Source organism: Mesocricetus auratus, unplaced genomic scaffold (genome assembly GCF_017639785.1).
Source record: "Mesocricetus auratus isolate SY011 unplaced genomic scaffold, BCM_Maur_2.0 Super-Scaffold_100007, whole genome shotgun sequence".
In the NCBI taxonomy this organism is placed as follows: Eukaryota; Metazoa; Chordata; class Mammalia; order Rodentia; family Cricetidae; genus Mesocricetus; species Mesocricetus auratus.
In genome coordinates this window covers 61033507-61305513 of record NW_024429191.1, presented here as the reverse complement: position 1 = coordinate 61305513, position 272007 = coordinate 61033507, and the positions used below count along the sequence as shown (strand labels likewise).

General features: G+C 45.5%; 8 protein-coding genes, 1 long non-coding RNA gene and 1 other non-coding gene across 30 annotated transcripts; 4 read left to right on the top strand and 6 right to left on the bottom strand.

The window, feature by feature from the left end:
• Nucleotides 1–9192: 9192 nt before the first annotated feature.
• On the bottom strand, nucleotides 9193–37424 carry Unc45b (unc-45 myosin chaperone B). Its single transcript, XM_040749303.1, has 20 exons — nucleotides 37294–37424; nucleotides 36868–37035; nucleotides 36384–36420; nucleotides 35587–35762; nucleotides 33662–33751; nucleotides 31563–31730; nucleotides 30895–31063; nucleotides 27679–27849; nucleotides 26394–26565; nucleotides 24019–24319; nucleotides 21253–21347; nucleotides 20941–21082; nucleotides 20446–20586; nucleotides 19153–19280; nucleotides 18294–18360; nucleotides 16597–16710; nucleotides 16147–16262; nucleotides 15339–15456; nucleotides 12466–12621; nucleotides 9193–10276 (listed from the first exon to the last, which is right to left on the bottom strand). Exons 2-20 carry the CDS (start codon nucleotides 37033–37035, stop codon nucleotides 10016–10018), a joined length of 2790 nt encoding a protein of 929 aa, XP_040605237.1. The 5' UTR covers nucleotides 37294–37424; the 3' UTR covers nucleotides 9193–10015.
• An 890-nt stretch (nucleotides 37425–38314) lies between these two features.
• On the top strand, nucleotides 38315–48886 carry Nle1 (notchless homolog 1). Of its 2 annotated transcripts, XM_005077079.4 has the most exons (14): nucleotides 38315–38389; nucleotides 40732–40983; nucleotides 41080–41223; nucleotides 42086–42303; nucleotides 43019–43098; nucleotides 43819–43895; nucleotides 44004–44101; nucleotides 44372–44564; nucleotides 44915–45050; nucleotides 45185–45231; nucleotides 46170–46372; nucleotides 47816–47975; nucleotides 48062–48132; nucleotides 48605–48886. In XM_005077079.4, exons 1-14 carry the CDS (start codon nucleotides 38330–38332, stop codon nucleotides 48615–48617), a joined length of 1752 nt encoding a protein of 583 aa, XP_005077136.3. In that variant the 5' UTR covers nucleotides 38315–38329; the 3' UTR covers nucleotides 48618–48886. The 2 variants fall into 2 exon arrangements, with proteins under 2 accessions (XP_005077136.3, XP_040605236.1); XM_040749302.1 differs by lacking the exons at nucleotides 38315–38389; nucleotides 40732–40983; nucleotides 41080–41223 and adding an exon at nucleotides 41273–41408.
• A 1160-nt stretch (nucleotides 48887–50046) lies between these two features.
• Fndc8 (fibronectin type III domain containing 8) lies at nucleotides 50047–56501 on the bottom strand. The gene is made up of 4 exons (XM_005076946.2): nucleotides 56188–56501; nucleotides 52212–52581; nucleotides 51253–51489; nucleotides 50047–50518 (listed from the first exon to the last, which is right to left on the bottom strand). The coding sequence occupies exons 1-4, from the start codon at nucleotides 56397–56399 to the stop codon at nucleotides 50366–50368; spliced, it is 972 nt and encodes a 323-aa protein (XP_005077003.1). The 5' UTR covers nucleotides 56400–56501; the 3' UTR covers nucleotides 50047–50365.
• Nucleotides 56502–58196: 1695 nt separating this feature from the next.
• Rad51d (RAD51 paralog D) lies at nucleotides 58197–72690 on the top strand. 3 transcript variants are annotated; one of them, XM_021231110.2, is made up of 11 exons: nucleotides 58197–58476; nucleotides 58796–58857; nucleotides 59034–59152; nucleotides 61500–61655; nucleotides 64006–64087; nucleotides 64339–64473; nucleotides 64968–65063; nucleotides 67508–67595; nucleotides 67694–67764; nucleotides 70989–71156; nucleotides 71321–72690. In XM_021231110.2, exons 1-11 carry the CDS (start codon nucleotides 58395–58397, stop codon nucleotides 71402–71404), a joined length of 1143 nt encoding a protein of 380 aa, XP_021086769.1. In that variant the 5' UTR covers nucleotides 58197–58394; the 3' UTR covers nucleotides 71405–72690. The 3 variants fall into 3 exon arrangements, with proteins under 3 accessions (XP_021086769.1, XP_021086770.1, XP_005077004.1); XM_005076947.4 differs by lacking the exon at nucleotides 61500–61655 and having other exon boundaries at nucleotides 58199–58476; XM_021231111.2 differs by lacking the exons at nucleotides 67694–67764; nucleotides 71321–72690 and having other exon boundaries at nucleotides 70989–71150.
• Nucleotides 72691–82593: 9903 nt separating this feature from the next.
• On the top strand, nucleotides 82594–149089 carry Rffl (ring finger and FYVE like domain containing E3 ubiquitin protein ligase). Of its 13 annotated transcripts, none has more exons than XM_040749299.1 (7): nucleotides 82594–82769; nucleotides 132123–132310; nucleotides 137008–137406; nucleotides 141415–141513; nucleotides 142340–142598; nucleotides 144302–144325; nucleotides 146671–149089. In XM_040749299.1, exons 2-7 carry the CDS (start codon nucleotides 132131–132133, stop codon nucleotides 146850–146852), a joined length of 1143 nt encoding a protein of 380 aa, XP_040605233.1. In that variant the 5' UTR covers nucleotides 82594–82769; nucleotides 132123–132130; the 3' UTR covers nucleotides 146853–149089. The 13 variants fall into 13 exon arrangements, with proteins under 13 accessions (XP_040605233.1, XP_040605234.1, XP_040605226.1 ...); XM_040749300.1 differs by lacking the exon at nucleotides 82594–82769 and adding an exon at nucleotides 82854–83139; XM_040749292.1 differs by lacking the exon at nucleotides 82594–82769 and adding an exon at nucleotides 106318–106433.
• On the bottom strand, nucleotides 100641–122839 carry LOC121141436. Its single transcript, XR_005878351.1, has 4 exons — nucleotides 122766–122839; nucleotides 118257–118323; nucleotides 117867–117961; nucleotides 100641–101240 (listed from the first exon to the last, which is right to left on the bottom strand). It is a non-coding gene; the product is annotated as an uncharacterized LOC121141436 (long non-coding RNA).
• Nucleotides 148621–173840, bottom strand: Lig3 (DNA ligase 3). 6 transcript variants are annotated; one of them, XM_021231115.2, is made up of 20 exons: nucleotides 173705–173840; nucleotides 170435–170755; nucleotides 168079–168222; nucleotides 165252–165452; nucleotides 164284–164435; nucleotides 163499–163665; nucleotides 163295–163372; nucleotides 162506–162674; nucleotides 160844–160999; nucleotides 158828–158959; nucleotides 157963–158042; nucleotides 156830–156917; nucleotides 156457–156534; nucleotides 156096–156219; nucleotides 155174–155316; nucleotides 154759–154833; nucleotides 154257–154403; nucleotides 153424–153619; nucleotides 152707–152828; nucleotides 148621–151681 (listed from the first exon to the last, which is right to left on the bottom strand). In XM_021231115.2, the coding sequence occupies exons 2-20, from the start codon at nucleotides 170718–170720 to the stop codon at nucleotides 151448–151450; spliced, it is 2772 nt and encodes a 923-aa protein (XP_021086774.1). In that variant the 5' UTR covers nucleotides 170721–170755; nucleotides 173705–173840; the 3' UTR covers nucleotides 148621–151447. The 6 variants fall into 6 exon arrangements, with proteins under 6 accessions (XP_021086774.1, XP_005077012.1, XP_005077013.1 ...); XM_005076955.4 differs by having other exon boundaries at nucleotides 170435–170964; nucleotides 173705–173838; XM_005076956.4 differs by having other exon boundaries at nucleotides 165252–165449; nucleotides 170435–170964; nucleotides 173705–173838.
• An 8157-nt stretch (nucleotides 173841–181997) lies between these two features.
• On the bottom strand, nucleotides 181998–182104 carry LOC121141720. Its single transcript, XR_005878674.1, has one exon. It is a non-coding gene; the product is annotated as a U6 spliceosomal RNA (small nuclear RNA).
• A 4038-nt stretch (nucleotides 182105–186142) lies between these two features.
• On the bottom strand, nucleotides 186143–190440 carry Znf830 (zinc finger protein 830). The gene has a single exon (XM_013118388.3). It carries the CDS (start codon nucleotides 190334–190336, stop codon nucleotides 189227–189229), a length of 1110 nt encoding a protein of 369 aa, XP_012973842.1. The 5' UTR covers nucleotides 190337–190440; the 3' UTR covers nucleotides 186143–189226.
• Nucleotides 190441–190497: 57 nt separating this feature from the next.
• On the top strand, nucleotides 190498–224930 carry Cct6b (chaperonin containing TCP1 subunit 6B). Its single transcript, XM_005076959.4, has 14 exons — nucleotides 190498–190634; nucleotides 192332–192395; nucleotides 194016–194150; nucleotides 197289–197462; nucleotides 198185–198288; nucleotides 206854–206964; nucleotides 207604–207763; nucleotides 209064–209146; nucleotides 210214–210310; nucleotides 210997–211144; nucleotides 220605–220738; nucleotides 222087–222189; nucleotides 224179–224251; nucleotides 224756–224930. The coding sequence occupies exons 1-14, from the start codon at nucleotides 190498–190500 to the stop codon at nucleotides 224826–224828; spliced, it is 1596 nt and encodes a 531-aa protein (XP_005077016.1). The 3' UTR covers nucleotides 224829–224930.
• Nucleotides 224931–272007: the final 47077 nt, after the last annotated feature.

Genomic DNA, 272007 nt, shown 5'->3' with positions numbered 1-272007 from the left:
TGTAGGTCAAAGAGAAGGTCTAAGTTTAATTTGCAATAAACAAAACCTGGCACCTTGCAGTGCTCTGGCCTCAGTGATAGCACAGGCCTTCAGGAAAGTTTACTTTTCCCTGAGGATGAGCAAATGGGCTGAGTACCTTTGTCTTTATCTTCTGGGGGGGCACAGATGGGGACACTACTCAATACAGACACAACACACAAGAGGGAGCAATAAATCTCTGAGCTAAAATCTTGGGTTAACAAAACAAGAAATCTGAGAATCTTTTAGTGTAGGGTTAGTTTAGGTTATCGCTTTTACTCTCTGCCAGTGAGGTAAAACCAGGGCATGCTTATTTTTTCTATCCATCTAGGCAGCTATGAACCAACAACTTTGCATGTGTAGTAATTCTATATCCTTGGATATCTGGGAATATCTTAGGATACGTATGCCTGGGCCCTAAACACTGACCAAATGCCTATCAATAAGGATAATTTCGGGAAGGCAGATTCTGCAATTGCAATGGAGAGGGGAACCAAGACCTGATAGTGGGAAACAGGTCTCATACATAGCTAAGGAATGTAATCAGTAAACTAAGACCTGTTAATGGAGGATAGGTTTTACACATAGCTAGTGAGTGTAATCAGTAAACTCCAAATGCAGGGGAGAAATTGTTCCCAGTAAATGATCAGATAGTGCTAAACTGTGGGAAATAAATCCCAAGTTTGTTGCAGAAAGGAATAAGCTACAGGAAGAATCTACAGCAAGAAACAGCCAATACATTCATAAGATTATAAAGCCAAGTACAGCTTTTGTATTGGTTTATCCATCAGAAGAATCTTTAATTCATCTCACTTATCTCATGATACAATAGCAGTATAATTACTGTGTGATCTTGAGGCTTGTAGCACTGAGACAGACTCTTTCATTGGCCAGGAACTTGCCAAGTAGGGGAAGATGGCTAACCAGCAAGTCCCAGAGATCTGAGTGATGGTTTCAAGGGTTGGAACTCAGATCTGACTCCTCTCCAAGCCTCTTTACCTTTCCTGACAAGTTAAAAATAAACTTTTCATAGGCATGTTTTTGATGTTCCTTACAATATCTGCCATCTGACAAAGTAAAATAAAACGTTATCAAAACAAGTTCAAGGAGCTGGAGAGATGGCTCAGAGATTAAGAGCACTGGCAGTTCTTCCAGTGGTCCTGAGTTCAAGTACCAGTAATCACATGGGAAATCACATCATCTATAATGAGGTGTAGTGACCTCTTCTGCATACATAATAAATAAAAATTCTTTAAAAGTTCAAGAAGAAGGATTTTGGCATTTATCAAAATTTGTTTAAATGGACAGTAGGTAGCATAGTTAGTGGAAGGGAGAATTAATTCTGCTTTCTGACCCTCAGAGCACCTACACTGAGGTCTAAGAGTGTCCTGACATTTTTCCTATCCCAGTGGGTAGATGTCTTCCTGAGGGGGCTTAGTCCCATTGTCCGATACTTGCTTTGCTCTTGAGGATACAAGGAAATGGAAGTGGCTTGGGATTTTCTTCCTGCTCTCCCCTCAGGCTGTAATCAGCCAACAGGAGGGGGAAAAACCATTCTAGAGAGTGCCTGTCCTTTGGATTGTCAGTCCTAGAGGCAGTGGACCCTGAGGCCTCTGAAATTGCTGGGGAATCTCACAGAAGTAAAGGGGAAAGGCTGGCAGCAGTCAGGGAAGGAATTGACTCTCAAGACGAGACTTCACACACCTCTGACAACTTGTCAGAGAATCTTGCAGGACCTAAGGGAGCCCGGACAATGACTGGTCAATTCCACACCTTGGCCAGTACTCCTTAATCATGCACACCCTTTGCCTCTGTTTAAACCTAAGTTTCCTGCCTAGGGCTTGTGGCTCCCTGGGCCTCTTTATTTGTTCCTCTTCCCAGTGTGGCCACAATGAGCAAATTTCTCTGCTTGCCACTATTACTTACTTCTATAATTGCTGTGTTAAGGACAGATGACTGAGCTCAGCTTATTGGGAGTGCCAAGGCTTAGGCTTTGTCCCTAAAATCTACAGCAGAGGATCTTTTGTCTACTGAGAATGAATGTTGCCACTGAGAGAAGTGGCTTTCCCAAGGTGTCCACATCCTAGTCCCAAGAACCGGAAAGCATACGGTGTTTGCTGGAAGGGAATTAAGGCAGGAGATGCACCAGAGGCTGTGAATTAACAGAGATCATCACAGTCAAACATTAGGCAGAGAGAGAGAGAGAGAGAGAGAGAGAGCCCAAATTGGAGATCTCTATTGGATCCCTCCCCTTGGAGCTCACCTCAGAAGAGGGGGAAGAAGAATTGTAGGAGCCCAAGGGGTTGAGGACACCAGGAGAACACAGCCCACAGACATCAACTAAGCAGGGCTCATAGGGGCTCACAGAGACTGAAGTGGCAATCACTGAGCCTGCATGGGTCTTTGCTAAGTCATCTGTGTACATGCTGTGGCTGTTTAGCCTGGTGTTTTTATGGGACTCCTAACATGGGAGTGGGGGGATCTCTGACTCTTTCATCTGCTCTTGGGACCCTTTTCCTCCTACTGGGTTGTCTCACCCAACCTTGATATGAGGGTTTGTATCTAGTCTTATTGTATCTTGCTATGCTGTGTTCATTGGATACCCCTGGGAGGCCTGCTGTTTTCTGAAGTGAAATGGAGAAGGAGTGGATCTGGGGGAGAGATGGGGGTGAGGAGTGGAGAGTTCTAAGGGGAGTGGAGGGAGGGGAACCTGCGGTGGGGATGTATTGGGGACATGAGGGATCGGGTTGAGAGGTGGATGGAGAGGGAGAGCCATGAAAAAGATGACTTGATGGGGGAAGGGGCATTTCAGGGTCAGGTAGGAAACTGATGAAAGGGAAACTCCCACAAATCTACAGGGATGACCCCAGCTAAAACTCCTAGCAATAGTGGATAGGTAGCTTGAACTCACTATCTCCTGTAATCAGATTAGTGACAACTCCAATTGTCAGCAGGAAACCTTCATCCAATAACTGATGGAAACAGGTGTAGAGATCCACAGCTAGGTACTGGGCCAAGTCCAGGGAATCTTATTAAGGAGAGGGAGGAAAGCTTATATAAGCCAAGTGGGGGTGTGGTCAGGGTCAGCATAAGAGAACTCATAGAAGTAACTGACCTGTTCTTGGGGGCTCACAAACCATGGACCAAGGGCTAGGGAGCCCGCATGTGACCGGCCTAGGCCTTCTGCATATGTGTGATGGTTGTGTGGCTTGGTATACTTGTGGAACTCGTAGCAAGGGAGCAGGGTCTATCCCTAAGGCTTTGGCTGGCTTTTAGGAACCTGTTCCAAATGCTGGGTTGCTTTGCCCAGACTTAAAACAAGAAGAGGAGCTTAATCCTTCCTCAACTTGATATGCCATGCTTTGTTGGCACCCATGAGATGAAGGCAGGGTTTAATAACCACCATGTCCTTCCTGCTCCAGAAGATGCAGTCTCTGCCCTTCTGATGCTCTCCTTGATCCAAGAGAGCATGTGGCCTGCAGCTCCTCTACCTTAAAGGGGTCATGTCTGTCTGCACCTGAAACCACGCCCAAAGGGTGTGGTCACTACTACAAGTTCACTGGAAAGGGGAGATGCCACTACAATGGGTGGCCTGCCCCTTTCTGAACAGAGGTGGAGAAGGGATGGGATGGGGAGAGGGGGACAGAGGAGAGGTAGGGGAGAGTATGGGAGGGGGGAGGAGGAGAAGCTGCAGTCAGGATGTAAAATAAATGAAAAAAGTTAATTAATAAAAAGTACATTTTAAAAAAAGAATGTAGCATAAATAAATGAATAGATAGATAGATATAGTTAGTATTGACTGCCTATGATAATCAGAAGGATGTTATCATTACAAGATGATTACAACACAGTAATTGGGTGGGAGAAAGCCTTCCCTAGCAGCTGCTGGCCTTGGAAATGGAAGGTGACATACCATAATTCTTAACTAGAAAAGCAGTTTGGGGCCAGCAAAATGGTTCATCAGGTAAAGGCTCTCATTGCCAAGGCTGCCAACCTCTGTTCAGTACTCAGGGCCTGTATGGTAGAAGGAGAGAAATAACTCCCACAAGTTGTCTTCTGACCTCCATTTACACACCATGACACATGCATGCATAGATACACACACACTTACACGTGAACATAAACAAATGTAAAAGGTTTCAATGAAACCATTTCTAACAGTCTTTTCATTTTTTTTTTATATAGAAAGATGCTTCAAGCATGAGCTAAAGCATCTGTGTTATGACTTTTCCAGGAAGAAAAAAAATCAGACTCTGTTTTCTTGGAGTGTCGTGGGAGTCTAAGCTCTCTAAGCTCTGGTCTATCTTGGTGTGCATGTGTGAAGTTGGAGACCTTTTTAGCAATTTGTAAGATATTCGTGCTAACAAAGACAGCTGACTGGATAAGGGGGAGCTCTTGAATCTCAGACTGATGGCTGAGAGGCCAACAGGGGACTGATTCAGACTCCATGAATGTAGTGCCAGTGAGGAGGCCACAGAAATCACTGGGGCCTTGGGTAGTAGATCAGTGTTTACCATGGTGTATGAATGATCTTTGGGAGCCCATTCCAAATAGAGGGATGCTCTCTCAGCCTGGACACATGAGGAAGGGCCTAGATCCTGCCCAGGATGAAATGACAGACTTTGGAGATCCCCCCAAGGAGGGCCTCATCCTCCCTGGGGAATGATGTGGGGATGAGGTGGGGGGGGCTAGGGGGGCTGGTGGAGCGGCAAGGGAGAAGGGGTGGGAGAGGGAGCTGGGATTGACATGTGAAACATTCATGTTTCTCATTTAAATAAAAACATATATTGAGGGAAAAAAAGATGTTCATGCTAAATTTTAAAAAATGATTGCTTGGGAGGCTGGAGAAATGGCTCAGCAGTTAAAAGCACTGGCTGTCTTCCCAGAACCCACATGGCCATTCACAACCCTCTGTAGTTCCAGTTGCATGAGAACTGATGCCCTCCCTGACCTCAAAGGGCACTACATGTGCATGGTTCACAGATACACATGTAGGTGAACACCCATACACACAAAATAAAAGTAAGATCTCAAAAAATTTATATATATATGTATATATATATAATGAACATGTAAAACTAAGGTAGTTCTTTCTGTAACCTATCAAGTAGGAAAAAATCACTCAGCCCTGAAGTAGCCATTTTTAAAAAGAAGTTCATAAAGTCAAAGCACCTTAACTTAAGATATGATTGGATTAAGGAAGACTGAGGCTCTTATTTAGAACCTGGAGGAGAAGATGCTTCCAAGGTAGCGAGGGATTTGAATCAGCATCAGAGGAGTCCATGGAAGAGACACCAAGCACACTAGAAGGCACAAGGAGTCAGCTCGAGAATGCACTGTCCCTTACTTGCCCTTCCAGTCACTTCATGCACACACGTTTTCTTGTGCGCTGAAGTTATCAAACACAACAAAAGGTGGACCCTGTAACAGCCTGAGAAACTTTTGATTCTCGGTAACAAGGAAACCAGCTGCTTAACCAACAAACTTCATGTGTGTGCCACAGCCACTGAAGACCAAGAAGCTACCTTGCTGTCACAGTGCTCAGAGGGATTTTAGGGCACTGAAGACTGTTCTGTGTATACTGCAACAGCAGTATTTGTCAAAATCCACGGGCCATATGACCTAGGTTTAATCCTAACATAGATTGAGGACTTTAAAAGATTATGCTATGCCAATGTAGGCTCATCAGTTGTAACAAATGTGCCACTGTACAGCAGACAACCCTGTGTGGGACAACAGGAATGTGGGAACTCTTTGCATTATAGTCCATTGTTTCTGTGAACATCGAACTGCTCCCAAGGGCTGGAGAGATGGTTCAGGCAGAGGGCACACTGCTCTTCCAGAGGACCCCAGTTCAGTCCTCACCCTTAGATAGGCCACAACTGCCTATAACTTCAACACCAAGGGATCTGAGACCTCAGGTCTTCTTGATATCCACGTTCACGTGTACATACTGGACCTACACACACACACAGACTTTAAAAAAGTAAGTAAACTGCTCCAGATGACATTTATTCATCTTAAAGTTGTGTGTGTGTGTGTGTGTGTGGCACATAAAAAGGAAAAGCTTACTTTACGTAGCCAGGAGTCATCCTGTGAATCCTACATGCACTGAAGATCAGGAGCAATGAGGAGCACAGTGCTCAGCTACAGAAGGTCCTCATGCTGATGGAGGAGCAGAGTGCATCACAGTGCTCTGATGCGATACTTTGTTTAGTGCTTTTAATGTCCATATGAATCGGTCCATGTGAACCAGGGGAAAGGAGCAAGTGGAGGAAGAGGAAGAAGAGATAAAAGAAAGAAAAGTGTGAAAGGATACAGTTAAAGCCCAGTACATGCAGGTGTGAAGATGTCACAGCAGGCCAGCAAGATGACCCAGGGATAAAGGCACTTATAGCAAACCCTGATGACCAGAGCTCACATGAAGGTAGAAGGAAACAAATGACTCCACAAAGCCATCCTCAGGCCTTCATATGCGTGCCTTGACATTTACACACACACACACACACACACACACACACACGCGCGCGCGCACACACATACACACACACACACTTATATATATACATAAATTCTTTATTTTTAATGTTTATGCCTAGTATGTATGTTTTGCTTACATGGATACGTGTGCCTCAGATTCCCTGGAACTGGAATTAAAGACAGTTGTGATTTGTCCTGTGGGTACTGGAAAATGCGTCCTGGTCCTCTGGAAGAACAGGTAGTGTTCTTGATGACTGAGCAATCTCTGCAGGCCATAAACTGGTTTTCGTTTCATTTGAAGTGGGGTACACATGTGTATTTCACATGCACATGGGAGTCAAAGAACCACCTCCAGTGTCATTTCTCCTCAAGAGTCACCCACCCCAATTTTGTCTCTGTGTGTTTAGATTTCTAAAACATTTATGTTGGGGGTGGTGACAATGGAAAGATGGTCCAAAGTTAGAGTTTTTGTTGCTGGACAGTGGTACCCACATGACTTTAGTCACAGCACTCAGGAGGCAGAGGCAGGTGGATCTCTGTGAGTTAAAGGCCAGCCTGGTCTATAGAGTGAGTTCCAGGACAAGCTCCAAAGCTACAGAGAAACCCTGTCTCAAAAAAACCAAAAGACCAAAAGGAAGCTGGACATTGGTGGTGCATGCCTTTAAACCCAGCACTCAGGAGGCAGAGGCAGGTGGATCTCTGTGAGTTCAAGGCCAGCCTGGTCTGCAGAGTGAGTTTCAGGATAGGCTCCAAAGCAATACAGAGAAGCCCTGTCTGAAAAAAAGCAAAAAAAAAAAAAAAAAAAAGAAGAAAAAAAGAGTATTTGTTGCTCTTCCGGAGAACTCAGGTTCAATTTTCAGTACCCACATGGTGGCTCACAAACATCTATAACCACAGTTCCATGGGACCTAGCACCCTCTTCTGTTCTCTGTGTTACCAGTGTCACACATGATGCACAGACATACATGCAAAGCATATATAAAATAAAATATTTAAAAAATTACATGCATCAGTGTGCTCCCTGTACACTACATGAGTGCTAATACCCAAGGAGGCCAGAGGGCATCACAAAACCGTGGAATCAAAATTACTGTCGGTTTCTACCAGGTACTGGGATCAGAACACAGGTCTTCTGTAAGTAAGTGCTCTTGGCTGCTGAATCATCTCTCCAGTCCCTGACTTGTGTTTTGATACAGGCTCACACTGAGATGTAGGCCTCATCAGACAGGCTTAGCTGGCTGTACAGCAAGTCCTGGGGATCCATTTGTCTCCTCCCCGAAGCAGTACTATCCCGAACATTTATCACCACACCCAGGTTGTTAAGTGGACCCTAGAGATCAAATTCAGGTCCTGAGGCTTTATGGACTGAGTCACCTCTCCAGGCCCTCCCACAGCACTCAACAGACTCACAGGAAGATGATTCATCCAATGAGAGGCAGCAAAAACCAGATCCAGGAATCCAACCAGATCCAGGAATCCCTTTCCTCTGGGAGTCCATTGGTTTTCCCTGGCTCTTCTTGAACTGCTGTCAGGAAGTTCACACTAAGGAATGCATTCTCTCTAACTCCTCAGAAGATGAGATTTGTCCAAGCAGTCCCAGGTAGACAATAACCTCTGAGAATGAAAATGGGTTAGGCTGTGAGCCTACATCTGAGAAATGTTCCTTGTAAGTAGCTTTCTGTACCCACTCATCCCTAAATGTGGGGAAAGGAGAAAAAGGAGCATCTGGGCAGAGGTCAACCACTCCATTTAGTGCTAATTAGTACACATTTTCAAAAAGGCTGCACCCCGGTGTTCACTGTCAGCTTTATCCTGCCAGAATAAGGGATCTAATAAGCACTATTAGAAAACAAACCCGTGCCAGGAGTCTATGTGAAGCTCATTGTTACAGAAAACATCTGAGAAGCTCATTCATGTCTACTCCCATTCTCTGGGAGTGAAAGGGAATGCTGCATTAAGATTTTGTCCATGTCCTGACAGCACAACGTTCCAATAATCAGTCATCAATCAAACAATATCTGTGTCTCTGTAGCTCTGCCCCACCCCCTCTTTCTTCCAGCTGATGTCACAGGGATATAGAATGATTATATTTATTGCACCAAAATAATTTAAGTGTTGTATCAAGGACCAAAAACCTGAATGTTGCTTTCTACCCAGTGCTGATGTCAGAAGTGTTGTTTGTTTGTTTGTTTGCTTGCTTGCTTGTTTTAGGCAGGGTCTTGCTATGTAGCTCAGAATGGCCTCAAAATCATGATCCTCCTGCTTCTGCTTCCTGTGTGCTGGTAGTTCAGATACAGCACTGCGTCTGGCTTCAGAACTGCTGACCCTTCGTTAAGTGTGAGTAGAACTGAGACATACCAGAGTAGTGATATGTGACAATAGCTTTCTGTGTTTGTCTTCATTATCATCTTATATGTATGGGCGGTTTGACTATGTGTAAGTCTATACACTACATCTGTGCAGTATCCAAAGAGGCATCAGATCTGCTGAGGCTGAAGTTACTGACAGCTGAGAAATACCTTGTGGGTGCTGGGAATTGAACCTTGGTCCTCTGGAAGAGCAGCCAGTGCTCTCTTAACCATTTCTCCAGCTCCAATGTAGCATTTTTAATCATCCCAGGAAGTTCATATTAACAGAGAAACAGATCTCTACAGTGTACTGCTCTTGTGTGGCTAAGCATTAATACACAGAATATGTGTTTTCTTTTTTATTTGCCCAAAGTACACTCCTGTGTGGTGAGACACATTCCTTATTAAACTTAATCAGTTCATGTCAGGTGGATAGAGGTAAGGCTCCTTCTCATCCCCACATTTTACACATAGAACACAGGTGCAGCAATGAACATCCCGTCTTTGGATATGATTGGTTCATGTATGAAACAGGACCCAAGCTAGGTTCTGCTTTTTCTAGCACATGTAGAGAGCTCACACAAAAGAGGTCAACTCAGAGGAATGCAGAGACTAGATGTGGAACTTAGAGTAAGAAAAACACACACAGAATAATGCTGGTAATGGTATTGAACCACTGGGTCTAGCAACGTCAGACCTTCCTCTGAGTGACTAGCATGTATTCGTTAATGTTTATCTATATTTTGTTTAGAGGACTTTGAGTTGATCTTATTGACAGTCATCATACCCATCGTTCATGGGAAGATTCACAATTTGGGTGACAACCAAATCTTTCCTTTTTCTTTTTTTTTTTGTTTTTTTTGTTGTTGTTGTTGTTGTTTTTTGTTTTTTGTTTTTTTCCGAGACAGGGTTTCTCTGTATTGTTTTGGAGGCTGTCCTGGAACTGGCTCTGTAGACCAGGCTGGCCTCGAACTCACAGAAATCCCCTGCCTCTGCCTACTGAATGCTGGGATTAGAGGCGTGTGCCACCAACGCCCAGCAAGTCTTTCCTTTTTTATGAAAATTCATTGTCACTGCTGTGATCCTTAGCTGAACTGACACATTGAGAGGACCCAGCTCAAGACTCCTGAGAGTTCAGGATCAATCTCAGCACCCCTATGGACCACTCTCTATGACACTGGCTTGATGAAGCCATAATCCATGCACTTGATGAGACATTCCCGGGCTGTCTGAACCACAGTCGCCCTTTTCTCATCTGGTTCCTGTTTTCCCACCACAGTCAAGATCTCCAGTAGCTCACTCTCCACCAGCTTCCTGGCCAGCTCAGCATCCGCTGACAGCAGGTTGTAGGCAATGACCAGGCCCCGGTGTTGCACTGACAACTGGTCGTGCAAGCAAAGCCGCTGTAGGATCTCCAGCCACTGGGTTGTCTGCAGAGTAGAAAATGGGTAAGGAAGGGTTTATGAAATCAGTGAGGAGGCAGAAAGAGGACTTGACAAGAGAAACAGAAAGTATCAGCCATACCCATAGCTAAATAACTTGATTATGACCACACATCTGTAAATAGTAATAAACTAAAATGAGCCCACAACTCACACGGATCTCCCTGCCTCTGTCTCCTGAGGACCGAGATTAAAGGTGTGTGCCACCATCACCCAACTGATTGTTCATTTTTATTTGGAGAGGCAGCATCTCTCAATTGAACCTGAAGCTCAATGATCAGTTGCATTAGCTAGCCAGTTGGTCCCTGGGATGCTGATATTACAGGCATCCATGATGCCTGCCTGGTTTTTACATGGTTGTTAGGGATCTGAACCCTGGTCCTCATGCTTGCACAACAAATACTTTATCCACTGAGCTGCTTCCCCTGCCCCCACCCATTTATTTCTTAAGCATCTTAAGAAACAGAAAGACAGGCCCATTGAACATCTCAGCAGAATGAAGATGCAGAATGCCAAGATAAGAGAGTTCTCATGTGAAGAACACAGATAATGCTAGCTCTATCAAGCCAGATGCCCTTCGAGACAAGAGCTCCAGGAATGTTCTCCAGCCTTGGTTTCAACTGTAATACAAAGAATCTGAGGTGAGTTCTCTCCTCATTCCTTTTCCATTCACCATCCACAATCGTGAGGACAGTTGACGGCTGTGTACGAGTGCTCACCCACTCTCATCGCCCTATGAGAGAGTGAGGAAGCTGGAAGCACAGCCAGGACTCCTGGCATTGGTCATAAGAGAGCAGAGTAGAACAAGCATTTGTATGAGTTTGGATTCAGAGAGAGAGAGAGCAGAGCCGGGGGGTGGGGGGTTGGGGGGTGGCGCACGCCTTTAATCCCAGCACTCAGGAGGCAGAGGCAGGCGGATTTCTGTGAGTTCGAGGCCAGGCTGGACTGACAGCCTCCAAAACGATACAGAGAAACCCTGTCTCGTAAAACCGAGAGAGAGAGAGAGAGAGAGAGAGAGAGAGAGAGAGAGAGAGAGAGAGAGAGAGAGAGAGAGAGAGAGAGCAGTCCTCAGGCCCGTTCAGCACTTGCCATCTGCACGGCCTCACCTAAGTTATGGGCTTCAAGATTCTCATCTGACACTGTTCTTCTACTCGCAGTTTCTAAACCTGTTTCCCAATGGAAATGAGGATATTAATAATCCCCTACCTGCTAGGCTGATTGAGAATATTAAATGATGTAATGTGTGTGTGTGTCATATACATATCCCCTTAGGGCGGCATCCCACTCAACAAGTGCAAAGAGCCACCAAGTGTCCTAGTTGACCACGTGTCCGCTGGAACCATTGTGTCTAGTTGCTCCAGGAGAAGCAAATCTAAGGCACTGCTTTCTTAGTGTGGTCCCAGGGCCAGGAGTTCCCTCCCACGCTCCAATCCACTGAATCAGAATACCAAGTCTCTTTTGATCATTTTGCCATAGTAAAAGAGACTAAAATCCAGAGTCCACACAGGATGAACAGTATCCAGCAGAGACCTCTGGTGACAGGACAAAAGAGCCTACATGGAACTCAGAGACCACACACACACATCCCAACTGACCATGAAAAGGAGCCAACCTCTACCCCAGATGTGTGCATGTTTAGCTGACCTTTTCACTCCAACGGGGATGAATGCCCATGAGCTAGGCTCTGTGTGGGGAGATGGAAAAAGTTTCACGCTTGAGAATGACAGTATAATTCCCACTATGCCTGCTGAGTTGCCCATAGTCTTACCAAACAGCCAGTCATCCTGTCCATGACAGGGAACCTACAGCCTCTACCAAACCACCACCAGCTCCCTTCAGTGTCCCAAGCCTTTCCACACTTCACTGAGGAACTGATGAGCCCCTCAGCAGTAATGTGCATTGTGCTGTTATCATGCTTCCGTGGGGGTTACGTGTACCCACAAAGGCAATGGGACACACTGTGGCGAGAGGACTTTAGCTAATGTACTTGGGAAGTCCAAACAGTGGTGGTACTGGCCGGCAGGCAGTCTCCTCCCTTTACGTGTTGGGAACCAACCCTGACTAGGAAGTTTGCCCTGCAGCCCAGTCTCCCTAGATAAGCCTGGACTGTATGGTCTGAGGGTTAGGAGATTCTTTATACTTCACCCAGCTCCCTCCTGTCCCCAGCCTGCTCTTACCACCTGCGTCATCTTCAGGCACAGTTTCTTATGTGCCGCGGTCAGCATGGCCAGGGCCCCGGCAGCTGCATTCTGCAATTTATCATCCTCCTCCCCGCAGAGCAACACCACCAGCTTTAGACGGTCATTCCCATCGGCCAGGAACCTCTCCTGAACCTGTGGCAGGCAGGTGTGTGACTCAGTGAAAGATGTCCCACCCCTGCACCTCCCAAGGATGGGAAGAGGCAGCTGAAGTTCCCTGACCCAGGATCGCTGGGACATGTGCTTTGAGCGGTTCCTGCATAAAGCTCTTCTACGATTGCCTGAGTGAAGGGACTACAAATCCCCACAGTCAAAAGGCTAAAGGGAGAAAAGGCATTTCCCACATGCCCTGGATTGTCTGTCCCTTCTCTTTGCATCTCTACTCTAGGGAAAGCTGCAGCTTCTCTTTGGGAAATACACACTGCTTCCCTCACAGCCCTGGCCTTTGTGGTCTGTTGTGCAATGAATTTGCTGTCCCTGAAAGCATGGGGACTTGCACAGGGGTAGGGGCAATTAGGGAGCTTGCTTGGTATAATGGAATGGCTGTGCTGCCTCCAACATTCGAGACTGAAACGTCCCAAACACCTGAAAGCAGAAGAGTTGCCTGTCACCTACCCAGTGCTCTGACCTGTCCCAGAGAGGGCTTAAGGCTTTACGTGGCAGTAAAATCTAGTCGGCCAAGTTTAAGGACATTCTATGGGAGCAAGTATTCAAAATGTAGATCTCTGAAACAGGCTAAAGGTCACAAATCCTCAGGTTAGAGCCTCCTGCATCTCCCTAGATCTGGAGCAGTGGCCATCAGAGGGGAGGTGTGAAAGAAGAGGCCAGCATGGCCCTCTCTTGTGGGGCCCAGATGGAAGCCACTGGAAGCAGTTGTCACACCAACGTCTGCAGCCCTCTCCTCTCCTGCACCTTAATGAGGTCATGGCCTGGTTCTCACTGATGGAATGGAAGCAGAGTTGAGCTGTGTCACTGGCAGGCCACCTTGGTTAAGTGGCACAGTTCTCCTTCTATTGTCATTCCTACTGACTACCAAATAGAGATCACTCCAGGGTGGCAGGAAGGAGGCACTTCTGGATGGTCCAAAAGGTTTGGATTCCTAGTCAATGTGTAGACAAGCCACCAACTCACTGGCACGATAATGTGACCAGAAATGACCTCCTGGTTCTGCTGCAGCAGCAGGTGCTCCCCCAGGGAAGGTCACCTCCTCTTTCACAGTGTCCTCTTTGGACCACACCACCATCTCTGACTCCTTGGACACACCCTTTTCCTCCCGCGTAACTTCCAGGGTCCAGCTCAACCTTAGGCCCCCTGGTAGACTCAGTCCTTGCTGACTGACTCTAGCAAAGCGTTCAGAAATTGGTTTTTCCTCCATGTGGCAGTTAGAATAAAAATGACCTCGTAGGCTCATATGTTTGAATGCCTGGCCCCAGCTAGCTGAACTGTCTGGGAAGGATCGGGAGGTGTGACTTTTGAAAGAGGTGTGTCACGGGGCGGGGCCCCCCAGTGGCGTGGGGGGAGGAGGGGAGGTACTTTAAGATTTCAAAAGACCCCTGTGAGTCCCACTGCTCTCTCTTTGCATTGTGGTTGTGGATCAAGATATGAATTCCCAGTTGTTCTGGTGGTCTGCCATCATGGACTCTAACCCTCCAAAACTTACACCAAATCAAACACTTTCTTTTATAAGCTGCCTTTTGTCCTGGTGTTTTACCACAGCAACAGAAAAGTAACTAAGACACTCTGGTAAGAGGAAAGGGTCTAAGACTTGAATTAGGTATGGAGGTAAAAAATCTCAGGCCTCACATGTCTTGCATGAGGGCTCACAAATTCCAGAAGTGTCTCAGACTTAGACCTGTCATGTCTCTGATATACCCCGTAAGCACAGTGATGCTTGGTCACCATGAGAAGGAGATTTTTGGTTGTTTTTGGTTTTGTTTTTCAGTGACAGGGTTTCTCTGTGGCTTTGGAGGCTGTCCTGGAACTAGCTCTTGTAGACTAGGATGGTCTCGAACTCACAGAGATCTGCCTGCCTCTGCTTCCTGAGTGCTGGGATTAAAGGCATGTGACACCACCACCGCCTGGTGAGAAGGAGATATTCTTTAGAGGTTCATAATTTGTCCTGTTCCTTGACCATGAAGCCTATGGTATGCCCCTAATTCATTTTCTTTTCTTTTTCTTCCTTCCTTCCTTTCTTTCTATTTTTGTCTTTTGTTTTGGGGCACAAGGTTTCTCTGTGTAACAGCTCTGGCTGTCCTAAAACTCACAGAGTTTTAGGTTTTAGCTGCCTGCCTCTGCCTCCTGAGTGCTGGAATTAAAGGTGTGTGCCACCACCACCCAGCTAATTTTCCTTTTATATCTTATAATAGTTCTGTGGTAAGTAAGTTAAGCTGCGTTGCAGGTTCCATGGGCCTGATAATGTTCGTAGTGATGTGTCCTAAAGAGATTCAGAACTGTGCTTTAGCTTGTCCTCACTGTCCTGTGGCTCTTCAGTGACTGCAGGTGGTCTAGCCTCTCTTGACCTCCAAGAGCCCTGATCTCCCAGCCTGCCTTGCTGTGACATTACTTAGGTTTAGTCACCTTAGAAAAGTGGCACTTCCACCTCACTAAGATGAAGACTGAGCTTTATTACATTATGAATATCTTTCCTTAGGACTCCTACAGGGAAACAGGACCCTAATCTAGGTATGATCTGGGGACCTCTGGGTTCTCTGATCAAAATGCTGCTTTAGCGTCATTTCATGGCCCAAGCCTCCCAAGGTCAACATCCATATCTTGGTCACCCCATGCCCTGGAGCCCCAGCTTCAACTCAAGCCTGATGCTTACACCTTGGTGGCCCTGACCCCAGTCTTACCTCCTTGTTCATCACCATGTTACACATGCATTCAGTGGCTGCCTGCCGTAGCTGGTCATGGTTTTCAAACATGTAGTTCTCAATGTCCGGCAAGGCCTTCTCCTTGAAAATCTTCTGCCTAGAGTGGAAGGGAAGGGTGAGGGACAGAGGGCCTTGAGTACCCCTCCCCCAAACGTGAGCACATGAGGTTGGCCATGCAGGGCTCTTCCTCCATCTTCACAGGGTCCCTCCCACATCCTCAGCCTGTACCGTGTAAGGGTCACTGAGCCCACCCCCAGAAGAGGCACAAACGGATATAAATTAAATGTCATGAGACCACAAGAGAGGAGAAAAGTCCATCCGAAAGTTAAGACAACCAAAGGGAGGGGAGTGGAAGGGACTGGATGACCAGCAACCAGACAACTTCATAGTCCCTGCATCAAGCCACAGCTGACTTGTTTATCCCAAACTTAATGTGCATAAGTCAGTACACTCCCTCAACTCTAGAGCCAGTTAGGCTAGGTGGTCTGCCACTTAAAACCGCAACACAATACAGTCCATCATCCCTCCGCTTCCAAGAAGGGCTACCTATTAATCCATCCATCCACCTGGCTGTTTCTTTCTACGTTTGGAGACGGTGCCTTTGGGACATCGGCTTTATACAACCCCTGCGTGTGTTTATAGGGTGCCAGCTCAAACCACCTGCTACCCCTGTTTCATCTTTGATGCTGTCATCCAGAGGAGTCAGCACACGATGTGTACAGAATTTCAACCCAACACTCTGTGGACACCTCTGTGTACCTCTGCGCTCTGCACCTGCCCCACTTACCTAAGTTTGTCACTGCGCCCAGACAGGTTGGTAAGACCTAGAAGAGCCTCATAGTTCTGAAGCCCATCCCTCTGTGTATCCAGGAGACTCACGAGGGGCCGAACCACCTCATACACCTGTGGGGATGGCACAGGGCGGGTGAGAGACTGACATTTCCCAGTCTCTTGCATCTGAAGCTCTGCATCTCCCAAGCCCTCTCTTCCCCATACTCTGGTTTAATCTGCATGGTGGTCCTGAGAGGCTAAACTGTTCCCTTTCACTGTTCAAATGAGAAAGCTGAGTTCAAGAGGACCATCGTATCACTAGAGGTAGAGCCAGCCTGGTGTCCAGGTGTCTCTGACTCATTAACCTCCCTGTGACAGCGTCATGACCCTTTCTTAGCAGAGGAGATGCAGGGGCAGGGCCCTAAAAGCAATGGGGCACTCTCTCCCTTGATTCTCAGATACCCACCCGCTCCCCAGGAAAGGCGATGTCTGGATTGGAGACAGCGGCAATCTTGGCTAGTCCGTGGGCTGCCTTCACCTTGCCAACATCTGTGCCCTCCAAAGCCAGGGGGATCAGGGCCTGCAAGAGAGAGCACATGCAGTCACTAGCCAGCCACAGACATCCAGAGGCCTCTCCCTCCTCTGGCTCCAGCTGCCCTCTGTCTGTCTGTGTGTCTGTCTGTCTCAGCAGAGATTCATGATCAGCTCTGGAACACTGTTTCTATCTAGACAAAGTCCCCAAGGCTCATGTGTGATTGGGAAGTGACTGGACCCTGAGAGCTCTGAGCTAATCCTCAGATTAATTGATGAGTTCACAGCTGAAGGGGCTGCTGGGCAGAAAGCCCTCTTTGCCAAGTATGACTATAAAGGGCAGTTTCCTGTTTCCCTCCTTCCCTCTCCCTTTTTCTCTGTCCCTCCCCTTTCCCACTCTTTCCTCCCACTCACTCTTGACTCATAAATTAAGCAACTTTGCTTGGCTTCACACTCTGCCATCACAGACCAAAGGCCAGATGATGACTTTCACTAGGTGTGGTGGCACGGGCCTGAAATCTCAGCATGCAGGAGGATGAGGCAAGACGATCACAACAGTTTCAAGTCTAGCCTGGTTTACATACATGACAAGAACTTGACTGGCCAAGACTACATGGTAAGGCTACATCTAAAACTGTAATAATAACAATAATGTAAATAAAAAATAATAACTAAGCCGGGCAGTGGTGGCGCACGCCTTTAATCCCAGCACTCGGGAGGCAGAGGCAGGCAGATCTCTGTGAGTTCGAGGCCAGCCTGGTCTACAAAGTGAGTTCCAGGACAGCCTCCAAAGCTACAGAGAAACCCTGTCTCAAAAAACCAAAAAAAAATATAATAATAATAATAACTATTTCTTTTTACATTTTTCCCAAGCCAAATCTAATCTTAATAGCCACTGTTTATTAAGTAGCTACTGTGAACTGAATGTATCTAACCTACTTCCTGTGACTCTCCAAAAAGTGAGACTGTGATACTCTACATTTTGCTGAGGACAAAGTTACAGTTCAGAGAGAGTTAAGTGCCCAGGTTTGCAACAGCTAAAAAGAAAAGCAGCTGGGCAGTGATGGTGCATGCCTTTAATCCCAGCATTCAGTAGGCAGAAGCAAGGGGGTCTCTGTGAGTTCGAAGCCATCCTGGTCTGTGGAGTGAGTTCCAGGATAGCTAGGGCTGTTACACAGGAAAAAAAAACTGGAAATAAACAAAAGCAGAAGAAGAGCAAAGCTCTACTGCAAGGCTTCTGTAGGGAAGCCCATGATCTGCTTTCACACCAGCCAGAACAGCAAGGGAGAATGGATGGGATTCCAAAGCAAACACCACGACAACAGATCAAGAAGACACTAGTTTGGGCCCATGAATTAGACAGTGAAGATAACTAAGTGAGTGTATTTCAGGAAGTTAGGGAGGTTTGAAGCACATGATTTTCGAATGAGACAAGGGCAACTCAAATATATACATGTATATGTAGCATACGCAGGCACACACACACACACAGAGACATACACACAACACACGCACGCGCACACACACACAGAGAGCGTGCGTGTGTTGTGTGTGTGTGTGTGTGCCCACGCGAATGCCCCTTCCCAGTAGATCACTTTCTAGGACAGCAAGGACCTCATCTTGCCTGATTACCTTGCCACCACCTTGAGCTACAATGGTGCCCCGGTCCTTTGGGTTGTCACAGAGTGCCAGGAACACCCTGCAGAGCCAATGAGAAGGGAAAATGAATAGTCACTATTCCTGCACAGCATTCCCAGGAATCACACACAGCCATCAGAACCAGGAACCCTACCACAACAGTGGAAGCCCAGAAGGGCAGACCGTGTGCCCTTGACTGGAATGAGCCACCTTTAAAGACACTCACTGCATGCACATCAGTGCTGGGGGAGGAAATAAGCCGTCACATTCCTATTTCTGGAGACACCCAACAGCCCCCTGCCACCCCAATCCAGGAGAAACGCTGCCTGTCTATCCCCATTGTCTGGCCCTGGTCCCATGTAATACCACCACTACCCCAGACACACCACAGGAGAAACCAGACTCTACTCTTTATCCCTCCATCCTTGCTGCCTCTCACATGCTGTTACCTGGCTCCCGGAGCCCTTCCCTTCCCCGCAGTTGGCCTGGCTCCTTTTATTCCTTCATGACTCTGTTGAATTATCACCTCTACCAGCATGCCTTCCTAGATGTCTACCCACTTACCTTCTAGCTGGGTGGCTGGGACCTATATCCTGAACTCCAGCCAGACCTCTGTGCTTCTCTGCCATGGCATTTACCCAATGTGCTGTCACTGAGACCAGCCTGCCTCCTCTCTAGGTTACCCTTCACCCTTGAGGAAAAGGCAACTGAAAGGGATGGTGATCACCTGCTGATGCATATTTCCAACTTATCATGTCTCTTCTCGTTGTCCAAGTCCTCACTTAGTCTCTGCCATTCTAATCCCCCATCCAGCCTCCCTCCTTCCATTCTCCCCAGCCCACCCTGGTTGTACCTGGCCAGCAGCTCCTTGGTCTGGTCTGTGAGGATAGCACTGTCCGCTTTCACCATGCAGGCCAGTGCAGATATGACCCCTGCCTTCAGGAGCCGTTTCACCCGCATGTCTACGAAGTCCTTCTTGTCCTAGAAGGGACAAAAGGGTGGGCGTGGGGAAGGGACCAGTTGTCAGCCAGCCCCAGGTTGAGTTATGATAGATCATCATCAGAGTGGGGAGTAGACAGGAGGAGGGCATGGTGCATAATCTCTGGAGATGTGCTCAAACCTCACACACAGCCATGGGGCATGTAGGCGTGCTACGTCCCCGTCTGGATGAGACACAACCTAGAGGTAAGAGCGTTGGAAGACTGTGATGCAGCTCAGGGCTGGTGCATCTGCCTAGCACCCGTGAGACACTGACTCCAAACCCTTGCATCACAAAGAAATGGGACAGTTGAGAGAATGAGAAGGCATCATGAGTATGTTCCCAACGTCTGCCACAAAGGCAACACTCACATTCTGATTGTAGCTATAGAGGAGAGAAAGAAAGACTTCCTGTGGGCAACACAGGAGCTGTCAGCAGTGGTCCTGTGGAAACAGCGTCGCTTCAATGTTCTTTGCTGTCCGCCATCCCATTTTGTAACACAGGTATCACTTTTGTCATTTTCTAAAATCCAAATGCTCTCACTAGCTGGTAGGATTTTTCCATATTCATTTGTATGCAAATGACATACAAATATATCCTTGTGAAGAGGTAATCACCATACATACCATTGTGTTAGGGGTTTTTACATCTGCGTATTAAAAAAAACCTGGTGTGTTGGTGGTGGACACCCTTAATCCCAGCACTCGGGAGGCAGAGGCAGGCGGATCTCTGTGAGTTCGAGGCCAGCCTGGTCTACAGAGTGAGTTCCAGGACAGCCAGGAATACACAGAGAAACTCTGCCTCAAACAAACAAACAAACAAACAAACAAACAAAAAAACCTGTGTTTCTACTCAGCACTAGTATTCCCCTAAGTCCAAATACCCCAGAAAATCACATTTCTATGACTTGGAAGCATGAAACCAAACACATGTGTCCATGAAATCAGCAACAAACAATGTTGGAAAATGTTCATCTGGCTCTGTTTAATTAGATTACAAAACTGTCAGCTACCCCACCCACCCCCACAGTCAGAAAATTAAGACAGGAATCATGAGCGCCACCTAGTGGGGTATATCTGCTACAATTGTCAAACGGCGCAACTCATCCCACACCATGTTGCTGGAGGTCTGACAACACAGCTCCTCCTTCAGCTGCCCTGTACCCACCTTGGGGTGCTCCTCCGGCACATGTTGCTTGGAGAACTTGGCCAGCTGCACCAGCTCAGGGACGACCTCCTTGACATCGTAGCTGTTGGTGCAGTTTACCAGGGTGTTGGCCACTGAGTACAGGATGGTCTTGTCACTTGTCTGGAGTCCCCCCGGTTAGGAAAAAACACAAAGGAGTCACTTTAGTGGTAGATGAGTGGAAGCCTCTGGGCTGATCCTAGTGGACCCCCTCCCACACTTCCAGAAGAATCCAGGCACTGCCTGGGTTCCCTCATGATCTCACTGCCAAAGGGTCACAGGCAGGCACGTCCTAACATCTGAACAGGACAGAGTCATGAGTCCCCCTACAACCAGGCAAGATGAGGGCCATCCAGTGAAACAGTCAATATAGCTTCACCAGGGAGGGTAGAGCCAGGATGAGCCCACAGCCAGCTGAGCCCTGAGGGCCGGGGCCAGGAACCGTTTCCTGAGGTTGGAGATCAGGACCACTCTTGCCTTGGCCAGCTCGAACATGGCCTGCAGAGCAGGGATGTCCTGGACAAAGTCGTCCTTCACATCAGCATCCAGGGTGAGGTAGGCCAGGCCCTCCACTGCCCAGCGTCGTGTCCTGGTGTCTATGGCAGTGTTGCACAGCCACCTAGATGTGGAGGAGTGGAGAAACCACTGGAGAAGGAGCCAGAGCTCTGGACAAGAGTGACTAAGGTTTGGGATAGCAGGTGGCCAGTGAGGGGGTCTTTTATCGCCCAGCATCGCTGAAGCATACCCCAGAAACCCCACATAGAGACCCATGAGGGTCCAGTCTCTTACTTTCGACACTGCTTGGCCAGCTTCTCCGTTGACCCTTCAGCGAACTGTCTGAGACCATAGTCTGAGCCCCCAGCTGAGCCAAGTTTACAGAGGCCCTGTGGGGAAGACGTATGGAAGGGTCAGGGGCACTGAGGCCTGAGTCATGCGCTGTATGTAGTAGACCCATGGTTAACACTGTCCCCTTGTCCCTGCCTGGATACGCCTCTGTGCCCGTCTACCTCTTCTGAGATGCCTTACCCGATGCCCTATGTTAGGGAGGATGTTCACCATTTTCATTTCATAGATGTTTTGAAACCTCTGCATACATACTAAATATCTGCAGTCACTGTGAGAAACCTCGAGATGGGGTGGGATGACAAAGAAGTCATAGCATGTGAACAACAAATTCAACATACAAAATCTAACTGGGGCGGGGGGGGACACACACGACACAACACGAACCCTTGTCAGGAAAAGAACAATGTCTCCTGGAGCAGAGGCCATCATGCCCCTGGCAAAAAAAGTTTCTAAGAACTTGACCTGAGGGCATGTCATGGTGGCAATCACCTTTAATCATAGCACACAAAAGTAGAGTCAGAAGCATGTGGGTCTCTGTGAGTTAGGGGCCAGCTTGGTCTACGTATTGAGTTCCAGGTCAGCCAAGACTACAGAGTGAGATCCCATCTCAAAAAAACAGCCAAACAAACAAAATATTGGTGACATGAGGGGCTACAGAGAGGACTCCTTCAGAGAAGCACTCGCCACACAAGCATGAGGACCTGGGTTCAGATGCCCAGAATGCAGGCAAAGCTGGACATAACGTGCGTCTATATGCTAAGTGCTCCTGCAGTGAGGTGGGAGGCAGAAATGGGAGAATCTCAAGAAGCACACGGGCAGCCAGCCTGGGTGTGCAATGGCAAACACTACAGACCCTGTCTCAAGCAAGGTAAAAGAAAAGCAAGGATAACACCAGAGTATCTACTGATCACCACACGTGCCATGGCATCTACACACACACAGACAGAGAGAGACAGACAGACAGACAGAGACAGAGACAGAGACAGAGACAGAGACAGAGATAGAGATTTAAAAACTACATGAGGCCAGACGTTGGTGGCGCATGCCTTTAATCCCAGCACTCAGGAGGCAGAGGCAGGCGGATCTCTGTGAGTTCGAGACCAGCCTGGACTACCAAGCGAGTTCCAGGACAGCCTCCAAAGCCACAGAGAAACCCTGTCTCGAAAAACCAAAAAATAAAATAAAATAAAAACAAATAAAAATAAAAACTACATGAGCCAGGAGTAATGGTACAGGCCTATAATCCCAGCTCATAGGGAGCAGGAAAATTGTGAGTTGAAGGCCAGACTGGCCTATAACAGTTTGTTTGAGGCCAGCCCGGGATCCATAGACTAAATAACAAATAAGTAAGACTGAAAGGTCTGGAGCTAGAGCCTGTAACTGCAGCATTTGAGACGGTGAGGCAAGAGGACTGCAAGTTTAAGGTTGACTTGGGACACATCACCACAATAAGCTAGAATCTATAAAAAAAAAAAAACAGAACAAAGAGGGCTGGAGAGATGGCTCAGTGGTTAAGAGCACTCGACTGCTCTCCCAGAGGTCCTGAGTTCAATTCCCAACAACCATATGATGGCTCACAATCATCTGTAGTGGGATCATATTCATTCTTCTGGTGTTCATGAAGGCAAAGCACTCATATACATAAGTACATGAATAGATAAATCTTTAAAAAAAAGAAGAAGAAGAAATCAATGTGAATTAAGATCCAGGCAAATGAATCAAATCTTCCCCGTCATTTTTTATAAGATAAAGAAAGGAGGTGAAAACAGTCAAAACAGAAAGCCTAATTCTGCTGCATGCAGCTGCTTGAGGAAATGAATTTGTTGGTGTCTGCTCTGAAAATACTTCCTGAACTATGTCTATGTTGTCTCTTCAAGTACAGAGGGTAATTTCCTAGTTCTAAACATAGGGTCATCCTCCTGAATCTCTTCCCACAACCCTGCCTTTCTTTTTTTAAATTTTTTATTAATATTTAAATCAGAAACAAGCTTGCTTCCCTCCCTCCCCTCCCTCTCCCTCCCCTCCACGCCCGCTCCCCCTCACCAGCCCCCTCTGCCCCCCACCCAATCCCCACTCTGTTCCCCAGGGAGGGTATGACCCTCCATGGGTGATCTCTAGAGTCTGTCCAGATTGAGAGAGCATCACTCATTGTGGGATGGGCGCAGCCCTGCCTTTCACTTTGCCTGTAGGAGCACATGGATGCGCCAGAGTAGTCCCTAGTATGTGAGCCCCTGTCCTGGCTGATTTCATGGCAACTTCACATAGGCTAGAGTCATCAGAGAGGAAGGAGCCTCAATTGAGAAGCTCTTCCACAAAATCCAATTCTAAGACATTTTCTTAATTAGTGATCAATGGGGGAGGGTCCAGCCCATTGTGGGTGGTGCTGTCCCTGGGCTGATGGTCCTGGGTTCTATAAGAAAGCAGGTCGAGCAAGCCAGGGGAAGAAAGACAGTAAGCAGCTCCCCTCCAGGGCCTTAGTATCAGCTCCTGCCCCCAGCCTCCCGCCCCACTTGAGTTCCTGTCCTGGTTTCCGTCACCGATGACCAGTGACGTGGAAGTGTAAGAAGAATACACCCTTTCCTCCCCAACTTGCTTTTTGTTCACGGTGTTTCATCACCAATAGTAATCTTAGCTAAGACACCTCTCACGGATGGGGGCCATGTCTCATTCATCCTGGTGTCCCTGGCACTGAGCACCCAGTCCGCTCACCACCAGCGTGCGGATCTTGATCTTCTCGTTCTTTGTGGTCTTGTAGATCTGCTTGAGGAGTGACACGCCATTGGTGATGATGAAGGTGGCCCGGCTGAGCTTAGTGGAGGCGTGGATGAGCGCCTCCACAGCCACCAGCTGGTCCGCCTCTCGCTCCGAGCCACACAGTGCCACCATCATCTCCATCACACCTTTCATGCCCAGCAGCTGATTGCCCAGGTCAAAGGGCCCCTGCAAGATCCCCGACACTGTCTGGATGGCGTTCACATTCTTGTCCATGTCCTGGGGATCGAACTTGCCCCTAAAACAGAGGACAGGGTTAGTCAAGAGACTCAGCCCAAAGGGGTGGAAAGGGTAGAACACGTGTCTCCTCCCCTGAGCTGTGTGACCTTGAGAAAGTCACTGAACCTTTCTGACCCTCAGCTTTTCTATCCACAAATAGAGAGCACAGTACTGTGATTTCTTAAGGACAAATGACATCACGTCTGCTCATAGGGTATGTCCCCCCGGAAGCACACCCTGACCTTGGAGATTGACCTGCAAGAAGCTGAATTATTGGGCAGAGGAGGAAGCTGCGCTGATGGAGGCACCGGCCTGCAATGCAGTCACCCCAAAGTTCCTCCCTTGAAGAGTTTGGAGCTGGGCCACTCTAAAAACAGTCATTTCAAATTGTGGTGAGTGACGAGTCACTAGTTGCCGGTTGCGCGGGGAAAGGTGAGACAGTCCTCTTCCTCAGCTGAGGCAATGACCAACCAGAGATCACAGCTCAGTGCTATCATCCCACGTCTCCAGGTTTCTCAGCCTGGAAGGACAGTACACAGCCACAAGCACAGACAGACCCAGTGTGGCACCTGACAAGCTTCCCCCTGGCAAGTGAGGGTGCGGAATTCAGTTTGGGATCTCATGAGATGAAGCGGTGCAGGAAGCACCCAAAAGTAGGAGTGAAATAATCCAGGAAGGGGCCTGGCAAAGACCACAGCAAAGCCAGACAAGGACTTAAATGGGAACCAGGGTGCACACAGGGCCTGAGAGTTAAAAACACAGCATCATCAGATGCCGTCCTACAGACACCGGTGTGAGCAGAGTGGCTTCTCGACACCCACCTTATCCCAGTAGTCCCAGCTGATCAACAAGCTGCCTTTCATTTAGCTCAGGGACATGGACCAATCAGGACAGAACACCCTACAGGGATGAATTCTTCATGAACATGGAGGACCTACATGGGGAACTTTGGACGGCAACGCGTCCTATATCCACCAGCCCTTTCCTTTGTTGAGAGAGCCACTCAGAGCTTCATCTCCCATTTAGCTGGACCTTGCATCTCAATAAAAAAGTTTTGCCTGTAGCCCTCTAGACCCAGATTTCTTTCTAAGGGTTATGGAACCATGATCCAAGCTCCAAGGATGAGGGGGGAGCACTCTTGGGGTGAGCAGGACAGGCTGAAGCTCCCGCAGGTAGGCAAGTACCACACGGAGCTTTAAGAGCTAAGGTCAGGGTGAGCAGGAGTCTAGGCCTGGAAGGGAGCTGGCATGCCTGAGAGCTCAGGATAGCTCGTCATTCTCATGCCTGAGAGCTCAGGATAGCTTGTCATTCGGCAGTTGAGAAAATAAATACATAGGTGAGAGCAATGTATAGATTTTCCAGGCATGGTGGCTCATACCTTTCATCCCAGCACTCAGGAGAAGAGGCTCTTGAGCTCTGTGAGTTAGAAGCCAGCCTGATCTACATAGAGAGTTCTAAGCCAATAGGAGCTACCTGGTAAGACCTTTTCTACAGACCAAAAACAGATGTATGAGTTTGTCCTACAAGATCTAAACTTTCTTCCCTGGCCCTTTACTAAAACAGTATGCCATCCTAGGAAGAGAGACAGAACACAGAGTAAGGGTGATGTCTTTGCCCACCTAGGATCCCTCTTGGGGAAGCTTCCTAAGCCACACCCCAGATTTTGAGGTATGGATAGTGTACCAGAAATCTGGACCATGTACAGGTTGGAGAATCACTGGAACCAACTGTCAATCAGCTGCATCAAAGGGGGGGGCAGGTAAGGATAGAGGCTCCTCAGCAGCTCAGGAGAGGTCCACATGGGGGAACTACAGTTGTGGTCCACATGGGGGAACGGCAGTTGTTCACCAACAGCCAGCACCAGTGCACCGTTAGTGCAGCCTCCTAGAGACAGCTTCCAGCCCCAGTCAAGCCATCCAGTCATCAGATGGCTGTGGCCTGATAGGAGACCCCAAGCTAGAGTCACCCAGCTGCACAGGTCCCAAACACCCATCCTACTGAGGGGTAACACATTACTATTATTTCTGTAAGTTACTGAAGGTGGGGTGACAGGCTACGCAGCCACAGGTGGCTAAGGCCTCAGGGGAACTCACGTGATGTACTCCTCGCAGATCTTGCGGAAGTGATCCCGCTCAGGGTCACAGCGCAGGTCGTCGTAGAGCTTGTTGATGAGGATGGAGGCCAGCATGCGGGTGTTGTCAGTCAGAGGCAGGCAGGACGGCAGATCCGGAACCTGCCCCACCACCTTCAGGATCTTCCTCAGACCTAAGGGGTGACAGCAGCAAGAGTGAGATTCCCTCAGACGTGTCTCATTGCTGGCTCCCTACCAGCTATGGCGTCAGACGGTCCACGGCCTCTCCAGAGTTCAGGGCACTGGAGAGGGGACTAGAGGCCAGGCACGGCCTTTCACCTGACTCTGCACCTGTGGCACAACCCCCCTACTATATGCTCATTATTTCCACCATACTTAAACTCAACACTAGTTGATCTCAGGGGTCTAGACCAGCGCTGCCATTTTTGGATTGTGTATGTACGGACTCCATATTATCTTTTCCCCCAGGCCTCAGTTTCTTCATTTACAAAGGTGAAAAAGCAAAACCTATTTTATAGACTTGAGGACTCAATCAGATAATGTACAGAAGTGGCCTAACACCCATCCAGGGGCATAATCACTCCTCAAAAGTCTATCTTTTTTTAGCAGATATTATCATTATCTCTTCTTGCTTCCTTATTGAAGAACCTCCACCAGACTAAATTCAAGTGTGGGAAATGGACCTGTAAACCTGGCAGGAAGGCTCTATGGGTACAGAATGCTAATGATGCAAACAAGCCTACTGCCTTCAACAGAGCTATAAGCTCAGTGACTGGGGGGTGCTTCCCTAGCCTGTGAAAGACCCTGATTTGGCTCCCATGTCCCCAGAAGGTGAGTGGCAGACTGTTCTGAGCATTTCCTTTGTGCCAAGGAGCTTGTGTGTGTTCCCTGAGCTGAACCTAAAAACCACCCTACTTTTTAGCCGTCAGTTCTATCTTTCAGATACGGATACTACTCGTGATCTTGTAGCCAGCCAAGTGACACACAGAGAGGATGCCTTCCCTGTGATGTCTGTGAGCACACTTAACCCTGTCCTTTAGATGGATCTACCCAATATTTTGGGGGGCCACTAAACCCTTTCCAGGTATGTTCCTGCCCTTAATTCACAGCCTTGACCTACCTGCTTCAACAGCCCCTGGGAGACAGACTAACACCTGCTCCCGTCTTCACTTGGGACTGAAGACACTCTCCATACAAAATCCTCCCTCTTCTCTCTAAACAGAGACAAGTATCCTGAGCCTACCCTAGTGGTGTGACTGAACCTCAAGCCCCATCGCCCATCTCACCATTATCTACGACATAGATGGTGCGTGAGTTGTCGTGAATGGACAGATCCTTCCTGGGGACGTTCTTATTGAGCAGGTTCAGTGCTTGGTCTCTGCCCTGCCCAGACACCTTCTTACTGACCAGCATGTCCAGCAGGTGACTGGTGATCTGCTTCAGGTCCTTCTTGGTGTCTGAAGAGCAAAAGAAAAGAGATAGTGGAGAATTTCACGTAAAAAGGATCAAGAATGGCAAAAACTTCTAGAAGGATCCTGGAAGGGCTGAACCCACTGTTTTCTGAGTGTTACAGCTGATGAAACATCCTCTGGACAGGCTTCTATGTGGAATGCTTGTCAGCTGATGATGCTATTTGGAGGGTTCTGGAAAGGGGAGGTTGGGGGGTAGTTTCGGGGGTGGAGTATTGAGGGAAAGAGGTCACTTGGGGCAGATCCTTGACAGCTGTTTCTTGTCCCAAGTGGTGCCTCTCATCTCTCTCCATCATTCCTTCTCTTTCTCCTCCTCCTTCCCCTCTTCTTTTCCTCTTCCCTTCCCTCTGCTCTCTCTGTTCCTCTCTCTATTATGAGGAGGCCTCCTCCTCCTCCTCCTCTTCCTCCTCCTCCTTCTCCTCCTAAGCCTGCTGCCACTGCATGGTGACTGATGCTTTTCCAAGTGCATGACACCAAGCAACCACCCCATAAACCCTCTGAATGTGTGAGCAAATAGATCTTCCTTTGGTCAGAGTCATTGTCCATACACTGAGCATGTGAATTTCCCAAGACAGTGCTGTTCATCTCACACTCCTCCCCACCAAAGCTAAGAAATCCCCAAGCAATACACCCAAGGGTCACTCTGGCAAAAGAACACTGTCTCCTCCAACATCCCCTTTGTCTTCAAATAGCTCCTGTTCTTGGAAAGCCCCTTACTGCCAGGAAATGGTTGGCAGAGATCCAAGGACACTTCATATGGTTTTAATTAACTTTTTTTTTTTTTTTGGTTTTTCAGGGCAGGGTTTCTCTATGTAGCCCTGGTTGTCCTGGAAGTTTCTCTATAGACCAGGCTGGGCTTGAACTCAGAGATTCACCTGCCTCTGCCTCGTGAATGCTGGGACTAAAGGTGTGAATCACCACCACCCAGCTAATGAACTTTTTTTAAAAATATCTTCCACGGGGCTGGAATTAAGAGCACAGGCTGCTCTTCCCTCCCCCGCCCAGGGAGGGTTTCCCTGTGTAACAGCTGTAGCTGTCCTGGAACTCAGGGTTCAGTAAGAGAGGGTTTGGTTAGTATACACGAGACCCCAGGTTCGATTCCCAGCACTGCACCACCCCTGCAACAGTGTCCCAACAGGAGCAACAGCCTGGCTTGCTGGACTTAGTGTACACTTGCCTTGTCCCCCTTCCCTGGCCAAAGCCAAAGACACCTACTGGCAGCCGCGAAGGGGACAGCAGGCCATGAAAGAGTGAAGAGTCCACACCACCTATTCTCTCTCTCCCTCACTTTTTATCACATACCCGGCCACCCTCCACACCCTTGGCATGGAGAAGCAAATTTCTACTCTTTGGCTCCTGAATAAAGCCTTCCTTTCTCCTCAGCACTCCGAGGAATGGAGCATCAAGTTTCCAGACCTGAGTTTGTGAACAAGAGTACGAACTACGCTCCTCTCAGAAAGGAACCAGAAAGGTGCTGTGGCACACACCTTTAATCCCAGCACTGGAGAGGCAGAGGCAGGAGGTGGATTTCTGCGTTCAAGGCCAGCCTGATCTACGAAGTGAGTTCCAGGACACCAGGGCCACACAGAGAAACCCTGTTTTGAAAAAACAACAAAAAAATTATTGAAATAACTTTTAAGAACCTTAAATGGGCTGGGCTTGGAGAGCCAAATGAAGAAACCCTGGTTTGAAAAAATATTATTGAAATAAGTTTTAAGAATATTAAGTGGGCTGTCTTAATGCCAGTACTTAGAGGGCTAATGGAAGAAGGGGACTACATAGAAAGACTCTATCTAAAAAGAAAAAATAACATTAAACTATGTATATGTCAATTACTTTCCTCATAACTGGGTCACACAGAAGGCAAAGAAGGGTTATATTTTGGTTCATGGTTCATGGTTTGAGGTGGCTCAGAGTGGGAAGGGGTTCCACTGAGTGGATCGAACACAGAGATGAGAAAGACAGAGAAACAGCTAGAAAACCTCAAGACCCAACCTCCTTGACCCACTCAGTTTCTTCACTGAGACCCCATCTCCTTAAGGTTCCATAACTTCCCAAAACAGTTCCACCAACCAGAGACCAAGTGTGCAAACGCCTGACACTATGGGGGGGCTTTTCACATTCCAACCACAAGGCATGTAACATTGATCTTGTTCAGGAAGGCAATTAAAAAAGACCTAATGCAGAATTCCAGTTTCTTAATAATTCATTTTTTAATTTATTTGCATTGGCGTTTTGCCTGTATGTGTGTCTGTGTGAGGGTGTCAGATCTTAGAGTTACAGACAGTTGTTAGCTGCCATGTGGGTGCCAGGAACTGAACCCAGGTCCTCTGGAAGAGCAGTCGGTGCCCTTAGCTGCTGCACCATCTCTCCACTCCCCCAGAATTCCAATTTTTTTTTGTTTTGTTTTGGTTTTTTTTTTTTTTTGGTTTTTCGAGACAGGGTTTCTCTGTGGCTTTGGATGCTGTCCTGGAACTCACTCTGTAGACCAGGCTGGCCTCAAACTCACAGAGATCCGCCTGCCTCTGCCTCTCGAGTGCTGGGATTAAAGGTGTGCGCCACCACCGCCCGGCGCAGAATTCCAATTTTAAATGATATTTATGTAAATATACTGACATGGATAAGAAAAAACATGAGGGATCCAGTGTATCATCTGAATGAGTCAGGGTTTTGTTTGGGAGAATATTTTTCCTCCTCACAGATTCCTGTATCTTTCTAAGTCTCCCCAGTGAGCTTCCTTGATACTATGATGAAATATACATAGCATAAAATTTACCATTTTAGCGTATAAAATTGAGTGGCACTGAACATAGTCACACTGATATGAACCATTGTCACCACCCATCACGGCACCTTCCAGACAGACAAACTGACAACTCCATACTCGGTAACTTATGTCACTTTCACCCTTATAATCCCATCACACTTACTAAAATCAAACCAGGCCACCCCTGCACAGGAGATGACAACGTGAGGTGGTGATTGGCTCTGTCTTGGAGTCCACATGAACCAGAGCAGAAGAATATCTCCTACCTAGAACCAAGGCCTCCTCTTTCCCTCGATGCTCTCGCTTGTCCTCCCCAGACAGGGAGTCAATGATGGCCTGGAGCAGGTTGCAGACAGCCAGGGACATCTCGTCATTCTCCGTGGCCATGAGGCTGCAGAGTCTGTCTATGCGGACTGTGTGCAGGATCGCTGTAGCCTAGACGCCAGCAGGAACAGCATCCATGTTAGGAGATGGGTGGTGACTGTCCTATCCACTTCATGCTTTAGGGACATGGGGCTCACAGACTGGGAAAGCTCCTTCAGCAGACTCTGAGCTATGTCACCCCACACTGGAGTCCCGGGGGCATTGAGTCTGTCCACATGGTAAGACTCACCAAAATGTAAGTGTAAAAAACACACTGAACTCAAAGGCTGAATATGAAGAAATGTATATTACAATGCTTTTGAATGCAGCTCTTCCTGTAACCTGCTTTCAACAATACCTTTGCTTAGCCAAGCCCACTTCCGGCTTGCAGGGAAAGGGCCCGGAGCACCCTTGCACCATGGTTCCTGTGAACCAGGCTAGAAGGCAGCGAACTCTTTAGGCTCTATCTCAAGTTCTATTTATTCCAGCCACAGCCCTGACTGTGTGCCACTCTCTGCCTTGTGGAACCCGCTGCCATCCACAACACCTGTCCCAATCCGCAGCCCCTCACCCTAGCTCGGTGTCCACTGCACATGCCAGACAAGGTGCGCACTGCAGCTCGCACCAGCTCAGGCTTCTTAGTGTCCATCAGCTGCAGCAGCAGGCCCACCCCATTGCTCTGGAAGATCCTCTCGGCCCCTGCTTCTTCACGGCCCAGGACAATGAGGTTGTTGGCAGCCTGAGGGAAAAGCAATGAGGGTTGTCAGGAAGCTGGATAGAGGCCTTGACCATGAACCTAGTGCATCTTCAGAACATTGGTTTATTCCGTCATCTTACAGTCCTGCTCCTGGAAACAGCCTAAAAGAATCATCATCATCATCATCAAAGCAATTTGCTTAAGGACTAACTTGATGAAATATGACACAGCCTCAAAAAACCAAAAATACAAAAAAAAAGAAGAAAGAAATATCCCACACCAGCGAGTGAGGTCACAGATACAGCAAAGCCACATGAAACAATACTGGCAGTCGGAATTGGGGTCATAGACTCACTCAGTGTGTGGCGGTGTTAAAATACAACTGTATGGCTACAATGGGTGGAGAAGGGCCAGGAAAAAGTGGAAATATGAATTTTTTACATGTTAAAATCATTTTCTTTTAACATGGTTGTCACATGTTTTCTTTTCCTGTTATCTTCTCAAGGGAATCTTAAGCTGTGGGTCATCAGGTAGGTGAAAGATAGTGCAGTAAATAGGACTCAAAACCCCAGGGGTGAGAGTTCAGGTTCTACTACTGGCCAGCTCCAGTCAGCACCTCGCTGAGCCCCTCTGAAAAATGAGGCAATTGAGCTAAGGGACTAGGAAGTCACCAAGTCTCTTCTCACTCTGATGTCTTTCTTCCCACTCAAGATATATGAACCTCCAAAGGCCCCTAACGCAGGGGAGGAGGGCAGCAAGAAAATCCACAGCTGAGAAAAGAGCAGAATGGCAAGGTGGACAGAGAGACGGGGAGCCTATGGGTAGACAGACAGAGAGACAGACAGGGAGCCTATGGGTAGACAGACAGAGAGACAGACAGGGAGCCTATGGGTAGACAGACAGAGAGACAGACAGGGAGCCTATGGGTAGACAGACAGAGAGACAGACAGGGAGCCTATGGGTAGACAGACAGAGAGACAGACAGGGAGCCTATGGGTAGACAGACAGAGAGACAGACAGGGAGCCTATGGGTAGACAGACAGAGAGACAGACAGGGAGCCTATGGGTAGACAGACAGAGAGACAGACAGGGAGCCTATGGGTAGACAGACAGAGAGACAGACAGGGAGCCTATGGGTAGACAGACAGAGAGACGGGGAGCTGGAGTGTAAGCAGAGAGAGTGGGAGCCTATGGGTAGACAGACAGAGAGACAGACAGGGAGCCTATGGGTAGACAGACAGAGAGACGGGGAGCTGGAGTGTAAGCAGAGAGAGTAGGAGCCTGCCTCTGCCTCCCGAGTGCTGGGATTAAAGGCGTGCCCCACCACTGCCCAACTGAGAAAGTCTGTCTTTTTTTTTTTTTTTTTTTTTTTTTTGGTTTTTCGAGACAGGGTTTCCCTGTGGCATTAGAGGCTGTCCTGGAACTCGCTTGGTAGACCAGGCTGGTCTCGAGAGAAAGTCTGTCTTAAAAAAAAAAGACAGTTACCAGTAAATACTTTAATATTTTTTAAAATATCTCAGCGTAACCTCTTTGTAGTGTTTGTAAATGAGACAAAGCATTATTTGAATGTGTCAGTGTTTCTTGGAATCAAAACTATATTGAGGCCAGTCAGATATTCTCTGTAGGTGCAAAATTTAAGGAGGCAACAAAAAGTCCAATATCCAGACAGGCAATGTTTTTAATCAAAATCAAAGGTCAAAAATGTTTTTAATCAAAATCAAGGGTCAACAATTTCACATTGAACAAAATATCTGATTTTAAACAAAGATGTCCTCCTGCAGTTTGACTTGACTCACTGGCTTCAGCCCAATCTTGGTCCTTCTTATAGTTAGTGCCATTTTCTAATGGAATTAATTCGAAGCCAAATTTCTCCATATTCATGGACACCACTTAACTTCCCAGGCCCAGGAAGCCTTTATCGGGAGCCGCGGATAGAGCGCGCCCTCTGCTGACATGAATGAGGCATTACTCACCTTCTCCCGCTTATCAGCCTCGCTGTTTTCGTTGAGAAGGATTTCAAACATCGTCTGTACCCTGGAGTCTGTGGAAAACTGCACACGGAGCTGAGAAGAGAGGAAGAAGCCCTGAGGGAGGCAGGCAGCTGGCCCACATAATTTCTGTCTACTCTTCATGTATTCAACTCAGAAAATATTAGATATATTCTGGACCCCAGCACATCCATTCATTTATTCACCGAGCAAATGGTAACCGGGACCAGAGAAATGTCTCAGCTGGGAAAGGCATTTGCACAGCAAGCTCGAGACCTGAGATGATCCTCAAGACCCTCATAAAGGTGGGGGGACCCGGGCAGTGGTGGCACACGCCTTAAATCCCAGCACTTGGGAGGCAGAGGCAAATGGATCTCTGTGAGTTTGAGGCCAATCTGGTCTACAGAGCAAGTGCCAGGACAGGCTCCAATGTTACACAGAGAAACCCTGTCTTGAAAAACCAAAACATATAAATAAATAAAAAAAAAGGGTGGGGTGAGAGAGCCAACCTCTATCTTCTCTGACATCCACAACCCCTCATAATAATAACAATAATAATAAGGATGCTAATACTAGTTTCAGGGTTTACTGAACAACCACTTTATGCCAGGCACGGTTCTAGATGTCAGGGACAGGACAGTGGACAAGCAGCTGGAATGGTAGCCCACTCCTTCAATTGCAGCACTTGGGAGGCAGAGGCAGATGATCCCCCTGTGAGATTGAGGCCAGCCTCTCTACATAGTGAGTTCCAGGACAGCCAGAGCCACATAGAGAGACCCTGTGTCAAAAGAAGGAGAAGGAGAGGAGGATGAGGAGGAGGAAGAAGAGGAAGAAGAGGAGGAGGAGAGGAAGGGGAGGAGGGAAGGAAAGAAAGAAAGGTGAACAAAATCAATTCTGTGACCCACAAAGCTCTCAGTCCAATTAGTTACCATCATTATCAAGTATAATCACCACAACATCTTTGGAAGACATCAGCCCAGTTTTAGACTCTATCTCATGGGCTATCAACCACCAGACGTGTCAATGGAGACTAAAGTAGAAATTTGTCTCCAGGCTTTCAAGCATCCCGCCAAGCAAGTGAAAACCGTTCTGTCTTGGGGTCTAGACCCTCTCACGTCCCACCCTATGCTACTCTGGATCTTTCATAATGTGGCCTAAATGATCATCCAGCCAGCTCCATCTGTGCCTCCTAGAGCTGAGAGCTGCTCCTCCCTCCTTCTGGCCTGGGAAGGCTCCTCCCCTACCCACCCCTTGTGTCATCTCCCCCTCTGTAACATTTCACAGCACTGAGTCTGCACTCTGGACAGTGTGCGGTGGTCCAGTCACAGCCGCTCCAGACACACAGGAGTTACTGAGTGTCTGGAGAAGACGGTTGAATGAATTATTGCCCTCCTGCTCTTCCAGGAGGAAGCCGAGAGGTCCTAGGGGTCAATCAGAAAGAAGTCAGTAACTGAGCCAGGGGAGGATACAGGGCTCCTCTTCTCTGCCTCAAGCTCTCCATGCCTTGTCCACATTCCCAGCAAAGATCTCATGTTTCCATGGACTCTGACCCTCTATCCTTCATTAGTCTCCCTGATTCCCAAGGATTCCAGAACCTCTTTGTCCACATAGAGTCACGGCGTAGACTCACTAGGTGACCATAATTCCCGTTTAAGGTTTCCATCTGAAATTTAAAGGAACTGTAGCCGTGGGTAGATTGTGCCCTCACCCAACACCACAGCTCTCTCATCTCTCACGGGTAGGTGTGCTTGCCCCGATATTCCATGGACACTGCCCATGCTCCATGCTGTCTCCAGCTTGCCGTTGAAGGGGCTTGGCTAACTCTGTCATCACATCTCAACCTCCCTAGCCCATCTCCCCCTATGAATAGGATGGAAGCAGCCGAAGTTCTCTGGAAGGGCCCAGTTTACCTGCTCCTGGATACTGGTGTTGAGCCTCCGCAGCGTCTCCTGGAAGTTCTGGTTCCTTGGCTCGAGGGTAGCACAGCGTTGCACATCCTTGAAGGCCTGGTCCAATTTGCCCAGATGTTCGAGTGCCTGGCATCGCCGATACAAGGCTTTGATGTCAGCAGAGTTGATATCAATGGCTACAGATGGGAGACAGGCAGATCCTCAAGGGGCGGGGCTACAGACTGATGTCCCTATTCCACGGCCCAGGAGGGATGTCTTCCTTAGAGATACCCATTTGAACTTTCTGGCTCATACCATCTTTTGATAGGGAGAAGGATCCATAGTCTCAAGGTTGGCAGAAAGCGTCCAAATCCTCTCCCCCTGCACCACTCCCAGCACACACCCCAACTTCTATCTGATTCCCAAGGCGTCCTCTGCCACAGGATTCCTATCAGGGGCCCATCTGACTGGTGCTTGTATATCTCCTGAAGTAGGGTACCCGCCCCTTCCCCATCCTTTCTGAGGTAGCCAGGCAACTCCGCCAAAAAAAAAAAACTCCCTATTCCTACCCAAACTCCTCCCTGTCCTTTTGTCCTCTTATCCTAAGTCTGGCCCTGGAGCCCCCGAGGTGAAACGAAACCCTCTCTCCCACCTGGTAGCTGTCTTCCCTGGGCTAATATTACCAGATGTTTCATTCCCTTCTCCAGCTGGTTCTTGACCATCAGAACCCACAGACTGTTATAGCACCTCCAAACAATGGCAGCCAGGCCCACACTCCTGTGCAGGCATGCTGGGTGAGAGGAAAGTGTGGCACTCACCTCTGGAAGCATCTGAAGCTGCCTGGGCATAGCTCTCCTGAGAAACCGGAATGAGAGACTTCATTAGTGGGGGCCCAGGGTAGAGACACGTCTCCTAAGTGAGGGGAGAAGTTATCTGGGGAGCTACAGGTTATCAGAGGCTCAGGATGCCCTCGGTGCCTGGTACAGAAAAGCACAGGCTTTGGCATCAGGCAACCCCAGGTTTAAATGCCAGCTCCTCTACACCTGGGAGAGTTTGGCCAATTCTCCATGCTTTCTGAACCTTGGTTTCTTGACTGCAATATGGGAAGGGTAAGAAGGGCTGTCACAGGGCTGCTCTAAAAAGGAGTGGCCCGACAGTGGCCTGGGAAGTTAGAAGCACAGTTTCCAACTTAGGGGGTCAAGATGGCACAGTGAGGATGATGACTCATTTCTATCAGGCCATGACGACCTTGTCTCCAGCCTTAACTGCCCTCAGCCCACCCATGCTGCCCTGTGCCCAGACCATTTTCAAGCCACAGGCTGCCCGATTCCGGTAGAGTGTGGCCAGTAGGGCCTTGTCCTTGGTCAGCTTCAGGGCCTGGCTGTAGCTCTTGGTGGCTGCCTTGTAGTCTTGACGCTGAAAATGCTGGTTCCCTTCCTCCTTCAGTTGCGCTGCTTCTGCCTCTGCCATCTGTGGGAATACCGGCAGCCCTGGGTGGTCAGCCTCTTGCTGGGTACCCCGGGCAGGGCTCTTGGCCTGAGAACCAGAGCCCCAGGCTTCCCTCTCCACAGTGTAGGGTGGAGATTCTGCCTGGAAGGGATCCACTCCAGCACCCCAAAATCCACTGACCACCCCCCAAAGGACATTGGTATTTGCTTGGAGCTTGACCCCCATTGAGAGGGCTGTCAGAGTCTGTCTGTCTCTTTCAACCAGGTAGGTGTCACCCACCTTCCCTGCAGCCTTCTCCTTGCCCAGTCGTCTCCCAGGGATGCCTCCTCCTAGGTACTGCTCCTGAGCTCCGCTGTCCACCTCAGCCAGCTTCCTTTTGCTGCTCCCAGCCCCCACCCTGCAGACTTTATCACCCCAGCCAGCAACTCCAGACTATATTTGGCCACAGGGGCAGGTGCTCCTGGAGGCTGTCATTGATACAGGGCCCTCCCCCTGCCTGGACTGAACATAAAGGGTTGACTACCCTCTGACCCTTAAGCACCCCATTCAGGGGCAGACTTTGGATTCACACCTCAAAGTGTGGGAGAAAGATCCAGAAGAGACAGGAATTGAGAGACCTGCCCTGCCTAGGCAAACTTGTAAAGCCCCTTCCCCACCTCCATCCCAGATAAACAACCAACCCCATCTCTCCACCCTCACCCCCCACCACCACCCCTGCCCCCCCTCCAGGCACACATACTACTGCTATTTTGGGAGCAGAGTGACAGCTGAAGGACTGATAGACTTGGACACACAGCAGCTGCCCAGGTCCCTCTAGAGACTTCCAGAAAAGCCTCTGTGGAGGGAGGAGGAGTGCAGAGTGGAGGAAGATCCCTTCTCTTCATACTTGTTCACAGTGCCCTGCGTTTGCTAGGAAGAGCCTGCTTTTGCAAAGCCCAGCAGGACTTGCTGACTTGGCGTGTGAGTGGGCTGCTGTTTGAGTGCCATTGTCTCTGTCCCTCCCTGTCTGCGTTGATGAATAGCCTCAGCCTCCCACCTGGCTGTGACTCCAATGGATGCAGGCTCTCTTCCTCTGCATCAGATGCCATTCTCCTGGGGCAAGGACTAGGTCAAACCTGGAATTCCCTGTCACCTTCCTATCCAGGTCCCTCCCAGGACAAGAGGAGGCTCCCTCTTCAAAAGTAGCAACATCATGGCAGAGGGCTCTCTCTGGGAGCCGGCATTGTTTGCTTCTCCAAAGCCAACTTTAAAAGGATATCTTCACCAGAGAGACAGAACTCTCCTGTCCTTCAGTGTCTGCTCCTGGAGGTCAAGGATGTTGCCCAGGAATTTCTATCAGCATTCCAGGTACAAAGCCTGGCAAACAGTGCCCTGGGTATGTTTTCTTCCTTCCTTCCTTCCTTCCTTCCTTCCTTCCTTCCTTCCTTCCTTTCTTCTTTCCTCCCTCCCTCCCTCCTCTCTCTTTCCTTCTTTCCTCCTCCTCCTCCTTCTTCTCCTTTTCTGTCTCCTTTTATTTTCTTTTTATTTTTTGAGGCAGATTTCTCTGTTGCCTTGGAGCCTGTCCTGGATCTCAATTTGTAGACCAGGATGGCCTCGAACCCACAGAGATCCCCTGTCTCTGCCTCTCCAGTGCTGAGATTAAAGTCGTGTGCCACCACCACCAAGCCTGGGTGTGTTTTCTAAATGGATGGATAGATGCTATCTTCATTCTTATGCTTTGCTCCACTTACATCTCCTCTCCCCTCACCTCCCATATTTTTCAAAACACACCTGAAGCCAGGCGGTGGTGGCACATGCCTTTAATGCCAGAAATCATACTCAAGAGGCAGAAGTAGGTGCATCTCTGAGCTCAAGGCCAGCCTGGTCTACAGAGAGAGTTCCAGGACAGCCAGTGCTACACAGAAAAACCTTGTCTTGAACTCCCCCCCCCAAAAAAAACCCACACCTGAGAGATACTGAAGAAAAGCCACAAATGGGGACATGCACAACAGCTTCTGCAAGTAGGGCTGTGACTCCTAGTCCCACCTATCTTGCTTCCCTATTGGCCAACAGTGCTTTATTGACATATACACAGGACTTCCCGATCAGGTACTCCTTATTATCGGTCATGTCCCCTGGTGTTTAGGAGACACAGAAGAAATGCTTGTGGAATGACTTAATCAGGAACTAAATGAAGAATCCCTTGGTCCAAAAACTAGCAAAGCTTTGGCTCTGTAGCTTTTGGACCAAGGGACTAGGAGTCTAGGAGTACTCTGGGAAGGAGAAACACAGGGAGTCACCATGTAGCCACATAGGGGTAAGAAGTCCAGACCTTTTCTCCGGTAAGAGAAATACTTAGAATAACAATTATGGGGTAAATACTTAAGTCAGAGATAGCCAGTAAGAAATCAAGCAAATGGCCAACAGCTTCATAATTAATCCAGCATCTTTTTTTTTTTTTTTTGGTTTTTCAAGACAGGGTTTCTCTGTATTGTTTTGGAGACTGTCCTAGAACTCACTCTGTAGACCAGGCTGGCCTAGAACTCACAGAGATCCACCTGCCTCTGCCTCCCAAGTGCTGGGATTAAAGGCGTGCGCCACCAACGCCCGGCTAATCCAGCATCTTGCGTGTTATTTGGGGACTACAACGTGGCAGAGCCCAGGCGACTGGTAGGGAAAAACCAAAGCGGCAGACAAGAAAAAGGCTTCTCTCTACAAGTGCCAGAATGCTTGGAAAACGCAAAGCAAGAAAGACGATGTCCTAGGAAAGATGTCCTTGAGTGAACCCATGCAAAGTTCCTAGAACGATATTAGGCAGAGAACAGACGCTCAATTCATTTTGTCAGATGAATGAATGTATGCATGAATGAGCATATTTAAGGCAAGACATGAACACTGTGCATTGGTTCCCACCTGGGTCTGTGGAGGCTGTCACAAAAGAATATGCCGGTGGAGATGGACTTTCTCACTGTTCTGGAGTTGAGAGTACAAGGTCAAGGTGCTAGCAAGATGGGATTCTGGTGAGGCTCCTCTCCCCTGCTTACAGACAGCTATCTTCTGGTGAGGCTCCTCTCCCCTGCTTACAGACAGCTATCTATCTTCTGGGTTTACATGACTTCTCCTCTGTGTGTGTCCAGTAAAGGCGGAGGTAAAGAGAAGGAGAATGGAGGGACCCAGAGTACACTTTGGAGGCTTTTCCTCCAGTGACTCCATCTGCTAGGGACTTAACCTTTCTGGCCTCCTTCAACTTTTTTTACTTTCTTAGAAGCTCTGTCTTCTTGTGACTTATGCATGAGGGGAGTGGAAACTCAATTCTGTCCATGACAGCTCCAGACAGAATAAACTGGGGATGTAAAAGGACAGATACAGGAGGGGGCCACACCTTGAAAGCGTTCAGAAAAAAATGCCAAGACAGCTGGGAACGTTGGCCCATCCTGTAATCCCAGCATCCAGGGAGGCACAGGCACAGGATCACGGAGCTCAAGGCCAATTTAGGCTACACACCCAAAGCCTATCTTAAAAGCAAGCAAGCAAACAAGTAAACAAACAAACAAACAAACAAATAAATAAATAAATAAGTGAAATAAAAAACACAAACCAAGCAATAAACTAGGTTTCTGCCTCAACCCAATAGTTTTCCTGGTTTGGATTTCCACCACAAGAGAAAAGGAGCTGCTGCCTGGACCCCAGCGCTCTGTGAGCTAGGCGGGCAAATCAATTAACTTCTTTGCGTTTCAGCTTCCGTGGTCTGCTAAAGTCGGCAAGAGTCGCTGTAATGAAGAGTGTGAAAGACCGCAGCCTGGGAGGGATGGAGAAGAAAGCGTGGAGGGAAGTCTCCTGATGACTCCGCTTGCACTCCAGCCTGACTATCTCATCCGAACACTAGAGGGCACTGTGGCCGGCGGCTGCTCCGCGACACGAACGCGGCGCTCCATCCCTCCTCCTCGCTCCTCCTCCACGTGGGGACGCAGGATGGCGGACGCTGTGGCGGTGGGTGTACGCGCGCACAGGGCGGGGACGCTGGGTCTCCGCTTGGGGTCCTCAGGGTGGAGGGGGGACTGATCGCCTCCCGCCTTGTTTGTGCAGGACGAGGCAGCGGCGGGCGACGTGCAGCGGCTGCTCGTGCAGTTCCAGGATGAGGGTGGCCAGCTGCTGGGCTCCCCGTTTGACGTGCCTGTGGACATCACGCCGGACAAGCTGCAGCTCGTGTGCAACGCGCTGCTGGCCCAGGTGAGCACTCCGAGTGGAAGCCGTGGTGTTTCCGGGACCCCTCCCCCCCACACACACTGCTCACCGACAGTTGGTGGCATGGGTTGGTCCCTGGAAAAAGGTTCTCCACGCCGACACGCATGCAGACAGGCTATATTTTGAATTCTTCTGATTTAGTATTTCATGACTCCTTGTCACAGCCCAACGTAAGTATCCCCATTATACAAAGATGCCCAGCCAGATTAAATTATTCGCCTGGTGATATGCAGTAGTTGTTGAATTGAGCATTGGAGCCCAGATCGGTCTGACCAGATTCAAAACCTGTGCTCTTAACCTTTCTGCCCGTGTTACTGATGTTGCCCTCTGTTGGGGAGGAGTGACAAGCTTATAGGTGCAGCTGGTGGACCCCCACCCCCACCCTCTTACTCTACCAAACCTTGGTCTGCGTTTTTTAACCATCCCTTTGAATATTCGTTTTACAGGTGCAGCATAGTGTTGGTGTTTTACAAAACAGTACACGATACTCATCCTAGACCTTAAAAACACCAAGAACCTGAATTAGTCTCAGGGTTCGGGTTTTGAACCAATTGCTTATTTGCACCAAGCATTTTGTTAAATCCACCAAATGGGGATATTAATGGTTACTTCCCTATGATCTGAGATGCAGATAAAGAGCTCCAAAATTCTGTGAGTGGCCTAGGATTGCTCGTTAGCAACTTAAAAAGCTCGTGCATGTGGGGAGTAATGAGGTATCCCAAGCACGGCGGCTGGAAGAAGACAGCCTCGTCCTCCCCACAGCTCCGAGGGAAGCTGGCTTTCCCCAGGGCAGAGGCTCACCCTCCTGGGGCAGAGTTGCCCTTTACTCCTTTTTTCTTGCCCTCAGGAGGAGCCCTTGCCCCTTGCTTTCTATGTCCACGATGCTGAGATAGTGTCCTCCCTGGGGAAGACGCTGGAGTCGCAGTCTGTGGAGACAGAGAAAATCGTAGACATCATCTACCAGCCTCAGGCTGTCTTCAGAGTCCGTGCTGTGACACGGTGCACCAGCTCGTTGGAAGGTCACAGTGAAGCAGTCATTTCTGTGGCCTTCAGCCCTACGGGAAAGTAAGTACATGGGCAGAATCACTGGGATGGTGCAGCCTCTGACTGGGGTGGAGAGAACCCTCCGGAGTTACACTACATGGGGTCTTTCTTAGGCTGCCTGTCATAGACTTGAGGTCTAGACTCAAATTGCAAGTAATAGATTTTCTTATTAGGGTTTAGTCCACAAAAGCTAAGGATTCCTGCCTGGAAAGAGTCTGTTTTGGATCTCTGGAGATTTGAGTTGCCCCTTTCTTTCCAAGCTGTGTTACTTAAACAAGTCATATTTCTGCATCTGTAACTTCCCTATAGAAATGAATCATTTCTTCTCACAGTACTCCAAGAATATGAACAGTTGAGCTGGGTGTGGAGGCCCATGCCTTCAATCCCAGCACTTGGGGTGGTGGTGCACACCTTTGATCCCAGCACCAGGAGGCGGAGGCAGGTGGTCTACAGAGTGAGCTCCAGGACAGCCAGGGCTACACAGGGAAATCCTGTCTCAAAAAAGAAAAAATATGTATGAAAAACCCTGCTTATGACTGTAGCCGTTCCTGTCAGGAAAGAAGTGAGGAGTAGCCTCCTGGGGTCTTTTCTAGGTGGCATCAGTGTCCCTTTCTCCTTCTCAGGAGAGGAGAGTCTGTCCCCCAGAAGATGGTTGGCTAGGCAGCAGGCGTGCACATGTGCAGTGTCTCAGGGTGGGCCCCACCTCTGCAGCAGTCAAGCGGCCTCTCTTCCCCAGGTACCTGGCCAGTGGCTCCGGAGACACCACCGTGCGCTTCTGGGATCTCAGCACCGAGACACCGCATTTCACATGCAAAGGTCAGTTTACATTTAGCCATTTAAGGGATTTTAACGAGTGCCAAGTGGTTAGCCGTAGCTTCTGGTAGGACTCGGAAGAATCCAAACCATTGGCATCCTGTTCCTTAGAAACGAGCAGCAACTGGACCAGTGTGGTGGTTGGGGCAGGATGGGGAGCGGGGACAGCCTGACTTAGAGTCAGCCTCCTCTGCCACAAGCGTTTTCAGACTTTAGCATAGATCAGAATCACCTGGAGGGCTTGTTGAACTACAAGATGCTAGCTGGGTCCCTAACCACTCCCCGCACCATCCACACCCCACATTCCCCAGCAGCTCAAGGGTGGGGTCTGAGTACATTTCTAAGAGGTTCTGGGTTCTGCTGCTGGTCTGGGGACCACATAGAGGAGTTCACTGCAGGGTATAGTCACTATCTATTCTTTAGTTTTTTTCATCTGGAGAATGAGGGTGGCTCTTTTCATCCTAGAGCTGATGTAAGAAGGGACAGTGTGTAAAGAAACACCTGTCCCATATGTCAGGTACGGACTTTAGAAAGTGGCCGTGCTGCCCACAATAAGCTGCACAGCTGTAGCGCTTGGGCTGTGTTTTCTCCCTTGCCTCTCCTTCAGTTCAGTTCATTTATTTGACAGTTGGTTAAGGAGGGTTTTCAGTGTGCCGTACGCTGCTAGGCACTGGCAAGAGATAAAGATGAATAGACTGTCTCCCTCCCCTGCTTTATTTATAGGACACCGGCACTGGGTCCTTAGCATATCCTGGTCCCCAGATGGCAAGAAACTGGCCTCTGGCTGCAAGAATGGCCAGGTAGGAGACATCTGGATGAATGGGCAGAGAATGACCTCCGGGATCGTGAAGAGTGTGTTGGGGGGTAGCCGGGTTGTAGAAAGCGTTTTATGAGCTTCTGTCCTTCAGATTCTCCTGTGGGACCCAAGCACAGGGATGCAGGTGGGCAGAACCCTGACTGGCCACAGCAAGTGGATCACAGGCCTGAGCTGGGAGCCCCTTCACATGTAAGTGACGGCTGAGGCATGAACTGGAACATAAGCTGCCCCCTTCCCCTGCTCACTACAAAGACATTTTCTGGAGAGAGTGAGAGAAGCATCCAGGTGTCAGTCACAACTTGCTTGGCCTTCCATGGCCACACCCCTGCTGCTGGGAGGTGGCTGCTCACCTTGGACCTGAGCACAGCTCTGCTATGCCGTCAGAAAGCTATCACGAAATTGTCCTCGGCCTCTGAGTCTGCCCGGTTAAACCTGAGGTTGCATTTCCCCCTTCACCAGGAACCCTGAGTGCCGTTATGTGGCCAGCAGCTCCAAAGACGGCAGCGTACGAGTCTGGGACACAACCGCAGGTCGCTGTGAGCGCATCCTCACCGGGCACACGCAATCAGTTACCTGCCTCTGCTGGGGAGGGGACGGGCTCCTATACTCTGCTTCCCAGGACCGCACCATCAAAGTCTGGAGGGCCCATGATGTAAGGACTGCTGGGATTCAGAAGCCGGTCTCCTGGGTCATGGGTGCCGGTCACAAACCTGGTATCAGTGAGTCTGGTGTTTCCAGAATTATGTTAGGAGTCCAGCCAGTGCTTCTGGAACAGCAGCTCAGTGGTTAATACTTCAGTGTTGTGGGGATTCTGGGTTGTTGTAGAGTTCAATGAAGAGGCTCTTGAGCCTCCAGGTTTGACTAAGGCGACCGTGCATGAGTGATGAATTCTTGGGTTCCTGACTCTTGTCCCGCGTTACCCATCCCACGGTGGGGGTATGATCTCTCCCCCTCATCCTATGGTGTGTATGTGCATGTCTGACCTGCCTCCTTCTGCCCTAGGGAGTGCTGTGCCGGACTCTTCAAGGTCATGGCCACTGGGTGAACACCATGGCACTTAGCACAGACTATGCCCTGCGCACAGGGGCCTTTGAGCCTGCTGAAGCCACAGTGAATGCCCAAGACCTGAAGGGGTCCTGTGAGTGAGGGGGCAGGGGAGCAGGCTGCCTGGGAAGGAGCCAATTCTTCGGCCTAATGGGCGAGTGTCTAACCAGTCTTGTCATCCCCCTCCCCCGCCTTCCCTCTCCCCTCCTCCCCCCCATACCTGCACAGTGAAGGAGCTGAAGGAGAGAGCATCAAGACGCTACAACCTTGTGCGGGTGAGTATGTGCCACCAGCATGCAAACCCAGCCCAGGACATTTGGGGGGTGGAGAGGGGATGAGGGGATTCCAGACAGGGTTTCTCTGTAGCCCTGGCTGTCCTGGAATTCGCTTTGTAGACTAGGTTGGCCTTAAACTCAGAGATTCGCCTGCCTCTGCCTCCCAAGTGGTGGAATTGAAGGCGTGCTGTACTACTGCCTGACCTAGGACTCTTTCTCATCTGGTCTCAGAAACTCCAGTCACTTGGGCCTGTTCCTTCTAGCACCCTAGCTCAATGTTTGTATCCCAAAAAGTTGTTCTTAGTCATCATTCTTTATAATCTTTAAGTCTTAAAAGGCTGGGCATCGTTTAACCTTTATTATCTTATTTACTACTATTGTCTCTTTTTTTTTTTTTTTTTTTTGGTTTTTACGAGACAGGGTTTCTCTGTATTGTTTCGGAGGCTATCGGTCCAGCCCGGCCTCGAACCTCGAACTCACAGAGATCCGCCTGCCTCTGCCTCCCGAGTGCTGGGATTAAAGGCGTGCGCCACCACCGCCTGGCCCACTACTATTGTCTCTTATTTCCTTTGTTGTTTAAGGAACACATTTACATGGTCTAGGGTTCAATAGATACAAAGATAATGAAACATCTCCTGTCACAAAGTCATGCATCCCTTCTGGAAGCATCCAGCGTTACCAGTATGGCAGTTCATGCACTCAGTATACAGGGGGGGGTACAAAAGCCATTCACTTTTAGCACCATTCTGTATGTTGGTTTGTATCTTAGGACTCCTTCCACGCCTGTATGGAATTCCTGCTCCTTATGGGCTAACCTGGAATTTCCTGTGAGCTTGTGTCCCTTCCAGGCCTCATTTCCCTGCTTCTGGCCTCTGTTGCTATGTAAATAGCCAGTATCGTATCAGACCACATCCAACATGGTGTGCTTTCTTGCCCAGGGCCAAGGCCCAGAGAGGCTGGTATCTGGCTCAGACGACTTCACCTTATTCCTGTGGTCCCCAGCAGAGGACAAGAAGCCCCTCGCGCGGATGACAGGACACCAGGCCCTCATCAACCAGGTGCTCTTCTCTCCTGACTCCCGCATCGTGGCCAGTGCCTCCTTCGACAAATCCATCAAGCTGTGGGATGGTAGGACGGGCAAGTGAGTGCAGGGATGGGGGCTGTCCTTGGTAGCAGTGTGGCATGCCATGAGCTTGGTGTACCCACTTAGTACTTGTGTGGTGCTGGTGGAGTCCTCAGCCCATGCTTCTCTTCCACATACACTGGACCTGGATTAGTAGGGTGACATCTTTAGGGCCAGCACTAAATGTTAGGGCTAGCCACAGGACCAGGGATGCAGCAGCAGCCCTGGAGAAGGTGAACTGTGTTGTTCCTCTTGTGTTGCCCACATACTGGTGGCACCAGCATTTCTTAACAGAAATGCAAAGTGTAGGGGTCTAGAGAGATGACTCAGCAGCTGAGAGCATGTACTGCTCTTGCAGAGGACCCAGGTTCAATCCCCAGCACCCACATCAGGTAGCTTACAGCCACATGTATCCAGCTTCAGGGAGGATCCTATGCCTCCGACCTCCACAGGCACCCACAGTCATGTATTTATTTAGAAATAAAAATGCATCTCTTTTAAAGGTTAAAAATGCTGGAGGGGGCTGGAGAGATGGCTCAGTGGTTAAGATCACTGGCTGCTCTTCCAAAGGTCCTGAGTTCAATTCCCAGCAGCTCACAGCCATCTATAGTGGGATCTGATGCCCTCTTCTGACACATACAGATAGAGCACTTGTATACGTAAAATAGATAAATCTTTAAAAATGCAAATGTGGACTCCAGATCTTATGAATCAGGGTCTGCATTTTGTAAGATCACCTGGTGATTTGTCCTGTCAGCTAAAGTCTGAGAGGTCCTGGTGGTGTGAGAGGGTGTGGTGCACCAGCCATTATTGGGTTGGAAAAGAGGCGTGTGTATGGGAGCAGCAGAGAAGGAATGTTTGTCATTATGTATTTTCACATAGTTCTTTGAAATGATAATTCAGTTCCTTTAGGAAGCCAAGAAGTAATCTGCCTTTAATCCCAGCACTCAAGTGGCCTAGGCAGGTGGATCTCTGTGAGTTCAAGGATAGCCTGGGACCAGAGTGAGTTCCAGGACAGCCAGAGCTACCCAGAGAAACTGTCTCTGAAAAATCAAAAGGAAAAAAGCCAGTAAACTGCATCCCAGGCCTAATGGCTTATCCAGACATCACAGCTAGATGCTATTAAGTTGAAAGCTGCAGCTGGGCCTGGCCTACTGTTTCTCTGTGCCACCTGTCAGCTGGCACCTGTTGTATCAGGGGACACCGGGCAGATGGGCTAAGCAGGTGGCACATTGGGTTTTCAGACGTGCAGAGTTGTACGAGTCTGGAGGCTTAGCAGGAGGTAGCCTTAGAGCAACTTAACTGGAGAAGTTTTACACAGTAGTAATGGCCAGTGATGATTAAAATGGTCTAGCATGGGCCCAGGCAATGCTAGCAGGTAGCCAAAGTGGAGAACCACTGTTGTGAGTATAGAGGACATGTAGAAGATCTAATATCTGTTGCTGGCTTCCCCTGGCTCAGGTACTTGGCTTCCCTTCGTGGCCACGTGGCTGCTGTGTACCAGATTGCCTGGTCGGCTGACAGCCGGCTGCTGGTCAGTGGCAGCAGCGACAGCACACTGAAGGTGTGGGATGTGAAGGCCCAGAAACTGGCCACAGACCTGCCTGGCCATGCTGATGAGGTATGCTTGCCCGTGGGGGATGGGATTAGCCCTCGCCTTGACTCTTGCCCTTACTACTCCACTGTCCGACCTCTTCCTCCATTTAGGTATATGCTGTCGACTGGAGTCCAGATGGCCAGAGAGTAGCAAGTGGTGGGAAAGACAAATGTCTCCGGATGTGAGTGGGGGCGTGGTAAAGACTGGGATGCTCAGTTCTCCTGGCCTCTGCTCTTTGCCATGGCATGGAATTGGGGGGGTGCTCTGGAGGGAGAGTGTGGAAGCCAGAGTCTCCATGGGAGGTAGAACTAGGGGTTATGGGAGACCCTGGGGGAATCTGCAGGTCTCCACAGTACAGCAGTAGTTCACTGTTAGGATATCAGGCTCTGTACTCGTGGACCCTGCGTTCAGATCCTGGTCTAGACAGGAGGGTCACAGAGGAGAACACTGACACCTAAAGCACTCTGCTTGTGACAGCAACTTGATGTTTGGTGGTGGGCACTGCAGGATCACGGGGCAGGACTGAGGGAAGGAGAGAGGTGCCTGAGGGGAGGGGCAGGTTGTGGGGTGTGCACAGCTGAGTTACAGAGCTAGAGCAGGTGCCAGGCTCTTGACAAGGCTTAACATGGATCCCTCCCATGACTCCCCCACAGATGGAGAAGGTGAAGAATTCTACAGCTTCCTACCTTACCTGGACTCAGCCTCTGCCTGCCCTGCCAGAGATCTAAGAATGCAGGTGGCCATCTGCCCAGGACAGGCGGTCTACATGTGACAGTCATAGGAAGTTACAACATGGAGCTAAGCCCTGGCCACTTCTGGCCGGTACTGACAGCAGTGGGAAAGCCAGGCCTCTGGTCCCCATGTCCTTTTTCCAAGTGTCAGCTGTGCAGGCCCACACCCTCAGCCGTGTGGCCAAATAAATAGCATATTTTGCATCTGTGTTGCAGCTTCTTGTTCTAGAACCCCCATGATCAGTTGAGGACTCTGAAATGTGCATCTGGCCCTTCCCTTGCACTGAATGACGGCAGTCCACGCACCCTAGCTACCCTTCCTGCCGCTTCACTGGTGGCCATGGGAAAGGCTAAGGCTGTGCTGTCTGGTCACGCTGGCCATGTTCCTGTTTGCACCACATCCAGAGACTGTTCTTAGCCTGCTCACAAGGACTCTGGCATTAGAAAACAGAGTCTTGCCTCTGCCTCTCCTGGCATTCTGCCTGAGGCCCTGTCACATCCCAGCACTGTGCTAGGCCCTCAGGCTAGAGAGGAAGGCCAAGGCCGTCCCAGAGGACTCACCTAGAAGGGGGCAGTGGTGTGGGACACTAGCTGATATGGGCACAGTGTGATGAGGATCTAGGCTTTCTGAGGACTTGGAAGGAATGAAGGATATTCCAGGATTTCAGACCTTGACTGAGACGCTTGCCCTGCAAGAACCTGCCTTCATTTTTGTCTTGCTGTAAATAGTTAGTGTTGGCTCAGCACTGGCTGTTCATGGTCTCTAGTCGTCTGTGGGAGGCATTTCTGGGTCTGCCCACTACTGGATCCGAATGCTTCCTACCTCTATTTGGGGCTTTTTCTGTTTTACACATCACCCAGCTGTGGTGGTCAGCCTCCCCTCACACATAAGAGTAGGACTGCAGGGGGCTGGAGAGATGGTTTAGCGGTTAAGAACACTGGCTGCTCTTCTAGAGGTCCTGAATTCAGTTCCCAGCAACCACATGGTGACCCACGGCCATCTGAAATGAGATCTGGTGTTCTTTTCTGGCGTGTAGGCAGAATACTGTATACATAATAAATCTTAAAGAAAAAAAAAAAAAAGGACTGCAGAAGAGGTACAGGGAACCACCATCTGCTTGGTGTCAGGCACTTTTGTGTCACAGTGACCCTGAGCCTGTGCCTGAATGGCCTCTGGAGACAACGACCTGTTTGTACCTCACAACAGGGGAAGAGCTAGGATTTAGTGGTCATATTCCCCCAAAGCTGGGCTCTTAGTGAGTGTCAGCCTGTCCTTATTCTCATACTAGACTGTTGGTTCTGACAAGAGGCTAGTCCTCTGGCTCAGCTCAGGTTATGACAACAGGAAGTAGGCTTTCAGGGTATTGGATGGGCCTTCAGTTCTTTAATGAGGGACCCGGAACCAGCCCAGGTCAGGGAGGAAGGAGGGCACCTACCAGCTGTTGGGACAGTGGCTGAGCCTGACTCAGCCTAAGGTGTCTCTAGGTGAATGGGGCTCATGTCTATCCTTGACCCAGACCCAAGGGTGAGATTCCAGTGCATCTCCTCAGGCCCTTGGCTAACAGGGTAACTAACAGTTCTTTGGCTTGGTGCATGGTGGTACAGTACATCTCATAGTTCTGGTTCCTGAGGACCCAGGGCCAAGGCTGACAGTGGGCAAGGGATAACCTCGACCCACACCTCCTAATATGGATATAGGTATTCCAGATCCTCCAGCCTCCGCATCTCTTCCATCGCCATGGACACGGTTCTCCTCTGAGGTTGTTTGCGCTGCACGGTGATCTGGATGGGATTGTTCTCAGGAAAACTGTTGAAGTCAGTAGGTACAGTTGCAAACTGAAATAAAACAAGCACCCTCAGGATGCTCTCCCAGGCCAGAGCCCGGCTCCTCACTCATCTCCATCACCCTCCTGCTGCTAAGTGAGACCTTAGCCCCATGCAACACAGTCATTGTGGGGTTCTCTACCCTAGGTCCCTGACACAGGCAAGCTGTTCCTTTTGGTCTCTTCCCCTTTTTCCCTCAATTCCTGGCCCGTTCATAATTATTGGAATTGAGGTATATGCGAATTCATGGCTTTGGAAAATGAACACTGTGGCAATAGTGCTACAATAAATCAGTTTGCATTTCTTTCTTTTTTTTTTTTTTTTTTTTGGTTTTTCAAGACAGGATTTCTCTGTGGCTTTGGAGGCTGTCCTGGAACTAGCTCTTGTAGACCAGGCTGGCCTCGAACTCACAGAGATCCTCCTGCCTCTGCCTCCCCAGTGCTGGGATTAAAGGCGTGCGCCACCAACGCCCGGCTCAGTTTGCATTTCTAATGGGCCCTGAACAGCTTAACCTCTAAACCTCCCAGAAGATGGCAGTCTGGAATTACTGTTTGTGGATCCAGGTATAAGCAAGCAAGGACATGAGACTGGGAGTGGGGGGGGGGGGGGGTTGTCCCAGCCTCCTGTTTGGTCTTCTGCTTGTAGTTTCTCACCTATCTGAGCCAATGGTTCTGTCCTTCGGAGCCTTAGTTCTCTGGATCGAATTGCCCTCCCTAGCCCCGGGCCCTTCTGCTACCAGCACTTACTTTATAGGGCTTGCACCACTTTCCTACCCCCGCTGTGTTGGCTGCACGGACAGTAAGGCAGTAACTCGTGTTTGGCTTCAGCTCCATCAGCTTGACAGTGGTGCCCAGGATCTTGTTGAAGATCCAGGGGCGGTTCTTGACCTTGGGCATCTCCTTGTCACCCTGCTTGGTTGCCTCCTGCAGCAGGACCTGGTAGAAACTGACCTGCTGCTTGCCCACAGCATAAGTCCAGGAAATCTAGGGGAAAAAGAGAACCCAGGCTTCCTCAGATCTGGCCTGGCCCTTGGGGATAGATAGATCACAGTGGCACTTCCATTCCTGGTCCAGGTCTGGAGGAAAGTGCAACCACATGCCCAACAGCCCTGCCAAAGGGAGGAGCTCTACCCACCGATCCACCATAGGGTGCTCCTCGGCCCATAGTCCTAAACAGTCAGGTCGGCTGAAAGCTACCTATGGAAACCATCTTTTCCACCTGCAGAGTGCCACACAGCAACTAAATGACAGACTAGAAGTCTGACTCAACACCAGGGACTTAACCATAGTTTCCATTGCCTGGAACTATTTGAACAACGCACACTATCAGGCCTCCTTCAAACCCTGTAGGGACAGAGCCTGGTAGTTTAAATACTGGCGAAGTGGCCTGAAGGAGCATGACTGTCAGCTGCACTTGGTTAGAAGCAGAGGCACAATGAGGCTGATACTCCTACAGTTCCCAGTTCCAGCCATTTGGCTCAACTGGAAGTAACCTTTCTCTCTGAATTCCTGAGAAACTATCTGAATCTCCTCCGTATTGAGCAGGCAAGCAGTGAGCCCATTTCATCTTCTACGAAAGTTCCATAGACACCCCTGCCCTCCTTTCTTCCGTAACCATGAATTGAAGTCCAAATGCAGTGGCAAGACCTTCACACTCCCCATGCCCCCCACACACGCCGTAAGCCTTCCCCAAGAGAAAAGCATACCACAGCCGTGGAATCACCAACAGTGTGTTCACAGATGAAGGGGGCCTCTGGCACATCCATGACCACAGAAGATTCTGAGCGTGTTGAAGAGGTGTCCGTGTCCAGTGCAGGGTTGTCAAGGTCCAACAGGCCCCTGGGGGCCATCTGGCCCTTAGGTGAGAGAGGGCAGATGGCCAGATTCTCTTTTTCTGTGTTCTTGGCCAGCGTTGATAAACTGAGTTTGTTTAGCTCACCCTCCAGCATCCCTGCAAAGAAGCTGCTGTTGGGCTGAGTCACGGCCAGTTTGACGGGATTCAGCAGAGTGGATGATATGGGGGACATACTAGTGTCATCTGAGCTGTATTCTGAATCTTCCACTGGCATCTGCTTCCTGGAGTAGGAAGGATATGGACATCAGATGAAGGAGGCCACCCCAACCCATCCAGCTTGAGGAGCCCTGAACACATGACCTGGGGGCTCACTCTACCAGCATCCCCAACTGTGGAGCAGCTTGGAACACGCTACATATAAAACTAATAGTCTATATTATGTGTAATATGTATATTGGAGAAATGTTCTTGTTGTGTTGTAGCACAAACACACTTGTAATCCTAACACTCAGGAGGCTGAGGTGGGAAGATCAGAAGTCCTAAACCAGTCTGACCTATATGGTAAGACCCTTGACTCAAAAAAGAATGAAAACACAGCAAAACGAAACAAACAAACAAAAAAAAAAACCCTTGTTCCCTGTGGTGTTTTGAAGAGAATGGCCCCATAGGCTTGTATGTTTGAAAGCTTAGTCACCAGTTAGTGGAACTGTTTTGAAAGGATTAGGAGGTGTGGCCTTGTTGAAGGAAGTATGTCACTGTAGGTGGGGTTTGACATTTCAAAAGCTGGCACCAGGGCTGGAGAGATGGCTCAGTACTTAAGAGCATTGGCGGCTCTTTTAGAGGACCTGGATTCAAGTCCCAGCACTTACATGGCAGCTCACAACTGTCTGTAACTTCAATTCCAGGGGATCTGACACCTTCACAGACATGCATGTAGGCAAAACAACAATGGGCATAAAATAAAAATAGGTAAATCTTAAAAAAAAAAAGGACGGGGCACCAGCCCCCACCCTGCCTGCCATTTGAGGATCAGATGTAAGCTCTTAGCTAGTGCCCCAGCACCACACCCGCCTGCCGCCATGCTTCCCGCCATGATGATACTGGCCTAGACCTCTAACTGTAAGCGAGCCCACAGTTAAATGCTTTCTTCTGTAAGCTGTCTTGGGCATGGTGTCTGTCTCCTCACAGCAATAAAATAATAACTAAGACATCCCCCATTCTTATGGTTTCTTTTTAAATTAGGGGGTATTTTAGACACACACCAAGAGTAACACATTACACTTTTATTTACTGTCATCCAGCTTCAGAAATTAAGACATTGGCATTACTAAGACCCCTGGATGCTTCTCTTACACTACATATCCTCCAATAGACACAGCCAACAAAGTAAGTGTTTGTTTATTTGTTTTTCATTAAGTGTTGTCTTAAGCTTGTTGCACATGTATATTAACCCAAGGCATGACTTATTTGTATGTCTTTAGACACTGTATAAATAACAGGCAACCTCCAGCACATACCTATCTAAAACTTGGGTTTTGCTCTGTGTTGTGTTTTGATCTGTCTGTGCTGATACATGCAGCAGAGGCTTCAGCCATTTTGTCCATATTATGTTTTTTTTGTGACATGAATATTTGCTGCTTTTAACTTATTTTATGTGTATTGATGTTTCACCTACATGTATGTTATGAATGTATACCACATGCATGCAAAGACCAAACAAGGGCATTGGGTTCCCTGGAACTACAGTTACAGATAGTTGTGACTTCATGTGGATGCTGGGAAGCAAACCCTGGACCTCTAGAAGACCATCCAATGCACTTTAGTGCTGAGTCATCTCTCCAGTCCCTATGTGGATATGTGTATTGTTGCTACTCTTTGCTATTAGAAAGAAAACAATGACTTGCTCTGTCTTGCTGATGAACTGCACCAGTACAAAAAGAATAGCTTTCAAATTCTTAAAAACAGCAACTTTGATTCATACATACACATAACTCAAACTAAACATCACAGACTGCCCCTTCCCCTGTGATAGGCTCCGGGACTTCTGATTCTCTGTCTAATCATTATTATCATTCAGGTTTCTACCAGCTAAGATTTCCTGGTCTACAAAGAGGAGCCAATCTAAATTAGTCTGCTCCAGGTTCCCACTTGCTGTTTGCTTTTGGGCCATATGAAGCTCCCTCCCTGGGCTCTAACCCACCAACCTCCTGAGAAATCTGGATGGGTCCAGAATATCCAGCCCTAACCCCAACACTAGTCCTTGAAGGACATTTGGAGTAGATGTTCTTTAAGTCCTGTGTTTGTAGACTGACATGTAAGGATGCTGACATCATTTATTCAGACTGTCCTAAGGATCTGTATCTCAGTCACCTACTGGATCCAGGTAGTGGGGGCACATACCTTTAAACCCAGCACTTGCAAGGCAGAGGCAGATAGATGGGTCTCATGAATTTGAGGCCAGCCTGGTCTACAGAGTGAGTTCCAGGACAGCCATGGCTACACAGAGAAACACTGTCTCAAAAAAAACAAAACAAAAACAAAAACAACAACAAAACAGGGTTCCCTACTGGAAACGCTGGTGCTAAAGGGTCCTAGAAGGCTACTGGATCCTGGACTGCTTGCTGTAGACACCTCTTTCCTGACTTCCATAGCAGGCCTGCTGGATGGGTGTTAGCCAGTGAACTTGGCTGAGACCAGCTATCTGAGCAGTAGAACTGGGATTTGAACTCAGGACTCCTTCCCTGAGATCCCCCCCCCCCCAGTAAATCATGAAGTTTCCTACAAACAATGGTCATTTTAGCCAGGTCACACTAGCTAATGGTGACCTAGAATGAATACATACCTCTCTCTAATCTAAACCAGCACAGTTTGTGGATCCCAGTGAAAACTAAAGTATGGGATTTTTTTTTTTTTTTTTGGTTTTTCGAGACAGGGTTTCTCTGTGGCTTTGGAGGCTGTCCTGGAACTCACTTGGTAGTTCAGGCTGGTCTCGAACTCACAGAGATCCGCCTGCCTCTGCCTCCCGAGTGCTAGGATTAAAGGCGTGCGCCACCAACGCCCGGCGGGACTTTTTTTTTAATTATGAAGGATTTCAAGACTGGGGCTAGAGAGATGGCTCAGTGGTTAAGAGCACTGGTTACTCTTGTAGGGGACCTGAGTTCAATTCCCAGCACCCATGTGGTGGCTTGAGACAGTGACAGCATAGCATTAAACTAAGACCAGGGCCCATTCATGGGTCACTACGATTGAAACTGTGTACTATTTACTCACTCATCACCTTGAAAGCCATTTCCCTGGAGATCTTCCTTAAATGTCACCTTCTCTAAGAGGTCTCCCTTCCCTGCACCTTGTCTCAAGCTATACCAAGCTCTCTGAAATCCCCTCTGGTTTCTCAAGGTGTCCTGTGACAGCATTTATCAGGCTGGGCTGTACCACCACCCTCTTTACTGCCTGATGTCCCCCACAACCAACACCACTCACGCTAGGCCTGGTGTTCTTTGAAGGCAGGGACTATGCTTTCCAGCTTTGCATTCCCAACTTAACCCCGGGTTCTATTTCTCACGGAGAGGCATGAATTTAGTGTCATGAACAAGGGGGCAAGTGGATCTCAGGCAGATGGGGGGCAAGGACTATCCAGTGGGAGAATTGAAGGGGAGAAGCCTGGGATGGGGCCGAGCGATGGTGGTGAGCACCTAGCTGAACAAGGAGATCCCTAACTAACCAATCCAGAAAGATGTCCTAGAGGGGGCAACACGCATGTGCTCAGAACTGACGTGGGGCACAGGGGATGCATGGGGAACCTGCTTCTTGTTCTTCCCTGAGGGACCCCAGGGTGGGCTACAAAGCTTCCCCAGTCTTTGAAAGGAGTACCCAGAACTGTGTCTTACATGGCATTGGTGGCGTCTTCTTCTAGGTAGTTGACCAAGCTGCGTCTTGAGGAGAGCGGCAGGCCTTTGGTAGCCATGGGCCGGTTCATAAACTTAGGGTTTGGACAGGGCTTCGGCAGTTGGTCAACCACATTTATAATGTTGAGCTTTTCCTTCTTCTTCGGTACAGCGTCCTCCCCGTCCCCCACTTTATAGAACACCTCTGTTGCCATGTGGTGTGGGTGGGATCAGAGCCGTCACCACCGTGCAAGACAACCAACTGGCAGGAAGCAGAGAGAAACTGAGGCAAAGGTCCCACCCTTGGTTTGGGTGGGATGGGTGTCCAATGAGCTGACTTCACAATCGTCCCAGAGTGTAACAATTAGGGGCCAGCCTCCCCTTGATGTGAGGTTTGCTGTGCAGCTGGACAGACCAAAAGACTGTGTGAGCGGTGGGGAAGAGCTAAGAAAACAAACTTCATGGCCCCTTCCAGCACACACAACCCCTTCCAGCACATTTGTGGCCACAGCTGCTCTATCGTCTGCGGACTTCAAAAGCCTTCATACCTGTGGCCTTTAGAGCTGTCCTGGAAGGAGGAGCAGGCTAGTGACAGAGAAACACCACCTGGCTGAGCCACAGAAACTTTAAAGAGGACGACTTTGCTTATTGATGCTAAGGCTTTCCGTCCTGACATCTAAGCAGGAAATCCCACTGTGGCCGGTAGCACAGGCACAGTGAATGCTTTCTGAAGCTGGCTTTAGAGCTAGAATTCCAAATACCCTGGAAAATGGAGAGACAATGATGAATATGGGGAAATATTTATATATTTAAAAAAAGGGTCAGACTTCTCTGTTATGGAGAGAGCCCAAGGTAGGAAGCGAGCCCACATCTTAGGGGGAGGGGAGAGAGCAAGTTCAGTAACACTGGCTTTGCAGTTGGATGTGAACTTGAGATTCAATCCTGTGCTTACTAGCTGTGTAACTCAGAGAATAAATGTCTTACTGAGCCCCAATTCAACTACAGAATACAAAGAAATAGAACTTTGCTCATAGATGTGTGAAACTGCTTATTTCTTCCACTGGATGTGGAACATTTCAAAATAGTAAAACATGTTTTATATGTTCTAAATACTCAAGCATTTTACTCCCATTAAAATCTTTGGAAAATGCCTGGTGGTGATGGTGTACATCCTTATTTCCAACACTCAGGAGGCTGCCAGCCTGGTCTATAGACTGAGTTCCAAGACAGCCACGGGTGCACAGAGAAATCATGTCTTGAAAAATAAAGACCTTCAGAAAATACGGGGCTAGAGAAGTGGTTTATCAGTTAGGAGCACTGGTTGTTCTAGAGGACAGGGTTCATAACAGCACCTACAAGGTGGCTTACAACCATCTGTAACTCAAGTCCGAGGGAATCTGACCCCCTCTGCTGGCCTCCTTGGACACCAGTCATGTAAGGGGTGCACAGACATCTATGCAGGCAAAACACCTATATACATAAGATAAAACTTACAACGATTTTTTTTTGGAAAATGCTGGGGAGCAGGTGCTCTCTGTGAACTTGGATGGATCATACAATCTGTAATGATGTGAACTGATTCTTATTGTCTGTTTCCCTAACATGAATGCTACTAGAAGGCAGATATGCTTCACTCAGTAAGTAGGGTGAGAATGTCCCTAGCGTTGGGAATGGAGGCTAGTGTACAAGGGACTCATGGGGGAGGTGGCAGAGGGGAGAGAGGGAGAAGAAAAGGGAGGGAGGGAGAGAGAGGGGGGAGGGAGAGAGAGAGAGAGAGAGAGAGAGAGAGAAGGAGGAGGAGGAAGAGGAAGAGAAAGAGGAAGAGGAAGAGAAAGAGGAAGAGAAAGAGAAAGAGAAAGAGAAAGAGAAAGAGAAAGAGAGGAGAGGAGCTGAGACTGGCAGGTGGTTGGCGCGAGTCTCAAGGCCGCTGCGTTTGCCCACTTGGTCGGCAGATGGCGCTGCAGGCCTGGACCACAAAAACCGCTCCAGTTTCGAAACCCGGAAACGTCCACCAGGAGGGGCGGACCCAGGGCGTTGGAGTCCTTCGAGTTTGGGAAGGACTGTTTCCAGAGCTACATCCTCTTCCCGCCCCCTCCCTCGCAGACGCACCAGAACCCTTTTCCCAGCAGTGGAACCGAGGGACGCCGGAGTGGAGGTCTCGGCGGGTGCCCACGTGACAGCCCCCGGGGTGCCCCGGAATTGCTGGGAACATGGGCGTGCTTAGGGTAGGGCTGTGCCCCGGCCTCACCGAGGAGATCGTTCAGCTTCTGAAGGGCCAAAGGATCAAGACAGGTGACCTAGTGGGCTCGTAGTACACAACATGGGCACGACCGCAGGGGTCGGCGCCATGGTCTTGGCACACGTGCGGGGCGTTTCACTCTAACCGGAGGCCACACTTTGACCTCCCGGGGAGACTGGGTTCTCAGGAACCAAGACAGACAGAGGACTCTACTGTGTGCTCGGCTCCTCGCCGGGTCCTGCATCAGGACCCGCGTGCTTGAGATGGGGAGTAGACTAAGACCATAACGCCATTTCCCAACCGAGGAAAAGGCAAGCGTGGCAAAGCTAAGACATTCCTGTTGCTAATCGGTTGCGCTCGGTCTCTTTCCAGTGGCAGACCTGGCAGCTGCTAACCTGGAGGAGATAGCCCAGAAGTGTGGCTTGTCCTACAAGGTGAGCTTACGATGTGCAAACTCCATCCCAACGTATCTTCTAGAGCAGGTCCCCAAACTGCAGGATTAGAGTTCCCGGAAGTTGCTAAGGGGCGCTAGACTTGTATTGCACTGCGGGGCAAGCTGGTCACTGGCAGTCTGGGGGCTCTGGAGACCGAGTGTCCATCCTTTTGGCAGGCCCTGGTTGCCCTGAGGAGGGTATTGCTGGCGCAGTTCTCGGCTTTCCCTTTAAATGGAGCAGACCTATATGAAGAACTGAAGACTTCCACTGCCATCCTGTCCACCGGCATTGGAAGGTTTGTATGTTTACCTGGGCAAGAACGTGAAAGCCGAGCTTCCCATGCTGAGACTACGAAGGAGGACTGGTGCTTTCAGAGAACCTAGAGGCACCTGGACTCCTGAGGTTTTGTTTTGTTTTCCCCTTAGAGTAGAACTACAGGGATTCTTAGGCTCAGCACTACTTTAGATACTTAAGGGGCAAGTAATTGTTTGCTGGGGTAGCGATATCCTGTGCATTGAGAGACGTTTAGCAGCATCCCTGGGCTCTACCCACCAGATACCAGGATCATTTCTCCTGCCCTGAGTTGTAACAATCAACAATGTCTCCAGATATGACTCAGTATCACCTGGGAGCCAGCATTTCCCAGTGAAGAGCCACTTTCCTATAACACAAGATGTCACTAATGCCCCATTTTTTATAATTTAAGTTTCATTTTACATTCCAACCTCAGTTCTCCCTCCCGCCCCCCTAATATCCCATATTTCAGTAGAGTGCCTGATACTTCAGGATAAGGCAAGTGAGAACAGTACAGGATTGAGATTTCCTGGGAGTCTGTACCTAAAGTCTGACCTTAGGGCAGTGGTTCTTTTTTTTTTAATATTTTATTTATTTATTTATTTATTGTGTATACAGTCTTCTGCCTGCATGCCAGCAGAGGGCACCAGATCTCATTCAAGATGGTTGTGAGCCACCATGTGGTTGCTGGGAATTGAACTCAAGGCCTCTGGAAGAATAGTCAGTGCTCTTAACCGCTAAGCCATCTCTCCAGCCCTAGGGCAGTGGTTCTTGACTGTCCTAATGCTGTGATCCTTTAATTCCTCATGTTGTGGTGACCCCCAACCATAACATTGTTTTTGTTGCTACTTCATAACTGTAAGTTTGCTATTGTTATGAATTGTAATGTGAATATCTGGTATGTGACCCCCATGAAAGGACCCACAGACGGAGAACCACTGCATAGACTCTAGATGTTAGGGATTGTTGACCTCCTTTGTGGTTAGCCTAAGAGGAGGGGCCAGCAGAGGTGAGCCGGGGATGTATAACCCAGAGCCTGATGCCTATGCCGTAGGAGGCAGCAGCCGGGAACGTGTACACTCACTGAAAAGAGCATTACATTGTGCCCTGTTGTTTGGGTTGGGAAAGAATTGGAAGACAGTTGGCATTTTCTGGCCAAGTGAGCCTGACCTCTCTCCTGGCCTGTTTGTGCGGAGTTTGATGACTAACACTGCCATCACAAAGGTCTTTGGATTGGTCTGGCCCTTGCTGTATCCACAACACATTCTCTTGGCAAGGTCTGCGAAGTCTGGTCTTGCCTTCACTGGTGGGGGGGGGGGTCTGTGTTTGTAACCCATCAAACACTGGCTGAGTGCCTACTGGGTGCCAGCCACATGCAGATGCTATCTATACGAGTGAGGCAAGGCTCCCACTCTTAAATATGGCCGTTACTGTATATAAGAGACTTGTGAATGTGGCAAGGAGACACACTGGCTTTGGAGCCCAGGGAACCTATACAACCAGCATCCACAGTGAGAAGGTTCACTGGCAGGATTGCAGCTGTAGTCATCATGGGTAGGGGTGGGTGCTGAGAGTGCCACAGGGAGCCTTGGCATTGGCAGACCAACCACGGAGCTTGCCCTCAGTGCTCACCTTGACTCTGCCACTGTGCTCAGCATTTCATGGCACGCATTTCATTTTTTCTTCATAACCCCTAATGAGAGTTCACTGCCCTTGAAATCATCGATGTGTATGTATGTGAAGGAACAGGGACTCAGGTTCAGACACCAGCTCAAGACCCTGCAGCTACTAAATGGTAGGTAAATTGGGGGCACTAGAGGTCATGTCTAAGAACTTAATTCTGGCTGGACTGTTTTCACAGTGAGAGGCCACTGTGAAAGCATTTGTAGGCCAAGGGCAGAGATGTGCAGGATGGATGGGCTGGCCAGAAGACGCTCATCAGGGATGATCTGGTGATGTTGGTAAGAGCTATGTGATTCTGATCCAAGGTTTGTGACAGCGGAAGACATGTTGAAGGAGAGATGTGACACTTCTTTCAGACAGGGTATAGGTATGAAGAGTCAAAGGTGATTTGCTAGGTTTTTAGACTTCCCTACAGTGTGCTGTGCCTACATCGTTGATGTAACTTGAAACTTTGGAAGTAAGTCAAAGTTAGAGAAATGCGTAATTAACTGTTTAGTTACTATCTTTTTTTTTCCTTTTTTTTTTTTATTTTCCAGTTTAAATTTAGATAAGAAACGCGGTTGCTTCACAAGTCAATTCCAGGTCCCTCTCCCATTCCCTCCCCTCCTCCCGTGCCCTCCCCCCAACCCTCCCCCTAGTTACTATCTTATTAAACCATTTATCAGGGCCCTTTGTTGTCGGTCTCGGAATGCTGAGGGCAGGGCGGTAGAGCATGGGCACACTGTGGGAAATGCTGTTGATGGGGGAGATTGGTTATGCCTTCCAAGCCAGAGCTTTTGTCCGTTCATCTCTGCTGGAATGAGGTCTTCAAGAAACATAAGGTAAGCTGTCGGAATGACTGGAGAGTAACCGAGGGGACGTTAAGTGGGAAAGGTGGGGAGAAAGCCTGCATTTTAGGCGGTCCTGACTGGAGTCCCTCCACATATATCGATATGCACGGAGGTCACTGGGGACGTAATGGTAAGGTAGGGTGCCCCACTCCAGAGGCAGTGGGGGGAGTCAGGGATAGAAACATGGGGGGGAAGTTGTCTAGGAGGTGGATTTGGAAGAACCTCATGCAGGTGAGGGGCTGGCGAGGTGGCTGAGCAGTTGGCTCACGGCCACCCAGGGCATCTGGCGCCTCTGGTCTCCATAGGCCCCTCACACAGATTCTTTTTAATTTATTTCTATTTTGTGTGCATTGGTGTTTTTTGCCTGCATGCATGTCTGTGTGAGGGTGTCAGATCTTGGAGTTACAGACAGTTGTGAGCTGCCATGTGGTTGCTAGGAATTAAACCCTATACCTCTGGAAGAGCAGTCAGTGCTCTTAACTGCTGAGCCATCTCTCCAGTCCCCAGTTTTGTTTTGGTTTTTTTTTTGTTGTTGTTGTTTAGTAGGTTCTTTGGCTCAAACTAAGGTCCTCATGCTTGGAAGGCAAGCACTTTTGTTGACTGAGCCATCATGCCAGGCCAACCTGGATGGAGTTCTTGAACTCTGTTCAGAAGCAGGATCTAACTCTAGAGTTTCTGGCTGTGTTGCTGATGTTGTTGATCTGGGGTCCACCCGGTAGAACACACCGAAAGGAACTGCTGAAATGGACCTGGGCTTCTGGTGTCTTGGGAAGAATGGGATTCAGTCGCAGAGGCTGGCGACCTATTAAGTAGAGGCTTATTAAACACACCCAGGTGTGCACAGTAGCCACAGAGCTGGAGTAAGGACTAGATTTTGACTGACAGGAACCTGTGGTCCCTGGAGTTAGAACAGGTGGAGTAGGGAGCTGGAGAGGTGGCTCGGAGGTTAAGAGCACTGACTGCTCTTTCAGAGGTCCTGAGTTCAATTCCCAGCAACCACATGGTGGCTCACAACCATCCATAATGAGATCTGGTGCCCTCTCCTGGTGTGCAGACATACATAGAGGCAGGATGCTGTATTCATAATAAATAAATAAATCTTAAAAAAAAAAAAAAAGAACAGGTGGAGTAGTGACTGGTTGCTGCTTGTCATGCGCTGATAGGTCATGGTTGGTCATCAAGAACCTCTTCCGAGGCCTGCAGTTTTCAACTGTTATTGCCGAGTTAGGGAGGAAGGTGCGTGACAGTCAGGCATTGGTCCAGGCTGCCACACAGAAACTTCAGCCCCCATCCTGGGCAGCGCATGGAGAGTAGTAACTTGTTTCATGGTGGTTCGGGGCAGAACTGGGCTTAGGAAGTGGCCATGTTTTGAGGTTCATCTCAAGGCTTCCACAGCCAGAGTTTTGACAATCAAGTCACTGTTCTTTTTTTTTTTTTTTTTTTTTTTTTTGGTTTTTCGAGACAGGGTTTCTCTGTGGCTTTGGAGGCTGTCCTGGAACTAGCTCTTGTAGACCAGGCTGGCCTCGAACTCACAAAGATCCGCCTGCCTCTGCCTCCCAAGTGCTGGGATTAAAGGCGTGCGCCACCAACGCCCGGCCTCAAGTCACTGTTCTTGTCATTTCTTCAGTAACATTTACCATGTGCCTTCAGGGTTTTGGGCTCTGTGCTAATACTGGAGACATGACAGACCCAGTCTTTGCCCCTGGGATGCTCCTACCAGATGAGGGAGGCAGACAAAAACAAGCAAATAAAAAATAATTACAAACTCCTAGAACTAATAATCGAGTTTAGCAAGGTCTGAGAATACAAGATCAACACATAAAAATCAATTGCGTTTCTATGAATTCACAATGAATATGATGAACATGTGAAAACTGAAATTAAATACCCAATGCCATTTGCCATCACATCTAAGGAAATGAAACACATAGGTCTAAGTCTGACAAAGCCTGTGTATAATTTGTATGCTGAAAATGAAAATGCTGATGAGGAAGATCAAAGGTGACCCAAATAAATGGAGAGACTTTCCGTGTTCGTGGATTACAAGATTCTACATTAGTGAATGTTAGCGTTCCCCCGACTTCCTTCCTAACCCACCACCAGTACTAGAGATTGAACTCAGGGCTTTGCTACTCTACCATACACACACACACACACACATTTTTTTTTTTTTAAGTCGGGGGTCTCATGTTGCCATTGACCTCACAGAGGCCTGCCTTTGCCTCCCTGAGGTTGGAATTGAAGGCTTCTGTCACCATGCCCAGTTTACTTTCCAAATTTATCTGCAGATTTAATACAGCGTCTTCTCTCCTTTCTTTTCCCATCCCCTTCCTATCATCAGCCTGGACAAACTTCTTGATGCTGGCCTCTATACTGGGGAGGTGACTGAAATTGTAGGAGGCCCAGGTAGCGGAAAAACCCAGGTACCCTTGGGGCCAATGGAGGGGAGGGTTGGGAGAGGTGGGTGCATTGTCCTGGATTCCTTAGAGAGTTCTTGTAGGTGTCCCTGTGGGTTGCAAGGTAAGAACAGACCAGAAAGGGGCTGAGAATGAGCGTGGCCTTGGCCAGTGTATGTTGTTTGAATCTGGGCAGGATGCAGTGGGAAAGCTGGCTGGTAGTCCTCCCTCTTCTCCAAGGGCTTAAGTTTACTCAATGCCCTATCTTGTCCCTGAAGGTGTGTCTCTGTGTGGCTGCAAATGTGGCCTACAGCCTGCAGCAGAATGTACTGTATGTTGATTCCAGTGGAGGAATGACAGCATCCCGCCTCCTCCAGCTACTACAGGCTAGAACCCAAGATGAGGAGAAACAGGTAGGGGGCAAGATGGCTGGGCTCCTTTAAAATCCCAGTGCTGGAAGATTTCATGACTACGTTGTAAGGATATACACCATCTGTGAGAATCATCATTTCTTGCTTTGAAACTGGAGAGTCCTCTGCATTCCTAGAGCTGCTCATGTTAATGTCATCATCCTAGCTTGGATGCCACCCACACTGATTCTCCAGGAACTTCCAAGTCCTTGAGTACCATAAATCAGAGCCGGCAAAGGCCTGCATATGTGTTTCCAGCCCATTTCTTGCCAGGGCAGTCATCACTAATCAATCATATCTGTCCTGCCTGCTGAATCCTGAATGTCTTACAGCTCAGCACCCAGGTGGCCACCACTGAGATCTGGCCCATTAGGCAGAACCCATTGCCATTCTGATGTCAGCACTGTGTCTGAGTGCCTCTTTGCTTTTGCAGCTTTGTGGTTACATTTACTGGGATCCCCTTTCCAAGTCCCTGCTTCTCTTTTCCCGCCCCTCAGGCAGGTGCTCTCCAAAGGATACAGGTGGCGCGTGCATTTGACATCTTCCAGATGCTGGATATGCTGCAGGACCTTCGGGGCGCCATGGCCCAGCAGGTAAGCATGCTCACCTGCCTGTTTCTGCTTTACCCATCTGGCCAGGTGTTGTCTGTATCGGGGCAGGCGTCCTACAGACTCTGCTTGGATTGCATGTGTCCAGTGTTACAGCTCCAGCTGTGTTTGCCACCCCATCCCCCCACCCCTGCTTGCCGGAGCCTCAGGTGAAATTCCTTGGTGCTTAATTCATAATTCATGTGCTACATTGTTTACAGGCTCACCAGCCCTGTACAACAGTGAGCTCCTTGAGTACAGGGTTATATTGTCTTCATGTCTGCATTACTCACTGAAATCAATTAGGAAAACTGTGTGTGTGTGTGTGTGTGTGTGTGTGTGTGTGTATGTGTGTAAGAGAGGTGGGGTGGGGACTGGTTTCACTATATAGCCTGACTGGTTGAGATTTACAGAGATCTCCCTGTCCTGTCTCCTGAGTGCTCAATCGACACCACCTGGCCCAGGTGTTTTGTTTGTTTGTTTGGTTGGTTTGGTTTGGTTTTTTTTTGAGACAAGTTTTCTCTGTGTAACAGTCCTGGCTGTCCTGGAACTCACTCTGTAGTCCAGGCTGGCCTCAAACTCACAGAGATCTGCCTGCTTCTGTTGGGATTAAAGGCTGCACCACTGGCACTGGCCAGGTTTGTTTTTTTGAATTGTGATGATAGGATCTGGTGAGGAAGTTTCATGGATAAAGGTGCTTGCTGCCAATCCTTACAACCCAGGCTCGATCCTCAGGACCCACATGGTGGAAGGAGAGAACTAACTTGTGCAAGCTGTCTCCTGGCTCCAAGTGGCCTGTCATGAATATATGCGCACGTGCACATACGCGAAAATAAATCTCTCTATATATATTTTTTCTTTTTTGTGATGCTAATTTTAGTGATCTAATCCAGGGTCTATACATCTAATGCCTCTAGCCACAGTTGGCCAAAAGCAAGTCATCTCTTTATGATCTTGAATTGGGGGCTGGGCCCATCCTTGTTGATGTCAGGAGATTTCTTCCCAGTACTCGAACATGTTCAGACTACTATTTATAATAAAGGGAGAAAGAGATTTTGAATGGCACTTGACTTTTTTTTTCTTTTTCTTTTCTTTTTTTTTAGGTTTTAAAAATATATTCTATGTGTATGAATGTGTATGCATCGTGTGCTTGCCTAGTACCTTTGGAGGCAAGAAGAAGACATTGAATTCCCCTGGAACGTAGTTACAGAAGGTTGTGAGCCATCTTGTGGGTGCTGGGAATCAAACCCAAGTCCTCAGCAAAAGCAGCAGAGGGCTTGCAGTACCATTTAGCTGAACAGGGCTGAGGAGGGTTGGTTTTAACTTCTCAAATTTCTGCTAAGACTCTGAGGCTGGAAGATTGACGCACAGTTCCAGACTGGAATTGAGACACACAAAAGGCAGAGCAGGAATGCCAGATAGCCAAGGCTTGACCAATGAAAACATCACATGTAGCAGAATCAGGATCTGAGAAGTAAGGGAGAGAAGAAAGGAATCATGGAGGACAACTTAGATCCAGAGATGATGCTAGGACTGTGTTCACATGTGTGTAAAGACACCAGATTATGGTCTGAGATATGACATCAGGCTCTTAGAGAAACAACTGCCTTTATTTGTTGTTTGTTTTTCCAGACAGGGTTTCTCTGTATAGCCATCTTGGAACTCCCTCTATAGACCAGGCTGGCCTCAAACTCAGAGATCCACCTGCCTCTGCCTCCCAAACACTGGGATTAAAGGCGAGTACCACCACTGCCTGGCTGCTTTAGGGGACGATTTAGGAGGTAAAATCTAGGAGATGGAAACATGAAGAAGATTAAGGGGTTGAGGATACACAGCTCAAGTAAAATGCTTTCCTAGTGTACCCAGGCCCTGGGTTCCTTAGTGGAGAGCTAACTCTGCAGCAAATGAAGCTTGGGAATTTGAAGTGAAAGTGAGCAGTAGTAAGGGGATTCAGAAGAGGAGAAAGGGCTAATTAGGCTGGGTGTAAAGAGATTGTCACTAGAGTCTGCGTGGGGCTTCCTGAATGGAGAACTTGTGGTGTCCTGTGACTTAAACCCTCTCTGACTCAGTGGGGTCTATTATGCTTATGAATGGGTCAGGGGAGGTGCTTCAGTGAGGCCTGTACAGCCCTATTTGGGTAGGAAAGGTTGCTTATGACTGACTGCTTTTTTTAAAAATTCTGAAAAGTAAACTTGATTTTTTAAATTGTGTGTGTATGTATACACATGCACAATGGTGAGCACATGCATGCCACCCTGTGTGGGGGGTTCAGAGGGGCCAACTCCGTGGAGTTGGTTCTCTCCTTCCATCTTTACTTGGGCTCCAGGGATCAAACAACAGTCACCTGCCTTTATTATCTCACTGGCCTCCGCCATCTAATAGAGGGGCTTGCCACAGGTGTCCCGCCCCCTAGAGGTCACTGGTTTATCACTGCTTTCCCATCCCTATAGGTGACATCTTCCGGTACTGTGAAGGTTGTGATTGTGGATTCTGTCACTGCCGTGGTTGCTCCACTTCTGGGAGGTCAGCAGAGGGACGGTAAGGAGCAAAGGGGAGCTTGGGGACAGGGTGGGGACCTCACTTCCCGGCCCTGTCCTGTAGCCCTCTGCTGCCTCTCCTGTTTGCTCCTCCCCCAGGCCTGGCCTTGATGATGCAACTGGCCCGAGAGCTCAAGACCCTGGCCCGGGACCTAGCTGTGGCAGTGGTGGTGAGGAGGCTTTTCCTATAAACACCATTTCTAGTAGTAGCTAGCTCTCTGTTTCTCTTAAATGTCAGCTTGGAACTATAATAGCCCTTAAGGAAAAGGACAGAACTCAGAGCTCAGCTTCCACAGGTTAAAGAGGTGCTTGGACCATGAATACATATAGGGACTAGGGATTATCTTGTTTTGGGGGTCTTCTGTTTGTTTGGTTTTTCAAGACAGGGTTTCTCTGTGTAGCCTTGGCTGTCCTGGAACTTGTTCTGTAAACCAGGCTGGCCTAGAACTCAGAGATCCACCTGTCTCTGCCTCCTCTTGCTGGGATTAAAGGCATGTGCCATCACCAGCAGGTTTTTGTTCTGTGTTTTTTATAATGTTTTCATTGTTATTTGTGTATGTATGTTCATGCTCAGAAGAGGGCAGGCATGTGTGTGCCTTGGCACACATGTGGATGTCAGGAGATAACTTTTAGGAATCAATTCTCTCCACCTTGTTTTTTTTTTTAAAGATTTATTTATTTATTGCATATACAGTGTTCTGCCAGAAGAGGGCACCAGATTGAATTGTAGACGGTTGTGAGCCACCATGTGGTTGCTGGGAATTGAACTCAAGACCTTTGGAAGAGCTGTCAGTGCTCTTAACCTCTGAGCCACCTCTCCAGTCCCTTGAGACGAGCCTTAATTGTGCCACTGCACGTCTGTATATGGCTGATTCTCCTTGTCCCTGCTTCCCACTTCTCTGTAAGATGCCAGACTGGAATTACAGATGGCAAACCACTAGCATTTTTGTTGTTGTTGTTGTTTTGTTTGTTTGTTTGTTTGTTTGTTTGTTTGAGACAGGGTTTCTCTGTGTAGCTTTGGAGCCTGTCCTAGAAATCACTCTGTAGACCAGGCTGGGCTTGAACTCACAGAGATCCGCTTGCCTCTGCCTCCCAAATGCTGGGATTAAAGGTGTGTGCCACCACCCTGCCCCTCCCTGCCCCAGGCCTCTTTTATGATAAAAGCATTTTTTTTTTCTTTTGAAAAGAGTCCCATGTTGCCCACACTTTCTTTGAATTCATTATCTGAGGCTGATCTTGAACTCCTGAACCTTCTGCCTCTCCCTCCCAAGTGCTGGAGTTACAAGGGGTTACCCCCACACTTAGCTCTCTACTTTTATTACAGAGCAAGCCAGTAATTATTTAAAGGCTCCATGATTGGCCGGGCGTTGGTGGCACATGCCTTTAATCCCAGCACTCTCGAGGCAGAGGCAGGTGGATCTCTGTGAGTTCGAGGCCAGCCTGGTCTACAGAGCGAGTGCCAGGACAGCCTCCAAAACAATACAGAGAAACCCTGTCTCGAAAAATAAAAATAAAAAAAAAAATAGGGCTGACGAGATGGCTCAGAGGTTAAGAGCACTGACTGCTTGCTCTTCCAGAGGTCCTGAGTTCAATTCCCAGCAACCACATGGTGGCTCACAACCATCCATAAAGATATCTGGTCCCCTCTTCTGATGTGTAGATGTACATGGAGGCAGGGTGTTGTATTCATAATAAATAAAATCTTTAAAAAAATAAAATAAAAAATAAAAATAAAAAAAATAAATGCCCCATGATTAGGAATTGGAAAAATCATTGCAGGATGGAAGGGTTTCACAAACTGCAGACCACAGGCCAAATCTCGCCCAAGAATTATTTTGGCAAATCAAGAAGGATGTTTATTTTAAACAGGGTTTTAGCTTGTAGCTCAGACCAGCCTTGAACTCATAGAATCCTCCTGCCTCAGCTGCTGAGTACTGGGATTACAGTCATGTGTCCCCATGTCTTGCTTAAAAATGGCCATCTTAAAGAATCTATGTGAAGAGTGGGCTGGGGGGCAGTAGGGGGGGGAACAGAAGGAAGAACTTTGGTTGGAGTGTAAAATGAAATTAGAAGAATAAAATATTTTTTAAAAAGGATCTATGTGAAGAACTAGGTATAGTGGCACATGCTTTTGCTTTTCAAACTAAGAGGCTGAGGCAGGAGATTCTCAAATTCAAGGATAGTTTGGGATACATAGTGAGATCCTGTCTCAATAAAACAAAACAGAACAAATTGCAAAAAAAAAATTATGATTGTTAGGTCTCAAACCTGGGACAAATGGCTGAGATGCCTAACATATCAAAGCAGATTCTGGCTGCCGGGTTCTCTCAACGTCCCTCAGTCCCTGCTTGTCTGTATCCCTCTAGGAAGGAGAGAGTGCCAGTAGAGAAAACAGCTCAGCAGGAACAGGAGGAGTTGGTCCTCTGCAAGAGCAGTGTGTGCTCTCAGCTGCTGAGCCATAGCTCCAGCCCAACAGCGAGCACTCATGCATAACTCTCTTCACTGTATTTCCTACCCTTTTTGTTCAGAGACAGGGTCTCTCTACATAGCCCTTTGTAGACCAAGTTGGCCTCTAACTCACAGAGGTCCACCTGCTTCTGCCTCCTGAGTGCTGGGGTTAGAGAGGTGTAATTATGGGCCCAGGGCTACCTGTTACTTTGATGTGTCTTCACCAGGCTGCTCAGGCTGGCCTCCAATTCCTAGATTGAAGTAGTAGTCCTCCTTCAACCTCCCAAGGGGCTGTGGCTACAGACACGCATCACCACACTCAACCACATGTATTTTAAATGTCTAGATAGGTCATCGCCCACTTTTGAGGAAATGCTATACTAACCTGTGCACCTGCAAGCAGTGTGAAAGAATGTTTCCCTGATCTTTTATTCAAGTGCAAGGTCCTGGGCCTTTCTCTCTGGGCTTCTGGGTATTTATGGGTACTTGGGTGCCAGTCTCTGGTGTGGTCTATAGGGAAGAAGCCACTGTCATCAGGAGGCTGTGGCTTGGGTGTCTCTATGGCTGGGTTGCTTAAGACTAGTTCCAAAGTGAGACTCCTTATCCAAACCTCCCTTTTTTCACCACACAGAGACACACTCCAGACACCAAGGGTTGAGTGCGCTGGTCTCAGATACCTGTGGCAGGCCCAAGCCCAGCACTGACTCTGTTTAGGAAAGAGTGTATACAGTAGGTGCCCCATGGCTTTGTGTCAGGCCCAAAGCGCTGAGACTTTGTGGAAAGCTGGGTGCTGATCGGGAGCCCTGGATTGTAGCTCTAGATTCAGCTATGGACGTTTTTAACTCCTGGGAGAAGTCAGAGACCTCAGATTCCTTGTCTGTACAATGAAGTGGTAGGGACAGGTGTCCTCCACACTACCATCATGGATCCATGTCCCTTTCTGCAGGTAACCAACCACTTGACCTGGGACAGGGATGGTAGGAGGTTCAAACCTGCTCTAGGACGCTCCTGGAGCTTTGTGCCCAGTACCCGGATTCTCCTGGATGTCATCGAAGGGGCTGGAACATTAGGTAGAGGCCAACGCACAGTGTGTCTGACCAAGTCTCCCCGCCAGGTGAGTCAAGCCAGAGACACCAGGGATCTTGGGCCCTGGAGAAGGTGGTTCCCACGCCCACTGCTACCTCACTGAAGGATTCTTTGATGCCAAAACTCTGAAACAAAAGCTGACCACTAAGATTACTTAATTCTATCTCCCCTCTCTTCTGTCTGTCCTTCCAGCCAACAGGTCTGAAGGAGGTGATAGACATTTGGACATTGGGGACTGAGGAGCAGAGGCCAGAATTGCCTGCCAAACAGACGTGACGCTGTTGATTGGGAAAGGGACAGCTTCAAGGTCCTCACAGCGTTTTTTCCCAGCCAGCCGCTGTCCACTGCCACATGGGGACCTGGCAGTGCAGACACCTCAGGTCTCAGGCTTGTGGGACGACAAGCCTCAGTTTTCTCAGCTTCACTCTGGGATCTCATGGAGCCACTGGCCCGAGGATGCTGCGGGGGACACGACCTAGAAGTCCATTGTAGTCCCTGGTGGTCTCAAGGTTTCTTCTTTTGTGTCCACCGTATGTTTCCAATGGAGGTTGAGTTCAACCTACCTTGGGACATCAAACACCGCAGTGACTGGATGAATAGCTTCCTGGCCCTGTGTGTCTCTCTCCCTCACACAGTAATTGAGCCAGGAAGCCTTTGTTCCACCCATCCCCGTTTATTTTGGCCTCTGATTTCCCACCTACAAGATGGGTTCTCTGAGTTACTCATAGAAACAACCTCAGAAGTGTAAAGCTCTTTAATGCATGCACACTCTTAAAAATATAGAAAGAGGGCCGGGCGTTGGTGGCGCACTCCTTTAATCCCAGCACTCGGGAGGCAGAGGCAGGCGGATCTCTGTGAGTTCGAGGCCAGCCTGGTCTACAGAGTGAGTTCCAGGACAGCCTCCAAAGCTACAGAGAAACCCTGTCTCGAAAAACAAAAACAAAACAAAACAAAATATAGAAAGAGGAAGTCCTCTGAACCCTAGAGGCACCTGATTTCCCCCAAGAAGGTTGATTTTCATGTCCTGCAGTGGGACTCCCAGAGAGTAAGAGTTCTTCCCTGCTTGCCGACTGGTTTCACACACCTGTATACAGCACCCTGAGAGGTGAGAACATGAGTTTGCTGCTGTCCCAGGGATATAATTTACAGGGAGGGAGGTTGTGACCTGCTCCCAGTGAACCAGACACTTGTTTCACATGCATGGTGCCCTGTGGGGCTCTTCCTCAGTATAGAGTAACCAGAGGTACTGAACCGTGGCCTAACCCATAAACAGACAGAGGAGAATTTGCACAGTAAATAGAACCAGCTGGGAAAATTGATGCCGACATAAATAATACATGGCCAATCTAGTCTTTTATACAGAAATTCATTGCTGGTGGCTCTAAGATGCAGCATAATTACACCTCTCGTCCTGCCAGCTGCACCACAGCCTCGTGGCTCAGTGAATAAAATAACCCTGTCTGTTACCAACACTGTGGCCATCCATCTGAGAGTCATAACTCTGGCTGAGAGGGGAGGATGGTACCAGGGAGTGGAAAATAAAAGGCCGAGTAAAGAAATGATCAGGATTGTTTATGGACTACGTTTTTTATGGGAAGGTCACGCTTGGTTAGAGAGCCTGTTGTGTAATTAGTTGTGTCTTAGCTTCCGGAAAGAGGGACCAGGGTTACAAGATCTGATATTTAGGGCCAGTGAGATGACTCAGCAGATGAACGTGCTTGCCTCCAAGCCTGCCAACCTGAGTTCAGTCTCAGGGTCTGACGTGATGGAAAGAGAGAACTGACCCCTGCGAGTTGTCCTCTAGCCTCTATACATGCTGCGGCATATGTATGCTCCCTCACACATGATAATATAAATATAATAATCGAAAAAGAAAAGAAGATATGCCAGGCACTGTGGCACATGCCTATAATCTCAGCACTTGAAAGGCAGAGGCAGGCAGATCTCCGTGAGTTTAAGGCCAGCCTGGGCTACAAAGTGAATTCTAAGACAGTCAGGGCTCTATTATACAGAGAAATCCTGCCTCAAAAAGAAGAAGAAGAAGAGGAAAATATGACATGTATGGGTGATGGGTATAGCAGGATAGAAGCAAGCCTGAAGGATGGAGAGTAAGTGACAAGTGGCATTGGGGTGTCTGTGATGATAACATGGGTGAACCTGACCCATGACACTTTCTTCCATAGAAGACCATGGGAGACAAGTCTGGTATCCACACCATGGCTGGCCAGTTGGCAGGTTCCTGCAACCCTAGTATGAAGCAATACATTAAGCCAGGAAAAGCAAATTCCTGCCACCCCTGGTGCTCTTTGGACATCATGATCTCACAGCAGACAGCATCAAGGGCACTCTCATGGAGTGTTTGAGAGTTTCTTAGTGCAGCTTTGCAGGGACCTACACTGGTGTTCAAGGAGGAGCCAGGTTTCCTGTCGTCGGTGATTTCAAGTGCTTCCTGCCTGACTGAGGACTCTAGAACAGTGCAGTATCTGAGGGCAGGGTGGGGATCATCTTGTGTCCTTTGAAGAACAAGGAAAACTTGAACTTCCTCCTGACGCCTGCTGACCTGCTTCGTAGCAGAATTGCCTGGTGCACTGTGTCTAGTGCAGCAGGGAAAAGGGTGTGGTGCCTCAGCAGTAGGCTCAAACCAATCAAGAAATAGGTATGGAGTTGGAGCTCGGGCTTAGCTCTCTTGAGGCGCCTGCTGTGGTCCTACTAGACTGTAGAAATGGACTGGGGGTGGAGGGGTGGAATTAGAGAGTAGGTGGCCCTGTTCTGTCCAGAGGTGAGTCTATCGAGGCTTATGTGTGCTCAGTGCTTAGCACAGGACTCACGGCTGGCTTAGGACAAGCTGACTGGCGCTGGCAATCACTTGTCTTACAGACTAAATGGAGCTCACTGAGGTTTTAGGACATGTATCTATTAAGCGACAGCATGGGAGTCTAAACTTGAATCCGTTCGTTGCCAGGCTTTCTTTTTTTCTTATGTTTTGGTTGTGAGCCTAGCCTTTAACGGCTGAGCTATCCCTCCAGCCCTGGCTTTCTTTTTTTCAACCTCGTGCTGCCTTCAGCTGTAAACATGTAAATATTTTAACGAAATTCTCCTTCATATTCTGCCCCAACAGCCAAGGCTGCACATCTCAACCCCTTTTCAACTAAGCTCACCATAAACAGATCCACTTTATCAGCTTTTTTCTGGTTTTCCCCAGGGAAGAGGGAATGACAAACACTCCAGAGAAGGCAGATAGCGTGTGTGTACAAGAGAGCTGAAGGGTTAGAGGGGATAAAGCTGAATGAAAAGCAGCAGGCACTGAGCATGCCTGAGATGGGAGCCACGAGGAGAGAAGGGATTTGGATGCACACATAGCCTGCTAGGCTTTCACTGTATTCTGGCATGAAGGGGTCTGGGTAGAGTTTCAGCCGTGGAGTTTTCTGTGTTGATGATGTGTACAGCTGAAATTAGAATGACGTGTATATACCTACACACATTGTGATGGTTTGAATAAAAATGGCCTCCAAAGGCTCATATATTTGAATGCTTAGTTATTAGGGAGTGATACTACTTGAGAAGGACTGGGAGGCGTGACCTTGTTGGAGTAGGTGTTGAAGGAAGTGTGTCCCTGGGTGGACTTTGAAGTTTCAAAAGCCCATGCCAGGTCTAGAATCTCTTCCTGCTGCCTGTGGGACCAAATGTAGAACTCTCAGCTACTTCTCCAGCACCATGTTTGCCTGTGTCCAGCTGTGCTCCCTACTAACATTATGATAATGGATCAAATAAACCTCTGAAAATGTAAGCAAGCCCACAAAGAAATGTTTCTTTCAGGAGAGATGCTTTAGTCCTGTTGGGTGTAGTGCCACACGACTTTAATCCCAGCACTCAGGAGGCATAGGCAGGCAGATCTCTGTGAGTTGGAGGCCAGCCTGGTCTACAAGAGCTAGTTCCAGGACAGCCTCCAAAGCCACAGAGAAACCCTGTCTCGAAAAACCAAACAAAAACAAAAACAAAAACAGACAAAACAAAACAGAACCAAAAAGCCCAAAAGAGTTGCTTTGGTCATAGTGTCTCTTTACAGCAATGGAACAATGACCAAGACAACACACACACACACACACACACACACACACGCACACGCACACACGCACGCATATATATATTTTTTGTGGAAGGTTGTCTGACCCTATGAGACCTTGAATCTTCATGCTTTAGCCTCCAGAATGCTGGGATTATAGGTCTGTGTCAATTCAAAGGCTTTGTTAGTTTGGTTTGATTGATTGCTTGATTAATTTTATTTTTAAAAAGATTTATTTATGTGGGCTGGAGATGTGGCTCAGGGGTTAAGAGCACTGACTGCTCTTCCAGAGGTTTTGGGTTCAATTCCCAGCACCCATATGGCAGCTAACAACTGTCTGTAACTCCATTTCCAGGGGAACTGACACTCACGCAAAAACACTAATGTACATTAAAATAAATTAAGCAAAATAAAAAAGATTTATTTATTTTATATATATGAATGTTTTGCCTTAATGTGGATATATGTACCATGTGTGTTCCTGGTGCCTACGGTAGTCAGAAGAAGATGCTGGATCCCCTAGAACCGAAGTTACAGATAGTTGTGACTTATCATGTAGGTGCTGGAAACTGAACCCAGGTCCTCTGCAAGAGGAGCAAATGCTCTTAACTACTGAGCCATGTTTCCAGTTCCTTGTGTTTACAATATTATTTTTTTTTTGTTTTGTTTTTTTGTTTTTTGTTTGTTTTTCGAGACAGGGTTTCTCTGTATTGTTTTGGAAGCTGTCCTGGGTCTCGCTTTATAGACCAGGCTGGCCTCGAACTCACAGAAATACGCCTGCCTCTGCCTCCCAAGTGCTGGGATTAAAGGCGTGTGCCACCACCGCCCAGCTGGGGTATTCTTTTACTCTGTGTGAAAATGTGTCACTGTGATTGGTTTTGCAGGGTTTTAGCTCAACCACGGAAGGTTGAACTGGGTCCTAGCAAGAGTAAGTGTGCTGCATGCCCTTTCCCAGAGACAGTCAGATGCAGCAGGCAGTCTAGTCAAGCAGGAACTCTTTATTGTCCCACAGTAAGCTTCTTTTAAGGGAGAAAACCTTGGGGAGGGGGGAGGATGGACAACTAGCTAGCCAATGGTTTTAAAGGTCAGCGTATCATGCACCTAGGCGCCCTATGCTTTACCTAGTGAACACGAGCTGTTCATGCAGTGACCTCATCTGTTTCCATCTAGGCAACCAATCGTCTTTTTTTGTAAACAAGTCAGGACGCCCTTTTGACTTCCCCTCAGTGCCATCTTTGACTGGTTCGTGTGCCCTTCAGGTTTAATAAAGAGCTGAGTGGCCAATAGCTAGGCAGGAGGTATAGGTAGGTGTTCTGGAGAGAGCTCTGAGAAGAAGGAAGGCAGAGTCACCAGCCAGACACTGAAGAAGCAGGATGGGCATTACAGAGTAAAGGTACATAAAAGAACAGAGATTCAGACATAGGAGACAAGCCTAAGGTAAGGCCGAGCTTTCATAATAATGAATTAGTTTCCATGTCATTTTTTGTGTTGTTGTGCCCAAATTCTAAACCCCCCAAATCATCAAGAGACCCATTCTGATGCAAAAGAAAGAATTTTATTGCTATTTAACGAGCTAACCCCATTAGCTTGGGCCTTTGTCTGTTTATTGGGCAGATGCTTGGAGAAGGTAGACCAAGGGGAGTGTCTAGGGGGTCTGCAACAGTCTCAGGATTGGTGCACTTTTGGATTTGAATGACCCATCTTAAATGGTTGTTATGGCCCATAGGCCCTCCCAGGGCAGTTGCTATGCTCTGCAGGTCACTGTTGTGCACTTGTATCATAAAGCACACCCAGACCTCCAAAACAATACAGAGAAACCCTGTCTCAAAAAAAAAAAAAAAAAAAAAAGCACACCCAGAGCCATAAAGCACAGCCCTGCCAGCTAACTTCTGATTGGTTCCTTGCCATGATGTGGGAGGGACAAGGTCAGGCAAGCACATGTTGAGTCTTTTCTGTAGCCTTCATGGCTGCTAAAGCAGGGAGCCAGTCCCTTCAGAGTGTGTGTGTGTGTGTGTGTGTGTGTGTGTGTGTGTGTGTGTGTGTGTGTGGGTGTGTGAGGGTGAGCTGGTGGCCCTAAGAAGAATCCATCTACAGCCTTGTCTTTAATGAGAGCAAGGTGTAGTTAAATAGTAGAGCTCTGTCTGGTGTGTCTAAGGTCCTGGTTCTGATGGCCAGTACACCAGCTTTGCACATGCAGGCAAATATATTAGCCATTAATGCTTCTCTCCTTCCCTCTTTTTCTTTCTAAAGGAGCAAGATTTCTGATATCTCAACTAACTGGTCTCACCTCTTTTCTTGCTATCTGACATTAGAAGAAGAACTTGGCTCCTTTAAGCCTTAGTTTCATCCACTGTGTAATGAGAAAAATAATGCTTGCTACATAGACCTCTTGTAGGGTTATTTAGCTTACCAAGTTTCCCATAGGCCTTATGGTAAATACTGAGTGACTTTCCAGGTATACAGTAAGGCTCTAGTCTTACATCATCTGTAGGTTCATGATGCCTGGGAGATGCTGGTCAGGTCTTTCTGTCCAGACAGGATAAGCTTCATGTGAGTGTGTGAGTGTGACTAATGCAGTCACACAGGACTATTGGTTTAGAAGAGTAGAAATCTTAGAGTTATGACCAAGCACCCATGTAGTGCTTACAATTTATGTAGTTAGTTATCTTTGTTTGTTTGTTTGTTTGTTTTGTTTTGTTTTTGAGACAGGGTTTCTCTATGTAGCTTTGGAGCCTATCCTGGCACTTGCTCTGTAGACCGGCTGGCCTGGAACTCACAGAGATCCTCCTGCCTCTGCCTCCCAAGTGCTGGGATTAAAGGTGTGTGCCACCAATGCCCGGTCGCAGTTAGTTATCTTAGTTAGATTTTTTATTGCTGTGAAGAAACACCATGACCACAGCAACTCTTTTTTTTTTTTTTTTTTTTTTTTTTTTGGTTTTTCGAGACAGGGTTTCTCTGTGGCTTTGGAGGCTGTCCTGGAACTCACTCTGTAGACCAGGCTGGCCTCGAACTCACAGAGATCCGCCTGCCTTTGCCTCCCTAATGCTGGGATTAAAGGCGTGTGCCACCAACGCCCGGCTCTTCATCAACTTTCTGGTGTTGTTGGTTTCCTTCACTGCCTGAACTTGGCTGTTCTGAAACTGGATCTGTAGGCCAGGTTGGCCTTGAACTCAGAGATCTTTTACTTACATCTTCATTACAGAAAGAAACAATTACTTTCTGTTTTTGATAGTTACCTTTACTGCCTAAACTTAGCTGTTCTGGAACTTGCTCTGTAGACCAAGCTGGCTTCAAACTCAGAGATCCACCCAGTTTTGCCTCCCAAGTGTTGGAATTAAAGGTGTGCACCACCACACCCAAATCTAAACTTTGCTTTAATTCCTTTTCACAAATTGAAAATTTAGCTGGGTGGGATCTTGACCTCATTGGAGTTACCACTAATAACCTCACAACAAAGTCTATATTAGGCTGTTTTGAGATTTTTCTCTGCCAATGGAATGAATTCAAAACTATTCACTTTAGCCTCAGACAGACTCTTTGGACAAGGGCAAAAGGCAGCCACATTCTTCACCAAACTATCACAAGAATGATCTCTAGGCAACATATTAATATTCTTCTCTTCTGAAGCCTCTTGAGCCAGTCCCCCCACAGTTCAAATCACTCTCAGCACCACTGTCTTCCATGCTCCTACTTGCATGGCCCATTAAGAAGTGCTTAAAGCATCCCACTGCTTTCCTAACCCAAACTCCCAAAGTCCATATTACTCCCATAAAAAACCATGATCTCACCTATCACAGCAATCCCCCAGTCACTAGTACCAAAAGCAACTCTTTGCTTTTGTTTTTGTTTGTTTGTTTGTTTTTCGAGACAGGGTTTCTCTGTATTGTTTTGGAGGCTGTCTTGGAACTAGCTCTTGTAGACCAGGCTGGCCTTGAACTCACAGAGATCTGCCTGCCTCTGCCTCCTGAGTGCTGGGATTAAAGGCTTGCACCACCAATGCCCAGCTAAAAGCAACTCTTATAAAGGAAAATATTTAATTGTGGTGGCTCACTTACAGTTCAAAGGTTTAGTTCATTATTGTCATGGGGGGGGAGCAAGGCAGCATGCAGGCAGACATGGTGGTAGAGAAGGAGCTGAGAGTTCTTACATCATGACTCACAGACAACAGGACAACAGGAAGTGGTCTGTCTCACGGAGTATAGCTTGAGCATAGGAGACTTCAAGTCAACCCCACAGTGAGACATACTTCCTACAATGAGGCCACTGTTATTAGAGCCGCTAGCTTCATGGGCCATTTTCAAACCACCTCACCAGTCTTGGGATGGGTTCAGTTAATTTGTACTCTCACTGCTTTGGGGGACACAGCTGATTTCTTAGATTTTACAGAGGTTTTTTTTTTTTTTCCTCTTGGGTTTTTTTTTTTTTTTTTTTTTTTTTGAGGCAGGGTTTCTCTGTGTAGCCCTGGCTGTCCTGGGACTCACTCTGTAGACCAGGCTGGCCTCAAATTCACAAAGATTTGCTTGCCTCTGCCTCCTGCGTGCTGGGATTAAGGGGTCACCACTACTGTTCCATATATATATATACATATATGCATATATGTGTATTTGGGTTTTTTTGTTTTGTTTTGTTTTTACGAGACAGGGTTTCTCTGTATTGTTTTGGAGGCTATCGGTCCAGCCTGGCCTCGAACTCACAGAGATCCGCTTGCCTCTGCCTCCCGAGTGCTGGGATTAAAGGCGTGCGCCACCACTGCCCAGCTATATTTGGTTTTTTTAAAGACAAGGTTTCCCTGTGTAGCCCTGGCTGTCCAGATCCAATTGCTTTTGCCTCCCCAGTACTGAAACTAAAGGTGTGGACCACTACACCTGACTGATTTTATGGAGTATTATATCCTGAGATGTTGGAGTGACTGGGACTGGTGAAGTGGGATGGTGGCTTAGGACTTTGGAATCAAGGAAAGATCTAGGTCCAACACCCTACTGTGCTTTCTGGCAGAGTTCCTCGGACAAGATAATGTGTTTGTTTTACTGGTAGAAATCTATGTTTTACAGAGTTACATTTTCCTTATTGGTAAAATGTGTATCTCAAGGGAGTTAAACAGAAGATTTATGGAAAGTGCCTTTCGCAGAGAGCCGGGCACACAGTAGGTGCTCAATCACCATTAGTTCTTCTGGCTCCTACCAGAAGTAACAGAAACCAGGGCACTAGGACTTAGAAGCCTTCCTGCTACTAATAAAAGAAATAATGTGATTTATTTTTTCAGTACTGTTTGGGGAAAGGCATGTGCTTCATAAATATGTATTGGAAAGTACTTAGCAAATGAGTAGAAATAATAAAAATATGTCAAAGTAAACAGCTCCTATAAATATGTCACTTGGTAGACAAATTAGTGTTTTATTACTACTAAATACTATTGCTCGCCGAAAAGGATTTCAGATTACTCGCACAATGGGTACATTATTGAATGCCTCTGCGGAAGGGCACGATAAAGATGAAAAATAGTGATGGTGATAACGCCGAAGGTGGAAAAAGGAGGGGTGTGGGTAAATGCAGCTCCGAGGCCTCCCTCCAGTGATCGGCTCATTATTTAGTAGCACTCTGGTGATTTAGCCATAATATGGACCAGAGGGCCTGAGAAAGGGATTTCTGTGGGATGCCATGAATCTAGGCCTTAATTATTGAGTCCAATTAAGGGAGTAAGTGCACTCCCTTTCAGAACTGGGCACTCTGCTTGTGAGCTAAGTTAACAAATAATTCCAGGTCTGGGTCTCATCTCACCTCTGTTCTGGGCTTATTACATGTCTGTGCCTATAATTTATATCCAGAGGAGGGGAATACGGTGGAGAGTGTGTGAGCCTTCAGCAAGGCTCACAGACCCGTTTCAGAAACACGAGAGGGTGAACAATGATGGCACATCAAGGGTACAGGAAGCAGAGACGAAAGGAAGAGACGATAGACACCTTTGTGGAAGAAAAAGCCCCGAGAGAATCAGAGAACACGGGGATCTTCAGCAAAGCGAAGCTGCAGAGATATGCAGGCAAGAGAAAGGCGTGGACGTTGAACTCTGGTGCAGGGAGCCCCTAGAATGTGGAGCTCCCCGAGCAGGTTGGAGAAAGAAATGGGTTTCACATCCAAGCTCTGCTTTTCTCTGTGTGGAAGTGGGAAAATTACTTAAAATGTAGATCCTTGCTGATAACAAGCAAATAACAGTACGGAGGTTGCTGGGCTCTTTTGAGAACTGGAAATAGTAATGACACTTGTAAAGTGACAGCCTGATATGGATAAATAATATTTTAGCTCCCGTTCCCTTCTGATTATATTTATTTTAAAATACAAGGGGTAGAGCACTACTGTGGTAGAGCACTTACGTAGTGTATACAAAAAATCCCAAACAGCAAAATACTGAGTAAGTAAAAAAACAAACAAACAAAAAAAAAACAATTGCTCAGGAAAACCCTGAGAGGTCTGTGATCAGAACCTGAAGCATAAGAAAATGATGTCACTAGACACTAGGGAAAAGAACTAGCATTTATATGATTTCCATGACTAGGCATTTTTTTTTTTTGATACAGGGTTTCTCTGTATTGCTTTGGAGGTTGTCCTGGACTCCCTCTGTAGACCAGGCTGGCATTGAACTAACAGAATTCGCCCACCTCTGCCTCCCGAGTGCTGGGTTTAAAGGCGTGAGCCACCAACACCAGGTTGATGTGGCATATTCTTAACTCACTGACTAATGATCCCCTATGCTACCCTGCTATTTTATGCTTTACTAAGGCCTTTGTGCATCAGCCCGTTTAATCTGCAGGCCGGACCTGCTTTTCTGGGATGGGGAAGAGTTCAGAAAGGTTAAATACCTGCCAAAAGGTGCACACAGATGAATGATGGCTGGATAGTCCTTAGCGGTCAGTTGTGTCCCTGCCTTCCTAACGTGAATGTAGTCGGCTTCACTGACTTGCCTTTTAGTATCTCCAAGTGAGATAATACATTTGGTGAACTGGACGACTGTCGGGCACAATGAAACATGAAATCCAAGGTTCAACATTCAAACTCTACTATAATGCAAGTTGATGATAAGAGACTCGCACAAGGTCACCATGCATGGGATCCCACCCCCACCCCCACCCCTACCCCCCACCCCCCACCCCTATCCCCCACCCCTACCCCCCACCCCCCCAACCCCCTAACAGGCCTTCCGTCCGTCCGCGGCCCTGCAGTCCGAGCTGGGATTCCGCCAGAGGGCGCTCGCGGAAGCTGCACTCTAGACCGCCGCGCGCCCGACTCCTCTCTATGGTGGCGCGGGCGCGTCCAAGCGAGGCGCGCTCCCGTGGGGCAGGACCGCACGCGGGGCGGGCGGGGCCGCACGCAGACGGGCGGGGCCCACGCCGAGCCGCGGGAGACTGGGGCGGTGGGGGTGGACTTCCTGGGGCCGCCCGTGAGGATGTGGTGCGCGCACCCGGGCGCCCCTCAGCCGGGGAGTTGCGGCGGCGGCGACCGACCCCGCAGCTCCGCTACCTAAGCGGCCGCGGTCGAGAGCCGGCCTCTGTCCTCCCAGGTGCGGTCGGGGAGCGTCCGCGGCAGGTGAGGAGGCGGTGGCCGCGGCGGATCGGGCCGGAGGACAGGGTGCTCCAGGCTGTGCTCACGGGGGTGTGGGACTCCAGCTGCGCTCCGGGAGTGGGACAGCCACTTGGCCTCAGGAACTCTCCGCCGCCAGGTCACCCCACACCTGTCCCATTGAAAGTGCCGCAAAGCATTTCGCCTGTGTGCGCCGTAACCCGGGACGTGTGTCCTCAACTTGTGTGTGTCTAAGTGTCGTAAGAGCCCTGCAGGTCCTGCTGGCTCCCGGGGGGGAAGGATGCATTTCTGTAGTACCGAGAAAACTGAGTCAGAGGAGCTTCGGCGACACTGGCTCCCCGCCTACGGGAGGACCCTGGAGATTCGGAGTTTGGAGGTTAGATGGGAAGTTTGGGGATTGTTGCTCTCCCTTCCTCCTTGCCAGGGGCTGCTGTCTGCCTCTTCGGAGTCAACCTCTGTTCCCGAGATGTGTGAGGTCGCCACTTTGTGGCTCTGGCCGAGACTCAGGGAAGTGGGGCCCCTCTCCAGCCGGCTGCCCAGGAGACATTTGACCGGGTATGGGGAAGTCTGGGTAGAGCAGAGGAGCCCGCAGCTTTTCCTGGCTTCTGACTGCTCAGAGCTTGCTTGGAGGCTGGCAGAAACAACAAAACAACCGCTTGATTTCTCCTTTTTGTTAGGCTGTCATGGGGGGGGGCGGGGTGAGAAGGTGCTGGTTGTGTAATCAAGGAAGAGTACCACGTTCCTCGCTGTCCATCGCGGAGGAAGATTATTTTTAACTTGGAAATGGGACTTTACCCACAACTCTCACTCTGTACCCTGGTTAAAGGCCATGAACAAACACCCCGGGTGCATGTGGCCTTCGAAGAAAGCAGTTCCTTGTGCATGTTTTGGCTGGTGGTTTGGAGAACCAAGAGACTTCCTTGTCCCCCTTTTTTTGAGAGCCTTGTGGTGGTTCTCGCCGTGACAGTTCAGTGTATAGAAATGTAGCAAGGCTGTTCGAGTATTGTGGCATTTTTCTAGGAATGGGAGGGGACTTGGTCCAGGGCCGAGTTTGTAGAGTTCTAGGACTGAAGTTGGCCATGATATTTCCATTCTGGCAACTTATTTATCCCCCCTCCCCCACATTCTCTCACTTTCAAAGAAAGAGATGGTGACAAGTGTTTCTGAAACTTTTTGCATATTTGCTAATTCTGGACTCCAGAATATAGTTCAAAAGTTGTGGTTTATTGATTTACAGTTTTTTGTTTTGTTTTGTTTTTTGGTTTATGGGGGCAGAGTTTCTCGGTTTCCTTGGTTATCCTGGAATTCACAGGGATCCACCTGCCTCTGCCTCCCGAGTGCTGGATTAAAGGCGTACCTTTCCCCCACCTGTTTACAGGTAGTCTTGCCTTTGAGAACGGATGGGTATTGTGGAGGAGAGTAGCAGATTGATATGGCAGGTGTAACTAATAACTTGATGATGTTCAAAGAGGGGACACATACTCACTTTAATGCTTTTTTAATTGCAAAGTCCAGTCCATTAAAACTTCTCATATTGATCAGCTGTTATCCTGACTGTTTACATTGGGATCCAAGGTTATAAACCCATTCACTAAATAGACCAATTTAACCAACTGCTAAAATAATAACAAAAAGAGAGAAAGCCATTCTCGGAAAGCTTAACAGTTTTTAAACTCTCTATTCACCAAGCCAGTGAATCTAAGTATTTGGTACCAGGCCTCTTACAAGGGATTTTCATTGACGAGTTTAACAAATAGCAACATTAACAAAAAGATGGCTTCTTTCCGAAGTATCTGAGCCATGTGAAGTTTAATGCAGCCACACCTGCCTCTGGGCGGTACCTGCTACTTACGGACACACCGTCCACATAAACGCCAGGAATGTTGGGGAGGGAGTTAAGCACACTGGTTTTTATTCCAATCGCCCAATCTTTAATACGACTGTTATTTTACTGGCAGATGAGGGACTTTTACACCAAACTGTGTTGCTTGTGCTAGTGTTTATGCCTGGGAGGGAAAGAGGAAGATTAATTGCTGTACCTTGGAGTCTCTACAATCTAGAGTTGGAGTCTCATTTGGAGTTGGCTGAGGATGGGATGGTTCAGATGCTGCTAGTGAAGTCTCAAGGGAGGGACTGCTTGTTTTTTTTTCTTTCTGGAGTTGATGACTTATTTGGTGATGGTTGCTGGTTATTAGCACTGTGGTGGTGGGGGATAGTGGTGTGGCAAGGGGTGGAAATGAGGGCTTTGCACATAGTAAATAAACATGCTGCACCAAGGAACTACAACCTATAACTACTTTGACTACTGATAATCACCTGGCATCTATTTAAGAATGATTTTGACAATTACAAGGGCAATCTTTTCATATGCAAACTCCCATTCTTTAATGGGGAAATGCTCAGGTTACTTTCTCGTTTTGTGACTTTATATTAGACATGGAATCTTAAAATCCTAAAACCAGTTGAGCTCTCGGGTTCACATAAAGGTCATCTCAGATAGGTAGTAATTGGCCTCTTGTGTTTATTGTCCTTAGCCAGCCCCGTCCCCAGGACTTAACAGTTGCTGAACTCTGGACAGTTGGTCACAACTAATTCTGTTAAGCTGATCTTGGTCTAAACCCATTATCTTTTCTCTTCCTTAAGATGGCCATGACATTCCTTCTTTGCTTTTACTTGGGATGAATAGTCCACATCTATAGAGTCTGTTTACGTCTGAAGTGGAGCTAAGCAGTTGGTTAAGAGTCCTACATGTTTTAAAACATTTCCCCTTTACAAAGCAAGTATAAAAATCTGCATTTCTTCTGGAAGAAACCCAGATCCTGAATCCGATGGTAAAACAAAAGCTGGTTTTTCTAGCTTTCAACCTTTAGGAAATCTGTGTTAAACTTTTCCTTACTCTGCAGTTTTGCCATGACTAGTCAGTAATGGTGAGTGTTGACCCAGTGGTACTGGGAAACTCTGAAGTCAGATTATATTCAGTGTCACTTTCAGCCTTGTTTTATTGTAAGTTTGTAACTGAGGCATTCTTGAAAGATGCTGATCTCAGGGTCCCACCTTCTGGAGGTTTTGATTTGTCAGATGATGACCTACATTTTGCAACCACATGATTTCCAAAAGGCTCTTTATTTGCTTCTGAGGTGCAGTTGGGAACCATTGTTGTATGCATTGATAGGAATATGTGTATTTATAAGTGTATAAATATTTGCAGTAAAACATAACATCTGTACATCAAGTTCTATGGGACTTTGAAAATTGGGGTTCACTGCTTTCTTTACTGCCCCCTTCTCCTCCCAGACAGGGTTTCTTTGTGTTGCCCTGGCTGTGCAGGAACTTGCTGTATAGACTAGGCTGTCCTAAAACTCAGAGATTGCCTGCCTCTGCCTCCTGAGGTCTGGGATCAAAGGTGTGCACTACCCCCTGCCTAGCTAAACTTTTTAAAAATTGAAATGGTATGCACTGAATTCTTTACAAATTGGCAGTCTCTCTGATCACATCATGATACTTTCTGGGATGTTTGGTTTGCTAGAATAGCCTGTCTCCTAGTTGTGACAGATAAACAAAAAGCTTGTATGACTTTATGTTCCCTGCTTTACAGCAAGGCCCCTCTCCCGTATTATCTACTGGGAGTCATGAGGGAGGGTTTTTGGTGAAAGTAGCTTTCTTTATCCCCTGAGTGGACAGATGCCTGATAATGTGGAAACAGCTGGAGGTTTGAATAGGTAGTGGAATGTAGTTATGATCGGTGCAGGATGGGAGAGATGCCTGGGGATTTTTTGTGTAAGATTTAAAAATAAAACCAATGTGCTGGTTATTTTGTTTCTAGTGGCTGAAGCCCTTATTGAAATTAATGGATGCTTAATCAATTGCCAAAAAGTTTTAGTCACAGGTTCTTTGCTGAGTTCATGGAGAGAAGAAAAGTTGGACAAGGTCTGGAAGGATCTGAGTTAAAACAGAATTGGGCACTAGGTATACTAAGGAAGTAAGCTTGAGTTTGAGAAATGACTAATGTAGTTTTTAAACCCAGCTCTTCACTTCATGCCTGCATGAGTTTAGGTAAATTCTTGAACCTCTGTGAACTTTATTTTCTTAATCTGCAAAATGAAAATATCTGGTAGAATTGTTCTGTGGATTAAGACATGGATAATATGTATGCATGTGAAGATTAAAAGAGAAAATAGCCTCTTTTTTTTGGCTCTGTATTTTGGAGCAGCTCATTTAAGTCTCCCTTTAGTTTTATCTTTTTTTTTTTTTTTTTTGGTTTTTCGAGACAGGGTTTCTCTGCATTGTTTTGGAGGCTGTCCTGGAACTAGCTCTGTAGACCAGGCTGGCCTCGAACTCACAGAGATCCGCCTGCCTCTGCCTCCCAAGTGCTGGGATTAAAGGCGTGTGCCACCAAAGCCTGGCCTAGTCTACCTTCTTAAAATATATCTTTTTGTATATATTTTTTGTTTTGTTTTTGTTTTTGTCAGTACAGTGACTAGTTGGTAGTAGTGTTGACCCAGTGGCATTGAGAGATCCTGAAGTCTGCTGAGTCATCAAAGGAAAGTCACATTATGTTCAGTGTCCCTTTTGACCTTATAGTGTGTTTATTGTAAGAAGGCCCCAGAAAGCAGCCATTCCTTGAAAATACATTGCCTTCCATTTCAGTTTTTAAAATGCTAGGAAAACAGAGAAGTGAACCCCAGTTTCAAAGTTCCATAGAACTTGATGTATAGATGATAAAATTGTTTTATTGCACATACTTATATAGGTTTATGTCATAAATACATATGTTTATATCAGCGTAACACACAGTGGTTCCTACACTAGGCTGTGTGCCAGAAGCATTTGGAGAGCCTTTGGGCTTGAAAAGATGGTTTCAAAGTGTAGGTCTTAAGGTTTTTGCTACATAGACCAGGATGGCTTTTGTTGTTTTCTTTGAGCAAGTCAATGTAGCCCTTGGCCCGGCCTGGAATTGCTGTGTCTCCTTGGTGCTGAGATTAAAGGTGTGTACCACCACACCTTGCCTGGCCTCTACTTTGGCTTTCCTCAGAAATGCTGGGATTACACCGTGCTTGGTTTTACAATAACGTGCGTGCGTATGTATGAGAGAGAGAGAGAGAGAGAGACAGAGACAGAGACAGAGACAGACAGAGACAGAGACAGAGACAGAGACAGAGACAGACAGACATGGACAGACAAAGTCTCAAGAGTCTCATTCTGTAACCCAGGCTGGCCTAGAATTAATTCAGTTCTTGTGCCTTTGCCTCCTAAGGGTACCTGGATTACCTGAAACTTCAACCAAAGGTCTCAAGCATGCTAGCCAAGTGCTGTCATACTGAGCTGCTTCTCTAACCTCTTTGTTACTTATTTATATATACATTTTAGGTATTTTTTGTTTTTTTTTTTTCTTTCTTTTTTTTTTTTTTCGAGACAGGGTTTCCCTGTGGCTTTGGAGGCTGTCCTGGAACTCGCTTGGTAAACCAGGCTGGTCTCGAACTCACAGTGATCCGCCTGCCTCTGCCTCCCGAGTGCTGGGATTAAAGGCGTGCTCCACCAACGCCCGGCTAGGTATTTTATGTGATAAATATTTTGCCTGCATGTATGTCTGTGCACCATGTGCATGCTTGTGCTCATGAAGGTCAGAAGAGGGTGTGGGATCACCTGGAGCTGGAATTACAGATGCTTGTAAGCCACCTGTGGGTGATGGGAACCAAACTTGGGTCCTCCGTAAGAATAATAGCAAGTGCTTTTAACTGCTGAGCTGCCATCATCATCAGTCATTGTCCTGGCTATTTTTATGTCAACTTGACATAAACTAAAGTCATCTGGGAGGAATGAGCCTCAATTGAGAAAATGTTCCCATAAGATTGGGCTGTAGGCAAACCTATAGGGCATTTTCTTTACTAAGTGATTCATGGTGTTGAGCCCTGTCCTTTGTGAATGGGGGTGCTCCTGGGTTGGTGGTCCTGGGTTCTATAAAGAAGCTGGCTGAGCAAGCCAGTAAGCAGCGCTCTTCCATGGCCTCTGCTTCCGTTCCTGGTTCCAGGTTCCTGCCCTGCTGAGTTCCTGTCCTCACTGCTTTTGATGATGAACTGTTACATGGAAATGTGAGTGAAATAAACCCTTCCCTCCCCAAGTTGCTTCTGGTTATGGTTTTCCTCACAGCAATAGTAACCCTAAGACAGTAGTCAACATCAGTTTGAGATAGTTGTCCAGGCTGGCTTTGAACTTGATACCCTCTTGCCGCAGCCTCTCCAGTGGCTGGAATTACAAAAGTGTATCATGCCTAGCTAAGGTGTCTGTTAAAATCTAGCCTGCCACTTATCGGAAAGAAAGTCTACAGAGGAGCAGGAACTAAAGAAACAGAACAGCCAGGCAGTGATGGCACACATCTTTAGTCCCAGCACTTGGAGACTGAGCACTCGGATCTCTGAGTTTAAGGCCAGCCTAGTCTACAGAGTGAGTTGTAGGACAGCCAAGGCTACACAGTGAAAACCTGTCTGGGGGAGGTGGGGGGGGCAGAGGGTATGAGAAAAATGAAACCACAGCCGGGCGTTGGTGGCGCACGCCTTTAATCCCAGCACTCGGGAGGCAGAGGCAGGCGGATCTCTGTGAGTTCGAGGCCAGCCTGGTCTACAAAGTGAGTTCCAGGACAGCCTCCAAAACAATGCAGAGAAACCCTGTCTCGAAAAACCAAAAAAAAAAAAAAAAAAAAAAAAGAAACCACAGGACAATTAGCAATGCTTTACATTTTTTTTTCAGAAATAGTGGAGTGTTGGCATGTGTCCAGAATTACTACCTGCAGTAATAAATTAATAACATTATCCAAATTCTGCTTGGTATATTTGGACAGTAGCCCAGAAGCTCAAATTAGGCTAGCAGGCTTTGAGGGTGGCCCTGTTCGGTAGTGCCTGGCGTTAGTTCATTCCCATGTCTCCCTTTCTTTGTCCTTTCCCTCTCTGCTCTTCCCTCTTCCACGCTGCCCTTCCTTTCAACTGGCTGATCCTGCCGCGATGATTACAGGCTGAGCTCCTGGAACTGGAGGCAGAAAGAAGTTGCTGGTTTGCTAACCCCTGTCTCCCAGCTAAATGAATAGGCTCTTTAGTGGGTAGGGTGTTAAAGAATCTGATTAGTACAATGCTGGCTCCAAGGGCTTGCTAATGATACAGCATATGGAAATCATGGGGTGGGTTAGAACCATTGTTGACTTTTCTTCCCTTTTATACTATATTTGTATTTTTTATATTGGATTATCAGCCGAATTTTTGCATGTGACCTATGAATCTGTTCACTGACTAAACAGACTAATTTCTGTCATATTGACTGGGAATCATTTGTATTCTGTAGAAGTCCCTACCCTTAAGGGCCTTTGCATTGTTCAGTAGATGTCTAGTGTGTAATACAATTAAAGTTTTGTTCACTGAGTGCTGACATAATTAGTTTAATTTCTGTTCCTTTATACATTCCTGTTGGCAGCTGGAAAATTAAAATAGTAGATGTTGCATAAAACTGCTTTTTTTGAGGGTGATTTTACTGTCAGTTGAATGGACGTAGGCCCCAGGGTACATTTTTTAAGATGTCTTATTCAACTTGCCTGTAATAGTCTCCTTCTCTGTATAGAATTAATGTATTAAGACACATAATTGGCTATTTAAGCATTCAGCAGAGACAGTGTTTGGCCTTTTACCCCGTGATTATATTTCTTTCCTCCATGTCTTTTGAGGAAATGTGTGTAATTTTTGGAAACTCTTAAGTATATCACAGTTACATGAGCACAGGACTGTCTCAGGCCTGAAGACGGGAGTGGTTCTCTCTGATAAGCCGTCATATTTAATTCTCTCCCCGAAGGGTCCATCTGTTCCTTTTGGATCATAGCACTTGTAAAGTTGATGGGGGAGTTGGAAGGCTGTGAAGCCTGAGAAATCCTTTTATAATTTTCCTGTATGATTCACAGAAATGGCTTTGACTGTTCTGCAACTGAGCTTGCACTCAAGGAGGCTTTACATTTAATTATTCTAACCCTCACTTAATTTCCTACTGCGTTCGTAGGGAGAGCCTCACCAGGCTGCTGTCCTGGCTGTGACCTACATGGGTTTTATCTGTGCTAAGGCGCCAACCTTTATTTACTTATTTATTTGAAATGAAAAGTGACCTTGGTCTGGTAATTTCTCCATTGTCCTCCTATATAAAGGTGACAGCATGGCTTTCCTGCTGTCTCAGCAGCCTTTATAGATGAGCACAGTGGAATTTTTGGAGGGGGTTGGGGTGGAGAATTGGCTTTATGATGCTGCCAGGCTGGTTTCCACCTTGTGGGTTCAGGTGATTCCCTTCCCGAAGCCTGAGTAGCTGTGAAGTTTGGTTTTCACTGGATGAGTGTTACTTGACTTTGTCTAGCTGGCTTCTGACTTCTGTTGTCTCCTGGTCTGACATTCACTCCATGGCAAGGGAAGGCCAGTCTCCGTTGCCTCTGGGATGTGGAGTCCTCAGGGCTAGTTGCTTCGACCACTCTGAATCTGGCTACTACCTCCAAGAGGAGGGGAGTCACCTCATTTGAACCAGTAGAGATTGCTTGAGAATTGTAACTGCCTGGCTCCTCCTTCACGAATTGCTGCCTAGCCATCCCTGCAGGTGTCCAGGAGTCAGGCCAGCTGGAGGCTCTGTTGGTCCCTGAGTGGAGTGGTCAAGGGTAGTTCTTTAGTAGTCAGACTGACATTGTTTGTCTGCTGGGCTATGTTAATAGATTTGAAAGACAAGAAAGAGCCTTTCCTAAATGGAGCACCCCTCCCCCGCCCTGCTTTCTTGTTTTACCTCATTTGTTTTGGAAACTTTCCAGACTTGGGATGATCTCTTGAACACACTGACCTGGTGACAACAAGAACCAACATACTGTATCATAAAATGTGTCCTCCACCCCATATCCCTTTTTACTCAGTCATGACTAAGACTAAGATACCTGCTTTGGAAATAATTATTGCCACAACCTCCCTCTGATGGTTCCCAGGCTCCCCCAGGTCTTGAGTCAGTTAGGTTGGGTTGTAGTTCCTTAGTCATGGAACTAGACCATAAGCTTTATTTGGAAACACCAGGTTACAAAAAAAGAAGCAGCAGCCACCATGGATGGTGGCGCACAACTTTAATCCCAGCACTCTGGAGGCAGAGGCAGGCGAATCTCTGTGAGTTCAAGCTTGGTCTATAGAGCAAGTTATAGGACAGGCCAAAGCTACAGAGAAACCCTGTCTGAAAAGACAAAACAAACAAACAACAAAAAAAAGAAAGAAAGAAAAAGAAATGCTGGTAAATAAATACTCAAACTTGGGGAAAGAGTGCTTTCTAGAGCTCTAACAGGTGGGTCAGTGGGAGTTCAGCTGTTTGGAGGAATGGTTAAGTTCTCTGGGTTTTGCAGATATGTAGCCATTGTTTGGACAATTTGGAGTTTTGTTGGAATAGAGAGGATTAGAGGCTAAAATTATATGCAAGGGGGTGGGAAAGAAAATGTTTTTAGGACAGAGTCACTAGGACTGGCCTTCTAATTCTCCATTGTTCTGCTTTAGACTCTCAAGCATTGAGATTATACATGAACATTTAACCTCCCTGACCAAGCATCATTCATATATATATATATATATATATATATATATATATATATATATATTTTTTTTTTTTTTTGGTTTTTCAAGACAGGGTTTCTCTGTATTGTTTTGGAGGCTGTCCTGGAACTAGCTCTGTAGACCAGCCTGGCCTCGAACTCACAGAGATCCGCCTGCCTCTGCCTCCCGAGTGCTGGGATTAAAGGCGTGTGCCACCAACGCCCAGCTAAGCATCATTTTTGAAAAGTGGGAGAGGGATTGGAAATTGCTACTACATACTTTAAATAAGAAAGTAGTAACACTTTGTGTCTGTTTTAATATGCTGACTATAACACTGGAGATAGCACAGACATGGTGGTAGCATTCTTTTTTGGGATTTTTTTTTTTTTTTTTTTTTTTTTGGTTTTTCAAGACAGGGCTTCTCCTGTATTGCTTTGGAGGCTGCCCTGGACTCACTCTGTAGACCACGCTGGTTTCGAACTCACAGATCCACCTACCTCTGCCTCCCGAGTGCTGGGATTAAAGGCAGGTGCCACTAACGCCTGGCTAAGGTGTTAGCATTCTGATACAGCTAATTTCTAGTTCCCACTTGGAGAAAGTATATCTGTGAGAAAAACAAAACAAAAAACCTACATGTTGCTGGTTGGTGTTGGCTCAAGCCTTGGGAGGCAGAGGCAGATGGATCTCTGTGAGTTAGTTCAAGGCCAGCCTGGTCTACAGGGTGAGTTATAGGACAGAATACAAAGCTACTCAGAGAAACCCTGTCTCAAAAACCCTCCAAAACAAACAACACCCCCCCATATGTTCATATGTTCAAAACAAGCAGAAAGGTTGAGAAGTGCTGATGTCTTTCTTTATAGAGGAGATGGCGAAGGCACAGAGAAGCAGAGGGACTGGAGTGATCTGCTGTCTCCTGATGGGGGTGCTATTTTCTGCTACTGCAGCAGCATGCTTCCTGCCTGCTCTCTTGCTCTGCATCAGAAGCCCAGAGGTTGTGAGAGCCAGGGCGCTTTGATTCTTGGTAACTGTAAGAACCTGCTGGCATTTAGTGGTGGGGAAAGTTAGCGCCCGGGGATGGCTCAGGGGTTAGCAGCACTTGTTGCTCTTGCAGAGGGATCTGGGTTTGGTTCCCAGGACTTGTAGGGCAGCTCACAACCTGCTGTAACTCCAGTCTCAGAGCATCAGAAACCCTCTTGTGGCCTCTTTGGGTACCAGGCATGCGTGTGGTGCACAGACATACATGTAAGCAAGCAAAACATCCAGACACGAAGTAAAAACAACAAACTAATTGGTGTTTGAAGAAGAAAAGAAAAGCTAGCATGTGCTAAACTGTGGTGCAGGACCAGCTTTGTAAAGAGTTCCCCCCCCCCAACCCTCATCTGTTGTCCAATGATATCTTTGTAAATTATAAGAGGAAAAATGAACAGAAAAACCACGAGGTTGAATGTCACAGTAGCTCAACATGCTGTGAAAATATCTTAAGTGTTTACATGATTTTTTTGCCTCTCCTGATGGCTCTGACGCACACTTTGAATAGCATTGTTTAGGTGGTTCTGAGGATATCTGAAGAATTTGATCGAACATCTTTAATCCCAGCACTAGGGAGGCAGAGGCAGGCTGATTTCTGTGAGTTCGAGGCCAGCCTAGTCTACAGAGCACAGAGCGTGTTCCGGGTCAGGCTCTTCTATCTCGAAAAACCAAAAAGAAAAAAAAAAAAGAGAAAGAAAGAATTTGATTCCGTGGGTCTAACATCATTTTCTCTCTAGTGCCACCTTGTAAACTGCAGCAAATAAGTGAGACTCCCTCCTATTCCTTTCTGAGGAAAGATGTTCTATCATCTGGGGAGTTCCTGCAGCAGAACCATAAAACACAATGTGAGAATTAGGTGATGGACATCACCTCTGATATATTTAAGAGTAAATTGGTAGAACTAGATCAGGAGGGATATGCAGCTCTTTTGACTGAACACTATCATTTCCAACTTCTTGACCTGAAAGGTGTAACTCACCACCGACAAAGATACTTAAAGACAGAGAATAGAAAATGAAATTTTGAGGTGTGTAGTTTGAGGCACGTCATTTGTGCTTGCTTTTCAGCTGTCCTGTGTAAGAAATGTGGGCACTAGTCCTCTGTATGGCTTCAGTGTCTTAAGTTGCTATCTATTTGGGGCTGCGTAAAAAAACTGTCTTCATGTGTGCTTTTCTCTCTGGTTTGAGTGATTGCTTAGTTGTATGAAATTTTGAATCTGAAAGACTGTTGGAGCATTATTTGGATAGTTAAACAATAATGAAGCTGTTTGGATGTTTGCAGGGAACACGACTTCCTGTGTCTGGACTTTGCACAGAGATGGTTTCAATTGTTCAGAAGCAGAGCTGGTTGGAAAATGTGTCGTCTGTGGCTTCTGACTCAGCTGTCCAGACTTCTGGCCATGCTGGGGCCTTTGTACAAATATTGCTTAACACTTTGGGAGAGAGTTTGTGTTTCTGGTTCCAGTGTGTATGGTTTTTTTCCTGAATAGATGAGGAAGTTACAAAGGGGGATCGACATTGTGTTTGTCCAGGTAATTCCTGGCAAATGGTTTTCTCACGCACCTCCAGAACAGATCCTGCCCCAGCCAACTAAGGAAGGGTGCTTTATGGGACCGCTGGACCTTGGGCCTTTCTTTCCTGTTAATGACTGGTTGGTTGAGTAGCCTGCTGTCAAGTTGTGAGCCATCTTACAGTGGGCCTTGGCTAGTATAACTTCCATTAGAAAAGATGGGTGGGGCCCATAAATAAGGGTACGGGTGGCTTTGAAAGTCTCTGCCCTGTGAAGTCTTGAATTTTAACTTTGAACATTTCCTTTGGTGATGGATGTAATAAAACTCTCTACAAACAGCCTCCTTCCTATTGGAATCATATGTTGGCCACAGCAGCTTGGGAAGCTGAGTGTGTTTGGCAAGGTTTATTTTACTCATTCCATCGTGGAAGATGGTCTTTTTCTGAATGAAGTTGTATGCATTCTAAAGTAGGTGTTAGAAGAAGGCTTGTTTTGTTTTGTTTTGATTGTCAAGACAGGGTTTCTCTGTGTAGCCCTGGCTGTCTTAGAACTTGCTTTGTAGACCAGGCTGGCTTTGAACTCAGAGATCAGCCTGGAAGGTTTATTCTTGCCTACAAATAGGAGAGAACTTTGTGTAAGAATGATCAGAAGACTGGCTTTTCTCTTGCTGTGTGGAATATACACCTCTCTGTGCTATATTTAACTTGAACGAGAAGCACCCACTCAGTGCTCTGCGGTAGAGCGTTTTTTCTTCTCCAGCACATGGGGGTTCTTTCCTGTACCACACAAACCAAACAGAACAAAGTGAAACACACAGCCTGTGCCAGGATTTTTATCATATTAACCCATTTGGCCCTCCTGGCCATCCAGCAAGATGTCAGATGTTATTACCTGTGTTCCACAGATGTGTAAACACTAAGAGCAGGTCTAAGACCACCACCAACTTGATCTCTTCCCATATTTCTTACCACTATTTATTCTGTCTGCCAGCCCCGCCTATCCTTTATCCTGCCTTACTATTGGCCATTCAGTTCTTTATTAGACTAATTACACGTTTTAGACAGGAAAGTAACACAGCCTTCACAGAGTTAAACAAATGCAACATAAAAGAATGCAACACATCTTTTCATCATGAAAACAAATAGCCCCCAGTGTAACAACACATTTTAAAATAATATTCCACAGCAGCTGAGTCCCCAGCAGCAGGCGTCATTGCTGCCCGCCTTTTCAGCTCATCTAGGGCCTGCACTCTTCAGACTGGGCCTTCATAGGTAGATTCCATTTCATATAATGCAGGCTTAAAACTTCTTCTGAGACATGTACCTCCTGTGGAATGCTACTTAAAAATGACGTGCTTGTTCCTTATTTTCCTAGTTTACTTTTTGTTAGTACTAAAGAACTGTCTTATCATTTATTTCTAATCCTAAAATTTTAAATGTATAAACCAGCCACCCTTAAAAGCATATTTGGCTAAATATGTAAAGCTTTAGTTTAGGGAAGACTTCATAGGTGGGTTTGTAGATCATTTTTCTGTTTTTGAACACATCTTTCTGTGTGTGAGTAGGCTTCCTCACAGATGGAACATGAGCTATGTAGATGGGCTTGCACGTTGGGAGTGCTGTTAGTGAGAAGTGGCAGTGGTCCGTTTTGCTAGGAGGCACTGGTCACATAAGAAAGTACGACTTGGCTCAAGGGGCGAGCATCACAGGAAATAGAAAAGCCCCCTTTAAGCCGGGCGTTGGTGGCGCATGCCTTTAATCCCAGCACTCGGGAGGCAGAGGCAGGTGGATCTCTGTGAGTTCGAGGCCAGCCTGGTCTACAGAGTGAGTTCCAGGACAGCCTCCAAAGCAATACAGAGAAACCCTGTCTCGAAAAACCAAAAAAAGAAAAAAGAAAAGAAAAAGAAAAGCCCCCTTTATCTTTTCCTACCCTCCACCTCACATGTGAAAGGCCCTGCTGGGTGGCGACTACCCACAGTGTGAAGGTCAGTCTCACACTGAAGACATGCATGAGCTCACTTAACCAGAGTAAGTAAACCTGTTTGCAGCAACTGATTGCCCAGTGCATGAGGCAGCCTGTCTGCCTACCACACCCGGTACAGTCAGCTTGTCTGGCTGCTCTGGTTCTTTCACATTGGGCATTGGTCTGCCTGCTTAGCTGAAACAGCATGGAGAGTTCACTCTGTGTGGCTACATCTGCCATTGCTCCTGGCTATAGGCGGAAACAGGAAAATGCTAGGAAGGGATAGCACACAGGTCAGGCCTGGATGTGTTTCACTGGGGCCAGCAATCAGTCTTTGCTTCAAGAGTCTTTTTAAATCTCCGCCTGCAGAATAGTCTGAGATGTGCTATATGTGAACTTTTCTCCATAGTTGGTGGACAGTTCACTAACTGTACTTTATTGTTTTGGTTTTTTTGAGACAGGGTTTCACTTTGGCTTTGGAGGCTGTCCTGGAACTAGCTCTTGTAGAGTAGGCTGGTCCCGAACTCACAGAGATCAGCCTGTATCTGCCTCCTGAGAGCTGGCACTAAAGGCGTGTGCCGGCCTATTTTTGTTTTTTTTGAGACAGGGTTTCTCTCTGTAGCCCTGGCTGTCCTGGAAATCACTAGGCAGACTCAGATCCCCCTGCCTCTGAGTCTGAGTGCTGGGATTTAAGGTGTGCATTACCACGCCCATCCTTTACTAATTGTTCTTTAGAAATTCTTTTATTTTTTAAGGGATATTTATTTTATTTTATCTATAGGAATGTTTTGTTTGGGGTGCTGGTCACATATAAAGTAGAAGTTGGTCCAAGAGGAGAACATCACATGAACGTATGTGTACGTATCTCATATTTGTACCTAGTCCCCAGGAAGTCAGAGAGAGTCAGGTCCCCTGGAGCTCTGGATCTGGTGGTGAGCTGCCATGTGGTGCTAGGAATCTAACTCAGGCCCTCCCTCTCCAGACTCTGGAAACATTCTTATTTTGAGGTAATTACAGTTTCACAAAACATTGCAAAAACTGGGTCCATGAAATGGTTCAGTGGGTAAAGGCGTCCACTTCCAAGTCTGGTGCCCAGCCCTATCTATGGTGCCCAGCCCTATCCATGGGGCCTACATGGTGAAAGGAGAGAACCAAGTTCTGAAGCTGCCTTCTATCTCCACAAGCAAGCTGACAGCAGCATGTTCGGCTTTCCCAGGTGCATGCATAAAATAAAATAAAATGTAATTTTAAAAGTTGCAGAAATATCAGCGTTCTCATGTGGTACTCTTCTATCATCTTGACACACAAACTAGAGTTCTCTGAAAGGAGGGAACCTCAGTTGAGAAAATGCCTTCACAAGATCTGGCTATTATGGCATTTTCTTCATTAGTGATTGGTCTCGAGGGCCCAGCCAGTGGTGGGTGGTGCCATCCCTGGGCTGATGGTCCTGGGTTCTCTAAGAAAGCAGGCTGGGCAAACCATGAGGAGTAAGCCTGTAAATAGCACTCCTCCATGGCCTCTGCATTAGTTCCTACCTTGTTTGAGTTCCTGTCCCAGCTTCCTTCAGTAATGAACAGTGCTATGGAAGTGCAAGTCAAATAAACCCTTTCCCCCCCAACTTGCTTTTGGACATGGTGTTTCATCACAGAAATAGTAACCCTAACTAAGACATCATTCATTCTTCATCCAGCTTTCTCCAATGGTTACATATGGTTAACCACCATCAAACCAGGAAGTTGACATGGTTCTATTACACACATACACATGCACGCACATGTATCTTCTTTGTGGTACCCTCTTTAGAGTCTCACACATCCTTCTGTCTCCACCACTAATTCTTGGCAACTAGTAATCTCTTTATTTTTGTCATTTTAGAAATGGTGTGGAAATGGGTTTTTAAGAGTGTGACTTTTTTTTTTGGTTTTTCGAGACAGGGTTTCTCTGTGGCTTTGGAGGCTGTCCTGGAACTCACTCTGTAGACCAGGCTGGCCTCGAACTCACAGAGATCCGCCTGCCTCTGCCTCCCGAGTGCTGGGATTAAAGGCGTGCGCCACCAACGCCCGGCAAGAGTGTGACTTTTTGAGACTGGTATTTGTCCCTTAGCATAGCACATTCCATCTCAGTTACATGTAGTAATAATCTGTTCTTCCTCTTTGAGCATTCATCTGTTGAAGAGCATGTTGGTTGCCACCACTTTGGGGCCGTTACAGATAAAGTTATTGAGAACATTCTTGTGTTGTAGCTTTGTATATGAACACAATTTTTATCTTTAAAAAAAAAAAGATTTATTTATTCATTTGTTATGTGTATAGTATTCTGCCTCCTGTGTGCCTGCACACCAGAAGAGGGCATCAGATCTTACTATAGATGGCTGTGAGCCACCATGTGGTTGCTGGGACTTGAACTCAGGACCTCTGGAAGAACAGTCAGTACTCTTAACCTCTAAGCCATCTCTCCAGCACACAGTTTTATCTTTTATTGCATTTGTTTTCTTGTGTGCCTGTGTGGATAGGCATGTGCCATGCATGGTGCAGGCGTGGAGGTCGGAGGACAACTTGGCTGGTGTTGATTCTCTCCTTCTGCCTTGTAGGTTCTAGGGTTAAAACTCTGGTTGGCAGGTTCACGGGCCCTGGTTACAAGTTTCAATTTCAGTAGGTTAAGTGTCCAGGAATGCAGTTGATGGGCCTTATGGTGAGTGTGTGGTCCCATTTATTTTTCTTTATTGTTTTGATGTATGGTTTTGTTGTATTGTCCAGGCTGGCCTCCTACTTTTTGTTTTGGTGGGTTTTTTTTTTTTTTTTTTTCTGTTTGTAAACTCCCTGCCATTGTTGCATTCCTAGCCCTGGGATATTTGGTTTTTAAATTCATCAGATTACTCAGTAACTTGATTTGGCCAACAAAGACAGGTTTTGAGTTGTATGTTTTTAGCTCTCTGTATGATTCTGCTTCTATGCACTGTGGCCGTTGTCTGGTGACTCTCTGTGGAGCCTGCTGCTGTGTACTGTGAGTTGGAACCAGGACTTAATTATTCCCTTCCTGCTGTTAGCACAGGGATGCCTATGACCCTGCATCCCAGATGACAGTGTCTGGTAACTTCTTTATAAAACTGCCACTGTGACTATACCCTCACAATTTGGCTACAAATAAAACTTCAAATTGTTTTCTTTGTCAGGTAGTTTTAGAAACCTTAAGCTCAAGTAATGTAAACTGCTTACTTAGGAATATTGTAGTAGCACAAAATGCATGTAGACAGAAGGCAAACTTCTACCTCTGCCAAAAGTAACTGAACTAGTTATAGACTTGCTGATTATGTTTCTCTCTACTTCTGTGTGTGTATGTGTGTCAGTGTGTCTGTCATAAGCTCCATGTCGGCATGCCTTCCCTATCCACCAGTTACAGGGCTCCCCCCTCCCCATAGCTAGTATATTATGGTGATAATTTTCCTTGTAAAGTTTCTAAAAGCACCATGTTAGAGGATAAGCTTCCTTCCTGTAACTCATGTCCTGTTATACAAGGGATGGGAGGGGCACCTGTTTAGAAAGAGTCCCATTTTAAATTTATCTTTTAAACTGAGACCTTACCATAAAATTGTCCATATTTATGGAGTACCTCATACTGTTTAAAAAATGTATACACTGTGTAATGTTTTCTGTCATATCTGTCTTCTTAAACATTTATCTTTTTTTTTTTTTTTTTTTTTTTTTTTTTTTTTGGTTTTTCGAGACAGGGTTTCTCTGTAGCTTTGGAGGCTGTCCTGGAACTCACTCTGTAGACCAGGCTGGCCTCGAATTCACAGAGATCCGCCTGCCTCTGCCTCCCGAGTGCTGGGATTAAAGGCGTGCGCCACCAACGCCCGGCTAACATTTATCATTTTTTTATGGAAAGCAGGATCAAACTCTCTAGCTTTTGGAAATACGTAGTATATTATGTCATCATTATGTCCAGTCACCATGCCTCTTATTCCTAACTGTAGTTCAGCACCCATTTATCAGCTTCTCCCCATCTCTCCTTCCCCTACCTTTAAGGACCCAAAGAAAATAAGTTTTATTCCTTGTTACATGGGCCTGGTTGGAATTAGGCTGTAGCTTTTTGCTCATTAATCAATAGAATCTGGATGTTAGGCTATATTTTCTCTTTATTATAAATAATGCAAGTCTCATTTGTGCTAAGCTTTCTTGTTGAACCTCAGGTGGGGACTGTGAGTACTGTCATCTTCAGAGAATGTGCAGTCCTTTGGGTGTTTGTCTTCTCAGCTTAGTCAGAAGGAGTGCTTTCTTAATGCTCCCAAAATGTACAGCTCAGTCTTTGTTTTGCAATCATTCCTTCTGTCTTCTCTCCTTCTTCCGGTACTTTGATTACTTGGATGAGACATTCAAGCTGTGCCTTTGTGTCTTTTTATTTCCATAGCCTGCAGAAACCAGTTTGATAGTTAGCTGTAGGGGAGCAGGTAACTGTATCTACTTGGCTAGGCATCACCCTTAAAGATGAAGGGTGACATAGGCTCCCTAGACTTGGAGAGGTGAACAAAGTATCAGTTCTTTGGGTTTTTATGGGAAACCAGGGTGAAAGTTTAGAAGTTTGACTTAATGAGACACAGTGTATGTATTTGCGACAGGCAGGGGGGCAGACATTGTGAATTTATGCATGTGTGCCTGTGTGTGTGAGAAAGAGACAGACAGACAGACAGAGAGAGAGAGAGAGAGAGAGAGAGAGAGAGAGAGAGAGAGAGAGAGAGAGAGAGAGAGCATCTAAAGGTATATAGTAAGGTATTACGAATTCAGATGGCCTCCAGCATTGAGTTACTTTGCTCTGAGAGGAAGGTTACTGGGGTAAGACAAGTAATGGGACAAGAGCCTAATAGTCACTTCATTATGCAGCCATTCTGTTGTTTGGGTGATGGAGTTTGATGACAGGGGCTTCTTCCCTGCCCCTTTTCTGTATGAGCAGCTCAGGAAGAGAGCTAAAAAATAGCGCTGTGTAGAAAATTACATCCACACATGGCTCCAAGATTTCCATTGCTAGATTCTGAAATGAGCTTCCTAAGACAGCAATTTGATCACATCATGGACGGCCTTTCTCCCAGTCCCATCATCAGGACCTCAGTCTGTGTCCTGACAGCAGCCCCGACTTCTGTTGCTGTATGCTTGCTACATTTTCAATTACCAACATACAGGAATTCGGTATTTTACTGTGGCCAAGGTAGGTGCTTGCTTGCCTCTTGATATCGGATACCTTTCCTGAGCTATGAAGTATTAGACCATAGTGGATAATAAAGTGTACACAATTACATTATGGGGCAGATTCTAGTAGCTGTACCGGGGGGAACAGGCTGGGATGGCACACCCTCATGCTGCTTGAGGTCATTGGCCGGAAAGTGCTGTTGAACTGAAAAGCAGCTTGAGCCTCAGCTGTGCCAGTTCCTATATCTGAACACGAACGTGGCTCGTTAAAGATTAAAGGACTGCCTGGTCCTTCTGGCCCCAAGATGGAATGATCTCTACTATGGCGACAGCTTCCCTCTCCCAGGAGAGGCCATTTTATACAGCAGGTTTGTGCTTCCAAATGTTACAGTGAGCTGCACTGGCTGATACTGTGGCGATAAGTTGACATTTGGGCACTCTCAAGACATATGAGCTCCATAGCATCCCATGGTTTGGATTTCTGGGAAAACTGCCTCATCAGGAAGTCAAAAGCCTCAACTTTCAACCTGTCCCCATGGGGAGGTATTCTCTTTTGTTTCATTTGACTGTTCTGTGGAGTCAAGTGAACTTGAATTTCCCCAGCAATGAAAAGTCCATGAGGTCTCAGGTGTGAGAGCAGCAGGGTAACCAGACTGCAAGTTAAGAGTAGTTAGAATAATTGTCTTTTGGAGACTTGCGTGACTGCTGTTCAACTCAATAGTCTTTGAAGAAACACTTCGTTTTACTCTGCATGCTTCAGGTAAATACCAGTCACCTCTGGGCACTGTCCAAGGCTGGTTATGTCTGAACCTCCTAGAGAGGGAGAAGCTTATTTAAAATTCAGATTCTGGGGCATCCCTCCACTTGAGTTCATTCAGAGCAGCGGAGGGACTGGATGGGAATGATCATTTCCCCTAAGCACTCTTCTTGGTTCTTAAGCCACACTAGAGTTGATTCTTGAGGGTCCTGAAGCTTACTTCATTTCTCCTGCTTAATTTCTGTGATTCATTAGATGATGGATGTTTGTGTGGCACTCACAGTATTTTTCTTAAATAGTAGTAGGTACTCTTGATTATTTATAAAGGGGGGCAGGTGGAGAGATGGCTCAGTGGTTAAGAGCACTGTTATACCAAGTGGTGGTATTGTACACCTTTAATCCCAGCACTCGGGAGGTAGGGGCAGGCAGATTTCTTTGAGGTTGAGGCCAGTCTGGTCTACATAATGAGTTCTATGATAGCCAGGGCTATACAGAGAAACCCTGTTTGGAAGCCCATTCCTCATCCCTCAAAAGAGCACTGTTGTTTTTGTAGAAGATCTGAGTTTGAGTCACAGCACCCACATCACCTGTAGCTAGCTATATCTCTTCTGACCTCCATGGGCATTATGTATATATTTTTTATATACATTTTTTACATTATATATATATTTTTTTTGGTTTTTCGAGACAGGGTTTCTCTGTATTGTTTGGAGGCTGTCCTGGAACTCGCTCTGTAGACCAGGCTGGCCTCGAACTCACAGAGATCCGCCTGCCTCTGCCTCCCGAGTGCTGGGATTAAAGGCTTGCACCACCAACGCCTGGCTCTCTCTTGCCTTGTTTTGAGGCAGTATCTGTTGTTTGTGCTGTTCCATACTAGCTGGCCTACAGCTGATTGTCCTGTCTCTGCTTCCTGCATCCTCACTCCTGCCTTTGAGTGCTGAGAATTCAGATACACACTGCTGCCTCAGGCTGGCCTCAAAATCATGTCCTGTCTCAGCCTCCCAAAAACTGGGATTACAGACATTAGCCACCACACCTAGCCCATTTATTTTTTTTTATATGTACATATATACTTTGCAACTACCCATTTAAAGAACAACAACCCTATTAATAGTTTTGGGTGGTAGTTTGCTTAAAGAGTGAAAGAACTTAATGGCAGAACCAATGTTGTTTTCCTTGTTTCTACATAGTCTCATAATTTTTTTATATAATATCACAATACCTCCAGTACCCGAAGCAATTAGTTCAAATTTAGTATCTTTAATGATACTAAAAGGCGGTACCAGGATAGAGTGTGGCTATCAGATTCTCAGAGAGGGAGATGATAGCCCTGTGTACCCAAAGGGTATTTTAGCTGATTGAGGAGTTCAGTTGTTTCTGGTCCTGCCTGAGTAGTTCTTGGTGGGTCACATGACTCCCTAGCTCACTGCACTGCCTACATTTTTCTCACCCTAAAAGCTGACCAGTGTGCCGGGCGTTGGTGGCACACGCCTTTAATCCCAGCACTCGGGAGGCAGAGGCAGGCGGATCTCTGTGAGTTCAAGGCCGGGCTGGACTACCAAGGGAGTTCCAGGACAGCCTCCAAAGCCACAGAGAAACCCTGTCTCGGAAAAAAAAAAAAAAAAAAAAAACCAAAAAAAAAAAAAAAAAGCTGACCAGTGTAGAAGGAGCCAGTAACCTTTGTAACCACAGTTTTCCAAAGCTGTATGTGGACCTCAAGAGTTGTTTTATATTAGACTGTGGGGCTTATCATCAGCTACAGACGGATTTTTTGAAGTGTGGTTCATGAGATAATGGCTGTCACCTGTTCCAGAGATGCCGTATTCTTTGAAAAGGACTAATTAACACACATTGCAGGGAAACTTGTCTTTAAATACTGCCACTTTCTGAGTAGGAAACACAGACAGGGAGAAAAGCCACGGGGCGTTTATACTACCTTCCTTCACAGTGGCTGTCCTCGGGACTGTGTAGTTAGGAAGACTTGGGTGAGTGGGCTGAAGCTATTTGTTTGTGGAAGGGAATGAAGTAGCATAGTTTTAAAATTCTGTCTTCATGTACTTTCTGCTTTTTGGTTTTTGTTGTTGTGTTTTTGTTTTGTTTTGAGACAGGGTCTCACTATGTGTGTAGCCTTGACTATCCTGGAACTCACGTTGTAGACTGCCTGCTTCTGCCTTAAAAGTGCTGGGATTAAGTGCACCATCACCTCCAGGTTTTCCTGTACACATCTATTTATTTATTTTGAGACAGTGTTGCTTTGTGTAACATTCCTAGCTGTCCTGGAACTTGCTTTGTAGACCAGGCTGGCCAAGAACTCACAGAGATCCTCCTGCCCTCTGCCTCCTAAATGCTGGGATTAAAGGTGTTCTCTATCACTGCCCAGCTTGCCTGTACATTTTAATTAACGTAGCATTTACTGACTGGCAGACTGTTTTGGCAGCTCCATTCAGAGTTCCTCCCATCTGAAAGCTACCTTGAAAGATGGAGGCTCATATGTCTTCACCAGAGAACAGAAGGATCTCATCAGTTTCTCTCTTGCCAAATAAAACATCCAGAAACTGGAGAGATGGCTCAGTGGTTAAGAGCCCTGGCTCCTTTTCCATAGTGTTCAGTTTCTAGCACCTACATGGCAGCTCACAGCCATCTGTAACTCCAGTCCTACAGGCTCTGATGGTGTCTTATAGCCATACATGCAGGCAAACACCCGCACATATAATATTAAAGCACTTAGACCACAAGGACTTGATCTTTGTTTTCTTTGTATAACACCAATGCCAATTCTAGCGGGTCAGGGCTAATTCAATAATAATGACTAGCTCTTGATGAGCTGTCATTCACAAATTGATTTTTAAATAAACAGGCTAATAAGAAAGAATTGATACACATTTAGGGACTTGGCTTTCTAATGGCAGATATTAAGGCAGCCTCCTATGTTCCTTAGGCACCCAAAGATAGTAGATGATTTATGTTTAGCACAGAGTGTGGCAACCGGGAGAGAAGAATCCTTCTACTTCTGTTTTAATGAGAGCAGTCTAAGGAAATGGAGAGGTCAACAGGAAAAGCGAGCCTGGTTAGAACTGATAAAAATTCACCAGCAGGATTCCACCAGCCCGAAGTGACTCCACTAGTTCTCTCAGTTCACTGACCCAAGTGTTACATTTATAATGGCAAGGCAACTTTCATATCACCCTCCTGGGAAAATCTTCAGAGCTTTGAGCCTGCTACCTGGGCAGCTGGCTGTGGGGAGCCTCAGGCTATTCTGAGATGAAATTTCAGAAACTGGCCACCAGAGCTTTCCAGGTATGGGCTCCAGCAGTGGGGGAAATGAGCTTTACCTGCCCCCCAGGTAGATCCGCCCTTGATTGAAGATAGTCAATGGGGTGCCTCGTTGTTAGGCTGCAGTTGATTGCTGCTGGCGCAGGATGGGTTGTTTGGGAAATACAAGTTTTGCTGGCATGAGTCAGCATTGTCCTGGGTGAAGCCTAAGCTCCGTTGCAACCTTGCTTACCAAAGATCCGTCCCCAGGCGGCACCATTCACTGCCTGAAAGCAGCTGCTGTTGGCCCCTGAGATGATCTCATCAGAACATGGCTCCAGCGATCTCAGTCGCAGCTACTTGGGGCAACCTGCTGTCGGCTGTGGCAGTGTTTTGAGACAGGCTAACTCAGGTAACCCCAGATGTTTTTTGTTTGTTTGTTTGTTTTGTTTGGTTTCCTAAAGCCAGACTAAGCTGGGAGTAAAAACTGGAAAATCCTTAGCCTGCAGACTCGAAACAAGGCTTCTCAGTTTGGGAGTCTCTTCCTTCTTTGAAGTGGTTCTAAAGGGGACACATTTCCTGTCTTTGGGGAATAGGGTGTTTTAGCCCTGAGCAGGCCAAAGATTGTCTAAAAGGTATGCAGTTTTACTCATATTTTGTTTCCTTTTTTTCTGCACTTGTGTCCTACGAGAAGCAGTTTGATCAAGCTAAGTCATGAAATTAAGACAGGCACATTTGCTTTCCTTCCTGGTCACTGGCTACTGAACTGGTAAGCAGTGGCTTCCTGTCCACCGTCCTTGGTCTGAGGGCTTATGAAGAACATCCTCTCATTCCTGGTTTTGTTCTGATCCTTGCCCATCTCTTTCCTGTTTTTGGCCTCTAAGCTTTTTATCTGTTTAGCTGGAGTGACACTGTCATCTCTAGACAACCTCCTTCCTCCCAGGCTTTGTACACGTGGACCTTCTCTGAAACACCTGGCCAGCTGATTTAGTCACTTCCTCAGAGCCGCCGCTTACTTTTCAAGACTGGAAGAGGCCCCATCAGAGAGTGTGCTGTTTGTTCCAGCTGTAGAATGGGGACGAGAGAATCTCATTCTTGTTCTGTGTGTCTATGGCACTTGGTTTTCAGTGATGGCAGAATGTGGAGAAACCTACACTGAACCTTCTCATCTCTGGCCTGCATGCGGTTTCTGTCATTCCACACCTAGCAGCCTGCTCATACTTCCCTGAGGTTCAGCAGGGAGCCCCTACTTAGTGATGCCCCTCGCGCCTTGCGTGAGCGCCCCCCCTTCAATCTCTGTCTTCCATCTCTGCCTGGCAGGTACACTGTTGAGCCCTTCCTTCTCCAGCAGTCTTCATTTTTCCTTTCCCAGGGTCCTCTATTATTTTTTTCACATTCTCTTTTCACTAACTTGTAAGTGTTGAGGTGTTCAAGGCTTTGCCATAGTCCTTTCCCTCTAAGATCCTCAAATGTTCTAGTAAACTCAGCTACCTTCATTCTGTCTTGCTAGCCTAGCAGTATTTCTCAGACCTGAGCCTTATTGGCAACTGGACAAACCTTGATGAACTGTCCTTTGTGTATGTGAGACACAGCCAAGGCCCTGGCTGTCAAAAACCCTTTAAACTCAACACGTACACGACTGAAGGCATCATTCTCACCTGCTGTCTTATGTGCTATCTATGTATATTGCTGTATGCTTGAACTGTTAATTATACCCACTAAATCTTCTTTTTCATTCATTTTTATGTCCACATCCTTTACATGTGGTAGACTTGTGGCTGCTAAGTCCTGCTGACTGTCTTGGAATCCTGTTCATGTGGCTTTTCTTCATCCTCAGTCATTACTTTAAATTACAGATGAGTGGACGTTTAAAAAGTTTACCATAGCCAAGCATACTAGCACATGCCTTTAACCCTAGTACTTGGGAGGCAGAGGCAGGTGAATCTCTGTGAGTTCAAGGCCAGCCTGCTCTAGGGTGAGTTCCAGGACAGTCTGGAACATAGTGAACCCTAGGGAAGTTGGGGGATAACAAAAAATTTTTCTCCTTAATTTTATTTTATGTGTAAGGTGTTTTGCTTGCATGTATGCATGTATATCATGTGCATGTCTGGTGCCTACAGAGGCCAGAAGAGGGCATCCGATTCCCTGGAACTGCAGTTACAGGTGATCATGAGTGGTGTGGGTGCTTGGAATTGAACCATGGTCCTGTAGAAGTGCTCTACTGCTGACTGTCTCTTCAGCCCTTAGACATTTGTATTACTGTGTTTTGTTTTCTTTAAGCATCTAATTAGCTTAGAGTTTTGTTTGTGAATACTTATAGACAGGGCCCACCTTCTTCAAATACAGAGACTATCCTTTCCCAAGAGTTCACATACTAGACTGACTGGCTTTGTCTGCAGGTATCTGGTGCAGGTTCTGTTCAGAACTTCTCTTCTGGACTTCTGCCATTTGATGTAAAGCTCTGTTCTCGAATCTCTGTGTTGTTGCCAACATTTTCTTCTTAAAAACCAAATCTCATCTTTCTGTTCCTGGGTCTTAGAATCATTGCTGCTGCTGGACAGTAGTCCCAGCACTCGGGAGCAGAGGCAGTCGGATCTTTGTTAGTTCAAGGCCAGCCTGATCTACAGAGTGAGTTCCAGGATAGCCTGGGCTTGGAAAAAAAAGACAAAAACAAAAAAGAATCATTGCTGCTTACTGTGATTTGTAAAGCTCTCTAGATTTGACAGTGTGCTGTGGGTACTGACACTAGCCTGTCTCTATCTCTCTTAGCTACCCTCACTGAATTGCTCACCTTCTCATTCCCTGGCCATGACATATCCCTTTAGGCCAGTGGGTCAAGACCCCTGGGGTCCAGTGTCCCTCTCACAGGAGTTGCCTAAGACCACTGGAAAACAGAGGTATTTACATTATAATTTTTTTATTTGTTTGTTTTTCAAGACACGGTTTCTCTGTGGTTTTGGAGGCTGTCCTGGAGCTAGCTGGAACTAGGCTGGTCTTGAACTCACAGAGATCCCCTGTCTCTGCCTCCTGAGTGCTGGGACTAAAGGCACAGTGTACCGCCACTGCCCAGCTACATTATGATTCTTAACGGTACCAAAATTGCAGATATAAAGTTGCAATGAAAATAATTTCATGGATGGGTGTCACCACAATGTGAGAACTGTATTAAAGGGTTGTAGCATTAGGAAGGTTGAGAACCAATGTGTTAGGGATTGATCATTTACCTAATAGCCATCCCCTTCCCCCTGACTGGCAAAGTCTCAACCCCAGAAGATTTGTTCTTCTGTGAAGTCCCTGACTTGAGTTTGATAATTCTTCCTTATTTGGATTTCCACAACTCTGTCTTTGCTCCTCCCGTCCTCTCCCCTTTCCCTCCCTCTTTTGTTCTCTCATTCTGTAGTTATCTTGTTCCTTGTCTGAATTTGGTCCTTCGTCTGGAGACTGGTACATCAGGTAGAGTGGCTGAAATGGATCCCTGGGGTCAAACCACTGTTCTAAATGTCTTTATTCTTTTAACTGTTAGATGATCCATATGCTCTCTCAGTAGATGGATGCTTAGGTTCCTGTTGGATGAACTTAGGCTCATGACTGCTTGTTTATTTCACTGTAGTCTAGAAGATCTCTCTGAGTTTATTTGAAGATTAAAGGGCTTGCTGAAATCTTGGTGCACCATGTTGCCTAGTGTTTTTATTTTGTATGTATGTTACTGCCTGCATGTTTTTATGTGTACTACATGCATGCCTGGTGCCCTCAGGGCTCAGAAGAAGGCATCAGAACCTGGAACTGGAGGAAGTTTTGGGCTGCCTGATATGGGAGCTGGGAACCAAACCCAAGTCCACTGTAAGAGAAGCAGAGCCATCTTCACCACTGAGCCATTTCTCCAGGCCATTGCCCAACACTTTTATAGTGCATTACAAAACTGTTTCTGTATTTCATTTTATCTGATGTATGCAATACCCCTCCTCCCCCAACTGGTGGTTATAAAGCTAGTTCTGTATTCACATGAAACTCAGGAGGAGGTGTTCTTTTATAGCATTAAGCAACTAGCTGATCTCTTTATAATTAAATAAACCCTGTCCAGTTCTGCATAAATGGTGCCTTTGCTCAGAAGGCAGGGGCTAAGGATCATTTCTATACAAGGCCACTTTATGGCCAAGGTAGAAGGAGGCATAACAAGAGATCGGGCTTTCTGACCTATGGAAAGACCCCTGTTATAGCTTATGACTTCCACACTCCAACTTCTTGGGCTGTGAGTATGAGTTCTTGTGCCCATGCCCCGGGGATTAGGTCCGGTGCCTCACACGTGCTAGCATGGGAGTGCCCTTTTCCACTCAACTACTGCAGATCAGGCTTCCTGTGGTGTCTCCAGGTTTGTTGAGGCTTCCTTTTGTACTGTAAGCCCAGATGAAGAGAGAAAGCATGGAGTGGAGTGACCTGTGTGGCAAAGTCTTAGACATCCTAGTGGGTGATTACATTTTCGGAGTGTGTCACAACCTTTGGGGTGCTCTCATACTTAGACTGTGAAATTATAGGAAAACCCATTGGGGCCAGGAAATAATGTCTGTTCGGTACAGATGACATTCAATTTTGGTTCCATCATACTTAAGAGATGAATAAAAGGTTGAAAACTAGGTTCAGTTACTTAAAATGTTGTTAGCCTAGAGAAGCAAAAGCTAAGTGATACCAGTTCAATTAGAAGTATAGTTTTGGCCCGGCATTGGTGGCATATGCCTTTAATCCCAGCACTCGGGAGGCAGAGGCAGGCCTGGTCTACAGAGTGAGTTCCAGGACAATCTCCAAAGCAATACAGAGAAACCCTGTCTTGAAAAAAAACCAAAAAAAGGCTAGTTTCTAGGTTTCCAGGGGGAGTTATGTTGTAGAATATTATTTTAAGGTGTGTTAACTTTTGTTTACGCTCTGGAACATTTGTTTAATGATGCAAAGATGTGTTTGATTAAATAAAAATCACCTGTGGTTAGGTTGCCTCAGCAATTAGCTGACAGGCAGTGGTAGGGAGGAGCCAATGGAGGAGTGTTTTAAGGAGGGTGGAGGAGAGTTTGAGGACTTCTGGAAGAACTCGAGAAGGATGGGAGGTGAGCTGCTTGCTCTTCTGCCTCTCTCAGGAACAGGCTTCCGCCTCAGTCTTTGAATCTGAGTTCTTTAGAGGGACAGAGATTTAGCTAAGTTCCCCTCCGAGCTGTGAAAGCTGTTGATATGGGCAGAGCTGCAGTTGCAGATTCGGACAACTGTGGCGTAAAAGACTTAACAATTTAAACAGAACAAGTTAGTTATTAATTGTTCTTAATGACCTTCAGAGATTTAAGGATAAATGGCCTTGCTGGGCTTTGGTGGCACACGACTTTAATCCCAGCACTAGGGAGGCAGAGACAGGTGGGTCTCTTTGAGTTTGAGGCCAGCCTGGTCTACAGAACAAGTTACAGGACAGCCTCTAAAACAATACAGAGAAAGCCTGTCTCAAAAAACCAAAAAAAAAAAAAAAAAAAAAAAGGCCTTAAATTGAAGGAAGAAGTTAACAGGCTAGTTCATGGACTTCACTCCTTAGAGGGTAGAATGTTGAAGTCATCCTGCAAAAAGGGAATGTGCTCTGGTTGGGATTATTGTCAGTAATTTTGAGGCAATTTACCATATTAACCTAGGGATTTTTCATGAGAGAAATAATCAATGTACAGTCATGGAATGGATAGATAGGCATATGATTTACAAATTTGGCAGTGTATATGAGTCACCTGGGGGAATTTACAAGCTTGGACTCCTAGGTACCAGACACATGACTCAGTGTCTCCTGGGGGTGTTAGTTTGTAAGAGACACTGTGTCCTCTTAGGTAACTACCAGCAACACAAGAATGGGGGTGGGGGACAGGTCCAGAAAGTTTAATATATAAGGTATAATATATAAGGTATCGAGTGGTAGGTGCCTTAAGACAGCCATACCTGACCTGCTGCTTCTGCACTTGGCCAAAGCTGTGTCTGGTGTAGTCCTCCATCCATGCTTCCTCCTGTAAGTTATGTCTCATTCAGACAGCTCCTTGTCAGAGCTTCTTTCTCCTAGTGCCAAGCACGTCAAGTATGTTTTAGTCTCTAGATATCTGTGAGATGACTTGACTGTTTTCCTTTTCCTCTACCTAACACAGTACTTTCCCTTGTAGGAGGCTCTCAGTGTTTGTTGAATGGATAGGTGGTGGATTGAATGCATTCAGGACTGAAGTGATACTTGAATTCAGTTTCAAAGGTGACTAGGTTTTTGGACAGGTGGAGCAAGTGAATGAGAAATTAATTGTTCTCAAGTCTCCAGTGTGGATCGGATTGCTTTCAAAGTGGAGGAACTGGTTTGGAAGAGTTGAAAGGTTTGATTTTTACTATACTTAGCATGCCATGTTTGAGCAGTGGCTATCCAGCAGGCTTTTGGAAATGCAGTCTGAAACTGAGGGTGAGACTGATGCCAGAAAGAACACCATGGGTGTATTCTTTCAGCCCATACAGTGAGAATATTCCAGCCAGGAAAGGGAGCAGTAAATGGAGTGACAGAAGATTAGAGTGAGGTGAATGAGGGGAGAGGTATAAGGTGGGAAGGCAGCAGAACCACTGTCACGTGGGGTCTTGGTGGGCCACACAGGGAAGGGAGTCTGTGCTTTATTCAGAAGCATGATGGGAAACCATGAAGGTTTGAAGCAGGAAAGGAATAAGTAGTGGAGGTTTATCTATTTTCTTTTAAATAAATGTTCACTGTGACTACTCTAGAGTGTGACTATTAATTCCTTTTCTCAGTCTATCATGGTGGGGATGGCATGGCAGGGCACATGGTGGCTGGAGTATGTTGTAGGCACCTAAAATGTCTGTGAAGACCAGGGAGCAGCCAGCAGGGGATTTTGACATTCTCCTTGCCTGCCCCCTCTTTATCTAGACCCCAGATCATGAGGTTGTGCTGCCCTCTAAAATACTTTGGAAGATACACACAGAGCTGTGGTCCCCAAGTGATTCCAAATCCAGACTGTCACAGTGGCACAGAAGTAAGGGATTAGCAAAGAAGTGTTTGCTCTCCATCTTGGGAACAGGAGGTATAAAGTGTACACACTGAGAACATTTTTCTTAGATCTTTCCAAGTTTCCCTCTTGACCAATATTTGATGTAGTCACATCCTTTGTTTTGTAACTTATTTTTATTTTATATGCATTGGCGTTTTACCTGCATGCATGTCGAATCTTGGAGTTACAGTGGGTGCTGGGAACTGAACCCTGGTCCTCTGGAAGAGCAGTCAGTGGTTTTAACTGCTGAGCCATCTCTCCAACCCTGTTCATTTGTTTTTCCAGACAGTTTTGTGCCTTATTGCTGTGACCACCTCAGGTCTTGACCTCACACTTGTACAGCAGGTACGGCCTTTCCTTCCTCTGGTACTTGGTGAGCTGGTGGCACATGGCGCTAGCCTCCTTGGATACCAGGCCCAAAGGCTTGTACCTCACCCTTGTAGAATTTCCTGAAGTTTTCCTTTTGAATCTGGTTAATGATGACAGCCAGGACACTCATGATGGATTTTAGGGCTGACTTGTATCTTGGAGAGCTTAGGCAGCACTGCCTGTCACCTTAGCAGGAAGCTGGGACAGTTCCACCTTCAGATAGTCCAGCTGTCTTAGCAGCTCCTCCTCCTTGCTTCCTTGATCTTAGCCATGGTTCTGCTGCTTACTGCTTTGAGCTGATTGGCCCAAGAGCAGCACATTCCTTGTTTAACATGTTAATACCATATCACCATCTGAGACATTTTATATACTATGCACGCAGATGTTATGGGCCAGAGTTTTGAGTTTCTTCAGGCCCCTAGCTTGTCAGCATCCTCTTCCATGACATTTAAATTCAGATTCTAAGGCTGATCTCTGAAGCCTCACTCTGGCCCTGTCCAGCTGTCCAATTTAGTCATGGCTCTAGGATTGCTAGGATTATTATTAAGACTGCCTTGTCTTCCTGCCTGCCTGTGTCTCAGATCAAATCCAGGTACTTGTACTTATGCATCCTTGATTTCTTTCTCAGGCGCCTTTGTTTCTGCCCTGCTTATGACTTCAGAGTGTCATCCTTTCTATGAAGCTTCTTTTGTCTGATGTGTCACTGGGAGTTTCACATCTTCCCCTGAGTCTTCTAACAAAAGAGTCTCTTTGGTGTCACCTTTATGTCATAGTACATTTCCTGCTGTTTTTATCTCACTGTGTGCTGTGAGTGGATCTGTGTGCTGACTTTTGCATTTCCCCTGGTGTCCAGTTCTGTTCTTGCACACAGTAGGCAGTCTAGTCTGACTGTCTGTCACGTGAACAAGCCGAGCTTCTGACCGACGTTTGTCCCCTTTCCTGTCTTTCGGAGAAGCTTGTTGTGATCTGCTTGTGCACTGACTCACACACTTACCTTCACCACTCCCTCTTCTCACCCAGATTTTGTTTGATTTTTCCCCCATTAACAGTCACTGTGTGGGTGTGCCTCCCGCTGCTGGTCCCATCTCCCCCACCCTCTTGTGCTTCTCTTCCTCCACAAGTCCTGTGACTAGTGTGGAAACAAAGTGCGATTACATTAAACTCATAATAAAAAGACCATATATGAAGAACTTAAGGTTTATCAGTAGCTTGCTTTCAAGTGGGAAATTTTCTATCCCACATTTGAAAGGGAAGAGAGGGGGAATTCTTTGGATGCTAGATTGAGGCATATGATATTCCCACTATGGGATGTGGTATGTTAGAGACATCTTTTTGAAACCAAAGAAACCATCCAGGAAGCCACAGGCACTTCCACCAACTGCTAATTTTAAATCTCTGAGTTTTTTTCAACAGCTGGAAGAAGCATTAGAAATTAGTGGAGTCCCACCCTCCTATTTTCCAGATGAGGAGACAGGCAGAGACTAAATGACTTGCCCATAAAAGCCGGGCTGTTGTGCCCAGTGTTTATTCCTAACCCTGAGTGTGGTGGGGAACCTCCAGCTCTTGGAAGGCAATGGAGTTAGGTCATAGACCTGCCCTGCTGTGAGAGGTCCAGGCCTCTCTGATGGCTGAGGCTCAGCAGTAGCTGCAAAGGGCTTGGCAGGCTGGGTTCAGGGCAGTGTGTACCACAGGACCCTTTGAACTGTCTCAGACACTCAGTTCGGGGGTGGAGGGTCTGCTCTGTGGGGACCAGCTGACAGAAATCCGTTTCTTCTGCATTTAAAAGGGGACCAAAGGTTTAATTATGAGAACGTTTCCAACGTCTTTGACCCCTTTTTCAGCCTTCATATTCCAAGTTTTGTTTTCGATTTCATTTCTTTATCTCAGCACCATTTGTGGTATTTTTATTGCTTGTGGCAGGCCAGACGTCAGTATGAAGCATGGGAAATCCAGAAAATGTCTTAGAGGTTTGTGACTTAGGAGTGCTTGCTAGGCAAATCTTTGACTTTAAATCGTAATGGATTTTACTGTCCAGTGAGCCAGCTGTCAGAAGCCACGAAAGGTTAACCTGTTTGTCAAAAGTCTGACGTAGAGCTGCAGAGCTGCGAGATGCAAAGCAATCAGACAACCCCAAACAGGAAGTCCGGTTCGAGCAGAGCGTGCTTGTCACCACTGCAGCTTGAGTGCAGCTAGGAACTGGCTGTGGGTAAAACGTCAAAACTTTAACCAGGCGTGGCGCACCTGTAATTACTCCAGCATCCTGGAGGCTGAGGGAGGAGTATCTTGGAGGCCTAGACTTGATTGAGGCCTGCCTGAAGAAGTCTGCTTCTTGTGTGAAAAGGAGCTAATAGCCATTTACTGCACACATGTGTTACTTCTCTCAAAGTGTGACCCCAACCTGACTAGCAGGAGCTTAGGGGCGGAAAGGGTGGTTGGTTTTTTGTTTGTTGTTTGTTTGCTTATTTTCTGGCTTATAGTTTGTGGAGATACAGTCTGCCTTGGCAGGAAATGTATGGTACCAGGAACGTGCCTGGTCACATTGCATCTGCAGTAATAGGAAAGCAAAGAGTAGACAGTGGGTTATAAAAGTTCAAGGCATATGCATAGTGCTGACCTCTCCTTGTGAGGCTCCATCTCCTTCAAGTTTCACAGCCTTCCAAAACAGAGCATCACCTGGGGACCAAGTGTTCAAATACAGGAGCCTATAGGGACATCTCATATTCAACCACAACACAGCTCTGGCCTCTCAGCATAGCAGTATTTCTTCTGGGGCCCAGGTTTGTCTGTCTTTGGAGTCTCAGGCATGGTGTTTTCCCTGGTTTACACCATATTGCATTCATATGGTTCATAAGATGAAATAGCACTGGATTGACAGCTGCTCATCTGCTACTTTTGGTAGGTGTGGGATTCAGTCTGTGCTAGCTCTTTTTTCTTTTTTAAATAACAATAGGAAAATTTAGGACATAATCCACCAGACTTTTGAGTAACGGGTTCATTTTGTGGACTCTAGGATCCCTAGCACTTTCTTTCTCAAGTGTGTTCTGACAAAGGTAGCTTTGTGAAAGTTTTTTGTTTCTTTGAATTGTAAGTTTCCTTGCATACTGGAGGCAGGATCTAATAGTAGCTGCTCAATTGTTTCCCCCTTTGGCAAGTCTCTGGAGAAGTCATTAAAAAAGTAATTTGCCTTGGGGTCACTCAGCTGGTAAATAGTTTCAACTGCCCCTATTTTCTAAACTCTACCCCCTTTTTTCATTGCTTCCTACTGTGAAATCTGCTTTATTGCCTTGATTAAGGTACAGATTGGCTATGGGATAGCCACCTGCGGGGAGTCACCTTGGAATCTTTGTGGATTATTAAAACTGCTTGAGTTATTTCAAATCTGGTCCATTCTGCATCTCAGGATATAATTAGGAGCAGGTAAAGGTCTTTTTTTAAAATTATCATTTGACTAAGTAATACATTTTTACTGTCCTAAGTCACTGGGATTGTTGGCTACTAAGGCAGGCACCTCTTGGATCAGGTTCCTTTAACACACTCTGAAACCTACATTTCTTTTTGTTTCACAGAGGATTGTTTGAGGATGCTTAAGAACCAGCCAAGGTCACTGAGCCTTTGTGGGTCATTCTTTCAGGTGCTGAGAGTCAACTTGGTTCATTACATTGAACTGAGCATGCTCACAAGGGAAAGGCCTTAATTAATTACAGTTTTTTCCTGTATCCCTTATCCAGCCACATTGCAAGGGAGTCTGTGTCCTCCTGCTTTGTAACTCAAGAAGCAAATGGGTAAGAAGAAAAATGGGGGGGGTGAGGGGCTGGGGGGATGGGAGTGAGGCTGGATTGGTGGCCTTGAGGCTGGATTGGTGGCCTTGAAGTTAAGGTAGTGAGTACTTCACTTGGCTAAAATCAGCACTGGGGTCTTGATATTGGGAATGTTGAATAGGAGCCATTTTGATATTTGTTGGGGGTAGAAGCAAAGTAATGTCTGAGGGCCAGATTAAGCACAGGTGTTGAAATTTTGTTTTTTTTTTTTTTTTTTTTGGTTTTTCAAGACAGGGTTTCTCTGTATTGTTTTGGAAGCTGTCCTGAAACTCGCTTTATAGACCAGGCTGGCTTCGAACTCACAGAGATCCGCCTGCCTCTGCCTCCCAAGTGCTGGGATTAAAGGCGTGCACCACCAACGCCCACTTTACAAAGGTAGTTTCTATTGTTTGTTTGTTTTTTTTTTTTTGTGGTGCTGGCAGGCTACAACCAGACCTCTCCATTTTCTTCTGCTTCTTGAGATGGATGCTGGGCATGTCACATCCAGTAGGAGCAGAAAATGCTGCAGAAAATCAGCATAATTTTCAGACCGAGAACCAAACATTAGAGCGAGCTAACCCTAACCCTAACCCTAAGGAAGAAGGTGCTTGGTCTGGCTTCCCCCTTGTCACTGACCTGTGTCCAGGAACAGTATGGTGCCACTGCAGCTCTAGGTTGGAGTGGAGCTGAGGATGGTTGTTCTAATCTGGCAGGATTGTGGGTTGGCTGGACTGCAAGAGAGGAAGACAAATGAACACTTACTGCAGAGGGGTAGAAAAGGAAAGGAATGTCTCAGTCTGGCCTGCAAGGAAGGACAGGCCACTTGTAAGTGGCTCCAGAAAATTCTCCAAGGGGTTCCACACTCATTTAGAGCCAATGGGAAAGGCTGCAGATCATTGGGCCTCTTGCCGAGAACTAGACTGAAGTGGAGTAAAGGTTTCGGCATGTCTAAATGAGGTAGAAAAGCAGAGGAAAGGGGTCTTTGTCTTCTAAAAACCTTGAGAAGTCGGGTATACTGGCATGTACCTTTTGAGCTGGCAGGGTGGCTTGAGTCCATGATGTTTGAGTCAAGCCTGGGCAGTATAGATTCCAGCTGGGAAACAAAAGTAGAAAACCTTGAGAGCAGTTAGTTTAGACCAGCGAGCTGGCTCAGGTCCCTGAAACCTACATTTAAAAGCCTGTCACCCCAGCCCCAGCATTCCTCCAGTGTGATGAGAGGTGACAGGAGGGTCATCTGGCTTATGCAGCACCAGTGCAGCAGAACTGTAGAAATAACAAGAGAGGCTGCCTTCAAAACAAAGTGGAGGGCCAGCTAGCAGCCTTAGTGGGTAGAGGTGCTTGCTGCCAAGCCTGGTGACTTGAATTTGGTCCCCAGGATCCATGTGGTAGGAGACAACTGATACCTGAAGTTAACTTCTGGTTGGACATGTGCTGTGGTGCATGCCAACCCCAAATGAGGTAATAATTATATTTTAATGTAATCAAAGTTTTAAAAAAACCCATCTTTATAGCCACCTTCCCCTGAGTGCACAGATAAATCCTTAAAACACGCATATTTTAACCCTTTCACTGATTCTATTGTTTGGAGGAAATTTATTACATTTGACCACATTTTGTGCAGGGCACTTTGGAAGAAAAGCAAATCGCATCGTTTGATCCTAATCAGAATTAGTACATTGCTCCCACTCTCCCACCCCCCTTGCACCAGGAGCTCTCTCTACTGACCCCTGGCTTCTTTATTTTAACCCTGGCTCACCTGTGGTCTTCGATCTAGATTAGTAGATAGTGTTTTGTGAAAGCAGCTTCTTGAGGCAGAAAGGTTATCTGATGAGTCCTGTTTCCTGCACAGGAGGATTAGAGGGAGCGGAGTCTCTCCAGGCCTCATAAGCTGTGTCATCAGTTTTGATGGAAGATGGATCCTGCAGTAATTAAACTGTGGGTCCGTTTATTCTGTGTTCAGCCTCGTTAGAAGACTCCACTCCAAACTGCTTCTTTTCTGATTGACTCCCCCTTTGGGGCAGTGTGCTTGGGCTGAAATGAATCTGCGGGTTTACTCCGCAGTGTTCAATCTGCCATCTCTCCTAAACGCCACACTAAGAAGCAGCCATTTAATTGGTCCGACCCCGGGGGTGATATTTTGGCACTGCTCCATCGGTAGGAATTACTTTTCCTTGAACTTCGGAGCAGATGCTGAGATCCCTCTGCAGATATTTGTCATAGACTAGTTGAAACCAGGGAGTTCCCAAGAACATTTATAACTTGTGATTATTATGTATGTTTTTCAGTTGTTTACAGTGGTTCCCACTTCAGGAAGAGAGCTCTTTGCTGCTGGTGGGAAGGATGGTCTCCCTGCTGTCCTCAAGAGTTGTGTGTCCTTTTAACCCTTTATGTTCCGGGGCCCTCTGGTGTCCTATTGCTATGTCTTTACTGTTGCTTCTTCCAGCTTGTGTGGGGTGGAGCAGGTGAAGCTCCACCCAGACCTGGGTCTGCTGACTAGAGGTGTGCTCTGATTTCTAGGGTGTCTTTGTTGTTATTCAACTTAAGTGTATTTTGTTTTTGTGTTTCTTTGCATCCTTTATCATTCCCATCATAGCTCTATTGCAAAGAGTTTAGAGACCTTTGAGCCTTTTTGTGCAGGGAAGGAATGGGAGTGATGGCCCTGCTTTCCTCCAGCTCCCCTTTCTGGTTTCCTGTTTCTGGACATCCTCCAGCACTAACATTGTTCCGTTACTTTCAGGGCACTCCGCTACTGCTTTTCTGTTCTCAGCCATGTGAGCTTAGTGGACATTCAACTTGGAAGAGTTTTAGTGGCTCCGGTCTTCCCCAGAGGCACTGCTGCTGCCACCTGGGCATAGGCCCCTCAGTTTGCTGGTCATTTTAGAATCATGATTATGGAACATAAAATTCTGACTACTTTTTCTTTTTTAATAAAGGTTCTATTATTGGTGAGAGGGAATGATTTGATGATATATGTGCCATACAGCAGCAAGACTGAGAATAAAGCTGTGAGAAGACCCATTGTGACTTCCTGTTTAACACCGTGCTGCTGGACCAGTCATCCTCTGGGATGTAATCATCTCAAGATGCTGCCCTTCCTCTGTCCCTCTTGGATCTCCAGTGATGTTGGCAGAGAGTGGTGCTGACAGATTCTCTGATGAGTGAGTTAGAGCTACAGGGAGCTGCTTAAGATGTTGAGAGAACACAGACAGGGTCTCTGTGAGGGAAGTGATGTGGGAGGGAGGGACAGTGGTCCAGGCTGAGGACACTTGGAGGATGATGCTTAATACCAAAATAAATTTGGCAAAGAGAAATAGGGCAGTTCAAGCTAGGAACAGGACAGTGAGGCCCTGCGTGCTAGGGGTTATTTCTAGTGTTCCTCAGTAGATCTGATGAAAGCCCTCATTAATAGGTAGGTAGTAGAGCATTAATTGCAGTTTTGAGGCAAATCAGAAACTTCTTGAGATGGGAGTGTAGCTCAGAAGTAGAGCATTTGCCTAGACTGTTCTAACCCTGGCACTGCAGAACAAGCAGCTAGCCTGCCTTATCAGCTCGGACAAAGGTGTGTGGGAAGAGAAACTGAGAGGCATCTTGGGTATTAAAGGCTTATCTTTAAAAGTATGCCAAACTATAAAGAATAGGAAAAGAAAGCAAATGATTTCCTAGATGTCTAAGCTAAAAGTCTGCATCCTCAGGAGTGGTTTTCTATTCTGACAAAAAGTGCTCCAGTGTTGAAAGGTCGACTTTTTGGGTGGGCTGCTCACTCGCTTGCTTCCTTCCTTCCAATTCCTTTCTTTTTCCCTCCCTCCCTTTCTCCCTTCCACCCCTCCCTCCCTCTCCCCCTTCCACCCCTTCCCTCCCTCTCCCCCTTCCACCCCTTCCCTCCCTCTCCCCCTTCCTTTCTTGGTGTCTTAGAGGAGTGAGAAGTTATAATGATATACTTCTTTCCTGCAAGCCACTTCAGGTACTTCCCACTGTCTTGTCTCGAAGTGAAACCCTTGAGTAACTCAAGGGTTACCACTAAAGGTGACTGTAGGCAAATGGACAGTAGAGGCAGCATCTCTTTCTGTAGGATGCTAAATTAGTCAAATGACTTGGTCTCACATCTCTCACCCAGTGGCTATGTGAACTACTCTCTTCATTCATCTTAACTTGGATTTATGTAAGATTGATTTCTCAATGAAACATTAGAAGCAGGCATAGCAGCACACATTAGGTGTTTTGGGATGTTCTTACTTTGTTCTTTTGTGTGTTTTTGAGTCAGGGTTTCTCTGTGAAGCCCTGACTTGTGCTACCACCACCTAGCCTTTCTTTGTTCTTAAAAAAATAAGATATTTTTCCAGGATCACTGAGGAACCTTGAGTCTGAATAATTCTTCCAGTTTTCCTTTTGCCTCTCAAAACAGCATCACAGGAGATATCTCATTGCCAAAGGATTTGATCCTTTGTCAAAGTTGTTTTTTTTTTTTTTTTTTTTTTTTTTTTTGGTTTTTACGAGACAGGGTTTCTCTGTATTGTTTCGTAGGCTATCGGTCCAGCCTGGCCTCGAACGCACAGAGATCCGCCTGCCTCTGCCTCCCGAGTGCTGGGATTAAAGGCATGCACCACCACCGCCCCGCTTTTGGTTTGTTTTTTGAGAAAGGGTTTTTCTGTAACTTTGGAGCCTGTCCTAGAACTTGCTCTGTAGACCAGGCTGGTCTTGAACTCAGAGATCCTCCTGCCTCTGCTTCCTGAGTGTTGGGATTAAAGGTGTTTGCCATCACCACCTGGCTCTGATCCTTTATAATGAAGTATCTAGCTTGGTAGTAGAAAGGAACCGCCAAGCTTAACTGTCCTAAAGACACTGCGTGTGCATACATGGAGGCTCTGGAAGTGTGGAGAGAGGCAGACATTTAATCCTTACTAACCCCTTACCCAGTAATGTTTATGCCTAGCACTGCTCTCTGCTGTGGTGTGTGTGCATGTGGAATGGGGCAGGGTGCAGTTTTTGTATGTTCGTGTGGAAAGGTGTGTCTGTCTGTGTGTCTGTGTGTCTGTGTGTAAGAGAGAGAAAGGGGGGGTCCTCATGTAATTCAGTCCTTGTACTCCTTTTAATCCCCTGCCTACCTCCTATCCTGCAAGTGCTGGGATTATAGACTTGGGCTGCCACACCTGATTGCCCTCTTCTCTTTATGGAAAGTTGGAAACTCAGCACAAGTAAACTTTCTCCATGGAGAGCACCACCTGTGTGGCCGTCCTGTGAGTATACAGATGTTTATTCCTGTTAGTCTGAAGCCCAGAGACCACATTCAGTCATACTTGCTCACTATAATAGCCAGAATTTAAGGAATGGCCTGACTGATGCTAAAACCAAATTAAAACATTATATTTGGGAACAACTCCCTTCCCCACCAAAACTGTTTTGTCTTCTCTAATTTTACCCCTCAGGTAAAATTCTCATCTAGGAAATCTGTGTTAGCCATTACCCACACCGAAAGGACTGCCTTGGAAGGTGGGATATATCTCTTTGGATTTAAAGGAATTAGAAATGAGTCCCCACCTTGTAAAGTCTTTGTTTATGTCTGGTCCATGCACCACTTCAGTGGGGGTTTTTACTCAGCTGTGGGTTCTAAGTTCTCACCGTATTCTTGTTTCCTCTGTGACTTAGGGTTCTGAGTTCTTTATTCTGAAATAAATGTCTGAGAAATAATCCCTGAATCAGAGAGAACATGCTCCATTGCTGCACACCCCGCACATGAGGCCAGTTGGTAATATGGTTCACGAAGCAGGTTGCTTGCTTAAGACTGCAGCAGTCACTTCTTTGTGTCACCGGCATCTTCCCACATCTGGGTTAGATGCCCCAGGCAGGTGTGCTGGAGAGTTCCACTTGCAGCCTTGAGATTCTAACAGCTTCAGGGAGCTCAGGGTTCTTGCCTAATCAACTTCTTTTTAAGAGCAATCCGTTTTCCAAGTTGAGAGATGATTTTACATTTCGGGTGAGTTTTTAAGAAACTGGGGTTAAAAAAAAAAAAGAAGCAGGGATTCTTTATTATGTGGGCAGGGTAACTAGCCAGCTGTTTGCCCCATACAGTGCCTTGGTGACCAGAGAGAAAAAAGGAGTCACCGAAATACACAGGTCATTGCCATTTTAGAATTGTGACACAGTTGAATCATGTTTCTTTTTTTTGTTTGTTTTTGTTTTGTTTTTTTTTGTTTTTTCAAGACAGGGTTTCTCTGTGGCTTTGGAGGCTGTCCTGGAACTCCCTTGGTAGTCCAGCCCAGCCTCGAACTCACAGAGATCCGCCTGCCTCTGCCTCCCGAGTGCTGGGATTAAAGGCGTGCGCCACCAATGCCCGGTGCTGAATCATGTTTCTAATGTACTGTCTGTCAAACGTTTCACCATTGACTAGGTGCTTTATGGATGTTACTTTCCATTCCTACAATTACGTACTTCTGGAGACAGCTTTGTTGGCAAGTGCTTACTTCACATCATGAGGACCAAAGCTCATGTCCTCATCATCCACATAAACGCCAGGTGCAGATGTGTGCATCTGTTATCCCAGCACTGGAGAGGCAGATGCAGGCAGAGCTCTAGAGCCCACTCGCCAGCCAGTCAGTCAGTCAGTCAGATTGATGAGCTCCGGATTCAGTGAGAGACCTTGTCTCAAAAAATAAGGTGGACAGTGATCACGGTTGGCATACGATGTTGGCCTCTGGCCTTTACACACATTGGTACCCATGTGCCTATGCATCCACCCACAGATGTGCACACACCTGTGTACCAGGTACAGACAACACATGCACAAGCTAAAACTCGTTCACGAAGGATTTTTCTTTCTCTGTCATGTTGTCCCTGTGAATAGAGAATGAGCTTTTTGGTCCCAAGGAGGTATGAAAACTTGCCATATTAACTATGCTGGTAAAATACGAGCAGTGTTTGACCACAGTCTGTTCATCCCATAATTGGGCGTCTACAGAGTCACATATTATAAAACCTATGAAGGAAAACGGGACATCTGGGCAGTGTGTTTAAGTGGGGGAGGATTCCAGAGACAGGGTCAGACTTGAGACCTGGGGAGTGGTCCAGACAGAAGCCATGCTGGTAACCTGAAGAACCTAAGGAGGGAGAGGGAAGTAAGGGATAAGCAGCAGACTGCTGCTGGGATGGAGGAGGTGCTGATGGGAATCTTCAGTTTGAGAGTGTTGTTGAAAGCCCTCTGAGATGTGCTGGAATGTGCCTGGCCTCTGAAAACCAGCAGCGAGTTCTGGAGGTAAGAGAAGGTTCGATGGGGTGGAACTCTGGAGTGGGGAGGGTCACCATGTGCAGGAATGCTGAGAGATGGAGGAGACGAAGGTAGAGAAGCGTCAGTAAGATCTGGTGCTTGGGATTGGCTTTGGTGATTTAGGAGAGATTATGTGGAACCACCGGGTCAAGGAGTTTGGAGAAGCTTGCCGAATACTTGAGAGATTAAGGAACTGCAACAAAATATTGAGAGGCATTTTGATGTAGAGAAAATGAACTTTACAGGGGTGGGATCCAAAATGCTTTCATTTTGTTATTACAAATTGTATATATTTTACTAGATGCTTAAAAAAATCCCACATAGGGTGTAGTGGTGCATACATTTAATTCCAGCACTTGGGAGGCAGAGGCAGGCAGATCTCTGTGAGTCTGTGAGTTTGAGGCCAGCCTGGTCTACAGAGTGAGTTCCAGGACAGCATCCAAAACAATACAGAGAAACCCTGTCTCAAAACCAAAAAAACCAAAAAACCAAACACAACAAATCCCGAATAAAACTGTGAATGTGCATGGTGGCACATGGCTTTAATCCCAGCATCTGGAGGGGTAGAGGTAGGACGATTACTACAAGATCAAGGCTAGCCTGATTTGTAGTGAGTTCTAGGTCAGCCAGGGAGGGCTACAGTGTGACCTTGCCTTAAAGAAAAGATTCACAAGAGAAATACACAAATAATATGTGTAATTTAATTAATTCTTACAAACCATATCTATGGAATCATGTAGGGAACATTGAGGATGGAGAGATGGTTCAGTGATTAAGAACTCTTGCTGCTCTTAGGGGAAACTGAGGTTCCATTGGTTCCATTCCCAGCACCTATGTGTGGCAGGTCTAACTGCCTGTAATTCCTGTTGGAAGGAATTTGATGCCCTCTTCTGGCCTCTGTGGGCATTGCACTCATGTACACATTATAGACAAGCAAGCAAGCACATACACTACACATAAGAAACTTAGAAACAAGATTAGCAGAAGTCCCTGTGCCTCCTTCCACTGCCACTGTACCTGATTTTGTTCTGATTGATTGATTTTGTCTGTGCTGGCCTTGAATTCATGGGCTCAAGTGATTTAACTGCCTCAATCTCCGAAGTAGGTGGAACTTTGGGATATGCCATCATGCCAGGATATACTATCCTAATTTTCACACTGGACTGGCTTTTCTCCTTTTGATTGTAACCATTTACTGTGTATACATTGGTGCCAGTTTCTTTCAGTCAGCATTAGGTTTATATAAGATTTATCTAGTTTGCTGTTGATGGGCGTTTGGACCGTTTCTAGCTTGAGGCTATTAAAGTGCTTCCATGAGTATTCTTAGGTGCTTCCTTTTGGTGAGTGGATTTCTTTTGGCAAGTGTATTATACCTGGAAGCAGAATTACAAAGCCATGGAAATAAATATGTGTATTTGTATATGTGTACATACTCTCACATGTATGTACACATTGCTATTACCGATGCACACTTGGTGCCTCTTCTCCCAGCAGTGTTAGAATCCTAGTTGTTCTCCAGCCTTCCAACACTTGTTAGAATGCCTTCTGTTCTAGTTGTGCCAGTGGGTATTTGATGGCAACACACTGGCCTGAAATTTGTATTTACCTTGTGACAAGGAAAAGTTTTTAAAATCCGGGGAATCTTGGATCGTGCCTATACATTGCCAAAAAAAGTTTGTAATAGAGTCAGAATCCACAGGCTGCAGGGCAAGTAGACTTCTGAATCTAGGTCCTGTGTTTAGAGCCTGGCTTTGCTACCCACTTTCTGTGACTTTGAGCAACTTATTTCTCTTGGTTTTCTTACCTGAAAATGCTCTGTTCATACCAACGTATTAGAATTGCATGAGCTAATAATGCTAGGTTGATATCTGGCAGAACAGAAGCATTCTTTTAGCCAATGACTATTTTGTCCTTCTCAAACACATAATTCTCAGTTACTTCAGAGAACCTTGACTAAGCCATATTGATGGGCCTTCCACTGCATTCCCATTCAAAGCCTTTGCAAGTATACTTTAATTGCTTTTTAAGAATAATATACAAGATGAAACTCAGCCCATTCTGTATTAAACGATCCATAACACCGGATACTTTGCTTTATACACTTAGAGCATAGATGCGGTCAACCATTCCAGGAATACATTAGTGGCCATAGGTGTGCCACCTCAGGATAAATGAGATGATTCAGCCATTTGATGATTTGCTGTGTCAGAAGGTACTTCTCTGAGACTTGAGGGCACTTTAACTGGGTGGTTTTTTTTTCTTCGTGAGAGGGTTTCTCTGTGGCTTTGGAGCCTGTCCTGGAACTTGCTCTGTAGACCAGGCCGACTTGGAACTGTTGTCGCTTGCTACCTCTGTTCCATAGTTCACCTTCCCTGAATGTACATTCCCAGATGAACACAGGCCTGTGGGGTCACAACGTGGCAAGAGTCAAGCCTTCTCACAGGGCCATCTGTTCCTTTTCAGAACCGCCAAGACTTGAATAGGCTGTTTTTCCATGATGTTTAGAAGATGCCCTTGAGATTGGAGAGAATGAGACAGTGTGGAGGAAGCTAGGCTGCCCTGACTCCTAGCTGAGAAGTGGCCTGATCTTGTATAACAATGGCGGAGGGTAGCTGTGGTGTCCTTCTAGGCCCTAAGCTCTTCTGGATGAGGACCTTGCTTGTGCAATCCCTGTGCCTCAGCATAGTGGCTGCTTCCTGAGTGTTCATTAAGCCAGTGGAGTACGGTAGCAGGCTTTCTTTTGGGTCACCGACCAGCTCCCAAATAAAGACACGGAGACTTAATATAGTTATGAATGCTCAGCCTTATCTTTTGCTTGTCCCACTAACTCTTTTTTTTTTTTTTTTTTTTTTTGGTTTTTCGAGACAGGGTTTCTCTGTGGCTTTGGAGGCTGTCCTGGAACTAGCTCTTGTAGACCAGGCTGGTCTCGAACTCACAGAGATCCACCTGCCTCTGCCTCCCAAGTGCTGGGATTAAAGGCGTGCGCCACCAACGCCCGGCCCCACTAACTCTTATAACTTAATTTAACCTGTTTCTCTTCATCCATGTTTTGCCTTGGGGCTTTTTACCTTTAATTTTGTATGTCCTACTTTTCCTGATTCTTTAGTGTGTGTCTGTCTGTCTGGCAGCTGGCTGGCTCCAGGTGTCTCCTTCTTTTTCTCCCTTGTTCTCTCCCATTCTCTTGAGCCTAGATTTCTTCTCCTACTTAATTCTCTCTTCCTACCCCTGCCGATCCTCTGCCTAGCTATTGGCTGTTTAACTTTTTTATTAGACCAGTTGGGTTGGCAGACAAGGTAAAACAGCAACACATCTTTACATAATTAGACAAATGTAACATAAACAAATGTAATGCATCTTCCATAGTTAAAGTAGTGTTCCATAACAGAGTACAGTCACATAGCCTTCATTTACGTGCTGGTTGTACCTTACAATGTAGGTCTACCTTCCGTGATAGAGTGTTTACCTTCTTCATTTATTTGTTTTTAGAGATACTTACCTCTTTGTCGTGATGAGGGCAAGCCTATGTCCTTGTGCAGGCTAATACTGTATCTCAGTGAATCCCCAGAAAAAATTTTAGTAGCCAAATCTGTCACCCGCGTTTCATTTTATTTTTTCACTTTTCTGTTGTTAGTGCTACCTCCTTCTCTTTGGGCGTTGGCTCCTTAGCTGATCACAACCCCTTGCCCTCCGAGCCCTGGTTCCCCTCGCCGATGGCATCTGGTCCTCTGCAGTCTGTGTTCCTGCACTTACCCTAGTGCCCCTGGGTTCTCTCTCCCTCGCAATCAAGTTTACTGAAAAGGCAGCTTTCAGGGTTTTCATTCTCTTTCCTGTGGTTACCTGTCAGCTGCTTCCCTCTAAACTGCCAGGAGCGCACACCCACCCTTTGTTAAGACAAAGTCCCTTGGACATTTTGAAATCCCTCACTGTGTTTCAGTCCCTGGGTTCCTCAACAGCACTGTTCACTTAATTGAAGCAACACTCTTCCTGTCTCCCGCTGTGAGCAGCCTTCTGTCCTTCCCTGGTTGGCTTTCCTCTGTTGTGTTTCTCAGAGCCTTCTTGGGAGTCCCAGAGCATCCAGTCGGTGCCTTGCCCCACTCTGGCCCTATGTATTTCCAGTAGGTAAGCATTTCAGCTCTCATCGTTAGCCTAAATGTGCACATGTGAACATGCATGTCCTACAGGCGACAACTCAGTTGTTATTATCCTAACTCACCTGCACGTGTTCTCTCCTGAGGGCGTCATCTTAGTAATCCCCGCTAGTTACCCTGGTGTGTAAATAATAGGAGACCCCTAGATTTGCCTTGCACCTGCCCCCCCTCCTTCAGTTAATTGGCACATCTTGCTGACTGTCAGAGCTCTGCCAGCCCCTTCTCTCATTCCCATGGCCTCTACTTCTGCAGCAGTGTCCTGTCCTAACCTGCTCCTTGCTGGTCTGTCCCACAGGGTGCTTACTATTACAAGTGCACCCAGATATTCCAGTAAGGTTGTCACAATAGAGTCCTGGTTCCTTCCCCTGGAGTACAGCGTTTTTTTCATGGCTCCTGGTTAACGTGTGTCCTTTATTTACTTACGTCATCTACCCCCACCCCTTCTAAGCATTTTGTAGTTTTTCTTCTATGGTACATATCATTTTTGTTTTTCCTAGAAAATGCCTCTGTTCCTGACTTTCTGGTAAATTCTCCCTGCTGTCATATGTCATAACAAGATATGATAGCTTATTAGTGAATTCTTTTCTTGTCATTCCTCTGCCATCTTTGTACTAGCCCTACTCTCCAACCCCCACCATACTTTGTATAAACCTCCATTAGAGTACTGGCAATTCTGGTAGATCATTAACTCCCTGGGAATGGTTACTGAGCACTGGGAAAGGACAAAGGGATTGGCATTAGTAAAGGTTACCTGTGTGAATGAGATTTTTTAAAAAATTATTTTGTTTTAAATTATTTTGACAGAGTCTTACTAGTTAGCCCTGGCTAACCTGATACTGTGTAGGCTTTGAACTCACAGAGATCTGCCTTTCTGTCTCCTGAGCTCTAGGATTAAAAGGCATGTACATGCCTGGCTAAGGGGAGGTTTTAGCAGAAGTTACTGAATCACCCATGGCCTTGTCCCCTGCAGACAGGTCTAGAAAACTGCATGGTAACTGGTGAAACTTTTGGGCGTACAGTCTGTCTACCCTTGCCTTCCCGGAGGAAATTATAGTTAGAGGCATTTTTATAGTGCAGGTAGAAGCAATTCATACTTGTTGAGTGCCTTATTTTCCTGGTGCGTGTCAGAGGACAAATGTGAAGTACAGAAAGGGTGTGACCTGTTAGAGATGGCCAGCATAGCCCACAGGCAGCAGAGCAGGGCAGGATGTGTGCCTGTGTGTACACACTCAGACGTTATCAACATGTGGTTTAAAGAGTTGTGGAACTCCCTTCTCAGAGAAATGCTACTCATGGCCTTGTCAACAAAGAACTCCTATTAGGCTGGACATTCATGCTGGGTGTGGTGGTGCCGCCCTTGAGAAGTAGATGCTGGAAAATCAGGAGTTGCAGGACTTCTTAGCTATGTAGTGAGTTTGAGGATGGCCTACGCAATTTGAGACTTTGCCTTAATACAAGTAAAACCCACAAAACTCACTTCATTTAACGTGTGACGTGCTCTCTATCAGATGCTATGTGTACTATGAATTTGCAGTAAGGCAGGTTGAGTTTCTCTTCTGGTAACTTAGCGGCTCAGGTAATGGACAGAAACGGGGATAAATGGTTTTGATGTGCGCTTAGCCAAGATGTCTTGATTATTCAGTAGCCCTGACTGAACCACCTGGATAGCAGCCTGGCTACTGTTGCATTCCCTTTTCTCACAGGGTCAGGTCAGGAAGTCAGGCGTTAATCCAAGGTGCTGATGGAAGAAAATGACCTATGTCATGGTGTGTCAGAGGCCATGGTAGAAAGTTAAAAAACTTGGGAGAAATCAAGAAGCCTAAAATTGTACCCCATGGGACCTGGCAGGTTCCCTTCCCTGCCTGTGCCCTGTTCGGTTCTTCTATAAAATGACCAATGGAGGACTGATTTGCCTCCTAGTTCCTTCCAATTTGCTGTCTTTGAACTATGAAAATGCCTTTGTTAAAAAGAGACAACACAGGAGGTGTGTGTGTTACTGAATAATAACACTAGATGTTTCATCTGTTATCTCTGTGAGCCTAGCGCGCAGGCTCAGAAGGTTCACGCAGCGACTATTACTTACTTACTCTGCCATGGGATGCACTCATGCCTCCAGCAGTGCTCGGTGTTTAGTAGACCTTAAATCACCGGGTCGTTATGACATTTGATGGAGTGGATCCTCTTGTTCTGCGAACTTAAAAATCACTCTTTTGTTCTCAATACATAAATTTGTTATGTGTGATGGGAATAAGTAAATAAAACACTCTTTATTTAGAGACCCAACATTCTGGGCATTTGTTGCATGCACAGTGCTGGTAGGGTCAGGATAGACATTAGGAAATAGCTCCTGCCCTGGATGAGATAAAATTAGAGAGTAGAAAATAAGTGATTGTGCTGGAGAGATGGCTTAGTAGTTAAGAGCACTGGCTGGTCTTCCAGAAGTCCTGAGTTCAATTCCCAGCAACAAAATTGTAGCTCACAACCATCAATGATGAGATCTGGTGCCCTCTTCTGGCCTGCAGGCATACATGCAGACACAACTCTGGATAAATAAACAAACAAACAAATCTTTTTAAAAAAACGATCGCTGTAGGCAACTGTTCGAAGTGCTCCCATGGGGCTAGAGAGATGGCTTAGCTGTAAGAACTGCTGCTGCTTTTCTAGAGAACCTGAGTTGTTCTAGCATCCATGTAGGGCGACTTATGACCTCCTGGAACTCCAGCTCCCAGGCATCTGATGCCCTCTTCTGGCCTTAAGGTTCCAGCACACGTTCACTCACTCACACAAACACACATACACAAAAATAAGAGGATAAATCTTTAAGAACACTGCAGTCGCAGAAGTTTAGAGGATTAAGAGTATTTTGTATAGGCTAGTGGGAGGGAAAGTCAGGGTAACGTGGTGTGAGGGTAAGACCTTGGACTTAAAATCTGAAGACCTGGGCTTTTACAGTCTGTCTTCTCGTTAGTCTCTGGTGTTAGCTCTATACTTCTGGGGCCTGGTTGGTTTCAGACAGGGCCTTGTTCTGTTGCCCAGGCTCAAGTTACCCCTCCTCCTAGCCTAGTTACATAGCTGGGGCTGCAGGTGTATGTCACTGTATCTGGCTTGCCTGTTTATAATACACACCCTCCATGGTCAGTGTGTGTGTGTGTGACAGAAAGTTCTGTCTGAGCTTCAGGGCAGAGCCATGGTTTTGAACAAAGAGGATATTAAGCCAGTTGTAATTGTAAGGTAAGAATGAATTTTAGTGAAGTGAGATTTCAGATTAAACAAATCAGGACCAGGCAATCTTACAAAGGCTTTATACTAGCCTGGTAGCTCACCGTGCTCTGGTGGAGCACTAACTGTGGTAGGAGAGGTGACAAGCCGTCCATTGCTTCATACTCAGCAGGTGTGGAGATGTGTATCCTGCTCTACCTGTGTCCTTGGGGATAAAACTGTAGTAATGGTACATCCTAACTCTTACCTCTTCCTCTCCTGTACCAGATTTTATCATGTGGGCATCCTGCTGCAACTGGTTCTGCTTGGATGGACAGCCTGAGGAAGCCCCACCACCACAGGGAGCCAGGACACAAGCCTATTCCAACCCTGGGTACAGCTCCTTCCCTTCCCCCACAGGCTCAGAACCAAGCTGCAAATCCTGTGGGGTCCACTTCGCAAACACAACCCGAAAGGTAAGTGTCATTGCACTGTGACCCCAGATCCTCAGGCCAGCCCCCTGGCTTCTACCTGTGTGATGCTGGAGATCCAGGTCTGTCCTAATCATAAGAATATCCAAGAATAGCTGTTCAAGTGAAGGCAAAGCATCTCTGCATACCCTCGGAGCAGCTGCTCCTGCACAGCCACCAGCTTCACTGCCAACCAGCTGTGTGACTGTCCCACTCACGAGCATAGACACCATCTGCAATGGTCTGTAGTGGGGTCTGGCTGTCCCTTTGCTAGTGCCCTTAGACAGCACATGTCCTGCAGAGCAAGAGGGTCATAGCCCAGGATTCGAGGATAAGATGGTGACAATGGGAAACCAGGGGCAAGGGATTCTTTTAAGTTTTCCACTGTATGAGAGGAACTGTTGAGGGTTTTAGTCAGGTGTGAAATACATTTGCTGTACTGAGTTCGAGGTCACTCTGAGCTATATAGTGAAACCCTGTTTCAAGCAACAACAAAAAATTTAGACTTTAATTTTACTAAGACTTTTTAGTTTTTGTTTTGGAATTTTGTTGTTTTTGGAAAGGGTCTTTCTCTATAACTTAAGTTAGCCTTGACCTCACCATGTTAATCTAGCTGGTTTCAAACTCAGGCAGCCTCCTACCTCAGCCTCCCAATGGTAAGATTACAGGTATGCTACTATTCCTTGCTGAGATTGTTTTGTTTTTTTTTTGTTTTTTTTTGTTTTTTTTTTTTTTTTTTGTCTCTTGAGACAGAGTTTCTCTGTGTAACCCTGGCTATCCTGGAACTCGATTTTGTAGACCACACTGGCCTTGAACTCACAGAAATCCTCCTCCCTAGTGCTGGGATTAAAGACATGTGCCACCAGTGTCAGCAGATATTTTTAAATTTAGATCTTTGTTTGTTTCATTTAATCCTCACAGTAACTATTTCAGTTTTAGAAACCACCAAGTCCTGTTTTAAAAAGAAAGTGGGCTGGTGGTAGTGCATGAAGAGGCAGGTGACTCTCTGAGTTTGAGGCCAGCCTGGTCTACAGAGTGAGTTCCAGGACAGCCAAGGAGAGACCTGTCTTGAAAAACCAAAGGAAAAGAAAAACAGTTTTAAAAGTAAACATGTCAGGTTCTTGGTAAATAGCAAGAGACATGAGCATACTCTTCTTTTTCTCACAAATGACACTTCACTATCACATGGTTAGTGTGATTCAAACTCAGACCCTAGATTGTCAGTAGCCTCCAGGTAGACATGTGGAGTGTTGAAGGTGGCAGGCAGCAGGCCCAGGTTCTCGGGAGCATGGGCATGATTAACATTGCCCTCCTCCGCCACTGGAAATACGTGCTGAAATCTGACTGGTGTCAGACGGTGCCTGGCTAGCAGACAGGGATGAAGGAGGTTATCCCTCCCTGCTTAGGGAGCTTACAGTGGACAGAGGGGTCAAGGCAGAGTACAAGGGCAAAGTCACCGTGGCCCGAAATGCTCCATCAGGGGAGGCAGATCTTAATTTGGATGATGAAAGATGATATTGATATAATGTTTTCTTGCTCTAAATTATGAATTAATTTTGTGCAGTTTACAGTGAATTTTGTGAATATTAAGGATGTTTTCTACTGCAGGTATTTCTCCTTTGTCATTTCATTCTTAAGTGGATTGGCCTTCTTACGGGTTTGGCATTTTCCAGCCAGAGATTTTTAACAAGTAGCTTTTTTTTTTCCCCAAGACAGGGTTTCTCTGTATTGCTTTGGAGGCTGTCCTGGAACTAGCTCTTGTAGACCAGGCTGCTCTCAAACTCACAGAGATCTGCCTGCCTCTTGCTTTCAAGTGCTGGGACTAAAGGCATGTGCCACCACGGCCCAGCCAAAAAGTAGCTTTTCTAGAAGTAGTTGAATTGCCTTGATTACATGGATCCTACCATCGTTTCTTTTTTTTCTTTTCTTTTTCTTTTTCTTTTCCATTGTGGTCAGTATTTCCTACCTGCTCACTGGTTTCAAAGCATGTATAACAGCAAAGACTTTTAGAGAGCTACAGGTCAGAAATGCCACCTTCTTCCTCCAGCTTCCCAATCCTGGAGAGAAGGGGTGGGCAGGCTGCCCAGTTGCCGTAAGCTAACTGTCCCATCTGTACTGGTAGTGCCCACCTATAATATTGCAGTGGCCTAACAGTTTCAGAGTGAGCTCTGGTGCCCAGCCTCTTCGGCTGGACCCTTAGGAGGTGGTGGAGGACGCTGTACTAGGTTGGCGCTTGGGCATAGTATGCAGATGCAGAGCAGAAGTGGGTTCTTTGATGTTGAGAAGATCTGAGATGGACTAGAGGGGAAAGAGAGTAATAATGCCTTCCTGTGAGTGTCTGTCTTATGACATTTTATATAAATGATCTCTGGTATTTCAGTGGTGCAGAAGCCTGCAGGATGAGAGAGTGGGCCTGTGCAGTATCAATTTGGTTGAGGATGCACTAGGGAAGTAAGAACAGCTGGGTGAAGGGGAAAAAACCCAGGCCCTGGTTTGACCTGTTGGTTAGAGTTTACACATGCCTGTCCTTTGCTCCTTCTCTGGTTTGTTGACAGCCTTCTTCCTTTCTCTCTGCTGCTTCCCATCATTGTACTCAAGGCCCTCCCTCCTCCTTTAGAGCTGTTTCAGAGGCAGGTGTACTTCAGACTCCCTGGTGGGCAGGGATAGCAGAAACTGGGTTGTCATCCTTGACTTCTGATCTTGTACCCAAAGGCAACACACATTTGAAGAAGAGAGATATTTGGATCTGGTTGACTGAGCAACACAAGCTTCATAGTTGTGTCTATCTCAGTCTTGTCAAAGTGCAATGACTTAAGTAACACTCTATTTGGGGACCACAACTTCATGGTACTGCAGCCAGGCATCAGGAATGAACCCCAAATACTCAACTCCCATTTTCTACTTCCATGTCTGTTGGTCACAACTGTTGTTTGCTGGTGTAGGCACACATCCTTTTCGGTGTCTGCACAGTTTACTGTCTGGTTATAGCAGAGTAGAAAAGAGGATTGGTGAGGGTTCCCTTGTAGCACCCAGGTTTTCTTGCTTTGCCTGGACTGTGTGGATGGCAAGTAAACAAAACTAACTATGTGTGAACTCTTCAGTCCCCGCACGAAGATTGCCCTGATCCTGCCTCTGAGAATGTGTCTCAGGTGTTCCTTTTGTAGCTGAACAGATTTCCATATTGAGAAAAAGGAAGCAGAAACCTGTAAGCTAATGTGACATTTAAGTGACTATGAAATGAAAAGTTCCTAACCTCTTGAGAAGGTGCCCTTGAATAAACCCCAAGGTGTTGAGGAATGACCTCTTGGGAGAGTGTCCTGTCATTGGCTGGAGCAGAGCTCAGTCAAATGTCACCACTGTACTTGTGAAGCCTGTGGATGGAGTAGCCTTGGTGTGGTGTCTGTGACTGTGGAAGTAGCTGCACCAGGCAGTGCCAGCTTGCGGGTCAGTCACACTTGTCTCTAAACTGAAACACTGTGTGCTTTCATAAAGGAGAGAAGCTAGCATCCTGGTCCCTTGTCCTGTCCAAACATTTATCTCAAAGTGCCCTTGTGTACCGCCTACTTCCAGCACTCTGAATGGGCTTGCTGAAGAAGGGAATCTGTGAGCAGTCTCTATGGACAGGGCACTGACTAGGAAGTTTGGAAGTGGGAAGCCAGGCCCCTGATTTGGTCCTGTTGCCTGCTTGTGTGGGACTCAGCAAGGCATCATGGCCACATGGAATGAATGTGGTTGAGGGCATTGGCTGATCCCAGCTCCGCCTTTACTATCTGACCTTGAATATAATACTTGATTTCCCTGATTCTTGGTTTCCTCTCTTTGTAAATCAGGGAAGAATACTAGTACTTTTTAAGGGGCTTTGAGAATGAAAGAATAAGCCAGGTCTTACTGTTGTAAATTCTATTGATACCATTTTGAACAATAGTTGCTAGGTGGGCATGGTGACACATGCTTGCAATGGAGGCCAGTTTGAGCTATACATTGAGACCCTATCTCAAAAACCCAAAGACTGGATGTGTGGTGGTGGCACACACCTTTAATCCCAGCACTAGGGAGGCAGAGGCAGAGGCAGATGGATCTCTGTGAGTTCAAGGCCACCCTGGGCTACATGAGAGTGAATCAGTCTAAAAGAGAAACAGCTCACACCTTTGATCCCAGCACTTGGGAGTGCTACAGCTTCAGGTTTTTGTTGTTGGTGATTTTTTGTTGTTGTTTTTTCTTTTTGTGAACTAAAACTTACTTAAGCTACTGGATGGTTGTGGCACATACCTTTAGTTCCAGCACTCCAAGACAGGCAGGCAGATCTCTGAGTTCAAGGCCAACCTGGTCTACAGAGTGAGTTCCAGGACTCCCAAGGCTACACAGAGAAACCCTGTCTGGAAAACAAACAAATGAACAAGCAAAAATTGCATAAGCCTTAAATGAAAGCATAAACATAAATGATTGTGTTGTGTATATGCATAGTGTGTAAATGTCAGGTGTCCTGTTGGTGGATACAGCCACAGGCAGTCTACCACCTCCAAGTGGCCTTTAACCTGAAAGCCACAGTGTGGCTCAACCTTGGCTCAATCTAGGGAACAGTTTGGTAGACAGGAGCTACCGGAGGAGGTCCTGTTGGCCCCGGTGGCCTTGTAGCTCCCATCTCACTTCCTGACTTGTTCTTCCGAGCTGACGCGATTTCCCTTGTCTCTTGATCTAAGCAGCAGACCTGCTTGGACTGTAAGAAACATTTCTGCATGACTTGCTCAAGCCAAGAGGGGAATGGACCACGCCTCTGCCTCCTCTGCCTAAGGTTCCGAGCCACAGCCTTTCAGCGGGAGGAACTCATGAAGATGAAGGTGAAGGACCTGAGGGACTATCTCAGCCTCCATGACATCTCTACCGAAATGTGCCGGGAGAAAGAAGAGCTGGTGTTTTTGGTGCTTGGCCAGCAGCCTGTAATCTCTGCAGTGGACAGGACTCATGCTCCCACCTTGTCCCAGGACTTCCCTGAGCAGCAGGCCTTCCTGACCCAGCCTCACATCAGCACAGTACCGCCTACCTCACCCTCCTCACCTGCACAAGCCACCTGTGTTCCCCTAGCCCCGGCTCAGGAAAACCAGGTAGGGGCCAGCATGCAGTCTCTTCATCTCGTGTCTGCTCCAGGACTCCTTTTCCTCTCCCATTGCATTGTGGGAATGGGGTGTGAGGTCATGTCTAGATGGTGTGAAGCCTTTCTGCCTGTTGATTCTGGATATGATATTCCCTGGTCATTAGGCTCATGCTTTGGCTTTCCGGATGGTAGGCATGGTACCATGTTTTTTTTTTTTTTTTCCTGAGACAGAGTTTCTCTGTATTGTTTTGGAGGCTGTTCTGGAACTCGCTCATAGGCCTCTGCCTCCCGAGTGCTGGGATTAAAGGTGTGCGCCACCAATGCCCAGCTTTGGTACCATGTTTTTGTGGGTTTTGTTTGTAATACCTTCATTCCCTAGTTAGGCTTAAAAAAAAATCATTGCTGCAGAAACATTGTGAGGAAAGTCACAATTACTTCTCTAGTTTGGTTTTGATTTGCCCTCCAGCTTACTAGGGTTTTGACTGGTCTGTTCTGACTGGGCAGGGAGGGGAGAGGTGGGAAGCGCCTTGCTACTGTCCTGGTCCCTGTGTGGGAGCTGTCTCATTAGGTAAGCCAAGAGAAGCAGGGTGAAGCATGGAGAGTCCGTAGTAAGCAGACACTGTCTCCACCCTCAGGAAGCCTTGGGAGAGAGAAGCTGAGCATAATACCGCTCTTGGGTTTGTTAGGAGTGGTGGTGTCACACAGATCTGTACAAGTCCCTTGCTGATGCTGAGAGTCACAGGACACGGACACTATAAAATTAGGACCTAGATCAGGACTCCATAGCCACTGATTTTTTTTTTTTTCTTTTTCTTTCTAAGTCAGGTTTTTCTGTATAACTGCCCTGGCTGTCTTGGAATATACTCTGTAGGCTAGGCTGACCTCAAACTCTCAGAGATCCACTTGCTTCTGCCTCCCAAGTGCTGGGATTAAAGGCATGCACCACCACAGCCCAGCTGATTTTTGTTTAATTTGGTGCTAGATATTCAGCTCAGGACCTCAAGCATTCTGGGCAAAGGGCTCTCCCATGGAGCTACACCACCAACCCCATAATTAATTTTGTTTGACTCCTTGGTGGTCTGGGGCATACTGTGAGCCTACAACAATAGAAGAGATCGTATCCCTTTGGGCTTGCTAGGTTGCAGAGAGGCTCAATTACCATAGTATATCTATGGAGCATGGAGCTGCTGAGGACTGGCAGCTCCTTTCCCACATATGACTTGGGTGACTGTGCCTCTAGTCTATGGTTACCACCCTTGCCAGAACTGGCACTCATTCAGCTCTTAGCACATTTAGAGGCCAGCATGATAGCAGCTGGTCATTAATGCTCTCCTAGGCTTTGGCTCTCCGTCTGTTGGACAGGTTTTATTGCTATGCTTTCCTTTTTTGCTTGGAATTTTGGAGCACTCTAGTCCGCATGTAATGAGCAAACAGAGGATCCAGAGTACGTGTTTTTTTCATGAAGAACCTTTAGGCAGGTCAGATGTGGTGCTGTGGAGATGGAGGCACATGGATCAAGAGTTTGAGGCTAGACCGGGCGTTGGTGGCACACACCTTTAATCCAAGCACTCAGGAGGCAGAAGCAGGCAGATCTCTGTGAGTTCGAGGCCAGCCTGGTCTATAGAGTGAGTTCCAGGACAGCCTCCAAAGCTACAGAGAAACCCCATCTCGAAAAACCAAAAAAAAAAAAAGTTTGAGGCTAGCCTCTTCTACATAGTGAGTTGTTCAAGGCATGAGATTTCTGTATCAAAAGTGGAAGCAGGGGCTGGAGAGATGGCTCAGAGGTTAAGAGCACTGACTGCTCTTCCAAAGGTCCTGAGTTCAATTCCTAGAAACCACATGGTGGCTCACAACCATCTGTAATGAGACCTGGTGCCTTCTTCTGGCCAGCAGGCATACATGTAGGCAGAATACTGTATACATAATAAATAAATAAACAAATAAATAAATAAATCTTTTAAAAAAAAAGAGCTAATTCTAGGACACCCTCCAAAGCCACAGAGAAACCCTGTCTCAAAAGAGGAAGCAGGGTTAGGGGTTAGAGAATGAACCTTCAGGAGATTTTCAATGTAAGATTACAAATTTACCATTTTGTCATTAACCAGAATTTTCCTATACTAACAGGTCATACTGTGTACTGTGTGTTATTGGGAACTTTTCTTCTTGATATTTAGTGCCAATTTCCTTCTGTTCTGTTGATACCTGAACCTTGCAAACAGGAAAAGTAAGCATGAGGAAGTTAAATAACTTGAACAAGGCTGTATGCTACATCACAGCAAGCAGGGAAACAAATCTAACAGTTCTAGAGCTTTGATGTCCTAGCAGTATTTGCTAGGGAAGGAAATGTCTGTTCAGTAAGCAGAATAGTGGACAGATAGATGTTAGTTGAAGATTTTTATTTACCCAGTAGGCAAACTGGGAAGATAAAAGTATTTGCAGCATGGATTCCAGTTGCTCTTTCTAGGGAACAAAAGACATTCAAAAGTGTCTACTCTGGGACAGATTAGCCTACGGAAGGCCCCTGAGGGCCAGTGGGTTCCACATCTACATAAAACTAGTAGGAAGCCAGAGGTGTTGATGCCACCACTGTTGGCTGCATCCCATGAGTTCCTGTCATCCCTTAGGGTGTTTTAAGCTCTGCTTTTCATTTCTATTGTAATTGTTTGCCTCTCAATGAAAGGCTAGAGCCTTTAGTTTCCCAGGTTGTCTGAGTCTCTGTCTCTGTGTCTGTGTCTCTGTCTGTCTCTGTCTGTCTCTTTCTCTCTTTCTCCCCCCCCCCCTTTCCTTTTTGTTTTTTCCAGACAGGGCTTCTCTCTGTAGACCTGGCTGTTCTGGAATTAAAGGCGTGTGCCGCCACTGCCCAGCCCAAGTTGTGTCTTTACTGTTCATCCAGGTTCTAGGGGAAAGGTCTGTGAACTCATACATGTCTTATGCTCTGAGTTCACATAGACCCTTTGCCTGGAGGCAGCAGGAAGTGAAGAGAAGGAGCTAGGTAGGGGTTTGTGGCAGAAGTTGCTAATAAGAGTTAGGAAGCCACAATTCTGACCTTTTGAGAAGTTAGAATGCTGAATAAAATGGAACCCAAGCTGAGGCATTTGTGTCCTGTAGTCTTAGGGTGTTAGGTTCCTAAATTCATTAAATCATATTTGAGCAGCTACAGGTATGTCATGCCATGTCCTTCTTGTTAGAACACATTTCTAGAATGTGAGAGACTGCAGTGTGTGATTTGGGGTGGATGATGGTCAATTGAAACCAGGGAGTTTTGGTTTTTCAAGACAGGGTTTCTCTTGTGTAGCTTTGGAGCCTGTCCTGGAACTTGCTTTGTAGATCAGGCTAGTCGTGAATTCACAGAGATCCGCCTGCTTCTGCCTCCTGAGTGCTGAGATTAAAGGTGTGCGCCACCATCACCCAGCTAGGCCAGGGAGATTTATGTTAAGGATGTGAATGAGGTGTTTGGAAAAACTAGTGGGCACTGGTCTAGAGGCAGAATTGGGGTAATGGGTGAAGACTATGGGGGAGGGCATTTGGCATTCATAGTGTTCAGTGATAATGTGGTGGAAAGAAAGCTTTCACCTCAACTGTCCAAGTTGAGAGCAAACTGGTGATAATATATGGCTGATACCTGTCTTTCTGGTGGACAGAATTAGAGCACTCTGGGTTTTTTTTGTTTGTTTTTTGAGGTAGGGTTTCTCTGTGTAGTCCTGGCTGTCCTGGAACTAGCTCTGTAGACCAGGTTGGCTTCGAATTCACAGAGATCGTCTGCTTCTGCTTCCTGAACTCTGTGATTAATGATGTGCGCTCTTGTTCTTGACGCACCTTTTCATCCACTGAATTGTTTCTCTGCCTGAGAGAGTTGCTGTTAGAAAGCAGGCATTTGTGGTACTGCTTTGGGAGGGAGCCTTGGTTTTTGGGGAGATGGGAATACATTTTGGACATTTGTATGAATTGAAAGAGGCCCATGCTATGTAAGTCACTGGGACATCTCTGTGGATGTGATGGCACCTTTTTCTTCCCACAGGCCACTGGCCATGTGTCTCAGGACCACGAGGAGCCTGTCTTCCTGGAGAGCACAGCCAGAGTACCTACCGAGGATGAGACCCAGGTGGGCCTCTGCTCGGTCCGTGCCTTTGCCTTTGTTCTTTCCTTGGTCTTCTTGGGATGTTCTTAGGAGCCTCAGCAGACTCGGGTGGAACAAGAAGGGTCAGTCTCTGAGGATTGGCATTCCAGATTAACGTTTATTGCTGTCAGGGTGAGCAAGCAGATGCGAGGCCACAGTGGAGGAAGGGGAACCTCCTGGCCCACAGTCTTTCTGAGAGCTGCCAGAGGGCGTGCTCTGGGTGCTTCTATGAAAGTCTTCTTGTCCTGGGTGCCTAGGGTGCAGTAGCCATTGTTGGAAAAGGAGGTGAGATAAAGCTTTCAGGCCTCATCCACACAAGGGACCGTACAGAGAGAGCATGGTTCTGAGGGGCCATAGAGCTTAGGCGAGGCCATGTGTGGAGTCCCTCCAGGGAAGTCTGTACTGAGAAAGAGTTTCCTATACTGTCACATTTACTTTCCACAGGAACCCTGTGTGTCAGGATAGCAGTCTCTCCTTTGGGGAGGGGTAACAGGCTCAAGATGGTAAACAACTTGGAAAAAAATAATGTCTAATATTTAATGGCGACATCAGCATTGAGAATTGGGGCCCGCTAGCCAACTAACTAGTGCTCCTTGTGTGCGTAGTACTGCTAAGTGACTGTGTGGCTGTCTGCACAAAACACAGCATGATGGGGCAGGGAAAGATGAGTCGATTTTACTGTGCCAAACATTGTGCCAGGAACCCTCTTTTCCATGTTCCTTGAGGTTGGTCAACAAAGTGCATTTTGATGGGTACTCTGGGTTCCTTGAAGAGAGCCCAAAGGACACAACTGAACCAGCTGATCATCACGTCTTTGCTGTTGCAGTCCATTGGCTCAGAGGACAGCTTTGTCCCTGGCCGGAGAGCCTCACTGTCTGACCTGACCCACCTGGAGGACATTGAAAGCCTGACGGTGCGGCAGCTGAAGGAGATTCTGGCTCGCAACTTTGTCAACTATAAGGGCTGCTGTGAGAAGTGGGAACTGATGGAGAGGGTGACTCGACTGTACAAGGATCAGAAAGGACTCCAGCACCTGGGTGAGGGGCTATCTGGGTACAAGGATCAGAAAGGACTCCAGCACCTGGGTGAGGGGCTATCTGGGTGGTGACTGAACAGACAGAGCTCTCTGCTGCCATGCCACATGTGATGGTATCAGACTGACTTAATCTGATCCACATGTAGCCTCAGAGGAAGCCAGCCTACACTTTTGTACTTCTCAAGTACCAAGACTAGGGACAGGCGTTGAATATACAATTTAACTCTCAGAGCAGCCTAAGCAGTAGGCTGTTTTAGTATCACTTAGACAGCCAGGATTTGAACTAAGAATTTCTAAGCCCAATGTCTTCCTGCCACATGACACGAGCTCCATACTCATTCCTATGCTACCAACAGTACTTACTTTGAGTCAGTTTTGGGCTGGAAAGCAAATTCTAGCATATAGTGAAGTTTTTCTTGTGTTCACTTCCCAGAGCATTTACATGGTGTCATTTGAGATGTTTTACGCAGTCCTCACACTAATTCATTGAAGATGTTTTTCTACTAAATGCAGGCAAGTCCTGCAAAAGAGAAATGTGTTTGGCTGTTTTGCTAGGTAAACACTCTATCATTAAGCTGCATCCCCAGCACAATCGCCATAGCTTGGGTTTTCTTCCCTGGTGCTGGGGATCAAACCCAGGGTCTTTGTCCACATACTAAGCAAGCATTCTATCACGGAGCTTATCCCCACCCCCACCCCTTCCTTTGTCAGGTTGAACTGGAAGTTCTCATCACCAGCTGATTTAGTTCTCTGAGCATTTTGATTCCTTGTATGATAAATGGCTGTTAAAACCAAGCTTCAGGCCTTCCTCTAATAAATTTGAGTAACAGACTACCAAGTTAGGGGAAGTCCTAATTGCACCAGTTATAGACCTGGAGCCTGACAAGGAGTCTATCTTCTCTTTCTCTTTGGGATTATCTCGAGTCTCCTTAGAGTTCCAAAAACTTTGGGAGGTTTTTTTTTTTTGATGTTTGTTTGTTAATGCTGGATCTTACTGTGTATTCCTGTCTCGTGTCTGGGTAGGAACTTGCTATGGAGATTAGGTTGGCTTCCAACTCACAGAGAATCCACTTACCTGTCCTGCACTGTACTGCGGCTGTTGGTGCTGGTGGTGTTTTTTTTTTTTTTTGGTTTTTTTTTTTTTTTTTTTGAGACAGGGTGTGTAACAGCTCTGACTATCCTTGAACTCTCACACAACTCTGCCTGCCTTTGCCTCCCTAGTGCTGGAACTAAGGGTGTGTACAACCACCACCACCACTCGTAGTTTTTAAAAACAGGCTCTTAATAGCTCAGGCTGGCCTGGAACTCATGATCCTTCTTCTGCCTCTTGTGCTGGGATTATAGGCATGTACCACCATGCCTGGCAATAATATAACTGCATGTGGGAGCTTTGGCAGACTCCTTGGCTCATTGAAATAGTCGAATTCTTCATTCCTTTTACTCAATGATGGCTTCAGAGGAAACATTAAAAGGTATTATGTATGTGCAGTCTCCTTTCAGCTGACACAGTGGTCACTGTAGACCAGTGGAACCTGCTTTTCTCAGAACAAAGCAGATAGTACAGCTGGGATCCATGTGTGAGTTCTCAGCACTGAGTGAGTGGGGGAGGGTGAGCTAGTGCCCATCCAGATTCCAGCCAGGCCCCCTTCTCAGCCTAGAGCTGATCGGAGTTCGGAAATGATGGCAGGGTGGTGGGAGACGACCTTTGTACCACCACACTCATACTCACACTTCCTTTTCTCTCCTTTTCAGTGTCCGGTGATGAAGACCAAAACGGTATGTAGTTGTTTCTGTTAAGGATGGCCTTAGGCTCTTAGCAGTTTTGTTTTCCTGTCTGCAGTCCTGATGTCTGTTCACAATCTAAGAACTGTAGGCATATGTGTTTATAGAGAGGCTGTGGAAAGCACGGAATCAGGCTTTCTCCTTGCCCCACCCATATGAAGGAAGGCCACAGCAGCCTACGGACTTGGCTGATTGGATAAGATACCCTGTGTGGGGATTACCATGCTCAGTCTCTCATTGTGGTATGTCTGGGGAGAGTTTATACTTGCAGAGATGGGATGTCATTTGAGTTTTTTGATTTTTAAGATGTTGTCTGTCTCTGTGTCTGTCTGGCAGCCCTGGAATTCAACTATGTAGACCAAGTGGTTTCAAACTCGGAAATCACCTGCCTCTGCTTCCCAAATGCTGGGATTAAAGGCTTATACCACTGCACCTAGCCCACTTAAGTGTCTGCCAGTCAAAACAAAAAGCAAGGGTGGTGACCCAAGAGACGGTAATCAGAGATGATAGTCAGAGATGCTCAGGAGACAACATATCTCACCTGGCTTCCTTAATACCCACCTGTGTGTTAAAGGCCACCAGTGTGGCATCTTCAGAGTACATCATAGAACTCCAGTAGCTTGTGGGATGTCACCACATTGTACACTTTTGAAATCCTCGAAGAACGTGGGCACAGACTTCCCACTACTGTTCTCAGTAGTGTGCAGTCTATAGAGCACTTTTTCAGAAGATTTCCCTGATTTATCCTAAGTAAAATGGCTTTCTGTGCTGACTGGGCAGTGTTGGGCATGTTTCTTAGGCCCTGTAATCATCTGGGTTACCCTCTCCCACCTCCACCCCAGATAATACCAAGATCAGATTAATCTACTTGATCCCATCCTTCTTCTCATTTGCTGGAGAGTGCTGAGCACTGAGCTGATGCATTTATTGTCTCTCCTCAGTGAAGTAATGAGTGACTGGAATTCTGTAAATGACTCAAGCTTGTTTTAGGTATGCCTGTACCTTTCTAACCTCTGTCTTAAGGCCACAAGGGGCTTTAACTAGGTTGACCAAACACAGCCAGCTGCCTCCTGTGGGAAGTGTTCTTTGACATGATGTGTATTTCATTCATAGTTGTATTTTAAATAACTACATGAAAATAATCCAGAATTACCAAACTAGCAATAAACAAATGTACATGAGAGGATTTGGGCATTCAATGACCTTAATTTTTAGACTAGCCCAGAATAGAAAAGAAAATCTAGAAGCATCAGATAAAGGATAATTCCCCTGGAAAAATCCAGGTGGGAGATGTGGCTGGTATGAGAACAATTCTGCTTTATGGCTGCTTAGTTTAGGCTAGTTTGACATACTGCAGATAGGTGAGCTTCTGAGTGTAAAGTTTTTTCTCAGCTGAACTAGGATAGCTGTGTCCACCACTAGCATAAGCCAGTTAGTATGCATTGAGAGCTCTTGTTCTCAACTATCAGGCAGTCAGTACAGTCTTGATAGCCTCTGCCCTGAGCGCTTGTCCAGAAGGCCATATGTCCATGAGCCTCTCTGATTTGACTGTGAGCCACCTCAGCAGCCCTATGTCCTTGGACAAGCCACTTAACTCTAGCCCAAGTTGTCTCATCTAAAGAACCTTCTTGAACACCTCTGGGTTAATACAGAAAGCTCTTAGGACCCTGCCTGACACACGGTAGGCAGCTAGTCAATATGAGTAGCGATCACTCCCTGGGCAGAATGTTCTTTATCAGATGTTTAAAGAATACCTACCACGTGATTCATGTTTTGGGAATTCAATTCAAAGATAAGTATCTGACCTCAGAACACAAAGGAAATGCTAAGCTTATGATTGAACAAGCTGAATTAAGAAGCTCTTAGTCTATTGTGGGAGATAAGTGAATTATCATGAAGTATGATAAGCAGTCAGGGGTAGGAATAAAATTCAATGATTGTAGCACAGAAAAGGGAACAGCGTGTCTGCCCATGCTCCTATCAGGAAGTCTTTTCAGAACCCTAGAGGTAGATTGTGGGATAGCACATGGGGTCCCACATGATTCTCAGCTTTATTAAGTTGGGAATGTGTTCATAGATAAGACTTATGATTTCAAAATGAACCATTCATTACAGTTCTGTTTATATCCAAAGTTTCCTGAACCAGTTTTATCATTTCTGTACATTCTACCTCAGGGGATGTGTGGTACATAAACCCTGCTTACTGGCTGTATTATAGCTAACTCCTTGTCCTAAGTTCCTTCTTTCTAGTTCTGAGTCCTGAATTTGAGGGTTTTCTCCATGTAGCCCCTAATACACTCAGACCTAATCCTTTCTTCCTTTCTGCCTTGTTTGTCCAGGGGGAGCAGTGCCTTCTGGCCTGGAGGAGAACCTGTGTAAGATTTGCATGGACTCACCCATTGACTGTGTTCTGCTGGAGTGTGGCCACATGGTAACCTGTACCAAGTGTGGCAAACGAATGAATGAATGTCCTATCTGCCGGCAGTATGTCATCCGAGCAGTGCACGTCTTCCGGTCCTGAGGGCTAGCATTGGCTTCTTCAGTGCCTTAGAGGACATAGCTCAAAATGTCTGGGCTCAGGGTTGGTCTGATGCACAAAGGCGGTTTATTGAGAGAAACTGGCCATGTTCTCAAGACTAGGACAAGCAGAGGTGCCTGGCGTATCTGTCTTGACATGGTGTATACCTCTTAGGTGGCAGAACCCAAAACCAGTGGGAACTAATTCAGATCACATGGGTGAGTGCATGCTTCTCAGATCATGGGGTGGTGATGGTAATCAATGAAGAGGACTTTCTAGAACTTGGACCATGTCTTCTTCCCTTCCTGAAAACCTAAGACACGTTTCACACATCCCAAATACCATTCCTCCTGTTTCATCAATCGAGAGTCCTGCTGGAAATGCTTCCCATCCCCTCAGAAGTTGAATTTAAAACACACAGAAACCAGAAATTTAAGTGTGCTACGTTGCCTAAAATCCATTTGTTTCTATGGATACACACCCCACCAGACCAATAGTATTCCCCAGGTCAGAATTTGAATCAGTAGACTGGTCTCTGGTGAGAAATTAAGTCTAAATGCTGTAGAAGAATTTCTTAAGTTGAGTCACTTCTGTTAGTGTTGGGGTTGGAAATGATCTGTCCCTTGACCTTACCCCTAAACTGGTGGGGAGTCCTTAAGAGATGGTGCATGGGTCATGTCTGCTGCTTTTCTTTGGGTTTGACTGCACCATCCTTAACCTGGGATAACGAGGAAAGAGAAATGGAGGCAATGGCTTTCTGTTGATTGCTGGCTTCAGATCCTCATTTTCAGCAGGCTACATTTTTTTTTTAAAAGCTTTAATAGTTTCACTTCTTTGGGATATAAATTTGCTTACCGAAGACATAGGAACTTCAGCAAAGAGCTCTGCTCTTGTTTAGCTTGGCTGCTCATGGAGATCCCAGAGAGCAGGCATATAGGATAGTGTATGAGGTACTGGAAGGTGCTGAGTGAGAATGGACTATGTCCATGGCTGCTTCTTTGCCTTTTGGACAGGTCAGAATGAAGCATTCTTTAAATCATGATTCCAGCCTCGTGGGATCTTTACACCACTGACACAACTTGAAGAGTTTGAGTGGTGTTTTCTGGAACAGCTCAACAAATAACACAAGGAGCTGTGTGCTCTGTAGGATGCACCCTCAGCACTACAGCACCTGGGTAAAGCTGCTACTCTCCACCGTGCAGCTGAGACTGAAAGAACCAGTCATGACCCTGGGAAGCAGAGGTTCACCTCTAAGGGGCTACTAGAAATACTTAAGACTTTCTTCCCACCATTAACCACTGAATACCTTCAGGAAATCCAGTAGTTTCATGAATAGTTGTCATAGACACTCAGCCCACTTTACCTGTGCATTCTAGGTCCACATGGCCAGGGTGTGGGTCAAAGCCTTTGTAGGTGTCAAGAATCAAGAGGACCCCTCTATAAAGACTGCCTTCCCTCCCTCTCTGGATAGTGAGTACTGTAGTTTACAATGTCTTCAGTCTAGCACAGCTCACCAATTTTGCTGCTCCTGGACTCCACTGTGAAACAGGTCTGATTATGCAGCTCAGTTAAGACCTAATACTCAAAGCTGGCTCTCTCTTCTTAACTGCTTTCTCTTCTGAGGCCTTACCTCCCTACCTCCTAAACAGGAACAGAAATAATATACTGATGGCCTTTTAGTGACCTAAGGGCGAGTCATAGCTAAGGTTACTTATTTTGAAGAACTTTTATCTTTTGTTTTCTTTGTGGGGGAAAAAAAAAACAAAACAGATGTCAAACAACTTTTTTATTGTTACACCAAATAAAAGTTGGAATTCTAAGATTCCATCCCCGTTAACATCTAACCCAGGTAGAAAACCTTTTTTTTTTTTTAATATATAAATACTTGAGCCCCTTTCTGTTCTTCATGGATCCTTGGTCTTAATTAACATGGAAACACCTAATCCTTTCAACTAGTCTGGATTTTGATGTGATTGCGCCAAGATTTCAGTTGACACTTAGTTTTAAAAGACAGACAGCTAACTGGTTCATTGGTTGGAATAGCTGGTTCTAAACTAATAAGCTGTAAAGGAATTAATAGTCTATATTGTACAAATTTGTTAAAATCTCTTGGATGTGAATGTGTTGCTCCAAGTGGCTTATATTAAGATTTCTCACCTGGGTGTTAAAAAAGCAAACCCAAATGTGTATTTTTTGTTACAGAGCTCTGCTTTATAATTTTGTAATAAAGTTTAAATACAGATGCTGTCCCATCTGGTGTGGGGATGATGCCAGAGGCCTCAAAGTACTAGTGAATGTAGGCAAGCATCAGGCCACATGCACAGAGCTACTGTCTTCAGGGATTGCATTCCACTTATGGATATGCTTGGGTCGCCTGGTCTCAGTCAAGGCACCCCTGCGGCATGCTGTGACTGCCTACAATCACAAGTGTATGGAGAAACTGTGTCGACTAGAAACGGAGCTAGTGTAAGGACGATTCTCAAGAGCAAATGGGAAGCACCATGTGGGTTATTTACACCGTCCCACTGGAAAAGGGCCTTCAAGAGCTAAGTGGAAAGGAATCTCAGGACAGCTAGGTAGCCAGTTAAGTTTCCTGGTTACTCTGAAATAGTAGCTTTTGGATGTAGTTGTGACAGACAAGAATGGCTCAAAGGTTGACCCAGCCTAAAGAGCAAACTGCAAAATAGGCACAGGCCTATACTAACTTACCCGACCAGGTGCCTGAGGGCAGAGGAGTGTATTACCTCCTGGAGAACTGAATGAGAACGGAGTCTATCCTGTCTCTTGAAAGGGAATAAATCTTGCTAATGGCTGACCTGTTTAGCATCCAGTGATGACCACTCATGGCTGGCACTATGTAAACAAAGGCCGAAGAGAGCAGGGAGGTTTAGAGTAATATTGCTTAGGGTTGGGTGGAAAGACAGGAAAAGATACTTAAGGTGTGCATACAGTCCAAATCTCCCTGCAGAGAGAAGTATGTCAGAAAGACCGGAAGAAACATATAAACACTGGATAGTGAATTGGAGTGAATACATAGTAAGGCATTCAAGGGACAAAGGGCTGAACTTTCGGCTCTGTGTGGTGGGGAAGAATTGTCTTTGATGCTCTACCCAGCTGCTTGGTCCAAGGAAGTTGGAGATCTATGCAGGCAAGTACTCAAAGCAAAAAGCAGTCTTTTTCTTTGAGGATGGATTAAAAAGTATCTTATTTACCAGATGGTGGTACCCACACTGCCCTAGTTGTCAGAGCATCTTATACTCACTGTGTCTTCCCTCTGCACATTTTAAACAGGTGAAAGGCAAAGCCAGATTAGTAAGCAACTTCCTAGTAGGGTATTGGGAATACATGGGGTGGTAGGTTTGTATCTTAGAGATCCACACAAGTGTTTAAGAGGTTTGGTCATAGTGACCTAGCCTATAGGAGATTACAGATAACCCTGTTGAGTTGGTTAGAAGAACAGAGAATTGATCTTCAAGAGGTGGCACAGCATAGACTTGGAAGCTAGTCTACCACAGTACCTGGAGAAGCCCATGCTCAGAGCCAAGCGTGACTTCGACATGTAAGGTGGCAAGCCAGACCTCTCAGATAACATCTGTACCAGGTGGTTCCATGCCTCTGCCCCTTCCTCTTGGGGAACTGATGCTCAGATGGTATGTGACTGTCACTGGTGACTTGAGACCATTTGAAGTTGTCTTAAAATGAGGGTTTCAGTGTCACATTTCAAGGACTCGAGAACCAGATGAGGCTAGTTTAGGACACTTCCACTGTATACAGTTATACAAAGTAATTATCTTTTGCCTTTCAAGTACATCTGCCACAGGTGGCACAGGGGCCAGCCTTGGTAAGCAGGGTGTGTAGAGTTTCCTGGCTATGGCTCTGTACTCCTGAGTTGTCCAGATTTTGAGGAGGCAAATCCTCCTCCATGAAGTCTCTTGTCTCCAAGGAGGCCACTTTTCCTATAGCTGACAGCCTCTCCTTCCAAGCTGGAACCTGGAAACTACAATCACTGGAGTACACTTGTTTTTTCACATGAGGGTTCACCCCAGCAAAGGGATCAGGCATAATGGAGGTTTTGCCCCACATAAGAAGTGTCTGAGGACAGCTTAAATACAGCTTCTAAGATGCATGTGCAGTGAAAAGGAGCAGACACGGAAAGCAGATTCTGCTCAGCCTTCATTCCCTAGTCACTGAGGAAAACTGGAGGTGGGGACTGGGGGGGAAAGGATGTCTTTCGATCCTGACTTCTTGCTCTTCATGCACTACCATGCCTGGCTTAAATTTTCTTACAAAATTGTAGTTCAATGGCAGAACACTGTGCCTAGCATGTGTAAGGGTACAGGTTGGTTATCAGCACCTCAAATAACTAAGGTTGGCTTCTTTTTCAACAAGAAGACAAAGCTAGTGCCCAGATCTGAAAGATCTAGTTAAACTAGCAAGAGAATTGCTTGTGCCCACAGCAACTAACTCCTGAAGGGACCATGAAGGGTTGGAGGGTGTAAGAAAGTACACTGATTAGCGAAGGCCCTGCCATCCAGGCTGAGCCTCAGGTAGTAGTAGAGTGGGCAGGTGAGGACAGCCCAAAGAGGAAGACCAAAGTTCTAGCAGGGAGCTATCAGCCTCCGTTTCCGGATACATGCCCAAATCCACTCTGGAGAGACCAGCTGGGCCTCGGTGTTGTCGTCCCTGTTACCCAGCACATGTGTGGCTGAGGCCATGTCAAATTCTTGTACCAGGTCCCCATTGAATGCCACAAAGTAGCGTTTGAGCTGTCTGAAGTCTGGTGTGGAAGGTGGCAAGTAGAGCCGTACCCCGGTGAAGACATCCAACAGCACCTGCAAACAGAGTGGTCCACAGAGTGAGGCCGATCTATACTGGGTGCAGGTGGAACTTCACCCACCAGAAGACAGGACAGCCAGGGATGCATAGAGTCTAGGATTTAGGACACAGATAGTGGCAGAGGTGTTGCTAACCCACCCTTTAGTCACTCTTGATAATCCAGGTCTGACAGTTCCTCCTGTCCCTGACTAGGAGAAAAGGGTGGGCTCCAACATCTGAGGTGAGGATATGAAAAAGGGTCTCTGTCCAAGAGACACCCAATGCAAAATACCTCCTCAAGATGAAGTAGTCTGCTCTGCAGTTACCTAGATAGAGGCCCTGGGATTGCTCATTAGAGTGGATGAGTTCAAGGGCTTCAGGGAGGAAAGACAGATGGAAATGATTTCTGCAGAGAAGTGGGTTCAGGCCCTGAGATTTCAACCCCTGTACTTATGCTTGGGAAGGGGTACAATCTCTCTGTTGATCATGTTTATTTACCCTCTGGGCCAGAAGCCACCCAGGGTACAACACACTAGCTACTTAGTGATCTCAGTATGTATTCAACAGATGTTGTCAGACCAAGGAGTAACAAAAGGGAAAACAGGCTCCTTAGCTGGGAGTTGTCTATGCCATGGCAGTCTCCCTCTCCTTGCTGGGTGGGCCTGCTCCAAGAGACACAAACAGACTGCTGCACCCCACACCCAGACTGGGCTTCGTTTTTTTTTTTTTTTAATGTGAACTGTAACTTGATACTGGCGGCTGGTTGGACCCCTGCGGCCTCTCCTGCTAGGCCGGCGGCTCTATCTCCTGCCTGTTGGCACAGCTCTCCTTCCTCTTTGCTGTCTGGCCCGCCGCCTCTGCAAGGCAACAAGAGGGCACAGGGTGGAGCAGCAGGACTGCTCGCCTGCTCAGAACAGCAAGGGAAGGACTCCAGTAGCCTTCCCCCACACCAATATAGCCACCTTTTCAACTTTACACACAGGAGCTTGGAGCTCCAGGTTGAGCCAACCCGGCCTGTCTCAAGCACTATTATTACCCTCACCTTTGTTGGGCATTGGGTCTCATCATCAGCTTTCCTCTTCACCCCCACTTTCACTGGAGAAGACTTCACAGCCAGCTTGTCTCCTGGTTTCATGGGGGAAGGCTTTGGACTCACCTTGTTGCCTGTAGGACAGCAGAGATCAGGGTATAAAGTTAGTAAGTACTTGCCGAGCATGTAGGAGGCACTAGGTCCAATCCCTAGCACTGCACACACTGGGACATGCCTATAATCCCATCACTAAGGAGGCAGAGGCAGAAGGTTAGAAGTTTAGGATCGTGATGGGTTACACAGTGAGTTAAACACCAGCCTGGTGTAGAAACCTGGCTATTAAAAAAAAAAACACAAAACTCAAACCAAACCAAGAATAAGAAGCAAGAGGGAAAAGGACTGCTGGTGGCCCTGAAAGTCAGGGGTCAAGAGGTGGGTCCGCACTTCTGCTATGCTCATGAAAGAAAGGGGAGCAAGGCTATCAGCTGGACCCTTTAGCTCCAAGGTCAGACTGGCTTGCCCTGGGTACTCTGTCACTTAAGTTTGCTGAGCAGGTAAGAGGTGCCTGCCTAATAAAACAGTTTCTGGTCCATGGCTAGTCACATGCCAAGAATGCACTGAATGTTGTAGTGGACACCTAATCACAGGACCTCAGAGTCACAATGTATGTCTGCCCTGCCATCCCTTCCTACCCAACCCCTCTCCATCACCGCAGGCCCTTTTACTTACCACCTCTGCTATTGGGGTTATTCAGCTTCTGTTCAGCCTTCTTGCCACTGTAGGACTTACTAGGAGGGGCCTTGGGGGCCGCAGCAGACCCAGCAGTGCCTTCATTCTCGCCACTGCTATCTCCAGTAGCGGAATTCCCCTCCTCTCCAGCCACTACAGCGAAGTCTGCCTTTTCTTTGGACAGCTGGTACAGTTCCTAAGAAAGGGGGGTGGTCAGGTGTTGCCACTCCCTTCCTGACCTGACCTAGCTCTGAGAGAGTGGTGCCTGGCTCATGGAGCTAGGGAACAAAGCAGGGCCATGTCATCTGAGTATTGTGGTACAAGTGACCTTTGGTGGCCCCCAAGTTTGTTTGTTTTGGGGGGCTGGCTTTAAACTTGAGAGTCTGATTCCTATTTAGCCCCTTTAGTGCTGAGATTACAGGCTCAGATGAGTCACAGTTTTGTTTTTGAGACAGGGTATCAATGTGTCTAACGTGAAATTCACCATATAGATCAGGCTGGCTTTGAACTCAGAGAAACTTTGTCTCTGTCTCCTGAGTGTTAGAATTTTAAAGATGTGTAATACTATATTCTGCCTAAATCCCAGTTCTTTTTCTTTAAAAAAAAAAAAAGGTATGGCCCAGGCAACTCCTAAATAGACTGTGGGAAGCTAGAGGGGCCTTCAGGGGACCTGAGGAGGGTGAGCTGGGAGGAAGAGTTTTAATTCTAATTGCTTTCCTTGTTTTGCCCCCATGGAACAGAAAAAACAAGCCAAATGACATGTGAGCAGGCCAGATCCCCAACACTAAGGGCAAGACAGTGGAGTGGAGAACATTTAGCCTAGGAACTGGCACCTTGAGTTGGGGGAGGTTAGTGGCAGATTTCCAGTCCTTGTCGTCCCGGATTCGAGTGCATCGAGGAAATCGGATGGAGATCCCATCAGCAGTGTGAGCCTCAGATTTGGAGAATTCTGCCCCTGTGATCTCCCACACAGCAGCTTTCTGTCAGGAATAAAACCGATTATCTCTGGCCAAGAAGGAAGTCTCCAGCAGCCAGAAACAATGTCTAACAGGTCAAAGCATAGAGTCTCACTGGCACCCAGGAGGTATGTATGTCAGCTCTGCCTCTTCTTGAAACCTGCCTGGACTAGGTCCTTCTACAACAGGTGGAGGGGAATTTCCTTCCCCTTTACTAAGAAGAGTCCTCAGTGATGACTGGCAGCTCTGTGCCTGTCATTTGGCTGAATGTCCAAGTCCCATCCCAGGTGGACCTTTAGCAAGGCTGGGCTAACTTCTGTGGCACTGGAGAGCTACATACTACTTCCTGGTTGGGGACCAAAATCCATCAATTCGATACCTTTGGGTCTGGAACAATGAAGTCAGGGTAGTAGATCTTGTTGATCTTCAGCCAACTAGGTATCTTGCTGGGATCCTGAAGGAGAAAAGACACTTGTTTTGGGCTGCTGTCATGCTGGAGCAGGGTTTAAACCCTGTCTTTGCATTGAGACTGTGAAATATGGCTTAGCTAAAAAGGATGAACCCTCACACCAAGTAATCCTTCCTCTCCAGAGAGGCTGTGGCTCACAGGACACAGGCCGTCATCCACATGGCAGGACCTCTGAGATTTTAAAGCCTAATCATGCTCCTATGGCCAAGAAGCAAGCTCCTTACTGAATTAAAAACGAGACCTGCAGACCTCAGTCCTCACAGCATAGCCTGTGTCTCAGCAGTGATGACTGTCAAGGCCAGGGTCAATCGGGAGCCTTTCTCACCTTGCTGATCTTCACCATATCTAGCTCCTTCTGCAGGCGGGCAAGTGTGGCATCATCATGGCCTCCAGCACATTTGGTAACAGTGCACCACTTCTGGCTGTCAGGGTCATAGCAGCCCATGAGGAAGATGGACATCATGCCACCTGAGAAGGGAACATGAATTGAGTATGGGTTAGAACTAGGCTGGTTGGAGAAGGGCCAAGACCTTAGTAGCATTAAAAGTGTTAGCGTAGCTGGGTGTTGGTGGTGCACACCCTTAAATCCCAGCACTTGGGAGACAGAGGCAGGCAGATCTCTGAGTTTGAGGCCAGCCTGGTCTACAGAATGAGTTCCAGGACAGCCAAGGCTGTTACACAGAGAAACCCTGTCCCAAAAAACCAAAAAAGTTAATCACACTCAATTTACTGGGCTCTGGAAAATTGTGTCTGACACATAACAGACACAACCTGACACACTGCCTTAAGTGTTCCTCATACCTCACCTTCCTTCCCAGTCAGGAAACAGTTTTCTGAGAAGTAAGCTGTCAGGCCTTGAATCAGCTGGTGTTGAGCTTCCTTGTGTCAGGACAGCAGACGCTATTCTTGACCAACTTGTTAATTATTTACCCTTTTTATTAAAACGTGTATGTGTGTGTGTCTACTTGTGTGCAGCCAATCATACTCTAGTATTATGCTACAGTGCAAGTGTGTGTGTGGAGGTCAAAGGACAACTTGTGGGTATTAGTGATCAATTTAGGCCAAAAGGCTTGGGGGGCATCAGCTCTTCTTCTCTGTGTAAGCCTGTAGCTCCCAGATGTCCCTGCCTGATGTGACCAGGGCCCCAGATCTCAGGAATAAGCAATCCATGATCAGCAAATAAGCTAGCAAGAAGGCTAGTATGTGTCTTCTGATAGAGTACCGCCACAGGGACCAGATGCACTGACCTTTGCTCCCTTGTCCATAAAAGGCCCCAAGAACCACCAGATCAGCTGTATCAGCCATGGCCCCCTCATTCAAATAATCTTTCTTAACTTTCAGCCAGTGCCGCTTCCCAGGCTCATATGTACCCTGAGGGGACACAAATAAACAGATCACAGAGAATGGAAAGTACAGGAGGGTAGGGTCTGTCTTTTCACCACTATGGCCCAGCCAGATCTGTGTCCAGGCACTACAGGACACACAAAACCATTTCCAGATCCAGAACCAGCCTGCCCCAGGTAAGTAGGAAAGACTCCACGTAGCTTTCACTCTCCCGCCCACAATGCCTGTCTCCAGCAGGAGAGGACAATGGTGCAGCCATCTTACCTTCACATCCTTCAGCACTAGCCCTTCTAAGCCCTCTCGGATCACCCGGTTTATCATGTCAGCCAGGTCTGAGGCTTTCTGAGGGACAGTGAGGAGATGTGCAGATAATGTGAGAATACACAGCAATGTTCATTTCTATACACTATGTGAAAACATACTTCGATATAAGGAAAAGGTCCTAAAGAGCTGCTATGATTTTGAGGTACAGGCTGCTTACCTAGGAAAAGACTTTCACGCCCCACCCTTCAGAGTGAAGACAACTGGAAATATGTACCCCACAAAAAGAATACTCAAGGCTCATCCTCTCACCCCATGGGGCTCTCTGCTGTTTGAAAACCATCAGATCCCCACCTAGGATAGGAGCTTCACTTACTGTGACTTGCTTCATTTCTGAGAACATGATCCGGTTCTGGATTTCAACCATGTTGTCATGAAGAAACTTCCTTCGCTCACAGAGAGGCCTGAGGGAAATAGCAGAGCTGAGGGAAAGAGCCTCCCTCCCACCCTTAGCAGGGATTTTAACACAGGATGGTGCCCAATGATAAAACTGATGCTCCCGTATGAACAGTTCTGCTGCCAAGGGTTGTAAGGACTCCATCAACACTGGAGATGGACCATGTGAGCTGTGGCTCACAGCCAGTTCACAGCTATGCTTTCTCCTCTAATGAACCAACCTGAATACTGTCACAACTCTGTGCTAATGCCCCACTCTAACCCTAACTATCAGGCTGGCTAGCCTCTGAGTGAACAACTTGCCCCACACCCTGCCTAATCATAACCCAAGGCTGGTACAGGCTTTGGGACCCTAACCCATCAATTCTCTCTACTTATTTTTTTAAACATTAAAAATAATTTTTAGGCTATTTTATGTGTGTATGTGTGTGCTGAGAATACAACTTTTTAAATATAATTTATTTTTTAATTTTATGTGCACTGATGTTTTGCCTACGTGTCAGTTTGTGTGAAGGTGCCAGATCCTCTGGAACTGGAGTTCTAGATAGTTGTGAGCTGCCATGTGGGTGCTGGGAATTGAATCCAGGTCCTTTGGAAGAACAGTCAGTGCTCTTAACCTCTGAGATATCTCTCTAGCCCTCTATTTAACTCTCTTAATCATGGATGTAGCAGTTATAGAAACAGGATTAAGGAGACATCCTAAGCGCATAAAGGACAACTATCAGCTATGTAGATCCAAGCCTGTGGGTGCGACTGATTCCAGACCGCCAGTTCTCCCTGGATGCTTCACCATGGCATCACCCAATCTCTTTCCTAACCGAAGCCTCTATAGGCCCAAGCCAGATAAATCCGCAGTACAGATAGATTCTGGGTTTAAAGATGGGAGCCAGGGAGTAAAGTCCAATGATAGATCATATGCTTAATACATGTAAGGCCCTGGATTTCATCCCCAGTACTGCAAAACATGAAGAAACCAAAAACCAAACCAAACAAAAAACAAAAACCACAATCACACACACACAAGAAAACATACCAAAACATTAGCTAACTTACCTGTCCATCAAGCTGACATCATTAAAGTAGATACAATCAAAAACAAACAGGCAGACATTAGCATCCTGGAAGGCAGCTTTCTGTGGAGAAATGAGGCAGTAGGTACATGTGGGCACAGAATCAGGGGCGCAGCAGTCTGCTTCTGTACCACCAGTGGACAGTCCTGTCAGCACTCTGCAGAACCCGGGCCATAGAACACTCCATAGATTGTGCTCACCAAACTTTAGATCGCCAACATTTCCCGAAAGGCCCAGGTGTGAAAGGCTTGGTCCCCAGGGTGGTGAGGTAGGGGAAGGTTTTAAGTCAACAGTGGTGTGCTCTTTAAAGGATTGTGGGACTTCCCCTCTCTGTGATCCTCAGTTATGAGGTAAATGGTCAGCTGTGCCACCTCTTCTTGCCAGGATGTGCTACACTAGTAGTGATCTAAAGGTACGGACCTTTGTCGTCCCTGACTGCAACCTCTAGAGCTATTCTCCTTTATACAAGTTACTTACGGTAGTTTGTTACAGTAATAGAAAAACATGTGCTGAACTGAAACCAACTCAATTCTAAGTTGGCTCCTAAAGAGCAACTCCTTTTTATGAAGGAACAAAAAAAGAACAGGGGGCTAGAGAGATGGCTCAGAGGTTAAGAGCTCTTCCAGAGGTCCTGAGTTCAAGCCCCAGCAACCACATGGTAGCTCAAAGCCATCTATAATGAGATCTGGTGCCCTCTTCTGGTGTGCAGGGATACATGAAGGCAGAATGCTGTACACACATAATTAATTAATTAAAAAAAAAAGGGAACAGGCCCTGTCCTAAGTGATTTGTCCACCCTTTTTGGATTAACAGCATATGTTCACACAGGACTCTGAGCTGTGCTGTACCTTGTGCACTCCCAGAGTCCCAAAGGGCAGTGGTTTGCCAGTGTTGTTGTCAATCAGGAGCACCTCGGAATCCAAGATCATGCTCTGACCCCCAGGAAAGGCTTTGGGGATGTAGTCCTTAAAGTGGGCCACCTGGAAGTAGAAAGGCAGCTTTGGCAAGGATGACTTGACAGTTAAGACCTAAAACCAAGCCACAGTGATCAAAGCCCTGGAAAATTGTAGAGAGAACACATGGAAGCCCAAGTAATGGGTTAAAAGCATTGCTAGACTGTGTCATCTACCCTGAAAGAGGACCAGGCTATCTGCTTTACTCCTTCTGTCTAGACCCAGAAAGTGGTCAGCCTCCTCTGAGTCATGTTCTGTGGGCTGTACAGACAGTTTGGAGGAAAAAGGAAGAAATAGAGTGAGTATGTTGGGAGGACATGGAGGTAGACACCTGGGAGGAAAGGAAAGAGGAATGACGGGCAGGGGGAGACCAGCGTCCATTACAGAAGATTGGTATTATTGGGCTGAGGACTGGGATGGGAGAAAACAGATGGGGGGCAGAGCTGACGGCAACAGTGAGAATGAGAACAGGGCCTTCTCTAAGTGGGAGCTCTGAAGCCCCTGCTGTCTTCAGAGTATGAGCCCTGGGGCTGGATTTTTCTTAACAGAGAGTCCTAATTTCTGATCAGTCAAGTGGGAAAGGTCTCACTGTAACCCACCTTTCCTTGACAAAAGACACCAAAGAGCCTGATGATGGTCTAATTTCTCAGCTGAGAGCAGCACACAGGCAGTCACTGCCTAAGGTATGGAGGGACGAGGAAAGACTTGACCATCTATTCGTACTCCCTCTTATCCCAACCCAGTCCTTCTAGAACCAAACAGCCATAGAGTAGGGACAGAGCTTAGTGTACAGCCCTTGCCTAGCTTGTGTAAACCAAGGTTCAATCTGCAGTATTTTGTTTTTTTTCTAGACAGGGTTTCTCTGTAGATTTGAAGACTGTCCTGGAACTCTCTTTGAAGACCAGGTTGGCCTCGAACTCACAGAGATCTGCCTACCTCTACCTCCCAAGTGCTAGGATTAAAGGCGTGCACCACCACCACCGCCTGGTTCAATCTGCAGTATTTAGGAAGGTACAGAAAGCATATTCTGGACAGCTGTGTTCAAATGTTCCAGGTCACAAGAGGGTCTGTCTAACACCATCCTTTTTTCTCCTAACGGCTCCTGATCAGTTTCTAGTGCCCCTGGGACTAATGAACCTCACTTAAAGCTCCATGCAACACTACTGCTCAGCTCTCTTGCTGAACACATAAAACAAATGGCCCAGCTACCATGTCTCTACTGAACCACACAACACATTCCCCAATCTACAGACTCCGAGAAACCAAGTCAGAACTGGAAAAGAAGGGGGCAGCAAAGACAGGAAATCCATTTCCTCACAAGCTACTGGGGCCATATAACCCAGCTGCTTCTCTCCCATGGACCCCAAAAGACTGGCCCTGGGAGCTGAGAAGGACTGAGGAATGAACTTCTCAATTCCCATCAATCCTGATTAAGGCAGGAAACGGGGATCCCAGACAGCTCCACAATATTGTGCACTTAACAAATGATAAGCTCCATGAAGGCCAGGACTTTCACCTATTGTTTGTATTTTTATATGTCCACTAGCTACAACTGTGCACATAGCATTTGAGAAATATTTGTTGAACAAACTAATGAACGACAGCCCTATAGTTGCTTGTACATGAACCTTAATCTAGCCCAAAAGAAGCACAGGGGACACACAAACACCAAAGATTTGCACTAAGCTCACTGTCACACCGTACCATCCAGGGAACTCTTTCCTGCCTGACTACCCCAGTCTAGGCTCTTTGGCTGTTCAGCCTTTCATTACTAGCAGAGTGCAGGAATGAATTCACTCCATTCATTTACAGATAAAAACAAATTCCCTTCTACCATGGAAAGGTCCTGCAGTTCTGACACAGTGATTCTTACAAGCAGGAGAGAGAAAATCCTGGCCAGAAGGCCATTACCTTGTGAGGCAGGACAGGCTTGAGACTGCGGCTGAAGTAGCTGAAGTGGTCCCCCTTCTTATGCACCTGGACTCGCTCACCATCGTACTTGATCTCAGAGAACATGCCATTGGGACACTTCTTCATTGCATACTCGATGGACTTGCAGGCCTCAGCCTTAAGATGGAGAAAGCAAATGCTAGATCCCTTCAACTGGAGCTCCTTAGCAGAGCCTGGGGTTGGGGATGTCAGGACAAAACTGGGTTCTGGAACTGACTCAGGACAGACTGCTGCTGAGGGGGTGATGGTATTGCAAAGGGCCAGGCAATGCTATATTTAAAATTATCAGTTGATATATAGCAAGACTGTCTCAAATAAAAAATACCTAATCCATCACCAGAGTTGGCTTAACAGTTTGCATTCTGAAAAAGATAAATGCTATCCATTCTAGAATAAATAAAATTCTTCTAAATATTCTTTTCCTCAATAATTTAGGCTCTTACACGTTACCTGGCTTATTAAACACACTTGCTACCACAGTGTTAAGTGACAGTGGAGGTGAAACTGAAGAGGGCCAGTGACAATGAGGCTGGTAGGGTGACTGTAATCTGAGACTGACAGGACAGGATTCCCAGACACAGACACACTTGCTCACACTGGCACAAGCCAGACCCAAACAGTAACTACCATTGGGGGGGAGGTTCTTGTCAGGCCACAAAACACAATGTCATTTCATCTTTGATGACCCCTTATATGACAAATGCTGCGGGGAGAACTGAATGTCTGGGAGGTCATGCATTTACTTAAGGTCAGGGGGCAGTCAGCAGTCACTCGGGTATGCATCTATGCCCTCCTCCCAAGACCCTGTGCTGGAGCACTAAGCATGCAATCCACACCCTTCTTCAGAGGACGCTGTGGAAGCACTCTGCGAAGCATGGCCACAGAAGCCAGAAAAGCTCCTTCTTCAGGTGAGGGAGGTGGTTCTGTCCTTGGCATGGAGACCTCACTATTTTTGCACTGGCTAGCCTGTATTTCTGGTAGCAAGAGAATTGTTTTCTATCTCAAACATAAACGCCTAACCCAAGGATTTAGTATCACAAGACAGTTTTTTAAAAAAAAGGAACAATACCCCTGGGAAGTTCAAGGGACACACAGCAAGTGGCAAAGCAGCAGATATTTCCCTGCTGTACATAAAAACCAGAAGGGAGCCCACCCTCACTAAAGGTGCAGAGACCCAAGTTATGTACTGGAGTGAGGCTTTATTCCCTGAGCTTCTCCTGCCTGTGACGAGACGCCTGGCTCTGTTGTCAGTTCTGAGTTATCCTGCAGGAGGTCACAGCCTTGGGGGCTACTGAGCATAGCCCTGTCTTCAAGTGTGATGCTAAACTACTTGGTCTCACATGCCACTCCCACAGGGGAAAATAAAGTGCCAAGGAGGCTGGGAAACCCATCCCAGACTCCAGGGCTTGCTGGTGGCAGTGCCGGAGGTTGAGCTTGTACTAGATTGCCGGCCCGCCACCTTCTGCACCTTTACTTCCCAGCCTAGCACTGCTCTGGCCTCCACGCTTCCTTTCCCAAACTTCTCTAGGCAACCTGCAAGAAAGAGCCCCTGCCTTTCATCCCCTTTCAGATGCCAGCAGCTGCAAGAGACATGGGCAATAGGGACAGGGCAGTGTTCCTCACCAGCATGGGCTGCACAGGAGTCATCAGTGAGGCCTGAACACTCAGAGCCCGTCGCCGGCCTGGGTCCTTCTTCACCTCCTGCTCATTGTGAAGGACCCGCTCCACCACATCCTGCAGGTTGCGTGAGGCTTTGAAGGCTTCATAAGCATTGGGGTCAAGGGCATCTAACCTGCCAAGGGGGACAGGAGCAAGGAAACAAACTTAACAGACTTGTACATCTGACATCACGGCGTAGGGTAGCAGTCTGTCACAGACAGTTGAGATGCTGGGGAAGCAGCCTTGTTCCATCCCTTAACTTGGTGTGTTGAACTCACAGCAGTAGGCACATGGAGCCGGAGAGGTCATGAGTGTACACCAACACAAAGTACTCAAATTTATTTAAAACACTACGTTTTCTTTCTAATTTCTTTTTTTTAAACTTGAATAAACAGTTCTTGAACATGAATTTTATAGATGTTACAAAGGCAAAGGGTTGGAAATCAAAGCTGGCACAGGAAAAGACAGAACAGAACACTTAGGGTTTTGAGACGCTGTGCCTTACTTGGTGCAGCCTTGGCAGAGGATGGGGCTGGAATGGCAAGAAGTCTGTTCTGGACTGTCAGTTGTAGCAGCTTTGTATTAAAGACAGCTATCTCCACGTTACATGTGAGAAAATGGGTGTGGAGCTGAGTTAGAGTCCCCAGGAAATAACAATTAGGGTTTGAATCCATAGCAGGTCTCCCACGTCCTGAGAGCAGTGGGGGAACAAAAGTTGGCAGTTCAGGCTGTCAGAGGAGCTATGGTACTTACACATGCTTTGCACCCGAGTTCATCTTCAGATCATGTTTGATTAGCCGAATGATGCATTTAAGGTCATTGGCTGTACACCTAAAGAGACGAGGCATATTCAGCTCAATCTCTGAAGAACTCTGATCCCAAACCTTCCTTCCCAGAACAGTCCACCTGCCTAGCCCATCCCCATTGGGTCTGGTTTGAATAGGGCAGCTCCCCCACCTGGAGGCAATGTCCTGTAGGGCCTGCTGCTGCTCATCCTCTTTGGTGAGCTTGGAGAGGTGCAGGAGGAAGGCATCCACTTCCTGGATGGTGAGGAGGCTTTTGGCAGCTGGGGGGAAAGACTTGCTCTGCTCAAAGAAGACTCTGATCGTCTCTGACACGTCACCCTGTCTCCAAAAACCAAAACGCCACTGCTGCAACCCCAGGGAGCTTGAGACTAACAATTAATCAAGAATTCAACCACAGCTCCTGGCCCAAAGTAGTTCTCAGGAATTTTCTCCCAGCCAGATCCTAGAAGGGGCCCATCTAGCCACATGAGGCTGCCCACTTGCTCAGTAGTACTAATTTCAAGACCAAGCCAATCTGATTCCTATTTAAGAACTGGAACTAAGAGACACAGTCCTTCCAACAGCAGACTTTTAGATAGAAACTTTCCATGGCAGCAAGGCTGGGGTCATGAACAAGCCAAAGATGAATGGAAACTCCACAGAAAGGGGGAAAAAAAAGCAAGCAAATAAAGCCCACAACAGCCCAAAGGAAGTCTCAAGTCCTGACTTTTCAGATAAGGCCTCTTGTGGCTTGGCAGAGGTATGTTTTCAGTTATCAAACTTATGAAAGGAACAGCTGTGTCCTCACACTCAGTTTCCCCAGTCTAACAGAACCTTGTTCAGTAAGTTTCAGTTCCCTACCCCAGTAGGTTCTCAGTTATTTTTAAAACCGGCTGTGGGAAGGCTATCCTGGCAGAGTCCCACCTGGGGTGTGGCCTCCCAACACCCGCCTCTGACCTGTTCTAGGTCCCGGGCCATATCATCTGGGTTGCAGTTAAAAATTCGGCTAAAAAGTTTCACAATCTGCTTATCGTTCAAGTTGTAAACACTCTTAATGACTCCCGGCAGCAGCAGCTTCACTGTTAGGTACACATCACCGTGGAAGCCATCTGAAGACACAAGGAAAGAAAACTCCATTAAGAAATGGAGCTACACAGCTTTAATCCCAGCACTTGAGAGGCAGAAGCCTGCAGATCTCTGTGAGTTCAAGACCAGCCTGGTCTACACAGTAAGTTCCCAGACAGTGAAGAATGCACAGTGAGACCCTATCCAAATTATCATTAAAAAAAAAAAAAAGGCATGAACTGCTTCCCACAGCTCCCTGCATGTAATTACTACAGTAGCAGTAGTCAGTGGTTGTGGTTTTTGTCTGCCACATCTTTACCCCATGATCTCCCACTGGGTGAAGCCCTGACTTTCACTTTGTGATGATGTAACAGATACTGCCTGACAATCTGTTAATCTATGAAAGAGACAGAACCAGGTAATTCTACTCCACATTGGGCATGTGATTCACCTAATCACATATGCAAGTGGGCGATTTCTCTACTGGTTAAATGGGTTCTTCTGCCTCAGGACAAATTAAGGGCAGAGGAAGAAAATAGCAGAACTGGCTATATGATATGCAGGGTCTGGTGACAGTTACAACTATAGGATTCCATTTCAAGATTATCAAAATGTCAAGACTCCAGTGTGGGGCTGGAGAGATGGATCAGAGGTCAAGAGGTCCTGAGTTCAATTCCCAGCAACCACAGGGTGGTTCACAACTATCAATAATGAGATCTAGTGCCCCCTTTTGGTATGCAGGCAGAACACTGTATACATAATAAACCTTTAAAAAAAAGACTCCAGTGTTATGCCCATAAAGCTGGTCATGGCTCTGAGCTTTTTAGAGGGAACACATACTCGGGTGCTCACAGCCCTACCTCCTGTAGAGCCTTTCTGCAAGAAGTCCTGGATGATCTGGGTCTTTGTATTGTAGCTAGGATTTTCAGCCACCATGGCACACAGCTTCCGGAATTCTCGTAGTAGACAGTCTTTGTGCTTAGGGTCACATTTACTTGCCGACAGACTTGTCTTAGGGGCAGGGCTGGAGGAACCTTGCTCAGAGTTGTTGGTTTTGGCTGCTGGAGAGAGAAACAACACAAGCGATTCATTTTTCCTTTTTGGTATGCACAAAGAGGAATGAAGAAAATGAAATTTTGCTAGGGCTTTATATGTAATCTTATTTAATCCCCCCAAAGAGTGACTGGAGGTAGATATACTGGATCCATGTCACAAGCACAGATCTGAAGGGCAAGTAATCGGCCCAAATATCACTGCTTGATGACTGGACTGAGCAGTATCTGTTCATATGAGCATCTCACACAGGAACAAAGGTGCTTTCATGCCACAGCCATCAGGTGGATCTCAGAACAATTGTAATTGACTCCAGAAAGGCTGGGATGAGAAAGGGAGAAGAAACCAAAGGACATGTTAAATTGAGAGACTGCCATCGTGGGTTGTCAGAGCTATTGCAAGCCTGAGGGGTTATAGAGTTCACTGTCCTCTTACCGATGAGAAAGGCCTGAGAGTAGATAGCTTTCAAGAGCACCTACTTCCTTGGTAACAGAGCCAAGACAGGGATGCTACCAAGAAAGTCAGGACCACCAGTACACCCTAGTTTGTCTTTTCTCATTGTCAAAATAAAAGACAGCTTTATTTTTTTTTAATTTTATTTATTTATTGTGTAGATACAGTCTTCTGTCTGCATGCCAGGGGAGGGCACCAGATTTCATTCAAGGTGGTTGTGAGCCACCATGTGGTCGCCGGGAATTGAACTCAGGACCTCTGGAAGAACAGTCAGTGCTCTTAACCTCTGAGCCATCTCTCCAGCCCAAAAAGACAGCTTTATTTTGAGAGAGAATTCTTGGTGATTGTTCCTTATTTCTTTGTGACCATTTACAAGGCCAAGGCAGAATTGTTACAGCAAGGAGCTATTTAACCAAGATTTTCTGTTTGGGTTTTGTACACTGTAAATCTGTCGTCTTCTCTGAATTGGAATCTAAACTCATGTGGGGCAGAGATCTTTCCAGTATTTAGCTAGGTCCAAGAAGGAGAGCACCCTACCTTACTCCTTTCAGCAACTCTAAATTCCATGCATAAGACCAGGATCTTTCCAGAATCATGTTATCTTTATTGTCATCTGGACTCTTCTGCATCCCTGTCACTGCCCTACTACCAACAACAAACAAACTGGAGTTTACAAATAATAAAAACTGCCAGAGATGGCAGCATATGCCTGTACTTCTAACACCCAGGAGGCTGAGGCAGGAGGATCTTAATTTCAGAACAGCCTGGACAGAAGATCCTGTCTCTTATATTTCTGGGTTGTGAGCCTAGCCTTTAACGGGTGAGCCATCTCTCCAGCCCAAGGCTCTCTCTCTTAAACAGAACAAATTAACTGTGTGCATGTAAACTCCTACAGATTCAGGCATCATTTTTGTAACTTTATATCCCACAGTTCTCATGACAGGACTAATGTCTTAATCCCCAGACAAAGCCACAGGGCCTCACACTGGTGAAGACTTGCTCAAAGCACCAAGCTGTCATCATGGACCAAACCTCAATTCTCCTGACATCTAGGTTTATTTGAACCTTCAAAGCTCTAGTTCAAAGGGTTTCATTTTATTATTTTCTTCAACTAAGCCAGTCATAAGAACTGTTTATCTCAAACAATAAACAGACTACAGGGTATATATGATAAATAACACACTATTGGGACAAACAGACACCACCGCAATAATAGCTCAGTTGCAAGCCTGAACTTCAGTGCATTCATAAAATACTCGTAACAAGCATAACAGAAAGGCACTTCTTCAGGTTCAGTGAAGAACAAAAGCCCATACCTCAATGATTTCTTACTTATAGCCAATAAACGATCCTCTCAATTCCCACCTGCAGCACAGGTTCTAGCAAAGTTTTACTGACTCCAGTCTAGGAATAGCAGTTTGTCATACAACAGAAACAACTTACATATGTGTGTGCATGATTACAAATTACGTTTGTTTATCTTGGCAGGACATAAGTGAGACAGGAGATGGCATCTGAATCCAGAGCCTGTTAATTCCCAAGTCCACCTGCTTTATCACTGGGCTCTACTGTCTCCCAACAGAACGTGGCACCTGTCATTTGGATCTTCCTTCCAGCTCCTCCCTCATGTATCTCAACTCCCTCCCTCCCACACTTCCATCTCCAGTTCAGGGCAAACTTCTCAGAATTCTGTCATTTAAAAAACAATTAAGTTAAAAAAAATTTTTCAAAAACAAAAAACAAACAAACAAACAAACAAACCAAGAAGTAGCCAAGTAGTGGTGGAGCAAACCTTTAACCCAGCAGGCAGGCAGATCTCTGAATTCGAGGCCAGCCTGATCTACACAGTGAGTTCCAGGACAGCCAGGGCTACACAAAGTAACCCTGTCTTGAAAAATCAAACCAAACCAACTAACAAAACAACCAAGAAGCAAAGAGTTAGAAAAATCTTTTTGATCCAAGTAGTAACTTCAAGTAGAAGTCTTAACAAAACCAGCACGTCCCTGCTTCACCAGAGAAATGCTATGCAAATGGCGCATTGAGAGTCAGCTATGGTTGGACTGCCCAGACAGAAGCCAGTTACTGATACTTGGTAATGCAGTATTTTCACTTTGTCTGAGACCCAAAGAAGACACCAAACAGGAGAGTCTTAACAGGGAAAGTAATCTTACTCCATCTTACCTGAAAATCCAGAAAATTTCCGGGGATTGGTACTGGTGACAAACGAAGCACCTTTCACTGGGGATGTCACTTGGCCAGTGGTTGTCAGCTTACCCTGGACAGCGGTTTTCTTCTTTGGTGTCCCAGCTGCCTTAGAAGACAGGTCTACAGGACCCACAAAGAACAAAAATGTCCTTCAGAGAAAGCTTCTGAAGATTTTATCAACAGTTCTCAAATCCTTGCTTGGTAAGTTTCGATTGCACTATGTCCCCAGGCTGGCTGGTCTTTTTGAGTGTTGGGAAGAGTATTGGGCAGAGAACAAAAAGGTATTTTGGGGATCATTTACCTCTATTGGTAACTTGAATTTTCATAAAACTTCATCACCTCTTCTTTAGTATATAATAATTTCTTAAAGTACAGATTTGGGGAAAATCAATAATCATTTTTTATTTTTAAAGATTTTTATTTTTATGTGAATGGGTGTTTTGCCTGTACGTATGTGTGTACCATGTATGAGCCTGGTACCCAGGGAAACCAGAAAAGGGCACCAAATCCCTTGGGATTGGAGTTATAGATGGTTACGAGCTGCCATGGGGGTGCTGGGAATTAAACCCAAGTCCTCTGGAAGAACCACCTCCTCTTTTAACTGCTGAGTCCTCTCCAGCCCCAGTAATCACATTTTGATAGATAAAACTTGGGCCTTGGGCTGGAGAGATGGCTCAGCGGTTAAGAGCACTGACTGTTCTTCCAGAGGTCCTGAGTTCAATTCCCAGCAACCACATGGTGGCTCACAACCACCTTGAATGAGATTTGGTGCCTTCTGCTGGCACATAGACAAAAGACTATATACATAATAAATAAAAAATATATATATATAAATAAACAAACTTGGGCCTTGCTCTGTGAAATAGCTCCAATATATAGAAAATAGAAACAACAAAGTAGTAAAACAAAACAAAACAAAAAAACAAAGAAACCAGAACATGCCTATTTGGCATAGGTAGTAAAATTCCTGTTGACTACACTTCCCTTCCCCGGAATGAGATAGAATCAGTTAATAAAAGCCAAAAATAAGAATAGAGGCCCATCATTAGAGCCACAGTCTTTAGATCTATTACTCTAGAGACTCTAAGAGTCCTCAGATATGTATATAGGAGTAAGCACATATGCGTGGATATATGTATATATGTATGTGTTTTTGTGTATATGCATGCACATATCTTTCTAGTTCTCTGTTTTATGAACTTAGATGCAAAGATATTATATGATGATGAGACACACAGCATCCAGATTTGGGTTTCCCAAACTATTTTCCATTAATGGGAATTCAGACCCCCTCAGAAGAATGGCTACTGCAAGGGGAGGACACAAAGAAGAAAGTCAAGAGCATCCTCTATGCCTAGTGCATAAGTACTTGTAAATGTGGCCCAGTAGGCTTTAAACTCCTCCTGACTGTCTAGGACTGCAGGCTTGTACCACCTCACCTAGCTAAAATTCAGTGAAAAGGATCTGCCAGGCGTGGCTGGCAGACGGGTGCAACTTCGGGACTCGAGAGGCTGATGCAGAAAAGACTGGGCGTTTAAGGTCAGCTAGGGCTACACAGCAAGACTGCAGAGACAGAGAGAGAGAGACAGAGACACAGAGAGAGACAGAGACACAGAGAGAGAAACTAGAGTATGCAGGATATAGAAGTCACCCTAAAGGGACTACTAGCTGGCCAAATATGGAACAAGTAAGTACCATAATAAACTGTAAGTCTCTGGTGAAAAGTAGTAATCTCCAAGTTCATAAAGATATCAAGGTGACAGCTAAAATGGTGGTAGCAGTCTTTTATTCTTTAAAAATATCAACATCTAAAAGAAAGACTATAGAGTACCAGACTTGGTGGCATAAGGCCATAAGGCTGTAATGTAGTCCTGGGGAGAGAAGGCAGGAAGATTGCTCCAAGTGTGAGGCCAGCCCAAGCTACACGGCATGGCAAGAACACATCTAAAACCAAAAACTAAAAACCAAAAAGACCCTCTGGACATGACAATTAAATGCTGTACCCAATCTGATTCTAGACCTGCATCCTGCAATGGAGGAAAATATACTACTAAATTATAGCATTCAGTCAACAGACAAAACAGTATGCAGATAAGGAAGTATTGCATCAAGGGAGAATTTACTGAGGTTGACAAGTAAACTATGATCATGTAAGAGAAGACTGAGGGAAATCTGTGTAAAAAGAATGAGTGTTCTTGGTATTAATTTTATTCTTATATGTGAATTTGAACTTGTGTCCAAGCAAGATGCACAAAGAAATATCCTAGACTCTAGTCCCCTTGTGCCCTATTGTATTAGCACCAGCAAGCAGAGAGTCGATTCTAAACCCCACCTGCAATGAGCTGGCTGATCTGCTCCTTTTCGTTATCTTCCAGTTCTTCCCAGCCTTCCAGCTCTGTGAGGTCTTCGATTTTTTTTGTGGTAGCCCGAGCCCGCTCCAGTTTCTCAAATATGCACTTAATATGGTACCACTCTTTCATATCGCCCCCAGACTCTGAGAAGGGATTGGGCACCACTTTGCCAATGCGGCATACGCCCTTTATAATCTTCTCCTTGCATTTCTTGCAGCCAGCTGTACCCCTCTTGGCATAGTCCACACAGAACCGCTGCTCCGCCATCTCACAGGGGCCAGTACAGAGTCCCACATGCGACCCTGGGAAGAAAACAAGGTGGGTGGCACGTGGTCTTAGATGACCTCCCTGGAAAGATAGGGCAGGCTTTCTTCTCTGGAGGAGGCAGCACCCACGAAGGTCTGTTTCTGACCACTGGCTGAACTGTCTTATGACAGGCCAATGCTTCTGTTCTGGGAACAGGCACAGTTTTTTTCTCGGGAAGAGGATCTTGAAAGCCAAAGTCATATAGCTGAATGAAAGGGTGGGAAATAAACACAAAGATATGAAGAAGTCAGGCTTCCAATTTCTTTTCTTTTTAAAAGATATTTATTTATGTATTTTTTAAATGACTGCTCTATTTGCATGTATGCCTGCATGACAGAAGAGGGCATCAATCAGAACAGGCCATTAGATTTCATTATAGATGGTTGTGAGCCACCATATGGTTGCTGGGAATTGAACTCAGATCCTCTAGAAAAGAAATGCAAGCCAGTCCTCTTAACCACTGAGCCATTTTCCAGCCCTCAGGCTTCCAATGGCCAGAACGTCATAGCACTTCCCAATATATTCACTTAGGCTGGAGTAGAATTCCAATACAGGAAAAACCAGTTTCCGAAGAGGCATGCAACATCAACAACATGAGACACTAATAATGGATGGTGGACTTTAAATATCACCAAGAAGTGGGGTGATGGTGGCACACGCCTTTAATCCCAGCACTCGGGAGGCAGAGACTTTGTGAGTTCGAGGCCAGCCTGTTCTACAAGAGCTGGTTCCAGGACAGCCTCCAAAGCCACAGAGAAACCCTGTTTCGAAAAACCAAAACTAACTAACTAAATAAATACCACCAAGATTCTGAAGCTGTCTTAAAAACTAAGAAAAATTATATCATGTTTATGAAGTTTCCCTGTAAAATATAACACATGAGCCACCTATAGAAAACAATTAAGGCACTATAACAGATTTGGGATTTCAAAAGAGGCTCTCCTTTGAGAGGTAACTCATCAGAGCCTATAATCAGATTGACTGCCTGGGTTCAAAACCTTGCTCAGCCATTATCTGTGTGACCCTCTGCAAGTTACCTCTCTGCTCCTACTTCATCTGTAAAATATAGCTCACAGTAGTACCTAATTCAAGTAATAGTGTTCTAAGAGTAAAATCCTTAGAAAAAGAATAAGCAATCCCCCTTGCTTAATTCAACATCCTGAATCAAGGAAAGATGAAAACAAACAAACAAACAAACAACCCCAAAACAACAACAACAAAACTGGACTGTAAGAGTCAGAGTGATAGATGAACCAATCCAAGTAGAAACAGTGATTATACCTATCCATTCTTATATTTGTACTTTCCAATATACTAGAAACTATTTTTAGTTCGTATACTGTTGTGAAGTAAAATTGCTGTTGTGTCAACTGAAGAAAGGATGGGAGGCCAAGCTTACCCATGTGGTGGGGCGAAGATACCAGGAGGCTTGGTTTCTTCCAATCTGCTACGTAAACAAGGTCGACCCTAAACGGCCAATCCTCCTGTCTTCAGATCTCTAGTGCTGGGATTATAAGTGTGAGCCACCAAGCCTCACTTTAGTTTGTTTATTTAAATTTTGGTTTGTTTGTTTTTGTTTTTCGAGACCGGGTTCTCTGTGTAACAGCCCTTGCTTTCCTGGAACTCGTTCTGTATTCCAGGTTGGCCTGGAACTCACAGAATCCACCTGCCTCTGCCTCCTAAATGCTGGGATTAAAGGAGTGCATCACCACGTCCGGCTTCAATTTTATTTTATATTTACTTATGTTTTTGTTTTTTTAATCGTTTTAAAATTTAAATTAGAAACAAACTTGCTTCACTTGTCAATCCCAGCTCCCTGTCCCTCCCCCCCCCCGCACTCCTACCAATCCCCCCCAGTCTCCCCACCCAATCCCCAGGGTGGGTGAGGCCCTCCATGGGGGAATCTCCAGAGTCTCGTCGTTTCATCCAGGGCAGTGCCTAGGCCCTCCCCCATGTGTCCAGGCAGAGAGAGCATCCCACAATGTTTTTTTTTTTTTTTTTGAGACATGATCTTTCTATGTAGCCCTGGCTGTCCTGGAAGTCACTATGTAGAACAGGCTAGTGTTCTGAGTGCAGAGATTAAAGATGTTGTGCCACCACAACCCGTCCCAGTTTTATTTTTAAAACAGGACTAAGAGCTAATTATGGTGGTTCTCGCCTGGAATCTCATCACTCAGAAAGCAAAGGCAGAAGAACTGCTCTGTGCGTTCGAAGCTAGAAAGTCCGGTTTACTTAGTAAATTTCAGTCTTGTCTGGACTACATAGAAAGCCCGTCCGCCTCCAAAGGAAAACAAGTCCCAGGATTAGAACTATCTCAGGGGGTAATTACTACGAGTTCCAGGGCAAGCCGGTGGTGGTGGAGTTCTGAATTTCCGGAGAATGTATACCAAACTTGTGTATCTGACAATGTGCGATTCCCGGGGAGAGGCGGTCCGTGAACTGCGAGACTCATAGTGGGTCACACAAGCCCCACGTTTAAGAATCGGAGAGGCGAGTGAAGGACTTCAGGGCCGGGAAGGAGCTAGGAGTTCAACTTTCCGCAGATTATGGTGGGTGGAGGCAGCCGCGAGCCCGGGACAGGACAATTAACCACCGGTGCGGGGAGGCTGGGGAGCCCCGGAGTTGCGGAGAGCGGCACGCCGCCTGCCTACAGGCTTTCCCGGGGAGCCGCGGCCGCGCAGCAAGTGGCGGGGAGAGACCAGGAGCCCCTGGGGACGCTCACTCGGGCGCGGGCTGCATCTTGCCCTCCCCGGTGCCCGCCTGGGGTCTCAGGGCCGCGGGCCTCCCGTGGGCTCCCGGGGGGCCGCCACGTCACGGAGGGTGTGCCCCCAGGCTGAGCGGCGGGCGGGGGAGGAGCCACGGGCTCCTCTCCAGCCACGCCGCGCTCGGCCCCGGCCTTACCCCTACCCACACCGCGCCAGGCGCCCAGCCGCGCCGCCCCTCACCTTCCTTCCCCGCTGTCCAGGCTCCGACACTCCACACCGGCCCCCGACTAGGAGCCCACAAGGCCGCGGGCCTCGCACGATGACTAGACCGCCTGTCTCTTTAAATACGGGTCCTTGAGCGAGAGGCTGCGCGCAGGCGCAGAAGCCGGGCCGGGCCTGCGCCTTCGGACCCCTCCCCCTCCGGCCGCCACTAGTGTCGCTGTTTGGATCCAGTCTGCAGGGTTAGAACTGAGGAGTTGTGGGTTCAGTGGCAGCTTGGGGCGCTGCGGAACTGAACTTCCTAGAATGTCTCAGATTCTTAGATATTGAAGATAGTAATTGAATAATGTATTACAGTGAGTCCAGGGACGAAAGATCGAGTCGTTCCAGCCTTATTTTCTATTCCTGTCCGCTTAAGTTTTGCTGCATTAAAAAAAGACTACTGTAACTAAAAAAGGCAATTAAGAACTGTGAAGGAGCCACGGGGACAGTGGCCCCGATTGTATGTCATTTAGTGTACTACTGCTTCTAAACCTCCAGTCGGCTTTGTGATTGTGAGGTGACTAGTTTTACAAAAATGAAAGTATCCAGGGCAGAAGGTAAGTGACCTTGTTCAGTCTGGGAAGAGCAAACAATTGGGCGTTGTTAGGTAAATAAAGGGGAGATTTTGGAGCGAAGTTAGCGTTTATTACGTACAGAAAGAACGCTCTGAAGGGCCTCGGGAATAATAGCTACAGTTGAAACTGGTCAGGGGAGATTCTAAAGCAAGAGAACCCACTATATCAAAGTGGCCTTGAGGTGGGGAGGAAAGTGCACGTCTGGAATAATTTACACTTTAGCATTACCTTTGTGAGATGCTCAGTCATCAGCTGATTAAATAAAGATGACCAGAGTGGGTAGATAGACAATAAGGTCGTTTACAGAACTGGAGAATGAGAGCTGAGGCTCTTTGGAGCGAAAGGGTGAGTGGTGTTTGGTGCACCGAGGCCAGCTAGATCCGTGTTTGGAATGAGGCGAAGGCTCTTCTCTTGTGGCAGGATAAATCTGGGTTTGAGAATTCGAAGGGCATGCCTTGAGGTGGTGGCACACGCCTTTAATCCCAGCATTTGGGAGGTAGAGGCAGGTGGATCTCTGTGAATTCCAGAGCAGCCTGGTCTACAAGAGATAGTTCCAGGACAGTCTCCAAAGCCTGTCTCAAAAAACCAAAAGAGAGGAGAGAGGAGAGAGAGAGAGAGAGAGAGAGGAAAGAGAGGGGGGGAGGGAGAGAGGGAAGAGGGGGGGAGAGGGAGAGAGGGAGAGAGAGAGAGAGAGAGAGAATCCGAAGGGCGCCTCCAACGAGGAAGAATAAACATTTTGACTGGAGAATCTTAACTGTACTCTCGACTTTTCCCTTTGCCCTGTGCTGTCCAGCCTGTCCTCACTAGCCATATGTGTGATTGCTGAGCACTAGAAATGTGACCAATCTGAACTGAGAGACACTGTAAGTGAACAGTGCACACTGACAAGTTTGCAACCTTCCCCAAGAGTGTAAAATAGCTCATTAATAACAATAGTGCATATACTCCAATTATCTACTGAAATGATTTTTGATATGTTGGGCTAAATAAAATACATTTTATGTCCCTCGCCTGTTTGATTTTACTTTTTTGAAAATGTGGCATCAGGAAATAGGCTGCAATGCTTGACTCCCACTGGACTCTACAGTACTGCGCTCCACAGATTTAAAGCTTATGGTTCAGGTGGTGAATATCTTCGCCTCTGTGACCTGTATCTTGAACATTATAGAACCCAGGCTTCTTTTTATCCTCAGTGTCTACAAAAATTGCCTGCACATAATAGGCATCCAGTGTATACTCTTTTCTTGTTTTGAGACAGGGTTTCTTTGTGTAGTCCTGGCTTTTCTGGAACTCACTGTGTAGACCAGGCTGGCCTTGAACTCATAGAAATCTACTTGCCTGTACCTCCCGAGTATTGGGATGAAAGGCATCTGTTTGACATCACCACTTGGCCAGCATATACTTCTAAAAGAATAAAATTCATGGACTGGAGAGAGGGCTCAGCGATAAAGAGCACTGGCTATTCTTCCAAAGGACCCGTAAATTCCCAGCACCCACATGCAACTCCAGTTCCAGGGGACCTGACACTCTCACACAGATGTACATGCGGGCAAAGCACAAATGCAATGAAATTCATGAGCGAATGAAATGAGTGGCAAATACTCTTAAGAGTGCCCAAAACCCTTAGAAGGAAGCTCGTTATGTCTTTGACAAGGATGTAGATGTAAGTTTACAAAAAGACTCAGGCCCTAAATGTTTGGCTTGCTTGATTAGAAGTACATGGCACCCATAATGATCTCTGATCTCTAACGAGGGTGCCTCTGCTACGAAACATAACTAGAATAAAAGCTGGCAATTGCATTTTTTTTTGGTGGTAAGAGCACTAAATGCAGTGATTTTTATTTTTCCGTTTTATGGGTGGGGTGGGCAGTCTCACTGTGCCCATGAATTTTATTCCAATGCACCACTCCCTACCTCGGCCTGTAGTATTGGGGATTCAGGTGTGTACCCCAATGCCAAGCTTGCAATTTTTTAAATAAAGGTGAGGACTGATCAGTCAAGTAGAGGTAAAGTTTGGTGAGGAAATAGGGCCTTGGAATAGCACAGTCAGGTTTGAATTATGTTCTATCCTGAGCTGTGTAAAAGCCTTCATTTAATTTCTTCTCTGAGTCTTAGTTTCCCTGGAAGAGCTCTGCATTTTACATTTAGATCTGTGATCCATTGAATTGCTTTTTTTGAAGAGTGTAAGGGCTGTTATTCATGTCCTCCCCGTCCCTTTCTCCCTTTGCATATGGATGTCTAGGTTATTCAAGCACCAGTTCTTGAAGAAATATCTTGTCTCCCTTTTATTGCTTTTGCTCCTTTAAAGAAAAATCAGTCTTTTAAAGCATATGCCTTTCATTTCGAGGTGGAAGCAAGTGATCTGAGTTGGAGGTCAGTCTGGTTTTTATATTGAGTTCCAGGTCAGGCAGGACTTCATAGTGAGAGACCTTGTTTCAAAGGAAAGAAAAAATTTATCTTTGAGGTTGGTATACAAAGTAATGGATTTCATTGAGATGTAGATTCTAGTCTGTTCTTGTTACCCTCCGCACTGCTCTTCTTGGACCATCTCCACCTCCAGCTGGATCTCTTCCCCCATCCGTTTCCCCTTCTGCTTTCCTATTAAAGGTATTTCATTACCCTATTTCCCACCACCGTTAAGATCTCTTCCTCCCCTTTCTAGTTTCATGACTTACAAACACAGCATACATGAATAATTTTAAATTTAGGTTTTACATATGGGAGAAAAGTGCAGTGTTTTGTTTTTTTGCTCCTTTTCAGAGAACATTTGACTGTGTGAAGGTCTACTTCTGGGCCCTGTATTCCTGTCATTGGTATAGTTGTTCTTTTATTAATACCACCATGTTGGTACTAATATTAATATTGGTATATCAATATTAATTAGGTATTAGTGTTAATACCTAGGCTTTAGAGTGAGCCTTGGCATCAGCTAGTGTAGGTTCTCTAGCTGCGTTCTTTCCCATTAGTAGTTATATTCGCTATTGTGGGTCCTTTGCTTTTTTATGTAAACACTGGAGTCATTTAAATCTAATAGCCACAAAGTGACTTGCTGGGATTTTTGACTGAGATTGAAGCAATTTGAGATCAAGTTGGAAAGGACTGACATTTTCTTAGGTTTGAGTCTTCCTTTCCATGAGCATAAAGTTTTCTTTTTATTTTTTGTGTAACTGTGTGTGTGTGTATGTGTGTATGTGTATGTGTGTATGCTCACTCATGAATGTGTATGTGGAGGCCAGAAGCTGACATTATCATGTCTTCTTAAATTAATTTTCTACCTTAAAAAAAAATAGGGCTGGCGAGATGCTCAGTGGTTGAGAGTGCTGGCTGCTCTTTTAGATGACAGATTCAGTTCCCAGCTCCCACAGTTCAACTCCCAGCTCCCACAAGGCAGTGCGCTACTCTCTATAACTCCAGTAACAGGATCTGGCACACTCACACAGACAGACATGTAAGCAAAACACCAACGCATATAAAATAACAATAAATTACAAAAATAAGAGTATCTTTTAATAATTCTTTGCAATTTTATATATGTAAGCGATGCATCTTTATCATGCACCCCAAGTCTCCCCTTTCATTCCTCCTAGGACTCCCCTACTCATCCCCATCTGCCTTCGTGTCCTCTCCTATTTTGTTAATAACCCCTTCATCCAGTTAGTGCTGTCTGCTGGAGAGATGACTGATTTATTGAGATCAGCATAGCACCTGTGAGTTCTTGGTTTCAGTAGCCATTTAATGTCCAGAAAACAGCATTTCACAGCTCTCATGCCTGTCTTCCAGTTCTTACATTCTTTTTGTTGTCTCCAATGTTCCCTAAGCCTTTGTGGGAGGGGTGGTGGTGGTTGATATCAATGCTCCATTTAGGTCTGAACACTCACTAGATATTTATTCTCAGCATTTAGACAAGTTATTAACTGCTGACCACCACAGAGAGAAGCTTCCCTGGCCAAGATTGAAGGCAGCACTGTCTATGGGGATAAGCATTAATATTTAGAAGGCATCTGAACGTGTCATTTAGCAAACAGCAGTGGTAGATTCTTCTGTAGAGCCTATGACCTTCAGAGTTTTGGGCTTTTGGCCAGTTTGATGCTACCAGGTCTGAATTCTTTATTATAAGCAGGTCTCATATCCAATCCCAAATCAGTTGGTTACCCGACCCCATACTGTTATTGCACCAGTGAGCACATTTTTCCTGGGAAGTCAGTGTTGTGCTATGTGAGGTTGGCTGCAGGGATACCATTGATGTCTTTTCTCACTCAGCATTCTGCAGTGCACCTTCCAGCACTATGAAAGGTAGCCAGTCATAAGAGAGGACAGTTCCAGCTTGGTTTCTCTGTCCTACAACCTGAAAGTGTTGTGTCTTTAGCAATAGGGTCTGCCACTTAATTCTTTATTCTGGTGGGCAACCAAGAACAATGGTAATAGCCTGTGTTGTTTTAGGGACCACTGGGGCCTCCCTGACCAGTAACTCAGGGAGGTATCCCTCACTAAGTTCTGAGATTTTCATATACTAACCCATGTCTTCTAGGGTAATGTTCACCATGCAAGGTATCTGTGTTCAAATTCCCTCCCCCTTTTGGAGGGGGTAAGGGTCTTACTTTGTAGTCCTGGCTGGTCTGGAACTTTCTGTGTAGACTAGGACGGCTTTGAACCCACATAGATCTGCCTGCCTCTACCTTCCAAATCATGGAATTAAAGGTGTACACTACCACGATACCCATTTACTATTTTTTTTAAATTAGCTTACAGAGTCATAGGTTTTCATAGGGATGTTTCATACATCCTTAGTTTTTTTGGTTAATCCACTCAACCATCTTCTCTCTGTTACCACTCCATCATGGTTTAGGTAGAGCGCAGAAATATTGGGAGTTAAAGGTTTACCTTAATTTTTATGACAAAGGTTCTCAACTCACTGTTTCTTTTAGACTGGCAGGTCAGTGAACCCTCAGTATCTACTTGTCTCTGCCCCTCTGTCACTCCCCACAAGGTGACAGATATATGCACCACTGTGACCAGCTTTTACATGGGTTCTGGGGCTTTGAACTCAGGTCCTTGTGCTTGCACAGTGAGCTCTTTGCCCACGGAGCCACCTCTTCAGCTCTATTTTAGAATTTTGAGACAGGATCCCACTATGTAGCCTATACTGGCCTGGAACTTGTGATCTTCCTGCCTTGACTTCTGAAGGGCTAAGATTATAGGAACAGATCAGAATAAAAGCCCAGCATTCTACTCTGTACACACATGCACAGTGCATTCATGTATATGCTGGTGTACATGTGTATCCATACATGTGGAAGACAGAGAACAATCTCAGGTGTGTTTCCTCAGGTGCTCTCCCTCACTGCTTTTTGTTTTTGTTTTTTTTAGACTTAGCCTTTCACTAAGCCTCACTTAGCCTCAAACCTAAGAAATGATACATTTCTGTCAATAAGGAGGCTAGACTACTGGCTGTCAAGGTCAGCTCTAGGATTACTTGGCTTGCTTGCTTGTGTGTGTGCGTGCGAGAGGATGAGGGGGTATATAGTAGAGGGGCTTCCGGGGCTTCAGGTCTTCATACTTGCAAGGCGAGCATTTATTGACTGAGCTATTTCCCAAGCCCTCTCCTTTAATTTGTTCTTTACTTTTTTCATCATTTTTATGATAGATTTTATTCATATTTTTGTTAGGTTTGTAACTTAAAATTTAATTCAAAGGGATGATGAAATAAGAATAAAACTACCTTTCAGGATTGTGGCAAATATGGCAAATAAAACACCTAATGTTAATTTGTAAACTGTTCATTGCAGCTACTTCAGTAGATGTTCATTTTCTTCCATCCCCAAACATGTATACATTTCTGTCAACTGCAGTATCTCTAATCCCATCAGTCAGGCACTCAAGTGCTTATTGAATACCTACTGTATGTCAGACAAAATTCTAAGACCTGGAGTCCAGCAGAGTTAGCAGGTTACCGTGGGCAACAAAAAATAAGTAAAATAGGTAGACTCTAAAATCTGAATGGGTGTCATGGAGAGAAAGAGGCAGGATCAGAGGTGTGGGGCAGTGAAAGTAGAATTGCAGTTTTTAATAGATGTCAAGAAGGTCTCATCTACCACGTGACCGCTAAAACAAGACTTAAAGGAATGAAAGTGTCACTTGCAGATTAAGATAGAGCATCAAGGATCTGCTGGGGGAGTAGCAAGGAGAGCTCTATGGCTAGAGTAACCCAAGACTGACAAGGGCAGCAGAGGAAGCCTGCAAGCAGATACACCCTGTGGGACCGTTGTAAAAAGACTGGCTTTTATTCCAGTCGAGATGGGGAGCTAATGGTTTGGATTGTGTAGGAACTAGACATGATCTGACTCAGGTTTTACAAGATCTCTGTCACTCGGGCTGCTCTGTAGAGAAGGTGGTCAACAGTAATTACCTATGGAAGAATGGAGGGCAGCTTCACTAGCAAAAGTGAAAGAGGGAGAAATAACAGGGGCTCATGATCCCCTAGAGGATCTGTGGGTGGCCTCAGGCATCCTTAAGTCTCATGATATTTTTGTGTGAACACATCTTGGAGGACTTTGGTCTAAGTCTTAAAACAATTCTCTGAGCCAAATTAGGAGATATTAAGACTCTTAGTAATGAATAATCAGGATATCCCAGCTTGTTCTGCCTACCCAGAAGCCCACAGTTGACTCCATTCCTCAGACCCTAGTCACAAATCCTCCAGGGTATTGATCTTATTTGTTCCTGTCTCAGAGCTAACACCACCACCACCCCCTTTAATGTGACCATCCATGACTTCCAGATAAGGCTTATCAAGATTATTAATTACAGAGAAACGGGTAGAAAGACAGCTCAGAAGTCAAGAGCCCTTGCACAGGACCTGAGTTCGATACCTAGCACCCACAAAGCAGCCCATAAGTGCCTGTATTTCCAACTGCCGGGGGCCATGCCCTCTTATTTCCTCTGTAGACACTTGCACTCATGTGCATATACACACAACAATAAAAAATAAGGGCTGGAGAGATGGCTCAGAGGTTAAGAACACTGACTGTTCTTCCAGAGGTCCTGAGTTCAATTCTCAGCAACCACACAGCTCACAACCATCTATGATGAGATCTGGTGCCCTCTTCTGGCATGCAGGCAGACATGCAGGCAGAGCACTATACATAATAAATCTTTTAAAAAAAGTTTGTTTAAAATTAAACATTAAAAAAAAGCCGGGCGGTGGTGGCACACACCATTAATCCCAGCACTCGGGAGGCAGAGGCAGGTGGATCTCTGTGAGTTCGAGGCCAGGCTGGACCGACAGCCTCCAAAACAATACACAGAAACCTTGTCTCGTAAAAACCAAAATAAATAAATAAATAAATAAAATAAAATAAATAAAATAAGATTTTTTTGTTGTTTTTTGAGGGTTTCTCTGTGTAGCCCTGACTGTCCTAGAACTTGTTCTGTAGACCATGCTGGCCTCAAACTCACAGAGATCCACCTGTGTCTGCTTCCAAGATTAAAGGCCTGTGCCACCACTGCCTGGCTAAAAACAAGATCTTAAAAAACAAACAAACAAACAAACAAACAAAGGACCCACAGGAAGATGTATAGACTATGTTCTACGCTGCTCACTTAGAAGCCACAGACAGTGCTAGAATGAACACTTCACATTGTCCCGGAGAGGGCAGACACTTGGGAAGTTGATTTGATCTCAGTGGATTCCTTTTTTTTTTTTTATGGAATGATTCACGAATTTGCGTGTCATCCTTGCACAGGGGTCATGCTAATCTTCTCTGTACCGTTCCAATTTTAGTTTATGTGCTGCCGAAGCGAGCACTGGCTTCCCTTTTTAATGAAGTCTGCTGTATGAATTACATAAATTTCAGCAGCAATACCTGATCTTACAGTGTGGTTTGCTTAATGTCATGCAGTTAAAGGAAGTTTTAAAGAAATATGGTAAAGGTGTTTGCCAGGAAAAGTATTTGAAAGTGAGCAGCAGCATGCAGGAATGTACGGTAATTCAGCTCAGCCTTGTACCTCACTGTCAGCAGGTTGCAGAGTTTGCTTCTTTTATTTTTGGTTGTGAGCCTAGCCTTTAACAGCTGAGTCATCTCTCCAGCCCCAGAGTTTGCTTCTTAACCAGAGGGGTTTCATAGTCTCCTCTCTGAATGTCTTGTGCCACAGCCGCCAAGTTGAGCCAGAACTGAGTTGAAGAGTAGAGTTTGAATGTCCAGTGCATATCAGAGGGGCGGGGGTTCTGAGATGCAGCCACCCGCACAGAATACTCAGTGTGCTTCTTGTCTTCCCTGAACTCCTTGTTGGGTTTTGTAATATGATGTTCCAGTAGATACATCTCTGGGAATCAAGTGAATACTTTTCAAAGCAATATTTACTTTACAAAGGGGTCAGCCTGTCGCCAGGCGGTGGTGGTGCATGCCTTTAATCCCAGCACTCGGGAGGCAGAGGCAGGCGGATCTCTGTGAGTTCGAGGCCGGGCTGGACCGACAGCCTCCAAAACAATACAGAGAAACCCTGTCTCGTAAAACCAAAACCAAACCAAACCAAAAACAAACAAACAAAACAAAAAAACAAAATAAAGGGGTCAGCCTGCTTGGGAATATATTAGTCACTTTTTTTTTGCTGTGACCAAATATGAAAGGGACTTAAGGGGAGAAGGATTTATTTGACTCACAGTGTTTTAAGAGGATACATACAGTCCAGTATGTTGGGGAAGGTGTGGCAGAATTCAGGAGCGTGCCCTGGACTCCTCATATCTGGGCAGACCAGGAAGCAGCAGGAATGCTGGCGCTCAGCTGGCTTCCTTTCTCCCTCTTTTATTTATTCCATGGGATGGTACTACCCTCATTCAGAGTGGACTCTCTCTCCTTAGCTAAACCTCTCTGGAAATGCCCTCAAAGACACACCCAGAGGAGCACAAGATGGCTTAGTGGGTAAAAATCACTTGCTGCATATGCCTGACAACCAGAGTCGAATACCAGAACCAATAGCAGAAGGAGAGAAAGTACTCCCACAGGTTATCCTCTGACCTCCACACATGCTGCAGCTAGCATGCATGTACCCGTACTCACATGTACAGCGTACACACAAAATAATAATAATTAAAATTAATAAACACCCATGGGCTGGAGATGGCTAATGGTTAAGAGCACTGGCTGCTCTTCAGAGGTCCTGAGTTCAATTCCCAGCAGCCACATGGTGGCCCTCTTCTGGCCTGCAAGCATACATGCAGATAAAGCACTCATTTACATAAAATACATAAATCTCTAAAAAATAAAAAAAGGGAACACCCCTTGCTGGTTGAGTAAGAATGTCCCCATAGACTCATAGATTTGAATGTCTGAAAGGATAAGAGGTGTGATTTTATGAGAGGAAGTGGGTCACTAAAGATGGGCCTTCAGATTTCAAAAGTCCAGTGTGGCTTTCTTCCTGCTGCCTGTGGATCTGGATGTGGAACTCTCAGCTACTTCTCCCCTACCATGTCAGCCTGTAAGCTACCTTGCTCCCCACCATGCTAACAGACTAAACTTCTGAAACTGTAAGCAAGCCCCAATTAAATTATTTCCTTTATGAGAGTTGCTATGGTCATGGTGGCTCTTCACAGCAACAGAACAGTGACCAAGACACAACCAGAGGTGCTTCTCCTAGGTGATTCCAAATTCAACCAGATTAACAATGAAGATTAATCATCGCACGAAGAAAACTTCGATTCTGTATCCTCCACTGGACTCAGTGCTGGTTTATAGGTGGTGCTGGTGAATAGGTGATACTTTCTGTCGTCCCTTTTTTGATTTTTGAGACAGGATTTCTCTGTAGCTTTGGAGCCTGTCCTGGCACTCACTCTTTAGACCAGGCTGACCTCGAACTCACAGATTTTCACCTCTGCCTCCTGAGTGCTTGGGATCAAAGGCACCATCACCCAGGCAAGATTATATCCTTTTTAGGAGTGTTTTGTTTGAGACAGGGTCTCACTATGTAGCCCTCCCTGGTCCGAGACTTGTTATGTAGACCAGGCTAGTCTCAAATTCAGAGATCTTCCTGCCTCTGCCTCTTGAGTGCTGGGATTAAAGGCATGCACCACTGTGCCTGGTCACTTGTAGTTTTCTTGAAGGGCTACTTTATTATTATTGTTACTATTATTTTTTTGAGACAGGGTTTTGCTGTGTAGTCCTGGCTGTCTTGGAACTTTCTCTGTAGACCAGGCTGGCCTCAGAGATTTTTCTGCCTCTGTCTCCTAAGTGCTAGGGGCTATTTTTGTTAACTTTGTGAACAGGTATTATGTGTCACTCTGTCAACAAGGCATTGGCTGGGTACTAGATCTATACTGTCAAACACAGCCCCTCCATCACAATGTGTTGACATGTCTTTGAATTTCCTATAAATGCTTATGAGATAGCTGACAGAAAAGGAATATTCAGTGATGTTTATTATACTATTAAGTGCTTCTCATATACTGGACAATATCAATCAGTGTGTGAAAATGTGTTGATTTTATTGTTATGATGATGATGAGGGAGGTTCCATTATCATTCTTCAGATCATAGTTTGGCAGGTTTCTCTATTGTGTTAATCACTGGTTTCTGCCACTGCAGAACTGTCTGAAGTTCTTTACAGTGCTGTTCCCACATCCCCAGTGGAGAGTCAATGACCAGCAATCTCCTAGGCCAGGCTGGGCAGTAAAAGTTAGAGAACCAATGCTTTAAGGATGGGCCTGTTTGGGTCAAGTGAGATAGCCCTTTGTCCATAGCTTAATGTCGATGTCTGATGTTGCAGATGCCAACTTGGTGTCTCCTAGGAAAACATCCTCTGGAATCTCTTCCAGAGCTCCCACTGAGAGTTAGAAGGCTCTAGTCCAGCAGACCCTGGGACTGCAGTGTTAGGCTGGTAGGTAAGCTAGAAGAAGAAGAAAACTACTATTTTGTTAGGACATCAACCTACAAATGGAAACCTGATTCTCAAGAACTTACCCAACAGTGCATTTACTGGCTGTGTGGTAAGGTGTGATCAGGACTTTGTCTCTACATCTCTGTAATGCTCTTAGCTCTGCTCTGGCTGTAGGTTGAAGTCCTAGCTTTATAAAAAAAGTCAAGGTTGGTATAAACTTGGAGCCTTCAGTAAGTTCCATGAGCTGGGCTGATGGAAATACAAGTAGAAAACACAAGGCAGACACAGTAACATCTACAAGAGAAGAAATTCAGTGCATCATGGCTTTTGTTCCTACTGAAACCTAAACTTATTCCTGGTATCACAGACATTTACTCTGAAAAAGGCTAATGTTCATCCAACCATCATGCCCACTCAATCTTCTCCAATATATGCCAAGTTGCTAGCCAACCAGTACTTCTCTGACAGAAATTCGGGACAGGGGAGGGAGACAGGGTTTTTCTGTGTATCCTGGCAAGAAAATGTATTTTTCATTAAGATTTTCTATTCTGTATTTAGAATAAGCCCATAGATTCTCAGTGCATCCTTGTGAGGACTATGTGTTTTCATTTGATACTTGAGTAAACTGCAGTTTAGACAGGTGACTTGATCATTAACCACTTAAAGGTGGAGCAGGCTGGGGATACAGCTCAGTGATGGAATTCTTGCTTAGCATTCCTAAGGCCCTGGGTTTAAATCCCCAGCACTGCGAAATAAATAAATAAATAAATACATATATACATACATACATACATACAGTGGGGCAGGAGCTTGACCTGGGCTTTCTGTTGCTAACTGCTTTGTTTTATTAGTCCATATTAATCTGGTGTTTATTGTTATTAAAGGCTTTAGGTCTAAATTTTATATTTTTTTCCATGCAAGTACCAGAAAAGCAGTCATTCAATCATAAGTGAAATACAGGTGAAGCATTTCATAACTGTAAGGCACTGGACAAATGTTTATTTGAAAGCCAGTAGGATTGACATTCGTTTTCTTTCAAATTAGGGAGGACTGGACTGTTAAGTGAAATGGAGACAATACCTTTTTATCCTTTACAATAACTCTTATTGTGATGCTGGCTGAGTTAGGAACCTCTCTAAAAACAGATGTGACTAGAAGGAATCCTTGGGATGAACTCTATCAGGGAACAGCACAGTGGAACAGCAGACCTCTGACTCAGCTCAGCGATGTAAGGACCTTTGCAGTTAGTGAAGTTGCTCACTCCCGTCACTGTTCATTGGCCTCAAACTCAACAAGGACTCACTAAGCACTGGTTATGATCAGGGGTCCTTCCCTCCTGTTCTTAATAAGGACCACTGAGATCAGAGTTTGATGTTCTTGGCCCTCTTAAAAGTTAGTGGTAGTTCATGTGCATCAATACACTACATTCATTGTGCCTTTTAAAAAAATCAAACATTCAAGAATAAAATGTTAACTGAGGGGGCTGGATGGCTGAGTGGTTAAGAGCACCTGCTGCTCTTCCAAAGGACACTGGCTGCTCTCCTAAAGGATCTTGGGTGGCCGGAAAGCTGTTTCTCTGGTCTCTGTGGACATGGGCATACACACCCCCCCCCCACACGAATGCAGACACAATATTATTTACATCTTGATAGTCAATGATAAACTTCCTTATCACACCTAACCTCCACTGATGCCAGGAATGAACCTTTTACTCCTACTTCATTTCTTTTTTTCACCCATGTAACTTTTTGATCTGTGCTGTTCTTTAAGGAAGCCATTAGTCACCAATGGTTATTGGGCACTTAAAATGTATATGCTGTTAAATACACTTAAGATTTAAAAAAATGTATGCAAAAGTATTGAGTAGTCTTTAAATACCACTTACTGAAATTTAATACTTTGGATATAGCAGGGTAAATAAAAACACTGAAACTTCACCTGTTTCTTTTAAAAATGGCTACTAGATTTAATAGTTTGTGTTTTATTTTTGTGCTTTAGTTTTTTGAGATAGTGTCTTCCTGTCAAATATATGGCCTCAAAATGATAGGAATCCTCCTGCCTCAGCCTTTCCTAGTGCCAGGACTACAGATATGATCCACAAGTCCAGCTCTATTTCTAGTGAAGGTGCTCCTGCAGATCATTACTCACCTTTTAGCCCACTTTTGTACTTTCTTGCATGCTCAAACAACTGAAATCTGTGTGGGGAGAATACACCTGCGGTAGTCCACATTTGATTATCAAACTGAAATGGCCATCACAGACTTTCTGTCACAGAAAGGATTATTACTAATGAGTGGCATATACCACATCAGACAGTGTCTTTTTGGTACCTTCACCTAGAAGAAAATTCTTTGACATGCTATCCTTCTCCCTTCTCTATTTTTTTTTTCTTTTACTTCTAGTCACTAAAATGTTAGCTCTTCCTGAGAAATTCTGTTACTTTCCATCCACTTAGTCCATAAGTAATCAGTCTGGCTCACCTTACTTTTGCAGTAGTTTCTACATACTTTCCCAGTTCCTTGTCCTGTGCTTCTTCTATACCATATACTCCAACTAGAGTTTACCTAATCATCACAGAATTCTTCTGTTTAAAAACAAAAAAATTCATTGATTTCCACATTGCCTGTAGGAACAATTTTTTAGGATGAAAGGCTTCCCGCCCCCCTTCCTCCCCCTTTAGACATGGTATCACTGTATAGTCCAGGCTATTCCCAAACCTTAGCCATCTCCCTCAACTTCCCAAAAGCTGAGGGTGTCAGGTGTTGAGTCACCACATCCAATTTTCAAGGCTTTTCAGACCTTTTTCTTGGTGCTTCCCCTATAAAGTCTGAACTAGAATGGGTTAATTAAAGTACTTAGAATCCTGTCTGGCTTATGCTTAGAACAGTATGTGTTCACTTTTATTGGATTTGAACACACTGTATGTTAAACATTGCTATTTATTTTCCTCTTTGAACACCTCATCCTCCAAAGAGAGGAGCACTTTAAACTATCAACAGCTAGTAAGGCAATTGTCATTTCATTGCTTTTCTAGCAACGTAAACATCTTCCTGAAGAACTTGTAAACACAAGCCTAATTTACCACATAAAAATAAAATTTCAGACTCAATGGGGTAGAAATAAAAAGTAGTATTTCTTTCACTCAAAAACCAGCTCAGTCGTGGTAGCCATGCCTAGCATTCCCACAGTTCTGGATAGGGTGCCTAGCACCACTGCTGGGCAGGGAGTACAGCAAATTTACAGAACATTTGGAGGAAACAAACCCTGAAAAAATATACAAATAGGTTTGGACTTAGGGCAGCTGCTCCCAATTTGGGCATATGTTGGAATAACCTGGGAACATTCAAGAATCCTGTCATCTGGACCCCATTTAGATTTATGGAATCTAAGGCTAGGATTCAGCACTGAAGCTTCATAGGTGATTTGACATTCTACGAACAATCAAAAGTTTCACAGGTGATACTGACCTACACTTGACAATCACTGGTCTTGTCACAAGAAATGTTGGCTTAAGGAGGTTGGGCATTTGTGTCATGTTTTTCTCAGTGATCTCATCAAGTATGTTTTTGAAACAGAGAACTCATTCACTGCTTTATGAAAAATATGTGTTTATGGATAGCCTTTTAAAAACAACCTCCCCAAAGCCCGGATCCCTGGAGTTTAAGGCTTGAAATTATATATGTACATCGAGGTCATATAAACGTGTCTTTTTGGTCTGGCTTCTATTTATAAGTTTCAAAAGAGTGACTTATCTAAATATATATTTAGCTATGTACAATATTTACAATGTAAGATTTTAGGACTGCAAATCAGCATTAAGCCTGTAAACACGGAAAAAAGTTGGCAATTTGCGGTTATAATTTCAAAACATCAAGAACAGCTTTACCTCAAACATTTTCTAATAAATAGCACCGCAGTACCTTCCCCGAAGTATTACTTCTCAGTGGCTTATTTTTTCTCAACAACTCAGGGTACCCAAGGTCACGGTACCCAAGTACTAGGACATAGCACTTTTTACGGGGTAGCAGACTGATGGAAAGCTTGGATCTTCAAAACTTTACAGCAAAGCCCCTTTCACCCGCCAATCCTGGGACAGTAAATCCTGTAATTCTCCCTCATCGTCACTGTCAACATTCTCTTCCTCCTTTTTCTGCAGTTCTTTTATGGTCAGAACCTCCTTAAGTTTGTTTTTTATTTCATCCTGGCGATTCCGCAGCTTTTCCACTCGACGGTAACACTCTATCTGCTCATCAATCTCTCCAATCTGCCGGTCCAATCGTCCCTCCTCATCCTCTTCAGCAACTATAGCTTCGGAAATCGTGTTAACTTGCCTCATGGCCTTTTGAAACTCGTCCCATTCTTTGTCCATCTGGTCTTTTGGGGCATCAACCTTCCGGACCTTTGCGTCTACCTCAGGGTCGTCGAAGAACCCTTCTGGTAGTGCTTCGGCGGTGTTCTCTCTCCTTTCCACCACCTTTTCGTGTATTTCTGCTTTCTCAATTGATCCTGAATGAGGAACTAAGGGGGCCTTGGGAGGATTTGTATTAAAGGGATCATTTGGCAGCACACTGCTCGTGGTTTCTCTCGGAGAGGCAAGCGAGTGTTCGCTGTCTTTGCCCTGTGCATCTGGAAGATGCTTGCCGCTGTCCCGCCTCCCGTCTCCATCTCCTTCTTCTTCCTCCCCCTCTTCCTCATCTTCATAATCAGGGAGTAAACCGAGTCCAGGCTTACTGGAGGTTGCCCTAGCAGCCTCCTTTCCCGATTTCTCTAAGTTGGCGGACGAGGTGGAGGGCTGTACCTGAGGTCCCACGGAGGCCTTGGCTTTCTTGGCGTCTTGGCTCTCCGCATCCGCCGCTCTCCTCTTGATGGGCTGAGGCGCCGCGCCGACCGACGGGCCCTGGGTTGCTCCCTTGGTGCCTTTCAGTTCGGCTACTCTTTCCCGGTGCTGCTTTCCCAGAACATGGGTCTGCCACAGGAGCTCGCTCTTGACCGGAGCGTTACAAAGTGCGCAGCTCAACTGCCCCAGACGGTTGTATTTGGCGAACGGGGATTCGATCCTCTTCCGGTTGGTGCTCAGGCGTTGCTTCTCCCTCATCAACCGCCTCAGTTCTTCCTGATTCACCACCCGCTTCCCCGCCGGATTCCCAGCAGAAGCGGAGGACGCCATGTTTGCGCCAGGGGTTCGGGCGATTCTGGCTTCCGACCGGGCGAGGCGTGATACCGTCACTTCCTGTCATGGGGCCGTTGGGCCGACTGGCGGAAGCTCAGCAGTGTAGGCGCGGCGTCAGGGTTCCGAGTCCGTCGGTTGCGGGCCTGGACCGTTGAACCATGGCTGCGATCAAAGTCGCCAATCCTTCGGCTGAGGTGACGCGCAGCCAGGCGGCCTTGGCTGTGAACATATGCGCCGCCCGAGGGCTGCAGGATGTGCTGCGGCCCAGCTTGGGTCCTAAGGGCGCGCTAAAAATGTGAGAGGCCCCTAGGGTGTGTGGGCTGGTGATGGTCTGTGAAGACCTGCGAGCCAAGCCGCAGCACGCAGACGCCGGTTTTCCTCCCTCTCACATTCCGCTCCCAGAAGCCTGTAGCTTGTTTGCCGAGGAGAAAAGGCCCCACCAGTGGAAGTTGTGACACCTCCTTTTCACTAGGGTTCATAAACAGCCTATTCATACCGTGGGTCGCTTGGAAACGTTATGTCTTGAACGCTTCTGGAGCACCCTCCATCCCACTCCTGTTGGGGATGAACTTAACTTTGTGCGCGCGCTCAGCAGACGTTGCGCTGCTGCCCCAGTATGTTGTACTGACTTTGGAGCTAGGCAGGCATAGGTTCAAATTCAAGTTCCATCATCTTCCATCTGTTAGTACTTAGTCACATCATTGTTACTCTCTGTATTTAGAATTCTTTATATTTATTCATCAATTAGACATACGTTTATTTAGCAACATTGTTCATTTTACACAGGAAGAAAAGAGAGAACAAAAGGTCTCTTAGCAAAATGACACCCGGAGAGGAATGAACAAATTAATAGTAAACGAGTCACTATACACTAGATGCTGGGAAAACAATCTTTAAAAGATTGGTTTAATTTATGTGTATGCACCTGTGTTTATCTGTAGCAGGTGTATGCAAACACCCCCAGAGGTCAGAAGGTGTCAGATCTATAACTTGAGTTATAGGCAGTTGTGAGCCATCTGATATGGGTGCTGGAAACTTACGCAAGAACAATAAGTGCTTTTAACCGCTGAGCCACCCCTCAGCCCTTGAGATAGCATCTGTTATTAAGGTGACATGGTAGTTACAGGTGTGTCAATTGTATATAGATGCAAACGATTTTTACAGAGGAAAGGGTCCAATAACCGATGGCTGAAGGAAAAGCCTCTCAAATAACAGGGGATGTTTAATCAGAGTTGTAGAAGAATGAGTTGAGCAGTTGGTGAGGGGAATAAAGGCCACCCAGTCATGTAAATCCATCAGAAACAAACATTATAATGCATTAAGGGGACTTAAAGACCTTCTGTGGGAATGATGGTCAATGGAACAGGAGAGCTTGGGAAAGGCTAAGTATGTTATTGTTAAATTACTTTGATTTTTACCTTGAAGATGGTGAACATAAAATCACTGAAGGATTATTGACCAGGCAACTGAGTCACATTGCCTTTTAGAGAAATTTAGTGCAGAGAGTTGATTAAAATTTGGAGACAAGATGGCTGTCTAGGCAGTCTAGAAACAATAATAAAATTGGAGAGAAGAGGCAAGGATTCAATGGTACTTTAAATTGTGTAATTGACAGAATTTGGTCCATTTAATAAATGCAAGGGATGAGGCAACTAAATTCAGTGACTGAATTATGACATTTACCAAAATAAAAGCCTGCAGATTTGTGCTTTGTTTTATACTTTTCATTAGCCAATGTTTATAACCCACCAGCTACTCTCTAAGCTCATAAACGCTCCATTTGAAATGAAATCACTATAAAGTCGTCTGGGAGAAATAATTCTATGAGATACAAGTGGCATTCATTACCACAGTATCACCCCATTCAATGTAGAGTTTCCAAGCCCAATCATTTGTGTTTAGAACAGTGGACAGCAAGAATTGACTGTGAGTGGGGTGTTTTTTTTTATTCTTGACTTATGGAGTTAATAAGTACCATTCTTCTTTGACCAGGCTTGTTTCTGGGGCAGGTGACATCAAACTCACAAAAGACGGCAATGTTCTGCTTCACGAGATGGTGAGCTAATGCTCTTCTTCATTTTCATTTCTGAGGCAGTATCTGCCTGTGTAACCTGGCTGACCACATACTCCTGCCTCAACTCCTGATTGTTGGGTTCTGACATTTTATACAATACTCAGCTGCTGCTGGCTTTAATAAGCCTGTAAGCCTCAATTAAAAACATGGCACATAGGTTGGGAATGCAGTTCAGTGGTAGAGTACTTCTCTAGCACGTGCAAAATTCTAGGTTCAACACTGGGGGCGATAAGGTACGCTTTGTATAATATATGCAAGTTTACTTAAAGATTTTTTTTTGTGTGGGCTGGAGAGATGGCTCAGTGGTTAAGAGCACTGGCTGTTCTTCAGGAGAATCCAGCTTCAATTCTCAAACCTACATGCAGCTCACAACTATCTGTACCTCCAGTTCTAGGGGATCCAACATTTTCATACAAGCATACATGCAGGAAAAACACATAAAATGAAAGAAAAAATTATTTTAGCCATGATTAGTGGTGCACACCTTTAATCCCAGCACTCTGGAAGCAGAGGTAAGTGGATCTCTAATTTTGAGGCTAGCCTTGTCTATACAGTGAATTCCAGGACAGCCAGGGACACACAGAGAAACCTTGTCTTGAAAAGACATTTGTTAAATATTTTTGCAGTGCTAGAGATTGAGCATTGGGCTTTCATATGCTAGGCGAGTGCTCTTTTATCACTAAGGGACAGCTTCAACCTTACAATTTGTGTTTTAAAAGATGTATTGATTTTAAAGTTGTATGTGTATGAATGTCTGTATGAGTGTGTGCAACGCGTATGCTGGTGCCTGCAGAGCATTAAAGGGTGTCAGACCCCTTGGATCTGAACTTAAGACAAGTGTAAGCCACTTGCTACGGGTGGAGGGCACCAAACTCCACTTCTCTGGAAGAACAGAACACACTCTTAATGGCTGAGGTAACCCTCTAGCTGCACAATGTTTTTGTTTTTGTGTTTGTTTTTTTGAGATAGAATTTTTCTGTGTAGCCCTGGCTATTCTGGAACTCAATTTGTAGATCAGGCTGGCTTAAAACTCACAGAGATCCACTTGGCTCTGCTTCCTGAGTACTGGGATTAAAGACATGCACCACCACAATTTGTATTTTTAAGATAAGGCTATCGGCTAAAATCTACACTCTTGAGATAGGGTTGTTGGATTAAACATCAACAAAATGAATTTTGGCTGTTTTCACATGTTTATAGAGTCTAATACTTTAGGAATGGTTAGGAATTAATAACATCTTTTTGGAGCACTTCATCATAGTCTTTGTAATCATGGAAAAAAGAAAAAGTCCTTTGCCATTTTCATAAATGTATTCATCTTTGAGATTGAGGGCTTAATCTTTTCTTGGAAATGTCACTGCATTTTGAGTCAAAGACTTTCGTAAAATGTTCAAACCTCATTAATTCTCAACTTTAAAATTTTGGATTTGACATTTACTAAATATTGATAATGTAAAACTTGTAAGTGTGCAGAATGAAGTTTGTTTCTTAATTTTACTATTGACCCTTTATCAATAGTAAAATTATTAGAGCTATCTTGGATTTAGTGGCCTTCTTTATCACAGTCCCTGTCTTTTAAAATCTGGTGTTTACCTTTTCCAGCAAATTCAACACCCAACAGCTTCCATCATAGCGAAAGTGGCGGCAGCACAGGACCATATCACAGGAGATGGCACTACATCAAATGTCCTGATCATTGGGGAGTTGCTCAAGCAAGCTGATCTTTACATTTCTGAGGTATTAAAATTTCACACTATTTCAAAGAAAGTTTTGTTTTTAAGTTTAATTTTATAGAATAAGAACTAATTGCAGCTGGGTGGTGGTGGTGCATGCCTTTAATCCCAGTACTCAAGGATGCAGAGGCAGGCAGATCTCTTGTGATTTCAAGGCCAGCCTGGTCAACAGACGGAGTTCCAGGACAGGCACCAAAGCTACAGAGAAGCCCTGTTTCAAACAAACAAAAAATAAAAAACATAAAACAAACTAATTGCAAATAAAATAATCTTAAGCAGTTGTAAGTGGAAACAGATTTTTATTTTGTGCCAAAGTAATGGCTTTTATTGCATATAAAGACCAGATACTCTAATCCAATCTGTGCTATTATCATTTATAAAATTTCCTCAATCTAGGTCCTCATAATCACTGAGGAAGGCAGCCTAGGCTCAGGATGAGGCATTGTCTCAGAAAAATTTATTTTGATTGGAATTTCAGACCCACAGAAAAGTTGCAAGGATATTGCAAAGAATCACCATATAGATTTTATCCAGGTTTCTAAAAACATTATTATACCTCTGCTATGTTCTCTGTGAGACATGTAATTAATATTAGGTATCTAAATGTTTTCTGAATCGGTGAGAGTAAGTTGCAAATGTGTCTTAATTTCAGTGTGACTTTTTCTTTTACTTATTTTCGTTTTAAGACAGGTTTCACTATGTAGCTCAGCCTGGTCTCAAACTTATTGTGTAAATGGGACTGACAGCTAACTCACCACCTTCTGGCCCCAGTCTCCCAAGTGTTGGGGTTACATACATGTACTCCCAGCACTTACTGTATAAGTTTTAGAATCATTGCATTCTCATATATAGTCACAACAAATGGATATAAAACAGGAAATTAATCTTAACATCAACAGCTCACAGAGAATACTATTATCCAGTCTGCAGATTTCTTTCAAATCATAAGAGTCATAAGAATGTCTTTCACAGAAAAAGGAAACTCTAGAATAATGCATTGTTTTAGTTGTCATGCCCCTTTAGTCTCCTTTAAGCTGAAATAATTTCTGAAGTGCCTTTTATAGTTCACGGAATTGTTACTTTAAAAAATTACCCTTAGGAGGCCTTACTCTCTCCAAGGAACAGATGGGAGGTGGGGGGGAGATTGGGGGAGCAGGAGGAGAGGAGGGAGGGAGAACTAGGATTGGTTATTTAATAAAAATAAAATAAAAATAAGAAAATAAAAAACAATGATGACCCCAGAGGGTTGAGTAGAACACTCAAGAAAGTAGGGAAGAGGACTAGGAGTTGGAGGCCAACCTGGGCTATGCAGCGATTCCAGACAAATGAATCTATGCAGGGAAACCCTGTCTGAAATAAAACAGAGGAAGAATAAAGAATGAAATTATCCTTATAAGTTGTATGTGGAGGTCAGAGATCAACCTGTGAGAGTTAGTTCCTTCCTTTATTGTGTGGGTCCTGGGAGCAAACTCAGGATGTCTGTCTTGGTGGTAAGCACCTTTACTCTCCGAGCCATCTTGCTGGCCTGGGATTGCTACTTAAAACTATTTTAGATTTATTTGTTTTATTTTATGTAGGTGTATATTTTGCCTGCATGCATGTATGTCAACCACTTGTGTGCCTTGTGGCCTTGAAAATCAGAAGGGGATATTATATCCCTTGGAACTGGAATTATGGATGATTGTGGGCCACCATATGGGCTCTGAGAACTGAATCCAGGTTGTCTGTAAGATCAACAAGTGCTCTTAAGTCCTGATACATCTCTCCAATTCAATTCATTGCTACTTTTTTTTGAGACAGGGTCTCTCTACATAGCCCTGGCTGTCTCAGAACTCACTATGTAGACCAAGCTAAGCTGGCCTTGAACTCACAGAGATCCACCAGCCTTTGCCTCCCAAGTTCTGGGACTAAAGGCATGGGCTATTACATCTGGCCGACATTGCTACTTCTACATCACATAGGCCAATATTTTGTAGAAAGTACCACACTTGGTACTGCCCATTTCCTCATGATTATGCTCAGGTTATTAATTTTTGGCGATACTATAACAGACCTTCTGTGGTGTTCTAAATGTATTTTGTTAGGGGCATGAGATGACTATCTGACCCATTACTGTGACACACTTTTCTCAAAGTCAGTATAGCCTCCTTCCCTATGCACTGAAAGGAATATTTTGTGGATAGATGTAGTTGCAACTTTAGAAAAAAACACTTTGATTATTATGCTAAGCATTGTGCCACACACCTTTTATCTCAGTATTGAGAAAACTGAGTCAGGAAGATTGTGAATTTAAAGCCAGTCATAACTATGCATACACCAAGACCATATCTCCAGCTGGGCGGTGGTGGCCCACGCCTTTAATCCCAGCACTAGGGAGGCAGAGGCAGGCGGATCTCTGTGAGTTCGAGGCTGGGCTGGACCGACAGCCTAGAAAACAATACAGAGAAACCCTGTCTCATAAAAACCAAAAAAAAAAAAAAACCATATCTCCAAATAAGTGAATTAATTTATAGGCTTTTTTGTGCTTGCAACTGTTCTGTAGATTTAAGATTGTTTCAGGGGAGGGCTGGAGAGATGGCTCAGAGGTTAAGAGCACTGACTGCTCTTCCAGAGGTCATGAGTTCAATTCCCAGCAACCACATGGTGGCTCACAACCATCTGTAATGAGATCTGGTGCTCTCTTCTGGTGTGTAGATGTACATGGAGGCAGGGTGTTGTGTTTGTAATAAACAAATAAATCTTAAAAAAAAGATTGTTTCAGGGGCTGGAGAGATGACTCAGTGGCTAAGAGCACTTGTTGCTCTTGCAGAGGACCTGGGTTTGGTTCCCAGCACCCTCATGGTAACTCAAAACCATCTGTGACTCTAGTTTCAGGGGGCCCAATTCCCTCTTCTGACCTCTGTGGGTACCAGCATGCACATGGTGCATATAAATACATACAGACAAAACACTCATTTATATTTAAAAAGATCGTGTCTGAAAAATATGAAGCCTGAGAAATAATTTATGAATGATACATACTTACATTAGTTCCATCACTGTGGGTCACATTATTTTTAAAATACTTATCAATAAGAGAGCACAACTAACTTTTATTTTGAATATTTACTGTGTAATTTATGTATTTATGTTGCTACACCAGGGCCTGCACCCTAGAATCATAGCTGAAGGATTTGATGCTGCAAAGACAAAAGCGCTTGAAGTTTTGGATGAAATTAAAGTAGAAAAGGAGATGAAAAGAGAAATCCTCTTAGATGTGGCTAAAACATCCCTGCGAACAAAAGTTCATGCTGAATTGGCTGACGTGTTAACAGAGGTATGTTACCCAACTGTTGTCGATCAAGGATAGCTAGACATGCGGTGATATTTTTCTTTTTTCTATAAGACAACCAAATATTGCACATGACTTTTCAAAGGCAAGCATTTGAAATTCAATTGATTACAACAGTCTTTTAAAATTTCCCAAGGTGTCACCTTAGTGCTTACATGACTTGAAAATTGGGAGGGCTTGACTTCCTGTGGCTTACCCCTTGTGGAAGCTCTTGGACAGTAAATTCAGTAAAACCTAGATTCCATATTTGATTATATCAGGTGATACATGAGCAGGCTGTTTTGGCAATTAAAGGGTTGCTGCTTTAACGAGGCAAGATTGACCTGATATATACGATTCTCATGTTTATTTGATTTACGTCGAAAGGTAAACTATATGCAATGTAAAACCAAACTGCCTGGGCAGTTCTGAAAGACGTTGTATCTGGTGGTTAACATTTGATTATATTGTTGTTTCTCAGCTTTGCTGGCTCTTGAAATCAGAAGGAGGAATTTGCAATAACCAAATTCACAAGGCATTGCCTTGTGAAGCAGAATGCTCTGCTATTAATATGCTTTAAGAAATACAAGTGTGCCAAGTGTGGCACTTGGTGGCTATGCTTTTGGCTTTGAAGTTGAAGCCCTTTCCCTGCTTAGTCTGGTGATAGGTCACTTGGAGCAGCAGTTTCTTTTAGTTCAGGTAATATCCCTCGTATGCTTCTCTTTTAGGCTGTGGTGGACTCTGTCCTGGCTATTAGAAGACCAGGTCTCCCTATTGATCTCTTCATGGTGGAAATCGTGGAAATGAGGCACAAGTCAGAAACAGACACACAGTAAACTGCATAAAATTTATAATGCACCCCCCGTGTGTGTGTGTGTGTGTGTGTGTGTGTGTGTGTGTGTGTGTGTGTGTGTGTGTGTGTATGCACCACAGCATGGTTGTGCTTGTAGAAGTTAAATGGTGACTTGAAGACGATCTCCCTCAGCACTCTGTGAACTCCAGGGACCAAATTCAAATTCAGGTTGTCAGGGTTGTTACCAGCTGTCTCACTGGCCACACTTTGGCAATACATAAGTTCTGAAATATTTGACTTTCTTGAAATATTCTTTCATTAATTTCATTAGTTTGACTTAATGTCAATGTATTCATTTCACATATGAGTTAGCTACAGAGAGCCCATCACTTTCAGGTGCTGCAATGAGGAGTAAGTCTAACACTCTTCTCAAGAAGCTCACATTTCTAATCAAACTAGAGGGTGAAGCACAATCATATGCAATTTTTTAGCGTTCAGAATAAAAGCATTCTGATAAGAAACTGAACTACAAAGCTAAGAGGCCTCTAATGAAACAGGGGAGTTAGCTATGTCAAAAAAGAGCATGCTAAGCAGTGAAAATATCCAGAAGTAGAAATGGGCCTGGAGTGATCCAGGGTGCCTGCAGCACAGGCGAGAGGAGACAGCAGTAAGGGATGAGGAGAGGATTAAGAGGGGCCGTGATGACTATGGATTCAGGTTTTTAGAATATTCAACCCCAATATATATATGAATATAGAGCGGAGATTTGTCATGTATCTCTGACTTTTATCTTTATCAGTTTTCGATATAATTCAGCTATATACTTCCCTTCTCCACATTCCCCTTCCTCTTTCCTCTTTTATCTTTTTAGGTATCTGCAGAAGTTATTTGTTGTTAGGAAAAGTTGGCTGAAAAATGAGGTTTTTTTGCATACTTTCCTATGGCTATGTAGTTGGTCTCACTGGCAGACAGATTGGCTGAGGCTTGCTGGAAAATGTAATCCATTTAAAATATTTTCTAATTTCTATTTTCAACATGTCTCTTAATTTCAAAATATATAGAAGAATTTAGTTGTTGACTCTAGTTTAATTACATAACCCTAGGGGACATATTCTATAAGATTTCACTGCTTTTAAATTGGTTGAGATTTGCTTTAAGGCTTAAGTATAGAGTCAATTATGGTTTGTGTTTTTCAAGGGGGCAGAGTCTTCATTTACTGCCCAGGCTGGCCTTGAGCTCACAGTGATCTTCTTGCCTCAGTCTCATGAGTCCTAGGATTACAGATGTAAGCTACCATGCTTGACTTGAGAGAATTTATTTTTAATGTTTTATGTACTTTAAAAGAAGGTATGCTGTAGTTGTGAGGTACAGTTTTCTATCAAGCAATCAATTTTGTGAATACTATTGTTCAGACCTTTAGTATAGTATCCATATTGATATTCTGACTGTTTATTTTGTCAATTACTGAGAAATGTTGATATCTTTGAATATTATAGCAATGTCATCATAGATTTGTTTATATTCTCTTTAAGTTTTGACAGCTTTAGTATTAGTTAAATGCATATTAAACAAATATATACACACACACATATATATAAAACACATATATGTTTTATTTTGAGACAAGGTCTCTCTATATAGTCTTGGCTGGCCTGGAACTTACCAGGCTGGCCTCAAATTCACAGAGATATACCTGCTTCCTGAAATCTAGGATTAAAAGCCTATGCCACCATGCCTGGTTATTTTATATATTAGGAGACTGTCTTGGCCTGGAGATGAATCTGAGCATAGAGCCCTTGATCAATGTCTTCAATGATCTGAGTTCTGTCCTCAGTAAAGAAAAACAAACAAAAAAACCAAAACTGTCTTATTAGGGGCATATAGGATTTTTCTGTTGTTTCTGTTCTTTGATAAGGTCTTGCTAAGTACCTCAGACTAGCCTTTAATTTAGGATCTTCCTGCCTGAGCCTCCCAAGAGCTGAGATTACATGTTTATGTCACCATGCCCAACTTTAGGTGTGACCAGCTTTTAATATAGTATATGTTCCTCACACAATGAACTTTTTTGTACCAATATAAAGAGGCCATCTTTTCTCTAATAATGTCTTTTTATTCCCGTATTGAGGATTGAACCAGAGGCTTGCACATGCTGGCTATATACTCAACTACTGAGTTATAACTCTATCCCTCTTGTCTTATTTTTTATTATGAGATAGGGTCTTACTAATTTATGAGGGATGGCCTTGAATCACTCTGTAGCTAAAGTAGGTCTTGATTTCTGATTCCCCTGTCTCAGCCTCTCAGTTATCTGGGATTATAGACATGTGCCACCAAAGCTGCTTGGAAATGTCTTAAAAGTAGAATTCATTCCACATTGATACAGTTTCTATACCAGTTTTTTCTTTTTTAAGTTTGTTTTTGGGGAGGGACTCAACACAGAGTTTAATCTGTGTAGCCCTAGCTGTCCTATCCAAGAACTCTGTAGACCAGGCTGACCTTGAACTCAGAGAGAGAGAGATCCATCTGTCTCTGCCTCCCCAGTGCTGGGATTAAAGGCATGAGCTACCACTGCTCAACTATATGTTTTAAAAAATTAAATTTTATGAGTGTTTTGTCTGCATACATGTATGTGAAACATGTGCATACCTGGGGCCTGTAGAGGTCAGAAGAGGGTGTGAAATCCTCTGGAACTGGAGTTAACAGGTTGTTGTTATCTACCATGTGGGTGCCAGGAACTGAACCCTGGTCTTGTGCAGGAGCAGCGCATGCTCTTAACCACTGGACCATCTATCCCGTTCTCACCAGATTTCTCTTAATTAGTATAAGCCTGTCATATTTTTTGTTTTGCTTTCAATCTTGTCCTTATATTTTAGAAGATTGTTTTTTGTAAGTGACATATTGGGACGAGTAGAAATTCTTAATCATAGTCTTTATATTTTAATTGAAATAACTAATCTATTACATCTAACATTGTTGTGAGTATATTTGATTTAAAATCTTCTATCTTTTTACATTCTATTTATTTCCCATTGTCCTGTTTCTTTTAATTGACTTTTCATTTTATTAGTTTCATCATTATATTTTCCCCTCTACTAATTTGCAAATTTCATACCCCTACTATTTTTCGATTAGTAGAAATTATGTAATTATAGTAACTTATAGGAGTCTAGTCTTAGTATGTTAATATCTTTTCTGGATAGTATCCCCATTTACTTCTTCCTGAAGCATGATAGTGTTACTGTTTTTTTTAAAAACCCCACTTGATACTACTGCTATTTCATACTGTGTTTGCAAAGATTTATCTTCATGATTCCAACTTGCTTTGATGTATATGACTTTTTATATCTCAGCTTCCACTTGAGATTGTAGCTCTCTCCCACTTATTTGCTGGAGATATTTTCCAGGGTCCCCAGTGGATGTCTAATAGTACAGCTAGTGTTCAACCTTCTTTCTCTCTGGACTTTCCCAGAATACTTGGAACTCATGCAGTCAGTTCAGTTTCTTCTTTTCCACCTTCTTTTCATCTGTGGATGACTCTGCAAGTTCAGGAATGTCCTTAGTTAACATGACTTTGATGTGGCAGTGGGTCGCTGAGACCAGAGAGGAAACCATGGAACCTCCTTCAGTCAAGGAGGCTTTGTTGTGTTTTCCTCAACTTAATCTTCATCCTATACATTTCCTCTACTCAAAGTTTGCTGGAGGCATACTGTCAAATGCTGATTTGCTTTCATTTTCACTTTTTGGTGTTTTTATTCTGCATAAAACTAGACTTACAGTTATAGATGTTTCTGACTTAAAGTTCTTCTGCTTTACCATAGTGTGAAGGTGATACACATTCAGGAGAACCTGTACTTTGGATTTTAAATTTTGATTTTCCCCCAGAAATATATTGTATGATACTTTCTTGTGATTCTGAGCAGTGGGAGTGAGCCATAGCTCACAGCTAGCTGTGGAATCACAAAACTTAACAGCCAATACTCCGCAATATGCAGCATTGCTAAACAATGATGTTGGGAAGGTTAGGTGGGTTAAATGCATTTGACAGGATAGTTTCAACTTATGATGGGTATTTTGGAATATAACCAAGTGATGGTTAATTTTGATGGTCAGTTTTGTGGGACTTAGAACAGCCCAAGACACAAACCTCTGGGTGTACCTATGAGATTATTTGAGGATATTTAACCGAGGAGAGAAGATCCATTCTATGTGTGGGTGACATGAGCTGAGATCCTGGACTGAGTTCAGAATAGAGGTCAGGATGAGAAATACATATTTGAGAAATACTGATATATGATGCCCACAGCAATGGTTTTTAAAGATACCAGAAAGCAACCAGGTAGTGGTGGCACATGCCTTTAATCCCAGCACATGAGAGTCAGAGGAGGGTGAATCTCTGAGTTTGACACCAGCATGATCTAAAAAAATAGATATCAGGAAGGGGGCTGTAGAGATGGCTCAGTGGTTAAGAGCTGGCTACTCTTCCAGGAGACCTGGGTTCAATTCTCAACACACACTTTGTAGCTCACAACTGTCTGTTTTAAACTCCAGTTTTAGGAGATCTAATGCCCTCTTCTTGTTTCTGCTGTTATTGAATGTACATGGTGCATAGACATACATGCAGGCAATAATCCATACATGTTAAAAACCCCACAAAACCCCCCAGAAAGATACCCATAGAAATGAAAGTGGTGATCCACCAAATCCAAATCTGCTCCCAGCCGTGATGTGAAGTTTCTGACTTGATCAGAGATACAAAGGAAAAGAATCTGAAAGTAAAAGGACCAGTTCACATCCAGTACAACAGTAATCAGGTTCTGAGGCACGGGATCGCTTCCAGATGAGAATCTATGTCGGCTGAATGACTTACACAGTCCTTCTGAGATCGTTAAGTGATTACTTCCATCAGTATTGAGCAGGGAGTGGAGGCTGAAGTTACTATTGCAGCTGCCTATGTCAACCATTTTAATATATTGACTTACTCAGTTAAAACAAACCCTGAACTTTGGAAACTTCAATGTTTAGAATTTGAGAAGAGATTAAAAATTCACCTGTGGAGACTGAGAATGGGTGAGCATGGAGGTGGGGAGTCAAAGGAGTGTTGTCTCACTTTCCAAGCAGAAAGAGTTTATGGTGTTGAAGTATAGTGCTGGGAACTGAAAATTGATCATTATATTGATTCAGTAAAGAGGCAGAGATGGGCATCAGACTGAAGGCAAGCTCAGGAGAGAATGGTGAGGGAAGAGGTGTACTGTGGTTGGTTCTGCTGCCAACTTGTGACAAATGAGAATCACCCGAGCAGGGAGCCCCTCCTAAAGAGTTGTCCTGATTACATTGACTGATGCGGAAAACCTCATCCTTACTGTGGGTGGTACCTTCTGGGAGCAGTGCAGATGAAAGAAAGGGTGCCTCGGGAGGAAGATCATCCAGCCTTTTGCCTGGCCTCAGTTTGCCCTGTTGTTGCAACTGCTGATTCTTTGCCAATATCAGAAATTGCTTCCATGCTTTCATCCTGGACTGGGGCCAGGGGCTTCCCAGGACCCTCCCGAGCTTTTGGTACCAGACTGAGGTTCCCACCATCGTTCCCTTCTCTCTCTCTCTCTCTCTCTCTCTCTCTCTCTCTCTCTCTCTCTCTCTCTCTCTCTCTCTCTCTCTCTTTTTTTCTCTCTTTTTGGTTTTTCGAGACAGGGTTTTTCTGTGTGGCCCTGGCTGTCCTGGAACTCACTCTGTAGAACAGGCTGGCCCTGAACTCACAGAGATCCACCAGCCTCTGCCTCCTGAGTGCTGGGACTAAAGGCGTGTGGCACTCAGTTGAGGCACCCAGTCTTAATGACCAAGAACTGCCGGATTCCCAGCTCTCAGTTGTGATTCTGCTGTTGTTCCTATTTTAATGCTGACTTCATAAATTCTTTAAATAATATATTCATCCCATTGGTTCTGTTTCTCTAGAGAACCCTTACTAATACAAGGTGGAATTGCAAATGCAGACAATTCAGAGTGTAGCTGTAAACAAGAGCAGTTAAATAGAGACAGTGTTCGGAATTTGGGAATGGAGTGAGAATTCTTTGTTTTAAAGAATTGGAGACTGGTGGGGACTTGTAGAAGTGGCGATGGGACAGTTTCTATTTTCTCAAAGCAGCAAATTCATTTTCTGAGGATGAAGAGAGAGTAAGCATGAAAGATAAAGAATAAAGAATATTGAATCGGTAGTTTATTTCTGATAGTCTTCATTTCAGACTTAGAATATTTAGTCAGATTAAAAACTTGAAAACTGGCTGGGCGTTGGTGGCGCACGCCTTTAATCCCAGCACTCGGGAGGCAGAGGCAGGCGGATCACTGTGAGTTCGAGACCAGCCTGGTTTACCGAGCGAGTTCCAGGACAGCCTCCAAAGCCACAGGGAAACCCTGTCTCGAAAAACCAAAACAAACAAACAAACAAACAAACAAAAACAAACAAAAAACAAAAACAAAAAAAACCCAAAAAACAAAAAAAAACAAACAAACTTGAAAACTCCTATATTTTAAAAAATGTTCTGTCTCCCCCTTCCTCCTTTCCTCTTTTCCTCCCTCCCCCTTCCTTTCAACAGGATTTTGCTCTTTAGCTCAGGCTGACCTGGAACTCATTATGTAAACTAGGCTTACTTCAAACTTGTGGCAATCCTTTTGTTTATACCTCCAAGTACTGGGGTTATAGGTGTGTGCTACTATGCCTGGCTAAATAGTAAATATTGGGTGTAAACAATTCTTAAGTGGCTGGGAGTATAGTTCAATGGTAGAGTACTAGCCTAAAATGTACAAGACCTTGATTCAATCCCTAGCACCATATAGCCCAAGGAGAGAGCTCAGCAGGTAAAGTGTTAGCTGATGACCTGTGTTTGATCCCTGCAGTCCATGTAAAAAGCTGAATGCATGGGCTAGCTAGCCCGGAGTATGTTGCTCAGTGGCAGAAGCAACAGGAGAGACCATGCATTATCAATGTGGAAGGTGAGAAGCGACTCCACAAAGTAGTCCTCTGACCTCCACATGTGTGCAGTGGCACGTACATGACCACACTCATACACACAATGAGTAATTCTTTTAAGATTTTCAAAGAGAGCCGGGCAGTGGTGATGCGTGCCTTTAATCCCAGCACTTGGGAGGCAGAGGCAGGCAGATCTCTGTGAATTCGAGGCCAGTCTGGTCTACAAAGCTATACAGAGAAATCCTGTCTTGAAAAACACAGAAAAAAATCAAATTTATTTATACTATATATATCTATATATTTATATCTACATGTATACCTGCACGCCAGAAGAGGACATCAGGTTATATTTTAGATGGTTGTGAGCCACCATGTAGTTGCTGGGAATTGAACTCAATACCTCTGGAAGAGCAGCCAGTGCTCTTAACCACTGAGTCATCTTTCCAGTCCAAGTGATTTGTTTTTTTTGTTTGTTTGTTTGTTTGTTTTTTGTTTTTTGTTTTTCGAGACAAGGTTTCTCTGTGGCTTTGGAGGCTGTCCTGGAACTAGCTCTTGTAGACCAGGCTGGCCTCGAACTCACAGAGATCCGCCTGCCTCTGCCTCCCAAATGCTGGGATTAAAGGCATGCGCCACCAACACCCGGCCAGTCCAAGTGACTTATAAAATTATAAAAAATATTTACTCCAGAAAAATATATTTGGAAAACTGAAAAAAGTTTCATAGTCTCTATTTGTATCATCCAAGTCTAATCATACTCGAAGGGTCCTCTATCTGTCTGTCTATCTATCTATCTAGTTAGTTTTTTTATTTTAAAATTTGTTTTATGTGTATTGGTGTTTTGCTTGTAGGTATGTATGTATATTTGGTATGTATGCATGCATGCATGTATATATGTATGTATGTTTGTATGTATGCATTTCTAGTGCCCTTAGAGGCCAGATGAGGGCATCAGATACCTTGGTTGTAAGGTGCTACCTGAGTACTGGAAACTACAAGGTCCCCCTACAAGTGCAGCAAGTGTTCTTAACTGCTGAGCCATCTCTCTAGCTCTTTTATATATTTATTTTTATGGTTCTGGGAATCAAAGAATGTAGACTCTCAAGCATGCTAGTCATGCACTCTACCAACCAAGCTACATTTCCTTTTAATTGTCAGCATTTTAAAAAAGAATAGTTGCAATAATGTTTTACATACAGTATACACTGGGTTATTCTGTACTTGTTGGCTATCCTTGTAAATATTTTTCATGTTACTAGATAGTTTTCATAACCATTGAATTGCTGGGTCGTTATTTGCGGAACAATATCCTATTGTGCTGGACATTTAGGTTAACAATTTTTAGTTATCCTATATAATTATTTTAAACAAATGACCCTAAGAAATTCATTGTGTACTTATCTTTTATGATTTGATCAGCTATTCCTATTTTGAGCTGTATAACTTAGAGAATAATTCTAGATTGGCTTTTCATTTTGACTTACGGTCACACTGTTAAAACAGATTCTTTCCCTAATTCTACTAATTATATGTTAGGTTTGAAGTTATACAAAGAAACAATGTGTGTCCTGGCTGTTCCCAGCTTTGAATAGCTTTTGAAATTCTAATTTTAGTATGTGTATTCCATGAAACATTATGTATTTTAATAGGTTGATTCGAGGATTGGTTTTGGACCATGGTGCCCGTCATCCAAGCATGAAGAAGCAAGTGCAAGATGCATTTATCCTCATTTGCAATGTATCATTAGAGTATGAAAAAACGTGCGTGTCAGTTTGCCTTTATAACATTTGAAACTCTCTTAGCACTTCTTTTTCTTTTTTTGTAAATTGAGTTTTACTTTTAATTATGTGTATGTATATGTGTGTGGGTTTGTGCATGTGAGTAAAGGTACCCCAGGAACCCAGAAGAGGGCATCTATCTCTTGGAGCTGATGTTACAGGCAATTGTGAGCCACCTGACATAGGTGCTAGGAACTGAACTCAGGTCCCCTTAGCCTGCGCTATCTCTCCAATCCCAATTTTAAAATTATTTTTCCATTCCCTTCCCCTCCCCTTTCAACCTCTTCTGTCTGTCTGTCTGTCTGTCTGTCTGTCTGTCTGTCTGTCTGTCTGTCTGTCTAAGAGTTTCACTCTTTAGTCCAGGATGGTCTCTAACATGCCTGTCTCAGTCTCCTGAATATTGGGATAGCAAGTATGAGCCACCATGCCCATCTCTCTTTTCTCTAAAGGTGTTTTGCAATCTTTTTTTTCTCTACCCCCACCTTACTTGCTTTTCCCATTTTGTTTGTTTTTGTTTTCTTAATAAAGGGAATTCCATTGCTCCACATGAGTTCAGACTTATAAACCTCTTGCTTTAGCCTCCATATCTTGTTTACTAACTTATCCTTATTAATTCTTTAGAGAAGTGAGCTCTGGTTTCTTTTATAAGACTGTAGAAGAGAAAGAGAAATTGGTAAAAGCTGAAAGAAAATTTATTGAAGATAGAGTGCAGAAAATAATAGACCTAAAACAGAAAGTTTGTGCTGAGTCCAATAAAGGATTTGTTGTCATTAATCAAAAGGTGAGAAAGAAGTTTACAACTATTTTTCAACATTTCTCAAAGTGTGACCTGTTGACCCTAGAGGGTCCCTATGACATTTTCAGGGAGTTTGGGGAGGAAACTCTTTTCATAGAAATAATGCCTTTTCTCTACTGTGTAGACATTTGTAAGGAAGGGCAAAGCTGCTGGCTTCTTCCTGTGTATTATGAGAGCAGCACCAAACTGTGCCCACCATCACATTTTTACTGCCACACCACCAGGGGAAAAGTCACTTCGTTCCAGAGTGTCACGATGATGGGTCTGGAAAGGTGGCGGCTCCAGGGGATCTCTGGCCTTCAGGCCTCCACACACCTGCACTCAGGGCACATACCCACATGCAGATATACCATATACACAATTTTTTCTTTTAGAAAAGAATGTCTTGAAATGTTAACTGTATTGATTTTATTAAATATCAATCTTAAGTATTCATCCTTCATAATTTTGTGTGATAAAATATAAAATATACATAGAGCACTTCTTTGTGGCAAAACATGATGGTTGTCTTGAAGGAAGCCTATGTGTAATTGGATTTTGAGTTAAACTAGCTACTTTTCCATGGAAAGTCATTTTTAGTTGAAAGAAGGTCCAGCAGATTGACTATGGTTATCTAGATTTGGATGTTCAGTGAATTTTTATTCCTGAAAAATAAAATGTAACACTCCAAGGAAGATACCTCACAGAGTGTGCTGCCAGTAGTAACACTTGAGCCCAACTCAGTGAACCAGTACTTTCTAAATGACTAAAATCATATGATTTTACAAAGTCATGCGTGAGTAAATAACCTACTTAAATATAACCATTTTTAAAACTCTTTAAAATGTTTTCCTTCTTCTTTATGTTTTAGGAGAGTGTGTCTGAAACTGGAGTTGCAGGCTGTTGTGAGCCACGGCACATGGGTGCTAGGAACTGAACTGAGAACTTCTGAAAGAGCAGCTTGTGTTCTTAACCACTGGCCCTTCTCTCTGGTCCGTTTTTATAACGATACAGATACAATTTACTGTATAGCTTAGGCTGACAAGGAACTTGCTATGTAGTCTGTATTGGCCTGGAACTTTAGATCTTCCTTGGTCTAACCTCCTGAGTACTGGGATAACAGGAGTGTGCCATCCTACCCAGCCTTGATTCTTCTTGATTTTTAAGAATGCAAATTGGTGCTGAGACAAAAAAAAAAAGCTTGAGAAATACTGGCTTAATTTTTTTAAGGTTTATAGTAGAGCTCAGTGATATAGCACTTGTCTAGTGTGGAACAAAAAACACTTTTGTGTTAACTTGACTACAGGGCATCGATCCATTTTCTTTGGAAATGCTAGCAAAACATGACATTGTAGCTCTTCGAAGGGCAAAAAGAAGAAATCTCGAAAGGTAAGTGCAAATTATGTATCTGAAGTGTTTTCTGTTGCTCTTGGTGCTGCCATCCTTTGTTTGTAGTGCCAGGAATTGAATTCAAAGCTTTCTACATTATCCTTTTTCTTTTTGATCAGTTTTTGAGTGTGGTAGTGCATGCCTTTAATTCCAGCACTGGGGAGGTAGAGGGAGGGAGAATCTCTGAGTTTGAGTTCAGCCTGGTCTATAGAGCAATTTCTGGGACAGCCACGGCTACACTAAGAAACCCTTGGAAAACCAAACAACAACAACAAACCCACAGATTTTGGGCCAGGGAGATGGCTCAGTGTGTACAGTACTTGCTGTACCAACATGAGAACATGAGTTCTGCTTCCCAGAAGCCATATGAAGGCCAGGAACAGCAGCATTGTATGCCTGCACCCCCAGCTTTAGCCAGGAACAGCAGCAACATATGACTGTACCCCCAGCTCTATGGACTTGCTGGTCAGTTAATTTAGCTGACACGTCGAGCTTCATGTTTAGTGAGAGATTCTGCCTCAAAAAAAAAAAAAAGACAAAGGAGTAACTGAGGAAATACAACATGGTGTCATCCTCTGCCCATACCAACTTTCATGGGTGAGTGCACCCTCAGGTACGTGGACACATGTATACTCCCTCCCCTACGCAAAATAGATTTTAGAAACACTATAATACTGTATGATCTCATTTATATGTGGAATTTAAAAACACTGAATTTTCAGATGTAGATAAGAGAATGATAGATAGTTATGGGAGGCTGGAGTAATAGGGAAGATGAAGAGTTTGGGAGCTGCTGATCAAAAGATACACAATTTCCATCAGAGAGGACAGATATATTTAAAGATTTGTTATTTAGTATATGTTTGTTTGTGAAAGAGTCTCAGATATAAACCTGGCTGGCTTAGAACTCATCATATAGACCAGGCTGGCCTTGAACTCACAGGGATTCACCAGCTTCTTCTTTCATAGTGATCGAATTAAAGTGAGATCATGCCCCCCCCAAAAAAAAACAAAAAGAAAAGAGAAATAATTAACCTTTATAATTTCCATAACTAATGTGATACCAGGCTTACCCTTGCTTGTGGAGGAATAGCTGTAAATTCACTTGAAGACCTTACTGAAGATTGCTTGGGGCATGCTGGCCTTGTATTTGAGTACTCATTGGTGAGTATTTCTTTATTTTTATTTTTTAGACAAGGTTTCTCTCTGTGTGTGTGTAGTCCTGGCTGTCCTGGAACTCACTTTGTAGACCAGGCTGGCCTTGAACTCAGAGAACCACCTGCCTCTGCCTCCTGAATGCTGGGATTAAAGGTGTGGGCCACCACTCAATAGCATTTCTGTGAATAGCGGTTATAACATGATTCCTAAATCATTTTTGGTATTTTATACTTTTTAATTCGTATTTTAAATTTTGAGCTCTGCCAGGACAGAGTTTACAATTTATTTACCTAAGTGTTAAGATTTTTGTTATGTAGCCCCAGATGGTCTTGAACTGTCCTCCTAACCCAACATTTCCAAATGGTGGGATAATTTAACAACTTTAAAAATACATCTTCAGTTATGCTTGATAAGAAAAATTTATATGAAGAATTGATTCAAATAGAAAATAGATTTGAATTTCATGATGACATTATTTATATGTAAAAATACAATGTGTCAAATGTTATACTTGTCGTGTGTGTGTGTGTGTGTGTGTGTGTGTGTGTGTGTGTATGCATTCGTGTGAGTGCACTTGTGTTTACTGGGGATCCAAGTCAGGATCTCATGCATGCTGGACAAGTGCTCTACCACCTGTATCCCTCAGCTATATCCCAAGTCTTGCAGCTATGTCTTCTCTTGTCCCCCATTAGGGTGAGGAAAAGTTCACTTTTATTGAGGACTGTGTGAATCCTCTCTCTGTCACCTTGCTGGTCAAAGGACCAAACAAGCATACTCTCATACAAATCAAGGATGCTTTAAGAGATGGACTTCGGGCGGTCAAAAATGCCATTGAAGATGGTAAGCAAGCTGTTTGTGGTGGATATGAGCCTCGTGCTTTTGAGTAGTAAGTGCTTTTTAAGTAGTAATAAATCTGTTATGGTATGTGTTGTAATTTAAGAAAAGCAGCACTCGAGAGAAAGACACCATGTGATAGGGTTCAAGCAGAGAAGTTTTTTTAATTAGGGAAAGGGATCATAAAAAGGCAAAGGGGAGGAGGCGAGACCAGTCTCCGGGGTCAGGAGCAACAGGAGAGAAAGTGTGTGTGTGTGTGTGTGTGTGTGTGTGTGTGTGTGTGTGTGTGTGTGTGTGTGTAGGACAGATGGACAGAGAGAGGGTGAGAGAGAGAGAGAAGAGGATGTGAGGTGGGCAGAGCCCTTTTAAAAGGGAACATAGTGAATATGCACAGGTGGTGCTCTTAGTGGCTGCAGCTGAGGGTGTATCCTGCCAGAACCCCAAGGACAGGCCAGCACAGATGCCTGAATATTAACAGTACATATAATATTTTAAGGTACAAATATTGATTTTTTTCATTTTACTTTAGACAATTTTCTAGTTTTCCTTTGGGATTATTTGTTAAGAATAAAGACAAGGTATGTCACCTTACTAATTAGCTCCTCTCTAAGAGATGAAAACCACTTAACTTAGTACTATACTGTTACTTTTTATATTTAGGAATTTATTTTTCAAACCACAAGAGAGTTTTTATAGCTTGGAACTTACTCCTTTACCTCAGGTGTAGTGTAATTGTAAGAAAGGTTAGGAAGGGATGTTAACATTTTAAATTAGAGCTAGATTGCATCTAAAAGGAGTTAAGGGGGGTAATTCAATAAAAGTACCCCTTCAAGATAGAGTAATAGACATATGGAAAGATGTTCAAAAATCAGTCATTAAGAAGTGCAAATTGCCGGGCGTTGGTGGTGAACGCCTTTAATCCTAGCACTCGAGAGGCAGAGGCAGGTGGATCTCTGTGGGTTCGAGACCAGCCTGGCCTACAGAGCAAGTTCCAGGACAGCCTCCAAAACAATACAGAGAAACCCTGTCTTGAAAAACAAAACAAAAAAAAAAACCCAAACAAACAAAAAAAAGAAGTGGAAATTAGGGAGGGCATGGGAGGAGGGAAAGGGAGAGGGACCTGGAATTGACATGTGAAGCAACCTTGTTTCTAATTTAAATTTAAATTTAAAAAAAAAAAGAAGTGGAAATTAAAAGCACAAGAAGATGTCATTTACATCCTCTAGGATGGCTGTAATACAAAAGCCGAATAACAATTAAGTGTCCTTCTTTGGCAAGGACATAAGAAACTGGAACCCTGATGCGAACTGTTGGGTGACAGGAGTTGCTGGCTGGACCATATAGTAGTTATGTCTTTTAGTTTTTTGATGAATCTCCACACTGACTTCTGTAGTGGCTGCACTAGCTCATACTATTACCAGAGTTTAAGGGTTCATCCCCCCACAACTTCAGTGGCATTTGTTGTCCCTTGCTGATGTCCATTTTGTCTGGAGTGAGGGTGAAAATGTTGGTGTAGTTTGAATTTGCATTACAGTAATGAATAAGGATGGTGAACATGCTCATGTATTTTTTGGCCATTTGTATTTACTTGGAAATGGTGTATTTGTCTTTTTCGTGATTGTTTATTGGTTTGGAGTACTGTATATGTTCTGGATATTAATTCCCCAGCAGAGGAATACCTAGGAAAGTCTTTCTCCCATTCTTAACATTCTTTACCATCTTCTAAGCTGTGCAGAAGCTTTTTAATTTCACACAATGATATTTCTCAGTCCTTGCTATTTTGCTGGGCTCTGAGGAACATATTCAGAAAAGTTTGCCTTTGCCTGTGCCATTTATTTATTTATTTATTTTTGAGATAGATTTTCTCTATATAGCCAGGCTAGACCTGAACTCACAGAGATCTACCTGCTTCTGCCTCTTGAGATTATAGGATTATAGACATGAACCAGCATGCCTGACATAATGCCTGTATGTTGAAGAGTGTTTTATTTTCCTCTGGTAGTTTCAAAGTTTGAGGTCTTTATGTTGATGTCTTTGATCTATTTTGAACTAATCTTTGTACATGGTGAGTGATGAGATCTAGTTTTAGTTTTCTACATATGGATATCTAGTTTTCCCAGAATATAATTTGTTTAAAAAGCTGTTCTCTCTGTCTCTCTGTCTCTCTCTCTTGTGCTGTTACACAGAGAAACTAAAAAAACAAAAAAGCAAAATAACAACAACTAAAAGTCAGTGGCCATACCAGTGCGGGTCTATTACAAGATATTATGTTCCATTCCACTAGCCCATGTGTCTGGTTTTGTGGCTAATCTAAAAAAAAACCCACTTATCTAAGTTGGAAGCACCAAACTATTGCTTGTAAATGAAATATGATTTGCTGCATGTTTTTAGTAACTAGATTTTATTGTAACTCAGTCATACCCCCTTGTGTGCATTGACTGTAGATGTTTTGTGTTGTAGTAGTGAGATGAGAATCATAAAGGGAATGATAGAACCCACAGAACCTAAGCTGTTAGCTGGCTTAAATTATTTTCAGTACTAGGGATATGAACATTCTAGCAAGCTTTCTACCACTGAACTAGACCCCTAGAAGTAAAAATCGTGTGTGTGTGTGTGTGTGTGTGTGTGTGTGTGTGTGAATGAGGATGTGCTCATGCATGGTACATGTACAGAGGTCAAAGAACAACTTTCAGATTGTTGGTTCTCTCCTTCCTCTTGGGTTCTGGGGATCAACATTCAGTTTTGCGTGATTGGTGCTTTTACCCCCAGAGTCATCCTGCTGGCCCTTGCTTGGCCTTTCGCATCAAGTTTATCAACCCTGATCTAAGCTGTCAACTTTAATGGTATAAACTTGTTTATAGCATTCCTTACTTCTTCTCTATCTGTAAGAATGCATTTTCCCTCTTCTTCCTTCTTCTTTCTCCTTCTTTCTTTCCTTCCTTCTTTCCTCCCTCCCTCCCTCCCTCCTTTCTCTCTCTCTCTCTCTCTCTCTCTCTCTCTCTCTCTCTCTCTCTCTCTCTCTCTCTCTCTTTCTTTCTTTTTTGAGACAAGGGTTCACTCTAATCCAGGCTGGCCTGGAACTCAAAGTATAGCCCAGGCTGGTCTTGAAGCCCTACTAATACCTCCATCTGAACTTCCTTAGTGTGGGACTACAGGTGTGAGCTCTGTCTGTTCTTATTTCCCAATTTTCCACTCTGATCTCTCCTATTTCCATTCCCTCACTTACACTGGATGTTGTTTGCCCCTCTATAGTTTCTGAAGGAGGAAGCTCAGCTCACTGGTTAAGGATTTGGTTCTTTTCTAGTGTAGGTAGTTCTATAAATTTCTCTCCCGCAGCATCCCACAACTTTATGTGATGCTTTCATGAGGAATGAGCTCCGGGAAGCTCTCAGAGGTACTGTAACATCTTTCTTAAGATGGATGGGATGGGAGGTACATGGGTACGTGTGTTTATTTGCATATTTAGTTTTTATACCTCTCACATACAAATATTATCTTGAGTGTATTCCTTCTGAGGAAGGAGCTTTTTCAAAATGTGATGAGATATAAGAATATACCCAGCTTATAGATGAATACCTCCTTCAGCACTTACATTATGAAATGAATCAGAGAAAGGAGATGGTAATAAAAATGTTGAGCTGAGAGTAATTGATTTTGTATTGTTTTGCTATAATTATAGGTAATTCTAAAGCAAGCTTGTAAATTTAAACAAGTCCAAAGCCTTATGATACTATACAAGCAGGCCTGGGGTCTATTGTTGAGTGGTAGAGTCTGGGCCTATCATGAACAAGGCCCAGTTTAATCTCCAGCACTGCAACACAGCTACCCAAGCTATATGATGAGCAGGTGTGAAACTCTTAGCCAGGTGCGAGAATTGATGTACTTCAACACCAAGCTTTTGGCATAGAATAAAAAGATACCTAGCTTTTTTTCTTGGGTAGCAGTTTAGATTCTGCTCCAATATAGAAAACAAATACTTCAATGAGTCCCAAGAATTTCATACCAAACTCTTTGATCACATTACTTGCCCTACTCCTTACTTCATTTTAATACATTTTCACATCCACTGAACCCTGGGAAAGGTCCTAAAAGTCACACTTTCAAATTGATTTTAAATAAAAAGAAACAAACAAATATAATTTTGCTTACGTGGTTCTAATTCCCTCTTTAAAGAAATTATTCCAGACTAGTTTCTACATGTATGTAACATTGTAATCATTCTCCAAAGCATAGAGAAAAAAATACACTGTCAGTAAGTCATTGTTCCTACCAATGACATTCACATATTGAGATTAGATAGGATCAGGTACAGTTCAGGTGGCATGACTCTGTGCATTGCTTCAATTAAATGGCACATTGTGAATGTCACTATTGGAACTGCTGTGGTGAAACAGGAACAGTGAGCCAGAACTGTTACATCTTGCATTGGCTCTAGAAAAATCTGGAGAGCTCCTTTTTAATTAAAAACTGTATTATGTATATTCATTGTATATGGTACTATGTTACATAAGGACAGCTCACACAACTATATAATATATATTGTTCATGCTTCCCTTCATCTCCCTTTCTGCCTCCCCCTTCCATTTAGTCCTCTTTGTTCCTCTAGCCAATGTCACTTTCACTTTTATGTCATATGTGGGACAGGATGAAAGTCAGGGAAAATTATATGGACATGGGAAGGGAAAGGAGCTTCTTCCCTCTTTCTGCTTGAAGCTTCTCGCCAGCTGAGAGTTGAGATAGTTAACAACATTTCTCCGTGAAGGTTACCTACATAGAGACAATCTTCCTTTTATATAGTGGTAATTCAAATAAGAATGTTTAAATAGCAATGGACTATGCCTGAGGCCTAAGTGTAGGTGACCTTTTCCCATTCTCATCTGTAAACCTGCAATTTTCTAGAACTCTCATAAGACTCTCCACTTAAAATAAAAGACATGTCTTAACCCCCTTGTGCTACCCTTGTGACTCAGGATTTTGTCTTTATTAGATTTTAATCTCACCCAAGGCATCCTTGGAGCTACCCTATAATCTCACTTATCATAAAGAGCGGGATGGGACTGGCAAGCTTGCTCAGTAATAAAGACACTGGCCGCCAAGTCTGCCAACATAAGTTCAGTCTCGGGATCCTCATGGTGGAAGGAGAGAACTGACTTCCTAACATTGTCCTCTGACCTCCAGTGAACACTGGGATACATGCACCCCACCCTCCACAAATAAGTAAATGTAATAAAGAAAAAGAATGAAAACACTTTTTTGTTTTGTTTTTGTGTAGCTTTGTAGATCCGACTGGCCTCAAACTCACAGAGATCTGCCTGCCTCTGCCTCCCAAGAGCTGGGATTAAAAGTGTGCCCTACCGCCGCACAGATGAAATGACTTTTATTTTTTTAAATGTTTATTTTATTTATTATGCATAGTGTTCTGCCAGAAGAGGACACCAGATCTCATTATAGATGGTTGTGAGCCACCATGTGGGTGCTGGGAATTGAACTCAGACCTCTGGAAGAGCAACCAGTGCTCTTAACCTCTGAGCCATCTCTCCAGCCCAGAAACGACTTTTAAAGCAACCATTAAGAGTTATAATTTTACAGCCACCAAAATAGTGTATAACTATTGCTAAGACACTTAAGCAGGTCTCTCTTGAGAAGCTCATGCCTAGGCTCTTGGGTGTGCTTTATTCTTCCCCTAAGCACCTCTCTTTCTATTAACCTCATGCTGAAATCTGTGTTAAACTTTCCTCACTATATTTTTGTATTTATTTATTTGTCCATTTAATTACTTAATTAATATTGTATGCATATTATATGTGTGCACACATGTGTGTCATGCCATGCATGCATGGTGATCAGAGGGCAACTTCAGGATTTGGTTCTCTCCTCCCACTGTGTGGGTTCTGAAGATTGAACTCAGGTTATTAGGCAGAGAAACTATGGGGGAATGCTGCTTACTGGCTTGCTCCCAGGTGCATGTTCAAATGCTTTTCTTTTCCTTTTTTCCAGACCGAGTTTCTCTGTGTAACAGCCCTGAGTGGCCTGGAACTCACTCTGTAGACCAGGATGACCTCAAACTCACAAAGATCCACCTGCCTCTGCCTCCTGAGTGCTGGGTTTAAAGATGTATGTCAATACCACCTGGCAGCTACTTTTCTTATCTAGCCCAGGCTCTCTTGCCTAGCTGTGATATCCCCACATCAATTAAGAGTAAAAAATCATCCTATTCCTCCACAGGCATCCTCACAGGCCTCACAGGTAATTCTTCACTTGAGGTTCCCTCTCCCAGGTGTGTCAGCTTGACAATAAAGATTAGCTATCACACACTCTTACCCACCAAGCCATCTTGCTAGCCCTAGACTTTCTCCTTAATAAATTCCATCTCTGCTTCAAATGGGTTTATTCTGATTTTTTTCCCTGTGAGGAAGTCGGGGCTTCATCTTTACCTGATTGTGGGTCTCTGCTGGGTGCAGTTCTGGGTTTTTGTCTTCTGCTGCACTGCCTCTGACAGGGTATACTCACAGAATTTTATGTACCTAAAAAAGTTCACAAATTAGAAAAAAACCCGCAACATTTGTCTGAGACTGAAAATTTGAATATCCACAGCTGTACCCATTTCCCTGCAGATGACATACCTTCCTCCTTTGTGACTAAAACCTTCTTATCGTATATATATGTCACATTTCATCTGTTCTTGTCTTATTGGATATCTCGGTTGGTTCTTTGGCTTAGCTGTTGTAAACAGCACTGTAACAAACACTGATACATAAGCATCTCTGTGGTGTGTTGACTTGGAGTTCTTCAGGCATAGCTGGGAGTGATATAACTGGATCACATAGTTTGAGGACCTCCATTACCAGTTTATAGCAGTTTATACAATTCTCTTTTGTCCGTATCCTCACTAGCATTTGGTATTTGAATAATGGATAATGATTACTATTCTTCCTGGTGTGAGAGGGAACCTAATGTGGTTTTTCAAATTATTATTTTTGTGCATGAGTGTTTTGCCTCCATGTATGTCTGTGAACCACATATGTTCCTGGTGTCCATGGAGTCCAGAAGAGAGTGTCAGATTCCCTGGAACCAGGGTCACCAGTGATGTTAATTGCTGAGCAATCTCCCTAGCCCCTTCAATGTAGTTTTTTAAAAAGATTTTATTTATTTATTACATATACACTAGATTGAATTGTAGATGGTTGTCAGCCACCATGTGGTTGCTGGGAATTGAACTCAAGACCTCTGGAAGAGCAGTCAGTGCTCTTAACCTCTGAGCCATCTCTTCAGCCCCTCAATGTAGTTTTAAAGTAAATTATGTCTATTATATTAATTTTGACAGTTTCTCTACCCCCATTACCTTTTCTCATGCCCTTTCTACAGTTAAAGTCTTTTTCCCCAACAAGTCCCCCTCCCTTACTAAAATATCCTTTGTTTTTGACTCATTAAATCTAATTTGACTACTCTATGAGCACGAATAGAGGGTTATTTACTGGAGTATGTGCAACCCATGAGTTGCAATACCATTGAAGAAAATGACTTCCCTTTTCCTAACAATTGACTCTCCTCTCCCTAGAATGTAGTTCCAACTTACATTTCTCTGATGGATTGATGGATAGTAAGACTGAACCCTTCTCATATATTTATTAGTCATTTATACTTCATCATTTTGGAATTTTCTGTTCATTTCAGTAGCCTATTTACTAATTGGATTATTTAATGTCTTGTTTAGTTTTTTGAGCTCTTTATATATTCTAGATATGAATCCTCTGTCAAATATATAGCTAGCAAAGATTTTGTTCTATTCTATAGGCTGCCCTGTCACTTGATTAACTATTTCTTTTGCTATGCAGAAGTCTTGTCATTCGATGGTTCCACTTGCCAGATTGTTAACACTATCAAAAAAAATCACTGAATCTTGATGTTTCCCTGTTTATGATTCATTGCGATGACCTGTCTATTGATGAGAGTGGGGTACTGAGGTCACTCGTATTCTTGTATTCGTTATCTGGGTCTTGACCTCCAGTAGTGTTGGGTGTGCTGGTGTCCAGTGTGTATGTGTGTATATATATATACATAACAGTAGTATTGTCTGATTAGAGTGCTCCTTTAGTCAGAATGTAGTGACTTTCTTTATCTCTTTTTACTAATTTTGATTTGGAGTTTATTTTGTCAAATATGAGAATTCTGTTATAAATCTGGCCTTTTAAATTTTTTCTCTGTTTATTTATTTATTTTATACCCTGACCATAGTTTCCCCCTCCCTCTCTCCTCTCAGTTCCTGCCCCGTACCTCCCCGTATCCACTCCTCTTCCGTTTCTATTCAGAAAAGTGCAGGCCTTTCCATGGACATCAACAAAATGTAGCATATCAAGTTGTAGTAAGACAAAGCACCTCCCCTTGTATTAAGGCTGGGTAAGACAACCCAGTATGAGGAGTAGGATCCCAAAAGCCAGCAAAATAGTCAGAGACAGCCGCCACTCCCACTGCTAGGAGTCCCACAAGAAGACCAAGCTACACAACCATAACATATATGCAAAGGGCCTAGGTCAGTCCCATGCAGACTCCCTGGTTGTCAGTTCAGTCTCTGTGAGCTCCTATGAGTCCAGGTTAGTCGTAAATCCAGGCTTTTAGTCTGTCTTCTATGTGGGCAGTTGAGACACTGGGTGTTCAGAGTTACTACTGAAGGATGTGCATTGATTCCTGGTCAGTTATTGATCTTATGGCAATTTGTGAGTCCTATCTTTCATTTGCTTCATTTCTCTTTTAGTGTCACCTGCTCTCTCCTGCAGTCTCAGTGTGGCTTTTTTTCAAACCTCAGGATTCCTTTAAATATCTTTGGAAGAGCTGGCTTAGTGACCATGAACTCCTAGTCAACTCATGGAAAGTTTTTCTTTGTCCTTCAATTATGAGAGTTAGTTTTGCGGATTAGCAGTTATTGACTATCAAAGGTTGAACTGCATTATTCTAAGGCCGTGTATCAAGCAACTTGCTACTGTAAATCATAAACAACAACTTTTGAATGTAGCCATATAACTATAAGATGTAGGTAAAAGAAATGTCTACCTAAAAAAGATTTATTTTTTTATTTGTGGATGTGTCCCTGTGTGAGTTTATATATATTATGTTAATGCAGGTTAATGCAAGACAGACAGTGTTAGATTCCCTGAACTTGAGTTACAGGTACTTGTGAGCTGCCTGATGTAGGGTCTGAGAACCATCCCTCTGGCCCCAGAAATCCCACTCTTATTTTCCAAAGGGTAAACATGAAACAAACTATTTGTGGCCAGTCTTTGTACTGTGCTTACTTATTTGATTTTAGAATGCTTTATGGGAAAACCTAGTAATTTCTGAACTGTGGAATTTATTTTATTCTAAACATACTGAAAACATTCCAGAGAATTAAACATGCTTGCCTTTGTAGCTAGTTGCTTTTCTCGGTCCCTTTCCTTGCTTGACATCTTTCTGTATTTCCCTCTGGCAGGGTGTGTGGTTCCAGGGGCTGGAGCAGTTGAAGTCGCAATAGCAGAAGCTCTTGTTAACTATAAGCACCGTGTGCAGGGAAGAGCTCGCCTTGGAATCCAAGCCTTTGCTGATGCTTTACTTATTATCCCGAAGGTACAACTGTCTCCTGGCCAGATAACAACCTGCTACACTGAAAGATCTTTGATTACAAATTGCCCTTCTTGCCCAGCAGTTTGCAGAGCTGGAAATGGACTTATTTGCATTTCCTGTTGTGTTAAATATTTTACAAACTTAGCAGAGAAACTGTGGGGACGGAAGCTTACAGTGCTCTGGGGAGCTCCAGGAAGCAGTCAGATTTTCCTTGTGTTCTAAAGCTCCTTCAGGAAGTTCATTACTAACCAATCCTAATGAACAGTTTGGAACTTAAGTTTTGTTAGATATTTTTAGTATAGATTCTTATTTCATTGGTGGTATCCAACATGTTATTACTTTAAATTGTGGAAAGAGAAGGACTTCAAAATGTTTAGTGTCCCCAAATACTACTAGTTTGAATTTGTTGGAATTTCTAGACAAGGAGAGAAGCAGTGAGAGAACAGAGAACTGTCCTTCCTTCCTTCCTTCCTTCCTTCCTTCCTTCCTTCCTTCCTTCCTTCCTTCCTTCCTCTTTGCTTTCTGTTAGTTGTCAGCCGCATAGAAATATAGAGAACTGTTTCCAGCATGCTGTAACCATGAATTGAATCACTATTAACAATTCTAGCAAAGGCTTAAATAATTTATATCAGAATTATTCATAATTTGTGGGTTGTTTGTGAATCAGATATCTATTTTTCCTTCCTCCAAGCAGTAGCAAAGTCATTAAGTAATGATGTTGTTGACGTGAATTGGTAGCCTTGGCACACAGTGGCTCCTTTCTCTATCAGCTGCTAGTAGGGAAATTAGGCTGGTATGGAGTACAGGTATCTCCATCCAGTGCTGCAGCTCATGGCTCTCCTTTGAAGCTGAGGTACACACAGTGCTGCAGATGCTCTGCTTCTCTCTAGCAAGTGCTGGGAAGAACAGGAGGTCATGGGGCTCAAGAGTCCAGGGGAAGCAAGACTGATCTTAAATCTTTCATAAGGAAAGAAAAAAACTGATTGTGGTAGTATGTGCCTTATACCAACACTTGGGAGGTGAAGCAGGGGGATTGGGAGCTCAAGGTATTTCCTGCTACTTAAGGGGAGAAGGAATTTGAGGCTAATCTGAACTACATGAGATCTTGCCTAAAAAATACGTGGGAATGGGGAAGTCTCCTTAGAACTTAGGGTTCTGTTCACAAGGTGAACTGTTAAGTATAAAATGTGCTAGGTAGATAAAGCAATAATGTGGTTTAGACTAGGAATGGGATTCTTCTAAAGGAGATGACACTGTATTGTCCACTAAAGAGTAGGACCTTACTTTTATAGTTGATTTTCAAATACATATATGAAGGCATTCCACAAGTTCTTATTGTTTTTTCATGAAGGTTCTTGCTCAGAATTCTGGTTATGACCTGCAGGAAACATTGATAAAAATTCAGACTGAACATGCAGAAACAAAAGAGCTTGTGGGCATCGACTTGAATACAGGTGAGAAACTGAGGAAAATTAGCTTTGCTCAAGAGCTTGTTCTTAGAGATCCCAGATCTTATAACAGAGAGTGGTAGGTTGGGGCATTTTGTTACATCAATCTTGATTGCATCTAGCTTACTCCAAAAAATATTTCATGTGTTTATGTGTTTTGCACAATGCACATGCAGTACCTATGGAGGTCAGAAGAGAGCATCAGATCCTCTGGAACTGACCCAAAACCCTGGTCCTCTGCAAGAGTAACAAGTGCTCTTAACTGGTGAAACATCTTACCAGCTTTGAAACAGAAGTATTTTTAAGTGTGGGTTCTGGAGACCAAGCTCAGACTCAGTCCTTGGGTTTATCCAACAGTCAATGACTGAACTATCTATGTCCCTGGTCCTCTCCACCCCGCTGATGTTTAAAAAGATACACTTATTGAGTGCTTATTATTTTGAGTCATATTGAGCAAAATAGAACTTCCCTTATAGTGAGTGAAAACAGGCAGTAGAAAACAACCTTAGCAAATAAATTATTTAGCATCTAAGAACAATAAAATTGATAAAAATAAGCCGGGTGGTGGTGGCGCACGCCTTTAATCCCAGCACTCGGGAGGCAGAGGCAGGCGGATCTCTGTGAGTTCGAGGCCGGGCTGGACCGATAGCCTCCAAAACAATACAGAGAAACCCTGTCTCGTAAAAACCAAAAAAAATTGATAAAAATAAAAGAGCAAAGTAAGGATGATCATGAATGCTTATTAAGGAGTGGAGGAAAGGGATGGAAATTAAAACATTTGTACAGTATAAACCAGGAGAATGTCTACTGAAGAAGTTAGCCATGGGGGGGCATAAGTGCTCTCTCAGGAGAGGGAACAGCCAATGGAGAAGGAAGGAGGTAAGGGAGGCGATAGGTCAGATTATGCAGGGGCATGTGAGCTAGTCTGAGGACTCTGGCTTTTGTTTTTTAGGCCTTGCAGTGAAATATTGAAATTTTGAGCAGAGATGTGACATAGTCTGTGTTTAAAAGGATCACCCCGAGCACTCTCCACTCTGGAGAGGAGTTAGCTGAGCAACTAGTAGATTAGAATTGCACTAACTGTTGGAGAAGACTAGATAGAGCTGGTTGTGAGCTGAGGAATTATACAGTTTTGGCAAAGTCTGTTTTGAAGTACTTATGGTCTTTTGGGGAAAGTGGTTCAATATATTGAGCTCAAGAAAAAGATATGTATTGTGGGTAAGAGAGTTATCAGGATGTCGATAGTTTAAATCCAGACAACTGGATGAGACCACCTGGGAAATATGTTGTGCTAGATAGTTTTATGTCAACGTGATATAAGCTAAAGTCACCTGAGAGGAAGGAACCTTAATTAAGAAAATGCCTCCATAAGATCAGGTTGTAGGCAAGCCTGTAGGACATTTTCTTAGTGATTGATGGGAGGTGTGGGGTGTGGGGTGTGGGGGAGACCATCCCATTATGGGTGTGCCATTCCTGGGTTGGAGGTCCTGGGTTCTATAAGAAAGTGGGCTGAGCACAGCAGTAAGCAGCACCCCTCTGTGGCCTCTGCATCAGCTCCTGCCTCCAGGGTCCTGCCCTATTTGGGTTCCTAGCCTGACTTTTGATGATGAACACTGTGGAAGCATAAGTCTAGTAAGTAAACCCTTTCCTTTTGGAAGTTTCCTTTTGGTCATGGTGTTCATCACAGCAATAGTATCCCTGACTAAGACATATGTATAGTGAGAGAACAGAAGAGTCTTGGACTGGATGGGGGTTCCACCAGAGAAAAAGAAAGGTGAGTGTGGTGCCTGAAAGCTGAGGGAATTGTCAGAAGGTGTGATGAGCTGTCAAGTAGGAGATAAGGCTGGCCATAGCCCACAGGACTTAGCACAGAGGTCACTGGTGACCTTGGCAAAAGTAGTTCTGTAAGAGATTAAATATTGTTAGAATCCTCCAGTCAATATTGACAGGGTATGTCCAGATTACTGTATTAAGTGGTTTGTTTTTGCTTTGCAGGGGAGCCGATGGTAGCAGCAGAAGCAGGAGTTTGGGATAATTATTGTGTGAAAAAACATCTTCTTCACTCATGGTAAATTGGCAATGAAGAGAAAGCCCTTTAGGGATATAATTGATAACTTTGAACGTTTCTGTTATTTTGTTTTGAAAACATTGTGAAGTGTATGACGCTGTAGTTCCCTGCTACTGAGACCAGCTTTTGTCCTCTTGTGGTCAGTCCCCTAAGTACTGTATTTGCAGCAGTGTAAGTCACAGGAAAAGCTCACCTAACCCTCACTGCTTGAGTGGGAAGGGGAGGCAGGAAGTACTGAAACAGCACTGTCTGTGTAGCGGGGAGGAGCAGCGACATGTGAAAATTAAGCGCAGCTTTGCTGGGGTATAAATTAGACTTCCACCGAGTCAACAAAGCAGTCAAAATTACAGTGCAAGGAGGGGTGCTTCTTTCATAATATCTTTGTTTCATAAACTCACACACCAACATAACCAAAGGAAAAAGTGCCCCATGCTGCTGAAGATTGCTGGGGAGACACAGGCATGCGTTAAGAGGTTTGACTTGCTCTCATCATTTCATCCTTAGCACAGTGATTGCCACCAACATTCTCCTGGTTGATGAAATTATGCGAGCTGGGATGTCTTCTCTCAGAGACTGATTGAATTCAAAATCAACTCATCTGGAAGACAAGATATCATGCATGTCATATCCAACACCGTCTTATGGCCTTAACTGTTACAAAATAAATGTGGTGTGTATCTTTTGGTCTCAGCTGTTTCAAAAACACTTAATCAAAGTGTAAAGAACACATACATTTTCCCAGTAAAGGAATAATAATGGTAATATTTTCTGAGTCTTAACTCCCCTCCCTATAATATATATTATTTCAGTTTTCATAAAATAAAATGTCATGATGCCTATACCTTCTGGGCACAGGTTTTAGAGTATACAAGTCAACTTCCAGTTTATCAGAGATCATAAATGTAGTAAGATAAATGTTCTCTTTTCTTTCCAAAGTCCTTCAGTCATTTCCTGCTGTCACTCTTTTACGAATGTGGCATCACTCATAATATAGGTTTCTCATATGCAATCCCTAGCCCAACCTATTTAGTGTATAGTTTGTTACAGCTTGCTTAGCCTTTAAAAATATGGGCAGGGTACAGCCATGTAACTTGGACTGGAATTTAGAATCCTTCTCCCTCAGTTTCTGAGTGCTGGTGTTATAGTACTGTTCTTTTCAGCAACTTGTACTCTGCCCTGGCTCTGACAGCCCTGACCAGATATCAAGGCAGTCAATCCTTTTGGAAAGGCAGAGCTCATTAGCACTGGCTCTAGGAGAACACTGCTTTTGTTTCAAACGTAGCTGGTCTGTAGACATACAGTACCAATAGTCGTTTGTTTAAACTCTACAGTTAATCTGTCATACTTACCATTAGTAGCTTCCTTGTCCTTATTTTTTTTGCATGGATCCAAGTTGAGAAGATATTAAAATGTCTCAGGTACATGTCTTAGAACTTGTTTATAGATAAGGTTCCTTTGACCATCTCATGCCTTGGTTGAAAAATCTACAATTTTATAGGCTGTTTTATTTCACTGATTGTGTTTGTTGACATCTCTTTAAATCAGTAACCAATGCTTCTAGTCATTTTTTAAGTGAGAAATTTTATTAGAAAGGGGGAAGGAAAAAGAAAAGAGGTAACCAGGCACAGAGACAGAGAGAGGACAGAAGAGAAGAGGGAGACAGGAAAAGTCCTGTCTGCCCCAGGTGAACTGTATGGAAAGAGGAGCCAGAAAAAGCAACTTCTAAACATTCTTGCATGACAGTTCATTGCAAAACACACTTCTATTTAGTTCACTTTTTTTTTGTTTTGTTTTTCCAGACAGGGTTTCTCTGTGTAGCTTTGTAGCCTATCCTGACACTTGCTCTGTAGTCCAGGCTGGCCTTGAACTCACAGAGATCTGCCTGCCTCTGCCTCCCTAGAGTGCTGGGATTAAAGGCGTGTGCCACCAACACCTGGCCTTAGTTCACCTTTTATACTTTAAGTTTCCATTGTCACCATACCATGTGCATCAAGTCTTTTTTTTTTTTTTGAAGATTTTCAGGAGTCTTACACTGTAGCCCAGGTTGAACTTGAATTCTCAACACTTCTCCTGCTCATCCTCCAAAGTGTTGGGATTACAGACATGAGCCAACGTGCTTTGAATTTTCTTTAAAAAAGCAACATGTAGATGTTAAGTGGTTGTGAAGATAGCACACCCAGGAAAGCACTTTCCTCACAAGCGTGCAGGTCTGAGTTCAGTCCTCGTGAGAAATGCCTGTTGTAGCCTGTGCTGGTTATCTCACACCAGAGAGAGAGAGAGGAGGAGGATCTTGGACCTTGCTGCTTCTAGGCCAATGAGAGAGCCTGTCTCACAGGGAATCGGGCAGTACTCCTAAAAGGTGACAGTTGAGGCTGTCCTATGGCTTCCACATGTATTCTTAAAACTTCCTAAGAAGTCTTAAAACCTAGTAGTGTGACCAAGTCCTCCTACTTTCACTTTTTCTTTGCTTTCTTCAAAATTGTATGGGTTGTTCCTGGACCTGATCTTAGTTTTGCCATGAGCTCACTGAGGGATTTATATTTATTAGGACTGCAACGATTTTATAGTTTTTTTTTTAGGTCGAATGGATAGTTGTAAATACCGTGTATAACTTCATTTATATCTTCCTCATGCTCCACGTTTTTATTAATTAGCCAATTTTTTGCTTTTAACTTTAAATGTTTCTTATAAAATGCATTGCTTTTGGCTAGATTTGCTCCTCTGTATTTTGTCTCAAACAATTTTATGACAAAGACCTTTTATGAGAGTTATATTTTTAAATTGTTTGTTGTTACCCTTTAAGTCCTCTATAGAGGTTGTTGTTGTTGTTTTTTAGATATTGAATTCTGGGAACCAGTATTTAGCCCTAGTGCATGAACAGGCTTTTGGAGCCCATTCCCTATGGAGGGAATACTCTCTCAGCCAAGATACAGGAGGGAGGGCCTCGGTCCTGCCCCAAATGATGTGACAGGCTTTAATGATCCCCCATGGGAGGGCTCACCCTCTCTGAGGAATGGATGGGGGCATTGGGATGGGGAGATGGTGGAGGGAATGGGAGAATGGGAGGGTAAGGGAACTGGGATTGGTATGTAAAATAAGATTGTTTTTAATTTAAATAAAAATTAATAAAAATGATGTATTTTGGATTTTGCAACTTTACTGGGTTCTCCCACTAGTGCAATCGTGTGGATGCAGAGTGTCTTAACATATCTAGTTGAGATCAAGTTACTATGAGTAACAGCAGTTTGGCCCTCCACCCCATTCTGATTCCTACATTAGTATTAACTGTTTCTGTGTCTTGCTGATCTGGCCAACCCCTTTCGTATATTATTGTATAGAAGTAATGACAACAGTCATCTTTATCTCGTTCTTGCCTTCAGAGAATGCTTCTGCTTCCTTCTCTCCTATGCTGGCTAGTTTGTCAGCTTGACACAGGCTGAAGTCATCAGGGAGGAGGAGCCTCAATTGAAAAGATGCCTCCATAAGATCAGGCTTCACGCAAGCCTGTAGGAAATTTTCTTAATTGGTGATTGATGGGGGAGGGCCCAGCCTCTTATAAGCGGTGCCTTCCCAGGCTGGTCGTCCAAGGTTCTGTAAGAAAGAAGGCAGAGCCAGCTATGAGAAGCAAGCCAGGAAGCAGCACTCCTCTATGGCCTCTGCATCAGCTTCTACCTCTAGGATCTTGCCTTATTTGAGTTCCTGTCCTGACTTCCTTCAGTGATGGACTACAATGTGGAAGTGTGAGCCTAATAAACCCTTTTCTCCCCAACTTGCTTTTCGGTCACAATGTCTCATCACAGCAATAGAAACTTCACTAAGGCACCTGCCTTCCCTCCATTTATTTTTGATGTGAGATATTGGCAGGTAGCTACACAAGGTTAAATCTGTTCCTTTCTGCTTTGCTATGAGCTGACTTTTTGTTTTTGTTTTTTGAGCTTAAGTGATTTTCTTCATACATTGAGATGTTTTTGCTTTAATGTGGTCACCTATTTTAATAGATTTTTTTTTTTGGTTTTACGAGACAGGATTTCTCTGTATTGTTTGGAGGCTGTCGGTCCAGCCCGTCCTGGAACTCACAGGAATCCACCTGCCTCTGCCTCCCGAGTGCTGAGATTAAGGGCATATGCCACCACATCTGGCCTGTTTTTTTTTTTAATCATTTTTCAAGACAGGGTTTCTCTGTGTAACAGTTCTGGCTGTCCTGGAACTCACTTTGTATAACAGGCTGACCTTGAACTCACTGAGATCCACCTGCCCTCTGCCTCCCAAGTGCTGGGATTAAAAGCGTGCACTACCACCACCTGGCCATGTGGCCTATTTTAATGCATTTGTATACTATTTTTTCATTCCTATTTGTTATGATGTACCATATCCATCAGTTGTGACATGCATAGTTTCATATTTCAACATTTCTGTAATTAGGGTATGCTTTACTGACAATGGCATCTATTAATTTCTCTGGCTTAAATTCAGTCACTTATAATCCCTGATAGACACTTTACAGACCATTTGAAGAAGGAACATGAATCTTGGTTGAGCAAAGCCTTACTGTTGTCATTTTTTAGCAAGTCAAAGACATCTTTAGCATCAAAACTTATACGTATGGGCTTAGTGGGGAACACTCTGGAGACACAGTAGGTGTTAGTATTCAGGCATCTGTACTGGCCTGTCCTTGGGGTTCTGTCAGGACACGCCCTCAGCTGCAGCCACTAAGAGCACCACCTGTGCATATTCACTATGTTCCCTTTTAAAAGGGCCCTGCCCACCCCCCAATTTTCTCTCTTTCCCTCTCATTCTCTGCTTTTCTGCCTGTCTCTCTGTCTGTCTCCTTCTTTCTCTGCCTCTTTTCTGCTGCTCCTGTCCCCAGAGGAGGGCCTCCCCTTTTTTCCATTTACTTTCTCCCAATAAAAAACCCCTCCACCCAACCTCTCTGTTGCTTGGCATCTTTCTCTCGAATGCCACTTTTTAAATCTTAAGTTACCACCTCTTGACTCCAGGAATGATACCAACTGTGTTGATCAATGCCTTAGAAGATTTGGACTCTATATATGAAGTTTGAAGAGTACCTTCTTTATCTTGCCTATGTTTTATTTATTATGAATTCCTTGACAGTGATCTGTGGCAAAAATCTGTATAAACAAGTCTAAAACAAGTTCCTCTGGTAAGTATAAATAAAACGCATTAGTGTCAAAGCATTGTCATGGTTGAAACAACAATGTATTTCGTTCTTAGTATATAAAGAGATGGTACATCTCATAGGCAGTGATGTTTTAGATTTGATAAACGATTACATTATATGCATTCTGGGCTCAGTGTTTTTGAGGGGGATGCATATTGCAGGTTGACAACACAAGCAGCAGCAGATGAGCAGTGTGGGAGCCAACTTCCTGTTGCCACAGGCAGACACATATAGGTTTCAGATATGCTCAGTGCAAGACTGACTTACACTTGGCTTATTCTTCCGTTTGAAGTTTGGTGTCAGTGGCATGTCAGACTTCTGGCCTGAGCTGTGCAGGGAGCCTCTTTGTCTTTACTGTGGCATAGTTTGAATCATAATGACGAAGGGCTATCTATTTCTTGAAAACTCGGGCTGGTCTAGTAGTTTCTTAAATGGCAAATAGAGTTTTGACTCAATTTTCTTTATTGCTTGAGGTCTCAGATTTTCTATCATTTTGAGTATGTTTTTGGTAATTTATATTATTTATAGAAATCCATTATAAAGTGATTTTCCCCTTAAGGCTTGTTTTGTTTTATGTTATTCTAGATATGCCACCTCTTTTGATGAGGGGATTGAGAAAGGAACCATTTTTTTTATTTGTTACTTGCTTAAGATTGAATCCAGAACCTGGCACATGCTTAGCAAATGCTCTACCACTGACCTACACCCCAGCTCCAGATAATCTTTCTTAAGTAGAGGTTTGGTTAATTTTTCTGTTGTTACTGACATGCTGAATTTATTTCTAATGTATATTTTTGATTTTTTTACTTAACATTTATCAACTTTTTTCCTTTATCTTTTTTTAAAATTATAATTGCATTGGGGGACACACAGTGAACATGTGAAGGTCAGATGATAACTTGGTGGCCTTGGTTCTCTGCTGCCGCTTCTATATTATAATTTCTCTTAACCAGCTGAACCATCTTTCTGTCCTACCCCACTCCTTTCACTGCCTTTCATTGTGTTCAGTTTTGTCCAGTGCCCCTCTTTCTCCTCTGGTGGTTTGAAAAAGATACTCCCAGACCCTGAACTCCTGTCCAATTCTTTCTGATTAATTTTTATCCCTCTTTGTTAAATATCCAGTGCCAGTTAGGCAGACCAGCACTGTCCTACTTTGTTCCCATTTCTATTTTCTTTCATTCTCTATTCTTTTTTCATTTTCCTTTTGATATACCTTCCCAGGGAACGTAAATGAGACTATTTTGGGGGGAGGTCTTTGTGCCTCAACCTCTAGAGAGGCTGATTGTTTAATTAACTGATTTATTTGTCTCTTTCTACTTGTAATTCTCCCTTTAGCCAGGGATATCCCCTCTTCCTCTAACCCCCACTCTCATCCATATAAAGCACAAGCAACACATGGTATCTATGGAGGCAACATGAAAAGATGGAATCTATGAACCATGGGCATTGATGTGTAATTTTACACAAAAGGAACAGAACAATTTTAATAAGATCGCAGGAAAAAATTGACCAAATTTAGGGGTAGAGGTATTCATCCATGTATAGGAGACACATGGAACACCCAATATGCAAGTCTAGAAAAGAGACCCCATGTCATAATGTAGTTAAAAACACTAAAGATCAAAGAAACCATACTGAAAGCAGCAAAAGAGAAACAAATTATACGTAAAGACAGGCCCATCAGAATAACAGCAGAATTTTCAACAAAATCCCTAGAAGTCAGTAGGGTTTGGAATGATGTCTTTCAAGATCTGAAAGACAGCTGCCACCCACACTACTATACCTAGCAAAACTATCATAATTGAAAAAGAGAAAAACTTTAAACAAAAACAGACTACAAGAACTGATGATCAGTAGGCTAACTCTGCAGAAGACACTTGGAAGAATTACACAGATGAGGTGACAAGAGAGAATAAATCACCCTACACTAGTAGTTAAGTAAATGAATGGTGAAAACAAAATACTGGGCTGGGGAGGTGGTTCAGCAGATAAGAGCACTTGTTATTGCAGAGGACCCAGTTTTAATTCCCAGAACCCACATGGTGACTCTCAGTCTTGTGTACCTCACTGATCTCCATGGGCACCAGTAGAATTTGTTGCTCTGATAGAGGACCTTAGTTTAGTTCCAGAAGCAATACTGGGTGACTCACAAATAGTCTAAAACTCTCAACTCCAGGGATCTGAAGCCATCTTTTTGCCCCTACCAGCATTATAGTCATGTGCACAAATCCATTGCATGTTCACACACACAGACACACACACACACACACTTTAAAAAGTCTTAAACAACCAAACACAGCAAAACAGTAAGAATTAATACACAGCTTTAGATCCCTGACTATAAGTGGTCTCAATTATCCAATCAAAAGACATGTACTAAAAGATTGAGTTATAAAAAAAAAGGATTCAGAGCAGGCAAGATGACTCAGTGATTAAAGATGACCTGAGTTGATTCCTGGGACACATGTGATAGAAGGAGAGAGCCAGTTCCCTTAGGTTGTTCTTTAATCTCTATATGCTTAACATGGCACGCACAAAATAGAAAAAAATTTAAATGTGAAGATGGCTCAGTAGTTAAGAGCACTGGTTGCTTTTCCACTGAAATGGGCTTCAATCCCCAGCATCCACATGGTGGTTCACAACTGTTTCAGGGGATCCAATGCTCTCTTTTGGCTTCTGAGCACCAGGTGTGCACATGGTGCAGTCATACACGATGACTGTCTTAGTTATTACATTTCTATTACTGTGAAAAGACACCACAACCAAGGTAACATAAAGGGAAGCATTTAATTTGGAGCTTGCTCACAGTTTCAAAGGATGGGTCTGTGATCATCATGGCAGGAAGCAGGCAGGGAGGCATGGTGCTGGAGCACTAGCTGAGAGCTTACATCCAGAGGAAGAGAGACACTGGGCCTGGCTTGGGTTTTTGAAATCAACGAAGCCACATTTTCTAGCACTTCCCTAAATTGCTCCACCAAGCCTTCAAATATATGAGCCTATAGGAGTCATTCTCATTCAAACTACCACCCAGGCAAAATACCCATATACATAAAACTAAAAGTTTTAAAATGTGAAACAAATCATGATTCATCCATTTGCTGCCTCCAAGTAATGTAGTTCACTGTCAGTCAGATAGATGAAACGTGGAGGCAAAAGGATCAAAAGGATGGAAAAAGGCATTCCAAGCAAATTGAACCAGGAAACAACAGTTATCACTGTCTAAAAAGTGGTAAGACAGACGCCAAACAAAAATTAGAGAAAAAGAAGGCCCCTTCTTACTGATCAATGGAATAGTCCATCAAAAGGATATTAGTACACTCACCACACATGGGTGCGTCCAGTTTTATAAAACAAACATGGCTAGAGGTGAGGACACAAATCAACCCCAGCATAACCGTATGGATGACGTCAGACATTTTCACCAACAGTTAGACCATCTTAACAGTGAACAGTGAGACAATGAGGAAATGACAGATCAAATGGACCTCATAGTTACGTAGAATTCTACGGTAAAAATACAAAATACATTCTCAGCAGCCTACTGAAGTTTCTCTAAAATAGACGATACAACAAGATACAAATCAAGTCTTAATAAATACCAGAAAACTAAATATTTCCTTGTAATTTATCTGACCACAATGGACTAAAACTGGAAATCCACTTCAAAAGAAATTATGGGATACACACAAACTCATGGGTATTGAGCAATACTCCATCGAGTAACATGTCACAGAGGAATCAAGAAGGAAATAGAAATTCCTAGAATTGAATGAAAACATACAAAAAACCATGTTATAAGGAAAGCAGCCCTAAGAGGGAAGTTCACAGCAAACATGCTTATAATAAAGCCCAAGGAGATTTTAAACAACAGGACACCTTAGGGTTCTGAAAAACAAGAAAAAAATAGCATAGGAGGTATGTGTGTCGGGGAATGCGTTCAGTGCACTAGATAAATATATACACATGTACACACATTTATGTAAAATTGCCATGTGGCACAATGCTGTGTATGGTGACTACTCACAATGGCAATGATTGAAACTTGCATACTTGACAGCTGGATCTGTAATTTTTTGTTTTTATCAAAAGCTCTTTTAAATTTTTAAAAATTAAAAAACAGCTTTCTTTTTGTGGTGCATACATGCTTATTAGAGGCACTGTGTGTGTGTGTGTGTGTGTGTGTGTTTGTGTGTTGCCAGAACTCAGACATGTTGAGCATATGTTCTGCCTCTGACAAAACTCCCCATTGAGACAAACCCCTAACCTTTTTTAAAAATGTGTTCTTTAAAACTTTTTTAATTAGTGGGCTGGAGAGATGGCTCATTAGTTAAGAGCACTGACTGTTCTTCCAGAGGTCCTGAGTTCAATTCTCAGCAACCACATGGTGGCTCACAACCACCTGTAATGAGATCTGGTGCCCTGTTCTGGCCTGCAGAGACACATGCATGTAGAACACTGTATATACATAATAAATAAATAAAACTTTAAAAATAATTAAAACATGTATGGGTGTTTTGTCTGCATATATATATGTACCACTTAGATGCTTGGTGCCTATAGAGGTTAGAAGAGAGCGCCAGATCCTCTGTAACTGGAGTTCACAACTGGATGATTGTGAACCACCATGTGGATGCTGAGAATTGAACCGGGGTCCTTTGTAAGAGCAAGTAGTTCTTAACTATTGAGCCATCTCTCCAGCCCCCTGGAATATGTTCTTAATCAGTGTTTAGACTTCTACATTTATTTACTCCTGCATTCACTGCTATTGTCCTACTGTTCCTTTTGGGGTCACTCTGATGCCGCAGCTTCCTTCCTCAAGCCTGCAGTGCAGCTGTGGTAGGAGTGCCCCTGTGTCCCTTAGCATGTCGCTCATCTGCTGGTAATTTTACCTGAGTAGAGAACTCTCACTTTGTTATTTTCCTCAGCGTTTTGAACACGTGGTCCCACTGTTTCCTGCTACCACTTTCTTTGTTCTTTGATACACATTTCCAAATCCCCACCTACAGGACCCGTTCTGATGCAGTCAAGCATGGCTAGCTCTCATGCTTCAGCTTCTTGCCACAGGCCGAGCAGAGCTTTCAGTCCTTTTGTTTAGAAACCAGAAGTGGAATGGTGGATCACGTGGTTGTTTAATTTTTAATTTTTTTTGGCATTGTCATACATTTTACAGGTCCAGCTGTGATGGGCAAGGTGCCCAGGTCTCTGTAAGTCCTCCCCAACAGTTACTTCTGGCCATAGCCATCTTAATAGATGGGAAATGGCACCTCATTGTGAGCTGTCCGTCTTCTGTAGCATTTTTATGTCTGTAAATTGGGGTGAGGTGGCGGGTACTCCACGTCAGGAAGAGTCGCTCTGCACTGGAACTGCCAGCCCTTTGTATTTTTAATGCAATTTGTCTAACTCATTTTTCTATCTTTTGGAGAGTATCCAACTTATAAGTACATAAAAAATTCATGACAGTTCTCTTAAAAATAAAAAAGCCTTTATCCCAAGATTGTTTTATAAATCTCCTGGTTTCTGTTAAAGTATCATGGAGCCAAGAATCATTATCCCCTATCTGCCATTCTCCTATTTGTTTCTCACCTCTTTTTTCCTTTTACAGTCCTTTCTGTAACAATAACTATTTCTCCGCAATCACTTTATTGGTGCCATCACTATGGCTTTATGCTTTGATCCCGTCTCCTAGTCATACATAACTACTCTGCCAGCCTCCCTCAGTACCACTGCCATCTCAAGGGTTTAGCTCATGAACGTAATTCAGCCTAATATCTCTAGGTATTAAGGCCTCGTAACAATCCATTCACTCTTCCTTTACAGCTCCCTATATAATTGTCAAAGAGATCTAGGGGAACAAGGATACAGTCATTAAGGGCATCTGTGGTGACTCTGGAAATAGCCTTCCTTTTCTTATTCTGTTCTAGATTGGGGTCTTTGAGATCACCAACAAGGAAACCAAGTGCTCCATGAATTAGATTTAATCTCCAATCATATTTTTTTCCTGGCCAGATGTTTAGTTTGTAGAGATGGTCCCTGATTTATGGTTCAATGTATGATACTTCAACTTTCAGGTGGTGGAAATTGATACACCTTTAGTAGAAATGGCACTTCAATTTCTGAGTCTTGATCTCATTTCAAGGCCTGTGATGTGCATTACAACGCTCTCTAGTGAAGCTGAGCAGCCATAGAGGCCCAGCTGAGGCCCAGTCTTCAGTTAGTCACCCAACCATGAGGACAAAAGACAGATGGTGAATGGGTTGTAGGTTAGGGATAGTAAATTATTTAAAAAAAACCAACAGTTTAATTTTTAATGAAAAATTTAAATTTAATTTTATTTTTATGTATGTGGGTGTTTTGCCTGCACATATGTCTTTGCACCATTGTGTGCCTGGTAGCTTCAGAGGCCAGAAGAGGGAGCCTTATCCTCTGGCACTGGAGTTACAGCTGGCTGTGAGCTGCCACATGGGTGCTGTGAATCAATTTGTGTCCTCTGAAGAGCATCTCTTCAACTTAACTGTTGAGCCATCTCTTCAACCCTCTGAATTCATTTTCACTTAGGATGGTTTCCACTTAGGATGGGTTTATCAGAATATAACCATAGTATGTTGAGGAGTCTCGGTATAGGAAAAGATCAGAAGCCAGAGATTGGAGTTAAGATGGTTTTAGTGAAAGTCAGGCCCTGCTAAGTGACCCCTACGTGGGGTTAGCTGTAGATTCCTGAGCACTCTGCTCTTTATCTAGGTATAAATTTTGGCTTTCTGTATTAATGTTCTTGTTGCTAGGACAAGGTGTCTGACAGGAGCACCTGGAGAAAGGAGGGAAGGGTTATTCTGCTTCACAAGGGTATAGTCCAGCATGGTAGGAAGGCCCAGTGGCAGAAGCATCAAGTAATTGTTCACAATGTGCTTTTTCCCTTTTATTCAGTCCAGCCTCCCCCCCCTCAATGGAATAGTGCTGTCCACATTTAGGGTGAGTCAATTAATGCAGTCTAGAAACCCTTAACTAGACATACCCAAAGGCTGGTTTCCTGGCTGAGTCTAGATCTTGCCCCCCCCCCCCCCAGTATTAACCATCAGACTTGGAGACCTGAACTAGGCCTTTGCAGGAGGATATATGTAAGGACACAGAGAAAGGAAGAGCCAGGGTGCTGGCATTTCCCCAGAGCCCCTGGATGGTAAGAGTACTTTCCCCATGGGCATGGCCTGCTGTCTTCTCCATGCTCAGCAGAGTCCTTGACAGTACAGAACTGAAATGGTGACACTCACAGTGAGAAATGATGTCAGTGCCCTCTTGTCTGGAACTTTGTCAACATTTTCTAAGTGCTGGGTTCAGGAATCAGATGGCATCACCTCCTATCTGCCCACTGCCCAGGCCAGCACAGAGCCAACTGTCTTGTTGGACAAATAGCCTGTGCACTTGAATCTGGCTCTCGTCCATGCATTGGAGACAGATTTAGTTACAGAGGTTGAGGAGAATGGTTGAACCATATGCTTACCTGGCAGGTGCTGCATAAAACCCTCATGGCTTTTGGAAACAGAGAGCCTGAAAGGATCTTTCCTGTGCTCTTTCTTCAGTGGCTTAGGGCTGTACAGGGCAGTTTGACTACAGGGTAGTGTTTGTGGACTAAAATGCTATGAATATGGGCAGTGTTATTCATTGAGTTTGTTCTGTCTTCTCTAGGATGCTTCCTGCTTCTAGGATGGAGGGATTGAAGGCTAGTAACATGCTGCATTCCTTATAAAAGAAGAAAAATGTCCCCTGTTGCTGTTGTTTTATTGTCCTGTCAGGTCCTGCTGCCCTTCTCAGTCCCAAATAAACACACAGAGGCTATATTAATTATAAAATTATTGGCTAATGGCTAGGAATTCTTATTGGCTAGCTCTGTCTTAATTATTAACCCATTTCTATTAATCTAACTATTTCCATGTGGTTTTATCTTACTGAAGAAGAAGCCCCAGTCATCGGCCAACAGATTTATAATTAATATAGCGTCTGTGTGTTTATTTGGGATTGAGAAGGGCAGCGGGACCTGGCAGGACAAGAAAACAACAGCAACAGACCCCCTCCCCCCATATATTCAGATATCTTCTGGAAGATGCTACCACGGAAGGAAACTACTCACTGCTGCTTGTGTATCACTGTTTAGCTTGGTTCTTTGCTTTCATTAAACTTCAGTCTCCAAAGCTCTTCTTTTCTATACTACACCCCAGTACAATGGGACAATATGATAGGCTAGCCTGTGAAGAGAATGCTGGAAATCCCTTGGTCATGGAGTTGTCTCTATGGAGAATGGTGATGTCAGCAACTGAAGATTGCTGACTCAGGAACTACAGTGGGATGTGGGGTCTTACTTCACCCCTGCCCCTGCAGTCACTGTCTTAGCTTCAGTCTCTCCATCCCTTTTCCCTAAAAGAGAGATGATTGTTGTCAGAAATTGCACATGGAAATTACTTCTCAGAGCACTTAGCCTATTCATTGATCTTAACAACTAGTTATTTTTATTATCTATTGTGTGCATAAGAGACAGGTCAGATATACAGTTTTTAATATGAACAGAGTAAAATCAAGTGACAATTACCCTGAAGATTTGGGCTCCAGTGGTGGGAAGATGTTAATACTGCTTTGGCTTTGATTATGCTCATGGGTTCAGGTTGGAGGGAGTGGCTAGTGTTGGATTTCCTGGCTTCCTCTGTAGTAGTGTTTCTCAGTCTTTGCTCTGGGAGTGGTATTGGGGAACTTGCATTAGTGGGGCTAAAATGGCTGAAAGGCCACAGAGCCCATGAAATAATTTTCTCCATAAGAGCAGTACCTAAGCACTTCTGTCAGACTAATTTAAACTTTCTAGGGATGTGCCTAACCTTACACATGCATATGGGTAAGCTAAGGAAATATGTCTTCAGAGTACCAAGGATATCCAGACTGATGTCAAACTTCCTTATCTCCCGAGGCTCAAATTCTGACAATGGCACTTAATTTTGTAGCATTAAGTGTTACTTGCTTTCTGAATTTTTGTTTTAAGTGCAGATGTGTGGGAAAAGTTTATCATGTAAAGGGCCTGTTTGGTCCTCGATTGGCATCTGGGAACTTGGGTAATGTCCCTACTAGTCTGGAGTTTGAGTATATGTTAGGCCTAAGGTTCCTGTGGGATCAGCCATGATCCTGGGTACCAAGTCTCTAGTGATGCCCTGCTTGTTAATACTTCCCATGACACAGTTCTTTCTGGAGCCACTTCTTTGTATCATGTCTCTGTAACAACATGTAGCCACACAGGTGTCTGTGTTGGCCCCAAGTCTTCCTTGTGAATGGTTCAATTTGGGTGTGGTCTAAGGGAATTTCTGTCATAAGAAATAATTTTTGCCAACATACACACACACACACACCCCAAAAACAAAAAAACAAACCTACAAAAAACATCTGAGTAAAGATTCTTAATAAAATATTAGGAAACCAAATCTAACATCACTGTCTTAGTTAGGATTTTTTTTTTATTGCTGTGAAGAGACACCATGACCATCGCAACTCTTATAAAGAAAACATTTAATTGAGATGACTCACTTACAGTTTCAGAGGTTCAGTCCATTATGGTCACGAAGGGGAGCATGGTGGTGTGCAGGCAGACATGGTGCTGGAGCTGAGAGTGCTACATCTTGCAGGCAACAGGAAGTCAACTGACTGTTACACTGAGGGAGGCTTGAGAAAGAGACCTCAAAGCCCGCCCCCACAGTGACACACTTCCCCAACAAAGCCACACCTCCTAATAGTGCCACTTCCTTTGGGGGCCATATTCTTTCAAACCAGAACAATCACATACAGTAATTTATACAGCATGACCCATTGGGATTTACCCAAGAGTCAACTAATGTAATATACATTATAATAGAACAAATGAGAAACCCACATCTATTCCAATATATATGTTGTCTTAGTTTGGGTTTCTATTGCTGTGAAGAGACACCATGACCACAGCAACTCTTATAAAGGAAAACATTCAATTGGGGCTGGCTTACAGTTTCAGAGCTTTAGTTCATTATCATCATGGCAAGAAGCATGGTGGCATGCAGGCAGACACGGATGGTGCTGGAGAAGGAGCTGAGAACTCTACATCTTGATCTGCAGGCAGCCCAAGGAAACTGACTGGGCATAGCTTAAGTCTGTAAAACCTCACCCTCCACACTGTAGTGACACACTTCCTCCAACAACCCCACACTTAACTCCAACAAAGCCACACCTCCTAATGCCACTCCTTGCGCCTGTGGGGGGTCATTTTCTTTCAAACCATCACACATGTACAAGCCTTCACAACAATCATGATAAGAACTCAAACTCAGAAGATTTCTTTTTCCTGAGCAACAGTATCTACAAAAAACTGCCATAAGAAGAAAGACTGTACCGGGGGTGGAAGTCCCAGTGTTCTCCACCTGGGATCAGGAATACAAGCACAGTAAATGCTCAAGTTTGCTCTTCAACATGGGCCCAGAAGGTCTCAGTCAGTGTTATCTGGGAAATAAGAAAAAGAAGCAGGATTAAAGCTTGAACTTTCTGGTTCTAAAATCCACTATCCTCCCATCCCTTTGGTAAGAAGGTTGGACAACTCCCTCTCAGGACTTTGTGAGAGGGCACAAATGGCTTTTCTAGACAACATGATCCAGCCTCCAGAACTTTGTATTTCTGAGAAAAGGGCTCCTGCACACACACACACACACACACACACACACACACACACACACACACATTGGTACATGCACGTGCATTCTCTTAACACAAATGTCCAGATGTCTTGTCTTTCAGTTAAATCTCCAGGCTTTCACCCGATACATTAGACTTACTTGTGGCACAGGCACCACAGTGTCCCTGGGAAAAGCGGTAGCTTGGAACTTAGAGCCAGAGGAGGTGTTAGATGGGGGGTTAGCAGCATGTCTTCTGCCTGCTTTGGGGATTACCTATTAGAGTACATAGGTAGAAACGGAATTTGCTGTGACACCTCCCTCTTTCTCTTGCTCTTCTGTAGTTTTGGAGATAAGCTCTTACTATGGAGCCCATGCTAGCCTCAAGTTTATGATCTTCCTAAGAGCACAGGTTACAGGTTACACTTGGCTTTGTGGTGTGCATCTCTAGGAAAAGAGCAAGTGGGGGAGAAGCTGCTAGCCATCTTCGATTCTATTGCAATTCCCGGGCCTCGTGAATCCTGAGAGAGAATTGTCCTTCAGCCTCTTACTGGAGCAAAGAAGTGATTGTGGCTTTTGAGGCCCTTAAGATTCAAGTTTGAATTCCACTTCTTTCCTTTAACCATGAGATCTGTGGATAACAGCCACAGTTCCCAAATGGGAATGGTGGGGAAACCCAGTAGTGAGAGGGGTTGCTGAGAGTACTACTGCAAGCACCGTGAGGAGCCTAGCCCCAGGAAGTACCTACACTCTGGCCAAGCTGGATCCTTGACTCCACCACAGAAAAGTTTCAGGACAAGTGAGAGCAAAACAACAAGTTATTATTTAGAGAGACATACAGGGAGAGGACAGAACATGTCTAAAACACAGTGTGGACTTCTCCAGACACAGTAGCATTTAGGTGCCTTTGCAATGGTTATGTAAGATTTTGTGTCTTTTTTTTAAAGATTTTAATTTATTATGTATATAACATTCTGTCTCCATGTATGCCTGCATGCCAGAAGAGGGCACCAGATCTCACTACAGATGAGTGTGAGCCACCATGTGGTTGCTGGGAATTGAACTTATGATCTCTGAAGAGCAGCCAGTGTTCTTAACCTCTGAACTAATTTTGTGTCTTTCTAAGTTACATTCCTCAAAGGTGTGGTAATATCTTGCTTGTACAAATAAAGCTTGTCTGAAGATCAGAGGATGGAGCTTGCCACTAGTTAACAGGGGTCTGGAGGTCTGTACAGAGAAGTGAGATGGCTGGCCAGAGACAGGAAGTGAGATGGCTGGGTGGAAAGAGGATATAAGCGAGAAGAAACAGGAACTTGCTCTTTTTTTCCGATGGGAAGCTAATGAGGTAAAGGTGGCTTTGGTTTGCTCCTTCTTCTCCTGATCTCTCAGTCTATTCCTCTACATTTGACTTTGGGTTTTTATTATTTAGACCAATTAGGATTCAACAAGTCTTAATGGCTATATAACACTTTAAGTTTAAAAGTTAAGCAAAAACAGGGCTGGTAAGATGACTTGGTGAGTAAACATGTTGCCACCAAGCCTGAGGATCTGCGTTTGATCCCTGGGGCCTACAGGGCTGGAGGAAGGAAGTCATTCCTTGACCCCTGTGCATGTGCCATGGCATGCCCCACAAAAAATAAGTAAATATATATGAGTGGATTTCTTTTTGTAAACAGAATGTAAAGTAGTTTCACAGGGTACATTGTTTAGGGCTAGTGAGGTGCAAGGAGCATTAGTTACCACAGTTAAACTCAAGATCACAACCACTCTGGCCCCAAGGAAGCAGTTTGTTGTTCTCTACATCCTTGTTGGAAGTATCTTTAGGAAGACAAGCAATTTGGATTTTTCTGTTGTGACGTTTCTGATTCCCAGTCAGACTCCAGTGTGAATGTCTTCTTTCCTTTCTTTCATCCCATTAATGTTTCCTGTCTTTCTGTCTATCCTTTCTCAAGATTACTGCATCAGGTGAAGTATTGACTGATGCCTGCAACCTGACTGAGGCCGGCAACTGAGATCAGGAATAGTACCAACCTATAAGTGATGCAGAAATGTGCTTTTCTTTCAAGTCCAGAAGCACAGAGATCAGGACTTGGGTATCCCCACATCACCTAGAGTCCTGCTCCTAACTATTCTGACCATATAATTTTTGGTGAGGGTTGTTTGGAGGCAGGGTTTCACTATGTAGCTCAAGCTCTCCTGGAATCTCAGGTTTCCTGCATCGGCTTCCCCGGAGCTGGGATCCCAGGTGTGCCCCACCACACCCAGTCGAGCATATGGATTTCATCCTCTGCTTCCTTATGACCCATGATGCCCTCTGAAGCTTCAGTCACCATCACCGAGTTCCAGACTGGAGGCAGGGACACAAAAGCCTTGCTGCTTCCTTTTAGGGAACTGTCCCAGAAGTCCATCTGAGTGATTTCCTCTAACATTTCTTCAGGCAGAATCTAGCCCTATGGGTACACTTAATTGCAGCAGAGGCTTTAAAGTGTAGTCTTTAGTTAGGTGCACAGGCAATAAACAGGGTCCCTGGGCTGTAGCACAGGTTCACTGGATAGGTCTCAGCCGCATGTTCCCTGCTGAGCGGATGGAAGCCTTCTGTGATACAGCTCTTGAGGAAACAGCCAGCATGGGGCAGGAGCCAGTGACTGCTCCCACACCTCCCTCCCCTGCTGAAGTGCTTTAGCCAGGAGTTGTGGGGCTGAATAGAGGATGTAGCTGACAGAGGCACTAGTCAAGGGATCTTTTCAAGGTCAGTACTCTTGTTTAAACACCTAGCTCAGCATCCGACACTAAATAGGAACCTGTAAGTGGCATTTGGATGCCTAGATTAGCATACGTTTAAAGTTATGCAGACCTTGTATCTGAATTCCCCCCTATCCCCCAGTAAACCTCACTTTGGCACTTAGGTGTGCACCATCAGGCTCACCTAGCTGGGCATATGATTTTTTTTTGTTTGTTTTCTCAAGATAAGATTTTTTGGGTAGTCTTGACTGTCCTAGAACTAGCTCTGTAAACTAGGCTGGCCTCAAACTCACAGAGATCCTCCCCTGCCTCCCAAATGCTGTGATTAAAGGCGTGTGCCACCACTGCCTGGCTGGGCACATGACTTTTGACCTCTTCAGTTGTAGCATCTTCATATGTAGACTGGGGCAACAACTGCTCCACAGAGTTGTTGGAAGAATCAGCTCGGCAGGCACTGTGTAAACTTCCCACGCATGGAATGAATAGCATCACTATGGACGATGGGGAGAAAATAGTATGACCCACAGATTTGTTTTCCAAATGTTGCCCTCCCTCTCTGTGCAGTCTGATTTGAGCTGCCTTTGACCAGGTTCTGGTCCTGGACATCCTACCTGGCTATTAGCGCAGACTCCCGGCTTGCCTGCCTGCCTGCTTGCCTGGTTTGAATTCCAGCTCTACCACTTTACTGGTTACTCTGAAGTTACTCAACAGCTCTGCCTTGATGTTCCATCTGTGCCCCAAACACGCATTCCATAGGGCTGTTGGGAGGATGAGGGGACCACACAAAGCTTCAGAACAGGCTCGGGTACAGTGTTAGCTGCTTGTCATTTAGCGTCTTCCTGGTCTCTGCTTGACTTGTCCACCCTTTACGTTCCTTTTTGTTCCCTTCCCTGTGGAAAATCATGGTCTCTTGTCTACCACTGATTAGATTCAACAGCAAGGACTGAGATGCAACTGGCATGGGCTGGCTCCAAATTTCAGGCTCCAGAAATTTTAAGTACTATGTTCAGTTTTCAAAGCAATTTACAGATCTTCTCTGACATTCACTTCATGTTTGTAGCTAAGGATGGCTTTGATCCTCTGGTCCTCTGGCTCCCAGGATCATGGGCATGCACCAGCACACCTGGCACAATTATCATAATTTACTCAGGGAGGCAGACTTTATTTTAATGACAGTTTTCTAACAGTGTTGACTAGAGATAAATGCAGTTTTGGTGTGACTCTGGGTGGTCGTGAGGTCCCTGGCTTGGAGATCAGACCAGCTCTTTGTGGGAGAATTTGGTAGAGATGCAAGCCCTGGTGGTTCAACTCCATGGACTTTATGATCCATTCAAGCCTGTAGTTTATGATTCTCCTATCGTTATCTTCCTCATGAGGACACTAAGACTTAGCGACATTATATGACTTGCTCAATATAGAGGTCTAGGGAAGGAAAGGCTCATCTGATCTGTACAGAGCAGCATGCCCTTCCACCTCCTCCTCCTCTTATGTGCTGGCGCAGAGCCAAGAATCTCAGGCATGTGACTTTCTCATGCTCAGAGCCGGCCACGGATGACCCAAGTGCTATACACTATGTCTACCATGAAGGAGACACAGGTACGGTTGGTTCCCCCTGCTTTTTGCTCGGGCATCACCCCTGGTTCAGAACCTGTTTAGTGCCAGTTCCACCCACCCCTCCCCAGCCTCTATATTTTGCTGCAGGCTATTAAGCCCCCCTGCATCTGCATCATCTCTCGTTAATTAAAAATGCTACAAACCATCTGCTTGAGGAAGCCTCTGAGAGGGGTCTGCCTGCTTGAGGCGGCATTCTCCCATACTTCCTAAATTTTATTGAAAACTTTTCTTTAAGAATAAAACCTAGGCACCTAAGACCTTCTTGTAGCTATTGGCAATAATGGTGACAACAGTGGGGGTGAATCTGGTAGGCTGTAACTGACAGAGGTTCTGGCTGGAGTCGAGGATGGTGACATTGACAGGATTTAGGGGGTTTGACTTAGCCAGCCTGTTCAGGATGTGGTGAATGGGGGACAAGGGAACTAAGAAGTAAAATAGGTAACTAGATGACAAGGGCAGTCACACAAGTGTTGGCAAGCCCAGGAGGCCTAATCCTAATTCTACCCAAGTTATGTGGGATCAGTGACACCTGCCTTTGTCCCTGAGATACTAGAGTCAGCATTGGTCCTTGCCTGTCTGCAATGGGTGGCCTGGTGATGGGGATTCAGAGTCTGGGCTCTCTACTGAGGACCCTGTTAGAGAACAGAGCAGACCTGATCTTTATTCTGGCTCTGAATTGCTTCCTCACTCTGGGTCATTTTCCATTGTCTGAGTCATGTCTGGTTTTTTGGAAGCAGGTAGGAGCTTTCCCCCTTTTGTAGATAATGGTCCCCAGCTTGATAATCATGATCTCGTGAGCTATATCATACAGCAAGATGGAACAAGATTCTCATTGGGTGGCTCCCCATTTTTGTGGAGAAGGCAGCTGATGGCTAGAAATAGAAAGTAACATGTTCAAAGTCAGGCAGCAATCGGATCTGGGGCCTCTGGCATCAAGGCCAGTTCCCTTTCCTTCACATTGCAGTGTGTGTCTGATCCTCCCCCTCCTCTAGAGCTTGCTGCAACAAACCTATGATGCCAAGTTGGCCCAGGCCAGAGGGGCACTGCTGGCCTTTGACTTTATCAGCCAGTAGTAGCTGATTCGTACCTATTTCCAGCACCTCATAGAGGTTTGATTTCAGTCCTGTACTGGGGGAGACAGATGGATGAGGGGGAGGAAGGAGGAGGCAAACCAGTCAGTTTCGAGTGGGGAGAGCCCTTCTGCCAGCCTCTCAGCCTCAGAGGGCAGAGCTAGGGAAGTCAGGAGAGATTCTAGTTTATTGAGACTATCTAAGCCTCTTGTTTTGACAAAGATGCCTAGCAAGAAAGAGACAGGCCCAAGGTCACAGGCCACACCAGGAGATGGAACCCTCGTCTTCTGATTCATGCCTTTTGCTCTTGCCCCAGCGGAGATCAAGGTCACCAGACTCTGAGCCACTTAGAATGGGCTCCACGTCAAGTCACACCACCTAATCTCTCCAAATCAATTTGCAAAACTTCCATTAATACTGTCAGGAAATCTGCAAGCTGTTTAAAGCCTGGGCACTGTAATAACTACAGGTGTAACGACTACCTGGGGGAGACAGATATTAACGGGATAATTAAAGATGAGCGTGGCCTTGGGCAGCTCAGCAAAATTTACCTTTCTCAGCAGCTGGTTTCAGAAGAACCTTGAATCACAGAAAAGCCTCTCTTGCTAAGTTCCGGGCTGGGTGCCTGCCATGCCACCTCTTTTATTAATGCTATCTTCTGGGGAAGAGCACACAGGATTGTTTGGCTGGCTGTGACCAGTCTGGCCCAAACAAATGGCATCAAGCAGGGCTTCTTGAGCTCTAAGGGGCAGCATGACACTTGGGTATCCATCCCTGCAGAATCCAACACAGAAATGCGGAGTGGATGAGACTCTGAATTGCTAGTGGATTCCCTCCCAGGTGGTGCACATGCTTTGAGGTGTTGGACCAAACGGAGGAGTACAGACATAGGAGGAAGTCAGAGATGAGGACAGGGGTCCAGGCATGGGTGCTGGTGAGCAGTTTGACTGCATTTAGTTTTATTTGAGGGAAAAAGCAGGGGAGTCCCAACAGGCTATTGGCAACAGTACTGTAAACTGGGCCCTGTGATGAATGCCCAAGACATTGAATGCCCAGATCAAATGCCTTCTCACAAGGATCAAGACAGACACGCTCTGAAATTCTGGCTGTGTAGGTCAGAATTCCAGCTCTAGGCTCCAGGATCCAGACAATTAAGGATTAAGAATAGTACACACTTCATAGAATTGTTGTAAAGACTAAAGATTCATTTAAAGCATTAGTTCTGAGCTTGTGGGATTCAGTTCTAGTTGTTTTCAGTCCACACACACACACACACCAATTAATTCCATGTGAATTTAGCAATGTCACATACTTTATAAAAATCTTATTTTTTGTTTTGTTTTTAGCACCATAACTTTTTATTATTTTACTTGTAATTCTACCAGATGTTAGCTATCACTATCACTTGTAAGGAACTTGGTTGTTGTTCATTCCATGCACAAAGGTAACGAAACATTTTTAAATATTTAAAATAGTGCTTCACAAATTCACCATGTTTAAGCTCTATATTCACTGCTTGAGCAATAAACCTCATATGATTAAGTAAATCTTATAAATCTAGGAGAACCTTAAGTGTGTACAAAGTTAAATGACTTTTTTTCAATAGAAAATCAAAAACCCAAGTTAATTACTAAGTTATATTTTAGATTGGATTTATGGGGCTGGAGAGAGATTTAAAGGCAGACCATCCCAAATACTTAGAGTACCAAATACAACCAGACTCTTTGACATCTAGAAATATTCATTCTGTATGCTTGTGCATTTCAGCCATTTCTATATTGAGGTCTGAAAACAATCCTTACTCACTAAGAAGACAACGGTAACCTCCAAGTAGTTTGGGGGTCACCTTCTCAGACAGTTGAAGCTTCTTGTTCTGTAAGAGCTGTCAGAGCTCAGACTGGATTCTTATCAGTGGCATTGATGGAACCCACTGAGCTTGGCTTTCTTGCTATTTTGTTGGGGACTCCATAAATTAAAGGAGGGAGGCGCACACAGCTCGTGCCCCTGGAATCGGGGCTTTTCATAAATCAGTTCTCAAGCATCTCCTGGGCCACTACAACACACTGCTGGGCTTGCCATTGTTCTCTCTCTCTCTCTCTCTCTCTCTCTCTCTCTCTCTCTCTCTCTCTCTCTCTCTCTCTCTCTCTCTCTCTCTCTCTCTCTCAGGTTTCTCTGTGGCTTTGGAGGCTGTCCTGGAACTAGCTCTTGTAGACCAGGCTGGTCTCAAACTCACAGAGATCCTCCTGCCTCTGCCTCCTGAGTGCTGGGATTAAAGGTGTGCGCCACCACCTTCCGGCGCCATTGTCTTCTCAAGAGATGAGGTAGAGGAGAGTCTATGGTCTGTTTATTCTTGCTGTTTCTTGGTCACCCTTTCTAAGGCATGAAAACAGCATCCTTTGGATTCTGATACCTCTTGCAATTTGATTTAACTTTGTAGTCAAATGGTAACAGGCATGTTTGCATAAATAAACTTTAGCATTGATCACTGTTGTTCTTAACCCGGATGTTCTTTAGATTTGTGAAGGGATGGTCAGAAGCCCCTGAGACATCTAGGAGGACACCATGTGATGGCTCTTGGGCACCTTGGGCCCTGCAGAGCTCTGGTCACCCTTTCTTGACATTGATGCTGTAACGATGGAACATTAGAGCTCAGGCTCAGATCTGAGGCCAGTCAAGTGCTGTCACCTCCTTGGGAATCCATTTCCTGATTTGTACAATTGGAGATTGTGGCAGTTTAAATGTTTCTCTGGACAGGGATGGTATCAGGAAGAGCCAATAATGAGAAGGTTTATTGTAGATATGAGGGAGAGCATGAACAGAGAAAGAGACATCCGGGAGAGTCCAGAGTAAGAATGACCCTGAGCTGGGCCATGTGAGGAGAATGGGGCAGGAAGAGGAAATGCTGACCAAGAGGGATGGCCTAGGCCAATAGAGTAGCATAATCAAAATGGTTGAGTTATGTAGGTGTCAGAGGTGCTAGAGGGGAGAAAAGCCAATCCCAGTAACCAGGCTGGAAAGTTCAGGATAGTGGGCAGGGTATGCCAGCCAGGAGGGACTTGTAACAGGTAGGGACTGAGGGTTGCTGGGAGAACCTGGCAGCCAGCCTCTGCTTTGATTTGTTAATGGGCACCTCAACCATTTGTCCCAGATCTGAGATCTAACACTTCGCAAGATGCATTGTCCACTGTGGCTGGCTGGTTAAGAGAGATGGTCACCATGAGAGTCAGGGTTTCCTCAGTTCAGACCTAGCCATGCGTAGACAGAAGAGGTTCACAGGGAGTCACAGCCACTTGTCCACCTGTCCTCCTAGACTCCACTTTGGGTCCACTTCACTCTCAATGCTTTCCCTGAAGTGCCCTTCTCCTAAGGGACACAGACATCTCCAGGGGTAGAGGAAGAACACAGGTTTTAATCCTTAGACATGTATTTGAACTCCAGTTTTGCCATTCATAGCCTATGGACACCCAGACCAGCCTCTCTTCCCAGGACCTCTGCTTCCTCATTTTCAGAATATCAACAATCATGAGATGGTGTGTGACAGTATTGTACTGACTGCAGAGCCCTGCACACACTAGATCATCAGCATACAAATGTCATAATTAATAGGAAATGTTTTCTGCCCCCATCATATGGCTGGCAATTAAGTTGGGGGTGTGTGGGGAAGTACAAATGCACCCACACATACTTCAAAGCCTTCTCATCTCCTTGCTACCCTAAACCCAGCACAACCTCCATCAGAGTTATATAATGATGAAATCTATGTATTGATGTGTATGTAGGTCAGGATGACTTGAGCCTATATGTCTTTCTCCCTAACACACAATACAACCATCTTACTACAGACAGACAGAGGAAAGCAAGCTATGCCCTGTGCCTTACATGGAGAACTGAGTCCTGCTTGGAGCCCACTGCCCCCCCACTACCCCTGGCTGGGTCTTGGGCTCCCTGTTTGTGCTGGGAACCCTAAGTGAGCTTCTGTTCCTTGCCTGAAGCATTGAATGCAGGAATGAGAAATGTGTTTTCTTATTGTTTTAAGAAACCACTCGGGAGGGGGAGAGGGAAGAAGAAATTGAATCAGAAGCAACAATTTGTCTTATGCTAAAGGGAACTGCAAAGATTCTTGGAAGCCAGGTGTTAACTGAGCCCTCAGCTAATTTGGAAGACAATTAGATGGGATAACTGAGGACTACAAGCACTGCCCTTGTGCAGGAGGAAGGGAGTCAGTGACCTTGACTGGCATTCTAGTTCTGGAGGGTCAATGGTCTTGATTGACAATCTGGTTCTGGAGGGGGTGGGCAATGGCCTTGACTGGCATTCTGGTTCTGGAGGGCCAATGGCCTTGACCGGCATTCTGGTTCTGGGGGGGCCAATGGCCTTGACTGGCATTCTGGTCTTCAAGGATCTTTCTCAGCTTACTCTTTCTTTCTTTCTTTCTTTCTTTCTTTCTTTCTTTCTTTCTTTCTTTCTTTCTTTCTTTCTTTCTTCCTTCCTTCCTTCCTTCCTTCCTTCCTTCCTTTCTTTTTTTTCTTCTTCTGCTGTTTTTTGTTTTGCTTTGTTTTTCCAGACTGGGTTTCTCTGTGTAGTCCTGGCTATTCTGGAACTCACTCTGTACACCAGGCTGGCCTTGAATTCAGAGATCCGCCTGCCTCTGCCTCCCTAGTGCTGGGGTTAAGGGTGTGTACCACCACTGCCTGGCTCACCCTTGCTTATTGGTCTTTCCAAATCCTCTTTGTCACCACCACCTATGATTATGTTTCTGAGGCTCTTCAGTTCTTGAAGAGATGGGTAAGGAAGGGCGTGCCAGCTGCAGTTCTGTCATTAGCAGGTGGACCAGCTTGGGTTTCTTGCTCTATCTGAAAACAGAGAAAGGACAGATTCTTCACATAGACTGGCCTCGCCCCACGCCTGCTGGGCTTAAAAGCTCAGTCTCAGGCCTGGAGAGCTGACTTAGTAAAGTGCTTGCCATGCAGGCACAAGAACCTGAATTTGATCCCATTTACCCATAAGAAGTGCAGTGTGTGGGGTGGGACATGTTTGCTACTCCATCACTAGGGAGGTACCCAGAGCTCACTGGCCAGTGAACCTAGCCTGACAATGCTCAGGTTCCAATGAGAGACCCTGTCTTAAAAAAGGACGGTTTCTGAAGAATCATACCCAAAACTGATCCCTGGGCTACACACACACACACACACACACACACACACACACACAGCAAAACTATCCCCTCCCCCCCAAAACCCCAAAACCAAAACAGAGACAAAAAACCCAGTTTGACTTTATACTTAGAGAAGCCCTTTAGGGTGTGGGTTGTTCTGACAGATAGGTCAGAGAAGCAGATGCATAGATTCTAGAGGTGACCCTCTGGTGTCTACAGCGATATTCCCATGTGATATCAGAGAGCCTCGGGTCCAATGTGGGTCTTGACGTTCAGCTGCTGTGAGAATCCCCATGGTGGGGCTCTGGGTTTTCTTCTGTCACATGGGGAAAACCTTGAAAGTCATGTGACAAGGCTACTGAATGGAATAATGAACTCTTGGGTGCTCAGCAAGGCATACAGAGTGTTAGCCATTTTGGGAGCGTTAGAAACAATTACGCAGGGCTTGGCATCCCTCAGGAAGAGCAGTTGAGGAAAGTAAGATGGCCCAGTTTCCTTAACCAAAGTGGCCCATCCCCCAGAGGGCAGGGTCTGGTGAGGCAGTCTCACAATTTACTCTCTAGAAGATCATTTTGGCCTTTCCCATTACTGGCCAAACACCTTCAGCTGGCGTGTACCTCCGAAGTCACCTTGGCCATCTTGCCTTGCTGTATAGAGACTCCTTGTTCTAAAGGGGGGTGAAGGTAGACTTGCCCACTCCAAAGTCCTCCCTCAAATGGCCATTCAGCCCCTGATTTGTCATTTAGTCTCTGATTGGCATGAGTATGGCAGGAGTTTGATACTGTATGAGTACTCACTGTACCTGAGACTTCCCTACACACTCTTCTAGTGGCTTTTATGTATGCACACGATACAACAAACACTGAGGCTGACCCCCTTGATATTCCCATTCCACAGAAGAGGAAACTGAGACCCAGTGGCCTGACCCAGAGGCCCAATAGTGGTTGCTGTGCTCAAAGTGGCGGGGGAGGAATACTGTACATGGATTATTCTGTCTTCACAGAATGATCAGTTCCTGGAGGAGGGTGTGCTGGGATCAAATCCTGCCAAACTGCACCTAATAGAAATGTTATCAACTTACAGCACTAACCATCAGGGTTTCAGCCTTCCAGTTTTCCCAAAAGAATATTACCAGCCTAAAATTGTTTCCATGGCAGATAAACACTGCCGGGGTCCTGCTCCAGCTTCTGCAGGTTTCCCTTGTTAATGAGACCACTGTCCTTGCCATATGTTTGGTGTTACTCTCTCTGTGTCCTCTGTGAACCACGTGATTGTGTTCTTCCTGCATCTTCAAATGGGGTCTTTGTCTTTTTCTCATTAATTCCCAGTTCTTTAAGCATCCGGCTTTATTTGTGAACTATGGACTAATGAGTATCACCCTTCTATTTGCCATTTGTCTTTTAATTTTGTTTCAATTCTTTTCATGAAAGTTAATTTTCTGTGGAGCTGAAATGTATGCACTTTGACTTTTCTTGGGTTATGGTTTGCGTCCTCCTTAGAATTTTGCTCATATTAAGATTTCTCTCTCTTTGTTAGGACGTTTGCAGTTTCACTGTGTATGTTTAAACACTGAGATCCATCTGGAATTTATTTTGGTGTATGGAGTGAGGTAAAGATCTAGCTTCAAGTGTCTCCCAGATGGCTGGCTCCTCAAATACCAAGAAACAAGAATCTGGAGAGAAGCAACAGCTTGTTTGGGTTTGCACAGATCTCAGGGCCAACAGAATAATTTCACAGGAGCCAGCCAAGGGACAAGCCAGCCCCAGTTCATGGAGTGCCCCAGCATTGCTCTAACTGTAAATAAGGAATCTGGAGGGTGGTGGGGCGTGACTAAAGACCCTTTAGACAGTAGGATGGTTGAGGTTTTTCCTCCACAAGGCTCTGTTCTCATGGGGAGGAGGAGCCCTAGGTCAGTCTCTCGACCAGCACTCCCAGCTCCCAGGCCTGGGACCAGGGGCAGAGCCCTCTTCTCAGCTTCAGAGTCAGGCTGGTAATGAGGCCCCGCCCCTCTGCAGGATCTCCTGGGGCAGGGAGGATTCCTGGAGTGAAAGGCTGAGTCAGTGTTAGATCTTAGGAAATTAATCTTCTCTTTGGAAAATTGAATTTTGCTTTGGAAAACAAACATAGAGCCCAGCTTTCACAATATAAATCACAGAGAGGACATAGATTTTTTAAGGTTACTCTGTGCATTAATCGGGTTCTCCAACAAAAAGCGGGGGGGTCATAGTTACATACGCTTGTTACACATAGACATGCAATACACAGAACTAACTGGCAGAGTAGGTGACCAGCTAGAGACTCAGGAGAACTGAAGGTTTCCCTTTCAACCTGCATCCACAGGCCTGAGAAACCCAGAGAGGATGGTGTAACTCCCATCTAAAGGCTGGCAGGCCCACAACCAGGAAGAGTCATCCTTTCCCTGAAGCAAAAAGGCAGGAAAAAGCCCAAGTCAATTTGATGCAGACATGCAGGGTGGGGGTGGGGGAGGGGAACTCTTTTCTTTAGCAGGGTGGGTTCAGGCCTTAACCAAGTGCATTAATGGAGGCCATCTGCTTTTCTCTGTCTACTTGCCCAAGTGCTAACCTCAACCATACACATCCCTGGAGACACACCCTGGGCAATGTCTAGTGCCCAGTGATGATGGCACAGAAAATTAACGAGCATGCCCTGTTCAAGGAGCATCAATGTAAAAACCAGAAACAGAAGAAAGGAAAAGAAACAGCCATGTAATCTCTTAGGTCTACAGCTGAGAACACTCAGATGGTGGGAGTGGCCCGAGGTCACCTAGGCCACAGGAAGAAGTTGGACAAGGAAACCAGAACTTAATGTTACATCTTATCACGAGCTACCCTACCTGAGAGTGGTCCAGCTCCACAACCCCTTCAGATGAAAGGGGGAGACTACTCAGCTCACCATAGGTGCCTGAATGTTGTGTAATATTTAACTAGGCAAAGATGTGTTACATTTGTCTAACTATGTAAAGATGTGTTGCATTTGCGTTAAATAAAACTAACTTGTGCTCAGAGAGGCAAGGTTAGCCACTGGTTGACTGGAAGTAGCAGGGAGGAGCATAGCATGGGTTTTTCAGTTGGGGCATCGTGGAAGGAGGGAGGAGGCCTCCGGGGATGTCAGCCAGGACTGAAAGTTAACAGTTGCTACTCTAACTCTGAGAGTGCAGGTTTGAATCCCAAGTTTCCTTAGAACAATAGGGATGTAGTTAGAGCTACCTTCGGCCTGAGCAGTCTGGCCTCTAGCAGTTTAAAGTGCAGCCACTGTGAAGAAGGTAAAATAGCAGCTGAATGTATTAGGATTTCTGGGTAATGAATGAGTCCCTGCCCAGCTTGTCATTCACCAGGGGTACTTATGTCCCTCCCTGTTCATGCCACGCAGAGCTGGGCCTGGCAGCCCATTTGAGGGCTGGGAGCTCTGAGCTTGGCCCTCAGCAGAGGCTGTTTCTTTCTGCTTCCTGCCCTTGCTCTGACAACCTTCCACCTTGGTACCCCTTCACCTGCTGCAGAGATGGGGCGAGCGCTGTCCTGGGTGGGATGGGGGATGCTTTGGTGGGGGCGGGGAGCCGTTCAGGAACTGCAGCTCCTGTTTGGAAATACAAATTGCAGCAAATTTGTCGTCTCCGGAGAGAAATTGCATTTAGCAATTTCGATGTCCCTCCCCCCCTCCGCTTGGATGCTCCTGTCTGTTTAAGGGAAGGGGCGGGTCGATAGAACTGGGCCGTGGTCAGTTGGAAGTGGAGGAGGAAAGGGAGGCAGGAAAGTCACTGCCCTGGCATTTTGCAAGACTCCTCTCCAGTTGTCAGTTACCTGCTCTGGGCTTGCAGCTGAGGTCTGCTGTAAAGGGCCCTGCTCCAGTCCTGGTGATGCTGGGCACCGGGCTGCTGCATTCATAGACAAGAAGGACTAAGAGTTGAGAGACTCCCTGGCAGGCAGGCAGGCAGGCAGATGGGGGAGGGGCCCTAGCTAGGCAATAAAGGTGGTGAATTTCCAAGATGGCCGGCTTCTTCCTCAATCTCCTAACCTGAGACAAAAGCCTGGCAGCTTGAAACAAAGGCCTTGTAGACTTTTTTTTTTTTTTTTTTTTTTTTTTGCAGGTAGATCCCCTGCTGATGGACTGGCTTGAGCTCCAGGCCCGGTCAATCACCGACTACCCTATGGGCCAATCACTACCCTGTCTTTCTTCAGACTGACCAACCCTAAATTAGAGGATGAAGATTCTCCAGAGGCTAGAAACCCCAGCCCTAGAGAAGAGATGGGGGTTTCAGCTTCCAGAGACCCCTTCTGCTCTGCAGAGGGTCTTTTTCTCTGTGTGTCTGTGGAGTGCCTCCTCGCCCCATCCCCTCATTCCCACCCCCGTAAAAAGCCGTTTTTCATTTGCTTGTTCTGTCGGCTGCTTTTGCGGCGGTTTGAGATTTCTCCATTACGACCTGTCAAACATGAGATTTTTCCTGCCTTTTAATTCTTTAACTGGCAGAGAAAATGAACCCAATCAAGACCCCGGACAGTAACAGAACCTCGATAGACTGGGATCCTGGATGTTAGATGGGGAAATGGATTGGGACAGGTCAGACCTGGACATAAGGAGATTGCCCTTTAGTTAGAACATTGGAGGACAACAACCTTTCGGTGTGGGTATGGGGCTGTGCTCTGGAGGCCTTTGGGGCCAGACTTCCGTCAGGGAGGTGAGGGGACGGAGTTGCAGGTGTTGACTCTGCCATTTGTTGTTTTCTCGGAACATAAGGGGCAGGGAGTTTGGTAGGTCCCCAGCAAGTGGAATGTCCCTGACCCGGGCTGGGGGAACAGAAAAGAACGTCTCTGGGTCAGACTAATTTAGCTCAACTCCAAGTCTGTCACCTTGCTGGTGGCCTTGCCCTGGCTGGGGACTTGTGTTGAGTGGGAAAGGTTCCAGTCCAGCAGTTAGCTTTCCCTTCGTCTACACGGGACAAGCTGACAAGAGCGTCCACGACTGTCCTGCCCCAGTACTTGCTCCTGTCACTTCTAAATCCTCACAATGATCCTCTGAAGAGAGTGCTATTGTCCCTGTTTCGTAGATGGGGAATCCAAGGCATGGAGAAGTGTCTGGCCTAAGGTCACACGGGGAAGTTGGTGCAGGAATTCAAGCCTCTCAGACGTCCCAGATTTGTTTCCAGGTCTAGTCTGTGAAGTTAGTTCCGGGTTGCCCCTTCAAGGTCAGAAGTGGGTGAAAGTGCAGAGGGAACGGGAGCTGGGGTGCTCTGAGCCAGGGAGGATCACAGGGACCTGGTTAATCTTGAGGCAGGGGCTGTGTGTCTTCTGCAGCAGCGAAGCAATGAGAGACTTCTTGGTATTGGAGGCATCCCAGATATGTGGGCCTGTGTGGGCCAGGATAGGGAAGCTGTGTGGGGTGGGTAGGAAGAGGGGACGAGGGTGTCTTAGCATGCAGGGTGGGGGCGGGGCTGACGCCCTGAGCCTAGAACTACAAGAAGCGAGGTGGAATGGAAGGCCGGGAGGGTGGATGGGAAAGAGATGCTGACTGGCCTGGTCCAGCCAGGTGCATTCTGTGTACCAGTGGCCTCGTGTGGGCTGTGCTCCCTGGTAAGGCCTGCCTTCTATCAAGCTCCATTTCCTGACCCTGGCCAGAGTCACAGTGTGCTGGGAGTTGGTCGGATCTGAGGTCCAGTCCTGAGCAGGGAGTGGGTGCAGCTGCAGTTTACTTGTAGACTGTGGGAAGAGGTTTGCCTCCCCTGGGTCCATTGTCCTGAAAACTGTATGGGTTTTGAAGTCAGAATAAGAGGACATATGGCAGTTCAGGTTCAGCTTGTGTTTCCTGTTCGTCTTCCCCTCTGTTCACCATTGCCTTTCCCCAACACTTCCTAGGGGCAAGGAATTTGGGGATTTTACAGCTGTATCTCTTGAACAAGGTCTCACATAGCTCTGGATCCTGCCTGAATGGCTCAGATGGGACATCCTTCTACACTCCTGTTCTGCCCATTCCAGGCTCTGGTCTCCACACAGAATATCACAGCACCTTGTCATCAAGGCTCCCAGCAAGACTCCCATGAGTCTTCAGGCCCAGAAGCCTGCCCTAGAAGATGTGTGGGATGTGGGGGGAAGGGTGGCTGAATTACAGAAGAGGAGGCAGTGGGCAATTTAGGGAGGATTTGGGAGGGAGGCTTGTTGCTAGGTGACCAGCAGGGGCCAGTTAGGAGAGGTGGTGCCAGACTGTGGTGAGCCTGCTCCCTACCTTTTAATTTTAGGGTGAATCCTGCCCCCTTGGGATCCTGGCCTGTTTTCTCTTCTCCCTCTTCCTTGAGTCCCTTCATCTAGTGTCATCAAGACTCCATGCGTGCAGGGGTTAGACAAAGCCTCGGGTTGTTGACAGGTTTTAATTTTCTTCCCTTTTGCTAATATTTTCGGTTTGTGTGTGAGTGGGTGAGTTTGTGAGTGTGGAGTACCTGTGTGTGAGCACACATGAGTGTGCCAGTATACATGCGTGTGAAGACAGCAGTGGCTTACTTACTGCATGCTTTTCATGGACCAAGTACATCCTGCATCCTTCGCATCGCTCATGTCTATATCTCCTGGAATCTTTACAGATACCCTGGGAAGTAAGCAACTATAGCCCCTTCCCTACTTCCTGACAGACTCTTACTATGTAAACCAGGCTAGACTCAGACTAGCATTCCTTCTGCTTCAGTACCCAAGACTGGGATTATAGGTATATGGCACCATGCCTGACTCTATACATTCATGTTACAGATCAAAAAAAGAGGCTCAGTGAGCTTAGGTGAGTGTTTATGTTGGAAGCATAAGAGCTGTGATTTGAACTCAGGTCTCACTATATACTTAGGTACTGCATACTATTCTGTAGTGGAAGGGTTCTTGGCTTGGTGACATTGTCTCTGGCCTCAGAAAAAAGGTGGGTACTCACTCTTTTACCTTAGGCTGGTTCCTCTCGTTCTCTGGGCTTCATGGCTCCAACCTGCTAACCTGTGAATGACCCAGCTAAGCAGATGTCCTGTGGTTGCTCCTAAGAAGGGATCCTTGTCCTGGCTATAGCCCTACCCTTACTAGATATGGGGGGCTCTGAAAGACCTTGCCTTAGCAAAGGGTAGAGCAACACTAAGGATTCCTCCAGGACACAGCCAGGAGAAGGTCCGTATATTTTGTCTTTTTGGTGATTCCTGGACTCAAGTAGTCAGATCCATACTGTGGCTGGTGCCAGGAATTGCAGAGTCAGAATACAGGGGGAGTGCTTACCCCTGTATGGTGAGAGCCCTCCCCCACTAGGGGAGGAGTCTGAGACGCAGACCGGAAACTGGCTTGCCTGCCCTGTACAGTAGAGCACCTCATAGCAAGTTCCAGGCCAGCCTGGGCTACATGACAACCTGTATCAAAAATATAAAACATGGCCATGCAAGATGGCTCTGTGGGCATGAAAGTTTGCAGCATAAGCCTGATTACCTGAGTTCCATCCCTGGACCCACATAAAAAAGCCAGATGTGGTGGCCTGCATCTGTAGCACATATTTAGTGAGATAGGAGAAGTCGGGAATCTTCCCGAAGCTTGAGTACCAGTTAGCCTGGAATACCAACCACTTGATAGAATATCGAGAGACCCTGAGGTTTCAACAAGGTGGAAGGAGAGTACGGACTCCCAGAGTCCACACGTGGCATGAGCATGCCCGCCATGCTAACAATAAAAAATAAATAAATAAATAAATAGTATACAAACCCAACAAAAAGACCCAGGGCTGGCCTGCCTGGGAGATAGCTGTCTCCATACCGGAGCTGGCTCTGAAGCAAGGGCTAGCGATTTTACTGCTGACTGGGCCCAGGCTCCTTGCTACAGACACGTTCCAGTGATGCAAAAGAGCAGCTAGCTTGTCTTGGAGGGAACCAGGCTGCGGGCCAACAGAAGCACAGGCAATTGACTTGCAGAGATGCTCCCTGCGCTGTGCTGTGCCTCCCCTGGCCTGCAGCTTCCAGTTCTGTCTCCATCAGGCTCCTCTCCCACTCATCTCTTTCTGCCCTAGACAACCAGGCCTCCAGCCAGGCTTTGGGTCCCAACTTCAGTTGCAGCAGGAGAGATCTTGGTTGGATCTCTGAAAGTACTTTCAGACGACAGGAGGCTATGAGATGAAGGAGAAGGGACCACAGGGTCAGCGGTCAGGACAGGGAAGGGGTATGTGGCCATGGACAGGGTCCTCTGACACAGTGCAGGGTGAGGGGCTTGACTCTGAGATTCTCTCTGTCCAAGTCACACATCCTAATGCAGGGCTTAGAAACCCTCAGCCCCACCCCAGATCTGAGTTCTCTCTTGACATCGTTTAAATGGATTTCTCTCTGCCTCGGGGTGAGGTTGAGGATCACGGAGATAATCCAGCAAAGAGATTCTACACAGCCCACACTCTCTTCCCGGTGCTGGAGAACAGATTTCAGCCGCCCAGTCCAGAGACTTCCTCCTCCGACTGCCTGTGGGGGGCAGCCTTGTCCCATGCACCCTCTGCAGAGCCTCTGCTGGAGACCACTTGCTCCCAGGGTTAGGTGGGGGTTCCGGCAGGGGGAGGGAGAAGTCACACACAAGGGAAGATCTTGGTCCTTAGGGGTCAGGATGCCCCTAAAGGGTGTTGGGCATGTGGCTGAGTATCTGGCGACCCTGAGGGTCAGCTGGGTGCCCCCAAGGGGAAGGCTCTTCTCCAGACCTCAGAGTTTCTGGTGCCTGCCTACAGCCACATTAGGTCTTTCCCAGGTATGGCCATGGGAAGCAGATGACATCAGTAGATGGCTTCCAAGCAGGGAGAGAAGGAATTGCCACTCTAGAATACACAAGGCCTGGTGTCATCTCACTGCCCATTCCCAGGATGTCTGGTTACTAGTGTAAGAGGGGCTTTGGAGTCAGGGAAGCAAGGCAGGTGGCAATTAGAGAGTAGGGTGTAGAGGATGGAGAGGTTGGGGGTCCTAGCAATGGGGAAGCAGAATTAGCCACCCTGGACTCAGACCTCCAGCAGGGGACCTAGGACGGTGGACCTCAGCATCCTGCCAATGAGGGTGATGCCCTGGAGTTGCTTAGTGAGAGAGTGAGGAAGGCATGAGGAGCCTCTCGGATCCCTACCCTTGTCTCTGCAAGCCTCCATGGTTAGAGAAGGGCCCCGGGCTACTAACTGGCCTGCAGTCCCCTCAACTCACTGGTAATTCACTCACCCTTTCTATGCCTGGATTTCCCCTTACAGAGTCAGGGACTTCATTGCGAGGATGAGGATGCAGACACCAGCTAGCTTTTAACCCGTGTCAGAGTTCCTTATATCTACACACCCTGGATGCCTTATGGAGCTGTCCCCACTCCCCAACCCCCCTGAGTGAGCTGCTTGAAGTCCCCAGGAGGCACACCTCTCCTCAGATGGGCACATGGAGGCTCCAGACATGGAGGCTCAGGTGACAGAGAACTGCTCAGGATCCTATCATCCGTTAAGCCTGTGTGTATGTCTATATGTATGCTTTTTTTTCAGAAATCGGTTCACTTTATGTGTGTGAGTGGTTTCCTGTATGTGCACCACATGCATGCCTGGTGTCTGAGGAAGTCAAAAGAAAGTGCTGGATCCCATCTTAGGATTTCTAATGCTGTGCAACTCCTACAAACAAAACTTTTAATTGGGGCTGTCTTACAGTTTCAGAGGTTTAGTCCATTGTCATGGTGGGACATGGGAGCATGCAGGCAGACATGGTACTGGAGAAGAAGTTGAGAGTTCTACATCTTGATCCACAGGCAACAGGAAGTGAACTATGCCACTGGGCTTAGCTTGAGCAAAGGAGAACTAGAGCCTACCCCCGCAGTGTACCTACCACACATTTCCTCCGACAAGGCCATAGCTACTCAGTCCAACAAAGCCACACATCCTAATAGTGCCATCCCCTTTGGGGGCCATTTTCTTTCAAACTCCATGGACCTGGAGTTACAGATGGTTGTGAGCCACCATGTAGGTGCTGGGAATTGAACCTGGGTCCTCTGCAGGAGCAACACGTACTCTTAAATTCTGAGCAATCCCTCCAAATCCCTGTATTATGCTTTTTGAGATAGAGTCTCATGTAACTCGGGTTGACTTCAGACTTGTGGTACTTTTCTGCTTCCATCTCCAACTGTTGGCATTATAAGTATGTGCCATTAAACTGGGCCCTGTCCCTCTTCTTCAAAGTGGCTCTTGTAGAGTACCCAATTGTCTCAGCCTGGTGCTTCCAGCCTCCAGCACTATAGCAGAGAAGACGGCTCCCCTCCTCTCCTCGACTCCTTCCTTGCCTCCTCTTCTTCCTCCCTCCTTCTCCTCCACTCCTCTTCCCCTGTTCCTTTCTCCTTTCTTTCTTCTGCAGTCTTCTCCTCCCCCCCTCTTCCTGGCTCCCCTTCTCCAGGCTGCCCATAGTGGAGAGCACAGGAGGAGATGAAGCTGCCCTGAGGGGCCTGGTGGGAGCTTTAGGGCTTCCCAAGCTTCCCTAACTAGGAAACTGACTCCCTGGAATATTCTATCTGTAATGCTTTGGGGAGGGGTCTGAGCCCTGATATGGTAGGGCCCAAGCAGCACTGTTTGGTCTCAGCTGAGCCTCTGATCCTTTTCACCCTCACACCAAATATCATGTGTGGGGTCCTGTGATGGGTGTGAATGTCCTGTGATGGGTGTGAATGTCCTGTGATGGGTGTGAATGTCCTGTGATGGGTGTGAATGTCCTGTGATGGGTGTGAATGTCCTGTAATGGGTGTGAATGTCCTGGGTGTGGGGTCCTGTGATGGGTGCGAATGCCCTGGGGCCAATAGATAGCTCTGAGAGGATTCCAACCACGTACCAGAAGCAGCCAGACCTCATTCTGTTTTATTTTTTTCTTGTTCCACTTAGTCACTGTGTTGCCTTGGTCAGCTCAATTAACCCCTCTGATCTTTCATTTCCCCACCTGAAAATGGTGCTAATGGTGTCCCCATGCCCTGACTATTGTGAAGAGTAAATAGGATAATGAGAGTTAAGTGCTTAGCCCAGCACCCATTGCCCCGGAAGCGCCCAGCTAGATGCTGGCTATCGTGTACTCTGCTGGCAAGGTGATGCTCTGAGACCCACACAGTGCCTGGCTCCCACCTGCACACTGCCTATGGGCTAGGAGAGATCTGCGGAGGTTTGCCTGCCACCCTTCCTGAGGTCCCTGCCACAGAGACAAGGCAGGGTTTTCTCCATCCAACTTTCTAAGCACTCATGTGCTGATAGCACCAAGCTACTTGAGACCCCGCTGTTGCTCTCAGGGACCACAGTTCTGTCACAGGGAGGAGTGAGTGTTCCTGAGTAAGGTATGTGACTGGGTGGCTTTCCAAAGGAGGGGACACAGACACTGTACATCAAGGCAACATAAAATCCAGGGCAGGGTCAGTGGAGAGGTTTCTCTGATGACAAAACAGCAGTCACAACTGCTGGAGGGAGAGGCTGGGTCACATCTCTAACTTTCAGGAACGCAGATGTGGTCCAACTAAGGCTGGGGGGCAGGTCTCAGGGGGGATGCAGAGTTAGACTGAGCTATTCCCAGAGGACTGTGGAAGTCAGCTTTGAAAATGCTGTGTGTCAGGAAGGTTACCTAAACAACAAGAGGCAGACAGAGGAGGGGTATAGACAGGGAGCTAGACCCACTGACACTCTTACGTCCATGAGCCCACCAGAAGGACAGGCAATGTTGGGGGTGTGGCCTTTTCACACCAGTATTGGGCTCAGTGACTTCTTCCCAGGAGAGCCTGCCAGTCGGGACTGAGTCATGAGTTGAAGGAGGACATGATGGTTTCCAGGCTGACCAAGCCTAAACTGAAGATTTTATCTGGTTGGCATGTGTTACAGTGATTCACCGCCCCCACCCAGACCTGTCTATTCATTGATTCCTAGCAGAGTAAGATTTTGGGGATAAGGGAACCCCAAAACTTCACTGTCTGCAAATGGGATCATCTATCTACAGTTGTGTCTGCTGGAATAAGAGGGAGGAGCAGTGGAAACAGATGCTAGAAGGTATGTCCCCAAGAGATATTTCACCGTAGGACCCCAAGAAGCCTGGCTGTGGGTCTGGCTGATGCTGAATGCCTAGGGACCATGGAGACAGTTGTTTTGGGATATGTGAATGTACGGTTGGGTTATCAACCCAATAGCATTGGTGGCCTATGCATCCCTGGAGAGAAACATTCTGTGTGTGTGTGCGTACTTGTGCATGTGTGGTGCATGTGGTGTGTGTGTGTATGTGTGCATGTGAGTATGTATGTAAGTATGTGTGTTTGTGTATGTGTGCTTATGTGTGTAGAACAGGAGTTGTTTCTGCCCCCTGAGTCTTTGGGTTCAGGGGGTGTTGTATTGGACCCCTCATTCTGGCATCTGACCCCACTGTTTTCACCCTCCACAAGGGGACAATGCTGAGTCTTAGCACAGTCACTCCCATGTAAGAGGTGCTTGGAATACTTGGCTAAAGCAATGCTACATTTCAATTTAAAAGTGCTCATTTAGTGAAATTTTTTTTTGTCATTGCCAATTTGCAGGGGTCTGGAGAGAAGAGAGATTCCTGCGGAGCAGCAAGTGAGTGAAAACCCAGGCGCTCCATGATGAGACACCCCTGGGGTTCCTGGAAACAGGGGCAGGTTTTATGAAGAAGCCAAGTCCCCAGTTGGCAGATAGGCGCTTGCAGCTTGTACTATCCTAGGCGGGAGCTGTTAGTGCCATTCACACCCATGCTGGCGAAGAAAGGGCTTGTCGATGTTTTCTGCTTGAGGAGAGAGTGACTTGTCTGGGTCTAAGTGGGGGCAACCTGACGGAGTCTTTGGTAGTGATGAGAACAGCTCAATACCTGTCTGCCCTCTCATGCTTACTTTCCTTTTCTTTCCCTCTGGTCGTCATGTGCTAGTCCCAACATATCCTTGTGGCCTTGATGTACAGGGGCAGGAACCACAGGCTTTCCAATGCCCATGCCCCAAGAATGGTCTCAGTAGGAGGCTTGAAAGCCTAGGTAGGCAGAGAGGGTTAAGTGCTGTGTTCTCTTTTGGTGCCCACAGACCTCGTGGTCTTTTCCCTCTCCTTCTCCTCAGCAATGTAAGATCAAAGGCTGTAAATTATTCATTCACAGTTGAGTGGAGTACATTTCAAAGTCAAGGCTGCTGGGCATTTCTTCCTTGAATTGCCAAGGGCGAAGACCCACATTTTTGGTTTATCAGTTCCACTAAGTTGCAGCCTGAAGGTCTGAAGTCTGTCCTACCTCAGCTCTGGCTCCTGCCAGTCTCACTTCTTCCCCAACCTTTGTCTGTCCCAATTCTACACTCCCAGCCCCAGACTTGCCCCAAATGAAGCCAATATGAGCTGCCTTCCAAGCAGCATGGCTGGGGGTACCAAGGCTACCATGCCCAGAGCTGCTGGCCTGCCCTCTGGAGGTGGGAGAAGAACCTAGGTTGGAAAGCAGCACCTATGAAACGCACAAACAACGGTGTGAGACATCACAGTGGGTTTTGTGCTCTCCCTACAGCAGACTTCTTCTCAGCACTTTGTGTGAGGTGTCCTTGTTAGTCCCTACAGCAACACCATGCAGGAGGCACCATTTCCACGCTGATTGGGCAGAAAAGGAGCTCAGAACTGGGAGAAACCAACGGGTGTGGCTTGCAAGAGGTGAAGCTGGGAATGTAGCATTGTGGCTGACTGACGCTGGAGACAGTACCATGTGCCCCTAAGTGCTTTTGTCTATCCTTCCATCCACCTCAGGTACTGAGAGGGGAACTGAGGGCTTGAGAACATCATTGATTCATTCTTGGGCGCATAACTTGTGACACAGAATTTGAATGCAAGCTATACTGAGTAGAAGCTCACATTTGTTTGTTTTAACTATACCTTCCTGAGACCAAAGGACCAACTGACACTTGCTCTCCACATCCTTGGAGGAGAAGAATGGGGAGAGACCCACCACAAGATCCAGGCAGCTCACCCTAGGTGTGTTGGGATGGGGTGGGGTGCCAAGGCACTCTGGCTGTGCTTGGCATTCACTGAGAAGGAACTTCCACATGTGTGTCTGGGATACGGATTAAATCTAAAGCCACTACCATTTCAAGACTTGGAAGAATCAACAAAGGGTGGAAACAAATTCGTGCTCTCCCAGCCTTTGCTTACCAGAGAGCTTATCTCCGAGGAGCAGACTAATCACGGCACACAGCGCCTGTGTGGGGCTAATTCTCTTTGTTGTAAGTTTTATTTGATTACAACAGCAAAAGTCTGTTCGTGACTTAGGGTGCAGCTGTATGGCTGCTTGCTCACAAAAAAAAAAAAAAAAAAAAAAAGAAGAGGCAGTAGGACCAACAGGGACCAGGAGTCTTAGATAATGAGGCTGCTGCTTAAGAGCAGGTTAATCAGCAGAGGCCCTATGTTGGGGAACTTTGGTATACAGAGCCCATGCTGTCTTAATGGCCCTCACAGTGGCCTCGAGCTTCCTTCTTGCCGGAAGTGTTAGGTCAAGAGTTGGGCTGCTCATGGGGATCAGGATGAAGGGGAATAGCAGAACAGGAGGGACTGCTGAGCTCACGTGACTCTGATGACTGGTAGTGTAGGCTTCCTTTTTTTCCTGAGTGCACCCGCAAGAATGTGTGTGTGTGTGTGTGTGTGTGTGTGTGTGTGTGTGTGTGTGTTATTGTGTTTCTTGGGATGGAACCCAGGCCTTACACACATGCATGCTAGGCAAGAACCCTACTACTGTGCTAGCTAGTTTTATGTCAGCTTGACACAAGTTAACATCATCTAAGGTGAGGGAACCCCAATTAAGAAAATGCTTCCTTCCAACAATAAGAGATGCACTCTCACCCTGAACTCTTGGGGGAGGGTCTAGGCCCTGTCCTGGATGAAATGACAGACTATGGACACCCCCATGGAGGGCCTCACCCTTCCTGGGGAAATGAGGGGATATTGGGGGGGTTGGTGGGAGGGCACGGGAGGAGGGGAGGGAAATGGAGAGGGACCTGGAATTGACATGTGAAGCAACCTTGTTTCTAATTTAAATTTAAAAAAAATATATATATAATAAAAAAAAAGAAAATGCCTCCTTAAGTTCAGCAAGCCTGAAGGGTATTTTCTTAATTAGTGATTGATGGGGGAGGACCCAGCCTTCTGTGGGTGGTACCATCCCTGGGCTGACAGTCCTGGGTTCCATAAAGCAGGCTGAGCAAACCATGAGGCATAAGCCAGTAAGCAGCACCCCTCCGTGGCCCCCGCATTAGTCCCTGCCTCCAGGTTCCTGCCCTGTTTGAGTTCCTAGCCTGATTTCCCTCAGTGATGGACTATTACTGGGAAGTGTGAGCTGAAATAGACCCTTTCTTCCCAATGTTCAGGGTGTTTCATCACAGCAATAGTAACCTGTACCAAGACAACCATTGTTCTAACTCCCGTCCTTCTTGTTTTAAAGACAAATTAAAATCCCCCACCGTGTCTCTGGACAATCTGACTTTATTTTGTTCACTTATTTGCGCGTGCTCTCTCTCTCTCCCTCTGTATAGTCTTTCTATATATTCCTGGCTGGCCTGAAGCTTGCTCTACCCCACCCCCTCAACACTGTGCCTGGGTTGGCCTTTAACTCACAACAATCTCCCTAGTGCTGGGACAGCAGACCTGTATCCCCACGTCTGGCCAAGGAGGTTTTTTTTTTTTTTTTTTTTGGTTTTACGAGACAGGGTTCCTCTGTATTGTTTTGAATGCTGTTGGTCCAGCCCGGCCTCGAACTCACAGAGATTCGCCTGCCTCTGCCTCCCGAGTGCTGGGATTAAAGGCATGCGCCACCACAGCCCGGCTCAAGGAGGGGTTTTTGCAAGCCTACTCAGTAAGCACTGTGCCAAATGTCTGCACTACAGCCTTACCAAACAAGTGTCTGAGCTCATTGCATAGATGAGGAAACCAAGGCTTGGTCAAGTGCTATGAACAGTGTGGTGGTGGGGCCTGGCCAGGCTGGCCTGCACTATTGTGTTTCAGTGGGGTTCTAGGTATGGCAGGAGGAAAGGAGGAACTCATGCTGACCCAAGCCATCCCACTCAGCTGTTTGGGGGCTTCCCAGGGGAAGAAAACAGAATAAACTGATGTTTACAGGGCTTGTCCCAGATCATGTGACACCAAAGAAATGATTGGATGACTCTAAGATATATCTCCAAAGAGTCTTCTTAACCTTTCTCCTATGGTCACTGTGAGTAACTGCTACCCATGAGGTAATATATATATATGTGTGTGTGTATGTATGTGTTCACATGCATAGAACTGGGGAGTTAGTGTAGGTCGTTGTGCACGTTGTGAACTCACCTTATAACCCAGGCTACCTGTGTGCCTCCCACCCTCCTGCTTTAGCCTCCTGAATCACCAGGCTTCCACTACTAGACTAGGCTCAAAGATAATTTTTACTCTTCACTGTCCCCTCCTTGAGTCTCTCCAAACCTCACTAGAGACCCAGCTTTGCCCAGGGATGACTTTAGTCTCTTATAGGGAGACTAAAGATTCAGTACGGCGAGAGCATTCCAGTTCCAGTGAGGGCCATCCGGAAACCATACACACACACACACACACACACACACACACACACACACACACACACACACACACACACGGTGGTATTATTGTCAGGAAATTACTCCTCACAGCAATTAAACACACTCACCTGTGCATGGTGAGCATGTGTCTGTGAGAGAGATGTGTTTTATTCACTGGTCCCTCCCAGGAGCAAACCTATCCTCTGCCAGCTTAGACACCTGGGCCTTAACAGAACTACCCTCCACTGTTCCACTTGATAGGGAGAAGGGCTGTGGTTGGCAACAGGCAGGAACATTTTTTTTTTTTTGGATGGCTCTGTGTGGATTGATGCTTTTGATTTAAAAATGGGGCGGGGCAAGTCATTGCTCAGTGGGGAACTGTGAGGCTCAGTGGCAGGTGGTAGAGGGAGCCAGGGGTCAGTGTAGAGAAGTCTTCCTCTTCCAGCTGGGGATGCTGGGTTCCAGCCTGCAGGGCTACCATCTATCCCCACTGATGTTACTGTCTCGGATGCAGCTGGGGCCTATTTCTCAAGTTCACAATGGGAGGTAATGAGCAGGTGCTGCTCCCTATCTCCAACCTCACTGGATGGAGACAGCATTGTGAGGGGACCTTCTCTCCTGGGGTACAAGCTTAGTATGTCTCCACAGGGGTCTGGGCAGCCCCTGGCTGGACGAATTCCAAAGCACTGCAGATATGCTGTGAGCCCTGAACATTCTCCTGTCTTTCTACATTGGGGCATTTAGCTGGCAGGGTCAGGTGAAGCGCCACAGATTGACCGTGGCAATGACCAGACAACAATGTCATTAGTGTACTTGATGCCACTGAACTGTGTTCTACAGGTGTTTGACTTCAAACATGCTTTAGTGCAATTAAAATAAAACTCAAAAAATGGTTGAATATGAGATTTCACTTCGGCATCTTTTGTTTTAAATAGAGTCTTACAAATACCAGTCTGGCCTCAAACTCACTTGGTAGGATGACTTTGAACATCCCTCTACTTCTCAAGGACTGGGATTCTAGGTGTGCACCATCATGCCTGGTTTATGGGTGCTGGGCAAAAACCCCAAGGCTCTGTGCACAAACACTCTACCCTCTACCTGCCACCCCCTTACATCCCTAGTTCCTCCTTCAGTGCTCTTGCTCTATGGAATGGTATCCTTGGATTTGAAGAAACGTGGGGACTCATGTCCTTGGAGCAGACTGTGTGCTTGGTAAGTAACCCCCTTCAGATTCTGCCTCCTTTGGTATAAGCTTACAATGGCTCTTTCTGACCTGCTCAGTGGCCTTCCAGAAGTTTCTACACAGACTTGTCCTCTCTTCAGGACTGTCTTGTTCCTCCCTCCCTCCCCCGACTTTGGGGGTCCTTCTATTACTTGTCTCAGTCTCTAGAGCTTTTCGTATGGGCCAAAGGGACCTCAGCTCCATGGTTCGCTAAGCCACTGAAAATTTCATGGATAATTCAGGAGCACAAATCAAACAGGAGTCTGGAAGCTTGGGATTTATGAAGAAAAATGAATCAAACTTGGTGATTTATGAGCAGCTCAGAATAGCAGCATAGGGATATGCTGGGTCTTGGGAGAGGCTGGAGGGCTGGTCCTATGACTGGGGCACCCATGTGTTAAGGGAGTGGGATGGACAGAGAGCATAGAGACCCCATCCCTCAGCATTCAGACCGTGAGCTCTGTGGAAGCTGTATCCTGGATACCTGGGGAAGGTGGGGCCCAATGAGGGGCAAGATTCCTTCAGACATCAGGGAGGGAGGGCCCATGCCAGAGATCTGAATTTGGTTGGGTACCAAGAAGATGGAAATATAGATAGAAGTAAGGGGACACTCTCTAGACTTGCAGGACACTAGACCAGAGTCCAGAGGCCTGGCTGGACTTCCAGAACAGTATTGAGAGGTGGACACAGGCCTTTTTCGTGTGTGTGTGTGTGTGTGTGTGTGTGTGTGTGTGTGTGTAAAGAGAGAGGGAGAGAGAGAGAGAGAGAGAGAGAGAGAGAGAGAGAGAGAGAGAGAGAGAGAGAGAGAGAGAGAGAGAGAGAGACTCAGCTGCTCAGGAAGCTTCCCTTGCTCGATTCACAGTAGATGGTAGTCCTCCACAGAAGTCTAACCCAAGAGGAGCACAGAGCTCATATCCAAGAGAAAGGCCTCAGAGGCTCAGGAGCCCAGCAGGGCAGGAGATCTGACTGGCTTCACTCGTATGTTAACCAGCAAAGGATGGCTTCTGTCATATTCCCAGTGTGCATCATCTGACCAGAGATGAGCACAAAGTAGAGCAACAGTAAAACAAGTCATGTCACCTTGTAAGGTCTTAATTTCTTCATTTGTAAAATGGGACTAACATTCCCTTCCATCAGCCCTTCCTATAACTCACAATGAATGAAACAACCATGAATGTGTCTTTGGAGTTTTTTGTGGGGCTGTGGTAAAGCTCTTCTTGCTTTCTTGGCAACCTCCTGAATGCTCCAATTATATAGGCATATCTTACCATGCCTGGTTAATGGAGTCTTCCTTTCTGAGTTTTCCACAGAGAGACAGGACACTCTGCATTAATCCTGCACTCTCCCCCCAGATTTCTTTTTCCATGGGAATCAAGTCCTGTTAATCTATACTGAGCACTAGAGGCCTGATGCCAGGCCAGAAGTAATGGGATCACAGCAAATCTTAGCTTGACTTCCCAGGTGAGGGTAAGCCTGTAGAGTGGGGACATGGCAGAGGCAGAGCTATGTTAGCCAGCCATTGAGCAGAATACATTCTCGGTGTTTGGGTTCAGGCCATAGTATTCCCACTTCACACTGTACCTTGGTCCATGAGTATTTTATACTGAAGGGGGAACTGGGGAGCTAAGAGCAGTAAGAGGGTAACTGGTTTTCTCCTGCTTTCAATCCAGAAGGATGGCCGTTGAGAATTCTGTCACCCAACAGTAGTTCATGAGACCCTTATTCCAGAAGGATCCAGTCCTATACCCAGAGGTCTAGAAAACTCAAATAAATAGCCTTTGGCAAAGTCCTTCTACTCTCTATCTAGGAGATCATTGCTTTTGCCCTTAGAAAACTGATGCTCAGTTTTCCCTGTTTTTTTTCCCCTTCGTTCCAGAAGGTTCTCATAGTATGCAAAACTGAGATTGAATATATTTGTTACATTTTCCTTTCCTCTGTGAATCCATCCTTTGCTACATGTGTATTTGCCAGGCACCTTCTTATGAGGAAGAGATAATGTGTTTTTGCTGTCAGTTGGGCCCCTTTTCTCTTTTAATCTTTCCTAGAGCCCTGTTGAAGCCATGACAGGATATAAGCATCCTCAGGACCCGACACGGCTGGCCAGGCTCTGAGAATGTTGTTTGTTTCTGAGACCTCATGTTATTGAATGAAAAACATTTGCTTTTTTCCCCTTTTCTTTCTTCTTTTTATTTTTTATTCAGGGATTTTTCTCTGTGTATCCCTGACTATCCTAGAACCTGCTCTGGAGACCAGGCTGGCCTCAAACTGAGATATCTACCTGTCTCTGCCTCCTGAGTGCTGGGATTAAAGGCATGTGCCATTATGCCCTACTCCAAAACATTTAAAAAAGCTGATGGGAGTATAAAGTTGAGGAGCTTAAAGACTCTGAGTTTTGAATGGGGACTTGGGGAATTGTTATTTAGACATCAGTGTTGCTTTAGGCACTTTCAGGTTGTTACTTAATTCAGCATCACAGAAGCCATAAGAGGACAAGCTGCATCACAGAAGCTGTAAGAGGACAAGCTGCATCACAGGTACTGTAAGAGGGCAAGCTGCATCACAGAAGCCATAATAGGACAAGCTGCATCACAGAAGCCATAAGAGGGCAAGCTGCATCACAGAAGCCATAAGAGGACAAGCTGCATCACAGAAGCTGTAAGAGGACAAGCTGCATCACAGAAGCCGTAAAAGGGCAAGCTGCATCTGTCTCTCAGGGCAGAAGACAAAACAGAGACTCAAAAAAGTAAAAGAACTCAACTTCACCAGGTCACATGACCATGTGTGGTGGAGCTCAGGCAGGGCCAGGGTTCTCTGTGCTCAGAGGAAGCTTTCCTTTCGAAGTGATCACACTAATTTCTGTGTGTATTGAAGCTACAATGTCACCCCACCACTGGTGTCCTTGATGATCTCTTGAGTAAGGCCACATCTTCCTATTTCTTCACGTGTCTATGGCCTTGAACTCTTGATCCTCTTTCCTCTGCTTCCTAGGTGCCACGGCTGGAAACCAGGGCTTCACACACAAGTTCTCTGACTACTGAACTACAGCCACAGTTTTTAATTTGGCTGAACTCAATCTTTGCACCATCTTCCCTCTGGGGTCAGTAAGTGGAAAAAGGGTCCATTCAGGTCTTACAGTTGTAGTCCGGAGCTCTCCAGTGCAGGCATCATGAAGGATCAGGTGCTGGCTGGCCAGAGCTGATGATGTACAGAGATCAGGGCTTCCTTTTGGTTACACTCTCCATGACTTGCTCTCATTTTCTGACTCTTCCAGCTACTGAAATGGTTTTTCTATAAATTTAGCTACTTTGTGTGACATCTGCTCTAAAGAGCAAAGTTTATAAACATGAAACAATGAAACACACCCATTGCTCTACTTCTAAGAGTTAGTTTCCTTTGCTTTTTTTTTTTTTTTTTTTTTGGTTTGTCTCACCAATGCCTTTAAAGTCTTTATCAAAAGTTTATGCCGTCTGTGGGAGTGCAGGTTTGGTAGGATTTGCTTGGTTGTTATTGGAAACTTCGGTCCTCTTTGGGTTGGTACTTCCTCCTGTGGTTTGGGTCAGGCAGGGCCTGTGCCTAACATTACATCA

Bases quoted from the DNA above. Each gene is read 5' to 3' on its own strand.
- Nle1 (XM_005077079.4), top strand. From the start codon at position 38,330: ATGTTGCCCAGGAATTTCTATCAGCATTCCAGGTACAAAGCCTGGCAA. The intron at 43,896-44,003 runs GTAGGAGACATC...TCTGTCCTTCAG, and splicing joins CTGGCTGCAAGAATGGCCAG to ATTCTCCTGTGGGACCCAAG. The intron at 44,102-44,371 runs GTAAGTGACGGC...CCCCTTCACCAG, and splicing joins AGCTGGGAGCCCCTTCACAT to GAACCCTGAGTGCCGTTATG.
- Cct6b (XM_005076959.4), top strand. From the start codon at position 190,498: ATGGCTGCGATCAAAGTCGCCAATCCTTCGGCTGAGGTGACGCGCAGC. The intron at 197,463-198,184 runs GTATGTTACCCA...CTTCTCTTTTAG, and splicing joins TGGCTGACGTGTTAACAGAG to GCTGTGGTGGACTCTGTCCT. The intron at 207,764-209,063 runs GTGAGAAAGAAG...ACTTGACTACAG, and splicing joins TTGTTGTCATTAATCAAAAG to GGCATCGATCCATTTTCTTT.
- Rad51d (XM_021231110.2), top strand. From the start codon at position 58,395: ATGGGCGTGCTTAGGGTAGGGCTGTGCCCCGGCCTCACCGAGGAGATC. The intron at 58,858-59,033 runs GTGAGCTTACGA...TCCTTTTGGCAG, and splicing joins AGTGTGGCTTGTCCTACAAG to GCCCTGGTTGCCCTGAGGAG. The intron at 67,765-70,988 runs GTGAGGAGGCTT...CCCTTTCTGCAG, and splicing joins ACCTAGCTGTGGCAGTGGTG to GTAACCAACCACTTGACCTG.
- Unc45b (XM_040749303.1), bottom strand. From the start codon at position 37,035: ATGGCAGAGGCAGAAGCAGCGCAACTGAAGGAGGAAGGGAACCAGCAT. The intron at 24,320-26,393 runs GTGAGTTCCCCT...CCTCTGTTTTAG, and splicing joins ATCTGCGAGGAGTACATCAC to GGGCAAGTTCGATCCCCAGG. The intron at 16,711-18,293 runs GTAATCAGGCAA...TCTCTCTTGCAG, and splicing joins TAGCTCAAGGTGGTGGCAAG to GCCCTGATCCCCCTGGCTTT.
- Rffl (XM_040749292.1), top strand. From the start codon at position 106,337: ATGATCTCATCAGAACATGGCTCCAGCGATCTCAGTCGCAGCTACTTG. The intron at 106,434-132,122 runs GTAACCCCAGAT...CTCCTGTACCAG, and splicing joins TTTGAGACAGGCTAACTCAG to ATTTTATCATGTGGGCATCC. The intron at 137,407-141,414 runs GTAGGGGCCAGC...TTCTTCCCACAG, and splicing joins CCCCGGCTCAGGAAAACCAG to GCCACTGGCCATGTGTCTCA.
- Lig3 (XM_005076955.4), bottom strand. From the start codon at position 170,960: ATGACTTTGGCTTTCAAGATCCTCTTCCCGAGAAAAAAACTGTGCCTG. The intron at 156,535-156,829 runs GTAAGTGAAGCT...ACTGTCCCTCAG, and splicing joins CAGAAATGAAGCAAGTCACA to AAAGCCTCAGACCTGGCTGA. The intron at 154,404-154,758 runs GTATCGAATTGA...TATTCCTGACAG, and splicing joins TCATTGTTCCAGACCCAAAG to AAAGCTGCTGTGTGGGAGAT.
- Znf830 (XM_013118388.3), bottom strand. From the start codon at position 190,336: ATGGCGTCCTCCGCTTCTGCTGGGAATCCGGCGGGGAAGCGGGTGGTG.
- Fndc8 (XM_005076946.2), bottom strand. From the start codon at position 56,399: ATGGCAACAGAGGTGTTCTATAAAGTGGGGGACGGGGAGGACGCTGTA. The intron at 52,582-56,187 runs GTAAGACACAGT...TTCCTACTCCAG, and splicing joins GAAGACGCCACCAATGCCAT to GAAGCAGATGCCAGTGGAAG. The intron at 51,490-52,211 runs GTATGCTTTTCT...TTTTTCCCCTAG, and splicing joins TTGGTGATTCCACGGCTGTG to ATTTCCTGGACTTATGCTGT.